General features: G+C 40.6%; 9 protein-coding genes and 1 long non-coding RNA gene across 22 annotated transcripts; 5 read left to right on the forward strand and 5 right to left on the reverse strand.

Moving 5' to 3' along the window:
* Positions 1-10895: 10895 nt before the first annotated feature.
* On the reverse strand, positions 10896-35426 carry rapgefl1 (Rap guanine nucleotide exchange factor (GEF)-like 1). 2 transcript variants are annotated; one of them, XM_023835776.2, is made up of 15 exons: positions 34360-35426; positions 24431-24509; positions 19646-19796; positions 19081-19178; positions 18225-18337; positions 17740-17907; positions 17221-17318; positions 16296-16418; positions 15915-16093; positions 14980-15070; positions 14551-14601; positions 14374-14461; positions 12959-13023; positions 12737-12791; positions 10896-11950 (listed from the first exon to the last, which is right to left on the reverse strand). In XM_023835776.2, exons 1-15 carry the CDS (start codon positions 34742-34744, stop codon positions 11826-11828), a joined length of 1869 nt encoding a protein of 622 aa, XP_023691544.1. In that variant the 5' UTR covers positions 34745-35426; the 3' UTR covers positions 10896-11825. The 2 variants fall into 2 exon arrangements, with proteins under 2 accessions (XP_023691544.1, XP_023691543.1); XM_023835775.2 differs by having other exon boundaries at positions 24431-24512.
* A 4968-nt stretch (positions 35427-40394) lies between these two features.
* Positions 40395-52546, reverse strand: casc3 (casc3 exon junction complex subunit). The gene is made up of 13 exons (XM_023835798.2): positions 52273-52546; positions 51580-51604; positions 51436-51491; positions 50834-51049; positions 49292-49443; positions 48891-49067; positions 46693-47534; positions 45978-46039; positions 45689-45797; positions 45367-45483; positions 44711-44916; positions 43652-43774; positions 40395-42340 (listed from the first exon to the last, which is right to left on the reverse strand). Exons 1-13 carry the CDS (start codon positions 52453-52455, stop codon positions 42302-42304), a joined length of 2307 nt encoding a protein of 768 aa, XP_023691566.1. The 5' UTR covers positions 52456-52546; the 3' UTR covers positions 40395-42301.
* Positions 52547-55195: 2649 nt separating this feature from the next.
* Positions 55196-65045, forward strand: msl1a (MSL complex subunit 1a). Of its 4 annotated transcripts, XM_023835791.2 has the most exons (10): positions 55213-55254; positions 55465-55901; positions 56104-56978; positions 57545-57756; positions 58044-58339; positions 58526-58590; positions 61027-61094; positions 61196-61320; positions 62374-62446; positions 62935-65045. In XM_023835791.2, exons 3-10 carry the CDS (start codon positions 56313-56315, stop codon positions 63023-63025), a joined length of 1596 nt encoding a protein of 531 aa, XP_023691559.1. In that variant the 5' UTR covers positions 55213-55254; positions 55465-55901; positions 56104-56312; the 3' UTR covers positions 63026-65045. The 4 variants fall into 4 exon arrangements, with proteins under 4 accessions (XP_023691560.1, XP_023691559.1, XP_072568558.1 ...); XM_023835792.2 differs by lacking the exon at positions 55465-55901 and having other exon boundaries at positions 55196-55254; XM_072712457.1 differs by lacking the exon at positions 55213-55254 and having other exon boundaries at positions 55261-55901.
* A 13614-nt stretch (positions 65046-78659) lies between these two features.
* igf2bp1 (insulin-like growth factor 2 mRNA binding protein 1) lies at positions 78660-143839 on the reverse strand. 2 transcript variants are annotated; one of them, XM_023835761.2, is made up of 15 exons: positions 143258-143839; positions 141978-142038; positions 92150-92198; positions 90906-90957; positions 90338-90401; positions 89253-89543; positions 88349-88483; positions 87762-87884; positions 87386-87521; positions 86050-86172; positions 85428-85544; positions 81264-81338; positions 81032-81163; positions 79456-79569; positions 78660-79273 (listed from the first exon to the last, which is right to left on the reverse strand). In XM_023835761.2, the coding sequence occupies exons 1-15, from the start codon at positions 143430-143432 to the stop codon at positions 79115-79117; spliced, it is 1806 nt and encodes a 601-aa protein (XP_023691529.2). In that variant the 5' UTR covers positions 143433-143839; the 3' UTR covers positions 78660-79114. The 2 variants fall into 2 exon arrangements, with proteins under 2 accessions (XP_023691529.2, XP_072568559.1); XM_072712458.1 differs by lacking the exon at positions 143258-143839 and adding an exon at positions 142143-142158.
* On the forward strand, positions 143793-145517 carry LOC111856095 (uncharacterized). Of its 2 annotated transcripts, none has more exons than XR_011991790.1 (2): positions 143793-144112; positions 144532-145517. It is a non-coding gene; the product is annotated as an uncharacterized lncRNA (long non-coding RNA). The 2 variants fall into 2 exon arrangements; XR_002841046.2 differs by having other exon boundaries at positions 143793-144065.
* A 7079-nt stretch (positions 145518-152596) lies between these two features.
* snf8 (SNF8 subunit of ESCRT-II) lies at positions 152597-160197 on the forward strand. Of its 6 annotated transcripts, none has more exons than XM_023835823.2 (8): positions 152597-152768; positions 153595-153645; positions 154841-154889; positions 156474-156578; positions 158784-158856; positions 158966-159107; positions 159349-159423; positions 159711-160197. In XM_023835823.2, exons 1-8 carry the CDS (start codon positions 152724-152726, stop codon positions 159846-159848), a joined length of 678 nt encoding a protein of 225 aa, XP_023691591.1. In that variant the 5' UTR covers positions 152597-152723; the 3' UTR covers positions 159849-160197. The 6 variants fall into 6 exon arrangements, with proteins under 6 accessions (XP_023691591.1, XP_023691589.1, XP_023691590.1 ...); XM_023835821.2 differs by having other exon boundaries at positions 152601-152768; positions 154841-154979; XM_023835822.2 differs by having other exon boundaries at positions 152622-153015.
* A 3131-nt stretch (positions 160198-163328) lies between these two features.
* Positions 163329-170787, reverse strand: ube2z (ubiquitin-conjugating enzyme E2Z). The gene is made up of 7 exons (XM_023835811.2): positions 169976-170787; positions 169271-169343; positions 168924-169111; positions 168026-168137; positions 167065-167177; positions 166205-166295; positions 163329-165483 (listed from the first exon to the last, which is right to left on the reverse strand). The coding sequence occupies exons 1-7, from the start codon at positions 170419-170421 to the stop codon at positions 165307-165309; spliced, it is 1200 nt and encodes a 399-aa protein (XP_023691579.1). The 5' UTR covers positions 170422-170787; the 3' UTR covers positions 163329-165306.
* Positions 170788-182176: 11389 nt separating this feature from the next.
* Positions 182177-197120, reverse strand: calcoco2 (calcium binding and coiled-coil domain 2). The gene is made up of 14 exons (XM_023835810.2): positions 196849-197120; positions 196247-196435; positions 191073-191175; positions 190727-190887; positions 190523-190639; positions 190065-190241; positions 189445-189572; positions 189032-189122; positions 188793-188942; positions 186694-186855; positions 186465-186560; positions 185608-185782; positions 185247-185269; positions 182177-182982 (listed from the first exon to the last, which is right to left on the reverse strand). The coding sequence occupies exons 2-14, from the start codon at positions 196424-196426 to the stop codon at positions 182824-182826; spliced, it is 1722 nt and encodes a 573-aa protein (XP_023691578.2). The 5' UTR covers positions 196427-196435; positions 196849-197120; the 3' UTR covers positions 182177-182823.
* Positions 197121-223293: 26173 nt separating this feature from the next.
* On the forward strand, positions 223294-225811 carry LOC111856123 (G-protein coupled receptor family C group 5 member B-like). Of its 2 annotated transcripts, XM_023835814.2 has the most exons (4): positions 223294-223375; positions 223645-224484; positions 225080-225171; positions 225692-225811. In XM_023835814.2, the coding sequence occupies exons 2-4, from the start codon at positions 223647-223649 to the stop codon at positions 225707-225709; spliced, it is 948 nt and encodes a 315-aa protein (XP_023691582.2). In that variant the 5' UTR covers positions 223294-223375; positions 223645-223646; the 3' UTR covers positions 225710-225811. The 2 variants fall into 2 exon arrangements, with proteins under 2 accessions (XP_023691582.2, XP_023691581.2); XM_023835813.2 differs by lacking the exon at positions 223294-223375 and having other exon boundaries at positions 223441-224484.
* A 21689-nt stretch (positions 225812-247500) lies between these two features.
* LOC140590961 (G-protein coupled receptor family C group 5 member B-like) lies at positions 247501-260852 on the forward strand. The gene is made up of 2 exons (XM_072712791.1): positions 247501-248338; positions 260662-260852. Exons 1-2 carry the CDS (start codon positions 247501-247503, stop codon positions 260850-260852), a joined length of 1029 nt encoding a protein of 342 aa, XP_072568892.1.
* The last annotated feature ends 27506 nt before the right edge of the window (positions 260853-288358 follow it).

Consider the following 288358-nt stretch of genomic DNA (forward strand, 5'->3'; position numbering starts at 1 on the left):
TTTGTTCATTTTTTCCCCCAAACCTCTACACGACAAGATAACATAAACTGCATAGTTAAGTGTTACCAGATTAAGAATGTTTTATTGGCCATGTGCAAAAAATGCATTGGAATGCCGAGTTGTTTTAGCTACACAAGTATAAAAAACAACATGGTATATAAATACATTAACTGCAAATAGACAATGGATGTGCATTGCGTGCAGTTAAAATAAATAACATTATAATTTGTATCAAATGCAGGTGCAAGAAATATTGTTGTAGTCTAAGTAATCCATATTTCTATAAATAATGTGGATAGTTTGAAGGAAAAAAGTTTTTGAATCTGGTAGTCAGTATTCTGATGCTGCAAAACCTAATACTAAAGTCGCCAGGGTTGAGAATTGCTAATACTCAGTTAGAGTTTGGATCCCGAAATATACTTTATACTTATTTTGCAGCAGCAGTTGACATAGCCTATACCTAGTCAATGGATGGAAGATTGCCCCCTAGGCTCCTTTGGGCCAACCTCACTGCCCTATGTAAGGCCTTCCATGTCTGAGCAGTGGCTGCACGATGCCAGGGTGTAATACGGTCTGTGAGTCTACATTCAGTGGTAAGTGTGGTCTTCCTTAGCTGTCTCAGGAAGTGAAGGCACTGACAGGCTTTTGTGAGGATTGATCCATCTTAACCTTTTAGAGATCTGGAGGCCACTGAACCTGAAGCTGCTTGACAGTATCCATTGGAGAGCCATCAATGGTGATTAGTGTGTGGCTTCTGCTGGACCTCCTGTAGTCCACAACAATCTCCTTTTGTTTTAGCAATGTATGTATGACAAAGTATATCTTGCTTTCATTTTGAGTGGTATTCCAGATGGGGAAGAGAACTATAGAGCGCTATTTTAAAATTCAAATCATCTGTAGTTCTGTAAAAGAGTATTAGCAACACGAACAGCTTTCACATCATAAAGCGACACAGAGGAAGCTGTCACAGGTTATCAACTCTCACGCACCTGGCGGGACACTCACGCTTTCAGACTCCCACGCTCACGCAAGAAATATTACGGCAAATCTATATTATTCCATTATGAACCTAAAATTACCCATATCAAAAGTGATGGGGTAGTTTGCAAACCATACAGACTATTTACAAGGTTATAAAATTGTTGCATACATGTGCGAACTTGTGTCGAAAATCTTACACCAGCCAGCTGACCAAAGTTGGCAATCCTGCTATGACAAAGGTCAGCTAGTAAAATCAGTTTCATTTGCATACATGAATAGATTAAATAAAGACCAAAAAGCCAGTTTACTAAGGGACTAATCTTGGCAACCTTCAAATATAAATGCAGTATTTAAAGTTTCTTAAGCATTATTATTAAACTTTCATTATACTTGAACATTTAACATTTATTAAAATATATTTCATGCACTTTCACATCAAAAAGAAATTGTTATAACCTAAACGATAGCTAATATTTATGTTTCTGTGTTTTTAGTTGTATTATCTGTTTATCATGTTGCTTCAATAGTTGTAGTCTATGTTGCTTCAATAGTAAATGCTTCACGTTACTTTATTAACAAGCATTAAATGTCGTTATTGTAGTGAGCCTTCCCGTCTGGTAAGGTCTAGCATATGTTTCCTGGTTTATTATGGAAATTTTCTTCATGTATTGCTTTACATCTAGATACAGTGCATAGAGGTAAGCAGCAGAATGTCCTGTGTATAATTGACTTCTTAATTGAATAATGAATAATCTGTAAATGCAGAACATTAACTGGGAGGACGGAGGGCAGATTTTCCCTACCTGCAGTAATTCTTAGTGTTGACTGTTGACGATTCTAGGGCAGTAAGTCTACTAAATTTGGGAGGTACAGTTTTAGGATATTGTGGATGAATTCATACTTGTTATGAAATATAGAGGGAGCTCTAGGCTTTGAAAACTTATGATGTGAACTCAGGAAGGTAGTGGTTCTCAACCTTTTTGTTGATTTAAGCTGTGAATTCTGGGGTTCTGTGTAAAATCATGACCAAAGCTTTTGTGCTGTTTACTGTCAGGAAGGTATTCTATTGGATTCTATTAAAAATCTCTAGTAAAGTCTTTATCTTAACACACAAAGTATATTGACATAAACAGTATTGTGTTATCCTCTATCTCGTTTTGAAAAGGTGTCAATAGCAAACCCGTAATTTTTTTCTACGCTTTTCAAATTGCACAACCCACCCTCTGTTCTCGCTGTGGGCCCCTATTGGGCCGCAGATCCTTGTTGAGAACCACTGAACTAAGGGATCATTGAAGAAAAGATTCACAGTGACTTCAGAACAAAAACACTGTCAAAGTCATACAGAGCTGATATTTTATTGATTGTTCATTAATCAGCCATATTATTAAAACCACCTGCCTTATATTGTGCAGATCTCCCTTGTGCCGCCAAAACAGCTCTGACCCGTGGAGACCTCTGAAGGTGTCCCGCCATTACTGGCACCAAGACATGAGCTGTAGACCTTTAAGTCCTGTAAATTGCAAGGATGGGCTGGGTTGTTCCCTGTGAAGCACCTGCAGCCTCTGGGATGGTCTCCGGGTCCCCGCAAACCTGAATAAGATAAGCAGTTACAGAATGGATGGATGGATGGATGGACAGATGGAGGAGTGGATGGAACTTTTCCACGAAACTTGTTTAGCTAGTGTCCACAATTTCATTCCATTCTTTATATCTGGAACCTGCACTGCAAAATTTTGGGAAATGCATGTTATCCCTTTAAAACAGTTCCACACACATCCGTCATAAAGATGTCCCAAAATTATTAAATATATAATGCTTTTAAGGCCCAATTTTCCACTTTGGGATCAAACAAATGTATTAACCTAATGTAATCTAATTAAAATATAATTCTCATTTAAATTATACTTCGTGTAATTTGTGTAATTTCTGTACTATGCCCATCATGGTTTCGGTACTAATTGGCGTTTGTGTGGAGAATGCAGGCTGAACAAGGTGCTAAGGGCAAAAGGAAGCCTAGCTGATGGGATTTTATTCTTGTGCATGTGCAGTATGGATGGTGACTTATAAAGCTGCAGAGCAGAAAAACAGATTACAGTCAGCAGTTTCAAAACCTAGGGCCTGTAGCGTTTTCCAAAAGGAAAGGTTTTGGAGTGAAAAGATATATGGAAGACCGACACATTATACACTTAGGCAGGTATTAAGTGTTTTAGTGTATTTTTGCTTGCTGTGGGTTTTTTAAAGTCTCATACTACCCAGCAACATTATTGTATTTTATGTACTTGTAGATCTACAATGACAAATTCTTTGAATGTGCAAACCTTCTCAGCTAATTGTTATCTCCGCTATTCTATTTAAAGTGTACATATTCTGTACAAGATCACAAGGATTTCCCCACTCTAGGTTCAATCTAAAAACATATGGTTTAGACAGACTGGCTTCAATTGCTGTTGGTGCTCAGTTTTGTGGCTGAATGTTCCACGGCAGACTGACGTCATGCCCAGTCCTAGTTAGACTCTAGCAATATACTCCGAATCAGATCAGCCATACACTTAAAAAATAATAATAATACTGTTTTAATCTAGTCACCATCTTGATGCTGGCAGTAGAACTTCATAAACAAAATAGAAAACACAAAAATGAAAATCCAATGTAAAAATTCCAAGTACAATTCTTATAACCAGAACGGCATATGAAAAATATATATTTTAGGGAAACACAAGAAAATATACCAACTGCTGTACTTCAGGTGTGCAATAAGTTTCATTCAGATTGATAACATTACCTAGGCATACCTTTGTTGTATGTAGTTAGAATATTTTTCTGTACAGAAAGCATTTTGATGTGTTGTCTCTAGGGTTTGAGGTTGGAATCCTATATCCACTCAGTGCATATGAGAAATCTGCATGCAGGTTACATACTATTGCAGTTCAAAGACTAATAAGCATTCAAGCTAATAAGCATCTGTAAATTGCCCGGAGTGCATGTGTCCTGCACTGGACTGACATAGATAAGTGAGTAGGGTAACAGTGAAGATCACAGCGCCTAACTTAATCCCAAAAGACATTTCAATACATTTTTCTACATTCTTTGAGTTTTCAAAATTACAGAACTACATACAACATGTGACTGCAAATTTGTGCAATGAAATACAATGTGCAATGATGCAATGAAAATCAATAATATAAACAATCCTTGTATATTCTAGAAATAAAATTTAGTTATAAAAGTTTTTTTTTTAATTGTCCTCCATATCCTCCTGAGACCCAAGGAAAAAAAGTGTCCTTCAGTTTTAGGTTATTTGTCTTTGGAGGAAGTAAGACATCTTACAATTTGGATTTTTTCAAATTTATTTTTATTTTTAATTTCACAGCATGTCCTCTTTAGTGTACAACAGGAATAAATACGTTTCCTTACATCAGTGGAAAGATAGATGCAAAAACAAAATGTCCACTGCAATGGACATAAATGAATGGGTGGGGTCTCAGGAGGTTACAGGTCACTCTTCCATGAGGTAAAATACTGTGTATGTCTAATGAGTTAAATTTGAACTAATGAGTGAAACTGAGGGGCTTGGGTGACTCCAGATTAACCCTAATACATTGCCAAGAAATCTCCAGGGGTTCTTGTTGGGGGGGATATTGTTGGTCTATGCCCCAAGGATAAAAAAATAAGACGATCGTATGGTAAGGTAAAACTGGACAATCAATGGATTTGTGAGAATATTCTCTTCCAAAACGTCTTAATAGGTGGACAAGCCGATATACAATGTGATAATGTATCCAAAGAGACTTTACATTTAGTGCATAGATTTGACCTGAAAAGTCTGTGAACAATTTTAAAGTGCCTCTCTGCGAAATGATGATGAATGAGTTAAGGTTTGAGTCATACAGCCTAGGATATCATCCCATTTATCATCTGCAATAGCCATGTTAAGGTCCATTCTATTAGAATTGATACTGTGTTTGCTTCATTCAATACATTGTAAGATCTTACAGTGTTTAAATTTAGGATCAGAACTCAGTGGTAGGCAGGGCAGTGTTAATAAAAACTCACACTTTGCAGATAATGGTAATTGTGACTCTGGGTTTTAAAAAATCTTTCTTTATCTTCCTCAAAAGATTTGTGATTATCTTGATCCCATGGGACAATTATTGAAGAGACACCCAGGCTACCCTGAGAGAAGCCTTAGGGGGAGATTCTGGGCTCCCCGTGAATGAAACAAAGAACCTAACCAAGGTTTGGTTTTAGAGTATCATTTTATCTTAGTCCAAATTAATATTGTTAAAAATATGTTGATAACCAACAATTTTTTTTCCAGTGCTTTCCATGGATAACAAGCAGCTGAGTGGGGATGGGGATTTGGTGATGTCTATTCACCAAAAGGCGATCTCTCTAATAAAACATTCTTTAATACATTTGAGGTGACTTGTCAATTATAAAACTTTGTATTACAAAGGCAGAGTCCCCTAAATCCAGCTGACAGCTGTAAGTTTCTATATTTACATCTTGGCTTTTTCCTTCTCCAGAAAAAGGCACAAATATATGAGCTGAAAAATGTAATGTCCTTATCTGAAGGAGGTACACTGATCATTTCTCAAATGTACAAGTATTTTAAGCAGACTATTAATTTTTAGGATACTTATTCTCCACATCAGCAACAAAGGAAGACAGGTTCAGCGATGGAGATCATTTTTAATCCTATGTATAACAGAAGGAACATTATGCAAATTGTATCCAAACACTGGCCAGTAATCTCCCCAAAGACCCACAGGGTACAACATATAAGCATATAACATTACCCTTTAAAAAGCTTTTATAGCATCAAAATCTAACGTTTTTTTTTTTTTTCGCGCTTTCTGGGTAAATTGTATAACATTTCACACACATCTGACAGAAGAATGTTGCTCTTTACCAAACCCAGTTTGGCAAAATCTTACAATGATTCTTCAAATCGGCTGGCATTTGGCTCTGAACTCATCAGGACCAGGGCTTTTATTATAAGGAAAACTTACAAATCTGTTGGTTTCCTCCCCTTCAGTGTGTTATTCAATGGAGTTCTATCTTCTAGGACTGAATTCATACCAGAAACAAGATTGCTGCATTGCAATTTATAAGCTCCCCAGGAACTTCGTAACGATTTTGTTAATATCTTTACTTAGTCTTTTGTTTCTTGCCTTACCGCTATATGTAGGTATATATATGCTAGGTATAAACGAACTCCCTCTTTTACCTGAGATTTGCCTTCCAGGTTTGCCATATTTATCTAGCAAAGAGATGTGTGGCACCATCTATCTATGTTAATAACATGGAAAGACGTTCCTGTACTGCCATGAGCTTTCTAGCTATAGTTTTGCTTGGGTTTTCAATTATGAAATTCCCTAGATCAGCAATATTTCTCTCTCACTCAGTTTCCTTCTTTTCGTAAGAGAGACATAATATTACCATTAATCTAATATAGGCTTTCAGCATTTCCCAAGTCAAAGGGGCCCCAGAGGACTCAGTAATAATTAGGGACAATATATCTTATCAACCGTGTATATAATGAAATGGGGATCCCAATCTAGATATGCATGAAATCTCCAAAGTGGCAGTTTTGTCTCATTATCAGTCCATATGATTATAGAAATTACAATCTCTCCAACTGAGCAACGGACAACGTTATCTACCATTGTATTTCTATCCAGAAAATCATAAATTCTTGAAGAAATCTGGTGTACTACTGAAAGATGTGCACATTGTTTTACCTTGGGATTATATAGTCGCCATATGTTAAACATGTTACTAGTGCTGTAGTTCTCAAGACCGGTTTTGGTCTCGAGACCAATTTTTTGTGGTCTCGGTCTTGTCTTGGTCTCGGACATAGCAGTCTCGATGGCATGGGGAAAAAAAGAGAAAACAGCACATCCTCACAGAACAGTATCATTATTTATTACGCGCCTCAATTCAAATGCAACCAGTCAGATGCATCTATTTTAAAAACGTTACATTGTATACATTTTCTCAATGGACACTGCCAGTGCTTCACAGTCCACACACATCATACACATCGCATCATAGTGAAGTTGGCAAAGAAATGTCCGAAAATGTCCGCGAAGTCTATAGCATAGTTATGATTCAAATAAATTAGGTATTTTACATTGATTAGAAAGCACAGTCTTGGAGGTACAAGTCAATCTGGAGGCTTATTCTCTTCAATTCAAAGCAAAGGATCATTACATAGCTGTATTCATAGCTTACCTGAGGCCTCTGTCCCTGGTATAAGAGACTTAATATGAACATCTTTCTGGTACATCCCATCTCTTTCCCTTGATGAGGTCTGATAAAATGGTTATAGGAGAGGATTGCTGAGAATATTATTTTCCATCAGGCCTCGTAACTATGACAAATCTGGGAGATTTTAAATGAGAGACATATGGACATATGGACAATATAATTGAAAAGATCACATGAATTTGATTTAACGAGTAATGACACTTTACAGCAATGCCTTTTTTCTCTACAGTTGATCTGAGTAATATGATGTCGATTCTAGCCCTAGTCTGTTTTCGGTCTTGGTCTTGGATTTGGTCTTGGTACCCTCAAGTCTCGGCAGTGTCTTGGTCTTGATACCCTCCGGTCTCGGCAATGTCTTGGTCTCGGTTTAGGCGGTCTTGACTACAACACTACATGTTACCTAAGTCAGGCATATGCATGCACATGAGAGGGCTGGATTTATCTAATGTGGTATCATACATTTCCATCCAAAACAACATGATCACATGGCCACTTTCTTGTCTTAGTGTACACGTAAAGAAGTTAAAATCAAAAACAGCGAGAGGCATAAACATTAACCAGAAACAATGACTTCCCTATCACTATGGACCGTGTACATAGTCCTCAATGATAAGTAGCATGCTGTTATGTTTAAATATCACCACCCCTGGTATTATTTAAAGAGTAAAATACTTGCCCTAGTCAGTTTTATTTCAGTTCTTCATGTTCCTCATTACTGTGATGAGTTTCTTGGAGAGCAATATGCGCGTTTAGATTTCAAAAGGTTCAGTACTTTCCTCCTTTTTATTGAATGATGAATGCTTTTGATATTCCAGGGAAGAAATCCTAATGTCAGCTCCGTCCATAAAGAGTTCACACTGAGACTCATAAGTTCAGAGCATATGTTCGGGTAACAGGGACTTCTCAAACAAGTACGTGACACCTCTGGCTAATGATGGGAGTATTTTCATAATAGAGAAACATGGACATCCTAACAGAAAATGCAAAAAAAAAAAAACAGGACAACAGCAAGTATGTCTGGAACTGAAAGACTCAAGATAAACAAAACAAGCATTGATATTGACTGTGTGCTTTTTCATTGACATAGTTTTAATTATATTTGTCATATACACAAACATACACTGTACATGTGTGTAGTGAAATGTTTTACACTAAAACATATAAAAAAAATCTCCATCAGAAGTGACTATTTTCATTCTATGTTGCAAAACAATCTCCCAGAGACTATATAAGGGCATCTCAAACCAAAATCAGCAAGGTTACCAGACAAGCAGCAAAGCTCTAATCTGTATTTAACCTGCTTCCGAACCGGATTGTACAAACAGAGAAGCCATGATAAAACTAGCTATTTTTCGCTTGTAAGTCTCAGGGATGGGAACAAGTCACTCCTTGGTGAGTCTCAAGTGAGAACATTGCAAGTCTGAGTCAAGTCTCAAGTCATGTGCCCTCAAGTCCAAGTTGAGTCCCTGTCTTTCCATCATTTTTCCTGTCAAGTCATAAGTCATCAAATTTGTGTCTCATGTTCAAGTCAAATTGTGAGTCATGTAACTTGAGTCCCTACCTATGTCAGATGTTTTTTTACCTTTAGTGATTAAAACTTGCTGCAGCAAGAACCCGCCAGAGTACATTGTCCTTCAAAGGCAGAAACAGGTTGAAAAGAGAGGAAGTGATACATGTTTCCAACTGTCTCAGGAGACCTTGCATTCGGCCAAATGAAAATGCAGACAACAGAGAATTAATATACACTGAAATTATAAAATTAACTTTATGGTATCCAGAGGGGGGACTATAGCCTCAAGTCTTCTCATGTCATGAGGTCCAAGTCTTGAGTCATTTGCCCTCAAGTCGAGTCCAAGTCATTCCATGTGTTTTGCTGAGCCGCGTCACAAGTCATCAAATTTGACATGAGTCCAAGTCCAGTTACATGTCAGTCACTTGGGTCTCCACCTCTGGTAATTCTATGGACTGAACATCCCATGCAGTGCGTACAACAAGTTTAGCAGGAATGAAATGTGACCAATTTGGGGCATGACGATCAGGCTGTGAATGCAAAGTGAGATGGGTGCATTCAGTCTTCAGAATATCTCTTTCCATTACCAACCCAAAAACTTTGTACATCCATGTCTGAAGGCCGTCAGTGGGAGACCAGTCCTCTGTTTTCTCAGTAATCAAGTAATTTTCAGATTTTTCCCTGTTCTCCCTATTTTTGAGATTACCCACTTTCTCTTGCAGTGCCAGAATAGATCATTTTTCATTTTGAGTGATACCTCATCACCAGATTCCGTGTCCTTGGCAGCGCTAATTCCAGATTCAGCTCTGTGGACTCTTTGCAGCATCAGCTTGGATCAACAAAAGGAGTCAATTGTCCAAGTTTTTCATTGAGAATGTTCGATACTTCTTGAACAAAGCAGGTATAGAAAATGGACAGATGGATAATGAATGAGGACGTCCCATAATGGTATTATGCTCGCCATCTCGCATTGGGCCTAGTTGTGTGGACACAGCATGAGCCTCTAGATGTCCCCTTTAACTCGTCCAGAGACATCATGTTTTACAACTATCTGTCAGTACAAGAGCTAAAATAAAAACCTAAGTATACGCACATAATACGCTTCAAGTGCGTAAACCTGTTCAAGAGGCACGCAATATTTACTACAATATTTTGCCCCCCAATGTATAAATTGGCCCTGATGGTACCCTATGTCGCCCTGCTGGTACTGCGTCGTCCTCCTGGTACCCTATGTCGCCCTGCTGGTACCCTGTGTCGCCCTGCTTGTACTGTGTCATCCTGCTGATACTGTGTTGTCCTGCTTGTACCCTGCGTTGCCCTGCTGGTACTGTGTCGCTCTGCTGGTACCCTGCGTCACCCTGCTGGTACTGTGTCGCTCTGCTGGTACCCTGTGTTGTCCTGCTTGTACCCTGCGTCACCCTGCTGGTACTGTGTCGCTCTGCTGGTACCCTGTGTTGTCCTGCTTGTACCCTGCGTTGCCCTGCTGGTACTGTGTCGCTCTGCTTGTACCCTGCGTCGCCCTGCTGGTACTGTGTCGCTCTGCTGGTACCCTGCGTCGCCCTGCTGGTACTGTGTTGTCCTCCTGGTACCCTGCGTCGCCCTGCTTGTACTGTGTCGTCCTTCTGGTACCCTGCGTCGCCCTGCTTGTACTGTGTCGTCCTTCTGGTACCCTGCGTCGCCCTGCTTGTACTGTGTCGTCCTTCTGGTACCCTGCGTCGCCCTGCTTGTACTGTGTCGCCCTGCTTGTACTCTGCGTCGCCCTGCTGGTACCCTGTGTCACCCTAGTGGTACCCCGTGTCGCTCTGCTGGTACCCTGTGTCACCCTAGTGGTACCCCGTGTCGCTCTGCTGGTACCCTGTGTCACCCTAGTGGTACCCCGTGTCGCTCTGCTGGTACCCTGTGTCACCCTAGTGGTACCCCGTGTCGCTCTGCTGGTACCCTGTGTCACCCTAGTGGTACCCCGTGTCGCTCTGCTGGTACCCTGTGTCACCCTAGTGGTACCCCGTGTCGCCCTGCTGGTACCCTGTCGTCCTTTATAAATTATTATTAAGACCTTTAAGGACACGTTCATATTGGCCTGTTGCTTAAAGCACACAGTGTCAGCACAGGTGTTGTCAGTAAGCAGACATACTCATCAGAACAGGCTTTATTTAGGGCATAATGTCCACAGCCAGAATTCGAAGCTCTTTCATGCAGACAGCCTGCTAGCTGCATTTCTATTAGAGGCCAGGCTTAATACAACAATTTATCAAGAATGAAGACTGACTTCTTTACAAAAACAAGAACAAATTCTTCAAAAACAACAAAAAAATTAAAGAATCTATACAATTCCTCAACCTCAGCAGCCTTCATTTTGTACACAGCTTTAACTGTACACGGTTATCAAATTTACAAAACAAATTCTCTTTTATAGGACCATCTCTTGGCTCATACATAAAATAGAGTTTCCTGTCTATTAACTATTTACAATTATATACAGATTTATGATACAGGCAGCACGTGCAACCCTCCACAAGGTCCCAGTGCAGGAAGTGTTAAGTGCATTTCACCACTGACAAAAATACTTCCACTTTTCTGGAGCCCACTCACGGTAGTGTGTAACTGGTAATGGTAAGTGCCCATATGAAAATGATTGTCTTTCTTCCGAGGCAGTGCCTCTACCAGTACTGAGCAATTCAGACGACAGAGTGCCTAGAAGATTTTAGTTACCAAATCCAAGTAGTCAAACAAAGTGGAGTCAATTGTCAGACATTATATAATATTAGCGGTATTTTCCCTTTGCTAATTCATTTCAGTTGTGTAGCATTAAAAATAAAGCAGGTCTCCTAACATTAATATGGAGAAAATTATTAATATAACTGTACACTTCCCAATCAAATACACATACATTCCTCCTTCTCTTCCAAAAAAACCTTCTGCAATTCATGATAATAAGATTTTTATACATCTAAACACATATAGCTTCAGGAAAAAGCAAACAAAATGGGTCCCATACAATAGACAACTATATAGCATTGTGTTAAAATATATGCGAAACCCCAGTGTGCATCGGGTAGTGCATTTAACACTCTTTAGGTTCCAGCTTACAGGACATGTCAAACAGCAGGTTTTGATTGTCAATTACTTGCAACTGACGCACGTAAGCCTTGGTCTGAAGATGGGAGGGGGATGGTTCCATATCAACAACTGCAGAGAGAGAATTCATTAAAATAAGCCATACTGACAAAATATAACCACCAGGGGGAGCTTTCAGAACAATTTTTAACTCTTTCTTAACTAATTTTTAACTACAAGATCTTGCTGTCATTAAATGGGGGGAGATTTTAAAAGGTAACTTTAAATAGCTACAAACTGTAACATTTACAGTGTCATGAAAGTAATTTTGGGTGAGAGATCTAAAATAGGTCAGTCTTCAAGCGCATTTTGCATTTTTTTGATAAAAGGCAGAGTGGGTAAATTGTAGTAACATCAGAGCAATTTGACTCTACATAATATTAACAAAGAATTGTATCAGTTACTATTCTCCTTAACTTGAATAACACTTTTTGATTTCCAGATTTCCGTAATATCAAAAGGTATTGAATGTGCCACTGAAGTGCTGTTCATTTTGAAGTTCACCATCTGACTAAATCGCCTCAGGACTGTACTGTACTGATGGGTGAGGTAGGTTGAAAGTGTCTGCTTTTAAAAATATAAATCCTCTGTAAGGAGGGGTGAGAGGAGTGGTTTCTTTCACTGTTCTCTGTTCTCTTCACTTTGACAATGCTCTTCACAATGCTTGCATGTCTCGTATTTTGATACATTTGATTTTGATCTATTTGTATGTTTTGTTTTCTGCCATTTCTGTATCTGATGACTGGCTCCTCGACAGCTGTATTTTTGTAATGTGCTATTTGCCTCGTTTGTATGTTGCTTTGGGAAAAAAAAAATGAAAATAATGTAATGAAAGAAGAAGATAGAAGTGAAACTTACGCAGTTGGCCGTTCCGATACCTCCTGATACCCCGAACCATCTCAGCCACTTTGTGCTTCAGAAAATAAAATGTGCAGTGTTTTGAAAAGAGCTAGGAACTAAAAAAGTATATGACTAATACAGTAGATTATACTAAATGCAAATTCAAGTTGCATTTCTGAGATGTAGAACAGCTAGTGATCTAATACAGCAGTGTAGATTCTGGGTTAAATAACAACTTACCATCTTCTCAAAATTGACCAGTTCGCCATGGAAGGTCTTGCAGCTCTCATGAAGGAAGGTCAGATCTGAGAAACAAGAGATTAAAGGAAAATTTAAACATAAAAGAGAGTTATGCTGTTATTTACACACAGTTTGCTTATTGGTGCACATGAACGTGGCTGAATTATGTAACATCTAACTAAAGCCAGGGTACTTTTCACATTAAATATACATACCTTAGTTCAGCTTTCATGCCATCTGGTCAATACCCATTACATTTGTGTTCTAATTAACTCACCAGGCCCAAAATATGTGTTTTAGAATTTGTGTTGGATACATTAGAGCTTGCCAAAATAATAAAAATTAACTTTGGGGTGTATAGAAACTGGGAACTGAAAGCAATGCTTTATTTTCGGTTACATCTGGAGGAATATTTACTAGAAAACATTTACAACATTTTACACTGCATAAGGGTTGGAGAAGTAGTTCAAGCATCGTAAAAGCACAATGTTTGCCTGTCTGTCCGTCTAGCCTAAAAACACCTGCCAGTTCTGTTCCAGGTCATAGTTCAGCTTGTCTCCTGCTAATGAACCCTAATGTGTTTGAGTCAATTTGTCATTTGAAAGTGTTTAATAGAAAGGTAGAAGGGAGCAGAGACCCCAGAGTTTGAGCATTTCAGTGCTGTATCGTAGGCATGCATTCTTTACTTACAACAGTAAGCAAAATGATTCTCAACCATTATTTCTGAAATGAAGGTTTGCGTAACAGGTAAACAACTAAGTCTCAATTCAGGACCAAACACTGTTTCAAAATATATGTACACCTAGGTATTGTGCAAATACACCATTATCAACCCCATGTCTGCAGAAATATTTACATGTATAGGGAGTTAAACACTGTTCCCCCAAACACCTAATCCGTGTCTTTGTCAGCCCCATCATACAAGGAACTGGAGCTACTAAGTGTTCAGTAAAATGAAGGTGATAAGGGAAGGATATTAAACACAAGGGCTGAACCTTTAGGTATGGTTCTCCTAGAAAGCTACTAGATTTTTTCAGCATTGGTGGTTGGCTGGGGATATTTAAGTGAGCACATCTGGAGAGCAGCTGTGTGAGAATGACAGAGCAGGCCTGACCTGAAGCTTTCTTGTGCTACTGTTGGGATGTACGTCTTTTTACATACAGATTCTGATACCACGCTTACACATGTACGCAACTTACTCGTTTAGCCTTCTGATATCAGAGCTGCTGCTGCTCATTAACCCTATCCTCTCTGGGAAAACCCTGATCCTTTGAGCAAAGAGATTTTCAACTTTCACAGTAAATTGTACCTAGAAAGCAATTGCTGCTAATGGTATTTACCAAATTCATTTTCTTGTAACTTTTAAAATCACAGTGGTATAGATAACAATTATATTCATATATAAAAATACTCACCTTTCAGCAGCAATGGTGTGAATGGGATTAGCGGTGGACGAAGACTTGTCACTAACTCCCGGTAGGATTTGTGATTTCTAGATGGATCCTGACAGGAAAAATGCACCAGTCAACTACACAATCATGTCCACAGAACCAAAATCCTGTCTTCACCGCTTCTATTTATCGATACTCAACTGCAATGCTCTCGAACTGCTGGAACTGCTTCTTGAACTTTCCAGGCAGCCCCTAAAAAGACAATTTGATCAGCAAGACCTCAAGTAATGTATTTATCACAGCAGAGAACATAATCACTATATTGACATCTGAATCACATATTTCTTGTATTTACAGTTAAGTGCTATGGGCGTTAGTTTATCAGATTACGTCATTTCTACTATTTTAGGAGTCCCGCAGTGCTTCTATGGCAATTAACATCCAAAATGTTCTGGTCTTGAGCACCAAACATTAAATTTCTGTCAGCAGCATTTATGTTTTTCAGAATGATAACGCCCGAAACATTTCGTTAATGTACCGATTCACTGAGGAACTGAAGCACCACTCTGCTGCGTTTCAATGTCATCACAACGTATTCAAGAAGCATCACGTAACAGCATCAACATTTACCTCCCAAGTCAGTCGAAGCCGACTCACAGCTGGATTGTCCAGCCCAAGAACAATGGCAAGGAAGGACAATAGATTCTGCTGCTGCTTACACCTGAAAACACATGAATGCTTATTTATGCAAACCAAAAGGGTACCATCAGTTATACTAACTGTAAAAAGTCCTTTTTGGTGTTAAATATCTACTGATTGATTAAGACATGGAATGCTGGACCAACAGCTACGTTGAGTTGACTGATAGTGGATCTTTGCTCTAAATAGCTCATTCCATCTTATTCCACAAATGTTCAATTGGAATGAGACTTGGTCACTGTATCAAGCAGCATTCACTGTCAAGTTCATGAACCATTCCTGGATATTAATTGTGTGGCACAGGGCATTATCCAGTTATATTACAGTTTCTGCACGTGGTTGTATTTTGAGTTTTTGTCTCTTCATTTTATCTAATGGCATTCACATGACATGCTGTGAGATTTGTGATTCTACAGCAACTAAACTAGGCCTACACTTAATCACCATGTGACTTTAATTTTATATTTAATAACCTGTAATATTTTCGGTTGACATTGTTTAAATATAAATTAATACAAAAATATCAAAAGCAAAAATAAAAAAAAAATAAAATGACGTCTTTAATTTACATTGCTCCAGGTTCTTTAGATATACTTCATGTATGTAATAAATTTTATGAACAATTACAAGTCTGTAGTGGATAAACAGAATACATACTAGGCCACTAGCCATGTTTCAGCCTTGTTGCTGCTCAGCGAAAAAGAGTTATTTATTTTTAACTACACTTGGTTGGGGGTATAATTCATAACATTTTCAAAATTCTTGTAAATAAATCAGCACAAACAAGCATCACCGCCTGGTGCCTTTATTTTCTTCCTACCTACAGGGTCACACACAGAAATACAGCGATACAAACATTTACTTACAATGCTGCCATCTTGATAAACTTCCGCAACAGCTGCACCCTCTTAGGAAGAGACTGACACTGAAGGATTTCAGTGGCGATCCAGTGCTGCACTTCACTGCAGCGCTGCAGTACTAGCTCCAAGTTAAGGGGGCGCCAGCGAGCTTGCTCACCGTGGAATACATAGCACACAAACTCCACCTGTCCAAATGAGAATAAAAATAAACCCTCTTTTAAATTAACAGTTAATATAACCCACCAGTGAAAACTCAAACTGAAAACCTATACATCTTCTCAGCTGTGGCACCAAATTACCCCCCCCCCCCCCCCAGAATAAAGAATAGTAACCTACAAACATGTGCCAGTGTGTCCCTCCCTATCAGTTTCTGTTTTGCCTTCTGACCTCATGCACACAGCTGAAGAGCTCCCAGTCAAATGCAACCAGCTGATTGGCCACTTCCTCTGCACTCATGTCATGCAGCTTACTGTCCCCGGGAGTCCAGTGTATTTCCTCTGGCAATGGAAGCTATGACACAAACAGATCAAGAATTGAAAACCGAGAAGAAACAAAACAAAAACACGACTAGAACCACAAGTTTCTGCATTAATGTGCTTTGTATTCCTCCATATTTTTTTTCTGGCTCAGTATCACTATACGTTTTATTATTATGTTATAATACATGATTGCAACAATTTAAAAAAAACAACACTGTCAGAACAGCTGCTCCTTGACTTACGATGCGGTTATGTTCCAATGAACCCATCATAAGTTGAAGAAATCAGAAGTGGAATATGAATATGATATGATAGGACACACATTTAGTAGACATACTGTAATAGGCTTGGGGAAATTTGGCTTAAAAAAAAGTATGATGGTGAAACACTGTTTTAGATGTTTACAATTGCGATTGCTATAGAGACTGAACACGTGGTTGGGTGGATGCTGCCATCGCTTGCTCTCACAAGACGGTATCGTGCGCCATTGCGCCACCCCATGAACAGATCAACATTCTGAATCTGATGACTACTGAATGTGCATCCCTGCTGCACCATTGTAAAGTCAAGATATACCAGAAGTTGAACAAAGCATCTGTACTTCATTGCCAGTTATGACAGGTATATCACTCAATTTTTACTTCAAATAATTAAAATAATTGTGTGCCAGCAGGACAGAGACAAACCAACAGGGAACAAAACCGTTTTCAACATTTCCCGACCACACAGATGATATGAAATGGCCCCTGCAATTTCCCATTATCTACACCTGCCCCAATTGTTCTTTGCTCCTCTAAAATTCATACCCCAGCAAACACCATTATATGTCTCACCAGGGTTTCCAGTTCATGTGGCTCACAGGCAAACAGGTGGGTATTGACACCTAAAGTGGTGAAGACAGCCTCATCGCTAGGACGGAACACAGCTTTTTCTATAAAGGCACACAAACATATTAGGTTAATCCTATATAGAACTGATGAGTTTTATATTTTTGTATATTTTAACTAGTGTTAGGTACTTAAGTTTGTGTGTGTGTGTGTGTGTGTGTGTGTATGTGTGTATATATATATATATATATATATATATATATATATATATATATATATATATATATACACACACACACACACACACACACACACACACATACATACACACACGCGCACACATACACATGTATATGTCATTTTATAAATATAAATCATTTGTTACAATCAATTAAAATTATTTACAATTATTTGTGATATGAAAGGGGGCTTCTGTACTCTGATGGCACCCTCATTTACACAGATATTTAAAACTATGGTACTAATTCTAGTTTTTGCAGGACACAATAAACCTGCATGTATTACCTCCAGAGGATGTTACTGCCACAAGTATCAAGGTTCCTGGGCGACTGGGTTGGTCCTCACTGTACTGCAGCTTCTCCTGCACAAGAGCGAGGATCTCGCCCACACGGCACGACAGCCGGCTACGGATGGTCACGTAAGAGTGGTCTGGCATGTACACCCTACAGAAAACTATACAGAAAAAAAAGACTCATTTAAGCCTGCAGTACATGCTTTCCACATCCATCTCCAGAACTATTGTCTTCTGACAAAAAAAATCATAGATTGCCATAGATTAGCAGCACACAGCAGTTGCTACAACAGCTCCTTAAAAACATTCTCATTTAACACTGGAGTGTTCATATTATAATCTCCTTCATCATTTAGTCCGCCAACATCGTTTAATGTACAAGAAAATAAATATAATTGTCTAGATCTATTGTAAGCTAACAACCTTTGTTCCACCTTGATTTTTGTTGCTACTAATAAAGAACACATGGATTACTCACTTTCGTCAGAACCCCGAAAGGCCTCTCGTGGCTGCAGGCAAGCGTCAATGCGGCGGAAGTGTCGAAACAATGGTCGTACCTGCTTCTTTTTGCTGTCCTTGTCTTCCTCCGTTCTAGAAACAGTGCCAACAAAGATTTTTCTAGCCATCGAGCTGTCTGAGCGGAACGCGGCATGATTTGTATACATTTTTAATTTTTGCAAGTCCATATTACACCATTGTGGTCTGTGTACTGCAGTGCTGAATTGTGTGGCTTCCTTGGGTTTGGCAGCCTTTTAAGATGAAGAATTTTTAACACTGGAGTGTGAATCTGAACTGGCACTCATGTTGGTTAAATTCCAAGTAAAAGATCGGTGTTGTTTTAACCATGTAATCCACAGCCGAAACAATTTTGAACTATTAAGCTTAGTAGCATTTCTGCAGTCTGAGCTGACACATACTGATCTTTTCACAAATACTGCGTGTGGGTGTGGGGCTTCCAAACAGCACCTTACTCAGTAGAAAGCCTGTTATTCCCTGTTTTTTTCCTGTTGACGCTGTGCAGTAGGGAATTCCTTTATTGCCGTGGCCTCCACTCTCTTGTAGTGCCTGCAGCATTAATTTTTTTTTCTACAGAGTGGGCTGGCTTGGGTGTCTCTTTTGAAGCTCAAAGCTCAAGCTGAAGTTGGCTGGGGGTGAGGGAAATGGTAAAACTAAACATGCTTGGCAATCAGCTAAAAGGGCTTTATAGGCTTCTGCTTTTGCAGCAGCAATTGTGTTGATAGTGTGTATTGATGCATTTAGTGGCAAGCAACGAATAGCAGAGCGTAGTGATGTCTGAAGTGGTAGTCTTAGTTGTGCTGAGCATGTTCACTCACTGACTCTGTAGAATTTCAGTCCAGCGCTGCAGTTTAAGCACATCCTCTACCAGCTCTGGATATCTGCTCAACTCCTGGGCAGCACATAAATAAAGCTCCTGAAAGCAATAAAGAGAAAGAGGAACATAAAACAGTGCTGGAACTCTTTGCGTACATTTACCACAATAAAATATAAAAGGCTAAATTAAAGCATTGCAAAAATGATATCTTTAGCTGCACGTAGTGTTAGGTAACTCCCTGGACTTTGACAACCCTAACAGCCCTCATCCCCCCCCCGTAACAAAGCAAACATGCTGATAAAAAAAGCATTTAAAAAATGTACAAATTTGAGTAACTAATAGCACAAACACTATAACACGTGATTTCAAAGGTACTTGCTCTAAACTTAAACAAATTCTTTGAAATATAGGCTTTGAAATGGCATCATACAGTTCAGGATCCAATATCTCATGCTTGTATGTTGGTTAGTATATAAGTTGGTGTGATTGTTAATAGAAGAACAGGATTTGCGTTTTAGTAGTTATGTAATGAAAAAAAAAAATGTATGTGACATAGTAAACTGTACCTTGGGGAAGTTGTTTGATTTCTCCCCCTCTTCCTGCAATAGGTCTCGATAGGTGTCCAGGTAGCGGAAGGCCACACTCAAGACAGCCTGTTTCCTCTCTGCCCCATCCCAGCCAGGCCAGGTCTCCCCCTGCTTCCCCTCCGCCCCAAATCTGACCCGAATGTCAAGGAAAAGCTGAATTTCTGTAGCACTTGGCAAATGCATACATTTTTACAAAAACACCAACCCACATTGGACTGTAGTAGGCGATGCCACCTTAACGAAAAGTGTTGCATTATGAACATCAAAAGCTTTTTTCTATAGGGTTATTATATATTTCACAGAAAGCAAACAATGATCAGTAGCCTGAAAAGGCTTAATGAAATGCATTAAATTATTAAAACGACACAACAAATTTGAGCTTTGCACATGTTCATGCACACTGTACATTGTTACATAGCAGTTCAGTCCAGGACAAAACTACATTCAGGAACACTCCTCAGGTGAAGACAAACACACACACACATCCTGTAAGCTGCCACACAAAGAAGGAAAAACACACAGTATGTCCAGATGTAAGGTGTAATTATAGCCATGCCCAAACTGTTCAGGCGCAGAGACACACCCGTAACACCCACGTTTTCTTGCCTCACCCTTTTCTCTCATAAACAAGAAAATGGACGGAACACAGCACAAAAACTCATTTTGTGGAAAAGCTTGACAGAGTAGTCCAGTGAATCAAAATAACCACAGAGCAATTAGGTGTCTTATTTCACAATTTATCACTGAAGAATTGCCTGTGTGAAATCAAAACTGCAAGGGAAACGTCATGCATTTTATATATAATTAAAATGTGCAGAACTCCAATAATGTTATATAACACACCCATTGTGGTTTTATTAGAGTTCATTATTTAAGATTCATTGCATGTCCTTTTCATAATAGATAATTATTCAGAAAAAATCCCTACATGGCTGCCCTCAGAAGTTTTATTTGCTTAATGTAAATGAATAAAAATGCACTGATTAAGATATGATGGTGTTTTCTTTTTGTAAAAAGTCTGAGGATGCGTGCCTATGCAAATAAAGGCAATACAGTCCACGGACTCCCACATGGTGACAGTGATTTGAACTGCAAGAGGGTGGTTACATCTAGTCAGGGATCTCGCATTAGTGTTATGTCAATTTAAACATGCAGGCTTTTTTCCAGCATCATCAGAATGAGGAAAATGGGAGATCCCAGGTTGCTTTTAAGCATCTTTAATATTGGACAGAATAGGGTCTGCCTCTCCACCTTCTATAAGGAGGAATATCAAAACGGAGACCAAGGAAGTGTGTTTATACCATTGTTTTTGCATGACATTCTCCTGCAACCTAACATTCTGTAATTCTGATGTGTTGGTATCTGAACTGACAGGGAAACAGCAGGCAGTCAGAGACTTCAATGCGAGTTACATTCCATCAAGACTTATAAAGGTATTATCATGGACTTGAACTGTTTCAACAGATATCTGGAATACAAGAGTATCTGGGCCCCAGAACTGATATCTAAGGGGCATGTTTATAAGATGTCTGGTCCAGTTGGATTTTTAAATTTCTTTATAATGCACGACTGTTAAGCAACAACTTGTTTAGATTTATGAAAACTTGCAATAATTGTCTGTGAGCCCCCTACATTTGGTTTAATTGAAATTGTAGTTCTTTTACTCAGATGCGTGCTCAAAAAAATATATACAATGGCAAATCTTTGTTGCACAATGCTTCTGCATCATTTGCACATCTCTGTAGGCATCAGCTAAGTGTTTCCAATTAAATATGTATTGCATAAATGACACTTATCAAGATCATATAATAATTTAGAATTGTACACTCATGTACAGAGCAATATCACAAAGGAAAATGTATCACCAGTCATACAATTATTCTCTTTGGACTGTTGGATGCTACTGACCGTTTTAACTTGGTTTGAAGGATGCTCAGTTGAATAAGATCATGTTTCTGATGCAGTGGTTCCAAGACCAGTAGGACCAAAATCTAAGGGTTCCCAAAGATGTCCGTTATTAATACATCCTTCTCAAGTTATGGCTTGTTTCACATAAGAAGGCATTTGACACGACAGCACACTTGTTGGGAGAAGATATTGAAGGAGCTTTAATTACACTAGACCATGACACACTTAAGAGATTACTGAAAGAGTAAGTGTTAATAATACCTTCATGCTACCATTCTCCGTTACGGTCAGTGAAATCGTTTAGTTTCCCTAATATGTTCCGCTGTCCAGAACCATTTCTCCAAGTGATCTTGTACAATTTCTGGCTACTTTTTGGCTGGATTCCACATGGTAAATTGCATAACAAAAGTGCGTAAGAGTCATAAGCAGTAGTCATCCATTGTTACAGTAACAAAAGTAATGGATCTGTTATTAACCAGGGTAAGCATGTGAAACTCACATTCTGGAAGAAAGGGGATTTTAACGACTGTATGGGGCAAACCGTATCATCTACAGCTGTGACCACATAGAAGTCCATAAATCATTATGCCTGGATCATCCACATTAAGACCTTCACCAATTTCTGGATGGAAACGGCATGGACATTTCCCACAGGCATTTTTACAATATACTATAGCATGGCAAGTCAAGCAAACAGGCGTTGCAGGTCATCCCATGCATGAGTATCTGAATGAAGCTACAGACCCAGAAGAGCCGAACATCACAACCCAGGGGATGCTGTCTGTCCATCTGTTTTTCTATAAATATATTAACAAAGTTAACTTTAGTAACGTGAATTATACTAATAATTACATAAGGCATAGATTATTAATTTTCTTTAAAAAAAAAAAAAGCAATGTTTTAATATTTAATCAATCGATTGACCAGTGTTCACTTTTGGTTTTGTGCTACCAAGCAGTTTTCCTAGTATAAATCGCGGTTCAGCTAAACTGTCATCTGTGATCTGGTGTTTAAGTGCGAGTGAATGTGTGCATGCCATTTACCTCCATCCCTCCCAAAGTGTACTTTGCCTTTTGTTGTGTGGCTACTGAAATAGGCTGCAGCAAATCACATATTATCAAGGTGATAGGCCAACCAAATATGTTTTGTTCTTATTTTAGATGATTGTACTTTCTGCAATGCAAATTCTAAGTAAAAACAGAACATTCTAAAACTGTAGGAATACAAAATGAAAAAGATTATTTAATTCCAAACTTATCTTTTTTTTTTTTCAAAAAATTAAGTTTCTAACTTTACTACTATGTGACTTAAAAGAAGGCACAACAAGCTAACATGCCCAAAATGTATAATTTAATGAAGACCTAGATCTGTGCAGGTTCAGTTTATGGTTAAGATAATGCTATGCTTTAAGGCACTTCAAAAATGCTCAGAAATGTTTCACAGGGTTAAACATTTATATTGACAACCAACTCTGGTGTCAATTTAAGGAATAATTTTTCTATGGTACAAAATGGGTTTCCAGAAAAGAAACCCAATGGGAAATAAGGGTTTATATTATAATAGATCAACTGGTAACAATCAAGGAAAAATAGGTCATATATGCCTGTACATTGAAAAATTTAATTGAAATTGGTTTTTGGAGCTTGTTTGCTTCACTTATCTTCAGTACTATTCAATATTTGTGTGGAAAAACATGCATCCATGTTAGTGAAATTGAACTATGGCAGATAATATTTTCACTACAAATGAGACACTCCATTTGAACAAGATTTCCTTGGTCAGTGGAAGGGTGCAACTCACTCTGGTTAATATGGGCAGACATTTAAAAATATCTACAACAAAAATAACTGTTCTCATGTACACCAGCTCCTGAGAGCAATTGCAATTTCATCTGTGGTGCTATTAAGGTAAATTCTGCTGCAGTACTTTCCTTTTTTCCTATTTATTAAATATTTTTTTTATGAAACTAAATTAACTAATACACTGTGAGTTACTTTGCTGGATACCATTTTTTACGCATTATTTAAAAGGTGAAATACCATCACTAAATCCTAAAACATCTTGCCTGAATCATGAGTGCTACTCTACATTATGTCACATCCTTAGCAGCTCTGTATGCAGTGGGGTATTTAGCGATGCTGAATCAACAGCCCCCCCACAGTGGTTTGGCCCAAATCCATGCTTATCCATTGCATATTACAGCCTTGATTCTTGGCTAAAATTAATAGATTATTCAAGGTCTTAAAAGCTGGAGAGAAACAAAAAGTAAGCCGGTACAAATCACTCAGGTAGAACAAGATAAAGTGTAACTGGAAAAAACATATTCACTTGCATTTAAATAAATATTAGAGCCACACTGTGTTTTTAAATCCTAAAAAAATGTACATGCATCCTTCAGAGAGGATATAGTAAATTATATTAGATGTTGGATAAAGAACAGCACTCAGAGGAACAGGAAAATTCTGCTTCTCTCATTTATCCTGACACCTTTCCCGTCAGACGTACAGGCTGGCCTACTTAAGCAAGCTGTTGTGTGACGAATTTCTAAAATTTTCACACGGATGCATGTTTTACTTCCTCACTGGGAGGAATGTAGGCAAAAACTATTTTTAAAAAAAGAGAACGAAAAAACATTTTACTTTTTACATTCATACAATTTATAAAATCAATTCTGGACAGTTTCTGGAAATCATTAATACTGCAGTGTAAACAATATCTGAGGTACAGGGTATTTCCTAAACCAAATTTCCCTCAAAGTTTAATAGATATAAAACAGAGAGCTACAGCGAAGAGGCAAACATTCAGGCAGACAGACACGCACACACGGTGACAAACATTGCATACTGAGTAGGATACTGCTGAAGGAGGACCTGCTGGAACCTGTCAGGGGCCAGGAAGATGGGGTGTGTCAGCATGAAGTCATCCAGGAGTATCTCTGCTATACCGTGAAGAGAGGAGAGGGGGAGGGAATGAGTAGAGTATGAGTTAGCAATACTCTTTTAGAACTTTAAAAGAGACAACAAATCCTTTTCAAGGTGATAATCCTTGACGTCAGAGTTTATCAGGTTAGTAACTTTTAGTAATTAAAGATTGCTCATTTGTACAGTATTGTTTTTAGTATCATTATTAACATTTCTATACAGCACAATTTTCCAACAGACAAAATCTTATGTAATATGTATACAACACATCACACTACTAATATTACAATGTAATTGATCTAAAGAGGTTAAAGCTTTTTTGTTTCAGCAATCAACAAGAATCATATTCAGACAATTCATCAGAAACCTTTATGTCATGTTTGCTGACGCACCCTTTGCATTTTATCTAGCACAAGAATAATGTGGAAATTATGTTTATACTCTATGCTCTGATTATTTACTGAATCTGTGATTGAATCGATCACAGAAATATACTATCATAGGAAAATACAAATTTCTATGAACTGGAAAAAGTAGACAATGTGAATAAAAGCTGGATCAAAAATATAAATCTGTTTAAACTGCATACTGAACTCTGTAGGTGCAATATATAACAGTAATGTTAACTTGAGACCCAAGGCTGGGAGTGCTTAATCCTTGGTCCTTAAAAGTCGTAGGATATACCCCCATTTTCCCCTAAGCCAAAACTTTTATTCAAAATAATGAACTTGACTAATTGATTGTCCATTTTTATGTGGAATTCAAATATGTTAAATCCATAGGTTACTGATAAAGCTGGATTTTAAATGGGGATGCCTAAGTTCTATTGGGATTATATATGCACATCTCAGTCAACTTCAGAGCTAAATCAAGGTTAATTAGTGAATCAATAACTTCTTACACAACACGGGCATCTACAATAATATCAGTACATTTCTGATTGATGTATAAAGACACTACTGATATAAGTATTTACTCACACAAGTATTTCTTTCAATAAAAGTATATCAGATCTTGTGGCATCCAGATTTTGAATATAATTTCCAAATATCTTAGAAATGCATTTACAAATATTTGACGAGTTTCTGGTTCTGAGTAATGTACACATTCAACAAGGAATCAAGCTTTAATTCTAGCCAACTACAAGTCTTCCTTGAACCAAAACTCGCACCTACATTTTTATATTATGTATGAAAACCCCCACCCTCCTCCACTACAATGCAGCAGCTGCAGGACCATAGGGGGTGACTGTTTACCCCCTGTAACATGCCATAAACATTGTGTCCAAATGATTTACACTTGCCTGCAATTTATAAAACAAAAAGTGGTCAGTCAATCAATAAAAGTATGAACAAACCCCAAGTACATGCTAAATATGCTGTATTAAATGCTGTAAATCACTACTTAGAGCGCTACTGTGGTTTATGCATTAATTTTTCTCTTTGCTAGGAGACAGTTGCAAGTTCAGGCGTGTCTACCTTTTTCCTGTACACTCACTTAGCTTATGATTAAAAGCTGATATTCCTTGCTTGGAAACGGAAGGATTTACTGTAAATGTTGGAGGGAAGAGTATTCAAACAAATGCAATCACTAATCAGACAGGATTTTTCTCAGCAAATTGTTATACACAGGCCTATATTCTCCAATTTTTCAATCACTTATCCTGGTCAGGATCACAGGGGAAGCTGGAGCTAAATTCCAGACACCAATGAGCACATAGCAAGGATTCAGCCAGGCTGAGGTGAGAGTCTATCAAAGGATAAATACACATACACACAATTAAGGGATGCCTTATAGGCCAAGTGTGTGTGTTAGGACTGCAGAAACAAACACACGTGACACACAGACAGCATGGAAACTCCATACACACAGCACAGGCAGAAATCAGACCTCCGGCCCGGGAGGAAAGTGACAGAGCCAACCACAGAGCCACTGTGCCACCCTAACCATGACATGCCTTTTATAAACACAATAAGACATTTTTGCATAACATAATTAAATACTTCACTTTAAGGCAAGTTATGTCTAGATATACATGTAAAACGAAAGAATTACTAACTTGCTTCCTGGTGACCTAGACAAATATAGGTTCCTCCCAAGTTACACACAGTAGAAAGAAATAATATACAAACATAATTAAAAACAAATACTTTCATCTCTACTCTTTTTTATTCTGACACATATACCTTCAAGTAGCCAAATGTCCATTCTGCAATTAGTTATTTTTTAACATCGCCTATTTAAACAACCACCTTAATACTGCATTAATTAGTGTCATACTAAAAATTAAATAGATCACACCGCAGTGCCCTGGAATTATTGTATCATTTCTAGTTGGACATCTTCTGCAGTCACGTGGAAAGACTGCAGTGTGTCTGTTGTGTATTCCTGCGAGGATATTGTGTGCATATTTTCAACCTCTTTTTCCCTAGCGTTGCCTGGGAGACGCACTGTTGAGTGGCTGTGGTGACAGAACCCCCCGGAGGGGGAGGGATACAGAGAGGAGAGAGGAGAGTGAAGAGGCAGCTGCTGCAAATGAGATTCTTACTGAAAGAAGCTAAATGCAAAATGCTAAAATCAAAGCAACGGGCAGGAAATTCAGAAATGGAGGTTACAATTATGGCCACAATCAGAGCTTCTCCTTGCCATAACATTCCAGTGGCTGTAAGGAAACCATGGTGCTTGCTGGATGTGTCTTAACCTGTAAAAGATTTACATTTGTTTATGTGTTTGATAAATGCAAAAGAGAACTTTTGGAGGCTGTTCACAGGCTGCGTGGGCTGCAGCGACTCTGGATGAACAGAGCAGGCACTCACAGTGTCTATTCCTCTCCTTCGCCCATCTGTCTATTCTCCCATTCGTTTCTCTTGGAAATGAGCGAATAAGAAACGTAAATGCTAAATGCATTGCTTGTTATTTAAAATATATAATGAACATTGTTCAAATAGTTTAATGACTTTTGTTATTATAGCTGCATTTGACATATTTTCATTTTTTAATAATTCCCTCTGCTTTGATGCCATATAAAATTGATATTATTCAAAATATTATTTGAATATTATTTATGAGTAAACATCTCATATACAAAATTTATTGAAAAAGGAATTTTCTTATCAATTGATGGATGGGTTTATAGGTGAACATGAAAGTGTCCATTTGAACTACAAAACATATGATTTAGGGTTATGAAATTGCGGAATTTACAGGCAACACTCTGCTTGAGGAAGGAAGATGAATAAGCTTTAGTATTTTCACAGGTCATTGCATAAGCATCCCCTATACATCTGTGATTCAGCGCTAACTCTCCTGTACAGTGCAATGTGATGAAGACTGATTAACAACTGCCTGAACTGGTTTTCTATGAAGCAGTTTTTTGGGCTTCATTTTGAAAATCATTAAAATGAGATTAAAAATCAGACCAAAAAGCTGGGAAAAAATATTAAATATTTTATAGAGAACATCAAGAAGAGAAACAATAACACATTAAGATACTTATGTAAATCAAGGTCCCAGTAGGATTTTATTAAGCTTTGTGTGAAAAACAGATTATAGTGGTAATTAACAGTACATTGCTTATTAAATATCTTGTGTCCTATACTGCCTGAGATAGGCTCCAGGCCCTCCCCCATGACCCTGTACTCAATGAGGAGATGGATGGATGGATGCATGGATGGATGGATGGATGGACATATCGTTTTCAGATAAATTTAAATATTATGCTCATAATCACTCAGCAAGTGAGCAGTCTAAAGGAATGTCTGCCTGAATGCTACACTATGCTTCCATGGTGAGGCTGCATCACTGCACAACATATACTATTATATTCAATGTGCTTAATTATCTTACTCTCAATCAAACACCTGCATAACTTATAGATGAACACCAGTGAAGTTTTTATGATAAAGTATTTATGTCCGTTTCATGTTGTTTCATGATCCTTGATACTATGCTCTGTCCACAGTATTGCTACTTTTACTCGCCCATACATGACCACCACATATCCAGTGTTATCTAGGTCAGCTTGCAGCTCTACAGTCAGAGGTCAACAAAATAGAGCTTGCGCTCTTCCAGAGGATACTAGTGCTTTATAAATAACAGCACATTATGCTATTCTCAGATTTCCTGAGAGCATGTATGTTAAACAGTCTGGATGGTATGAAACCACTTCACCCTTGTCTTCTTTCCATAAGTCAATGACTGCTTGCTCTATCTGGGTCTACATATTCCACACACACGCACACGCACACACACCATCTATACTAGAAAATATTCATCTGAAGGGGGCCATTTGGACATAGGCCCTAATAACATGAAGTCTGTGTATCATCAACCAACAGAGTTTTTAATTAACTGACGAGTACAGACCAAAATTTACAGGTGCGCCTTGACTCTAGAGGAAGGGTGAGCAATCTTATCCAGAAAGGGCCACTGTATGCGGGTTCTTGCTGCAACTCCCTTATTAGATTACTAATTAGAGGACTGATTGGCTGAAGAGCCCTCACACCTGGGTTAGAACAGCTGACCTACAGGTTATCCCAAAAACCTGCATATACACCGGCCCTTTGCGGATAAGATTGCCCACCCCTGCTCTAGAGGGATGTCTCGAGCTATAGCATGGCAGCATACATTAACTGCTGTCCACAATGTTCTGCCCACATTAAATACCTGCACCAACGCCCGCTAACTAACGGGCACCAGTTGTGTCATGCGGCACTTACATAACAGGCTTCTATAGTAGATCATTTTAAAACAACAGGATTCTAGTTGCTCACTGCTCTGCAATCATATTTCTGATTCCCCTTGCAAAAAAAAAAATCTGGTTTTCAGCACCCTGGAAATTAGGATCTGGTAAGAATAGGTTAGTTTTAGTGAATTAGCTCTGTCTTGTTATGGGTCTTGAACTTTTCTGTGCATTGGGAACTAGCTCTGGAAAGTTCCCGATGACGTGTCTCAGAAACAACATATGGGTAAGAGGTTTCCTCAAGACACTGCGTTATGGCGGCACCAAATGATGTCTCTCTATGTAGCTACGCTCCATCTTTATGTATATTGCAATGCTGATTATTCATTTATGCTGCCTCCCGTCCCATTTTACTGACTATCAGCTCTGCTATATCCAAGCATTTCAATGCTCTCTCACACCCCCTCCTCTATAATTCTCCCTTCCATTCCTCCTACTCCTTCTCGATGTACTGGTTGCCATGTGAACTGGGCCTGTGGGTTGCCATGTAAACACACAGCCCCACGCACCCACACACACACACACACACACACACACACAGCAGGACAGTGGTAGCAAGACAGTCAACCAGCCTCCAGACCCCTTCATGCTCTACTCATTCTGAAGTGTGACTGAAGTGTGTGTGCTTGGAGCAGGGTGGCATGCATCTATAAGCCAAGCGGCCAGGCAAAGGAGGGCTGGCTTTGTTACATAAACCTTTTTTTTTTTTTTTTTTTTTTTTAAAGTAACACGACTCCCACACAAAACCCAAAACGTTCCTCTTTGATCATGTTGCAGTATACATAGCATTTGTTGCTTCTATACAAGTGCTCATGTGGTCCTCAAAGCTTTAATAACTGAGGTAAAGTAGTTAGAAAGATACAGGTAAAAGCAATACCTGAGAAATCCCTATCAACCTTCTATACTCGCTTGTCCAATGCGGGGACCTAGGGGTCATGTTCCGGAAGCTACAGGCACAAGGCAAGGAATAAGCCAATGCAGGCACACACACACACACACACACACACACGCGCGCGCGCGCGCGCGTTTGTATTCATTTCTTTGCGGGGACCTTTCATTCATTTCTATGGGCAAAACCGTAATCCCAACTATGACAACCTTATCCCATACCCAGCTCTAACCATAACCATAAGTAACCAAGCAATATACAACACCTTTGGCTATCTTAGTTTTTCGGTTGCAGATTTTTATAAAACCAAAATAATGGTCCCCACATCATCAGAATAACAGGTTATCATTACATTGCGGGGATATTTGATCCCCACAATGCAATATATACATGTCCCCCCCACACACAGACAATATGGCAAATCAAATTCAACTTAGCAAGATTCTGCACTGTGGAAACCCCAAGCCGACAAGGGGAGAACATGCAAACTCCACATGCAAAGACTGGGCAAAGACTCACACACCAGTCCCAGAGGTATGAGGCAACAGTGCTAACCACTGCTCCACCTCACTGCGCTGCAGAAGCTGATGAGAATTTTTGATGAAAAGCATCAAAAGTTGCATGACCAGTTTTTTTTCTTTATATTGGGAAAATGTTGCCAGAACATGGACTGAACTTTTCCCAAGAAAAATAAGTCAGACAATGCTGAGAAAAAGAAAAAAAAAAAAAAGAAGTCATGTAACTGAGATGCTTCTCCTGAAAAACTGGTCTAGAGACTTGCCTGGACCCAGCATTGATGGAGCAGTACGGGGGAAAAATCTAACACAGGTATTAAAATATCAAACAATTCAGTCTACATCAGTAATCAGATCATTTAAACTAGAAAGCATTCCACAGTCCATTCTTCCCAAACCCTTAACTGTAGTTGCCTATCAACCCATTTTCTATAATCTCTTGACTAGTCCACATCAGGGCATACACTTCACTATCGGGAATGTAACACCACCAATTCACACCAATGCATTCATGCAAGCTTGACACAGGCAGGATTTGCACCCCTAGCCCAAGAGTCATGAGGCCAATGTGTCATACCAGCTGAATACAGTTTAGTTGAAAAAAAATCTTAACACCCTACCCTAATCATACAAGTAATATTCTGGACATACAAATATAGTTCATTTTATATTGTTTTCAAATAAAATTTATTGTTGCAGCTCAATCTGCTCTCAAACAGTCAAAAATAATGTTAATACAAATATAGTAGTAAATAAATCACTTTTAAAAATAAATAGCTTTTAATGAATTTATATCCCAGTATAATTTGGGATGAAGGCTCAGTAGGTTGCATTACACTTCCAGTGCTGGGGGTCAAATCCCTCAGTTACCCTCTGTGTGTGTGGGGGGGATTAGGTTTATATTACATTGTGGGGACCAAATGTTTCCTGCAATGTAATAACCTGTTATTTTCATGTTGTGGGGACCATTTTTCAGGTCCCCACAAAGATCTGTGAATGCAATCAAAAAACTAAAGATGCCAAGAGTCTCGTGTTTTGTTTGGTTACTTATGGTTAAGGTCAGGGCTGGGTAGGGGTTAAGGTCCTCATGTTGGGATTAGAATTTTCCCCACAGAAACGAATGGAGGGTCCCCACAAAGATATAATTACAAACCTGTGTGTGTGTGTGTGTGTCATCCAATGGACTGGAATCCCATACAGGGTGGTCCTCTACCTTGTGCTCTATCATGCCTGAGATTGTACTGAATAAGTCATAGGAAGATGGACGGTATTACCAGTACAGCATAAAGTTTAACTGTAGTCTCAGTAGTTTTACATTAAGCTGTGCAAACTTACACCATGAATATGAATACTGGCTTCTAACCATTTTTCCAGTTCAAATGGATGCCCATATTTAAAGTCACTATCCTACTTATACCGTTCATGGACTTAAAATGTCATCTAACAAAAAAAGTGAAACCGGACGTTTCTATTTAATTGCCTGATGAATTTCTCAGGTGAAACTAAAACAAAACACCATAGCAAAATAAAAACAATACGCAATTTTTTCTATCCTAAATTTATATAATGCTGTTCCTTACATTCATATTTTATTCACTTATTTTTTCCTTATTGTACATAACACTATACTACTTACATTTCTACGACCCTCTTTCAACTAGAAGCAAAAATTTGAAACATTTATTTCCCACTACAGATAAAATAACAATATGCTACTTGATGGCAACTAAAGGGGATTTCAGATTCAGTAGTGTATGTACTTCATTCATTTTTAATTCCGCAACTGTGCTTAACCATGTCTGCCTGCACGGTACACACACACACAAAAAAATGCTAGACGTGTATTTTGGTGAATCATACACTTGTAATTTAATAGGAATGCTAGGCTTACAATTGACCTTTGGAGTCTATCTAAGGCGGAGTAGTGTGTGGATAGCTTTCCTGTTAGATCTCAAAGTACAACATGCAAAGTTCCACAAAGAGAAGAACGGCAACAGCCCCATTCTCTGTATAAGTTGTACCTACAAAAAAATGCAGTCAACATTTTAAATATTCAAACACAACACAAAGTTTTTAACAATCTAAGTTCATGTTACAATTTCTCAAAATTTGCATACATCTCATAGTTATAATTTCCATTTACTGATAAAATTTGATTAGTAAGGCTGAAATAAAATTGATTATAGATTTTTTTCCTTTTTTAGGTTCTAAAACCACACGGAAAGACACTGAAATCTTACCCTCTATTGACAAATAATTTTGTCATTTTTTTGTCCCAAGTTATCTATTATCAACTTAATTTTTAAATTCAATTCAACTTCAAATAAGTTGAACATGTGTATATAGGACATAAACAGACTTTGACGTTCCGAAAGTAACTTGAACCCCATGGAGATCTCATCAGAGAATTTCAACATCTGCATCTTGGCAGCTTTGTCTGTTACCCCAGATTTTAGTGGCCAAGTAGGCCTATACTATATTCCCATAGTTATGATTTATCTATAGCTTGTGACACACAAAATAGGTCCCATAATGTAACATTGGTGCAAAAGAAGAAATCTTCCAAGACCATAAGACAAAATATATATATATATATATATATATATATATATATATATATATATATATATATATATATATATATATATATATATATATATATATATATAGCATGCAGGTAAATCTAATACTGATTATGATGACCTATGGTACCCAAGAATTCTAATTAATTGCTCCACCCTAAATGGTAAATACCTGTCATATGCAGTCTACAAGGAGACTTTTCATCCAACACTTGACTTGGCTGAGTTTGATCAGATTTGCTTCCTAAAATAATACTGGACAATATAAAGGATGTGTAATGAGAGCACTGTCGCCATTTCTGCAAAGTAGGCTTTTAACAAAATCTCATACGCTAAGACTGATAAAGGCATCAAATTGGTACCACAAGCACAGCATTATGCTGAAATCTAGCACATTTAGTTGGGGCAAAAAAATACCGGTTTTAATCATATAAATGAAGGCCTTCTACAGGATTATGTTAACCTTGTCTAAAGGTCATATGTATACACAATTAAATGTTATACCAACCGCGGTCAGAATATCAAGCACACTTAATAATGAGGATAAATTTAATTTTAGATTGAGTTTACAGATGATAAAATTAGTCTATAATAAACCTCACTATGAAGCGTAGTAATACTAAGCTTCCAGTTCGCTTTCATGGTGGACACCCATCTGATGCCTCACAATATTACAGTTATAAGCAGTCAAAAGTCAGCCGTTGCATATTACATAACTGCTTCAAAACCCTGCCGCTGTGCTGTCAGCGCACACATGTCGCGACCACCTATATCCAGGCTACGCACAGGAGCAATAATTCATGCCCTTAACCTACAAATGTCTTAAATATTGTGCTCATATACACCTTGTGCATTATCCTATTAAAGCTATGCATAACCCCTTAATCCATCTGAAGCACCGTTTAATCGCAGTTATTTTGAAGAGACGAGCACATCCCTCATTTCAACAGCAGGATGTTTTACATAAATAACTCGTTCTCCTTTTCCCATTCCAGGTCGTCAACCACACGGATGTAGCGTTAGATTAAAATGAGCCTCTGTCAAAAACTTCAGCGTAACAGTAACAGTGTACCACGTTATTTAAAAAAGTAAACAGGCTGTCAATGCGCATCTGGCAGAACAGGGCTGCCCGCTTACCTGAGCAGCTGCCTTGCCGCCTGCATCCGGCCACACCGTCCAGGACCGCCAAGGCGATGTTTTCTGGGGTGTCCGCGGGTAGCGGGGTCCATGCCGTCTCCAGGCTAGCCTCGGAGCTCTGCTCATCGCTGGACAGCGACGGACTCCTGATGTCGACCGCGGCTGGGAGCCAGCACGGCGGCTCCTCGGTTTCTGGGCTAAACACCTCCCGAGCCGGCCCGCCGTCCGGGGAGGTCTCCCTGAAAAACGGCACGACCCGCGAAAGGCTCGGCCGCCGCCTGGTAGCCCCCGTGCCGCTCGCCTTCTCCCCGAAGCCGCCGGCACGAGTAAGCGCGTTTGTCTGCTTCTTCAAAAACTTTTCCAGTGGCTTCATTCCTGCCGGCATTTTTGATACACGATGGCAAATGAATTTTCGGTACGGTTGTTCTTAATAATAATGCAACGAATACAGAATAAATGTGTTTCTGTTTTTCTTCTTCCTGGACAATATTTTAAACGCTCATGGATCCTTTACATCAGTAGTCGAAAGCAGTAATAAATAAATGCAGCGAAATTTTGCAGCTACGACGTTTTCACATAAATGGGAGCACTGGCGGAAAAAAAAACCTGCTCCACACAGCGCTTCTTGAGGACGGCTTTGCACTTGTTTACCCCCTCAGCCTCTGCCTCTGGAAATGCCGTCAAAAATGAATGTTAAAAAAAGGCTACGGCATGTGTAAAACCAAAAACGGTCGTTCAAATTGCAGTGATCACTTCTGCCTCAAAGCAGTCGTTTTCTTGCAGTGAGACTGTTAAATATTCGCTCAATGCCACGACATAAAGGACACGAAAAACAAAGCGATTGAACTGGCACGGCGCTCAAGGAGAACCTCTCCCCCTTGGTTTCATGCGATCTCTCACGAATTTTCTGCGTGGTCTTGTAGGTGAATGCTATTGCAATAGTCAGTAGCTACATTGGTGGTAATGCCAACGTGAGCTCGCTCTGGTCGCTTTATTAGAGATCCTCATGTATTGAAAGCGTGTTCAGTGTGGCCCCTCCCTGCTAACTCCGTCTGCCGGTCTATGTAGGCTTTGTAACGTTCAACCTGCCCCTCCTTTTCTTTTGTAGGTGTGTGTGTGTGCATGCTGCATAGGAGAAACCCTGTATTACGTTTTCCATTTAACACGTACCTTTGTAGGCGCTGTTTTCATTTTTTTTGCTTAGATATGACTCACTCTTAGTGTAAGAGTAAGGATATGTACCCAATGACTGGGAAACATCCATTTCCCCATAATTACATCGGTCGATTGCGGGATTCACTCTAATATAGTTGATTCTTAATAATGCGTGTTTATTAACCCCTTTCTTGCCACAGTAAGTCACAGTACTGGTGATTTTACAACGAAGAATGCAAAAGTACTCCGATATTCAAATGAAAAACAGTATATTGAGCATATACACCATACCATATTTTACTGACCTCACTAATACTTTTCATCTGCAAATCGATATAATACCCATAAGCTAAGCAATGCAGGGGAACAGTCGTGCATGACTTCTGCAGTACCTGTCATGGCTATGACAAAAGAAATAGCTGGGCAAAAACTACTGGTCTGCAGCGAGACTGCATATTAAGATGCCGGACAAGTATTTTAAATTGGGTTAATTCAAGTTTTAAAATGTATGGAAATCTCACCATTTATTTATCTCACCATAGTTTTTTCCTCACTTTTTCTTAAATGTAAACCTCACAATTTGGGAAAATTCCCAGAGGAATCATTCACTGGAACCAACATAAATCCAGTTCATCATAGTTTGATGGACTGATAGAGAGCCTTTCAGTGTCAGTGGGCACGTGTAGCGATGGGCAGAGGGGTGCAGCATGAGTGAAGGCATCTGAGACACTGACTAGTTGGTGGGTAGCTCTGTGGTCTCACACCTCTGTGGATTTGACTTCTGCCCCAGGCATCGTATTTATGGAGATTGTATGATCTTCATGTTCCTGTGTGGGTTTACTCTGGGTATTTGACAGGAAAATGACGGTTCAGAGTCATTTTAGGTGGAGTAATCTCTCTAAATTGCCTGTGTCTTTGTGTGTCCTGTGACTGAAATCCCATCCAGGATGCATTTTGCCTTAAATCCCGTGCTTCTTGGGATAGACTTGCCCAGCGGATGTTATTCTCCGAGGACCACATAGGAAGCCAGTGGAGGACTTTGTCTTATAGGGCAGGGAGAACTACCTGCAGCTCAGCATCAGCTAGACAAAAGAGTTGGCGGCAGATTTCTGGCATGCCAGAGATCCCCTAAGACCAGTCACTATACAGGGAGAGGAAATGAAGGTGGTGCAGTGCGGTTACAAATACCTGGGGGTCCACTTGAGTTGTAAACTGCACTGGGGCGGACGACACTGTAGCATTATGCAAGAAAGGCACTCTACTTTCTAAGGAGGTTCCGGTCTTTTGATGCGCGCAGCAAATTATTAGAGATATTTTACTAGTTCGTGGTGGCCAGCATACTTCCGTACACTGTGTACTGCTGTGGAAGCAAGATAAGTTCAAGCAATGCCAAATGCTTGAACAAACTCATCAGAAAAGCCAGCTCCATCAAATTATTTGCAGGGTGCTCTCTTTGAGCATGGCTAGCCACCGGCTCATTGCACCACAGCGTGCTAAGGACCACTACTGGGGACCTTTCCTGCCTGCTGCCATCAGGCACTGCAATGCCTCCCGCTGATGTGCCCACACTCTGCATAACACACGTTGAGACATTTAAAGACAGATATCAACAGCCTACATAATTATGTCCATCCATGTCCTTGTCGATTTATAGTTATCTGTTCATGTATGCACATCCTTGATTGCACTGTGCATTTACAGCTTGTCCTTTTGCGTTATTGTTTTTGTGTTCGTGCACCTTCTTTGCTGCTGTGTGCAAATATATCTTCCCTCCATCATCCATACATCTGTCTATTTATCTACCAAACCTGCATTTTTCTTATGCTTCGCAAAGACATTTTCTACAGTCATTTTCTATGCAATAAAAATGTAGCAAGTGACTCGGCACAAAATTATCATTGCAGATTTTTATTTTTTTTTTAAAACTACATTTCTGGGTATATTTATGACCATGCAAATAGCAAGCATCTGTTCACATTGCTGCATTTTCTTTTCAAGCATTACATAATGCAGCCTGAAGTCCTCAATTTAACTGAAGATATAGGCGTATGAGAGAGAGCGAGAGAGAGAGGAGTGTGAGAGAAATGTTTTTAATGCACTTCTTAATACATCTTGGAATAAGCAGTGGCCTGCTGGCTCAGTGATTAGCTCTATAATCTGCATGATGGCTTCATACCTCCAGGGTTCTAGGTTTAACGTCCAGCCCCTCCTTGTCTGGAGTTTTCTTGTTTTTCCAGTGTTTCCATGGGTTTCCCCTGGCACCCCAGCTCACTATCGCAGTTCAAAGAAGTGTTTGTGAGAGTGCAACCCGTGACAGACTGGAATCCCACTCAAGGTGTTCTCTACCTCACACCCTGTGCTTCCTGTGATAAGCTCAACACAGCCCTGTGCTGGATAAGGTGGAAGATGACTGCAGAAAAATACAGGACAGATTACGGGGAGAGTTGGTGGGGAAAATGTTTCTGGTGGAGAAGGATTGTTATAAGATTAGGGAGTCACCCGCTAATGCTTTTTTAACTGGGAATGGGAGAAACGGCATTTATATTCACAGACTGAAAAGCTGAAGGGGGAGAAAAGGGTGGAGAGACGAAGGGGTCGTTAAGGGAGTAATGATGAGACGTCAAACATGACAGACCAGCAACGGACAGAGCAGATGAACGAAACAGGGAAATGTAATATACAGGGAATGGTGGAGCGTGACTGTGAGGAAGAGAGTGGGAGAGCGTGGGAGTGTGAGAAAATGTGGGAGGACTGAAAAAAAAGAGTGACGGTAAGTAAAGCAGGCACTAACACCATGAAGGTAACAGGACGGTGTGAGCACAGGACAGAATTTGATTTTTTCTATAATGGTGGAAAAAAAATCATTACATAAGAAACATGCCAGGGCCTGCAATGCGTGCAGTGAGCACGGTACCACCTGGGGCATACTAAAGCGGACCTGCCAGTTAGCTGCTCAACCAGCAGTGCAGGCTTTCTAGCACAACTCCTATAAACCAAAACCAAAATTATTCAGTGCACAGATCACAACACAAAACCCACTTGTGACCAAGCCACCTTCCCCCAACCCCCCATTTTAATTATATTTTTGTATGTTTATTATTTAGGTTATAATATTGTATCAATGCAGGCTTAAATATGTAGGTATAAACCCCAATCAGGAGAATGACCAAACTGCATAACTTCATTCTGACTGCCATTTAACATTTCTCATCCTTCTCGATAAGCTGTGAGATCATCTAATAGACTGTGCCATGCTAAAAGAGATGTAGATGTTTACAGCTGTATAGGAGATCTTTTTGTTTCGATTTGGAGTATGCAACCATTGACTTCAATCCACAAATACAGGACTTGCATCCACTGGCAAGTCTTGAAAAGCAATTCATTGAAATGTGGCGGGGAAGGTGACATTAGAGAAGTCTGTATTGCACGCCCTGAAACGGACCTCAAACTGACTGGTGCAACCAGACAGAACACTAGAATGGAACAGCAGGCTAGCCAAAAAAAAAAGAAAAAGTCTTCTTTCAGTTTGTGACTGGTACCACTTGCCCCTTTTGTTCACAAAAAAAAAAAAACTATATTTGCAAATCTGTATTCCCTGTCGATTCCAGTCAGAGTATTCACTTTGTCACATACATAATTACCATTTAAATATCTAAATGTTCATGTGTTCAGTCAAGTTACTAGAAGTAATACCCATATTTCTGATCAGCCTGGAAGCTTAAGAAAACAAAAAACTGACAAAAGGACAGCACTCTCAAAACCCGTTCTGACTTCATTCCAAACACTTCTTTATACTGCCCGATTGTGCAAACTTTACAGGCTCACATTCATGTCCTGCTGATTATGGTAAATAGCTTGCCTCACTGCCTGCCTGACTTAACTCAAAAACGGGAGATATAAGGGAACTGTATGGAGATTGGGGTAGCTTGGAAGTTTTAATTTGGACAATTAGTATCAGAGTATTTCATTACAAATGACGTGGAGGTTGGTGGGGTTCATGGCAAACCAATGTAGTTGTGAAATGAGGTACCTTGAACTGTGATATTTTGGGCGGGTTTAAGAAATTACAAATGAGCTTGTGAGGTTTCACAAGCCAGCAATGTCATCTCACAAGGTCCACATCTGTAATGACTCAGACAGCAGTCAATTTCAGTCCCTGGCATGTGACAGACCAGCATAACTCACTAATCTGCTAGGTCCCACCTTCCTCTATAGGGGTGCTAATTTTCTCCCCCTACACAAGAGGTCTCCCAGTCCGCCAGTGAACAATGGCTCAGATTCATAAGTAACAGTTACTCCACACCAACTCTAGTTCACATTTTGATCTCAATCTAGGATGGCCAATTACTCTGATTTTAGGTCTTTCCTCAAAGTAAAGTGTGACGCTCATGCAAACTCTCACCATTTCATTCACTTCTAAATGACCAAAGTGGCACAGCAGAAACTCAAACCCAGACTCTCACAGGACACACTTTGCTTTGACCCCTCTACCCCTGAGCATTCACTGAGGGGTCAACTACAAAACGAGAACCATGTCACTGCACATATCCCACTGAACACTGAGGAAGGCAGACATGCAACTAAAAGTCTCACATCTTAGTATTAATCTTTCCCGTCTGTGTCACTTATGCCAGTGTTTACCTGTAATGCCGCAAGACAAACTGTGGGGTGGTTATCTACTACAAGTTTCACAATGCTGCCATCTGTTGCCAGTTAAGCACATTCAAATCAAACCAAATTGTCAGTCTTCTGATTGAGCTTCACATATGCACGCATACCTCCTGCACCAGAACATCAAAAATATCTACTATTTAAATTACACCATACTAAGTTGGATGTCAGGTGGTTGTAGCCAGAGTTAGAAAACAGACACACGCGCAGACATTTTCACTCAAATTTAATTTTCCACCAGCGCCACAGACAAAAACCTAAATTTACAAATCCACACAGCAATAATCAACAAGCCCTCACAGTGTTAACTGGTCTACAGAAAGTTAAATTACATGTAAAACCAAGAAGACAATTAAGGCAGAGAAGGTACACTGCTTTATTATAACGTTCACCTCTTTAACAAAAACAGTAATAAAATTACAGATCACACTTCTGCCCACCAAAATAAAAGGAAATGACTGGTTTAATTGTTGAGTTGAAGTCTATGTATTTATTCAAGCATGCAAGTGTTGTACATTATTGAATGATTAAATAGACTTTGCCTTAACCGATCATAATATCGTTCACTGCATCAAGGCCTTTCAACACTGACACTCTGGAATTAAGTTTAATTGTATTTAATTAAAAAGAAAGCATTCCGCAGAGGAAACAAAAATAAAAGCACAATTTCATCATACTAGCCGACACAGTGAATCAATATCATTGTGCGCCATAGAATATAAGCCAACTTAATTCCTTGGTGCTGCACCACAGGTCTGTATACAGATATATTTATGCACAAAACTTATTTCCCTGCAGAATAAATATCAGCCAGTTTTAGGCAAAATTAACATGTTATTCACAAATGCGTTAATGAGCTGATGGTACACTTATATGGCTATGCAGAAACAAACAATATGTGTCCAATTAGCAAGCACCATCAACATTGCTACAGTACTTTATTCCAATAACTGTTCTATCCATTACTGTCAGATATATATATATAAAAAATGTTCTGCAGATTTAAAAGTGGTTTCTAGTGAAGAGTGGAGAGGGAGGCATGGCATGTAAGAGGGTACAAACATTTAGAGAATGCAAAACTCATTTCCTCACAGTACATGGCAAGACAGAAACAACAACCTAACGTTTAATCTGAGAACAAAGTGTAACTGAAAGGCAACGTTTCCCAAACCACAAGTACAAATTTGTGATGGAATGTAATTGTAAAAACATCCAAATTCCATGCTTTCAACTTGAAAGAAACTGTAGTACAATTAATCAAACCTTTCAGTCAAGGGAGTCTGGCCCCATGCGTCAAGTGACGTCCAATGATCTTCCTAGAGAAATCAAATTCAATGAAACGATTCCTTCACATTTTAAAGTGGCCCAAGCTTGTTTCAGAGATGGTAACAAACGGTCTTAAATTAATATGTATTAAATTGTAATTTGTCCCTTGCAAATCCTTTAGCTAACAACTGAGGTGCAGCCTTAAATCTCATTAATATGCAATCTGACGCAACACTACAGCTGGACTTTGCTGACAACAACCCCAGCATAGAGCATTCTGCATTATGCCACTCAAACTGGTAAACTAAGGTCTCACTTTGTTACCCCAACTGAAAGGATCAATAGAAAAAAAAATACTGGCTATACATTCCATTGCTCTGCATGAAGGTCACATTCTTCAATTCCACCATAATAACCTAGAAATCTACAAGACCTGTGGTCACTATGCTCAAGCAAAACCTTAACACAGAACTCTCCTCCTCCTACCAAATACAAGAGTCTGATTTAAAATTCAATTACAGCATTTCCATTTAAAAAGAAGCTGTAGGTCAGACACTATAAATTCTAATATTCCCGAGGCAAGAGAATAAGTCAAAAAAGGGCCTTGAGTGCAATTATTTTACTACTTTTCAGCTTCATAACTGGACAGCACCACTACAATACACATCCATATCATTCAGATGGATTAAAGACATGGCAGGGGCAGAACAGAACAAAAAAAAGTACTGCACCATTGGGTGTTTTTCAGTAAATTCCTGTTTATTACACACTTCCTTAGTTCAAATGTGTATCATGCACTCCCTAAATTCTTCCACACATTTTGCTGGTCCTTATATAGTGATTCATTCAACTAACTACTTTTGTCCTTTTCCTTTCCATTCTTCTCTCCCTGGAAAGAAAAAAAAAAAAGTAAGGATTAGAAGATTTTGGGATCCGGGAGACACTAAGGACGAATGGTGCAAAATGGTGTATACCGCATCACTCTCATAAAAAAGGTTCAAAGTGAATAGTTACAAAGGGTGAAAACACCGCAGGAACTTTTCAGGAACCTGAGCCTTTTTCCAGAACCAGGAACTTTTGTGTTCACGTTGCAGAAATTCTGCCTGATTGTAATTCCTCGGAGGCACAACAAGAACCCCTTTTCAGTCCCTGCTCCAGACCAGGTACTTTTAGTTCAAACACAAACTACTGGGGAGGTGCGTACAGCGATAGGTTGCTGATTGGTTGAGCACAAGCACAGCGTTCACTTAGAAGTTACACAGAAGTGCGGGGAAGAGAGAAAAGTAGCGGAGATAAAATTGAGCAGATGGAATTATTTTTGTACCTGAAATTACATTTAATGCATCAATGAATAGCTTTTTGCTTGTGTCTCCATATTTGTCAGAAGATTCGGATAACCAATATACTTTTGTCTAATATCTCCAGTGCTGGTGGAGAAACTTGCCAGTGCTCATTAGCAGAGTAACATTTTTTTCTGTAGAAAACAAAAGATCTAACTGCTGGCCCGATTTAATTAGAATTTAGAATTTTAGAATTAGAATTTAGAGATCAGTGGTCATTGTCAACACACCGAAGCACACAGTGCGCAACAACAAAATGTGTCCTCTGCACTTGACCCATATGTGACTTTCGTGACATAGCAGGGGGCAGCTAATTCAGCGCCCAGGGAGCAGTACTTGGGGGCGGTACCTTGCTCAGGGTACCTCAGTGGTGCTTTGCTGGTCGGGGATTCGAACCTGCAATCTTTCTATTACAAGTGCGCTTCCTTAACCATCAAGCCACCACTGGCCACGTGGGCAGTTAATAATGAATTATAAACATGTCACGGATTGGATAAATAACATACAAATAAAATTGGATAAATTTCATCTTAATCATTTGCAATAACTGTGTGAAATGGAATCAAATTCTGCCTCTACAGTCTACTAGTTCATATAAAAGCATTGCATGTACAATGTCAGACCAACTTTGGTATTAGTCTGCAGAAAAAAAAAGGTCTGATCAAATTGTGTGTTCTCAATAATAAAAAAAAAACCCCACCAAACTCAATTGAGCTGAGGCCTTCAAAAGACTGAATACAAAGGGAAATGTTTAGGTACCTCTACTGTCATACAAGTAAGACAGACTTCTCCCACAATCACTAATTTTACAACATGAAAGCCCAAACAAGCAGGTAACGGTATATCCATATCCTTTATACCTCAGGGGGTGGGGGTTTGATAGTGACTGGCTGGGAGGAGCGGCGTGGAGGGGAAGGCTTGGGCTGAGCTTGTTGTTGCATAGTATCATAATATGTAACTCCACCATAAACCTGGGCCTGTGCCTGCAAGAGAAACAAAATGACAGTGAGGATTAAAGCCATGCAGTACACTGAACTGGGGAAACCGAATCTCACAACTGATGTGCTTCTAGCCTTAGATTTTTATACCACTCATGTTCACTTAGGCATTAGTTAGCCGAAACTAGATTCATCCAATGCTGCGTAACAGATGAATAAAGATATCTGCCACTGCATGCTCTGGCATTCTTGGGCCAGACATCACCATAATTCTCAAAAAAAAAGTTGTACGCAAAGAGGCACAAAATAAAATACCAGCAAGTTACCTTCTGTATGTTTGGGCTACATTCCCATAATTTATAGTCATCAAGCAAGAGTTTAGTCTGAAAAATGTACAACACATTCTATAGAGATATTACTGAAACACAAAATTTGGCAATAAAAAGATTTAATCTTCAATATTCCAATTCCTCATCTTTCAGGGCTTTAGAGGCAAAGAGGTGAAACAATTCTAAGGGGCAATGGTATAAAAACCAACCCAATGTCAGATTTACATCTGAGCAAAATAATTTGAGGCAACTAACATGTTGAAAGCAGGTTAAAGCAGAAGAGGAAGAGGACAACCAACAACAAGGTGGGTGGACTCAATCATGTTCAATGAACAATGTCCTCGGAAAGTCTGAAAGCCCAGAGAAAAATATTCTGGAGAGGTGCCTTCTGTATGGTTGCCAGAAGCAGACGTTGAATTGACAGAACATATATTAGTGCTCATATTAGTGGCAGAAGTAAAATTCATAATCACTGTCCTTAACCTAATCAGGTGTGCAACTGAAGACATTTCTTTGGAGATCACTGCTGCACAACACCCGGATCTGGAGAAATGTAATGCAGCAACACTGGCAATATCCCCCTTTCAAATGCCAGATTTTACAGACAGCATATTGCTTGACTGATCAATTGGCAGCAGTCAGACAGACGTACTTGAGGGTTTGGGTACATTGGTGGAAGGGTAGCACCAGCAGGGTAGGGAAAGTTTGTGTTTCCAAAAGTCATGACTCCAGGTGGTGGGTAGAACGGAGGAGCCATCAGCTGCTGAGGGGGCGGCTGCCCGGGGGGCATGGAGACGGGGGGCCCCGCATACATGGCAGGGTTAGGGATGGCGGCACCAGACTGATGAGGGTGCAGTCCTGAAGAAAATCGGAAGGGTGAAATACATTTTTTTAAAAAAAAGGCACAAATGACAATAAGTGCAGACAGAACACCTTGCTTGCAACACAGCACCCTTCAATGAACTTAATGAAGACACGAGTACTTTATTTCAGTTAAAAATATTAAAATACAATGACCGTCAAAAACTTCTAAATACATGAATTACCATTCATAACACTCAAGACACCGAGACTTACTTACTGCAAATAACATTACTACACAAGGAAAAGTGAAAGATTACTTAGGAATGTTGGTTAAGTTTACAGTTAGCTTTGCTAATGCCACTGCGAAAATGAGTCTCAATACTCAGTTATTCAAATAGTTAAACTTAATGCCATCATGCACATTCAGGGTATTGACAAATGGGAAGCTCTCATATACTACTGGCAGACACTCAAAGCAACAATTCCAGCAACAGATATACTGACCTGGATGGCCAGGATGAGCTGGGTGTGGGAGGTGCATCTCGGGTTGAACCAGCATGCCCTGCGGAGGCAACGGTGTGGGGCTCTCGCTGTGTGTGTATATTGGTCCTTGAAAAGACACTGCAGCAAAGGAAGAAACTTTATTTTTCCTGCTTACAGGACACGATGTTTCGAACATAAAGCATGAGTATCTCCTTCAGGTCCCATTCTATAAGTGACAAGCATTTAGTGCAAATACTACACCAGTATACAAGGATATGAAAAGTGACTTGGTCAACGCAGGAGGAACCTGTATAACGCGGGCTTCTAGCAGCACTGCACTCACTGGGGTCGTAGTAGTGACCTTCCATTATGCCGATGTGCATCGGGGCTGGTTCAGGGACAGGTCTTTGCCGCTGAGAGGAATACCGCTTCGCACGGCCACCACCAACACCCTGAAGACAAGAGAACAAGGGAAGCTCTCTGCTGTAAACATGGACATTAAGCATTTTACCCCTATTCCCATAACCACAACTAAAATATATAACTATGGGTTTATAACGGCTATCATCGCCATCTTATGATGGACTGACAACCAGCAGAAATATGGGTAAGGGTGTCCGGGTCACACTCACAATTTCCTCTAAGCGGCCAAACTGGGGAGGCCCACCGGGCATGTGCATGGAATTATGAATACCTGCCGAGAAAGAGGAACTTACATTCCTGCATTTAAACAAATGAAAATGACCCTGTTTTTTCGAGCTTTGATTCTAAAGGTTACCTCCATAAAGTGTTACTTAAACTGATCCAGCACAGCAAGCATTAAAATCGAAGGGGGGTCGGAATGTTTCAAGTGCATAAATGAACCAGTGGTTAGTCTTCTGATATATCTGTAATGCTAAATACAATTGTGCAATGGCTTCAGGTCTATTAGATCTTTTCATATCTTTAATACCACCTCCAAGACCAGACCATGTTATGCATTTCCATGTCTGTAACCAAGTGTGTATGCATGTGTTATTTACATTTTACATGACACTCGTCCAAAGCACCTTACAATTGAGGGAAGGGTTACAATTTATATCTGTAGGACTGCTTCATTTGAGTAAAGTTAGTTGGCAAAGTGATCCAAGTAAAAGCTTGGTATTTTGAAAAAAATACATAACCGAGCACGAGGTAAACATAAGCTTAAAACCAATTTAGGGCTTAGTGTAAATAATGGTCAATGCTAAAAAGCTAGACATCTCTCATCAAATACCTGCAAAGCCCCATAAAACATTTTACAATGGGGTAGGTCAGTACAAAGGCAGGACAGGGGAGGAGGAAAACATAAAAGAAAAATAATCTTACCCCTCATCTCTGCACGCAAGTATGAAGGAGGGCTCTGGGCCCAGTTTTGTCCAGCCAGGCTGAGCCTGGCCAGGTCCTGATCGAGGCCTGACAGCCCACTCTGAACACCAGAACGATCTGCAGGAGGTTCCCAGTTTTCACTCTTGACGGAAGGCAGGGCTTGCTGGGGGGCAGATGGAGCCTGGGGAGCAGCGTCATCTAAAGAAGCCTGTTTGCTTAAATCCGTAAGCTTGTTGCGAGTCCTGCGGGCCAGGGAGTACGATTTCCTTTCCACTGTTCTTTCTGGGGCGGCAGGAGAGGCATCTCTGGGAAGAGCGGCCTCCGACAGCGGCTCCTCCTGCCGACGGGGCTGAGGGCTATCACGAGAAGCGCTCTCAGATTGCTTGTTATAGTAGCCAGGCTGCGGCTTTGGCTGCTCCTCATCCTCATGGTACAGTTCTTCCTCCACCAACACTGACGGACTGCACTCCGCCTCAATATTCCTAGCTGGCTGTCCAGAGCCCCGTTCACTCTCATGATGCACATAGCCCCCCCGGCCAAACGCTCCTTGATTGTGTTGCTGGGAGTGATTCTCCTCACATGCTTTATAATTTACGCGATTATCACGGTACGAGGCTGCGAGGGGTCGACTGCCATGAAAGCTGCGGGACTGGCTGTGTGAAACAGTTCTTCCACCGCCACTGTGAAACCGTGATGGATGGGGTGCAGATGGAGTCGGTTGGGCAGATGAGTGCGATGTGTTGGCTGCGGAGTTCGTGCTGCTTCCACCGTTGGGCCAAGATGTGCGATTTGGCTTCTCGCCATTCCGCCACCGCTTCACTCTGCTCGGAGAGGTGCTGTACCTGCAAGGAGTGTAGCAGGAAAGTTACACCGTGCCAGACACCAAGTAGGGTGTTAGGAGTATATAATTCTTGGCCAGGGCCAATGCATTAGCGGCATCAATGATCTGGAAATACCAAGAATCGTTTCATTCACAGAAATCCTTCAAAAATATTTTTCATTAGGATTCTTTTTGAAGAATGACACAGTGACTAGACTGAAAAGAATCAAGAGTTGTTTACTATTCACCATGAAAATGATTTTTGACTTTCTTTTTGCCAAGCCGTCTACCTGTGCCGAACCACTTACTAAACTACTTGTGTGACTAATGTGCCTTGTTAGATATTGAAAAATCCATGCTTCTTATAAACTATTTGGACTGGGATTACTGAAGATGAATAAATTAAACAGAGCAAAGCAAACAAATGGTTGGTCATATGACTTAAGTCAAAATATAAAAACGACAAACTGAAGTTGAAAATAAGCATGGACATACTATGGCTGCAGTATAAGATGATCTGTGCGATTAAGTTCCAGCCTAGTGAAGGACAAGGAAGACCTCAAGGGCAAGAAACACAAAAATATTTAACAAGGTCAGACAAATAGAAGAACCAGCAAAAGGAAGAAGATTTCAGATTAGCCCCGAGATCAACAGGGAAATGGAAATCCGCAGGGATAGAGGGCATCACAAAGAAAATAATAGCGTTTACCAAATGAATGTAAACAATTTTGGAAAATGGGGACCTACAGAGTGGAAGAGCTTGATTATATTCCAAAAATGAAGAAAGAATGAGAACCTTAAAACGAAATACCTGATGCATGAGGAGGATTCATGCATGGCCAAGGAACACTATATACCATAATGAAAAACCAGGATGAGTAAATCAGAAAATTTTACTGTCCTCTTAAAGATTACAACATGAATGCCCAGACAGAAACACTCTTATCCTGGGCATATTATAAGACGACCCATTGCTCTGGAAACGACCAAAATGCTTGGAAAAGCAGAAGGTAAGAGAAAAAGATGACAATCAGCAACAAGATGGATGGGCTAAATCAACAGGGAAAAAATCAACTGAGAATTCTAAGGACCCAAAACAGAAGACAGCAGCTTCTAAAGGAAATACCACGTTTATGCTCATTGACCTGATTGTGTCTAGTAAAATGTGTCTATGCATATGAATGAGCCAGTAAGTGTGCATTAACTCCTGTTTTCTAACACCGCTTCTTATGTTTCTAACAGAAGTCAGAAAATCAATGCATTAAACATAGCTCTGAAAAAGACACTTGATGTGATGTTTTAGAAGACTGAATACATTCTTAAAATCATCATATTTTCACCCCAACATCCCCTGACGGGGACGGTATTAGACGAGTACCTTGGCTTGCGGGCACGGTAAAGTCGACCATCACTGGGGCCATTAGCATTGCGAATGTCATAGCCATACATGGCAATCAGCTCCTCCCGAGACTTAGGGGCTTGTTCATCCTCTCGAAACTTATCATGCTCCCAGCGACCTTCATCCTTCCAAAGCTTCCTGTGCCGAGTTTTTGGCCTATGGAAAGAAACAGAAGGGGCGGGGTTTAAATGCTTAAGAAAATGCCACAGAAAAATCAAAATCTTCGTCATACCGTGATATTGAAGGATTCACCTATGACAGTCTGCCTTGCCAGCCAGTACCATTTCCTTGGTACTACAAAGCAATTCTATTCTCTGCTTCCACGTGATGCAAGTCATGTTTTCATCTTCTGTTCTCTAAACATCAGCTATCAAACTTACCGTATGTCATCGGCATGGGCTTGCCCTCTTACATCATGTTCAAAGAAAAGCCCCTTCCGAGGAATGTAGGCTGGGTTCTTGCGATCCTCATCATCATCCAGCTTCTTGCTTGCCTTTCCCCTCGTCTTATTCTCTGGGTCATCAGTGCTTTCCTGAAATTTGAGGTAAACCAAAAGACGTCTCATTAATCAGTTAATACTTATTTACTTTATAATGTTAACATATTATAGGGCCAGTGAATGGCATTCTGCTTTTCTCATTAAAACTATAAAGTAGGCCTGGGTGATAAAGAGAAAGCAATATGTATTGCAATACACACTTCAACAATATCAATAACAAAATTCTTTGATAAAATTTCACACAGCATCACTTAAATGCATTAAATACAAACTGCCAGGAAAACACTTAACGAATATGCTCATTTTGGTTGCATGAACAAACCCCAACAGTGTTCCCTCCCTGGGTCATAAACAGCTTTTTTTAAGTCTAACCGATATCAGAACATCGCTGTCTGTAAACTGTGCAAGACGTCCATTCAGACCTAGAGTGAGAATAAACTTATTTTAATCACCACAGCAGCTTTCATTCTATCGTTATATAAAACAATGATAAAACAAGAAATTCCCACATACTGTGGATAAGGAACATTGCTTGATAACACACATCAGTCGACCACATCACAGAAACGAATGTAATTCCAATCAATCAGTGTTTTGATAATGGACAACCAATGCGCAACAAACGCACAGCAAAGTTTACGGAGCTAGCGGAGTACCCCACATACTATTGTATAGATATTGTGGATAGAAAAAGGTAGAGACAGTGGTGTGGCAGCACTTTGGCAATTTAAAGAAACCTACAACACGCAACAGGCTGGTGCTGGGTGTTGTAATTTCTGCCAAAAACTTGTGCCAACTAAAACTGAAAATACTATTAATTTATTCACCACTCCCGGGCATTGCCATCCAGCAGAACAAACAGAATGCAAGCACTTACAGTCACAGACAAAAACAATTAGTGCTGCAACATTCAGTCACATCAAAAACATTTTATTTTTCAATACGAGGTGAGTAGAAACTCTACCAGCAATGTCAAACCACCTAGCAAAGCAGTCAAAGAAGATAAAGGAGGACTGTCGGCATATTACTAATGATACTAGTAATAAAATAAAAATCAAATTTCAGTTTGCAGTGCATTCAATTTGTCATCTTTTTCATGTTCTATTTAAGGGGACTCTGTATAAGGGGAATCCTAAGGGAATTCTTAAGCATAAATGCAGTCCTGAAGTAAAGAAATAATGACTTATTACTAGAAATAATGATCAATGATTTGGGATAATTATCAATGTCAACTGATATGAAAGAAATTGTTGATCAAGTATTTTGCCATAATCACCAAGCCCTACCAAGAAACGTACCTTGGCACTTAATGTCTTGTGTATAAATTATCAATGAAAACACATACGCAAAACTAATTTGTGAAAACTCCAGACTAGTGCTTCAAAAAAGACAGTTTTAGGACAAGAAAGAACAGCCAACATGCCTGTCCATCTCCACTCTGTCTCTCGCCAGCTAGGTTCCCTCTGTCTTCTGTCTTCGCGTCTTTATCCCGGTCTTCCTCGTCATCTTCCCCCTGGTCCACAACTACGACCTGCTCCAACAGCTCTGCACAGGGTTTATCATCTGAAGATTTTTCCTCAGCATGGGGCTTGGAACCTTCATCACTGAACTGCTTTCCAGCAATATCTTCCTCTTCACCCTGAGAAAGAGGACAAATTTTTCCAGCATATACACCGCCTCATACTACTATAACACAGTGCATGTATCACATTACTCCCAAACAGGAGTGGTGTATCATATTTATTAGACTGTTTTTGAAAGCTTAATTTATACATGGTTTAGGCAATAAGATTAACTTCAATGCAGGTTTTCCACAAAAACCCAACAGCATCCTTTAAACAATCGCTGAACTGAATGATCCAGGCTAGCTGGTCATGAGGCCAGGAGTTCCCTTGATGAACACAACACAAAAATAGTCTTGTATTTCAGAAGTGATACATTTTAGCAGACTCCCAGGTTCATATCTGGCTTAACATATTACACTTTAGTATATACTGGTCTTACGCCAACATTTAGCCTAGTTACCTCAGATTGAGAACAGTTTTCTTCTGGATCTGCACTGTCGTAGTCTGACAACACAGCTGGAATGAACATCCACAGATGAATCAGTAATTTGTGCCCTTCTCAATTGTGGTTTTTGCAAACACAAATCAGTATCATCATACTTACCCTCTCCAATGCCATCCTCACTCTCCTGGATCAAAAATACAAACAAATACTAGATTAAGGCTACAGCCAACACAGTAACATTAGGTTGGCCATTAGACTACGATGCCTGTTGTACTGTGCAAAACAGTTTCTTTAATCAAGGTCGCAGGGTAACACAAAAGCGGCATATTGGGAAATAAAATATTTTCATTTCTTTAGCTATTGACATGACCCATTTAACGTGGTAATTCCGGTCTCCTAACTTCTCGTGAAAGCCATCCACAATATAGCTTATTAATATGAGTACAATTTGCATATCAGACTAGTGTACACCAGAGGCAACACAGACCGCAGTCGGTCCTCATAGCACAGGCGAAAAATGACAGAAGGCGGAATTATACTACCAAACCATCAAGTTTTCTGCTCATTAACGACGATTATTCATGACAAACTTATCTGGCTTAAAATATTTTAAGCAAAAAACATGTTTCAGTTGACCCCCTCAATCTTTTATAGACTCGGCTAATAACTCGGCAAGCTGGAGAACCAGACTCACGATTTTCTCTACATACGAAGTTAGTTTGGCTTCTTTCTACAAGTCGTTTCCCCCGTTAAATATGTCGTGTATGAAATGATGATACCACGAGGCCTGTGGAAGAGGAGGTAGCGAGGCAAGTGTCCTGCCCCAAAAAACGAAGGAATATGGTCACTCACACACTCGGACTCCTCTTCGCTTTTAGACCGAATGCGGGGACTGGGTAACGCAGCAGATTCGAGATCATTCACGGTAGCTTTTCCCGGAGCAGAACCCAAGCCCCCGCTTTCGGTACTCGAACCAGACTCGTCCTCTTCTTCGCTATCCTGAGACGCGCGCTTCCGTCGCCTCCTGTCCGCCATCTTGGAAATCAGATGATTGAAAAAAATCCCAGGCACCGCACAGCACCATGGGAGTTCTAGTTGAATCCGAAAGTGAAGGATCTGTGCTGCTCTCCGGGAGACGCAGGCCGAGAAGTAGCCAATTAAAACGAGGTGCTGCGAGACCAATGGAGATAAACGTCTGAAAAAGCCACATGCTCGTCAACAAATTGCCCGTCTAATGTTCATTACAAGAAATACATTTAAGGAAAAAAACAGCTTTAAATGATTTTCCCTTCTTTTTTTCTGTGATTTTAAATATTTAACTGCTAGCTTATGTATGTGGGGAATATTAAGTTTTGATTACTGTATTTTATTTTTTGCACTAGTAGTAGAAAATGAATTAGTCACGAATAACATTGATTTTAACTTCAAGGACAGGATAGATAGTCGCCAAACAGCAGCGACTTAAGTTACCACAGTAAGAATCATAACATAAACTGTATGTGGTGTGCTTCACGAAGATCCAATTTATAATAGGACTGCCTGTGAGAGATCTTTGTATCAAAAACCAATGATCAAATACAAAAAATTAATATGATCTTAGATACCTTTTCTGAGTTTATATTTGGAGAGAATTTAAGGATGCCTTTAAACAATGTCTCTCATCTAATGTTAAACACTGTTGTTCCATGTTGTCCTCATATTCCACATGTCCTCATACACTGCCAAACATATTCAAGGGTGGGTTCATACACCTCATGCTAAAGTAGAATTTCTTCCATGACCTTCCCAAACACGAGACCTAAACATTCATAAAGAGTGCAAAATGTAAAGCTAATTTGTCCACCAAAGAAGTCGAGGATTTTCTTCTTGAAAAATCATCTAATATACAACTGCACACACTTGAGAACATATATTAATGCATTGGGTGGTGTTTTCATTATGTCCACTCCGTGTGTCTTCAGTGTTGTGTAATGATTGACGTAAAACCAAGTTGTTGTTTTTTTAATAATTATAAAACTGATAGTGCTGCACAGTGACTCTGGGGGTAGTGCTAAGACTTCACACATACTCGCACCTCAGTTTAGACATAATTTGCATATCTCACTGTCCCCCCGACCCCCACCCCCCTTGTGCACTGTGAAGACTGGCATCCTATCCATCTTTGTCACAGAGGCCACATTATTAGGAACACCTGAACAACGGCTTGTTCATTTCATGCATATATATCATTCAGTTATTTGGATTTTATTTTCTTTATATTCAACTCTTTTCATAATAAAAATATCCCTTATAACTATTTCACAGTCTTGTGTGTATGTGTTCCCTGCAATGAACTGGCATCTCAAACAGGATGTCCTCTGCTTCGTGCCCTGATCATCCTGGGACAGGCTCCAGGCTCACCGGGACACTGAACTGCATAAGCAGTTATGATGGATGGAATTACACAATCCACCCACACCAGATAATCGCTTTATATAACACCATACACACATTGCACTTTAATTCAACATCTCACCCTTGATTTAGCAATACTAATATTTTATTGGGATACAATATAAGCTAAGTCTACATAAAGTTATGCATAGATTGTAATATGGCGTGTCCTTTCCAATAATTCAGATTTTCCATAGTCTGCCTTAGAATTTGATGATACCGCTTTGTAGGCCTATATTTAGCCCTGGACGATACGACAAGTGTAACTGCACTCTAGCCCTGGCACACTACATTCAATGAATTTCGCTGTCGACTAATCTAGCGCGTTAAGGAGTGATTTTAGATTAAAGTATGTAAATTAGACTACAACTGAAATGAAAACCTTCTTAAAGTGCGGCGTTGTTACTAACAACCACGAAATAAAATAATGTTTAAAAATAATACAATTTCAGTCATACACAATTTCGTTTGCAGCATTGACATGACTGCAATTTTGTAAAGAGTACAAATTACGGCCCCGGCACTGCGCATACGTTGTTTGCACATTCTCTAGGCTATGTATCTCTCCGGGTAGCCTTGGTTTCCTTCCGCAGTCCAAAACCAAGCGTTTAGATTACTGATATAGTACCGCACTTGATTTTCAAGTAGCGTTGACCAACGAGCCTCTTACCATCCCATGGTCTAAGGTTCTAGGCATTGCTTTTTTCTCTATATGATATATTACTACCCACAGTGCAACTGTTTTAAAATGCGGTAAACTGTTGTACTGTTTTAAACGTTTAGAGCATCATCAAATCGCTTATCCTGACGGATAAAATACATAAGGAAATAAATAAGGAAATACAAATTCAAAACCCATAATGGTCTATAGGGGTTTATCAAGTACAGTCTGAGAGACTAGGATGTATGACTGCTCTGCTGACGACTATTTATCTGCTTGTTAAAATCATGATGAAAATCTACGCAGCGACCGTATCTTCATCTTAACTATTTGGTAATGAAATGAGAAGCGTTTTGATTAGGTTAATATGGCATTTATTACAATTTTTGTTGACTTTATTTTGGCTGTGTTATATTATCGGCAACTATAAAAATCAAGTAGCCTATGTACTTTAAAGAATAATCTTATCCTTTTTAATACTGTCTATTAAGGACCGACTTTTTCCTTTCTAGCATGGCAAACACCACCTGCCCCTCCCAAACAAAACTCCTAACATTTTACAACTGCAAATGCAGCAAAAACCCTGAAAACCGCGTCTGAACCTCCATTTCGCGTCGGCTGGCTGTTATTCCGTCTTTTCCCCTTTAAGACTCGGAAGCTGCGGTCTCCGGGCTGCGCATGCGCAAATTGACAGACGTTTTTAAACACGTACCGAAGAGCGTGGAACATGAGGGTGATAGGTGAGTTGGAGTGGGCCAGTGAAATGGGGGGACAATGGTAAAAAGAGTCTTTGGCGAGGAAGTAATAATAATAATAAAACAATCCGAGATGTGGCGCGAAGTGTGTAATTTACTGGTGTGCTATCTGCATTAGAAAACTGGTATTTGAGGTTTACGAGTCGCCCTTAACTGCAAAGAGCTATAGTGTTATTGTTTTTTTTTTCTTCGCAGCAATCTAAAATGGAGGAGCTCTGCTGTGGCAATGGGCAGTTCTTACGCTTATTCGTTTGAGAGATATACATACGTTTATTTTTACTTAATGGACCGAAAGGACATTAAAAGATGAAAATATCAATAACTGACCAGGCAAATGCTTTAGTTAATAGAGTTTAACGTGCCGGTTTGATGTGGTGTTTTTGTAACTAGTCGCGGTTTAAAACGAAGCGCGGTGGATGGTTCGCTCACTTGCGTCGTCGGCGCTTTTTAAGACATTAGATCGCCGACGTAATCGGGGGTGAGCGACGTTTGTTCGCCGTAGTCTGATCGAGGTATGATTCTAGAAAATGGAGGCGATTTTCTGCGGAGAAACGAGAAGGGGGAAGCGACTTTAACCGAGGGGAAAAAAAAACACACGGCATATCGGGTTGGCCCAGTGACTAAACAACAAGGTAGGTAGTGGCCCGCTTTTACAGTCATTTAAAATCCGGGATGTGGGGAGAAATTTGGTGCTGAGGGGCCGAGTGCGACTGCAGTGCGGCGCCGCATTTGTACACTTCGCACGCAGCAGTGACACCCCGGCTGGCTTCGTAGGAGGCAGTTAACCGAGCGAACTGTTCCTGCCAAATTAATTTGCCTCGTTGTTTGTCGCAGGATGAAGAGTGACAGTTGACCTCCCATCGCACCCGCCCATCCCAAATAAACAAATGTTTTTGTGGGAGATCTCAAAGCATTCGGACTCTACTGGGCGTCTACCTTACAGCTAGCTGATAAGCATTTTTCATTTAACAAGCGATCGCAGCCAGGTGTGGGAGGCGGCTAGGCCGCTCGCTTGGGAGTCAGGGGGGTGGTGTTTGCTCGCCATGAATATGAGATCCACTGTGTTTGCCACTGCGGGATACAAGCTGGACACGGAGATAAACGACAAACCCCAGACGGGACCCGGCAACTCGGTCAGCATAAAGAGAGAGTGCAGCTTCGGGGACGACCTCCACGACGTGCTGGGGGACATCAGGAACAGCGGCGACCAAAAACCGCACGGCAAGTCCAGGAAACTCAGCCTCGGTCACGCCGGCAGAGCTGGCCGGAGCCTTGCGGTGGGGGGACAGAACAAGCCCGGCGCCGCAGAGGGACAAGAGGAGAACTGGGTAAACGCGGGGACCCTGACAGTCCCGGCTAAACAGATGGGGGGCGAGGGCACCCCGGTGAAGAGTAAAACGTTGTTCGGATATAACAACAGTATGGACAAAATAGAAGTGACTGCGGCAAACGCTAACAATAGCTCCAGGGATGTTAGCACGGAGGGTGGCGACAGAGTGGCTGCCGCAGGACCTTTTAACATCTCTCCGCTGGAGCTCGGATCGGAGGGAAAGTGGAAAAGCGTGAGGAAAAGCAGCAGCCACTCCCCCGCGCAGGCCACCTGCCTCCGACAGATTCTCCTGCTGCAGCTGGATCTGATCGAGCAGCAGCAACAGCAGCTGCAGTCCAAGGACAAGGAGATAGATGAGCTGAAAGCGGACAAGGAGACGGTATGCAAAGAGTTAACTTAGCGATCTAACGTGAAGCGTGTTTGCGGCATATGGCCGGATGAAATGTTTAATATTAAACATGACCCCCCCCCCCCCCACACACACACATTATTTATATACACACACACACATACATAATTTTCGTATAAAGTATGTTCTCACATTTGGTATATTTTGACCTAAACTGACATTTTATATATTAAAATTAGATGGTTGTGTTTTAGATGTAAACTTTTAAGTCTCAGCCTAATTGTATGAGCACATAATTTATATATATTTTTGGAGATGCCCAACTTAATGGAATCGTTTAACCCTTAATTATGTTTACTGAAAATAACATTTCTTTGCATAGTCTGTCAAATTATCATTTCAGTCTAAATGAAGTAAGTTGTATGTATGATGTTTTTTATGGTTATCTTCTAGTGTGTGGTTCTGAGTATTGCCTCATGTTGAAATGTGTATTGTTTGTTTGTTTGTTTATTAGCTTTCTAATGGTTTACTCTAATGCATGAGCAGACTATATACAAAAAGTATATAGAAGATATAGTTTACTTGTCTGTATGCAGCTGCTGGCACGGATTGAGCGCATGGAGCGCCGCTTACAGCTGGTGAAAAAGGATTCACGTGACAAGCGCCTCTTCCAGCCTCTCGAACCCTGGACACCAGACAAGGATGATGACTTAGAGGGTATAGCTGGTGACAGTACACCAGTATATACCCCGAAGACCCCGTCATTTGGCCGAGGTGGCAAAGGCCATAAAAGGTATCGACAGAAATGGTATGCCTCGCTTAAATGTGCATATTGTTACTATGTGCAGAATTAAAAAAATTTGTCTACTACAAAAGAGCTATCTACATAACTAACATGTTGACATTAATTGTTTATTGATTAGCTACTGACTGGCAGGAAATTGTTCTTAATTTCAGAATTTGTTGTGAATTATAGTGGTTATATTTTGCCGTAATAAGTGTAAATCATAATTTTTTAACAATGTTTTCTGTTTTATCTCTTATGCACCTGATAACTAGATGAATTCACTGAATAGTTTGGCTTTTTATTTATAGGAAGTTCTGTTTTCTGGAATCCAAGACACAGAAGTCTCGGGGAAAATCAAAATTTTCGCCCCAAAAGTTAGAGACTGAAGGCTTCCAAAGGGAGTTGCGCAGCAAAGAGACTCCAGAGAAGGTGGGGGTTGGACAACCTCCAAGTCCACCTCAGTCCAAAGAGTTACCACAAAGCTCTGCTCAGATGGAGGAACTTCCCTACATGTCTACTACAGAGATGTACCTGTGTCGCTGGCATCAGCCACCCCCCTCTCCTTTGCGTGAGCCCTCCCCCAAGAAGGAGGAAGTTGTGGCTAGTAAGTCCTTTTCACAGTCATTGCAGTAGATGGTAATCAGTTGGCGTCTTCTTCATGAGCTTCTGTTTGGGACAGTGTTGCTGGATATTATATACATAGATTCTGCTGGGTGTAGTTTGTGTAAAAGGTAAAAAAAAATGCATTATATTGTAACACGCAGTAACACTCCTTGTGTCCTGTGCTTAGTCCCGTCTTGGAGAGAAAATACCATGGTCCCCCTGGAAAAAGAAGCAGTCTCTGACATCCCAGAGGTAATGGAAAGTGTTTCAGTAGCATAGGCTAAGCCTTTGTTCTGTGTGAAAGAGATTCCAAGAATGAAAATTGGAAACTTCTCTAGATGTACTCTCATGCACTTTATGCATGCATGCATGCATCCATCCATGTTCTGTAACTTCTTGTCTCCTATAGAGATGTAGTGAGTCTGGAGCCTAATTTGAGGTTTCTGTTGTACGTAATTTTATTAACTACTGGTTTCTGATGTCGAAAATTAAATATCTGGACTGATTTTGGTCTTCTCGGCTATGCATGTTTCAAAAATTAATGTCTGCGCCAATAGATGGTGGTCAGTTGCAGAAAAGTAAATCATGAAACACTTTGTTAGGTCAGTCATCCAATTCATGCTCCTCATACAAGATGCTAACGTAGGTTAATGGCAGAAGGCAAATTTAATTACAGAGGAAGGGTGGTCCAGCAAAATTATCCAACCAGTTCTCACACTTGCATACTGCACATAATAAAAACAATATTGACTGTTGTCATGAACACAGTGGCAGTGTTTCAGTGCCTGAGCGTAGTATTGTGTGTTAAAACTAATAAATGTAAAATAATATAATGTAAAAGCATACTACCACATCTGAATGTTAAGAAGAAACATTTAAACATTAGAAATAATTAAAAATCATAACATGGCAGTTTGAGGAATTTTAACCCAACAAGCTGGTTTAATTGCTCATTAAATTTGTGTAGTGAGGGATTCCAGTATTTGCCCTAGTCCCCTGCTCTCTAGCAAGGCAGAGCAGATGGTCATTGATTTCCTACATGGATGCACCTGAATATGGTACGTGTGCTGTCAAGGTCATCTAGTATACAAACTATTTTTATAATGATACTGGTTATGTTTGTTTTGAAGTCTGCTGATATACCCACCAAAATCACTGCTGTGAGAGACAATGGATGCTGCTATATCCCAGGCCTGCACCAACAGAAAAAAATGTATATTTGGTTTTTGTATCTGTTTGAGTTATAGAATATATAGTTACTTCTGTAAGGGCAAAATGTTTAACGAAAAGCACTAATGGTTCACCATCACAATTACATACGTTTCAGTTTAACAAGCTAATGTCATGTCACATTATTTCATGCCTTAGCTTTCATGCATGTATTCGTTTGTTTTTGCATACTTCACTGCACATAACCATCCCCCACCTATATGAAAACACGCCACACCACTTATTGGTTGGCTTTCTCCTGCCATTTCCCCCTTTTTAATCACCATGCCTCTAAGTGTTGCTATTGCCACTTGACATTAAGTATGCAGACTGAACATGGAATTTTCTTTGCGTCCCATCCGATGCATACTTATGTGAAACATTTTTGAAGTGATTGAATATTTTTTGCAAGTCTGTCGTTCCGGATAATGGAAGTGTGTGACCAATTTTAATATATTTGTTTCTGGCAGCCTGTAAGGCTGCTTGTTTTGTGTGGTATCTTAAGAGATGGCAGGGCGGCTCAGTGGGTAGATTTGTAGCCTCACACCTCCAAGTTGTGGGGTCACATCCCCAGCTCTCCGTGTAGAGAGTTTGCCCAAGTGCAAGGTGAACATACAGGTTTTCTCCAAGTGCTCATAATTGTTCTTTATATTTCTACATCCTGCAGTACTCTGGCATCCCTCCCAACCAGACTGTTGCTTGCTTTGTGCCCTGTGTTTAATGGGATAGGCTCTAGGCTTCCTGTGAATAAGCAGTTAATGAATGGGTTATTATATTTCGGTATGCATATTTGTGATGATTAACCTAATAAACTTTACAAGGAATTCAGCTGGGTTAACTTTTAAGGGGAATGACTTGTTTGTTTGCATGGTGCTTTGGAGACATTGAAATTGGTGCTTTCTTAACACGCAAAACTGTATAAGCTGGCTATGGCAAGACAGCTAAACAAAAACAGTTAAATTTTGTGCTTTGTGAGGCTGGGTGACATGTTGAGGCTTGGTGCTGAATAAAGCATGTACTCTGTGCGCTGCACCCACAGCATTGAAAGTCGGTAGATTTGTATCAATTAAGTTACATACCATTTATCAACTTGCAGAAACAGAACTGCATTATGCAGCTCACACCAATGCAATAGAATTTTGATTTAAGTTAACATTCTTTTGTTTAGTGGTGCTATTTAATCTTGTGCATGGTGGATTATTTCACATCTTGAACATTACTGGCCATATCATCAATTACTGTAAAGGACTGCAAGTATATTCAAAGGCAAATGTAGTGAGTCTCGAGTTCACAATGCACAAATCAACAATTTAACACTCAGAACCTATTCGTATTTGCCACCCAAGGTCTGTGCCTCTGACAAATCCTTCTGTAAATGTAGAGTAGTGATAATAAGTCTTTACTGCAAATTGTTGTACCTGTTAGTACATGAAATAGTCTTTTTTTTTTCTTTTTTCTCCTCCCTCTCCCGCAAAATAGAATTTGGATGATGGTGTTTTTTTGAAACGACACGCGAAGCTGGAACTGGATGAAAAAAGAAGGAAAAGGTAATGACTGACTGTTTTGAGACCAGTCCTCCTTTTAATGAACCAGAGTCCTCGTCCTTTATTAGATATAATGCCTTTGACCGTCTTGCGGCCACATTCAGATGGGACATCCAGCGGATTCGTGAGCAGCGCATGTTCCAGCGGCTGCAGCAGCGCATGAACAAGAAGAAGGGCATTCAGGAAAGTGAGCCGGAGGTGTCCTCATTCTACCCCGATGCCGAAGATGGTATGCTTTATGTTTTGATTTTTTTGACACTGCATTTTCCCATTCATTAAACAAAATATATGCTTCTGTTTTGTCAGTGAAAGTATCACAAATTGCAAATTTAGGTTCAATTAAAGTTAGGTATTAACTTTAGAAGGTTTGTGACTTTGTCAGTTTTGTTCCTTTGTAGTCACCCTTAGTAAAATAATAATAGATGCTATTAGCTTTATACTAGAGCGTTTCAGTTGACTGAAAAGAAAAACTTGTAGTCATTTGACTTTAGAAATGAGCCATTGGTCATTATACAGTGTTCCAGAAGACTTGTAGATTAGCTTGCATTAGTCTGTTAGCAGTGTATTGCACAGTTAAAATTAGAGTATATAAATTGCCCCATTTTGTTTTGAGTTTAAAATACCTTAATGAAAGTCTTTCATATTGAGGATAAACAGAATATGGTGATTTTGACTGATCACTTTTACAACCTTTGCTGGAATGCTGATGATTTGGTTTTTGCAGTGCCAAGAAGTACTGACAATTTGAATTTGTCTTTGAATGATTACAGTTAATCTTTAACACTTTAGATGTATGTTAGAAATTGCCTGGACAAATAAGAAAATGGACAGTTGTGTTTAAGTTATGGAGTATATACAGCACTTATACAGCTTTTCAAACTCACACTGATGCCATGCTGGATGCGAGTTTCGTGCCTTTGGGTGTAATGCGGGATGGTCCCTGTTATTTCCATTAATGTTTCTGTAGCGGTGGTTTCCATTTGGCAACATTTAAAAAGAGCACAATAAAGCAAGTGCAGATTTTCAAACAGTCGAACAACACTGATCACTTTCAGCATTGATATTGGTTAATGGTGTCATCACAAAGCATAGTACTACAGACCTAACACTGTATTTGACTAGACATTGATTATAAGATCAGAATGGTTTTCAATAACACAATGAGAAAACAGTGAAGTTATTAAAGAGAACTGCAAGGCAACAACCAAGGCTAGAAACCAAAGCATCGTTCTCTTACATTGTGTTTTCTGTTGACGTAATTTATTTCTCCTCCTTTTTCAAGTGGAGTCACTACTGATCACACCCTTCCTGCCTGTGGTGGCATTTGGACGACCGCTGCCCAAACTGACTCAACAGTAAGTCTAGTGCGCAGCATTTTGCCTCTTTCAGCTTAATGTCACCTTTCCCGAACAATGCAGAGTAACTATTTAGGCTGAATGTTTAATGGAAAGGAAAAGTTTAGCTGACCAGCAGGAGTCCTGAGTAATGGACTTTTTTGTTTTTGTCAGTTTAGTAGATTTGTAGGTGAAATGAGGTTTAGGATGGGCAGATATTTGTCAAGATTTGTTTGTGTGTGTTTGAGGGGGGACACTTTCATATTCTCTCCTCAGTGGGGAAAACTAAACCCATGTTGAAGCAAACATTAATCCAAGAATTCAGCTTTTGTGCGTTTGACAAATTGGTACCATAGTCCCCTTCCGTAGCTTTGCTTGTCTTTGGAAATAATGATTGACTGTTCATTCACTGTGTAGGCTTCATGACCTGAGGTTTGCTTGTTTGTTTAATGTCAGCCGTCTCACTCATAAACGCCGCTTGCAGTGAGATCTCTCCCTCTCTCCTAAAGGAACTTTGAACTTCCCTGGCTTGATGAACGCAGCCGCTGTCGCATAGAAATGCAGAAGAAACAGACTCCACACAGAACTTGTCGGAAGTGAGGGATCCTCAAGCCAAGCAAGATTAAAATCTCGCAGAACGAGATTCTTCTAAGAATGAACTGGAGTGTGCACAAAAATACCCACTGTTGTAGCATGTAACATGCCCTCTTTGGCATGTCCGTCCTTCAGAACAGATTTCCTCAAATGTCATGAGAACAGAGACTCTCCTAGGGAGGCGTACCTGGCCTTGTGGTAGTTCTGGTTGAAAACAGCTACATTATATATGCCACACATGTAACAATGGATTTGTGTTTGTTAAAAAATAAACTTACAATATTTGGTTTGTAACCAGATATCCCAGCATTTGGTTATCTTTTTGTAATATGGTCTCTAAAAAGCTTCAGCCTCTTAACACCGAATTAAGCCTCCCAAAGTCAATCACCCTGCCTGATTATACAGTTAAACTTTAAACGGTGAGGGCTGTGTGAACTTAAGATGCCGAAAATTCCCCATTCCGTTTTGATTCGTTGATGTACATTTACATCAATGTAGGACTAGTCATGAGTCCATACAATGGAAATGCTTTGCAAAAAAGGATACCACAAGTTCCACTAGCGTAGCAGTTGTGAAAGTTTTGCCTTACAACTGAAATGGGCTGCGATGTATGGCATAAGCATATTGTACTTAACATCAGTGATATTTGGTATTTTGGAAATATAACGCGTAGTGTTTTTGTTTTACATTTATTATGAGTGTAGTAAATTTAAAGGCAAGATTATAACCCTGGGTTATAATGACCTTGCATCAATAAGCTATCAGCCTTGGTTGCTGTAATGTTCTTACTAACATTGCAAACGTTTGATACTGATTGTGCTCCACAGGGGTCTTTAACATGGCGGTGAATGTCTTTGGCAGTGTGGAGCACCATCCAGCAATGTACATGAGCGCAATATTTCCATTTCTAAAATGTAAATGTGTACAACAGTAGCTGATGTTGGTGAAAACCCATAAAGAATGATGCTTTATTATGCAGATATTTGCCACACAAGGGCCGCATTTCCCGCCTATATTTGGACCTTTTTGTTATTCTGTAGATATTTAGCATATTTGATCTGAATTGGCTGCTGAGCTGGGCTGGCAAATTTATTTTCGTTGTGGAAAACCAGCAGAGGAAAACATACATGAAACTGTCTGATTTTCTTTGATAATGACCTGGAATGTGTCAAGTTAAATAACACAGGGTTAAGATGACGGTTACTCTAAAAGGGATGGTCCATGTATGTGGTGAACAATGTAATAGCTGAGGTACCCTTCTCTGTGAAGATGCTTAGAAAAATATACCCCCCCCCCCCCCCCGAGATGGTCTGCAGCAATGCTGACAGCAATCACAAGTGTGTTCATTTCATCTGTTCATATTGTCCTTTGGTAGTCCTGAGAAACTGATTCATATTAAGAAGGTTTATCCTATTTCTCAACTTTTAGAAACAATTTTTGTGGCTCATTACTGACTTTCATTTCATAAGGCTGTATATTTTTTGTGTGTAACTTCTTTCTGATGTGTCCCAAAACTTCACGGCTTTTCATCTTAAACACTCTTCTAAATTCAAAAATGTCGTAAGCTGAACACCTCTGCTATCTTAAATTTCCAGCATACAGTCTTGTAAATGGACGGTATTTTGTGACAAGCAGTACCAGTGATGTTTGGGCCATTTAATAAGCACTGCTGAACTCTTCTTTTGTTCTCACTTAGCAATGCTTTCTGATATGTGCCTGGGTCATGTTGAAACTGTTTGTTAAATGCGTTGTGTTGTCATATTGCTTGACCATTTGAAACTGGTGGATTGACCCCTGCAATTCTACAGAAATCAAGTTAAATTTTTGAAGCGCAAAGTCAGTTCCTATGTACATAACCTGAAACAAAATGCTGTATATATGGAAGACATGCCTGTTATTTTTATATTATTTAAAGTTTGAGTGTTAAGTATGTTCAGTATTGATATTCTTTAAAAAGAGCTTGTATGTTGATAAATTGACAAGTTTGTTTTGCAATAAAATACAAAAATTGAGAATGTATATCTTAGTTTAAATGGTTTCGCCTCAGTGCTGTTCTACGTTATAACGGTTCTATTCTTGTACATATGCAATTTTTATATATTAGGGCCTACCTTCTATGCTTATTCGTATCTCTACTGACAACCGGTGATTAGTCGACCACTGGTATCGGTTCTATATTAAGACTACTTCTATAACCTGTAGAAACTTTTTTCAATAGTATTCGGCAGCCTAAAAATAAGAAAAATACATGAAAGTGTCCATTAAAACTGCAAAGACCGTGTCACTTTAAAATGTAGCAAAATACGGATTTCTTTTAAAATACAGGTAAAGTTGAAAGGTAAGATCAGTACCAACAAACAGAAACCTATATTGACAAAATAGTATCCATTCAGTACCAATGGCTGAGTGCTTTTCTTAACCGTGAAACCATTTGACTTAAGACGAAAAGCATTACTTAGAACTTATATGCAGGAGTTAGTTGTCAGGAAAGCTAAAGGTTGGATATTTACCAAATAGTGAGGACTATGCCTGAAATAACATAATATGTTTAGAGATAAAGCTCATTGGGAAGTACTGTTGCCTCACATCTCCAGACCTGGGGGTTGAAATAAAATACGAAACATAAAATATTCATGAGATTTGCAGATTACATCAGTGATTCTCAAAGTGTGGGGCACGGAGTCATGACAGGTGGGCCGCAAGAGACCTGGGGGAAAGTCGTACAGAACTGATGTTTAACATCGGAGTCATTTTTCACGGCGGAACAGAGAATTCACATTGGTACTGTTAGCAACCTGCTCATTCAGGGCTATCAGAGCCTTAAAGGGTCAAAATGGACAGATATTTAACAGGTACGAAAAGAAAAACAGGTGATGCTGCTGAGAGACACGAAGCAAGTGCCGAAAACCGGCAAAAAAAAACAAGCCAAAAAGGAAATATGAAGAAGCATATCTTGCTCTGGGTTTCACTGTTAATGTGGTAGGAGATGAGGAGAGACCTGTCTGTATTTTATGTTTGAAAACGTTGCCAGCTGACAGTATGAAACCTAACAAATTAAGAAGACACTTAGAAACATTACACCCCAGTCACATCGATAAGCCACTCGAGTTCTTTCAGAGAAAAGAACAGCAGGCAACTTGATGAAGGAAACGCTGATTGCTTTGAGAATCTGTGTGCATTTGCTGAAGCCAGTCAGTTGGGACCTAGCACAGTAATCCCACGTCTTAAAGAACACATCTCTTCCCTGAGAGCATTTTTTCAGAAGTACTTCCCAAACAACAGTGATAAGTATGACTGGGTGAGAGATCCATTTAGTGCAGCTGCACCTACTAATTTTACTTCTGCTGAAGACGACCAGTTCATTGAGATGACATCTGATTCCACCCTCAGGCTGAGATTTGCAGCACAGACACAGTGAATTTTGGCTTGGTGTGGAGAAGGAGCATCCACTCATAGGACAAAGAGCTGTGGGCATTCTACTTCCCTTTGCCACGTCCTATCTCTGTGAGATGGGTTTTTCTGCTGTTGCCTCACTGAAAACAAAGTACAGATCTAGGCTGAACATTGAACATGAGTTGAGAGTGGCCGTATCAAGCCTGCAACCCTGTTTTGAAAAGCTGTGCAGTGAAAAACAGGCTCACTGCAGCCACTAAGAGTGACAAGTATTAAACTCTCACTAAATGCCTTGTTCAAGTTTCTGCATTTGTTTCTGTTTATACATACTAAATTTTATTGCTTTATTTCCAGAAAAGGGCAAATTCTGCTTAATTTGCCTTTTTTTTAAAGAAAAAAAGTGCAGACTAATGAAGCAGTGTAGTGACAAATGTCACAGAAAGTTTTTTTGAAGTGAAAGTTTTTTTTCTTAACAAAAGTTACTGAAGAAATTAATGTTAATGAGTTCGATGTTATCTAAATAAAGTTACCTTGGATTTTCCGTCATTGTTTTGTTGAGGTGGGACGTGAAAATATTTCTTCCTGCCGAGTGGGGAATGATAGAAAAAGCTTGAGAGCCACTGGATTACATCCACATTGTCTAAATCCAAGATGGCTAGGCATATTCAAGAGATTTATGTGATGTTGTGGTAGGTGATGTCAGGAACACAGATACCCCCTACAGACACACCAACCCAGCAGGTTAGAAAACAATTACAACTGAGGTTATAACAATAATATGTGATTGTTTACAAGTCTGTGCCCTCTGTTGAATTAGAATCCCATCCAGGGTGTGATCTGCCTTGCCCCCAGTGCTGTATGTGAAAAGGGTGGGAGAAGGATGGACTGATAAGGTTTTAAATGGATGTCATGGTGGCTTAATGGTAGTTGGGATGTAAATCATTGGCCCCAAGTAAAGTCTATTATGATTACTAAGGGAATTTATATCGCGATTAATCTATAATTTTTATGATCTAAATTGAAACCCTTTTTGTCACTAAAAAAACACATATATTACCATAACAAATGAATGACACACTAATGAAATGCAAGGAAAGTCCCAGAACATTTATTTTATCGTCATTGTTAAACAAGGAGAACACGCCAGTGTAAAACTGCCAAAAAGGTAACTAATGAACTGTACAGGAAAAAAAAACATTAAAGGAAGCGTTACCTGATTTTGTGTGTGTGTGTGTGTGTGTGTGGGGGGGGGGGGATTAGAAGAATGACGTTACATCGTTATATTAAATGCTGTGAAAAACGAAAAAACAATCTACGAGCCATGCCGCAGGCAGGTACTTTAAGACCTCCTCTAGTGGTGAATGAGCCCACTAAATTCCGCATCCTCCACTACGGAAAATGGCTGATCGTCCAAAGCAACTCATCCATCCATCCGTTTTCTGTCCTATCCAAGGCTGCGCAGGGTCCGGATCCAGTCTATCCAATTCAATCATTATTTTACTACTCGCCTATTTAGCTCTAGTGTTGCTAATTCTGAACACGTATATACTTTAAATGTCAGCCCGCAATATCAGCCAATTTTAACACAATAGACCGAGGCCGATATTTTGTTTTTTTAACGGGTATCGGCCAATGCCGATATGATAACCATTATATCATACATTTTTAAGACTGACGCGTCTACGTCACGTTTACTCTGCTACGGACCTACCTCGGGATCTTGCAAAAATGACGACTTCTTTGTGCTACAATACAAAGACGTTTCCCAAAAACGTCGTAGCTCAGAGATCCTCAAGCAACGCTTCCTTGGTGAACATCAGCCATCCGACGTTTCGGAGAATCGCCAGCCAGTGCTGCTAGTTTGCGCTTCTGCGTGAGCAGCATGTGAACGCAGGAGCTTACAAACCGGAAGCAGAAGAATCATTATTCCACCCTCATATCGCCACATTAAAAAATGACTCATTATGATATTCACACCTCCACCGGTAAGCACCTTTCACTGAAAACGCGTAATGCTTTCCAACGTTAAGGAGACGGTGCGCTGTAAGAGAGGGACTTTCTGAAAGTAAAACGAGGCTTCGGTTTCCAAGGTGTCTAATGTGTTTACGCAACATTTTGTTGAAGAGGATGGAGCTTGCTCTTCTGCCACCTCCACCTTGTCTCGCACTTCCATCATCTCCACCTTGTCTCGCACTTCCTGACGAACTCCTTGTTCCTTGGACTCGCCGGCTGGAATCGTTTCAAACATACGTGGAGTCCGATGTCATGGAAGCTCGGAAGAAATCAATACATTGCTGCTTAAACACAGAAGGACAGTCGATCTTCCAGACGCTCGGAGTCATTAAGATACATAGAGACGCTCTTTCGCTTCTAGGTTCAAATTTCGGGTGAGGTAATTCGCGCGATTTATCCAGCCTTTGCAAGTTTAGCAGCATGCAAGAAGTCATTCCCGATCAGCTAACTGAACACTAACAATTCTAAAGTTGGAAAGAGACATCTGCCGACGATCTCTCTCTTTTCCTAGCGCGATTCAAACCGCATTTCAAACTGAAACCACAGCGGAATTCACATTTTAATCCCCGCTAGCCTGCCCACTTGCACAAGTATCTGCATCATAACCACCTGATAGCGCCAATTCATCTGCTGTTGGTTCGGACGTGCAATACATTCAGGCACCGCGCAGGCAACAACGGCGACACTGTGGGAATCGCGGCTCACTTCGTGATGTTAGCAGAGCCCAGAACTGCCCTGCTTATGGGCGACGGGGCCAGCGCTGCGGCAAATTGAATCATTTCGCTAAAGTATGCTGTTCAAGCCCTGCAAATTCTACAGCACAGTTATCCTCCATGGCACTCACACCTGCTTATAATAATAATAATAATCGATACTTTATTGATCCCCGTGGGGAAATTGTCTACAACTGTTAATACTGTCAGCTCCAAACGTCAATCTTTTAAAACCTCCTCTGTCGAGGGGGACAATATATGCCTCCCCTCCTTTTGAATAATCGGCTTGCAGTGTCCCTGTTGAATCAAGCTACTGTATAGTAGTTTTTCTCCTGTGTGACATTTCTAAGGACACTACTGTTTTATGTGGCTATGGCAGTTCCAAAACTGTATTTATAATTGACGAATGGTAGGGTCCATCCAGCTGTCAGTCCATGATGTACCTAAACTAGTCCCAGACTTCCCCTTTCACTTCTCGCACCATAGAGCTAACTTATTGGACCCCGATCTTTTTACTACTTGGATCCTCCCTCTGTCATTTTAACCATCAGCTCACTGTGGCAGCAGTAAGCAGCCCTATTCGAGGGCCTATGCTGTCTCTCTGCATTTAATCATCAGCCCCTACTTAATTCATCTGTCACATCACTTATTCAGCCTTGCATCGGTTATCTTCCTGACCGTGTTACTGCTGAGCTGTGCCACCTGCTGGAGGCAAGTAACATTGAGCCAGTTAATACTTCTCCATCAATCTCAAATATTGTCATAGGTACAAAGAAATGTGGAAGCCTGCGTTTCTGCGTTGACCTCCAGGCTATAAAAACAAGGCTGTCGTTCCCGATACATACAGTGGTACCTCATAACTCGAACTTAATGCGTTCAGAATTCCGGATCGAATCCTGAAAAGTTCGAGTTGTGATCAAATTTTCCCAATAAGAAATAATGGAAAACCAATTAATTGGTTCCCTGCCCCAAAAAATTACACCGAAATATGTTTTCTTTTAGCATTTAAACACAAAATTAACCAGGTAAAATAAGAAGAGCATATACTGTATTAAACACATCTAAGCACATTTATCAAAACAGTAATTTTTAAAGTAAGAAAATAAATGTGTCCAAACAATGTGTAAAGTAAAAAAAAAAAACAATGTGTCCTGCCCCTATCGTCCGCTCCTTCCGTGTACCACGCCCCCTCGTTAATCCCATGTGGAATCCCCTTGTGATCAGCTGTTTCTGGTTGTTGTCATTAGTTCTCTGTATTTAGTCCGCGTTTCAGTTTGTTTCCCCAGTCCGGTTATTGTATTGTCCGTCTGCGTTTTGCCTGCCTTACCTGTAATTAAACCCCATACTCCCTGATACACTGACGTCTGCGCCTTTGTCTCTGTTCTGTCCCCGCTGGGCACAACAATATTATTATAATTAAATGTATTAATAGTTTATTATTAATATTAAAATAATTAATAAGGAATCTTTATGTTAAAATGTATTTTATTATATAATAATAATAATTACTGTTACTGTCTATCATTGTCTAAATGTATTTTTACTGTCTAAATATATGTATTCAGCTAGTGTAAAAATGCAAGATGCTATCACAGCTAATGCGAGGCTGATACTGAAGCGTTACCCTTTGTTTCTGCTTAGAGACGTGCCGCGTGACTCATTTCCCCACATGTACAAGTTATCTTAGGTCGCCGTTCACGGTTTGATTTAGATCGAGTTCTAGGTAAATTTTTTTCGAACTGGTTGGTTCGAGAAATTTGAGTTATAATGAGTTCGAGAACTGAGGTACCACTGTACTTCTGTAGAAGAACCCACCTCCTACTTTCATGGCTTGATGATACTTACAAAACTGGACCTTCATTAGGGCTATCTGCAGATTCCTCTCCACCATGATAGGCGGAACCTCAAGGTCCTGTTTGGGCTTAGCTCTGCTGCCAGCTGTTTCAGAAGGTTACGGCTACTTTCTTCACTGGTATCCCTGGGGTGGACATCTATCTGGATAACATTGCTGTCCATGGACCCGTAGCTGTCAACCATAGAGTGTTTGAGGTGTTAACTAAACACCACCTCACACTTACCAAAATTGTGTTTTCTGTGCCTGCCATTGAGTTTGTGGGATTCCGGCTCATGGCTGAGGGCTTCACACCACTTCGGTCTAATATTGAGGCAATTCAGCGTATCCCTGAATGCACAAACGCAGCCCATATTGCCACTTTCCTTGATATGACAGCCTACTACTTATGTTTTTTTTGCTCACTACTCCATTACCACAGCTCTGTTGCATCATCTACTGCAGAAGGATACTTGTTGGACTTGGAAGTCTGCCTGCTCTGAGGCCCTCCACCTCACAATGTCTCCTATCATGGCACACTTTTCCCTCTCATGCCCAAACTCTGTCACTTGTGATGCCTCAGCTGTGGCAGTTGGAGTTGTACTGTCACAGCTGCAGGATGGAGTTGAATGACCCGTTGACTTTGTCTCCTGTGCTCTAATCCCTACTGAACGAAAACATTCTGCATTCAGAACATGAAGCTCTGACTTGCATCTGGGCCTGTAAGCGATGGCATTGTGCATGTCAAACTGCATTGTAGGGACCTAGTCTGATGGCCTTGGATTGACAGGGACATAGAAAATCTAGTTAGGGATTGTGCAGCATGCCTTGCGAGTAGGAAAATGGGTCTACCTGCACCACCCTCTCTACAGCCTCTGCTTTGGCCTGCCCATCCTGGGAACATCTCCAACTAGACGTGTGGGGAACTACATAGAGTCCCACAATGCCAGCGCTTCCTCCTTGTTGTGTATGATCTCTGATCTAAGTGGTCTGAGGTGGTCTTTACCGGTTTGGTCACTGACTTTTTAGACACTCTCTTTGCGCAAAAGGGGAATTCCTCCACCTATCACAACAGATAATTGGCCTCAATTTGTGCAGAGTTTGATGCCTTTCTGACAGAGCGAGGTATCTGTCACATTCACGCAGCTGAGTATCACCAGCAGGTCAATTGTGGAGTGAAGCGTCTTAATCAGACCCTTAAATATGGCTGAATTAGTTGAAGGTCACCCTTTTTCAGCAGCACTGTTCTGTTACAGAGCCACCAAGCACACGGATTGCTTGCTTGCTACTTATGTTGGGCTGTAAATTGTAACTTTATTTCGATAAATTTGTACTTTGTTTTATTTTAGCAGTTTCATTGCTTCAACACATAACCTTTACTCATCTTTTATAAAAGTTTTGTTTTTTAATCAAAAATTATTTATAAATTTTATACCTATAAAAAATGTGAAATATTTTGATACATAAATAAATAAATGAATAAATGTGATACATTTTTTGTGCATTTCAACAAGTAACATTTTAAACAGTTTTTGAAAGCTTACTTTTGCCCATTGTTGAGAAAGATCTCAACTTTGAGACAAAGGAAGCTTAAACGAGCAGCACTAGGTAACAGTTTGAACCTGTATTGAGACCACATGGGATATATAGCACTTATTACAACTGAACACAGGTGCAAGCTAAATATCTCTATGTGTAACCTAGAAGGCAAAAGTCATACGTACCTCAGCCAATTATCGATGCCTATTATAGTGCATGCACACACTTACCTGTACATTTTCTGAATGTATTGGCTTTTGGTATTAACTAAATGTGTTACCATGTGTAAATAGCAAGTAATCTGATATGTTTTAATGTAAATATAAGTTACTTAAGGGGTTGCTGTATGCGCAATATATCCGGTTAATTAAAATTATATGTAACTGTTAACAACATATACCCTTTTCAACATTACTTTTTTCATCCAAGTTTGCATATAAGTCTCTCATAATTAGGGGTTTTAATTACACAATTACAAAAGAATGATAATATGAATTCAAAATCTTATCATAGCATCACAGAATGAATACCATGCTGATGATTTAAACGAATAAAAAGGTGGCACTATCGTTTCTCTTAACCCTTTCCCTTACTGGCCATCTCAATACATACTCAATACAATACAGGAGAAATTTTTGCAGGATGACCAATCCTGTGAAGGTTTCCCAGTTTAGACAATATGGCTATGACTATGGTTTAGCGGCAATCCAGGATTTTCTTCTCATAACATATTGGACATCTGTCCGTTGACAAAACCCTTGTTATGGTAAAGGCCAAAACTGCTGACAATTGCATTAGGTACACTTGAATTTTTAGTATTTGCTATACAGTATTTAAAATGCTGGCCCTTATTATCCATTAATTAGCGTTAACTGTAGGGAATAATAGATTGAATATGATTGCTTTGAAAAGCAAACAAATGAAGGACTCACAAAAGTGTGACGTATTTTTACTCTATTCCTCTACACATGGCTGTGACTCATAGGTTCTACTTCAAGTCCTTGATGAGAAGGATATAGATTGCAATTCATCTGCAATACGTCAATTGTAAAGAAATATAAACACCAGCAGTATTAACAAAAAAGACAAAGCAATTAGGACAAGAATCCTCATTTCTCGTTTTAATAACACATTGTTTCTATGCTCTGTTTACAAGGAGTAAAAACAAGTGTTGAGGGCAAAAAGAGGCATAAACAAAACGAATAACAGAAGAAGGTCCAGAGAAGCCATGACTGAAATGAAAAGGCTGGGTAAACATTACCCTTCCTTGTTACTACAGACTTCTTTTGTCATAGAAAGGTACATGTCATGGTGTTCCGGAACTTCTTGCCATATTAGTATGTTGCATTTCACAGAGAAAGAGATCTAATGAAAACAAGAAATACAATCCAATGTCATTTTAAAATGCAAATCAGAAACACAAGAAGGAGGATTTGGAGTTAAAACACAAGTCTAATCAAAGAAACAAAAATGTAATGGAAAAATTAAAGTTTTTAAAAGATTGCTCTTTATCACCCTCATTTCATTTTTCTTTTTGTCATGTTCTAAAAACAATTACTAATAACGAAGAGAAAAATCTTTGGAAGAAGTAGAAGTACTTAAAAAAAAAACTACAGTATATGGAGATGCCACTACCCAGCTTTGTATTTATTATTTATTCATTTAATTATTGTGTTTTTCAGTTTTTTTTAATTATTTAGCATTTTACTATGTTTTCTAAGAGGTAGATCAACAAAACAATTACATGACCACAGGGATGGAGGGATTGTGGGAAGGGGGCGTCAATGGTTGAGGTGATCTGTCTCAAGGGAGCAGAGTAAAACAGAGTATGGTTTCAGAGGTATAGTGAATTTCTATGCTCACATCAGGAGTTACACATTATTATCTTTCACTGAGTGATTTTTATGTTCATCCAGTGCAAAACTTAAAAACTATGGTGGTAAATGGACACTTTGACCACTAGGTGATAGACTGAACCCGTTTCAAGACGTGGAACATAATTTATTAGAAAGTGTTGTTTCTCTATCGTAAATGCTCCACTTGCCCCTCTTATCTGCCAAAGCGTGAGACACCAAGACCATGCCCTCCAGCCATGCCTTTCACCTGGACCCCTCCTCATCCCTCCCTCACCATTTCAACCTTCTTTGCCTTTTTTTCAGTCTCAACTTTGAGCCAGAGAGATAATAAAAGCAGGAAAAAAAGGAAAATGAGAGAGAAATTAAAATATACTTGCACCAATGCTTTTTTCTGGATGAATAACAATCATATGGCTAAGTCTTGAGGTAGCATTCCTAGTTATATGTGAGGTTAATATTTTGTAGCACCTACGACTCCATGTGAAATTTTAAAATCACAGTGAATACATTTTATATGAAATATACTATACCCTGCTTTTCCATGCTAGTTTGACCTAGCATATTGTACAGTACATGAGATGAAATCTGTCAAACGTGGAAGAGGGAGATTAAATGCAATAAACTGCAGCTGATTATTACTTGATTGCCACTAAAAAACAAGAAGTATGACACAGTTTTTTGATGGCACTTCCATGTACTGAATAAGGGCATATTTTTGAAGAATTGTATATTGTAGTAGAAGAGAATTTTCCCCATGGAGGTGTCCATGTGTTTTTAATACAATAGCAGTATTTTTTGAACTTCTCAGTGATGAAGTAACTGTACTAACTGCTGAGAAATTAATCAATGCTTCTTACATGCTTTTGTTCATAGATGGGCAAACAACCTTCTCCTATCATTTAAAATTACAATTTGGCACAGTCATCACAATCATTATGAGTGTATTTTATTTTGATAAGCTCAAGAGACATACTATTAAAACATGTATGACAACTACTTTCTCCAGGCAAACTATGGGAAAAATATATATAATTGCCATTAAAATAATGAATGGAAATGAGTAAAAATTACAAATAAGGCCAGATGAAGAGGGTGTAGAACTTAGTAGTCATCTAGTCTTTCATTCTAAAACAACTCAGGCTCAAAGGTTAAATGATTTTAAAATCCACTTTTTTGTAGTACAAAAACATCATTTCTTTTAAAGGTGAAGGTGAGAACAAGGAGGGCTGAGTTAGAGGTCTATAGACGAACAGGGATAGAAAGAATGTTTCATTTCATCTAGTGGACAGCAGTAGGAGAGAGAAATATAGTTCTAAATTCTGGATATAAAGCAAATGAGACATTTTATCCATTTAACCTACTTCTTAATGGGCAGGACCACAATTTCTGTGATTGGCCAATCTCAATATAAAGATTACTTCAAAGAGGCCACAATGTGACAATTCTTTATATCGATTTGTATAAAGCAATAATGCCAGCAGTGTAGTTAAGACGGCACCACTGCTAAGATATTTGCATCTCTATCACTACATCTCCCCCAGACATTGGTTACCACAAATAAATCTAACAACATACTTTATATCCCCAAATCACTGCAATGACAATTGACTATTCCTCCTTCGTCTTTTCACTCCTTTTATACCAGAAAAAAATATTGTCCTTGTATTTGCATCACTAAAATTTCCCCAGTACATATATATATATTTTGTGAAATACTAAATAACCAGATGTCATGTCCAAAAAAGCTTGCTGTTCAACATGGAACAATAAAAAATTAAATTAAAAAAGACTGCAGTCCAAACCGTGTGTGCGTGTGTCTATTTTTTTTTTTTTTTTTTTTTGAACAGAGCACTATGGTTTTCAAGAGAACCCCTAATTTTTATTTGACTGAGGAATTCTGTGACATCTTAAAAGATCTGGTGGCATTTTGGATCGTTGTTGAAAACAAAGCCCTTGCAATCCTGATGGCAGTAAGTATATCCTAGTGTACAAACTTCAGAACAAATCTATTGTACAACATTAGATATTGAAAAGGCTGTAGGCATGTGGCCAAAATAACAAGGGCTTTGTGTGTGACAGGTATGACAGTTTAAATGATGCCAAAACACTGCAATATCACACTCAGAATTCCTTTCTTTCAAATAATAAAAACCCCAAAAGCATGTTGCTGCCTCTTAACAGAATGGAAGCACAAACGGCAGAATAGATCTTTACTTACTGAGAATAAGCGAGCATTGCCTATGATGGAATACTGTAATAGACTGGAAAAGGTACAATCGTTCAGGTTGGTAAAATATTCTTTCACATCTTGCCTTTTTATGTCTTTTCTTTTTATATTTTTAATTTTCTTTTTCTAAATCTTTAAAAAATACAAAACCTTTTCTTTTAGCTGCTCTTTTACATATGTACATATTTAACCTAGTTATCTCATTTGAACTCATTCATTTTTCTCTCATGTTTGTTTAGGTGCTTCCGTTTTAAAACTTTTAAACATTCTCTGTTCATAATAAAAATTGCTTAAAAAGATTAAAAGAATAAACTGAGGCTAAAGGTTCTCTTTCTAATTCTCTGCCCCCATCCCAATAATCCCACTTAAAACCATTTTATTTATTAATTACAAAAAATGAAAACATGCACACAGACCCACACTTGCACACAAACAGCACAATCAATGAGGAGGACAAAGTTTTATCAGCATTCTATAAATATTCACATTCAAAAAGACTTTAAACATATTATCTGATACAAAAGAGAACACTTGTCTTTAAGGTCTATATCAATGTTTGTTTATGATGGACAAATTTGTAATGCCCAGTGGACATGTGACATAAGAATACCTCAAAAGCTGGATGCTGAAAATATTATTCCATAACCTCACAGCAATAGTGGAAACATTAGCCATTGGTTCAATTCATGATTCTACAAGTTGGCAGAATTAAATTATCAAGATTATCTCAGATCAGCTGATATATTGAACTGCTTTATTAATGCAATATAATGTGAGACCCCAAGAAAGTCAATCACATTCCAATGTTCCAGTCATGAGCCAATTGTTTTTCTGGGGGAAAAACTATGTAATACCATTTAGCTAAAGGTTTTTTCATATCTCTTGTTTTGATCTTAACTGTAACCATACTGTAATTTTAGGGTAATTAGAGAAACGATAGCTTGATGATAAAAATTGTTACTATATTACTGTTATGGGAGTAAAAATATATTGCAAACATGACTATTATGCTGCTGCTTAGCTCAAAGAATAACTGATCGCCATAAGCAACTCTGCTCCCCATTGATAACTGTACTCAAAACATACTTCAGCTAGAACCAGAGATAACCCCAAATTTGTTTTATGTGAATGTCTGTTGTCACTCACTCCACCTCAATATCTTTTGTTACTGGTATTTGGATTAGTACAATCCCAGGATTATTCTCATTAAATGAAAAAAAAAAACATAAAAAATCTAAAAAAAAAAAAAAAAAAAACCTTAAAAAAATAAAAATATTCAAGACTATCAGCTTTATATAAAACACCAGCAAGCAAAAAATGGTACAGACAAACACTGAGGTAACAATACCCTGAGGTAGGTTTTTTCATATTTAATCTTTTATATTTTAAGTGATAACTCCAATTTTTCCCCTTATAGGAGTTCACTAGTAGAGCCTCGGTGAATTGGGAGAGTGAGGGCACAACCACTTCCACAGATATCTTGTAATACTCTAATCAGAAGCAAAAAGGGGAAATTACAAGTGCTTCAGAGTAGATATTTTCCATTCTCAGTGTGGCACTGGTCACATGACTGAGGCAGATTTTAGGTCACAGACAGCTGAGAAAATTTGTACACTATACAATCAAACAATATTTTATGCATTCCCTCAAAATTAATAAGAAAAACAATGGAGGCACAGGAATCTCTTACTTCAAAAAGTCATACTAGTGGCCTTCATCTGTAAATAACTTTAATCCATTTTTTCCTTTTTCTATAAGAGATGAACGTGACCCAGTAACCCACTCAGTAGTGCTCTCTTAATGACATATCATATTGTTTGAACATACTGCTGGAAACAGTTTTCCCATTTCTCTCCCAGTTCCACCTCACTACACACTGCATTTTCTCGACAAAGTTTATCTTCATATATATATATATATATATATATATATATATATATATATATATATATATATATATATATATATATAGTCTTATATATATATGTGTGTGTATATATACATATATGTATATATACATAAATATATACATATACAATATATATATAATATTCTTTTAAAAACCACCTTTAAAATCAAGACTGACTGGAAACGAATGTCTGCTGATATAGTAGAAGCAGCCACATTGTGTATTTACGATGGAGATAGCAAACCTCTCAAAAGAAGCATCCTACCCACGACACAAACTGTGTCAACTCATTCAGCACCCGCTGCCTTTAAGCGACCCCATGTAAGCTGTCATACTGAGGGTGCTTGTCTTTACACTTATTTCACGACATTCCGAAGTCTCCCTTTGTGTGCATACTATCTCCCTGTGCTCCAACATGGCTTCCTGCTACTTCTCTTCATTTCCAGTCACTCTCTGGCCTAGCATCAGCTCTTTTATTTTCTCCATTTAATTTCCGTATGATTCTCCTCTCTTACTCCTTCTCTGGCATGCATCCTCCCTGTCTCCACCTGGGTTGTTGTTGCGCTCTGTATTTCTGTGCCTACAGATGCAGGGCAGGGAAATGGCACAATCTCTTACTTTCTCCGGGCAGGCTGGGGCCCCTGTGCCAGTCCCTGGGGAGTGCCAAGCTCAGACGAAGGTGCTGGCTGGGGCCCCTGGCCACCCCCCATGCCCCCTTTCTGCTGCTGCTGCTTTACTTGCATTAGAATATCCCTGATCTTCCTCTGTGCCAGCTGTAAATCACAGATCGAAACAGTCAATTCAATGGAAATAATCAATTCAAGAATCATGAATTGAATTTAAATCCCTATTATTAAATTAAATTGTAGAACTGGAGTAGCGTGAAATGGTTAGCAACTTATCTATGAGAAAGGATCCTGCTGAGGAATTAGCATCTTAGGATGGTGGATCTCACCTGGCTTGCATAGAAGTGTCCAATGATCTTGACAATGACCTGATCATTCTCGTCAGGGGTCTGTTCGCGTGGGACCACCACCTCTGCTGCTGTCAGATTCTGCAACTCATTCACCTACAGTGGGAAATCAATGGAAAATGACAGCACATCAAGGTTCAGCTGTCAAAAACATTACTTTCATCTCAGGAACACATTTCATGCTGGACAATAATAGTCGCTGGGCTTGATGTTAAAGGTTAAGTTGCAGATTATTAGCCAGGGGGTTAAAAATAAAGGATGGCACAGGGGCTCAGTGGGTAGCAGCTGTCTCACACCTCCCAGGCTGAGGGTTTGAATCTCATCCTCTGCTCAGCAGTGATGTGACCTTTTGACACTATGGGGACCATTTTTCAGGCGTTTGCAGTCAAAAAACTAAAAATGCCAACAATCTTGCATTTTGTTTGGTTACTTATGGTGAAGGTTAGGGCTGGGTAGGGGTTAAGGTTGTCATGTTGGGATTAGAGTTTTCAACAAAGAAACGAATGAAGAGTCCCCACAAACACATAATTACAAACCTGTGTGTGTGTGGGTGTGTGTGTGTGTGTGTGTGTGTGTGTGATCGCATGATGTGGTTTTGTGGTGAGTTGAAGAAGAAGAAATTTTTTATACTTAACTACTGTAACACTAATTTGGTGATTTAGGGTTACACAGCAAGACCATGAAAAGTATTAAAAAGTTATTCAAAATGGAATCATAATTTGGAAATTATTACACAGTATGTATGGTGATTCTATGTAAATTGCTACATTAAGAACAAGGACAATATATTACTGACAGGTTATAATTTATTGGTAGGGATGCACAGAAATCTATACTAGTGTGATACCGTGCTCATGTCCTCACAAGTAGCCCTTGTGACAATGTATCTATGTCTATAACCAACACCATCTAATGACATATAAGTGATTTTATAAACCAGCAAAGATATGGGACAATATATCTGCGATGCAAAGTTAACGACGAGATCCAAAGCATAGCAAATTCAAATTGTAATTTACTAAACCATCTCTAAGAGGAGGTGTAAAATCAGGTTGATGCAACTCTTGTCATGCCCCGCTCGTCCTCCAGTGTGCCACGCCCCCTCATCTACCCCTCATCTATCTCCTCAAGGTTGTATTGCAGTCATGAGTCCCATGCTGCCGGAGATAAGCTCCAGGCATCTTTGACCCGGATAAGATGGACGGATGAATAATCAAATTTAGATGAGAAATCACTTGATAATGAGGTGCACAGGGATGCATGCCTTGTTCACACTCAATGGGAATAAGTGCAGGTCTGTCTGTTTACAGCATGCCCCTACTGTAAATCGTTGATGTTAAATGTACAGTGGCCTGAAATCATGTATAGAGAAACTTTGTGAGATAAAAATTTTGCTAAACTGTGCCATAATAGTGTACTGATGTACTAAATTTTAGTCTGCTTTAAAATAATTCAATACTTAAAATTAGGGGATGAATCAAGCGTTTGGGGTACAGGTCAGGCCTCCTTGCAGCTACAGAGTTCACTTCCAGCCACCAACCGGAGATGAAGCTCTTACCGTTTTGCCGCCCTTCCCGATGACACGCCCAGCGGCTGTGGCAGCCACTTTGATGTGGGTCTCCAGCTTCACCTCCTCCTTGGGGCCAAAGAAATTTTCCTCTTTCAACTTCCCATAGATCCTGCCCTGGGCCTGTGCAGAAATACAAGATGCATAAAATACATACAAAATATGAAAATATGAACAAATTGTAAATATGGGAACAGTTGTAAAGATAAAATATTTATTGTACCTTAAACTGAGCCTCCGGTGGTCCAGTCACTATGACCATGCGCATTTTAGAGTCTGGAGCCTCTGCTGGAGCAATCTAGGGATGATTTATTAATGCATGTTTAGGAAAAGCCAAAATGCCAAACTCTCAGCCTTATTATCTCTTAATGACATTTTCCACGTTGCATGTGTTTTAATGGATTCTGCTTTTCTGTGTCCCTGAATACTTTGGGAAAAATCAGTTTCACTTTCATTAACTAATCATGTTGATATGACTACGTAGTATAAATAAATACCAAGCACTAAAGGTATCATTGCTGTACATAGCATCCCGTTTCCTTAACACTAAATACAGGGCTCCACTTGTGCAGCGAAGGACAAAAAATGAACAAGTGGGATAATTACTTTTACATTTTTAAATGGTAGGAGATTATATAAATCGTGCAGGCACAGCACAATGCTATCATGCTGATGCTTGTAGTGTACTTCATTCCCATACTTCAATCCCATACTTCATTCCCATACTTCAATCCCATACTTCAATCCCATACTTCAATCCCATACTTCATTCCCATACTTCATTTTTCCCACTTGTAGTTCTCTTACTTCCAGTATCATGCCAATGTCAGGCTGCAAAAATACTTCCATTTCTGATCTCCTTTTGCAGTTTTTATACGGACTATATATATATATAATTCCACAGCAATATAAAAAGAGCTAACAGGTGACGACTATGTAGCTCCACATTTTCACTGAGACGCGCATCAGCCTTCTCCAGAGGCGGCTGAATGTAACTGAGAAAAGTCCACCCACTGTGACATGGAAGTATGCAACATCCATCCATCTGTGTTCAACCACTGATCTAGTAGAGACCTGCAGGGAAGCTGAAGCCCATCCCAGGCAGTGAGCACACTGGCGAAAGTGCATGCTATGGACAATTTATAGACATTTGCCTGAGTGCACGTTTTTAGATTCTGTATTGGACAAGCCGTAAGCAGAAATGGACATCCTGCAGAACTTGACAACAGCAATTGAGGATATCATCCTTAGATTTTAAAGCAGAGAAATAAATGCAAAATTGTGTAATTTAAATTTCTTTAAAAATTGTTTATTATTTAAAAGTGTTAGCCAGGCTAACTTTACATATTATTACTACAGCATATCGATATTAAATGTTACAAGACAGGTGATTAATTCGGAGAAGCTGCTCTCCTTTCCCACGTGGGAGATCAACCAGCAGTTGCAAGGGCTGCCCCCTACTGGTGAAACAGCAAGCTACAAATGGGGTTATCCCGCTTTTTGAATGTTGAAAGCACATTAACTTGATGTTTATTTTAATGTTGAGTAAATGCAGCCAAGTAAGACCTTGGACATGAAACAGCTATGCAATTTGTTTTATAACTGGTATGTGTATTTTTTCATCAACATTTTAATTTCTTAATATTTATGGACAGTTTATGAATTTGTGGATAACTGTAAAATACAGAAACGCTGAATAATACTGCCGACATGCATGAGATTTGATAGTGATAAGGGAAATCTTGTAAAATATTGCTATTGCTATTTTTTTTTAAAATCAGGATTAAAATCAGGTTTTTTATTCATCCATTCCAAAATGCATAATTTCTTCTGCTCCAACTATTCTATTGTAGATATGGTAGAATGTTCTAGATTACTACCATACTGCATGACCCATTTTCTGTAATGCTTCAGTTCATAAACATAGACCCTGGCACTTTCCTGTTGAGTTTCCTGATACAACCCATAACTTACAGTCCATTCAACAAGTCAAAGTGGTCTGTTTGCTTAGCATAGACTCGCCATCCTTCATCGTTGAGATCTGGTTCTCTTGTTGTTGATTATTTAAATTTCCCACTTATGAGAAAAAAATCCACCATTGTCTCATCTGTCCAAAACTAAGTCAAAATTAGTAACAATTTTTTGGATATTCGTGTAGAGCGGCATGGTAGCTCTGTTCACTGCACTGTGGCCTCACATCTCCAGGGTGTTTGATTCTTGCCCCCAGCTTTGCAGGTATTGTTTGCATTTCATAGGTTTCTCTCCCACAGTCCCAAATCATGTGGATGGGTGCCTGAATATCAGAGCGTGCCCTGTGACGGACTGGCAATCCCTCCAGGGTGTTCCCTGCCCTGTGGCTGAACACGCGGTTATGTAAGACTGATATTTTTCCTCCTTGGAATCCTCTCACAACCATTCTTGTTCCTTGTTTTTCCATGCGGTAGACTGATTGACTGACATTAGCCAAGAGAGTCCACAGAATTACAGCCTGCAACTGTGAGATTCTTTGAGATTTTGCGTCTGCAATGGCTTTCTCTGGACACTCCTGGGAAAAGCAACAACCATGATTACATTCTCAGTTTGTTTACTACTTGAGCGTTTGTGGACTGGTGAAGGTCAAAGCCTTTCCAGCCTCAGGAACACTGGCGACGTTTTCAAAAGTCCTCACAAATATCTTTATAATTGCGCACAATTCACTTCCACAATGGAATGTTGCCCCGCAACCTTTTCCAGGATAAAAGTTTGGATGATGGATGGATGAATGGAAGCAACACTGTGTTGTGAAAAGCAGACCAATGATTTCCCCCCTTAGGAAATAGGTTTATCGCTCTGGTTTATCTCATTAATTGGTCATTTAAATGACCCCCTGAATACAAGGTGTTACAGGATCACATGTATTCCCACAAGACAAATAAGCTTTGTATCTGTGATTGTCATGAAAAAATAAAATAATTTGTTTAATCTGTTAAAAAGTGTCCATGATAAGGTTCCACTGATTCAAACCCCACAATTTAATTTAGAAGGAAATAGGCCAAAAACCTATACAGATGTTGCAAATTGATACATTGTATTTTAGCTCTCATTTTAGTTCTAGTTCCTTTTCATTTCACATGTGTGTTTACACTGATGAACTTTGGACTCTGGACTTTTTCCCTGCAGAGAATGTTTCACAGAACAGTTCCAGGTTATAGTCACAACACACCAGTTTCATTGACTCCACTTATTGGCACCAAACTTCACAGAAGTTGAGTGCATTGATAGTTGTACTAAGAGTTTAAATATAGACAAAGCCCCACGGAGCCACTTTTTGTCCAAATCTCACCTTGCCGGAGCGAAGCACCTTCTGCTTTAACATTAACCTTTTTTCTTAATGTCCTAAATTTTGTAAAAGATTCTAATAAAATATCAGTTTTGCACTAAAAATCATATTTTTTTCCATCAGCTTTAATGTTGATTTTCATTAGTAACTCTGTCCAGACATTCATTTCTCTAGTGGATGAGATATTCCTACATAACACCTTTTTTGTTGCATGTTTTTGTATTTAGACTTATTCTCCTTGCCATACTGCTGCCAAAACTTCACTTACTAGTTTGACTTTGCTAGACATATGATGGGTGTAAGAAGGAATCTGTGAATAACTAGATATTTTAATGCATTTTCATAAGGACATCGCAAATGAATAAGGAAGAATATTACTTGTAGCGATAAGCCATGTTTATGTTATGCTATGTTTCAAAAAAAAAAAAAACAACAAGTAGTATTTATCCACGCCATATGAACAATACCACAATCAAATAAAAATGACTTTTTGGTCATTTCCTTGTGTGTGGAGTTTGCATGGCCTCCCCGTGTCGTTATGGGGTTTTCTCTGGTTTCCCCCCCACAGTCCTGAATGGAGTTACCAAATTGCCCATAGGTGTGCATGTGTGAGTGAGCGAATGGTGTGTGTGTGTGTGTGTGTGTGTGTGTGAGTGACTGTGCCCTGTGATGGGTTGGCGCCCCATCCTGGGTTGTTCCCTGCCTTGTGCCCTTAGCCTCCAGGACAGGCTCCGGACCCCCTGCGACTCTGAAAAGGTCAAGCGGTTTCAGAAAATGGATGGATGGGTCATTTTCTTAGTTCTAATCTGTGCTTATTTATAGTGGTAATAACACGAAGACAAATGAACATACTGTGTCTTTAAGACTGTGATCATAAATACATACGATAATCGATAAACATGATGCGCAGAGCGGCTTATTCAGGACTTCTTGCTCAAGTATGCCCATTACAACCCTTGACTCAATGCAGTTTTGTTACAAAGGTGTAAACGGTCGATAAAACATGGAAGGCTCAGCGTATGCCCAGTGGCGCACACAGATTAGCCTTCTCCGGAAGCCGATTCTCACCTTGATGGAGGCCCCAGCGAAGCGGCTGAGCTGCTTGATGTGCTGGCCCTTCTTACCGATGATGGCTCCCACCGCCTGGGCTGGGATGTACACATGGACCGTCTCCTGCTCGGGGGTCTGAGGGGAGAGTAAGAATGCATGTCAGTCCCTAAAATGGCACTGGTACTCTCCACAACTTTGTATAAACCTATTTATTTTACTCTGCCTGCTATTCTCTTCTAGTAAATACTGCATAACTACTACTACGAAACTGCTATTGGAAAGCATGAACAGAACATAGAAGGTTCTGGAGAACTGCCATCCACATAGCTGCCAGGAGTCAACACTGACTTCGCAACACCTAATGACCACAACTATCGCTAATAATAACAATAAACATTTTCCTTTGAAATCCCTTAATAATAATGTCTGTCTACATCACTCAGTCATTAACAAATCTATCAACAAATCTATTACTGTCTGTAATATCTGCACTGCTTTGGCAAATCCATTCGGCATCTCACATTGCGTTTAACACAGTTTGAGTATACCACTCAAAGACTGCTAAGTAACCATTTGCGATGATTTGAAGAATTTACAGGACGGACCACGGTGTCTCAGATTAGCTGTGAAATGCACTTACTCCAAAAGAGCCATACAGAGCACCAGAAGCGGAGTTTCCAGGGGGTGGGGGTGGCATCGAGGAAGAGGGGGGGAACAGCCCCAGAGCGCTAAGGTTGAGCCCTGGAATGAGATGGGTCTGTTGCTGGAAAAAAAAGAGTGAGGAGGAGAGAGGGTGTGGGTGAGGATGAGGGGATGATCTGTACTATATCACACACTGCCAGGGGAATAGACAAATACAAATGATTTGTATTTTTGTACCTCAAAATAATCTGTGATGGTTACTCCAGTCAAATGCAACATTTTATGATTTTGGCCTTAATACTGTGTGTTTGATGTTGGTTAATCTATGCTTTCAGATGACATATTTAACTGAGGGTGATGTTTATGAAATGAGGCCTGTAAGATACCAGCGGGAATTGGACACAAACCGCTGTTTGACAGTTTAGTCCATTGTTCTCCAAGCTTTTGTTCCCAAAAATGAAAGTTACTCTTATAAAGAAAATAATGTGGATCCTGACGCTATATTTTGTTTTACTTTTGGTTACTTTTGACGATGGGGGCGTGGGGTTTATAAAGGTGACGGTCTGATTTTTGCAATCAACAGTGGTAGGCGACCACTGCAAAATACACGATGTCTCATTCAGAGTAAATTAACATGCAAAACTTGATGAAGTAAAGGAATATTAATCTCCAATTAAGTCTTTATGTCTTTAACTGGAAACTTTCTACTAAATGTTTGATTAAGCTTAATGGCATGGTTCCCCAGTCTTCATTTAAAACAGTAATACAAGCTTTATTTTAATTTTTACTGTGGATGTCAGGTTCAGGTTGCAGCTCTGTGTATACAATGTTCACACACACGCGCGCGCACGCACACGCACACGCACACGCACACACCTGACCTGTGAGACAATGATTTTTAAGCTAGTGAACACAGTAATGAACATTAAATGTCTACTGAACTGAAGTGATAATTTTTTTTTATGTAATTGCTTGTTACATGACATGGAAATAGAAATCCTGGTACTATAAGAAATGCAATTAAAATTATACTTAACGGCTGTCTAATTTCACAACCTGCACTTATTCACAATCTCTCATTATTCGCCTTGTACTATCATGTTATTATGGTGTTTTTACCAAAGCACCAACAGTATCACCATGTTTACTAGCTAATCACTCATCTTGCATGCATTAAGCCCAGTATGTATTGGTAAAAAAAAATCATTTGTTCCTTATAAAGTCACATTATTAAAACTTTTTATTTCTGTTTTGTATCTCACAAACATAGACCTCCACACGTTCTGACTGACATTTCCCGTGAACACACCAGGAGGTGAACAGGCCAAACTCACGTTCATAGCGGCGATGTCATTATCATAGGCCTCTCGCACTTTCTTCATGATTTCCTGCTCAGCCAGACAGCATGCCTCAATAGCTCCCTTTACCGTGATAGTCCTTTCTGGGTTGTATAGAGTCAAGTCCTGCAGCCTACAGATGAGAAAAGAGCAGAATAAAGAGGCCTGAGTAATGAGGTAGAGACCCACAACCATCAGTTTGTCAGTGAGTTAGCAGCCAAATGCTAGCAGGATTTGCCTTTGCTTTGTCAACACTACTTCTACATATTCACGTTTTGGAGTATTTTCCAGAATGAGGGCTGTGAGACTTGCATATTAACAGCAGATTAAGTTGATCTGGGTACCACTTTATACATGCAAGTGAGTCACTTACGGCGAAATAGTGATCTTAGTGTCAGTATCTTGTTCCACCTTCTTTAAGTTGCGCCCCTCCTTGCCGATCAATCGGCCAACAAAATTGTTGTGGGCGAGAATCTTCAGAGGCACCTCTTCGGCTCTAAGGACACATGAAATACTACGATGATGGCAATACTACCATCATATGCAGGAATGTGACACATCTCTATTAGCCTCACTATGGCAACTACCAAAATATCCAGTATATCAGAATATGACATCAGGACACAATAACTCATTAGAAACTCATTAGAAACAGTAAGCCTTCTTTAAAAAACACAACAAACAGATCACATAGTCAAAGTAAAAACCATAGTACACCGACTTTCCACTGTACTAAACTACACTGTGTTCCCAATTGTGATGGGGTCACCAATTATATATTTAGATTAAAACTGCATCGACGACAGCAAGGTGAACAGTGTTGAAGTGAGAGAAAAAAAATCATGCATTTGCGAATAATTTAAAGTCTGGCTACGCAATTCCTCAAGCCGTGAAGCATAAGCAGAAAACCTCCCAACCCTGTTGCATAGATTGCAGCTTCCTTAGGGCCCCTCCACTCACGTCTTGGTGTCCTTGGCCTCCTGGTGCATGATATCGAGGATCATGCGGCATGCAGCTGAGCAGCCCTCGGGGGTGGAGTGGATGCTGATGGGCTTTTCTGCAGCTCCAGCATTCTCCTTACGGTGGACATCAATTCTTCAGAGGGTGGGCAGCACAAAGCACAGTCAGGGTGGTAATATCCTACCAAAGGCTAGCAGTAACCAAGCTGTGGAGACCATCCTACCAATGGTGTCATTACAGGTTACAGGGATGGCAGAATCTTTTCAAGACAAAATTATGGACAGCATACTGTATAACATCATCACAGTCACACTACACTATACAGTACCCCAAAAAACTGCTAAATTAATATTTACCATCAAATACAGACTATTAAAAATACAATTTTTTAAAACTGAAACTATTCTACTAGTTCCTCATACTGGACATGGACACATTATGCAGCCTCACTGTAGAAATATCTGTTTTTAGAAGTATCACGTATAGACTTGGCAGGTGTCTGCTGTTTCCCGATTCCCTTGCACACAGCCAGAAAACACACAGTGCACAACAACATCTACAGTAGAAGCAGGAAAAATAGAGCAGGAACTAAAGAGCAGAAAGCAGAAAAAAACACTGATATGCTGAATACACAAGAAATAAATAAATAGATAAATAAAAACTGTCGATACTCCATTTGAAAACTAATAAAAAAATCATAAATCATTAAAAGTGGTCATCCACATTCAAGACATTTTGCTTACTGCTGAAAACACTCACCAGGCACTATGGCTATTAAACAGTAGATGAGCAAGTTGTCCTAATATGGAAGGGGGAACAAATTATAATAATCCATTCTTTAACTTTGTAACTTCATGAGATCACAGAACTACTGGATCTACATTTGGAACATGTAGTAACTCACTTGCTTTGGGTCTGCTTGGTGATATTGCGAATGGTTGAGCCTTCCTTCCCGATGATGGCTCCAACATACTGAGTGGGAACCAGCAAACGCAAAGGGATATCAGTGTGCTGGTGCTTAGGTGGGGCACCAGAGCTGGGGGAGCCTTGTCTGGGCCCTCCACGGGGCCCATACTGTGGGCGCCGGCCATTGTCAGGCCCCTGGTGGCCCTCAGCAGCAGACGTCTCATCTGGGATGTAGGAAACGCGAAGGGCATTGTTCTCTAACTGGTGACCGTTGAGCTTCTGGATGGCTCTAAATGGGATCAAAATATAAACAACGGATGAATAACCATATGGACAGTAAACATGTCCTATCACATAACATCTAGAAAATAAATTAGGACAATCTCAACAAAACAATACAACAGAACAGAATCTTTATTGTTTGCCAAGGAATCCCTCTTGGTGCAGATGTCAACATAAGATAAAAGAAACACAGAAGATAAATAAAAGCATAAACAGACTATAAAAAGCAAGCTGCAAGTAGAAAGGATGTGCAATGACAGTGTAACATTAAAGTGCAACTTGCATATGTGTACTGGCTGCAGTGGAGGAACTGGAAAGGTTCTTGCACGGAAGGATTATGGTATGTCATGGGATAGACATCACAATGCATCTAATAAAGAGCTGGTGCAGCAGTGATCATAAGCAAACTTTCATGGTTCATAAGAGAGAGGATCATGATACTGTTTTGGTCTTCACACAAAATAGTTACTGCTATTTTACAAATCAGAATGACTATTATTAAATTATCCACTAGAGGTCAGCAATACACCACAGCAATCCAGAAACACACACACAAGTACTGTATGCAGGTAGACAGTAAATAAAACAATAGGAAATACAACTTTCTCATGAGCTGAAACATATTTCAGTTCCCTGCATGAAAACAATGAAGCTCATTACTCAAAATCAGAAAAAGTATGGGTTTTGCCTGTGCAAATGTTTAGTTTTAGTCTATGTAACTAGAACTGACAATTATACATAAGACAAAGTCTTCTATAATTCTATAGTTGATTTGGAATAGAAGAGATAAGTGTCACTCACTGCCTGGCCTGTTCCCGGGTCCCATACGTAACATTGACCACAGCTGTTTCACTCTCAGTGTTCACTGTTTAATAAAGAGGAGAGAAAGAGTAACTGCATTTAACTTAAGCTTTTGCTGAATAAATACATCACACTTACAGAAGCAAAGTTTTCAGATTATTTCTCAAAACATTACTATGAAAAAATGGTCATGTAATTTCATGACCTCATTATTTTTAATGTAGGAAACTGGAAAAAGGAGAAAAACTGAATGAAATAGAAACAGACAATTTTATTTAATACTTTGCCATAGGGTCATTATGCTGGAGATTTCAGGTATGTTCAGGTTATTAATTGTGATATAGTTCTTGTATTGTGATATTTCAGTTAGCTGCAGACATGATGTAGCTAAATTGAAATCTGCAAGTAGAAAATGAAGGCAAACAACACATAGATCGAGATCATTTAGAGATAATCATGTCATATGCAGAGCAGAGATGAGAGATAGATGATTAACAGAACATTAGGTAGAAAAAAAGTGAAAAATTAGGAAGGACAAAACACTGGATGAATGTGGCAGTAACAGTACCTTGTTCACAGTTTTCCACAGTACCAAACTGGGCCAGCAGGCCATCAAGTACCTGGGAAATAAATATATTGATAAAAGTCAAGGACTAAACTTGAATACATGCACTGGAAGTCAGTGGAAGAACACACTGTATGAGATTAATTTTTCCATACTGATGCCAGACATCATCAGTTGTATGGTAGTGTGATGCCACATCCCGTTACATGGTAAGATTAAGTTAAGTTTTCTGTAGGTACAGTTCTCAGAAGCTACTTAGAAGCTACTCCCCACTAAGTCTATCAGTGTGTAATGAAATGGCACTGGGGGTGAAAGAGGGTGCACTTTCCACCACTGCAAGTTTCGGTGAATGCATGAGAGAGTAATATTCAAACAGCACAGAACTGTCTTCCTGCATATCCCCAGTGGAGACCTCATTTTAATTAGAATAATTCCTGGAGACCTAATATTGCTCATCGAAAATTACACAACAATACAGACTTAAAATACAAATAATCTCAAATTCTACTTTCTAAAGTTATGTGTGAAAGTTTTCATGCTGATTGAAGCCTAAGAAAATTCTGCTGAAGATGGCTAAGCATCAGCTTGACCCGCTTTGTTCTTATTAAAATTAAACACAGAGAAATTGTCAATATTCAAGAATGATTTGTATAGCTTAATATATAATATAATTTTTCAGTAAACCAAGTGTGAAAGCGCACGCAAGAATACAATCTGTTTGACTCCTGCAGTCTCCTGGTCACATATTGCTTTGTTATACTATAAGATTCCTCAGCAGCTGCCTCAATTTTCAGGTGGTAATATCTGGGCGACCTGCCTTTACAGTGCTGTATATTGTGTGCACACTGATGTGATTTTGTAGGCTGGGAAGATTCCAAAAGACACTTAAAGCAATGCTGTGCAGTATGATGAAAGACAATTCCCAAACATTAAGGTGTCATAGTTGAAATCAAAAATTCTCACTTTAAAGTTTTATACATTGTAGCCTCCTATAGCGTGTAGCAAATAGTTTGACTGTTTTATCATCTGGAAATAATTATTTGTTTACAATTATTCCTTTTACCTATGAAAGATATGAACGCATGGTGTGACTGAGATAACAGTAACTCACACGCAACACATCATTTTTTCAGGCAGTAACTTATGTAATATATACATAATTTATTAATAAAGCCAGCAACTTATGGATCATCATCACCTTTGACTGTATATTTACAAAGTAAAGCCATCCAAGGATGCGAACTCACCTCCCACTGCATATGTGGTGGAATGTTCCGGATCTGGAGTTTCCTGGTCCTGCAATAAAAAAAAGCCCTTGATGAGTACAGAAGAAATCAACAGACCATTTTATGTGTACTAAGATTGGACACATTAGAAGCTGCTATGAAATAAATAACTTTGTCATTTAAAGCTACGTGGACAGGCAGAACCTTCCTTTCAGCTCTACTGTAATCCTGCTATAGTGTTAACCTGAAAAAATAAATAACAAATTTCCTGACAAAGGCAAAATTCTGAACTACACAAAAAGAAAACACCACACACCATAAGGAATTTCAGAAAAAAGTAACTGCCTTTCATGTATAATAGGCGACAGTCAACGTTATGATGAACATTTCATAAAAAAACATAAAAAACAAACAAACCATCAACCAATAGACTTTGGGATGAAGATGCCCATTGATGTCCATGAACAGGACTGTTGATGAAAATAAACTCCTTTACATGTCGATTTCCAGTGATGGTTTGTGGCTTTAACAGAACAAGGCGATCACTTGTCACTTTTCATATAGCATGAGTTGTGAAGTGGGTTGTGGATTCATCCATTTGCACTTGCCCCACCTCCAAAACATACAGGAGAACCAACTTCCTGTTCAGCTCCCGGCTCTGTCTGTTCTATAACGTGACGTTTAATGTCGCAAAATGAGACACCCCATCATGAGAACAGCAAGCTTTTCTCTCATGTAAAACAGAGCTAGATTCTGAGTCTAGATTGTAACAAGAGCATAAGTATAAATCATGTAACCTCCAGCAGTTTGCAGTACAACTACAACCTCTGAGCCAATCCATACGAATTAAAGGCAAACAAGAGCAACAATCATTTCATCAATATTTTGCATTAGACTCTTCTGCATTTGCATAAGTAGGAGGAAGTGAGGGGGCATCTCCTCCTCAACTCAAAATGCGAGTATTGTACAGATGCTTACATGTTTGCAAACTCCCAAAAGACAGACCACAAGAGGGTGACTTGCAATACCGGAAGTTTCCTCAAAAGTTGTTAAATTACACCACATAAGCACTGTCACTAATTTTAACACCATAAATACACACAAATTAATCAATTAGCAAACAGATTGACTTGCTAATACTGTGCTGCTATTAAAGTTTAATTGACCAATTACATAATGTATCAAAAGAGTCCCTTGACAAAAATACATTTTACTGGATAATAAATCCTTTAATGTGTGAAACTTCAATTAAATATTATCCTTACCATGAATTATTTTAGGTTACCAGAAGGTTAACATCACAAAGTGTTGAAAATAAATAAACTGAAATATGCTGTTTGCAAAAGTTAGTCATTCTTTCATTGCGGTTACGAGTTAGGTGCACAAGATTACCTTAACAAGTCACCCAATTAAATGCCTTATTCCAGTGTGCAACAACAACAAATTTCAAGATAAAAACACCAATATCTACGAGGTCCCTCGGATAATGACTTCTGAAGCAAATACATCATGAACACCAAGTAGCTTTCAAAGAAAGTCATAACAAACCACAGATTAGAAGAATGGTACAAAAAAATCACAGTCCTTTACCACCCCTGATAGTACAATATAATCATCAGGAAATGGAAGAAGCATCATACAATACAGACAGAGATCAGGTCATCTTTCCAGAGTGAGCATCTGGGCAAGGTAGAAATGTGTAGAAAATGGCCAACAATAACTAAGAAGTAGTTGCAAATATCAGTGGCCATAATGGGAGAGGATGTGCATCAGGCAACCATTCCGAGATCAATGCATGGAAGTGGCAAGAAGGACGCCACTGCTTAAAATGATCCATATCAGGATTTGCCTAGAGCAGCTGGGAAAACATAGTACTGTGGTCAGATGAAATTAAAATTGGGCATCATGTAGCAGGTAGGGGTGGGAGATGTAGTCAAAACGTCGCATCACAATGCTTTTCATTAAAATCACAATCCATGATACAGATCATAATTTTTGTTTGTGTTTACCTACCAAACCAAACTGGAATGTAATACCATTAACTAATTTTTGACCATTTAACCAGCAACTCTGTCCTTATAAGAAATACTTAATAAAGTATGCATACTGTACATATAAAAGAGACTGACTCATTACAGCAGAAGTGTTTTTATTATGCTGAAGTTTCAAAAGCTTTTGAGCACAAATGAATCAGAACCTTTTTTGAAACCAATTATTCCACATAAGCCATGCTGCGCGCTCCTGTCATTCCACAGCACAGCCTATCTGTCTACTGACCGCATGTTGCTCACCATGCGACACAAGTCCAATGCCGTCTAATGGTTTGAATACAAAAGTTTTTCATTCTTTTTTTTTTTATCAAGTCGTAAAAAATGATTAGAAAACATGAATTTACTTTTTAGTTCAAGATCAAGCCATTAACGGATCTTGACGGAGATTATTGACAAATAAGTGAAATATACAGACAGTGCTGAGATGTTCTGCAGGCTGAAATTGCTTTGTTTCATTTTAGTCCAGACATCACTTGACAGGTTCTTGTGGGTTTGTTCTGTTATTATAATAGTGTTAAGTAGTGCTGTATCACGATTCTTGCAATAACTCTGAAACACTTATTGTGGATACAATTGCAACCGGTCACAATTATTGTCATATTGCCCATCACTAACAAAGCTTTATGTTTGGCACAGACCCAACACAGCACATCAACCAGGGAATGCTATCCCTATAGTAAAACACAATGTTATGGGGTTGCTTGTCATGAACAGGGACTGGAAGGCTTGCAACAAATGAAGGAAGAATAGACAGTGCAAAATACAGGCAAATACTAGAGGAAAACCTAAATCAGTCTGCTTAACTTAAAACTAGACTTAAATTTTCAGCAGGACAAGATAAGGCCAAAGCCACACTAGAATGACCTAAAGTGATGGAGTCAAAATCCAGTTGAGACTCAGTGGTGAGACTTGATAACAAACAATATCCAAGAAACTGGAGAAAGTTTGAACAATTATGCCAAATAGAGCAGGCAAAAATTGCACCAAGTGGAAAAACCAGTGACCAATTCACGTTATAATTGTTGCCAAAGGTGCTTGTGTCACAAATTGAGTTCAAGCGTCATTATATATGTATATCCCCCAATATATATATATATATATATATATATATATATATATATATATATATATATATATATATATATATATATATATATATATATATATGAAAATCATATTTCTGGTTCTTTTTAATGTATTTTCATTTTTTATTTTTATGACAAAATAAATTGTAATATTTTGAATGAAACTGTTACATACAAATAATTACTTAAAGCATACTTATGAGGAATTTGCTTGGACTTTATATCTGTAAATACACACACACACACACACACACACACACACACAATTGTATTCAAATCTTTGCGGGGACCATCTATTCATTCCTTTGGGATATTTCTTTAAATGAGTTCCATCATAATTCTTTGAATCCCACTGCCAAAGACCATTAACAAATACAAACATGATAATAATGTAACTTAAGATTAGAAAATGTTATGCAATAATTATACACACACACACACACACACACGCACACACACACACACACACACACACACACACACATATACATATATATATATATATATATATATCACTGCAACAGATGCTGTGCCTGTCCATAAAATTCTTGGTTCTGCCTGCCTTTTGCAAAGTAAACTGGAGCACGACTGTCCCCCCTCCCCACTCCCCCGCTGCTCTGGCCTCACATCACACTTAACGTTCCGGGTCTGAGCACACTTTCATCATCACCATCATGACTTTTTGTGTCGAGGAAAACATAGGAAAGAAAGCACTATCGCACAGTACAATGGAGTTCATGATTAATGTCTTTTGGAGTCGTATTTTGGAGTCGTTACGAGTGCGATGACACACAGCCTTCATATACATTTATTTTGCATGCAACACAGCGATTTTCATTTAATCGTGCTGCATGTATAAAAAGATGCTCCCGTATAAAATGTCCCGTATTTTGCTAAATGTCTCAGAGTTTTTGTGTGTTGCATCCAGCAGTTCCTGGATACGCTCGTCAACCTTAAATTCCCAGCATACACTGCACCTCTGCCGTGGACCAAAGTGATCCCTCTGCCGCAATGATTGCTAAATATTAGTCTCCACCTGATCTGTTCCTTCCTTGTCCGGTTCATGTCTAGTGTACATCTGCGCATGCGTGTGCCAGCTGCATCATTGACATCATATCTGTGTTCTGGGCTCAGGCACGGTTAGCGACCGCGCAGGAGCTGTGTCCGAATTCGGAGGCCACATCCTTTGAAGGATGCGGTCTATATAGTCTTTGTAGGCGGTGTCCTTCAAAGAACGACACTATGAATCTTGGGATATGTTGGGCTGCGAAGGATCCATCCCGTGGATCCTTAACGACTTGGCCAAAGAAGACACATTGTTAGACCAATTTGAAGGAACCTTCGAAATGGGACAATTTTTTTGCACCACTGTGACGCATTTGATCTTCGAATGCAGTCTTAGAAGAATTTGGCCCATGAATTTGGAGACAGCCTAGACGCGTACCATGCCCAAGTCCAACTGAACTGTGCCCAGGCCCACCTCTCCAGTGATCACAACAGTCAAACGAACTGTTCTTTGGGGGTCAAACATGCTCGGGCACGGTATGGATCAAAATATGTGAGTACACCCCAAGTGACTTTAAAGAGAGATTGATTGGTGTATATGTAATGCAGATTCCACATGGACGTGAGTCTTTGGGTGGGGGTTGAGTAAATTAATTTACCGCAACTGAACAACGCATAGTTGCTGTAGCATACTACCAGCTGTCCTCACAGCATCCCCAAACACGGGCACTTCTTATAATGAGGGCAAAGCAGGGGGAGTTACAGCCAGCAGACATTATAAACTACCAAGGCCCAAGTGTCAGTGCAATAACACTAATTAAAATGCTCCTAGATACTGCGTTTCTGGCAATACTGAAACAAGTGAATATGGGAAAGTGGGATACGTTAGAAAGCAAAAACTCTTTCTAAATTAAATAAACAAACAACTTGTCATCCAAAAAAACAGACGTTCAGCTCAAGTCAGCGTCTCAGCATGAAAACATTTTTAATAGCAAAATAAATGTAAGATAAATGTAAGATTATGACATCAATTTAAATAATATTCATCCATCATCTGGCTGCATATGATCATCAGTGTTGTGAGAAGGCTGGGAACCAAATCCAGGTATCGCAAGGCATGGGATGGCCTGAATGGGATGCCAGTCCACTGAAAGGGTGTGTGTAATTATATCTTTGTGGGGACTCTCGACTCATTTTTATGGGGAAAACAGTAATTACAACATGGCAACCTTAACCTCTGCCCAGCCCTAGCCATAACCATAAGTAACCAAACAAAATACGAGACTTTTTACTTTTTTGACTGTATATCTAATCAACACGTACACACACACAAATGTATTCATATATATATTTTTTTTATTATTATTAGTTCTACCCTAATGCCTTGAATCCCACTGCCCAAGACCATTAACACATACAAACATGATAATAATGCAATTTAAGATTAAGTTAGATTAAGATTAAGTATTATGCAATAATTATCTCCCCTTTACTCCCATCCATCTATTCAACTTCCAGGCACCGTAGGGCACAAAGCAGAAGAATACCCTGGACAAGACGCCAGTCCGTTGCCGGGCACCCACGCAATTACACTCTATGCGCACCTTACGGATGCAGCAGTGCCACCCACTAAGTCCCCTTTGATCTCAACCTAAAATGAAAAAAAAAATATATATAACATGTTTGGGAGGGACTAAAGTAAATTATCACACTATTTTCAGATAACATGGGAAAATTGTTCTATGCAGATACTTCTAATTACACTAACTAGTGGAGTAGTGGATAAAAAAATTAGAATAGAAACTACAGAAATCTAAATCCATGTAATCTAAAACCACATCCTGAGCAGGTAAGATATTAGCATGCCTTACTGAAGCATACCTCTCATAGATATCTTCATTATATTGGCATGTTTAGCAACATATCACACTTTTGGACAAGACTCTGGAAATGGCTGACTGATGCACTTTGTCTCTCACTGCAGCGACTGACGGAAAACTTTGGGTGAGTCCTGTAAGACACCTTTACAGCAGCTAAATGGGACAAGCGCGTGGGAGGATGGGCAAAGAGGAAGAGCTTCATGAATGCTGCAGACAGGAAAGCTGATCTACTTCCGACCTCCAATCAGCTATAGTTCTGAAGTCACATGATGAAAAGAGGAAGAACAAGGGCAGTAAAGGCCACACTTCAGATTCAAACGCTGCACGTTCACTTTGCTGGGTGACCGTGAAGGAACAAGTGGGTGAAGGGGGCAAAGAGGGGTGTATATTGCTTTATGGTCCACCCTGGCTGCAGTTGCTGGGACATGCTTTTTGGACCATCCGTAGCTGAAGACAAATATGAATATAAACATGATAAGTATGTGATTGTTGTGCCCTGTATATGCATGAAAATACATATGCTAAGATATACCTGAAACATGAAATCTACTGCTCTAATACAGTGGTAGGTGAAGCGTTGAAAACGCCTCTTCCCAGCCTGGACTCCTGACCTCATGGGGGAGTGGAAAATGCTATCACAGGCACAAAAAGAAAGATGACATGGTTGTTTCTTGAGTATGATGGCATGAATTAATTAAACTACAGCGTGTGGCACTTGAAGATGCCTGAATTCCAGTCTGTTTCGTAATGTGTTGTGTAGCTCTTTCTCCCATGCAAAACTTGTGCTTGTTACTGGTCATTTATTGGAAGCTCAGCCTTGTCACCTATCTGGCTCCTTGACAGCTGTGCGTTTATAATGTACTATCTGCCTCACGTGTATGTTGCTTTATTCAAAAGCATCTGCCAAGTAAATACATGTAAACGGTAAATAACTGAACATGTATATCTGAAGACCCCAGACTGCACCTCCTTAATGTGGAAGATTAGACAACACTAGTCCTTTACTTGCTGGCAAGCCTGTTTGAGGGATTCAGCTAAAGTACAACATGCAAATACACCACGTCCAGTCCTATGCAAAGCTTCATAGCACATTATGTTCTATACTATGAATACAGCAATGCAATATATATATATAGGATATATAAAACCATGTTTCAGTAGGTGGTTTCCCAAATGCTCTGCACTTGCACCACTTATTTGCAGTCACGTGAAATCTGAATCAGTCCAAATCAGTTCACTGAGAGAACATTTCTTTACATTTGGGGTTAGAGACAAAAGCTGTATCACAGCAATGTGTGACAGATCTAGAGGATCACAAAATATCGCAGCACCATTAAGATAAAACTACTACATTTTTCTAAAATCATCTGAAAGTCTGTACCACATCAGTGGAATTACATTCTGTCCACTGTATCCCATCCATCCATCCATCCATCTTCTAACTGCATATCCAGTAAAGGACCACAGAGAGCTGGGACACCACCCCAGGAAGCACAGGGCACCGTACACTACATATGAATGGTTTTGACAGTACTACACATATAAGTGCAGTGTAATCTCATGTTGACTGTACCCCATATACTGATACAATTGCTTCTAGAGAATGAAGGCACCATTTGTTTCCCTTTGTTCTTTCCTTCCTTCATCCATTCTGTACCCCTCAGCCTCCTGACAAAGCACCACATCTGGATGATGCTAGTCCTCAGTGCAAAGACACCCCTGCAGCCACAGCTGTTTCTTCTCGCAGACACAGAGCACTTCTACCCCACAGAAAGAGACAGGGACAGTCTGCTGCTCTCCTCACACCTAAATCACCTTTATGCTTTATGCTACCGACACCCACAAACAACTCTGCAAATGAACACTTGCAGCAGTAAAACAAATAAATACATAAATACTTTTACAGAAGCAAAAACTGAACCATTTGGTAAGTATAAATATATACAACATGGGAAGTACGGTATGGTGCAAAAGACTTACGCAGGCAAAGAAAAATGTTTAAGGCTATTTATCTACGTAGTGACTGTATATTTGCTCAGAAAGAAATAACACCTTTTAACACTGCAACATATGCAAATTAACAGTAACACATAAAAAAGAATTTCTTCTGTTCTCCAAAAAGTCACTGGTATCTAGTTGGATGGATAGATGAACAGCGCTCTCCTCGGTGGCACCTCAGCTATTCCATGTATTCATTAAATTTCTCCACCAGCTCAATTATTTAATTAACTTAATTCGTTACGTAACTCAATGAGGTATTGATTAACCAAAGAAGGTGGGGTAGTGGTCAAGTCAAAAACTACACAGATTAATTGGACGGCTGCTACAAATACTGTGGTGACTTTAAGAAAGGTTTTGAAATGGCTAGGCTGAGAATCTTTGACACTCATAATATAGTTTTACACAAACATGAAGACCTAAGACTAAGACTTTTGCACAGTACTGTATATTCATACGACACGTTAATAACCTATGATGGTAAAAGAAAGCAACCTTCAGTTTACTTATGTGACTCTTTGTTCAGTTAATCTATAAGCAGTCAAACTATGAAGACAGAACTATAATAGTCTGCATGTGAGCCATTTAAAACTGATTGTTTTAAGGTTTATTAAGAAGAATCAACTATTTTCAGGCCTTTGAACGTGATTCTCATTCACATCTAATTAAAGGTAAGGTAATTAATATGAAACATATATAACACTTTATTAGTGAAATAGTCAGGTAAAATCAAGTAAGGTAAAACAATATGATCTCTCTGTATGTTGAGATCGCCAAAATCAGCTAAGATTGTTACAATTAACTAAGATTTACTGGGGGAAAAAAATGAAGAGAGATCTGCCAAACGACAGAAAAACTTCAGAGATTTGGACAAAAACCGGTACCCTAATTATATTGTAATCCACTGTTCAACTGAAGAGCATCTACAAGAACAAGCGATGAAAATGCAGACCTAGTAAGATGTGTAATGGCACAACGGTAGAAAATGGTGGCTGTACTTCCTATATCCTCCTGTCATTCAGGTAGTTACCAGTTATAGCTCAGAAAGTTACAATCCTGAACGAGGAGGCTGATGAGAACACGGAGGAGGAGCTCTGTCTCGGTCTTTAATGCCAGAGATAAAGCTGAACAGCGCCGCTGCACTGCCTGGGGGGGGGGGGGGGGGCTGCTTCCCATAGACACAACAGCAAGAAATTAGTTAGCAGTAATTTATATGACTTTTTAATTTGGGAAGCTGGGCGATAGGTTAACGGAAACATTAAACAACCGTAATATGCAGGGTGTGCATTTCAATTTCATGAAAAGAACTAAATTTGTACATTCCTATAAGACACTTAACCTAAAATTTCAAAATATCATAAATATCTAAATGTTATACCCCACATCTACACTCTGCTTTTATAAGGGATGTGTGCTATAGTTTTACGGTCATGTTGAAAGCCACAAAGGGCAGCCACGCCATGCACCATGCATGCATGTGCACTACCTGTGGCTCCCGTGGAGACTCTGCTATGCATACAGGTCCCGTCTTCTACAGCTCTAATTCTGTTCCTTATCCCTGTTGCCATCCCTCATTCTGCACTTTAAGTACACCAGTCATATCTTGACTATTTTCATCAGCTACTTCTTTCACTGCTTACTGAGTGCTATTGATCTATATTTTGTCACCTTTCTCACCATCAATCTATGGATGTGAATCTTAATTTTATTGAACATACACCGACATGCAAAGTACTTTTGAGAAGATGGCATTCAGGAATAGTTGAAGAAGATAAGATGTGTTTTTTAGTTTTCCTTTTGCGCCTTTTTTTTTTGTTTTTAGAGCAAAGGGCACCAATGCTAATTTTTCCAGGAAACACAGGGAGACGTCTGCTTTGCATCAGAAAAGGCCCCCGTGTGCCACCTATTAAAAAGTTTTGAATGCATGATGGACCACCACGGGATATCCAGAGTGGGAATGGTGTAGGACGTAGCAAAACGGTGCAGAGTATAAACAATACTCCAAAAATTCAGGTATGCAACCAAGTCTACTTCTATATTCTGCCTGTTGATGCCGTCATACCATTTAACCAATAACAAGAGTCTTTAATAGCATGTCTAGTTTGTAAACAAGATTTTTATCACACATAAGGGCAACTGCAGTAAAATTTGACAGCTTGCTTGAGGAAGTCAGTCAAAAGAATGAAGTGTGAAATAGTGCAAAAAAACTAAAACCACTCAATCACTGCAAGGGGCAATGGGTAAGACTGGAGGGGGGGAATCCATTTTATCATGACACATATCTTGAAATATTGTGTGAATAGTCTGGGGAAGAGTAAAGTAAAATCCTACAGCACAACACAGAACTGATGTCATTAGATTAACTGAGGCACTCGCAGGTGATATCAATGGTTGTGTAAGAAACACTGCATGCACAAAATCACAGCACTCATCATTATCTTTTCTCTGGTGCAACTTCCTGTTTCAGTCTTTTTGCTGCAACTGCCACCAGACAGTGGAAAGAAAGACACAAAGTAACCCAAGCAGACAAAAACTAAAGAAATGACTAAATGACCAAAGATTATTCTTAATCTAAAGCAGTCTAAAGCATGTCCCACATAATCAATTCATGATATTTTAAGCATAAAATGAAAAAGACAAATAAGAAAAGATTAGACAAACATGTGTCATTAAAAAGAAAAACACAAGTCATCTAAGATTTACACAACTAATCTTACATAAGAAATATGTCAGAACTTCAGGGTGAAAGTATTTAAACAGTGGAAAAACCAGAAGACATTAAGGAAACCATAGCTCATTCTTTCCCATAGACCAACACCAACCAGTTTTCTCAATTAAAGCACAGTAGGCAAATACCCATGTCTCACTCATCCAGTTTGTACAAATCTCTTTCCATGTGATTTGGTTTGTTGCACTTTGAATTAGCAATGTGTGGAGTCAAATCCAATAGCAATAGAAGAGTATGTGCCAGCAGACTGGTTTGCAATAATACCTTAACTTTGCCATCACTATCTTTTACCACGCTTGAGATTTTACCTCTCTTTGATGTCTTTTATGAACCAAATTGGTAAGGCATTGCGAAGGCTTTCATTAAAAAAAACTTTTACAGCTCTTCACAGAGGAACATTTTTATGAGAAATTTAGGCGAAATACCTTGTCTAAGAATATAACAAAAGATTACCTCTTGAACCACAAAGCCTCAGTTTAAATCATAATTTCTTTTACCACAATTAGGCCACTATCTCACAAGACATCTGTTTTTAGTTTTGAGCATTTACTCATCAGTTGATGAGTCGGCTTTATTCTTCTCTTAATGATCTTATTTTAAAATTGATATGCTCAATGCTCAGGTACTAATGAACTTAATTTGCTAAATATTTGGGTGATACATGTGCATGTCCTAAGGAAGCCTATGTGATCTTTGTGAAGCCTTTCTATATGGCAAGACTAGCATAAAACAACTACTTACTGTTTTTATGGGTGTAACAGTACATATCTGAACTATTATCTAACGAAGGAATGCAACAATGCACACCAAAACTAATATATGCTTTCTGAATGTATGCTACTTGTTTACCCACAGCAAAGAATTCATTAAAAACTTGGATAGGTTTGTCTTTCCCGCCTGAGCACATGAAGCCTACCCGATGCTCAGCTCAAGTTAAGCTGATTATTCTTAAAGAGACAGATTATAAGGAAGAAGTCAATGAAAAGTCTCATTAGTGAAACAAAGTACTCATATTACTCTACATTTTTTGTGCACCACAACAAATTCAAACACATACATTTTCAGAATATATAAATACAGATTTATCTTCAATTAACTTCTGCTTCTTCTACACAACAAATAGTGATCTTAAACCAGAAGAAGATCAAAAGAATAAACTGTTGTGAAAGACCCCTCCCCCAAACCCATCCCCGCTACTCTGCTGATCATCCCTCTCTTCTTCCCCCCTTTTGCATTCCTTATCAACCAATCCCCTTAGGCGCTATCCCCACTGGAGGTGAAAGGTCACTCCACAAGACAGGAAAACAGGAGATGCTGATGTGACATTAACCCTTTGTCAGTCAGATCTGAGCTTTGTCTGCACAACAAAAGCAACTTCTGTCACCACCCCCATTGCACTGGTTCACTGCAACAGTTGCAATTGTCTTGAATTCCACAACTATTCTCATTTTTTATAAATTGTTGGTGGCACAAATTCACAGAAAATACTACCGACATACAGCTTAGAAGGAGGATCCATTGCATTTGACACACAAAGGCAATTGGGCAAAAATGGCACATGCAATTTCAGATTTCATTACAAATAGATTATTACATCAACACTGATTGGATGAAGGGGCAGCATGAATAAATAAATACATCCATGAAAAGTACACACTGAAAGGTGCTGTATGTTAAAAAAAAAACACACAGACAAATCAAAAACACTGAAGCTACTGACTGAACCAAGCAGTACAAGTACATGAAGTGAACGTTTAATGTTGAGTGACCTGAGCTAAAAGAAAGCATAATTCTTAATCTTATCTACATTCTTCTTTCTTAAAGCCATTGATACATTCCATATTAAAACCCTTAAGGTTGTTAATCTGGTAATTTTGATGATATTGATTTTATGTTCTTTTCTGGGCAAATCTTTATTCATAAGACAAATACATACAACACATTAAACCAAGTAGTACCAATCACAATGTGTATTCAGCCAGTGAAACCTTTGTAACCATATATCATACAGTATCGCCATATAACCAAATATCGTGGAGTATCACGATAACATCAGTCTTCTGAATTAGATTTTATGGTAATACTTTATTTGGATAGTCCGCCTACAGAGTATAGCATTTGAGCAACTTAGTTGAGATTCAATAATTCAGCTGTTTCACTGTAGATGTTTAAAAGAATGTAGAGTATATGGAGTATATGTAACGATTCATGAACATACCTACATATTCTTAGAATAATTTAGTTGAATTTGACTGCTCACTCAACCGATGCTAATAAGAATCTCAACTAATAAGTTGTAGAAATGTTAAAAATACAAATACTCAGTACACCATCCATAGGCAGACTATCCAAATAAAGTATTACTGATTTTATCACTGAACGATGATTCACTTCAAATACACTAGTTGGGGATGTACTTATTATCAGAAGATTTGGTTGATGGCTCACAAGTAGCCACATAGTATAGTACTAGAAATACAAATTTATACTCATGAAATTATATAAAACATGGGTGACTATGGAGCTGATTAGTCTGCATTTCTCTTCTGTTTACACTTATTTTCTCAACTGAGAATTCACAATAACTGAAGCTCGATAATCTAACTATCCAAATACTATTGGAAAACTAAGACCAGGTAATTACTTGCATGTAGTTATTACAAACGTGTGTATATGTCAGTTCTAATGGATGTTGTAGTATAATGCATTTTTTAAATATACTTTTTTACATAAATGTGTTTTACATTTTTTCAATAAAATATCAGATGGTGAATTTTGAGCAAGCAACAAAGGAGCAATGTAAAGTTGAACTTTAGGTTTAAACTTTCAGTATTTTTAACAACAATGAATGATCAATCATAATCTATCTACCTTCAGCCTCTTATCCTGGAGAGGGTTGCAGAGGGCACCAGGCAGAATAAGATATAAGGCAGGAAAACACGTTGTATGTAATGATAGCCAATTGAACACACACACACGCACATAGTAGGTGTGATTCTGAGATAACAATCAGTCAAACTGTTATCTCTGGACAGCAATAAGGTTTGTATCCAAATCTTTGTGGGGACTGTCCATTTCTATATTTCTATAAGAAAAACCCTAATCATAGCAATAACAACCATAACCCCTAACCAGCCCTAACTTTAACCACAAGTAACCAAACAAAATACAACAAGATTTTTATAAAATTCAGTTTCCCCTTGTAGGGACTGAAAAATTAGGTCAAAATAACAGGTTTTTAATCACATTGTGGATGGATGTGAGGGGGTCATTCATTGAGTCACTGTGCTACGCAGCAACCATAATTGTTTGCTAAATTGTTAACGACCATCCATCCATCCATTCACCTATCACTTTTCCTAGTGAGGGGCTGAGGTAATTGCTAATATTATAATATAAAAGATTTGGGACTATCACTGTCTTCTGGGAAGTGGGAATACAAGATGGTACTTAAAGAGAACATCAAAAATCTACACTTCCCTTATCCCACAATACACTTCTGCAGATAATGACAGAAGACAGTTTCCAAAAGAATTCCAGTATCAACCAGAGATCAGCCTACACCTGTCATCATGTTTACGAAAGTAATTTATTTTAAAGTACTTTTGAGTTTTTAAACTCAATATGCAGAACCTTAAATGAAGAAATATTCTAACAGTAATCTTACTCAGGGTGGAAATGGATTAAGAGATATAACAATTCTTTGATTAGTGCCCATGTCCATGATACCATATATTGTAGCTCAATATTGTTGCAAACAAAACGGTATAACGCTCCAAACCTGATACAGCACAAAAAGGTGACTAAGTGAACCTCAGACTTGTGTAAAATAAATGAAGGGGCATTTAATGGATTTTTGTAAGCAGATTTTGATTTGTTGACCACCCATATTACTAAAGCAAAAAAACATGGAGAAGTTAAGAAAAAGCACAGCACGGTAAAATGTAATTGCACACTATCTGAACATTGCTGGGGGAAATAAGTATTTATGTGTGTTTCACAGTATTCTTAAACAGTGTTTTGTCATATATGTTCACTTATACATAGAGAAAAATTGTAAGTCTGAAACTCAACAAAGTGACCTAATATGGTTAAACAGCATTTCTTTGTATAAATTGGACTATTGATATATATATATATATGTGTGTGTGTGTGTGTGTATATTTCATAATAAAAAGTTAATTTTGTACATCACCTGACAAATGTCACATTAGCTATGAAAGTTACATAATATAATGCAATAATTCATATTATGATTAAAAATATACAAATGGAAAAGAACCAGAATTCTAAATTATGCTGTGAGGGAACACAACAAAAATAGCACTACCTGGTCATACTGGGATCATTCTATTGAGTTTAATTCACAATTTTCCATAAAGCCATTGTGTTTTCAGGAGTACTCTAAAAGATGACTAAATGCTCCCTGGGAATTGTATGACACTGCCAGAGTAAAGCAACCACAAAGTAAACACAAAGGAAACACACCTGAAACTTATGTTATATATGGAGTATGCAAGTATACAAGCCTATTGATGATTACTTTGAGTGAGATAGTTCCTCAATGCCTCATTCATATTAGATTGTAAGTTCTCACATGTGAGAAAAGAAATGATCATATAAAGACTGACCTCACCTTAACACATCTAAACATATTTATCAGCAATATAATAAAATAAATTATGTCATCATTACATGATACTTCATTTTAATAGACTTAAAAGTAAAGTAATCCTCAAACATATATGAATGCAAAGTACACAGTTGGAATGTATTGAATAAATGCAAAGTGCAATTATCAGCTAGGTGAGTGTGGTTTACATTTATATTATATAACATTACATAACTAAAATTATTGCCAGAATATCCTGCCAGCAATAATAGTATCAAATGCCAAGGAAAAAAAATACTAAAGAACACAATGGGCTGTTACAGAAATGTTAAGCATGGTTCATAGCGTAAAGATGTTTAGAATCAAAATTGTTCAACATTGTCTGACAAGCACCCTTCAAAGCACAAGAAACACAGACACAATCAAACTGCAGAGTAGTACAACTAAATGTAGTATTGCTATTGTTATCATTAGTTATCTATCCGTCTCTCACCTGCTTATCCTGGTCTCAGTCATATGGAATTATTAAGGGTCCAAAGGACGAAGTCCTTATGGACCATTATTGTTTTTCTTAGGATTATTAAGGGTCCAAAGGACGAAGTCCTTATGGACCATTATTGTTTTTCTTAGGATTATTAAGGGTCCAAAGCACGTAGTGCTATGGAACCTTATTGTTTTTGTTAGGATTATTATTATTTTTATTTTTTTTTTTATTATTTTTCTTCCCTAAAACTGAATGCCCAGCCTAAACCGTAAGTCCTAGGCCGACCAAATTTGGTAGGATGATTGGTATTCCTACCCACTACTCAGGTTGTCCGACCCGTCCGACTCAGCCAGAGGGGGGCGCCGTAGCGCCCCCCAACACGTTTCAGTCAATATCTCCTGTCCTGTTTGTCCTACATCCGAAATTCTTTTTTCTGCTGATACAGACAGCCATGCCCTACCAAAAAGTCAATGGGACCATGAAGCTCCGCCTACTTAGATTTTTTGCTAATTTGCATATTTTGCAAATACTACTTATCTCTTAAAGTCCTAGCTTGTCCTACCAAATCAGACAAATGAGGTGTCAAACGAATCAGAACTGTGAGCTCATCAAGAATTTCTAAAAAAATTGAGACATTTTCTGTATTGTACGGCCATTAGCCACGCCCAAAGAATTCCCAAATTTGGCCCATTTTGGTCTAACAGCTATGACTTGCCCTTGCCTTGACCTACGTCGACCAAATTTGAAATTCTACCTCCGGACATCATTCTGGGGACACGGTCCAAGGGGGGCCGCATTTCGTCCATAGGGGGCGCTATGACTAAAAACTGCCAATATCTCCTGACTGCCTTGGCCAATCCAACTGAAATTTGGCAGATATGTACTAGGACCCAGCCTGAGGTCAGTCACCTACAATGACAGTCATGAGTCCTGAAACAGTGGCCGCCATTGGCCAATCAAAATCAAGCTGCAATTTGACTTGCTTAATGATGACCAATCCAAATCAAATTTAGCTGGTACATTTGTCCTCTGACCCTCAGCCTACCGTGTAAACAGTGGCTACGGCCACTGTTTATATATTACTAAGACCAACCTAGGCCAATTCAGCTCAAATGAGTTACCAGATCAGGTAGGAAGGTGTCTACCGATCTCACTTGCTTTAACCACAGCAACGGGTGGCTCAGTGGGCTAAACTTGTATGCTTGTAATCAGAGGGTCGCAGGTTCGAACCCAGCTTCGGCGGGTACTCGAGCTAGGCAGCCCGATGTGCACAGCATACCCTCCATGAAGTGAGCTGGGGAGACGTGAAGGTGTTTTCCCCACGATGATGAATGAAGCTTATATTATTGTTAATTTAGACGTGCTCAGGCACTACTTCAGACGGTTAAACAATAATTATTTTTCTTCCCTAAAACTGAATGCCCAGCCTAAACCGTAAGTCCTAGACTGACCAAATTTGGCAACAATATTGCTATTCCTACCCACTACTCAGTCCCACTGACCCATCCCAGTCAGTCAGATGGGGGCGCTACAGCACCCCGATTTGCATTTCTGCCTATATCTCCAGACCTGTCAAGCCTACAGTTGAAATTTATTGCCAGGCCAATTCACTATGTCCTGATGAATCAACCTGCATATAGATCTTGGTTTTACATCTTTGCCTTCTTGCATGATTTATAGATGTTTTGAAAACAGGTTTTTTGTTAACCTCCTAGGATATTCACCTAACATCCATAAATCGGGTGTCATTCAAATCAGGAGACAGTCCTTTTAAAGATTTACAGAAAAAACTTAAACTTTCGGTAAGATACAGCCTCCAGCCACACCCTGACTGTACTGATGTCTTGCCCATTTCAATCAGACAGCTATATCTCAGGGCTGCTTCAGCGCATCATTACCAAATTTGGCTCACTAATGCAGGACTGTACCCCAGAGATACACTACAAATTCCATGTCGATCGGTCAATCGGGAGCCCTACGCCACTGTCTATATACATCTAAGACCCACCTAGGCTCATTCAGCTAAAACGAGTTACCAGATCAGGTAGGAAGGTGTCTACTGATCTCACCCATTTTAAGCACAGCAACGGGTGGCTCAGTGGGCTGAACTTGTATGCTTGTAATCAGAGGGTCGCAGGTTCGAACCCAGCTTCGGTGGGTACTTGAGCTAGGCAGCCCGATGTGCACAGCATACCCTCCGTGAAGTGAGCTGTGGAGACGTAAAGGCGTTTTCCCCACGAGGATCAATGAAGCTTCTATTATTGTTAATTTAGACGTGCTCAGGCACTACTGCAGAGGGTTGAACAATAATTTTTTTTCTTCCCTAAAACTGAATGCCCAGCCTAAACCGTAAGTCCTAGACTGACCAAATTTGGCAACAAGATTCTTATTCCTACCCACTACTCAGTCCCACTGACCCGTCCCAGTCAGTCAGATGGGGGCGCTACAGCACCCCGATTTGCATTTCTGCCTATATCTCCAGAACTGTCAAGCCTACAGTTGAAATGTATTGCCTGTCCAATTCACTATGTCATGATGAATCCAACTGCATACAGAACTTAGTTCTCCATCTTTGCCTTTTTGCATGATTTATAGTTGTTTGAAAACAGGTTATTTTGTTAACCTCCTATGATTTTCGCCCAACATACATAAATCTGTTGTCATTCAAATCAGGAGACAGTCCTTTTAATGATTTACAGAAAAAACTTAAACTTTCGGTAATTTACAGCCACCAGCCACACCATGACTGTACTGGTGCCTCGCCCATTTCAATCAGACAGATATATCTCAGGGCTGCTTCAGCGCATCATTACCAAATTTGGCTCACTGATGCAGGACTGTACCGCAGAGATACACTACAAATTCCATGTTGATTGGTCAATTGGGAGCCCTACGCCACTGTCTATATAAATCTAAAACCCACCTAGGCTCATTCAGCTAAAATGAGTTACCACATCAGGTAGGAAGGTGCCTACCAATCTCAGCCATTTTTTCCACAGCAACGGGTGGCCCAATGGGCTAAACTTGTATGCTTGTAAACAGAGGGTCGCAGGTTCGAACCCAGCTTCGGTGGGTACTTGAGATAGGCAGCCCGATGTGCACAGCATACTCTCCGTAAAGCAAGCTGTGGAGATGTAAAGGTGTTTTCCACATGAAGGTCAATGAAGCGTCTATTTTTGTAGGCTTATGCACTACTCCGGAGGGTTCGATTATAATTATATTTCTTCCCTAAAACTGAATGCCCAGCCTAAACCGTACGTCCTAGGCCGACCAAATTTGGCAGTAAGATTCCTATTGCTACCCACTACTGAGCCTCTCCGACCCATCCCAGTCAGTCAGAGGGGGGCGCCATTGCTCCCCACAACACGTTTTGGTCGATATCACCTGTCCTACTTGTCCTACACTTAAATTTTATTGCCAGTCAAATTCACTATGTCATGCCAAATCCAGTAACATATATAGTCATATCTTATTAGACCTATGCTCAATCTCCATCCTGTTATGGCTGACTAATTCTGTCTGACTTTCTACTACCTTGGCCGCCGGATCTCTGCCCTTATTCCTCTACTGTCCTACCAGTCCGATTGTCCTACGCTTTGGACCCTTTCGTAACTGCTTGCAGTTTCTAGTTATTATTATTTTTCTGCCCTAAAACTGAATGCCCAGCCTAAACCGTAAGTCCTAGGCTGACCAAACTTGGTAAGGTGCTTGCAATTCCTACCCACTACTCAGGTTGTCCGACCCGTCCGACTCAGCCAGAGGGGGGTGCCGTAGCGCCCCCCAACACGTTTTGGACGATATCTCCTGTCCTGTTTGTCCTACCATCGAAATTCTTTTTTCTCCTGATGCAGACAGCCTTGCCCTACCAAAAAGTCAATGGGACCATGAAGCTCCGCCTACTTAGATTTTTTGCTAATTTGCATAATTTGCAAATCATACTTTTTCCTTAAAGTCCTGGCTTGTCCTACCAAATCAGACAAATGAGGTGTCAGATGAATCAGAATTCTCAGCTGATCAAGAAACATTAACAAAATTGAGACATTTTTATATCCTACGGCCATTAGCCACGCCCAAACAATGTCCAAATTTGGCCCGTTTTGGTCTGATGGCTATAACTTGGCCGTGCCTTGGCCTACCTAGACCAAATTTGAAATCCTACCTTCCGACACCATTCTGGGGACACGGTCCAAGGCGGGCTGCATTTCGTCCATAGGGGGCGCTACAACTAAAAACTGCCAATATCTCCTGACTGCCTTGGCCAATCCAACTGAAATTTTGCTGACATATACTACGACCTAGCCTGAGGACAGTCACATACAATGCCAGTCATCAATCATAAAAGCTTGGCTGCCATTAGCCAATCAACATCAAGCAGCCATTTGACAGGCTTAACAATGACCAATCAAACCAAAATTTGGCTGCTACATTCACCTTCTGACCCTCTGCACATCCTGTAAAGGACAACTCACTAGGCCAGATGGGGGCGCTACAGTGGCCCCATTTGCATTTCTGCCTATTTCTACAAAACTGTCAAGCCTACAGTTAAAATTGATTGCCAGTCTAATTCAATATGTCATGGCAAATCTAAACACATATGTAACTTGGTTATATATCATTGCATTTTTGCATAATTTATAATTGTCTGTAAACAGGCTTTTTCGTTGCCCTCCTAGAATTTTTGCCGCACCTACTTAAATCTGCTGTCATTAAAATCAGGAGACAGTCCATTTAATGATTTACAGAAAAAATCTTATGCTTTCAGTAAGGTACGGCCAAAAGCCAAACCATGACCATACTGGTGCCATGTACATTTCAATCAGACAGCTATATCTCAGGCATGCTTCAGCCAATCATTACCAAATTTCTCTCACTAATGTAGTGCTATACCACCGAGCGACCCTCCAAATTTTGTGTCGATCAGTCAAACGGGAGCGCTACGGCCACTGTTTATATGTTACTAAGACCAACCTAGGCCAATTCAGGTATAATGAGTTACCAGATCAGTTATGAAAGTGTCTACTGATCTCACCCATCTTACCATCAGAAGCGGGTGGCTCAGTGGGCTAAACCTGTGTGCTTGTAATCAGAGGGTCACTGGTTCAAACCCAGCTTCGGTTGGTACTTGAGCTAGGCAGCCCGATGTGCACAGCATGCTCTCTGTAAAGCAAGCTGGGGAGACATATAGGCATTTTCCCCATGATGGTCAATGAAGCTTCTATTTTTGTTATTAACCCAGCCATTCAGACGGGCTTAGGCACTCCTCCAGAGGGTTCGATTATAATTATTTTTCTTCCCTAAAACTGAATGCCCAGCCAAAACCATAAGTCCTAGGCCGACCAAATTTGGCAGTAAGATTCCTATTGCTATCCACTACTGAGCCTCTCTGACCCATCCCAGTCAGTCAGAGGGGGGCACCGTTGCGCCCCACAACATGTTTTGGTCGATATCTCCTGTCCTACTTGTCCTACACTTAAATTTTATTGGCAGTCAAATTTACTATGTCGTACCAAATTCAGGAACATATATAGTCATATCGCATTAGACCTATGCCAAAATTTCCATCATGTTATGGCTGACTAATTCTGTCTGACTTTCTACTACCCTGGCCGCCAGATCTCTGCCCTTATTCCTCTACTGTCCTACCAGTCCGATTGTCCTACGCTTTGGACCCTTTAGTAACTGCTTGCAGTTTCTAGTTATTAAGGGTCCAAAGGACGAAGTCCTTATGGACCATTATTGTTTTTCTTAGGATTTTTCTCTTTTATTATTATTATTATTATTTTTCGCGCCCTAAAACTGAATGCACAGCCTAAACCGTAAGTGCTAGACCAACCAAACTTGGTAATATGATGTCAATTCCTACCCGCTACTCAGATTCTCTGACCCAGGCCTGTCAGCCAGATGGGGGCGCTCTAGCGCCCCCCAACGCGTTTCAGTCCATAGCTCCTGTCCTATTAGTCCTATAATTGAAATTATTTTTTCTGCTGATACAGACAGCTTTGCTCTACCAACTGGCTATTTGGACTATGAAGCTCCGCCTACTTAGATTTTTTGCTAATTTGCATAATTTGTGAAACTGACTTCTGCCTTCAAGTCCTACAATATTGGACCAAATCAGACAAATGAGGTGTCAAACCGATCAGTCCACTTAGCTGATCAAAATAGATTCAAGAAAGTCTGACATTTGTCTATTTTATGGCCACTAGCCATGCCCAAATCCCACCTAAATTTGGCCTATTTCAGTCTGAATGCTATAACTTCTCCATACCTTAGCCTACCTGAACCAAACTTACAATCCAACCTCCCTGCTCTATTATGAGGTCAACATACAATGCGGCCCACATTTCGTCAATAGGGGGCGCTACAACTAATAACTGCCAATATCTCCTGACTGCCTTAACCAATCTAATTGAAATTTGGCAGATATGTACTATGTACAAGCCTGAGGTCAGAGAAGTAAAATGGCAGTCATTAGTTGTAAAATCCTGGCCACCATTAGCCAATCAAAATCAAGCAGCCATTTGACCAGCTAAACAATGAGCAATCCAAACCAAATTTGGCTTATACATTTGTATTCTGACCCTGAGCCCACCCTGTAAAGGACATGTCAGTCTGCCATATGGGGGCGCTACAGCACATTTCTGCCTATTTCTCCTGGACTGTTAATTATAAAATTGACAATTGTTGCTTAAGCTATCCACTAGCTCATGACAAATTTAATGTTATGAAGAACTTCATCATATCTCTTGCCATTTTTGCCTATTTTGTAAAAGTCTTAAAACAGTACTTTTTCTTATCCTCCTAGGATTTTCACCAAACCTACACAAATCTGGTATCATTTAAATCAGGAGACAGTCCCTATATGAAATTATTAAAAAAATCATAAACTTTCCATGAGGTATGGCCACCAGCCACACCCAAACCATAGTGGTGCCACACCCATTTCAATCAGACAGCTATATCTCAGGCCTGCCTCAACCAATCATCATCAAACTTAAATATATAATGTAGGATATTACTGGAGAAGGGCCCTCCAAATTTGGTGCCGATCAGTCAAACGGGGGCGCTACAGCAATATAACATCACTGTATAAACTGCAAAATCAGCTCAACTTACATTTATCTCATTTTTGATCCAGTGACATATTACTGGTTAAAATCTTTTGCCCTGCAAGTTCTGTGAGTCATGTCAAATCAAGAAATATGCAATGTCCCATGATAGTCATTTGCATTCCCTTGTCATATTTAAAAACTTAATTAATAACATATTACTGTAACTACTGCAATGTCCAGCCTAAGTAGGTCAATCTGGTAGTAGAAAAATCAGGACACTGCCCATATGTATAATTTATAAAGATAACTTCACTTGCCTGTACAGTATAGCCACCAGCCACACTGAACCTACAGCATTTCCATGATCATTTCAATGAAACAGCTAAATCAGAGGCATACTTCATCTGATCATCACCAAATTTGACCCACTAATGTAGCACTGCACCTCAGACAGACCCTGCAAATTTGGTGCCGATCGGTCAAATGGGGGCGTGACAGCCACTGTCCATATATGTGTAAGACCCACCTTAGCAGATTCAGCTGAAATGTCCTTATTCCTCATGAAATCTTCAAATAGTTGTTACCTTTCCCTTCAGCTGAGTCCATATTTTTAATTTCCTTTAATTTTTCACCAATTTGCCTTATACAACATTATCAGACTTCATTTACAAATGAGAAGGTCAGAAAGCATTTAATATCTTTTCTAAAATGGAGCGCTGACTCCACCTGCTGGCCACAACATTTCCATTCCCATTTCATTCAAACAGCTAAATCTCAGGCATGCTTCATCCGATCCTTCCAAAATTTGATTCACTTCTGTAAGTCTGGACTACAGACAGATCTTCCAAGTTTGGTGGCGATCAGTCAATCTGGAGCAGTACAGCCACTGTCCTAGTATGTCTAATACCTACCTTGGGTAATTCAGCTGAAATATCCTTCATAATAGTTTCAAGTAATTAACTTTCCCTTCACCTCAGTCCATATTTTTAAGCTCCTTTCATTTTTCTGCTATTTGACTTATAGAAAATTATCAGATTTTATTTATAAGCCAGGCATTATATATTGCAGACTTTTCGCTTTTTTGTATTAAATTGGCCAGTAGGTGGAGATGGTGCTCTATTTATATTGCACATTTTTAGATTTTTTTTTATAGATTCGCCAGCAGGTGGAGTTCGTCCTCTATTTCATTAATGCCATTAAATTATTTCAGGGCTTCTCATGTCTAGAAGAATACTTTACAAATGTAGTAAGCCACTGTTGTTTTTTAAATATACAAGACAGCATTTGTTCACTGAGGTACTATAAAGTAAGCTTAACTTGTATGATCTAGACTTAAAATATTAGGTATGCAGGTGCCTATTTTTACTGTCTACTTAGATCATCTGACACAAACCACACATTCTTTTGGGCTGAGGCACTTCACCAAAAGGTTCTTTATTATATCATATATTGTTGTACTAAGGCTGCTTCTGCTAATGGCAGTAGTCAAGCTGCCACACCAGGGACTGCATGCTACCATTTATCAAATGTGCTAACTGCACCTGCTAGCAACACTATTTCCATTCCGAATTTGTTTAGTCTGCTAAATCTCATTCATACTTCATCTAATTCTCATAAAATTTGACTGACTTCTATAGCACTGGACTACGAATAGACCATCAAACTTTGCTGACATTCGGTTAAACGGGGGCGCTACTGCCACTGTCGAAATATGTCTAAAACTGTGTTAATGCAGCTGACATCTCCTTATTGTTTATTTAAACATTAAAATATTAATCAACTTTCCCTTCATCTAAGTCTATGTTTTTAATTTGCTTATATATTCCTGGCATTTACCTTTTAGAAATCTATCAAACTTCAGTGATGTACACTGCAGCAATTGCCATTTCTTTGAACAGCTAGTCACCACATTTCCCTTCTGTTTCTCATCTACCATTTTCCCTTTATCGTACCTTGATGAACATTTCTACGGTAATGTTAAAATGTTACGTATCATCATCTCATAGTATCATTTCCTATTCTCTGACTATTTAAATTAATTGGCCATCAGTTACAGTCTGTACTTCATTTACAATTTAGCTACTGTCATAATATGTCTAAGATCAACCTTAGTTAATGCAGCTGAAAATTATTTATCTGTCATCAAATATTTAAATATTAATCAACTTTCCCTTCATCTCAGTCAATATTATAAAATTACTTTCATTTTCCTGCCATTTGACTTTTAGAAATCTATCAAACTTCAGTGATGTACACTACAGCAATTTCAATTTTTCCCAAAAGCTGGTCACCACATGTCCGTTCTTTCTCATCTACCATGTTCCTTATTTCTGACGATTTCTATGCATTGGCCATCAGTTACAGTCTATACTTCATTTACAATTTAGCCACTGTCGTAATATGTCTAACAACCTTGGTTAATGCAGCTGACATCTCCTTATTGTTTATTTAAACATTTAAATATGAATCACCTTTCCCTTCATCTAAGTCCATATTATTTATCTGCTTATATATTACTGCCATTTCACTTTTAGAAATCTATCAAACTTCAATATTACTTCATCCTGTGTACACTGCAGCAATTGCAATATTTCTCAAACAGCTAGTCACCACATTTCCCTTCGGTTTCTCATCTACCATTTTCCCTTCATCGTACCTTGATAAACATTTCCATGGTAATGTTTAAATGTTAGGTATCATCTCATAGAAGCATTTCCTATTTTCTGCCAATTTAAATGCATTGCTAATCAATTACAGTCTGTACTTCATTTACAATAATTAGTGAACTTCTAATTTTATGCCATTCACTTCATTACTATTCATTGCTTCTGCCCATTTGCTTTGGACCCGATTGTCACTGCTTGCAGTTATCTTTATTATTATTATTAAGGGTCCAAAGGACGAAGTCCTTATGGACCATTATTGTTTTTCTTAGGATTATTATTATTATTATTATTATTATTATTTTTCTGCCCTAAAACTGAATGTACAGCCTAAACTGTAAGAGCTAGACCAACCAAACTTGGTCAGATGATGTCAATTCCTACCCACTACTCAGGTTGTCCTACCCAGTCCTGCCAGCCAGATGGGGGCGCCTTAGCGCCCCCCAACACGTTTCGGTCGATATCTCCTGTCCTGTTAGACCTACAATCGAAATTCTTTGTTCTACATATACAGACAGCAAAGCCCTACCAACTTGCCATTTGGACTATGAAGCTCCGCCTACTTAGATTTTTTGCTAATTTGCATAATTTGCCAATCCTACTTTTTCCTTAAAGTCCTGGCTTGTCCTACCAAATCAGACAAATGAGGTGTCAGACGAATCAGAATTCTCTGCTGATCAAGAATTATCCACAAAATTCAGACATTTTTATATCCTACGGCCATTAGCCACGCCCAAACAATGTCCAAATTTGGCCCGTTTTGGTCTGACGGCTATAACTTGGCCGTGCCTTGGCCTACCTTGACCAAATTTGAAATGCTACCTCCCTACACCATTCTGGGGACACGGTCCGAGGCGGGCCGCATTTCGTCAATAGGGGGCGCTACAACTAAAAACTGGCAATATCTCCTGACTGCCTTTGCCAATCTAACTGAAATTTGGTAGATATGTACTAGGAAGCAGCCTGTGGTCAGTCACCTACAATGGCAGTAATTATTCCTTAAAGAGTGGCCGCCATCAGCCAATCAAAATCAAGCAGGCATTTCACAGGCTTCTCAATGACCAATCTAAATCAAATTTGGGTGATACATTTGTGCTCTGACCCTCTGCCTAAACTGTAAAGGACACCTCACTCGGCCAGATGGGGGCGCAACAGTGACAACTTTTGCATTTCTGCCTATTTCTCGAGAACGGTGAAGCCTACAATCGACATTTCTTGCCAGGTCAATTCAGTACGACATGCCAAATCAAACAACATGTAGAACTTGCTTCTGCATCTTTGCGTTTTTGCATAATTCATATTGGTCTGAAAACAAGACATTTCGTTAACCTCCTAGGATTTTCACCAAACCTACACAAATCTGGTATCATTTAAATCAGGAGACAGTCATAATAAATAATTCATAAAAAAAATCATAAACTTTCCATGAGGTATAGTCACCAGCCACACACAAACCATACAGGTGCCATGCCCAATTCAATCAGACAGCTATATCTCAGGCCTGCCTCAGCCAATCATCACCAAACTTTAATATATCCTGTAGAATAGTAGTCCGGAAGGGCCCTCCAAATTTGGTGCCGATCGGTCAAACGGGGGCGCTACAACAACATAACATGTCTGTATAAACCTTGAAAATCAGTTCAACTTACATTTATCTCATTTCTGTTCTAGTGACATGTTACTGGTTAAAATATTTTGTACTGCCAGTTCTGTGAGTCATGCCAAATCAAGACATATGCAATGCCCAATGATAGTCATTTTCATTCCCTTGTGATGTTTAAAAACTTAATAAATAACATATTACTGTAACTTCTACAATGTTCAGCCCAAGTAGGTCATTCTGGTAGTACATCAATCAGGACATTGCCATTATGGATAATTCATAAAAATATCTTAACCTGTACGCTATGGCCACCAGCTACAACAAACCTGCACCATATCCATGCTCATTTCAATCAACCATCTAAAGCTCAGCTGTGCTTCAGCCAATCCTCATCAAATTTGACGGCCTAATGTAGTAAGGGACCTCAGACAGACCCTCCAATTTTGGTTCCAATCGGTCAAATGGGGGCGCTACAGCCACTGTCCATATATTTCTAAGACCCACCTTAGCAAATTCAGCTGAAATGTCCTTATTTCTCATAAAACCTTGAAAGAATTGTTACCTTTCCCTTCACCTGAGTCCATATTTCTTATTCACTTTCATTTTTCACCGATTTGCCTCATAGAACATTATCAGACTTAATTTACACATAAGAAGGCCTGAAAGTATTGAATACAATTTCTAAAATGGAGCGCTGACTCCACCTGCTGGCCACACTGTTTCCATGCCCATTTCATTAAAATAGCTATATCTCTGGCATGCTTCATCCAATCCTCACAAAATTTGACGCACATCTGTGTTACTAGACTTCAGAAAGACCTTCCAAGTTTGGTGGCAATCGGTCAAACGGGGGCACTACAGCCACTGTCCTAATATGTCTAAGACCAACCTTGGTTAATGCAGCTGAAATCTGCTTATCGTTTATTTAAAAATTAAAAAATTAATCACCTTTCCCTTCATCTAAGTCCATATTTTTAATCTGCTTATATTTTCCTGCCATTTGACTTTTACAAATCTTTCAAACTTCAATCTTTCTTCAGGCTGTGTACACTGCAGCAATTACAATTTTATAATAAATTGGCCAGCAGGTGGAGTCAGCGCTCCATTTCAATAATGCCTTCAATACTTTTAGCCTTTCTCCTGTCTAAATGTATAACCTAGAATATGATACAGCATGATATTACTGCTGTTACATGTCACAATACGCAACTCAGCACTTTGTTAAGAATATGCAACACAGCCTATGTTTACACAGGCAGTATAAAAAAGAAAACTCTGTAATATCTAGACTTACCAGACCAGGTATGAAGGTCCCTAAATCTACCAACTAGTCAGGCCATCTGACCCAAACCATGCATTCAGTCAGGCTAAGGCACTCCACCACAGGGTTCTACATTCTGTCCTACATTTGCTGACCTGTTAGACCGATACTAACTAATCTATATCCTGATTTCTACCTACTACTGAGACCATCTGACCAAAACAATGCATTCAGTCAGGTTCAGGCACTACACCACAGGGTTCTACATTCTGTCCTACATTTCCTGACCTGTTAGACCGACACTCAACAATCTACATCATGATTTCTACCTTCTACTCAAACCATCTGACCTAAACAAGTTCTGTTCTGTCTGACATCTGCTGACCTGTAGTTCTGTCTGACTTTTTAGTATCCTCCTCTACGGTTTGCCCTACATCTCCTGTCACATTAGAGCTACGCTAAATCTCCATCCTGTTATGGCAGTCTAATTGTTGCCCGGTCAATTAAGTACGACATGCCAAATCAAACAACATGTAGAACTTGCTTCTGCATCTTTGCGTTTTTGCATAATTCATATTGGTCTGAAAACAAGACATTTCGTTAACCTCCTAGGATTTTCACCAAACCTACACAAATCTGGTATCATTTAAATCAGGAGACAGTCATAATAAATAATTCATAAAAAAATCATAAACTTTCCATGAGGTATAGTCACCAGCCACACACAAACCATACAGGTGCCATGCCCAATTCAATCAGACAGCTATATCTCAGGCCTGCCTCAGCCAATCATCACCAAACTTTAATATATCCTGTAGAATAGTAGTCCGGAAGGGCCCTCCAAATTTGGTGCCGATCGGTCAAACGGGGGCGCTACAACAATATAACATGTCTGTATAAACCTTGAAAATCAGTTCAACTTACATTTATCTCATTTCTGTTCTAGTGACATATTACTGGTTAAAATATTTTGTACTGCCAGTTCTGTGAGTCATGCCAAATCAAGACATATGCAATGCCCAATGATAGTCATTTTCATTCCCTTGTGATGTTTAATAACTTAATAAATAACATATTACTGTAACTTCTACAATATCCAGCCCAAGTAGGTCATTCTGGTAGTACATCAATCAGGACATTGCCCTTATGGATAATTCATAAAAATATCTTGACCTGTATGCTATGGCCACCAGCTACAACAAACCTGCACCATATCCATGCTCATTTCAATCAACCATCTGAATCTCAGCCGTGCTTCAGCCAATCCTCATCAAATTTGACGGCCTAATGTAGTAAGGGACCTCAGACAGACCCTCCAATATTGGTGCCAATCGGTCAAACAGGGGCGCTACAGCCACTGTCCATATATGTCTAAGACCCACCTTAGCAAATTCAGCTGAAATGTCCTTATTTCTCATAAAACCTTGAAAGAATTGTTACCTTTCCCTTCACCTGAGTCCATATTTTTTATTCACTTTCATTTTTCACCAATTTGCCTCATAGAACATTATCAGACTTAATTTACACATAAGAAGGCCTGAAAGTATTGAATACAATTTCTAAAATGGAGCGCTGACTCCACCTGCTGGCCACACTGTTTCCATGCCTATTTCATTCAAATAGCTATATCTCTGGCATGCTTCATCCAATCCTCACAAAATTTGATGCACGGCTGTGTTACTAGACTGCCTCAGCCAAGCTGCAAAAGACCTTCCAAGTTTGGTGGCAATCAGTCAAACGGGGGCACTACAGCCACTGTCATAATATGTCTAAGACCAACCTTGGTTAATGCAGCTGAAATCTGCTTATTGTTTATTTAAAAATTAAAATATTAATCACCTTAACCTTCATCTAAGTCCATATTTTTAATCTGCTTATATTCTCCTGCCATTTGACTTTTACAAATCTTTCAAACTTTAATCTTTCTTCAGGCTGTGTACACTACAGCAATTACAATTTTATAATAAATTGGCCAGCAGGTGGAGTCAGCGCTCCATTTCAATAATGCCTTCAATACTTTTAGCCTTTCTCCTGTCTAAATATACATCCTAGAATAGCATACAGCATGATATTACTGCTGTTACATGTCACACTCCCGCAACTCAGCACTTTGTTAAGAATATGCAACACAGCCTATGTTTACACAGGCAGTATAAAAAAGCAACTATGTAATATCTACACTTACCAGACCAGGTATGAAGGTCCCTAAATCTACCAACTAGTCAGGCCATCTGACCCAAAACATGTATTAAGTCAGGCTAAGGCACTCCACCACAGGGTTCTACATTCTGTCCTGCATTTGCTGACCTGTTAGACCGATACTAACTAGTCTATATCCTGATTTCTACCTACTACTCAGACTATCTCACCAAAACATTACATTCAGTCAGGTTCAGGCACTACACCACAGGGTCCTACATTCTGTCCTACATTTCCTGACCTGTTAGACGGACACTCAACAATCTCCATCCTGATTTCTACCTTCTACTCAAACCATCTGTTGTCCTACCTGTCCTACCTGTCCTACTTGTCATACCCTTTGGACCCTTCAGTAACTGCCTGCAGTTTCTAGTTATTATTATTTTTCTGCCCTAAAACTGAATGTACAGCCTAAACTGTAAGAGCTAGACCAACCAAACTTGGTCAGATGATGTCAATTCCTACCCACTACTCAGGTTGTCCTACCCAGTCCTGCCAGCCAGATGGGGGCGCCTTAGCGCCCCCCAACACGTTTCGGTCGATATCTCCTGTCCTGTTAGACCTACAATCGAAATTCTTTGTTCTACATATACAGACAGCAAAGCCCTACCAACTTGCCATTTGGACTATGAAGCTCCGCCTACTTAGATTTTTTGCTAATTTGCATAATTTGCCAATCCTACTTTTTCCTTAAAGTCCTGGCTTGTCCTACCAAATCAGACAAATGAGGTGTCAGACGAATCAGAATTCTCTGCTGATCAAGAATTATCCACAAAATTCAGACATTTTTATATCCTACGGCCATTAGCCACGCCCAAACAATGTCCAAATTTGGCCCGTTTTGGTCTGACGGCTATAACTTGGCCGTGCCTTGGCCTACCTTGACCAAATTTGAAATGCTACCTCCCTACACCATTCTGGGGACACGGTCCGAGGCGGGCCGCATTTCGTCAATAGGGGGCGCTACAACTAAAAACTGGCAATATCTCCTGACTGCCTTTGCCAATCTAACTGAAATTTGGTAGATATGTACTAGGAAGCAGCCTGTGGTCAGTCACCTACAATGGCAGTAATTATTCCTTAAAGAGTGGCCGCCATCAGCCAATCAAAATCAAGCAGGCATTTCACAGGCTTCTCAATGACCAATCTAAATCAAATTTGGGTGATACATTTGTGCTCTGACCCTCTGCCTAAACTGTAAAGGACACCTCACTCGGCCAGATGGGGGCGCAACAGTGACAACTTTTGCATTTCTGCCTATTTCTCGAGAACGGTGAAGCCTACAATCGACATTTCTTGCCAGGTCAATTCAGTACGACATGCCAAATCAAACAACATGTAGAACTTGCTTCTGCATCTTTGCGTTTTTGCATAATTCATATTGGTCTGAAAACAAGACATTTCGTTAACCTCCTAGGATTTTCACCAAACCTACACAAATCTGGTATCATTTAAATCAGGAGACAGTCATAATAAATAATTCATAAAAAAATCATAAACTTTCCATGAGGTATAGTCACCAGCCACACACAAACCATACAGGTGCCATGCCCAATTCAATCAGACAGCTATATCTCAGGCCTGCCTCAGCCAATCATCACCAAACTTTAATATATCCTGTAGAATAGTAGTCCGGAAGGGCCCTCCAAATTTGGTGCCGATCGGTCAAACGGGGGCGCTACAACAACATAACATGTCTGTATAAACCTTGAAAATCAGTTCAACTTACATTTATCTCATTTCTGTTCTAGTGACATGTTACTGGTTAAAATACTTTGTACTGCCAGTTCTGTGAGTCATGCCAAATCAAGACATATGCAATGCCCAATGATAGTCATTTTCATTCCCTTGTGATGTTTAAAAACTTAATAAATAACATATTACTGTAACTTCTACAATGTTCAGCCCAAGTAGGTCATTCTGGTAGTACATCAATCAGGACATTGCCATTATGGATAATTCATAAAAATATCTTAACCTGTACGCTATGGCCACCAGCTACAACAAACCTGCACCATATCCATGCTCATTTCAATCAACCATCTAAAGCTCAGCTGTGCTTCAGCCAATCCTCATCAAATTTGACGGCCTAATGTAGTAAGGGACCTCAGACAGACCCTCCAATTTTGGTTCCAATCGGTCAAATGGGGGCGCTACAGCCACTGTCCATATATTTCTAAGACCCACCTTAGCAAATTCAGCTGAAATGTCCTTATTTCTCATAAAACCTTGAAAGAATTGTTACCTTTCCCTTCACCTGAGTCCATATTTCTTATTCACTTTCATTTTTCACCGATTTGCCTCATAGAACATTATCAGACTTAATTTACACATAAGAAGGCCTGAAAGTATTGAATACAATTTCTAAAATGGAGCGCTGACTCCACCTGCTGGCCACACTGTTTCCATGCCCATTTCATTAAAATAGCTATATCTCTGGCATGCTTCATCCAATCCTCACAAAATTTGACGCACATCTGTGTTACTAGACTTCAGAAAGACCTTCCAAGTTTGGTGGCAATCGGTCAAACGGGGGCACTACAGCCACTGTCCTAATATGTCTAAGACCAACCTTGGTTAATGCAGCTGAAATCTGCTTATCGTTTATTTAAAAATTAAAAAATTAATCACCTTTCCCTTCATCTAAGTCCATATTTTTAATCTGCTTATATTTTCCTGCCATTTGACTTTTACAAATCTTTCAAACTTCAATCTTTCTTCAGGCTGTGTACACTGCAGCAATTACAATTTTATAATAAATTGGCCAGCAGGTGGAGTCAGCGCTCCATTTCAATAATGCCTTCAATACTTTTAGCCTTTCTCCTGTCTAAATGTATAACCTAGAATATGATACAGCATGATATTACTGCTGTTACATGTCACAATACGCAACTCAGCACTTTGTTAAGAATATGCAACACAGCCTATGTTTACACAGGCAGTATAAAAAAGAAAACTCTGTAATATCTAGACTTACCAGACCAGGTATGAAGGTCCCTAAATCTACCAACTAGTCAGGCCATCTGACCCAAACCATGCATTCAGTCAGGCTAAGGCACTCCACCACAGGGTTCTACATTCTGTCCTACATTTGCTGACCTGTTAGACCGATACTAACTAATCTATATCCTGATTTCTACCTACTACTGAGACCATCTGACCAAAACAATGCATTCAGTCAGGTTCAGGCACTACACCACAGGGTTCTACATTCTGTCCTACATTTCCTGACCTGTTAGACCGACACTCAACAATCTACATCATGATTTCTACCTTCTACTCAAACCATCTGACCTAAACAAGTTCTGTTCTGTCTGACATCTGCTGACCTGTAGTTCTGTCTGACTTTTTAGTATCCTCCTCTACGGTTTGCCCTACATCTCCTGTCACATTAGAGCTACGCTAAATCTCCATCCTGTTATGGCAGTCTAATTGTTGCCCGGTCAATTAAGTACGACATGCCAAATCAAACAACATGTAGAACTTGCTTCTGCATCTTTGCGTTTTTGCATAATTCATATTGGTCTGAAAACAAGACATTTCGTTAACCTCCTAGGATTTTCACCAAACCTACACAAATCTGGTATCATTTAAATCAGGAGACAGTCATAATAAATAATTCATAAAAAAATCATAAACTTTCCATGAGGTATAGTCACCAGCCACACACAAACCATACAGGTGCCATGCCCAATTCAATCAGACAGCTATATCTCAGGCCTGCCTCAGCCAATCATCACCAAACTTTAATATATCCTGTAGAATAGTAGTCCGGAAGGGCCCTCCAAATTTGGTGCCGATCGGTCAAACGGGGGCGCTACAACAATATAACATGTCTGTATAAACCTTGAAAATCAGTTCAACTTACATTTATCTCATTTCTGTTCTAGTGACATATTACTGGTTAAAATATTTTGTACTGCCAGTTCTGTGAGTCATGCCAAATCAAGACATATGCAATGCCCAATGATAGTCATTTTCATTCCCTTGTGATGTTTAATAACTTAATAAATAACATATTACTGTAACTTCTACAATATCCAGCCCAAGTAGGTCATTCTGGTAGTACATCAATCAGGACATTGCCCTTATGGATAATTCATAAAAATATCTTGACCTGTATGCTATGGCCACCAGCTACAACAAACCTGCACCATATCCATGCTCATTTCAATCAACCATCTAAATCTCAGCCGTGCTTCAGCCAATCCTCATCAAATTTGACGGCCTAATGTAGTAAGGGACCTCAGACAGACCCTCCAATATTGGTGCCAATCGGTCAAACAGGGGCGCTACAGCCACTGTCCATATATGTCTAAGACCCACCTTAGCAAATTCAGCTGAAATGTCCTTATTTCTCATAAAACCTTGAAAGAATTGTTACCTTTCCCTTCACCTGAGTCCATATTTTTTATTCACTTTCATTTTTCACCAATTTGCCTCATAGAACATTATCAGACTTAATTTACACATAAGAAGGCCTGAAAGTATTGAATACAATTTCTAAAATGGAGCGCTGACTCCACCTGCTGGCCACACTGTTTCCATGCCTATTTCATTCAAATAGCTATATCTCTGGCATGCTTCATCCAATCCTCACAAAATTTGATGCACGGCTGTGTTACTAGACTGCCTCAGCCAAGCTGCAAAAGACCTTCCAAGTTTGGTGGCAATCAGTCAAACGGGGGCACTACAGCCACTGTCATAATATGTCTAAGACCAACCTTGGTTAATGCAGCTGAAATCTGCTTATTGTTTATTTAAAAATTAAAATATTAATCACCTTTCCCTTCATCTAAGTCCATATTTTTAATCTGCTTATATTCTCCTGCCATTTGACTTTTACAAATCTTTCAAACTTTAATCTTTCTTCAGGCTGTGTACACTACAGCAATTACAATTTTATAATAAATTGGCCAGTAGGTGGAGTCAGCGCTCCATTTCAATAATGCCTTCAATACTTTTAGCCTTTCTCCTGTCTAAATATACATCCTAGAATAGCATACAGCATGATATTACTGCTGTTACATGTCACACTCCCGCAACTCAGCACTTTGTTAAGAATATGCAACACAGCCTATGTTTACACAGGCAGTATAAAAAAGCAACTATGTAATATCTACACTTACCAGACCAGGTATGAAGGTCCCTAAATCTACCAACTAGTCAGGCCATCTGACCCAAAACATGTATTAAGTCAGGCTAAGGCACTCCACCACAGGGTTCTACATTCTGTCCTGCATTTGCTGACCTGTTAGACCGATACTAACTAGTCTATATCCTGATTTCTACCTACTACTCAGACTATCTCACCAAAACATTGCATTCAGTCAGGTTCAGGCACTACACCACAGGGTCCTACATTCTGTCCTACATTTCCTGACCTGTTAGACGGACACTCAACAATCTCCATCCTGATTTCTACCTTCTACTCAAACCATCTGTTGTCCTACCTGTCCTACCTGTCCTACTTGTCATACCCTTTGGACCCTTCAGTAACTGCCTGCAGTTTCTAGTTATTATTATTATTAAAGTTATGCTATTAAGAAATAAAAACAAACACATTCAAGGAAGTTTGCGAGGGTGTTCTAGAGTGAACAACAGTAAATGACAAAATACAGAATGACATGATATTACTGTATTATTAAAATTAATATGGTGATTTTAATAACTTGTGTTTTTGGGGCAAACAGACATGTGGCACTCAGATGAACAGAACAGGGCTCCTGCATCACCCAGTGCTATATTGAGAGCAAAACACAGGCTCTCTTCATGCAGTGTCACGATAGTAACCCCCAGTCCCTTCCTCACTCACTCCCTTTTGCTCTTTTTCATACAGGGAAAATTCCAAAGAGCAAAGAAAGTGAAGGCTGGTGCCTACAAATAGTGTTTCCCCCCCATTTTCCCATCAAGCGGGCTGATAATTCCCAACGTCTCATCTCGACCTCTGACCCTAAGCTAGATTTGGAATCCTCTGCTTACTGAGTTTAAAAGGCATGGAGGGCGATCTGGGGCAGGGGGAAGGGCAGCAAACAATTGCACTTTCAAAGGGAGCCATAGCTTTAAGAGAGGTGTATGGCGAGTAATGAATGGGCTCTGATTTTCTACCAAGTATCAATAAATAAAACCTATATATAGTGCTTTACTATATATTACTTTACACATCTAACAAAATATTTATAATTATTAACTTCACCAAAGAACGTGTGCTCGCGTAAATATAACATTGAGGTAAATATGGAAGTTGTTTTTCACGTTTTCAACCGCAAAACCCATGCCGTTTTTTTAAAAAAAAAAATCCTACAGAAGCGTTTCTAACAAGCTGATAAAAACACACCCAAAAATACAATACAGTTTGCTTTGCTATAGCATTTTATAAACCACAGAGCATAGCTGTTATAATAATTCTCGGTATTGGATTCTGATAAGAATCGTGCGTGTGCACATTTTCTAGGGTACGTTAAGTCTAGTGAAAGTGCTGCTCACTACACGTTACCGTGCAGTTTTAATGGCTTAGGGGTAATGTGCTCAGAGCAGTGTTGTTCGCGTATGAAGTATGTTGGCTGGTGATGTGGAAAGACACATGGCAAAAAAAATCTCTGGAATCCATTTGGTAGTGGAGGGGACATGCCTTCACTGAAACTTGGTTCATACTCCTACAAATGACCTGCCCCGTAATCAGAAGATGGCAGTCAGCTTACCCTCCATTTTGTGCATTACGTCAAATATACAAGTGTCCTCTAGCGCAGGATTGAAAATGGGTGAAAGGGGGCGGGAATCCTCGCTGCTAGCTACTACCAAGCAGTTTTTTTTTATTGTAGTGAACTAAGATTAGCTACACGCAATTTAGAAGGGGCGTTGGTCATGTGCACACAAATACAACACAAGATAAATTTTAAATTGCTTAAAAGAACTTTTTTTCTGCAATTGGCGTGCAATGTACAAGACAGGCCAAATGGCGCTGGGGCAGATTTAACCATCTTGAAGGCATTCAAAACTCCTTTTTCTGGATCTGAGAATAATACATTTAAGAAAACACCTTTGGCGTGATTTTCGCGAACTACAAGCCATTTATTTAGCAAACGAACTAGGATACGCGTATCTTAAACCTACGAATCTAATTTTGTAATACAAGCAGTTATACAAAATGGATGGACGGATAATAGATTCTTTTTAAAATTTTTAAATCCACTACGCCCAAAAATATATACATATTCAATTATGTCTTTAGAAAATGGACCTGTAAGTCGTGCGAAGAGGTGTTAAATGGGAAATATACCGCCTTTCGTTACAGCTCATTCGGTCTAAAATGACCCACACTACACGCTTAAAAATCTTAAGGTTGCCCCTTATGAAATTTCTGCTTCATTTTCATCTGACCAGCCAGTTTATCAAATGAATACTGAAATACATCTACATCACATTTTAGAAGCTATGAAGAATAGACCTCGGCCATTCTGATTAACTGACTGGGAAGACACAGGCAGACGGCAGCATAATTCGACAAATTCATTCATATGTGATGTTAGCCTGCATAAATAATTAGTACATTTGACTAATGTTTCTCCAGTAACATGAATATTACAAAATTGCATATATTTGCAAAATTTTGTTAGGAACAGCGGGACTCGGTAACATGAAACAGGCTCGCCGATGTGCTGCACGGCATGAATGAAGCGGCCCTAACATGCCACACCCTGAAATTGCAGAGAGCGCAGCGCCATTTTTCTTTTGACTACGCCCAATTAAGAAAATGAATCAGTACCAGGTGGCTGTGCATAAAAGTGGAACAATAAATACATTTTCGTGTTCGAGAGAAAAGCACGTTTCGGTAAATTCAGCTTATTTTTAAGAAATTGACAACCACTTTCGAGTACATTAGTTGGTACAATAGATGTTTGAATAATACATTTTTGTATATGGACAATTTTACTCCAAGCATGTAACATAAAATGTGTTTTTGTAATACCATCATTAAATAAATTGATAACTTCTCTGTCTACCCAACACATTCACAGGATTATTTGCAACAGAACAAACTAAAAGTGTGTTCTTCATGATACTAGTTTTTGCCCACTGCAGTATACTTAATATGTTTAAATTATATATTTTTTAATTTTATTACAACATGTAATCTTCCTTTAATCTTAGGTACAGATATTTAACGTGGGATCTCTTTTGAATTATAGAAACAAAAACGCTGTGGCATGGTGTGCTTGCAAATATCAAGCATTCTCATTCTCGTTTCCTTCTGTGTTGCAGGGCTAAGGCAGTTCCAGCAAGCCTGCTCCACTTCGCTAAACCCCCCAGCCGGAGGGGATCGCTTCAGCTTCACATTCACGGAGAAGGAAAACGTGCCTTCATTCATAAAGTCTGTAAACTACTGCAGACTACTACACTGCCGCGAAAAAGGCGGCGCCCGGAGACACTGCACCGCCCACTCAAGAGAGACGGAGAGAATCAGAATAAGAGAGAGAGGGAGGGAGGGAGTATGAGAGCGGAGCTCAGCCAAGCACTCTCGCAGTGTTAAAGCGCTGTAAAAGCAGCTAATAAAAAGTTAAGGTAAATGGAAAGAGCTGGGTTTCTCCTGCGATGTCGTGTTTTAAAATAATGCCACCTGGTTACAAAAAAACTAAATGTCCCATTTTGAAGCTCTAAGCCGATACTTAAATAGGTACCTGTAATAACAGGACTGAAACACGTGACACGTTTAAAAATGCAATGTGTCCTACAAAATTTCATGGTAATAATATACACAAATGTATCATTAATTAAGAACCGTAAGAATCTTTCTGTAAGGACAATAATAAGCCTCACACGTTTTGCTGTCCCTCAACCTCTATCGAAGATTTTTAGCCACATAAAATTACTTACTTTCCTGAAACTGCAAATCATTATCACCGTTGTAAAGGTCATTTTCAGCAGTCAATCTTCAGGCAAAGTGCAACATAGGGTATGATGGCCTAATCGAAGTTTGATCGTTTACCTCGTTTTTTGTTCATGGAATAAAAACCTTTTTGTTTGTACATGAAACCAGCCAATTATCCAATTCATCTAGAATCCTGTGCCAGAGTCCTCACTAACACCAAGACGACGGAGCATACCACACCTCAAATCACTGCACTGGCTTCCTGTGCATCACAGGATTGATTTAAAAACATTAATACTTGGGTACAATGCACTAAATGGTCTCAGGCCCAAATACATTTCTGATTTACTTGAACTTTATGATACATCCGGAACCCTGAGGTCATCTGGGAAAGGTTTACTATGTGTTCCCAGAATCAAGATCAAGCAAGGGGAAGCAGTGTTTAGGTTCTGTGCTCCCTGTCTGTGGAACAAGCTGCTTGAAGACCTGATGTCTGCAGAAACTGTCAGCTCATGTAAATCAGGACTTAAAACATTACTGTTTGCTACAGCTTTTCAATAAATTAAATCAGTTTAATCATACACTGTCACTACAATGTAACTTCTTTTCAGTTAACTATTTAGGCTTCTGGGCTGTCTTGTCCATTCAATATGATTTTAACGTCTTTTATTTAAATGTATCCTTCTGCCTTTGTAAAGCACTTTGAATTGCCTTGTGTCTGAATTGTGGTATATAAATAAACTTGCTGTGCCTAAAGCGTCGACAAATTATACTAGAGATTATAAGAAGTCCAGTTTACTACTATAGAAAAAGTAAAATAAGGAAAGTGTGAAAATTATTTTCTTTAAACTAAAGAGAGAAATATAGAAACACGCAAATAAAGCAAATGAATTTGAACACAACTAAACAGCTACATAAAACGATTTACTAATAAGAACATCAAAAAATCAGAAAATCAAAACTAATGGATGAAGTCATTTTTCTACCTAATAACTCTACATTGTAATGAGGAGGGTCTGAATACTCCAAAAATGATATAGATTCAGAAAACACAGAAAGTACATAGAATCAGTTATGAATAAAGTCTTTCCAAAATTTGCTTCCACAACTTTTCATTAAAAATAAATTATGATTTTTCAAGTAATTCTTGTTTTGGCTAATATATAATGAATACATATATGCAATGGCTAAAACAGAAATACTCATTAGCTACCTAATCAGACTATAATTAAACAATATTTATGGGTTTTGCTGTAACAATCACTCCAGAACTTAAAATAAATGTTTTCTTCTCCCTGGGTCATATGGTATGACATCAAAAAGAACATTTAAAAATTCTATTTTGGAAGGAAGTTAGCAAAACAAAACAGTTGTCCTACACTTCAGAGACACAACTAATATTTCATGTCTAAAACAGTTATCATCCAAGCCTATTTTGTTTATAAATCCAGGAGTTAAAAGTTTATCGACTTTATAGACAGCTGTAAGTTTCATCACTGAAAACTATGTATTTATAGCACAACTTCCTGCTGTTACTTTTCATAAGTAACAAAAACATAGATCCTATCCTGTCTCTAAGATACCACACATTATTCTATTTGAGACCATGGAAATGATACAAAAAATAAATACAACAAATACACTTAAAATTATTATTTAAAATCTTATCTTCTATTGTACATTTGAAATCTGATGAACTTTGATATTATTGACAAATGCTTCAATACATTTAAATACAATTTTAAATGTACATATAAGTGTAAAACTCTATAAAATATAGCTAATGTTTGATTTCATTTGTGGGATTACTCTGGCTTGACCAGAGCAGTAGTGGCTGTTGTGAATGAAGTATCACCAAAATCCCAAAGACTCAAAATGACACAAAATGCTTCTAAAAAGTTCTACAGTGGGATCCCTGACTGCTAATCATACCCTTGCCAAGACAGAGCCTTATAAATTCATTTGAATTTTAAACATGTCTATGGCAGATGGGTCATGGACTAAGTCTACAAAATCTTAACTGTAATACACATTCTGCATTCATTAAATTTCATTTTCGGGTAAATCTGAAAATTTGCTCTCAGCTGTTTCTCTGTTACTTGGCAGGATATGAATGAATGGGATTGATGTAATAAATTATTTGTGTATATGAATGAGAATTGCTATTCAAATATCCCCAGATCTTAGTCAACATACTATTTTTAATGAGGCAAATAAATATCCTTTCATTCAGTGATTGAAATGTTAATTTAAAAGTATTAACAAATTTTCATTTTTTGCCAGATTTATGTTATGAAATGTCAGTATCATTTTAAAAGAAATAGTAAATTCAAAAACACAATGCGATTCTTAAGATAAGAAGGTATACATTAAAACCAAAATTCTCTATCAAAATATCCATTAATTAGTTTGCTGAACAAATTTTGGACCATGAAAAAATGCACACATACCCATATTGTAAGAAAATTTGTATTTGTTCACTAATAAATGCTGTAACTGAAATTAAATCTGAATCTTTCTAAATCTAAAATACAAAACTGCAAAAATGTAAAACAAAAAAATCTCATACAAATCAGATTTCATTATTTCTCACTGTAATTTAGGAAGCTACAACTATTCAAGTGCAGTGTTTAATTTTCACACATTTTTGATTAATTTAGAACGCAGTCTCCCAAAAATCCTCTTCAAAAAGGTACAGCATAAAACAAATTTAATTTTTTTTAAAAAAGAAACCCACAAGCTATAAGCTGGAACAAAATAAAACACATATTCCATGGAGAAAAGGACACTTTTTTTGACTGACTACTGTTTATGAACAGGTCACATGACTAGCATTTACTGCTGTGGCAGTAGTCCCGCATGGACTGGTAGTAGGGGTGTACCCACTCTCTTTCTAGATACACTCCGTGTTTGTTGTATATATGATAAGCACTGTGACCACAGTAGCACAGGTCTGTTTTACAGACATGTGACCCAAACATTCAAAAGACCAGTTATATGTGAAGGAAAAAGAGCCATTTTTGGAGGCAATTTTGCCATGAACATATATAGACCTTTCATACTTGCAAGCACACACAGTGTTACAGAAATTGATTTATATATAACAAAGCCCCCTGTTTATCAAATGATACATTTAACTATAAAGTCATTTAAAAACAACGGGTAAAAATACACTCACCTGATTTGTTATAAATAACCAGGTACTTGAAACTATAAAGGACCTTTGAGACCTAGAAAGAATGGGGGAATCTGGCCTAGATTTTATTACAACTCACAGATATGATTTCAAATAATTAGTACAAACTTTTTAAATAAAAAGAAGCCTAGTAGCGTTTGTTTGTAGAATACACCATGCTGTGCAGTAATATCGAGTTTGTAGGCAAAACTTCTAAATGCATGTTTTCCCAATCTATATCTTGTGCAATGTTATCAAGCAATCCCACACTGTAGTCAGAATATTTACCTTTTTATATTCAAAGAGAACTATGAATTATGTTATAAACCTTAGCATTCATATTAACTTGTTGGATTACACAACAATTTCAGCTGTATTATTCTTTGGAGAGAACAAGACATTGGACAATGAGGGTAAGAACAAGATCTAACTGAGAGTCATAGTCTGGTTTAATTGTGATGTTTGGGGTGAGCTGGTGCAGGGTAAAAGCGTGGCTCCTGTGTGCGGGGGAGGGGAACTGGCAGGTGGGGGAGGGGAGATCAGGCACTCCCTATTCAAAAGAACCCACTTCACTGACTGAACATGCATCATTTCCAGCAAACAGTGGCCTGTTTGATTAAAAACATTGTTGAGTCTATGTTAATTATTAAATTTTTATGCAAACAATAATACATAAGAAATAATCAATATAAATTGATTGTAAAATTAAGTTTGAGGCGGTGATTTAAAAATAATCTGTTTAAAAATCATATATCTGAAATCAAACAAGTTTTGCACTGAAGTTCAATATTATTAATCCAAACAGTAGTCTAAACACAGTTACAACGATTGGCATATTGCAAGTAATTTTACCGTGGTTTGAACAAATTGCATGTTTGTTTGTTATTGCATTATTGTTAGTTGACAGTCATAAGAACAATAAAAGATCCAGTTAAAAGTAATTTGGGAGCAGTTTTCTTTCTTGTTTTTTCAATTTTAAAACATAGGACACCAAATAGTTTATTTCACAGTAGTTTTGTCAAGATCATGAAATTCTTAAGCTCTCTAAACAAATATTGCCCATCATCTACATTTTAGGGTCATCATGAAGTGTTTCACAAATTCACTATGACTCTCACCATGTATGTCTAAATCTACAAGAGTTTGTAATATTTTACAGTTTATAATACGCTTTTCTAGTCAGTGAGGGATGGGGCAATACACCAATTCCATACATGGTTTGCATGTATCCATAATGAATCCAAAAATGTACCCATTTCTAACTGTTTCTAAGAATATATTTGCACGCAACATTAAATAATGTATCCAACATTCAAAGCTTATTTTATTGACCCATTTTATAAACCCATGCTTTTTTAGAAACAATAGTTGTTACTTGAAGACGAAAGTTACAAGGACTAAAAAGAATCTTTGGCTAAGCAGTAACTGCTGTTGACCCCTAAATGATGATTATTGATGTACTTTTTCACATTTCACTTGTAAATACTTTTTTCTTCAAAGAAGAAGTATACTGTATCAGAAAACATACTCCAGTCAATTCACCCCACAATCATAGCACATAAGTAACTAGTATACGACAGTCAACTCTGCACAACTGATAAAAAACAGCGTAAAACCCTAAAACTAATATTGTTGAGTTGCACAGTGGAGCATAAATTCAGGTCAGGTAAACAAAGTAATGAGAATTACCAATTATAGGAAGTCCTTCTTTTGGGATTAATTAGATCTTAAAGCAAATGTTTTAAAAATACTTTACAATAAGTTTTGGGGGGAACTTAAGTAATGTTCACTACCAGATTTCACTTACACTGATGTGTGGAACAAAGGTGTAATCTCCGGTGTGCAATTTCAATATAAAAGACACTGATTGTAAAAAGGAAAATGGGTAGTTCTTTAAAAAATGTGGGACATAGTTCTGTAAATAATAAATTAAAATTAGAAAAAGTAAATGAAAATCAACCCATTAAGATTTTCTTGAACATACATTTTGAGCTGAAAATACACAAAAAAGGGTAACTTAGTGTTGCAATAATCTTTGTAAGTTTTTTGAATGCATCATTGGTAGAAATGTGTTGTACTGTTTAAGGCAGGAGAGACATGAAGTTCCCGAGCTTTATTCAAAGTAAAATAATTAAATAATTAACTTTTTCATGACATTTCTAGTCACCTATGTTATTACTGGATTATTTGAGAACCAGTACAAAATGATTATATAGAGTATGACTAACTTGTGTGTTTACTATAGGCGTAGCTAGGTTCGATCATTCAGGGCTATAGTCCTAAGTATTTTAAGCCCAGTCCCAAATATTTTAGACCTGATGCCAATCTTCCTTCAAAAACCAAAAAAGTCAAGCCCAAAGTAAACTTGACTTAGCCCCTGATCTTTCCAATATTGAGAAACTTCCTTGGTGTTGACTGTGTACTTGTGTATCTCTGCCTTGTGCCTTATGCTGACTAGGACAAGCTCTATGACCCTGCCCACGACAGGCAGTTAGAAGATGGATGGAATGGAGAAGGGTGGATGAAATGTTTCTCATTATTGCCCAAATTTTACTCCTATTTTCAAATGGAATAAATTGATAGCAGCAAAATAAAAGGAACACATCCCTATATCTTTCCGTTTATGTCAAGGAAAAACGTCACAATTATTTGATGCTTCAAACGTAAAGATCACTCCCTATAGAAACACATTCTGATGATCTAACCATCACAGAAAGCCTCCCTAAAAACATTCGGAAGGTGCTAATCTATTCTTCTAAGTAAAGGCAGTACACACCCCTGGGAACTGTAGTTCAAATACATGCTTGGTGCCATAAGGCATAGCCTCACACTTTCTGGGAGTGGAACTTGACTTGACTTCATGGCTTCAATGTGCCCAGATTCTTCAATGAAGTCTAAGAAATTCAATAAATCTTTGATGCAACATCCTTTCTTGATTATTGGTCCATAAGCGTATTGTCTTTGAAGTCAATATACATTCTACTATTTAATTTAATAGGTTTTTGCAACTTCTAACCTCCAAATGTCACTAAAACCAATGTCATCTAAAAGGGTATCATTAGATTTTTTACAGAAGTCTTTAATTGATAATGAAGATTGTTTGTAGCGCATTGTGTCAAACAGAATTTGTCTGCCATCATAGCTGTCTTGATGTAAGACATATTCATAATTCAAAGACCACAGGGTTACACACCGACATGCATACACATATACAGCACACTAATACAGCCACAGCACAAAATATCATGTGTTCAAGAGCCACCATTTTAACCCTTGGTTTCTTATATGTTAAGTAACTTACACCTAATCCCATGTGACATTGCTAACACTTCCAAAAGACATTTGTATTAAGGGAGTCAAAATGCATGTGACAGTGTTCAGAAGCTATTGAGCCACCCATGCTAGCAGAGATACCAGGATATTGGGAATGAGCCCCTTTAAAAACAGGACAGATGGTTCGAACCAGAGTGGAGAAGGAAGACACATGAGCGTTGGGGGTTTCTTAAAGAGACAGTGTACTTCTCATTCTTGTGATATTTATACTCATACATATATATTCTTTCTCACAAGGTATTTATGTGTGTAATACAACTTTTCTTAAGACACACTCCTCTGTATTATAACTATGAGAAACATTTAAATAATACGAATTAAACACCAGATCACATGACTACATAAGTATTAATCCATATGTATGTGTGTTTGTTGTGGATTTTTTAACATGATCTACCTCTGGCAGGACACATCTAACCATAAATACATGATGTGTGAATAATAAGACTAAATTTCATTTAAGTTAATTACTTATAACTGTATCTTGTGGCTCCATTACTTTCTCATTTTTCTCAAACAATATTATCATTGTAGGTTGAACAACAATTATTCAGATAATTCCAATATGATGCTTATGGTTTGAATAATTCCAGCCAAAGACTGCAATTTTAATTGTTACTGAAAATGGAAGATAGCATTAAAAATACTAAGTAGCCTTTTTACCACATTGAACAATGTAAACTAACACACATTCATTGGGTTACTCAGGGGTTTTCATGTAGTTTACCATTTACAAATAAAGACACTGAAGAAGAGACAAGACTGTCACTTCTGAAACAGAACACAAGTGGGTAAAAAGTGGCATTAAAAAATGCATTTCCCACCAACTGAAAATAGCAATTTACCCCTTTCTTTGCCATATCTCTGATGTCTTTGTTTGAGAAAACTGCTTCAACACAACTCTGTTAGCAGGCTGCTCATGCAAACGAAATATCCATTAATAAAGTTGAAACGGGCAATTGTGGAGGGGGAGGAGGAGGTAGGCAAAGGTCTGCTTGAGAAATGCCCTAACTGTCCGTCATGTGACTTTTCTTATTTTAAATGCAGCATGATCAAGACCAATATTATCTAAACTTTACTTCATATTGCCACTGTGTCAGTGCATGGCTACATGATCAGTTTTGAGATCTGAATCATGTTTGCACAATGGCTGCACTGTAAAACTTTGAAAATACCACACAGGCACCAATAATTAATCTGGCTGTCCTACCATCTCTGCTGTCAAAGTCCACTACAAACTAAGATTAATAAACCTTTTTCACAATGCTATATCATATCAGAAGGTAATGTTACCTGTCCACAAATCAGCATATTAAGAAAACTAGCATTATCTGTTCACTCACTCATTGGTACTTCCCAAAAGACTAAGTTGATAAATCAAAATTTTGCATTCCCTTTCAGAGAATACATTTTAAAATCTGACTGTTCAGACTTATCAGGACATTAAGTGAATTGTGATTTTTTTAAAAAGAAGCATACCTTTTCCATCACAAACCAAGCTGTTGCAGAATGGCAAGCTGTTTAATAAAAAACAAACAAAAATAACAACAATAATACAATGCCCTGTCTCAGTTCATGTTCCTTCTTTCTGTATACTACATGATCAATATGATCATCATCAGCCTGTAAGTACTGTCAGATCAGTCTGAAGATTCACTTTTAGAGTACTCTTTATTCCGAATGTCAGGCAAAAATACTATTTACCAACAAAGAAACAAGTCATTATATAACCATGCAGTAAGTGTGCAATGTAGGTCTAATTACGTATAAATGTTTTAGCTCCATCATTAGGTCGAAACTTCATTTTCTCACTGACATTCTAGTATTTGGATAGTCTGCTACGAGAGGAGGAAAGTTCACAAGGGCCTCAAAGGCCAGGGAGAGTTTCATAAAGTTTAAAACACTTCATTATATAATGTATCTTAATTACTTAGTCTACTAGCAAAATACAGCTGTCATTCCTCATAGATTTTTACCACCAATAGCACCAACCGCTGAATGTTCTTTTCCTCATTTTTGATTAAAAAAATTAACCTTACCACAACACCACTACTATAATATTATCACACCCACAAAACATACTATTCTTCGGGTAGTAAATGACAAAAAAAGAGACACTTTCTTACAAATAATAGATATGAATTCATGATACAGCAGAAAACTTGTGGTGCCACCTGAATAGTGAAATAATACATTTAATTTGAGAATGCATTTCTTTCCCCAGAATGCGGTAAGCTGCAAAACAGAAAGCACGAAACTCGCTAACAAAGCAAACCTCAAAGAAACTTACAACGTAACATATTATATCTGGAAAAATAAAACAATTCCATGAACACGGCAGTTTCAAGTAGCGTCGTTATCGCAACGTTCTGGCTACCGTCATAATTACTACCACGGCCGAAAAACCTAAATTTGCTGAAGCACATTTCATTAGGAAACATTACATAATTTAAAAATGACTAGTATAAGAGTAAAAATGCGTTCCGACTCATAGTCCAGGAATAACTGTCTACGTTTATAAAGTGAAAACGAATACTATGAACACAGGAATTACCAATACGATTGATTGTGACTAATTAGGACATAAAAATATATATATGTACACATAACAGCAAACACTGGTATAGCAATTTACCTAACACAAGACTTGCGGACCAGTCACTTATTTGCGTTACCCTGACTGTTAGGTTATTGTCAAGATTATATGCATGTAGCCTATGTATGAAAGCACACACACATACATAGGCTACATACATATATACATATATACATATACATATATATATATATATATATATATATATATATATATATAAAACTTTGGAAAGAACTACAGGGAGGGAGGGATAGAGAAGAGAGAGGGGAGGGGACAACTAGGAAGTATAGTGTGGGGGAGGGGTGAAAAACTATGGTAAATTCTTTTAATGAACACGCAGCCATTTTACTTTTTTTCCATTCGATCTGTTGTTGATCCAAAATATTTGCCAAAATCGATTTTGTACAGTAATACAAAACGTTGGTGGTGATTCTAAAAAATGTATGTTATTTATTTATAAATCCCGTGTGGTACAGCGAAAAGCCTTGGATGAGGCCTAGGTGGTCATTTGAATCTAAAACGAAAAAAATGTTTCATGAGAAAATGTGAGCTCCAATAAAGACATCAAAGACGCTCCCCACGTTTTTTTTGCGCGTATTTATATATGCATATCTAACATCTAGACCCAGAACATCGCAAAGGCCTCTGCAGAGCCACGTGAATTTTCGTAATCTAACACTTACGAAATGATACTAACATGTAAACACGTCCACGACTAAATATGATAGGACACGTCACATTGTTCAAATACTAACAAACTTTCGACCGGCAGGAGAAGAGAAATGAGTGATAGAATTGTAAATACCATCGCCTCAAAAGCCTTCTCGACAAGGCCTAAACTAAAACTACGGACTTGAGCAAAATATCACCCTTATAACCGTTTCACTAATAAATTGCATTTTTGCTACTATATACGAAAAAGGAGGATTCTGTGTGAAATGTATTTATCTAAGGCAAAACAAATCAATATTTTCACTGTGAACAGACACTCCTTCAAATAAATAAGTAAACAAATAAATAAATAAAGAAATGAATGGATAAATAAATAAATAATGTCTGTGCATGGTTGGGGTAGGCCCAGGCTTCACAAGGGATTCGTCATTTCGACACCAAGCATGCATTCTGAAATAATTTAAATGTTGAATAAAAAGAAACACACACACACACACACACATACATACATACATACATACATACATGAATACCAAGGGACAACATTTCGCGTTAGTTCTGAAACTAAAAAATTGGCCTTTACCTTTGTTTCTTGGGGACAGAATGCTCGACCTCAATACATTTGCCATGCAGTTCCACTTTACCTGAAAAATAAATGTTTGAGATAAAAGTTCAACCGTATTCTACCCCCATAATCGAAAATATTTAATCTGTAACTGAACACTTAATGATCAATATCAATTATTACTTTGCCGAAACACTACGCTAAGTGTAAAGTTCCTGCGTCCGTCAACTTTGTGATGGATTATGTATCACACAAAAATTTCATACGGCATGCGTAACACAACAAAATTATGAGCCTTATTATATACAAATAGAACATTCGTGTAGCTTTGCATTTATTTCAGAGTTATTTTTTGCTGTTTATTTTAGTGTGCAAAAGCCTATAACAGCATTACATTGGAAATACATTTCCAATGTAATGCTGATAATAGTAGTAATTCTGGATTCCAGGCATTTATTGTAACATTTATGATATAATTAAATATGCTACTTGCTTGCCCTAGGTTTGGTGGAGATCTGTATTGTAGTACAGGAACAGCATGGCGACCTTCGCGCTATATGGAACACACATCACACGCTACATATTCACAAATCATGGACATTTTACTAATTCATACACCTCTCAGGATTACAGCAACAAATCTGAAGGTAGAATCTTGGACTAAAACATAAACGAAACGTGTAATCTCACTGATATATTTGTAAAACATGCATAGGTAGATAGATAACCAACGGATTTCCTATCTGTCGCTAATGGCCTTTTATCCAAAAGGGGGAGGGGTACAATTTAATTCTATAGCTTGAACGATGATACCGATTCTATCTTAGTGTGTAAAACTTCAGTGAAGGCATTGTAAAATAATAAGTAGGCTATACTACTATGACTGCAAAACTATGTCCTACAATCATGTTATGTTCCATATATGTTCCGTCTAAACAGATACAACCGACCAAGGAATATACTCTATTAGTACAGTCTTTTAGAGAATAAGTCAATCTTGTTACGCCCCCCACCCCCTTTAAAAGTTGAGTGTCATGTCGGTCACCTCACGCCGAGATTTTAGACACATTCCTTGGAATAATCAAACAATTAAAAAATAATAATATTTATTCTCTAGACCAGTCATTTCCATACTCTCGCGTCTTCAAAATACTCAAACCATTGGTGACGAGAACCAGCTAAAGTTAGTCAAAGGGACACGCTTTACGAATTAGTCCCTTATACATTCTGTCCACTTTATAACATTACGTGAAATGAACACTTCCATTATCATATTTTAGGCATATCCAGTTACTTACCCGAAAATGTTTCAATTGCTTTCATAGCCCATTGGTCATCTGGACAGTCAACAAACGCATAGCCAGTTTTAAGTAGAAACTGTCCAGAGAAAGGAATCTTGCAGTCTTCAAAGACTTTTACCAAGTCTTCTGAAGTCACATTTTCACTCAGATTTCCAATGTACAACTTGTTCATGTTGAAGAATGAAACCACGGTAGAAGTCCACCAGTAAAATAAAAAATAAATATCAGTAAAATTGTTTAAAAGACGCCAAAATAGTAGAGTCGATGAGATAAATAGCCAATCCAATTTGTAATTTAAACGAATAAGGGAACAGAAATATATTTTAAAAATCCAAATAATGATCAAAAGTTGTAAACGGTAATATGGTATGACTTAGTCTCTGTAAGATCTTAGAATAGTGGCGGAAAAGCGACAATGTAACACCCTTAATTAGTAATCGCACACTGTATCTGTATTTTAGCTTGGATTAATCCGACTGGTATGATGGTGGTAAAAAAAAAAGTAGCACGGCTATGGCGGGATCAGAAGAAAAAAAAATTTCCTCTCTCGCTGCCCCGAAACCTCGAGTTCTACCCAACACCGATCCTTATGCTTAATGACGGCACCGCCTCTAAAACGATCTGGAAAAAAAATACTCATTTTTTTGTTTGCGAAGAGGAAACCACGTGGTCTCGGAGTACCGACAGAGGGGTTGGCCCTCAGCAGCTAAGGAGAGGATGGGTGTGCAAGTCCTGTAGTATGCCGGCTGACGACGTAAAAGCTGGGTTATGCCCTGTAAACCACCCACATGTAGTGCACATATACGTGAGTTCACATATTTATTAAATGTGTCATCAGAGCAAATAAAAATGGTAAGCGTATGTTTTTTATTAGAAAACGGCGAGCTGTGTGATCGCCAGTGAAGGGTCTCGGCAGGGATTATGCGCTGGTTAATGTTCATACATCTTACTAGATAAGATATTTTACCTGAAAAGTACGAAGGAGTGTTTTCTGCCTACTGATAATACTGTTAAAATCTAAGTCATGAACTGAAATACCAATTTGTCTAAAAAGTAATGCGACTCTAAGCATCGATTAACATTTAACTGTTTAAAGGGTTTAAATGTTAAGTTGCAAAACGTGCAAGAAATGTATAGGCCAACGTTTCCAGTCATATCCTAGTGAATCTCACGCACATTTGACGAAGGCTATATAAGTCTAGTGAATGTAACACACATCTGACGTAGGTCGTATTAGATATTTAAAATATTTGTTCTTTCTTCATTTGAAGGTCTACATGGGTGTTTTCGCCAGTGAATGATTGGAGTTGAATATAAGAAAATGCCCGAAACTTCCGCTGACACGAATACCCCCTTCCACTTCTCTACTATTGAAGACAGTCAGTTACATGAAGGCCCTCGGCAAGATTTACAACATGCAGTAGAAGCTCGTTTGTTCATGCCTCCAACCAGCTCGAAATCTCGGAAACTACGCAGCAATACAACTAATAATCGTCTTCTACCTCACCCGTGGTTTGCTACTGGATTACATTTACCAAGCTGATAGCGTCTTTGACGGCAGAGAACATTAAATGCAGAGGAATAACGTTAAATATATATGTCGTGTTTTGTTCTACACGGTCTTTGTATTTCAAAATGGTGGTACGTAAGGCACCAGGCCTGCGAGGGAGCTGTGCAGCTTGCTGGCGTGTACGACGGCGTCCTTGCTAGGCTTGCAGGCATAGGGTGTTTTTTGTGTCGTTCTTTTCTGTACTGCTGTCCTGAAATTAAATTTGAGGTACAAAAATGCACAAGCGATTAAATAGTCTCTCGTCATTAATATATACTAATTGCTGATAATCGTTTCCCCCAAATGTTCTTTTTGTTCAAAATAATTATCAACGTGTTTCAACAGGTTGATTCTTGGAGTATAGTTGTACACTTTATCTGTTTTTTTTACGTGAAACAGGTAAAATAGCCTATATTTGGTGGTAATACGTATTTTAATGTGCTGTTAACCAAGAAGATAATTATACGTGAACATAATGAGTGCAAAATTAACATGTTAAATGATGATAAGGAACCACGTTTTCCTTGTTCTTTTATAAACGCTCACGTTTAGCTAAGTCTATATAGGAAAATAATGTGTTTTCGTAATTTAAGTTATAACCTCGAGGGAAAGGAGATACTTCATGTTTTATCAAATGAAAACTCTTTACCTAATGTATGTGTAAAGCTATTTTTCCTTGGTCCATGTAAAAAAGATGAGAATTGCAAATGGGAATTCCTGTGTTTATTTCAAAGGCATACTGATATTACAGGGGGTGATACTGCACTCAGGGGACATCAAAACTAATATTAATGGCTGGGAAAACTTCAAACATTAGTGTGGCCTGGAAATTAATTGTCATTGATGCCTGAATTTTGCAGGGTGATGCAGCAGCAGTGGATCTCTGTTTCGTATTTTTTTTCTTTTTGTGTACTAGATTGGTAATAGGCTGGAGAGTATTGCATAATACAGAAATCCACTTCCATCGACACCCCACTGTCTTGTCAGGCCCTGTTGATTGTATCCCAAAGATAATTTTGAACAAGTTTGAGCAAAGCATGTTATCTTGTATGTAACTCGCGTAAAAGATAAAATAGTCTTACACATAGAAGCCACATTGTTTAAATGTAAATTTATTAATGAAAAGTTGATATTCTTGTTCAGGTAAATGCTAATTTATGTAAGATATATTTGTTTAGTATAATTGTTTTGTTCAAAAGTAATGGTATAAACCCCATGACCCTACCCAGGTAAATGTAAATGGTTAGAAGATGGGTGAATGGGTGGACAGTGAGAGTGTAAATTGCTATATCTGTAGTGGTCAGATGAATCCCTAAGAAGTACAGTAGTAAGGATATCTTTTCAGATCAAAGTATCTTAAGGACTATGGAATAATCAAGTACTTCAGTCTTTACACCAGATTTACCCTTTAATTTGCATATGTTCTATAAGATGTTTTGGACAAAAGTGCCTATGAAATAAATGTACATTTAAAAAATGTAATATATACTGTCATATAAAATGTGAATACAGTTGCTCTGCACTTAAATACTGTCAAACTGTAACATTTAGAACTTTTGATATTTTACCTACATATAATGCATGGCAGATAGACTTATGTGAGAGATTATCTGTGCAAAAGACAGTTACTGGATGCGCTCACCCCCGTAACACAGTAGTGACTTTGAATACATTCCAAGGGCTGAATCAAGATAGATCTATCTATCTATCTATCTATCTATCTATCTATCTATCATCTATCTATCTATCTATCCAAATTTGTATCCACAATGCACACTAAGCTTGTGATATTTTCTGACATATGTATTTACACAATAAGTTTCCCTGAAATACTGCATTGCTTATGCCACACACAAACCTAATAATGTACAGGTGTGATTAAGTCACGTTAACATAAAATTCTGCATAAATTTCATTCTGTAGTGTTTGGATGGAATTGTGCAATTTGTACATAGAAATTAAACTTAGAGTGCTTGGATGCTAATTGGTTATTTTTTGAATGGAGAATCTCAAGGGATGTGAAGTACAATAATGACGTTCACGTGAAAAAAAATCAGATTCAGTGGCTGTAGAGTCACATCCTCAGTTTAAATGGAGGTGGGGGAGGATCGGTAACACTGCAGAAAGGAGCAAAGAAGGCAAGAGTTCTGCTACACATGAAGGGCAAATGGTATTTTTCTTTTCCTTCCTTAGTAGTAATTATGGCGTAAGTACAAGATGTAGAAGATGCAGGCTTTAAAATACGTCCAAAAATGTATTTCTGTCTCAAAAATCCGGAATTCAAATATATACGTGTCATGAAGTTCAACGCACTAGCCAGAAAGACTCAAACCTCTCATTTTGTTCCCTTTGGTTGGGTTTAAAGAACTCCAGAGTAATACTGTTCCCGTTTACGATTTTGTTTAATCAACAAATAACAGAACCGGCTACAATAATAGATATGGCATGCAAAGTGCAATAAAGCAACAGCTGGAGCACTTCCGTTTTATATCCTTCACAGAACTTTACCAATCTGTTAGTTTCAAATGAAAAGCACAGATATTGCACCGATAAAAAAAACGCGCGCACAGCCACGCATACTCTTTTCGAAACTTTTGAAATTACGGAATATATCCTATATCTCCAAGTTATTTATAGTTGATCGAAAAAGGTCTTAAGCTAGAGGTGTAGTTCAATTTACAATAAATATTTAACATACAATCACTCCACCCTTGAATATATATGACTAGTTACATATCAAGATAAAAGCATTATGGATATATTTAATAACTTTAATATTTTACATATTGTATTATGCATTAATTAAATATCCAAAAGTGGTATATGAACATTTGTATTCGTTTTTATTCGTCATTAGGTTTAACACTTGTTTTACAACAGGCTGGCAGACCGAATCGTTTAATTGGGTGTGTTTTTTTTATATCTAATATAAAATATTGCAACGTGACCTGATTTAACATTATTCTTCAACAAACGATATCGATTATAAATAGGGTTATTTCGCTCTTAAGCCTTTTGTTGATCTCATTATTTGCAAGACTGACAAGTAGCAGTAGGCATGGTAAACTTGCAAGACAACTACAAAAATACCTACTGAGTAGGCATGGAATAAGAAAACAATAAGACGTAAACTAATTTTGAAAGATGAGTTGATAGAAATTCCTGTGAGTAAATGCATGAAACCTCACCCCTTACGTCACAATACGTTTACAAGAGGCTACTTTTTATTTAGGTTGACTCGAATGATTCGAGAACTTTTCCTACTCTTATGCAGGCACCTGCTACCACCATGCGGACGAATGAAGATAATGCATTATGTACACAATTCAGCTTGGATGCTCTGCAAGAAAAAATCCAGGACCACAAATTTGTTTTGCTGTCGTATTATATATAAATGACTCTACAAAAGCAAAAAAAGTACGCAGTTTGGCAATTCAAAAAAGTTGCTGCTCATAAATATATAACTCGGTAAAGACATTAATTACCATACATTTATTGTCTTCAAATCATCGCCTAAGTTAGTTCTTGGACCTGTATGTCTTTGGAAGCATTTTGCAACGTTACATCTTCCAACGTTATAAATGTGAATTACATTGTATATTAACTGTTGCGTTTATTAATTCAAGTGGACAGCAAGGCGTAGCCTTGCTTTATATTGACTTAATATAATTTGTTTGACTTCTGCGTCAGTTTTTTTAAAGGTATAATTATAATTTTAAAAAATCAACTATTCGCTGAGTTGTGTGAATGAAAGTTAAACGCAACAACACCTAAATTGCTTCAGTTATAAATTTGCTTCGTTCAAGGAAAACGTCAAATTCATCGTTCGGGAACGAAATTTCAAAAGCTCCGTTTACAGATGAGCTGTATCATTGTTTTACAGAAATGCCTACTATTTGTACATACTCAAAATGATTAAATAAGTTGTAAACAAATAATTGATTATTTGTCAAAGTACCCAAGTTTCTGTTTTTGCGTGCCAAAGCAGAAAACAAAATTGAACACGTTGAAAGTGAAGTTATTAATTGCTCCGGTATAAAGGATGTAATATACACGAATTTCTATTGTTTGTAGGTATTATTCGTAGGCAAGTTCATTAATGACGGCAGTTCAATTAACATACACTTTTGGGAAATCTAATTCACATCGAAATAAAATGTTTTAGTATAAAATCTTGTCAAAAAGTAAATATAAATACTTATACTAAATAAAACGAACAAAAAAACTTCATTAGGCCAACAAAACGTGATTTGTGGCAACCAAGAAAGTACAAAGTACAGTGATTTACTTTGTTTCTTGTTTAGGTAACATGTTATAAGCAACAACCAATAACTTTTTATGAAAAAGTTATTAAACATCCGTGTGGTAGCTCGCATTATTCTGTAGCAAATAAATATTGCATTGTAATAAAGACGTTTCGGTACGATAAGGAAAAACAACGCTGATATCAAAGATATTGTCACTGCACAATCTGCACGTGCACGATTTGATCTAGATATCAGTGAACCAACAACAATTAAGTACTCGAACAAAAACCGATTATGAATAACATATTGAACAACTTATTTCTAACGATAAATAAATGTTATATAAATTAAAAAAGGATTTAAAAATATGAAATGAATACATCAGTTTACCCACAATCAGTTTCCTATTTATGTCTAGGTCAAAATTGCTCAGCGACATTTTAAATCGCCATATTTAATTTGACTTGACTTTACATGTTTTGTATGTACTTCAAAAGTGGGCTATTTTAAGCATCTAGAAGAAGTGATCCGCATACTTCAAAACGTATTTTAGGCACAAGTGATAAGTGTGTGCATGCTTGTGTTAGCAATTATTTGTTGCAATGTTCTACAAATAAAATATTTCCCGATTACGAAATTGGACTGAAAACTGAAGCACACATCCTCAATGTTAAAAGAGATACTATACCGTATTGTTACACATTTCCCCCCTGATAATAAAGTTTTTATTCCATATTCCAGAGACCGGGATGATATGCATTGGCTACTGTCACATCGTGTATGCGTGTGGTAATGCATTATCATAGGGTGACATAGTATCTCTATATCATCTTGAACACTGAAAATAAGTCAATGAATGGATTTGATGTCAATGGATGGAATTTTAAAAACTGATCTGAACACCACAGTCACCATTATCATAGTGATAATATATTTACATTTTAAACATAGGAAACGATCCCTAATAGTTTGTAGGGGTCAAGAAAATAAATCAACACTGGCATTGATTGATTATTTTTGAAAGGTGAATTTAAATTTAAATAAGTGAAGGAAGAAAATCACTGTGTAGGATGCTATGGTGGTTAGTTGGATTTGGAAGTATAGAGATAGATCTATCTAAGTGGATTGAGAGGATGAGCAGTAACTGGTAGTTCAAGAGAGATTGATTTAAAGGATTACGACCTGTTGTAATGGAGAATGGTGAAATGGAACTGAATAAGGTTAGAGGACAGAGAATTAGGGATGGAAATTAAGAGGGTAAAGCCAGTGAAACTGAATGGAGTTGGTTTGTTTGTCCTACTTGGTAATACTTGTAACTTTTTAGGCTGATTATTAATATATTTAAGTTCTCTTATAGATAGATGGTTTATTAATCTAGAAGGAAATTGCAGGTTTACAATAGCTGAATACACACAAGTAAACAGTTAAAAGACATTTAGACAATAATAGACAGTAACAAAAAATAATAGACAACTATAAGCAATAACAGTGGAAGGAATGTTAGATAACATATTGCTCGAAATTCTGTGGTAACAGCTCAGAAATAAAATATATTATTTTCTTGTAATCAGTTCTCCAAAAAGATGAATCAGCTGGGTCATAAACAAAATGTGATAAGAAATAAAATAAGACAAGTCAAATAAATTATGTATAATTTAAGTTCGAAAAGGCTGAAGTTTTGAATTTTTTATGTTAAATATTTCAATAGAGTTTTTGGAATTAACTTAACTCATATTGTTTGATGATTGATTTTAGGTAGTTTGTTTAAGTATTCAGGTGGCACAGTGATGCTGTGGTTAGCATGGGTGTTTCTCACCACTGGAAACCAGTGCTTGAGGCTCTGTCCTGGCTCTGTTTGTGTGTGGAGTTTGCATGCTCTCCCTGAATCATTGTGAGGTTTTATCCAGTTGCTAAGGTGAACTGGAGTTGCCAAATTGCCTATAGGTGTGATGGGTTGGGGTCCCTTCCTGGGTAAATCCCTGCCTTCTACCCCTTGCTTCCAGAATAATCACTGCAACCATGCATAGGAAAAGCAGGTATGTAAAATGAATGAACGATTTAGACTGCTCTAATGAACAGCCATCTCATAATTATGGATTATATATTCTCTTTACTGCAGTGGACTTGCAGATGTGGTACAAGACACGAGTGATGAGTCACAGTACAAGTCAATAATATAGCCTAGCAATTAATATAGACTACTTCAGGGGTTGAAAAGCACAAACATGATAAACTGCCTTCAAGCCTTTTATCCTTGTCAGGGAAAATGAGCTTATCCCAAGCAGTACAAAGCACAGTCAGAACCTCAACAAGATAAAAGTCCTTGTCAGGGTACATGCACATATTATCATAAATTATGGACAATTTACAGACACCAGGTGCCTAACTGCATATCTTTGGACTTCAAGAGGAAACCCATTTGAGAACATGCAAGCTTAACACACCCAGACCAGAGGCAAAATTCAAACCCCCAAAGCAGGAAGTGGGAAGCAACAGTTTTACTGAATGAGCAACCATGCCACCCTTAAGCACAGCAAACATGCAAAAGATCTGTTCTTAAGCTGATTTTATCATTTTTCAAGTAGACATCTTGAAAACAGAATCTTAAATAAATCTCAAGAAATATGAAAAACTTTTTTGCAGTGAATTACGTGAAAATCATAATCAATTCAGTATTTAATTAAATGAAAACCATTAATCTTCTAGCCACTTAAACAGAGTTTGGAACCTATCCTAGGTAGCATAGGGCATATATATATATATATATATATATATATATATATATATATATATATATATATATATATATATATATATATAAAAATATTTTTTTGCTTTAACACTTATTCCATTAAATGACCAATGATTTTTTATATGATCACACATTTTGGACAGTTTTTGGATTGTTGAAGGAATCCTGCAAAACAAGCAGAGAACATGCAAGCTACCACCTGAGTCACCATGCTGACTGAAATGAATATCATCATGCTAAATATCATCACAGATACATGTACACATGTCTCATGAATACTGGTGGTTCAAATCCTGTCTGTGTGCAGAGTGCGTGCGTTCTTTTTGTGTTGCAGTGCTTCATTTTGGTACTCCAGTGAAGTGCATAGACATGCAGTGAAATTAATTTATGTGTGGTCTATCCTGGGCAGGACAAGGCACAAGGCTGGGGTGCACACTGTACTGGATAAACAGCAGGGTTGGGCATTTCAGGTCCTGAAGCTAAAAATCCAGACCAAGATTTTGTTTCCACTAACCACATGAGACCGTGAGTCTTTGTGCTCAACTGGTTGGTAGAAACAAAATCTTGGTGTGGATTTTTAGTTTCTAAACCTGAAATGCCCAAAATTGATAAGCAATTAGATGATGGATGGATGCAATCCTTATAGTTAACATGGCACTCTTTGTATTGACTTCGAGTCATTAAATAACGTGACACTCTCTGTAAATTGAATTCTTTGCATTCATTCCGTGCTGTTCAATTTATTAACAGGGTCGACGGTTAGAAACCAGCAGTTCAAACGTGGAGCTTCGGATTTAAAGATTCCGAATAACATGGAGGAAGCACAGGAACCACAAAGGGGCGCCATAAAAACAGCTCTTCGGTGATGTTGTGCTAGTCACCTCTTACAACAGGAAGAAATCATCCATATGTACCATGAGCACCAGGAAGACGAACATACCGATTTCCTGTTTTCAAGAGGCGAGCTTTTCTGATAAAATCATGTGGTATTTGTTGTTACTCGGTTAACAATTTGCAGCGTCAAGGTGGTGTATATACGGCAACTGTGCAGAGCGGCCCGGATCCGTCGTCTTTTAAATGATCTGGTATCAACTGGACTGTCCTTTGTAAGAGGAGGCTGAATTGGTATTGACAGAGCAAAATATTGGTCAGGATGCACCGCAGAGGTGTGGGAGCCGGCGCTATTGCCAAGAAAAAGCTGGCAGAGGTAATCAACCTGACAACCTGCAGCCCCTATCTACACCGACGGCAAGTTTTATTCGAGGTTTAAGGACAGCCAGTTCAGCATCGTCTCGGTGGCAAAATAACCAGCTATTCGACGGTTTTCAGGACAATATGAGTCATGCAATGAGATTAAATTGCTTTCCTAATTAATCATAGTGTGAATAACTAATAAATACAATCGAATATAAATAGGTAAGACATACACGCACAATACATAAAATATGAGACTGGTAAAATCTAAACAAAAACATAGGCTACAGTTAAACGACTGATTTGGTGGGACGAGTATGCAAACAGGCAATGGAATTGCATGATTAGATGAGGAGAATGTGAAATGAACAGATGAAATGGATTTTTTTTAGCGGCGATACTGTTATAATGTGATTTATTTGCCAGTACGATTATGCCAGTGAAGGTGCTTTTTTCGTTAAGCGTTGACAATCGACTGTACATGATTTATACAGTTATGCGTTTCCGTAGGTGTACATAGGCTACGTGATTATCAAGTTCGATCTTAGAATAAAAGTAACAGCACTGTTTTCCAATTCATTTATGTTTTCAGGCCAAGTATAAAGAAAGAGGAACGGTCCTTGCAGAAGATCAGATTGCACAGGTTGGTCAGCATACTTTTGTGCAGTTTCTCAGTAATTTGATATACTAGCAACTCATTTGTGCTAATCTGGGCCATAAGATGTATTCCTGGTTTAACACTTGCAGTGGACAACAACAACAGAGTAGGGAAATTTGTCACGTGCCCAACTGGTTTTGCAGACGAAGGATGAAATTTGGAGGAGGTGGAATAATACACTTGGGGTTGTAGTTTTAAGGCGACAGCTCACTAAAGTAAATAACAGGGGATGTAATTGCCTGGTAAACTTACCCTGTGAACGACAGTATTGGTATATTCTCACCAAGCCCTACTATGAAGCAATTCACATTCAGTCCGACGGACACCTAGGTCAAGTGACTGAAACTATTATGCTTGGAATAGAAAAGAAGGCCATTTCACAACATAATGGAGAAGTTGTGGCTGTAGCCTGTGAAGGCTGTTCCATATTATAAGTGAAAGAGTTGCAAAGAAGGAATTTGTAGACAGGCTATCAAGGCTTTTGGCAATGTCCTTATTTCGAAAGGGAGTTAACAGTGGTAAGTGCTTGTCTTGTTTGACCATCCAAGTCAGAAACTCAAAATTCCCACCAGGAAGTTGTACTTGAATGGCTGACATTCTGGGGCTGCTGACTGGGAGATTGAAGTTTGTGATGTGGCAACGTGGAACTTCTCAACTTAAAAGAATGACACTCTACTACTGCAACGGGCACTGCTAAAGCAACACTATTCTGGCATTTTGAAATCTTCATGATAAAATTCGCTTAGCCGGGGGTGGGTCCCTGACAATCTTGTTGTAGTGATTTCAAAATATTGTGGTATGCCATATTAATGTAATACTATCCAAGCCAAACTATAACAAATTGAACCCTATTCATAAAAGTTCACCTGTTTCACTGCATTGCTTGTATTTGTGTTTGTTGCAATACATCTGCCCTCTCCTGGTCTGGTGGAATATCACTGCTGTATGCATGCACCGGCTGCAATCATCCGCATCCGCAGCCAAATGTAGTATGAACACAAGCTTCTGCACACATGACTGTCCTTAGCCTGAAAGTGCATGTGAAAAAGTGAAGTATGAATTGGTCTTTACACTGTATTATGTTTTGAGTTGTGTGTGAGCAAGACTAAAGTAATAGGTCTTCAACTGAGATGTATGTTGGTATAGCCAAAATATTATTAAGCATTGTGTTTCTTTCTAGATGTCCAAACAGCTGGAAACCTTCAAAACCCACTTAGAAGAGTTTGCCAGTAAGCATAAGCAGGAGATCCGGAAAAACTCCCAGTTTCGTGTGCAGTTCCAGGAAATGTGTGCTACCATTGGAGTGGACCCTTTAGCCTGTAAGATCCATATTCCTGATTTCGTCAGAATGCATGTGCAAGCTCATATAAGTACAAAGATTTTTTTGTACACTGTTTATGATGTGTATATTATTTTGTAATAAAACAAAATGCTCAGGCTTGCAAAATTTAGCTCAGCCTTTAAAATATTTGGTCCCCTACCAATAAACACTGAAGCAATCCATCCATTCATCTTCCAAATGGTAATCTTAGTCAGGGTTCTGCACAACTTTCTGCAATGGGCTTTACATGGTCTTAAACCTTAAAGTTTAAATAGATAATTGCATTTACCTTTTCAAGGTCTATAAAATGGTTTTTCCATTTTTTTTTATTCATTGGCCACTGTATTCTCACAAACCCAAGTGCTTTGCCAAATAATTTCAAATACAGTACTACTCAGTTTCAGTGTGCTTGTTTGACCTTTTAACTTGTAACTTGTAAACTCTTGTCTGTTGACAGGAGAATACATCCATCATATGGACTAATGAGTCAAAATATTTGGCCATATTTGGTTTCAACTGACTGTAGGGCTCAGAAATAGTGAGCACATTTTCATGTATGGTACCCACTGGAGTACCTACTGCATGGAGGAGACAGTGTCATGATCTGGGGTCGCTTTGTTGTTGATGGTCTTTACTATATCCCTGCCAAATAATGTCAACCAGCATGTCTATCATATGAACATGTAATGCCATCAGGTTTATGTTTGATTTGGCAGTTCTCAATTCTTCATCAAGAGGATAACCCAAAATGCACTGCGAAATGATTCAAGAGCTATCTGTTGACAACTCAAACTACTGATTTGGCCTGCCTAGTCTCCAGAACAATGCTGTAGAATAGGGGTTCCCAGTTCCTTGCGATGATTCTATGGCCATGGAATGCTGGGGGTTTTGGAAGGGGATGGTGAACTTCCATAAATAAATGATATGCTTCCAAAGCACACCTTTTTATTTTGTAGAATAGAACCTCTTAAATTGCGAAATCTGTCCAATCCACTCTCCCCCCAATCAGGTAGCACTTCTTTAATGTTTTTTTTTTTCTGTATAGTTCGGTAGTTAGCCTTTTCACAATTTTATGCTATCATGTTCTCTTTATTTTATAACAATAAAAATATGGTTTTGAGATTCTTTGTATTCCATTAATCATATATAATTAATATTTATAAATTTCTCGGTAAAGAATTGAATAATCAGATTGTGAGAGAAATTTAAGATTTCCAAAGCATCTAGTTGTACCCTCAATAACTGCGATCAAATTGCCTTGGGGCCAATGATTTACACCCTACAGATTTGCCATACTTTGCTCAGGCCCTTAAAATATAGCTGCCTGTATACAGCAGCTTGTATGGAATGTGAAGACAGGTGTAGCCTGTTAGTGCAGTTTAGTGCATGTTATTAACTCATAATGGCACTAATTTTCCACGTACAATGCTGTTTTCACATATATATCTGACTTGCTCTTCTAACTGCTGACATATTTCTGTTTGTTGAACAGCGGGTAAAGGATTCTGGTCAGAAATGCTTGGCGTTGGGGATTTCTATTATGAGCTTGGAGTGCAGATCATTGAAGTGTGCTTAGCCTTGAAACACAGAAACGGAGGTGAGCTCTCATTTTTCTTTTTCTTCTTTGTTATGCCCATGCTGGAATTGGACAAAATGTGGTGCCGTTAGTTTTTTCTGTTGAATGTGCATTATTCAGAATAACTTCAAAGACTGATGTTTGGGGTTTTGGTTTCCCAAATACAAGGCAAAATGTGACTGTTTGCACAGTCCAGTTGTCTGTATCCCAGAAATTATCCCCAGATAGTTTAAAAGAGCTTAAACAAACCTTTTTGATGTGTAAAGCTGATAGAATTTTTACTTAACGCTTGAAGCTGTTACGCCTGTCAGGATAATTATGCTATCGACTTATCGCACCATACATGGACATAACTTTGATCATTTTTGTCTGACCTCAATATTGGCAAATTGTGTTTACATAACAATGAATGCCCCCCACATTTTAGCCTGTGACACTGCTGCTGCCCTCTCGTGTGCCCTCTGCGGCGTAAATGTGGCTCAGAGCTGATTCATAGTTCACGTGAATATGTGCCTGCCATGGCACACGCGTGCGTCGCAGTGCTGGACCTTCCACAATCCTCAATGTTCATAATTCCAGTGCCAGTGTACCAGGGAAAGGTACTCTGAAGTCAGATTTATGAAGAATAAATAAGAATTTTACTAAAACGTCGGTACTTACAGTACACAAGGCAGGATTATAATCATTAATGAAAACATAAAATAAAACTAGAAAACTAAACAACATCTATAAATATTGGTCCTGAAACTGAGGTAAAATAAAAACTAATGTACCGTACTTATTGTTACTATTTTTAAATGCTAGTTTGGTAAAACGAAATTTTGTATCTTTGGCCCTCTTGTGCAAAGACCTTGAACCGTAGAAATAGCAAACGGCACCAAATCGCAACGTTTTGTAGTAGCCAGAAAAGTCTCATAACTTTGTCTACCCCAAGAAATAATATTAATAAAGCGTAAGGTAAAACGTATAACAATTTACATTTAAAAATAAAAATGAATGAAACATACCTAAAAATAAACTAGAAATGAAAATTAAAAAATATAAAAACTACGGTATACTGTACTAAGACATACAGAGGTATATGGTGTTGCAGTATAAACGTATTTTGTTTAAGTTTGTAGCCATCTGGGAGTCTTTATAATCCTGTAGCGATGAATCATAGATGCTGGTATTTCCGGACTATGTCATTCAACCGTTCTTCAAATCTGCTATCCATTCTGGTTATCATTCAGAGCATAGAGGGTAGAAAAAGGTTTTTATATACAATCTTTGGTCCGATTGCTTTCTGACTTCCTGTTACTTTTCCCCTGGTCAATAAACGATCGAGGTCACTCAGTAAATCTGGGCTGGCCGTATATTGTCCGTAAAGGAATGAATGACTATATAGATTCCTGTGCCAAATGTTTAATGAATAATGCAGTTTTTGTTAACAGAACGTCAGTCCATTTTATCTATTTTTTTAATGTTTAATTTATATAGGATATTTACATTTTTTTGACATTACATCCATCCATTTTCTGCAACTTCTTATCCTATTCAGGGTAGAAGGGGGTCCATAGCCTATACAAGAGGCCACGGCCGCAAGGCAGGGAACAACCCAGGATGGGGCATCAGCCCATTGCAGGGCGCAGTCACACACCAATCCTTTTGAAATTACAATGTCTGAATATTCTTAAGAATTAAAAGTTCATTGCTCTTTGAAAGGCTATACTTGCATTATTATACTATCATCATTATCAGTGGCTTAAAATGATTAAAAAATGACTAATATAGTTTATCGCTATTTTTTCTTGGGTAATACATCATCCAATGGAATGATGACAGACCTAGCTTTTGCTGCTATGACCACAAAATTACGGAGAGCCCATTGTAACATCATCTCAGACAATGTGACATCAATGGGAGGCTTTAACTTCTATTGAAATGCCTTGTACGCATTTTTAATTTAAGTCTTATTGATGAATGCATTTTCTTGAATTACCTATAATGTAGCATAGCATGATAGATCACCAGCATGGTGAGTGAGCACATGACCACTTGTGAACACCCTGCAATGGATTGCCTTCCTATACAGGATAGGCTTTCCCTTATGGTATAATAAACTAATCTGATTTGATTAGCCATTACTATAACTGAATGTGCAGTCTCAGGCGTCTTTAAGAATAACTTTGTCTTGAACTGTTTAACTTAATGTTGTGTTATTTAATTTTTCTGTTCCTGTTTCAGGACTCATTACTTTGGATGAACTCCATCAACGAGTACTTAAGGGAAGAGGGAAGTTTGCTCAGGATGTCAGCCAGTGAGTAGTGTTTACTAGCTACCTTGTTACACTTTTTACGCAAAAGTGTGGCACAGTGTCATGAAAATGAGTATTGATAAGGCAGACAGAGTAAGTGATTGTCTCACAGGGATGACCTGGTACGAGCCATCAAGAAGCTAAAGGCCATGGGCAATGGGTTTGGGATGATCCCCGTGGGAGGATCTTACCTCGTACAGTCAGTTCCAGCGGAACTGAACATGGATCATACTGTGGTCTTGCAGCTGGCTGAGGTAAGCCGGATCGCAGAATAAGAGTAGAGTTCTCCAGTGTTTAGCATTTTATAAATACTCCTAGCTAAAAGTGAATTTGGTAGTTAAAGAAAGACCTACTTCCTTAAAGCTCTTTAAACCCTGCAAACAAGAATTAACTGTTGGAGTGCCAAGTGAACCCCATTTCATTTTCTAAAGCAAGGGAAGTCGAAACTCTGAAGAACAAGTGCAGTAGATTCATTTCATTCTTTTTCTTCAACAGAAGAAGGGCTATGTAACAGTGAGTGAGATCAAGGAAAGCCTGAAGTGGGAAACGGAGCGGGCTGGCCATGTTCTGGTAAGTGGGGACTTAGACTGATGAATGGAATAGGCTAGAGCCAAAGTCATTTTTATAAACATGGCTTACAGGCTGTACAATGAATTTGCCTGTCTACTGTTACAGTATTTATGGAGTGTTAGCGCTGTAATCTTCTTGGATGCAATATAGAAGATGGAAGAGAAACATAGTAGCCTGGTGATGGTTTATTTTCAGGTTATTTTTTGTAAGGATGTACAAATTTTAAAACATCTTTCAGTATCTGGTCGACGCTTAAGCCCGGTTTGCCGCGTTGACCTCCTTTTTAGGACCACCTGCTGAAAGAAGGTCTGGCCTGGCTGGACACCCAAGCTTCAGGGGAATCTCAGTATTGGCTTCCTGCCCTCTTCTCTGAGCTGTCCTCGCAAGATGTCACACCTGAGGAGGCCAATCAGATGGTCCCTTGAAATGTTCTGTTTTAGCAAATTGGAAGGAAGTTCAAATGGGAAAAAAGGTTATTTTCTGCATGTGAAAAGATTTTCAATGTAACCTGAATGAGATATATATATAATATACATACACACACACGTGTTTTTTTCATATTGTATATATATATTTCTAATTAATAGAACAAAACATGGTGAATGTTATATCATTTTAAAAATTAATTTAGTTTTTATTTTAGCTGCAGATTAAAGTTGATAGCAAACATTTTGTACTCAATTTCAATTTTCATGTTTTTGTACAAACAGGCAAAGCATTAACATTTTAACCTTCTCTCTCTCCCTTTGTTCAATAAACATGTTAATGGAGGAAGCATTCTGAGCTGCAGTGTGAGGTATACAAATAGCAAACTCGATTTATTATAATAGGAAAAAGCTTTAAAACAATTACATAATTTATAAATGTAAAGTATTTCCTCAAGAATTCAGAAGATGCAAGGATTAGATTATAAAGACAAGAGGAACAAAGAGAAATAGAAACGGAGAGAAACCTAAAAGGAATAGGAAGGAGAACGAGCCCCCAAGTCTAATGCTTGTAGTTTACATATCCTCCTATTGATTGATTAAGACAACAGTCTCAGTTATGGGACGAAGCTGCTTAGTTCCCTGATCACTGCATGAAATATCACAGCTGTTTTTTCTGCATAGCTGATGTCCACCTGCCCCATGAACTCATCTTTTTCACACCTGAATTCTTTGAAGGTACCTTCATCTTCTCAGTGGCCAGGGTGAAAATATCCTTAATCTGTGTCAGGTGAGAAAGGAGGGCATCAGCTAATGCATTAAAACATAAACCCCCATCTGCTGTACGGGACACGTGACTTTACACCCTATTAATATGTTGGAGAATATCGATCTGCATTAAAGCAAACAGCACTACATGTTTTGAAAAAAGCTAATATTCACAGATAACCAGTGGTATCTGAAAGCCTGTACAGACATAGTTATGTATGTATGGTTACTGTGGTGGGCTCACACCTCCTGGCTTGTGGGCTGTTGACTTACCCTGCTTCCATGTTCGTCCTGTTTTTGCAACCAAAATCATGCATGAGGTTGAGATGGATCTGTGTCTCTAAGTTGCCAATAGTGCCCTGTGCTTCCTGGGATAAGCTTCAGCTTCACTCTGACCATGTGTTGTGCTTATGCAAGATGGATGCAAAATATTACTGGTAATTTTGCTTTCATCCCTCCACCTGTTTTCCATAACTGCTCATCCTGTGCAGTTCTGCACGGGGTCTATCCCCAGGGGCACAGGACTGGGAGCACCCTGGATGGCATGCTATTTGGGTAGGGGACACATACTCGCTATGACTACTTCAAAGTCACAAAAAGTGTAGGGAAAAGGGGTTTGCACATTTCCATGTTTGTACAGATTTCTTCCAGCAGACGTCACTAAACTGGGTATTATAAACGTTTGTCACTGAAGAGCTGGCCTCCCATCCAGGGAATCCCAATAATAATAATAATAATAATTAATAATATGAATAATAAAGGTACAAATAACAATGGGCAAAGTATCCCAATACAGTAAAATCCTTCAAGGAGTGAAAGCACACACATCAGTGAATAGAGAAAAGCAGTTGATTTGGCTAGTTGCTAGTACATTGCGGTTGACGATGTTAAGAGTCGATTTCGTTAGACCTTTTCATTGAAAATCTGCGTTTTACAGGGTTTACAAAAACACGGCTCCTTCAGAGTTTCAAGTATCTACCAAAGTAAAACTAGCGCCCCCACAACGTCAGATCCCACGTCCTCTTCGGTAATTCTCTCAAAACAATTTTCTTTCAATGATGGGGAGGGGATATACCGCTTAGAATGATGACGTCAATTGTGCGACGGAATTTTAAAAAGCTGCCGAAAACGTCATGTGATCGCGCGTCCGAAATTGTTCGTTTTGCTTTTTGCTGCGAAGGTGTAGTGCATGGTGGGAAATGATTTTCCTAATGAAAAGTTATGTTTGAACAATCCCCCTTTCCCGCTGAAGAGATTAACTTCATGGATGCCTGCCAGCCACCCAGGTCACGCCCTCTTCACACTCCTGCCCTCTGGAAAGCACTGCCGGTGCATCAACCGCACGACCCGTTTCAGAGACTTCCTTTTCCCAAGCTGTCAGGTGACCTACATATATCCAGCCACCGCATTGCATTACATACTGTTGTATAATATACCACTTATGCATTTGGTCGGTATTTACCATGCTGTTTGAAATTTGTTACGTGACAAGGGGCAGGCTACCAGATTCCTGTCCAGGCCTAGGCATAGAGCAGCAGCAGATTAGAAGTAGTGGACAATCACATGGAGTTTGGCACTGATCTACTGAGGACTCCACAGGAACGTTAGCAACAGCTGCCACAGGAATTTGGTGATTGTGTCTTCCTGATTTGGGGGGGGGGAGAGACCACATGTTGGGTCTGTGTGTACCCATGGTGTCACAATGTATTATGTGTACAATAAATAATAATAATTATTTACTACTGCCACAAGTTATACATATTCAATTGCACTACAGAACCATTATATGCCCCAAGACAAGAACATGTCATATATTTATCTAAGCCAGTTCTCCCATTTTTAAACATTACCTTAAAATTTTTTATTTATAAAAATATTGCATAAAAGTTTAAATGGTTTAACTATATACCACTGCCACACAAAAAGATTAAAAGTGGAATCTTGCTGTGCATAATATAACCATAAACAGTTATCAATCTGACCTACTTGTGTATCATTGTGTCACAATGGTACTGCTACAGAGACGTTCAGAGTGCAGAATCAAAAAACAAATGCACTCTATAATAACCCATCCATTTTCCATAACTACTTCTCTACAGGGTTGGTGTGAATTTGGAGCTGACCACAGCAACCATAAGGCACAAGGCATCACATGGCAGTCTATAACAGACCATGCGCAAATCCCTAAACCTGGAGATGAGAGACTACAGTGCCACCCACTGAGCCCCTATGCCACACACGTATATATTATATAACTTATTAATATGCTATGAATTTAAACTGAGGCAAGGTGGAAGCAGAAAGCACAGCAAGTAAAAGCCAGACAGTCGCGGATTTACTCACTTTTCAATGCATATTTGGCTCCTTTAATATTTTCTCTTCACCACCAATAACCTGGTTTTGAGTAATTCACATTTATAAACTTGGACAAGTCCAGTGAATTTTTAGATTCCTCACAGCACTTGGATGATGTGACAGCACTGCCCAGTTTTTCCAGAGTTCTGACATAACTGCCAAATCCCATTTTGGCATAACTGCATTCTGCGCTATGTTAACCATCTACTGTTTGACATGAATAATCGCAATTTGCTAGTTCATTACCTTATAGTACCACCCTCTGCTGTCATATGAATAAAGGGCAAGAAAACATATAAGATGAGGATCAAGACACAAAAACAAACAACCTTCTTTAAAGGCTTCCATTTGCATCAGTAAATTCCAAAATAGGCACTTTAATGAGAGGTGTCAGTTAAAGTTTGTTATAACAGTCCAGTTCATTGCTGCAGTCATATACGTTGGTCTAAAGTTTCATAATCCATTAATTAAAGTACACCAGCCCCTTTATTTTATGAAAATACTCTGAAGCAGAACTAAACTTGTGTCATCATTGGTGCAAAGCATGCTGGCATCTGGGCATCTGTTATTGGAAAGGTGAAGAATCAAATACAAACTGACCATTCTGGTTAATTTCTGCTTTATCTAACCAAATAATTATTAACACATGCCGAAACAGCATTATTTGAAGACCAAATATATCGACCTGAAGTCATACAGACGAAATATTTTTTTTCCGTCAATTCATATTCTTTGTGAATTTCAACACGAATAAATCCCAATTATTGTTTAATATCGTATTTTTAGTTTTAAATTTGTATTAGCCCAAAAGTCTAAATCTGGTGCTTATTTAAAAGACAAAAATAGCAGGACAGCCTATTTTTATTTGACATTATTGGACTGAATTTATGTTGTGATAGCTTGAAGATTAAAATACCAGCATTGCGGAGCTTAAAATGCAATATCTACCACCCGCAATACTGAAGGGAGTAATAGCCTTGTTTGGGAGCAGATGACATTTAAAGTTTCAGAGGATGCAAAACTCCAAAAGACAATTTGTACATTGAAAATGATAAAGAAAATCAAACTAAATATCTCCATGCACAAAAAGACCATTCACAGTGTCCCCTGAGACATGAAGAACTGAATGATCACATTTTGACAGGTTGCAGATACAACCATTCTAAAGAAGTAGTCTATATACAACTGTGCTGCCTAGAATAATTTTCAGAAACCAGTCATACGGCTTCATCCTATGCATAGCTGCAATTCAGCTTGCTAAACCAAGGGCAGTCATTGTTTTCAATCAAAATATTTCCCCATTACAAGGTTTCTTCTTATACATATAATGGGTGGTTAGGATTCATGTTTAGTAACTTTTTTTTTTTTTTTTTTTTTTTTACAAAACTCCTCCAAGTATTTACATTAGAGAAGCTGGTACAACCAACACTGCAAACTATCAAAACACAGGGTGGTATCTGAGCCACATCCACAATCTGATAATCTGCATATCAGTGAAGCCTTTTCTTTCCAGTAAATTTTATCCAGGTATCTAATTATTACAAATGTGATTTCTAACCTTTTACGCCATCTTTAATCTTTCAGAATTTTAAATATAGGTATTTATGAGCATGGTTTTGCCATTCGAATTATAATCCTTCTCATGATCCAAAAATTGATTCCAAACTATTAACTCTTAAAGAAAAATCCACTCTCTCACACACGCGCTAGAATTGCAATACACAGGACTGGGTGTGTGCTTGTCTCACTTTAAAACTCTTCCATGTAAGACTTATCATACTCTATGGAACATGACTGCTCCTTCAAAAATGCTATCAATTCCCAGTTCCTAATAGTGGTAGTACATCTTAGACAATCTAGCAGATGCAGAAAGGTCTACCATATTAAGTTACTGTATTAATCCTCTGGTCTGAAATCCATCACAAGTAATCATGATGAGCAGGATGCATATCCAGCCCCCCTTCACGTTCTTGCCATCACTGTGTCCTTAGAAACCTCCTTCTGGAAGCATCAGATATCATTGGTGTGAGAACGACAGAGCAGGTGCTGAATGACGACAACCAAATAGTACAAAGATATAGATGAGCCTCCTGTCTATTGCCAGTCAGAATCCATTGCCTGTTGGTGTACAGGAACTGTCCTTTTATTATTACCTAAACTTGTCCAGCTCATAAAATGAATCTTCGTCCACAACCCTGCCAGGACCCACAGAACCCTTGCTTTGTTTATGTTAAAGTTTCCATGAACGAAGAAAAATACATCTCCAAGATCCACAGCAAAGTTGAGTATCAAGTGCTCCGCAGGAGTTGGGGTTGGTTCATATGTGAGCCCAATGTTACAGCTTGGAGCTGCCCTGGCTATCCGGATCTGTGCCAGAGGAACTGGTGTCAGAGTCCGTATCGGCATCATTGTCCTCCATCTGGCATTTCTCACGCACCCGGTGCTGGATGGCTTGGAGTCTCACCAGCAGGCTTTGGTAGTCGAAATGGCCCCGCTTTTCTCCAAATGGGTCCTACAATAAATAAATAAGCAAAACCATATTTTATTTTAAACATGAATACACATTGAATTTATTTATATTAGGGCGGTGAAATTTAACGCATCAGTGTGTAAGGTTAATAAGTTAATGCGTTTTTATTGCATTGTCGCATGGAGTATTTTGTTGCCAAAATGTGAGAATAGTATGAGCAAAGTTTTAAATAGGGACCTAAAGATATTGCGATAGCAGGCTGAAGTAAAAACAAATAATAATACAAACCACAAATAACAGTACCAAGATAAAGTGCTTCTACTAACTACTGAGATTAGGAGTACCCAGAAAAACAAATTTCAACATTTTGAGTTCAGAGTAAAAGACTTTACCTTCATAACTTCCGTTTAATGATTCACATGTTTGATTAAATATAAATGTCTCATTTTGCAATTCCCAAATACTCTCTCACACATAAACACGAATTCAGGCTGGTTAGTAATTTACTATTTTTATATTATTATTATTATTATTAGTAGTAGTCTTACAATTTTTCAGTCTTTAGCTGCATTTCCTGGAACCAATGAATAACAGTAAACAGTAAATTGTTTGCACAGTATTTTTCTAATCTTTTAATGTCAGTAGGATGAAGTCTTTATTTACTCTGTAACCTAACTTGCCAGTTGCTATCCTTATTATTAACGCATTTTAGCCCTCAACGTTATACTGACTTACTGTAAACCTAAAACTGTAGCTGTATTACCTGCATGGTCTGTCCCTGCAGATGTAGGCGCTCTTTGCACACACTTTCGTAAAAGTCATAGTACTCCAGGAAGGACTTTTCCATTACACTCCTATAACAAAAGTAACACATATATTTCAAAAGGCAAGCACAAGTACCACCACAAACCTCTAAACTGGTTTGGAGGTTTATGGTCAAGAAAAATGGGTGACAGCAAACAGCCGGCAATAACGTCCTCATAAATGACTGCAAAGTTATTATACACGTGCATGAACGTCTTTGTATGTAGAAAATGGAGGGAAATATATGTTTGTATTCACTGAATCTGCAAACAGGTGAAGGTAGAAAACGCTACATTACATTATTTCATTTAGCAGAGACTTATCCAAAGTGAAGTGCTATTCTGAAGGCAAGGCCTGGAACATCAGGGGTTTACATCCTGTGGTCAGCAGAGTAATATCACCCTGATGTTACTCAGCATCCAGAGACACTGCACATTGGTTGACACCAGTGCTCTGAACCCAAAAATTGCCTGACCTGTACATTAATGTGTCTGTTTCTCTCATGATGAATAAGAGGTAATATACAAAAACTACCAATTTTCCCTAAGGGGATTAAGTACTGTTATTTAACTTTATAAATCTAACCATTTTTACACAGTTAACATTAGCAAGGGCCTAATTATATTAACAGATGTAAGAGAACTTTCATAGACAAGCATTCAGGCAAAGAGAATTATTAGTACAAGACTACTTAGAGATGTGATGGAAGGTGTGTTAGAGGCAATAAACCCTTCAACGGCATAATTTTCAGAAAGCCTGCCATTCTTCTGCATTCTTTTGCTGCTTTGTTTTTTAAAATATGGGTAAGAGAAAACTTACCAGAGGGCCTCGGGACAGGGACACTTCCCGTCGAGCATGTCACACACGGCCACTCGCATCGTCTCATGGCGGATGCATTCATTGTAGTTTTTACTGTCACCGGGGTGTCTTTCCTGTCACACAGACACGTGAGCTCAGAACTTGCGAATAGGGCTGCATGATTTCACATTGCGATGTAACTGAGATTATATGGCGAATGCGCAATAATCACCAGGGCTTTATACAACGGGTGAAACATTAGTCCGGATGCTGGTGTTTTTGTACTATACGGACTTATTCCCACAATTTGGTGACCAGATTAGAAGTACGCCTATATTAAAATATTAATGGCGTGTTTTGTGATGCTCAAAAGTTAGCAATCTTTAATAACCGTGTCAGACTTTAAACTGCGGGACACCACTGATGTCTTTTTACCTTATCCATGATACCTCCTCTTCTAAAAGATGCTGTGGCTGTTGAGCTGCCCCTTTCTTCATAGGCATATAAGTGCTTTATACCAAACAGATTAATATTACTAAATATTGTTACCAAAACAGTAATTTGTGGCAGGCTCTGCTAACCCAATTTAACAAACATAAGGACGTGCTGAATTTATACAGATTACTAAATTTTGGGCGTCATAATACACATCTCATTAGACGTACTTCTAATCTGCTTACCAAACTGTGGCTGTAGGTAAGTGTCTGTATAGTACAAAAACACCAGCGTCCGGACTGTTTCACCCACCTGATTACTGGGTTTGTGCCATATAATTGTGGTGGGATATCGTGCAGCTCTACTTGCAAGTTTTCTTTGGCTTTTAAAACCTTATTACAAGCTGAGCCTTCGCCCTTTTTAGCTCAGGGACTTGCAAAGCCCCAAAATGTGCAGTAGCATTACCTGTCGGCATTTGGCACAATGTGAAGTTTTGTGTATGATAGACATGTTTATAGTTATTAAGAAGTTTAGCCTGGTTGCACACCTGTTCAAAGCCAGGCTCGTTATGATAGGGGTTCTCTGTCATAAGGGACTGGATGGAGATCAGAACAGAGGAAATGCTCTGGGCTGGACTCCATGCCGGACCAGTCCATGTCCTGCAAATAAACATAACAGAGAAGGGGACATTTTAATAATATAAATTAAATCATAGTATAAAAAGAAACTGGGTTAAACAGGACATATAACCTGATGCATTTCACAGATCTTCTTGTGTTCGGGTGAGTGTTTGCTACATGAGAGGTCTACAGCAACTCCAAATGGGATGCAGTGGTGAGGCAGGTGTGACAAGAGTTCATGATGAAAGTCTGCTTTTCAGTTAAGATGCTATAAGCTTTTGTAAAGGGAAGAAAATGATACATGTTGGCATATTATGTAATTGACTTTTGAGTGGAATAATGTAAAACGGTTCCACCTTGACATTTGATGTTCTTGAGTAAAGGACAAGTGGTGACACCCCGAAGAACTTTTCACTCAACCACGCTTGATTTCAGTTATGAAAAACTGTCATTCATTAGCATTGCCAAGAGGAAATATTTTTAATAAAGAGATCCTGTGTCATCATTGACAAGTTCCACAAACTGTGACAGAGGTGTCTATCACAAAGGTGTTCACTGGAAAAATCTTCAGCAACTGACAGTCTTATTAGGGATTCGAGCAGCAGAGCTGCAGGTATGTATTTTTTTTTTGTCCTGATTATTATTCCAAGAATATTTTTGTACTTTTTTTTTAACAAACATTAATGACCTTGAACTCAAACTACTTTTATTTCCCAACTGTTTATTTAATTCTCACTAAATAAGGTATATTCCTTCTATATCAAAACACAGTGACATTTTACACTATGTGAAAATACACTCAAGGAAGCAGGTACGGTTATTTACCCGAGGATACTGAGGCACACTTTCCCATTGCGGTAGAAATTTGGGTTGAAGCGCACAGTGTTGTTGCCTGTGGTGATGAGTTTCACCCGAGGTGGATGTATTGGATAATCTGGGGGACAGCGAAACAGGAAGAGGAAGAAGCCCCCTTCATAGGGAGTGTCGAAAGGTCCAGTGATCAGGGCATGGATCTGGTGAAAAAGGACATACAACTTAACACAGACCTAAAAGCATGAAACTATAACAGCAGCAACAAACCAAGAGTTTTGCCAGTGTAGTCCGACCCAGCAGTTCGGCAGCTAGACAGTCTTCAAATCAGTATACAGTCTCAGAGTACTGCTGATCTTTACCTTTGTCATGTCATGAGGATCTGGAACCACGAACATGCCTGGAGGAGGTTCCTTGTAAATGGACATAATATCCCTATAAAATAAATAAATATTTAAAAAATAAATAAATTTATCATCCGGGTAGGACAGACATGTATATATGTTAAGGGAAAAACAAATGACCAAAAACTCATTATCAGGGGCGTCCTTTGGCCTATTTTATGGGGGCTACCCAAATAACGTGTATTTATTGGCTTAAGTCATGAATAGTTTGCCATCAGCAAACTCAGTCCCCCTGCCTATTCATCTCTAACTACGCCCCTGTTCATTACCTTTGTCATTTCGGGTAGTTTGACTTCCAAAGTCAAATAACTGTCAATGGCTGAAGGCCTTTTAACAGCCCAACTAAAAAAAACATCAGTTTGTAAGAAAAACGTTAAAGGTTGCATTTTAAATTAATCTAACACATTACACGTATAGTCCGATTAGATTTCCGGTATTTTAGAAAATAAAATGGCATAACACACAGTTAACTAATAGATGTGCTTTTTGTTTTAACTGGCACCAAAATTTCTTAACATAGCCGTAAATTGTCACAGCATGAATAGGAATGATTTTATAGCTTTTATAACTATTATGAAAAGACGTAGGAAAATGGTGTCTTACGGAATCATGAGCGACAAACATAAAGAGCCAGCACGGTATTTACGTGGATGTTTACGATACCTCTTTATCCGGAGAATGCATTGCTGAGACGGCTTCTCGTTATCCCAATCGGTACTTAGGGTCGGATCCCAAAAAGTAGAGTGTATCTGAGACAGCAGACCTGCCCCGGCCAGGTTCGGGCTTCCAGTCACCCCCAGCCCTATATTATGAACTGCGGGGGCCGCATTTGATGGCGCGAGGATGGCAGTGCCCACTGCGGTACCAAGAACCCCTATGGTGGTACCAAAGCCGCTCCCCATGGTCGGTAGAGGGATGTCTCCAATGCCCGGAGCCATCACGGCTAGGCCGGTCTCAGCAGCCGTAGCAGGGGACGGCGAAGCCGGGCTGTTTCCACTCGAGTCCGCTGACAGAGAATTCCCCAACGCCGGTAGCTGTGTACCGCTGCCCTGGCTGGCTCCGGCAGTCAAGCCCATTCCACCTGTCACCTCCGCCGCGCTGTCCGCCATGGCCTTCAGATCCCGTTTATTCGCCGTGTATCACCACACCGCGCCGATACTGCTAAGTACCCCGCAATAACAGTGTTTTACCTCTCGATACAGGCCTATCCCCGACTGCTCCCACCGCCACCGAGGATGACTACAGTATCGAGGAAGAAAGAGGAAGGGCTCCTACAACTGGCTTGCCTTCCCAGCAAGCCGAACAGGATTTTTTTTTTTTTGGCAAAATCACGCGACACTGAAGACAGTTAACCGTTTTTCTGAAATATTTCTCACAACGAAATTGTAACTACCAGCAACAAGCTTTACTTTCTCTTTCCATTCTGTTTTCAACCAGCGATCACTTCCTCCTTTTTTGAAAAATGCTGCTCTCTAGCGCTTACTTTCTGAAGTACCATTTCTACGTTTTAATTTCCAGCTATTTCTTGCTGACTATATTTTACAATGATAAAGGACACAGAGAAGCTGTATTTATAAAGTAAACAGCTATAATCTATTCATCAACATTCATCTGCATGTTACGTGTCATACATTTAGTATAATATTATGTACAATTCGTAAAGAAGCATAGGCTTACAGTACAGGAAAAAAGTCTTTCATTTATTTTGGTAACTTATTCTAAAAAAAAGCACCCATTAACTTTTTCAGCTTTCAAATTTCAGAGCTGCTACAGGAATATAATTTATTCTATTATTCTTGGATGAATAAATTAATCACTTCATTGATTAATGTCTTTAAATTACATCAAATTTTGCTGCTAAAGTGAATGAAGAAGCACCTAAAATTGAATGCATTTAAGTGATAAGTTTAAGTAATAGAAGATTGAGTAAGAGGGATCACAGCTGATTTCTCTGACAGAAATGGGGGCCCACAGAGGGTCGATGGGCCCATTTGCCGGGAGGATCAGGAGGTTATTGATTTATATGAGTGCAGTGACAAAAAAGTAAAGCACCCAGAAGTAATGGTCCGATTTGGATGTAATTTGGCGCACGTGCAGACCAGTGATGGTTATGTAAATGATTCGATTTGCAAGGAGCTGGCATGTATAGTCAGCGGACACAGAAGATGCCTCCTGGGTGCATTAGACAGCATTACCAGCACTTGACGGAGTTTGATAGGGGTCACATTGTGGGTTTTCATGAGGTTGGGTGGTTGTATTGTGCAATTGCCCGACATGTGGGGCATGCAGATGTTACAGTCGCCCGATGTTGGAACCAATGGGCATGTGAGAGCACCCACACACGTTGTGAAGGTTCCGGTCACCCAAGACAGACCACACCAAGGGAGGATCGTTGTATTGTGTTTCAAGCATTACAGAACCCCATGACATCTGCGCCTGCCATCTGGACACAGGTATTGGACTCTCTACATCACCCCCTGTCATCCCGCACCGACTTGTCGACTGGCATCAGCCGGACTATGGGTTCACAGTCCCATGCTTAGGCTGCTGTTAACACCAGTGCAGAGACGACTGCGTTTGGAGTGGAGTGGTAACTGGGAGGCATGGACTGATAACGAGTGCCGACATACCATATTCAGCGATGAATCTCAGTTCTGCATTACCATGGATGACCGTCGTGTGTGTGTGTGGCAGCGCCGAGGGTGGAGGGCCAATCCTGTCAGTGTTCTGGAGAGACACACCGGTGTTACTCCTGGCATCATGGTGCGGGGAGCCATAGGGTATGACATCATGCTGCGGGGAGCCATAGGGTATGACATCATGGTGTGGGGAGCCATAGGGTATGACATCATGGTGTGGGGAGCCATAGGGTATGACATCATGGTGTGGGGAGCCATAGGGTATGACTTCAGATCATCTCTGGTAGTGATTCTGGGGACCTTGACGGCACAGTGCTATGTCAGTGACATCCTGCGTCTGCATGTCTTACCCCTCCTGAGACGGCACCCTGGTACAGTTTTTCACCAAGACAACGTGTGTGTATGTGTGTGTGTGGGGGGTTCCACACCCTACTGACCCGGGACCAGCAGTGTGCCCTTTCACCACGTGCAGATTCATTTCCACCACTCTGTCTGGGTCCTTCACTTTTTTTGTCACTGAGTGTATATACCTTTTACCTGCTGGTAAATCTGTTTTGTTCAGAGTGTTAAATTTTAAATTTGTATGACAAATTTATAAAAGTTCATGTTGTATACCTAAAGCATATTTCACAAAGATACATGGTACATCTGTAATGTTTAACCGTTAAAATCCAGAGGCTTTGTTTGCATGCAAGGACATGTGTGCAGAAATGAGGAGGGGAAGTGGGCTGATTTACCTTAAAAGAAATTGTTTTTGAATGAGATAAGAATATTTTTGATCATAATGTGAACTCTGTGGGGAAAAAAAAAATGTCACAAAAAAGCAGAAGGCTATTGTGACCACTTCCTGAATGTAAAACATCTCACTCATACACCATATTTTCACTGTGTATTTGTCATAGTGAAATTGGATTTGGTATAAAATCAGACAAGGCACAGATGAAAAACAACCATGATTCCTGAATTGCAAGGTTTTCTGAGGAGCAATTCCCACATTTGTCGAACAGCTTATTTCATGAAACATCTGACTGCTGAGAATAGGTTGACTGACATATCACATCAATCCTAAAGTAAAATGAAATTTATCTTTTAAAATATGCCACTGCAATTCAATTCTCTCTTCCTAAATGAACCATCTGAGCTACTTACCAAATTCTGGGCCCTATGCACAAACAGCCTAATCACACAAGACTTCACTGGAATTTGGCCTATGATGTTAGGTAGCCTAACATCATAGGCCTGCATGAAAATTGAACACTTTTGCATTTGGCTGAAGAGAACAGCTTTTTATCAAGTAGCCTATTTATTGAGCCTAGGGGTAGGAAACACACATTCATTGACTGGGGCATGATCAGGGGCGGATTAACGCACAGGATAGATATGGCTTAAGCCTAGGGGCCCCACGTGTGCCAGCCTGCAAGGGGGCCCCCATTGGTGCGGAGGGGGGCGGGGTTGGGGGGCCCACAGACTACTGTAGTCTAGGGGCCTCTGTACACCTTAATCCGCCCCTGGGCATGATCACACTTTTCTTCAAATATCATAAACTTAATTCATGGCAAATAAATTATTTCCTATATATTTGTTTTGTCTTTACATTCATCTTTATTTTAATGTATATTGTAAATATGTAAGATTTATGTTAAGTTTGTAATTTGACATCAAAGTATAGACACTGCAAAATGCAGTTTGGAACACTTACAGAAACATTATAAAAGTACATAGTAAGCAATGGCGGCAGTTTTGATCCCAGATATCTGATCACCAAAGTCTTGGCTACATGAAAATGAATAAATGGTGTAGTTGCAACATTCAGTTGGATAAATAAATAAGAAAAAGCAAACTCGGGTCTGTCACGTCCCGCTCCGTCCGCTCCTAATGTGTGCCACGCCCACCTCATTACCTCGTGTTCAATCCTGATTCCGATCGCCTGTGTCCTATTGAGTCTGGTCTGTCTTTCCTATTTAGTCCTCGTCTGAGTCCGTCTCCGGTAGATCCGTCATTGATGTTGCTTTCCGTTACCCCTCGTCCTTTGTTTCCCCCGAATAAACCCCGATTACCCTACCTCCTGGCTCCTGCTCTCCTACTTGCCTGCTCGCCCGACCAGCGAACGTGACAGAATGACGGATCTCTCCAACAACGCTGCGCAGCAGGACGTGGATGGATGGATCATCCTGCTGCACGAAGTAGCGCACTGGAGAGAGCAGCCAGAGGTCCGGGAGGACCCCGTCATGAACGACCTGGTGAGCCGAAGCTGGGACCTCCTCCAAGGCGTACAACCGCGCACGGAGGAACGCGACTTCGCAGAAGTGCGTGTCCTGCTGCGGCAGCTGGCCCTTCGATTGGAAGAGAAGAGGCTCCAGCCGCTCACCTGGGCGGAGGCAACCCCGCCTCCGCCTACAGGAACCGGGCGGCGAAAAAAGAAGAGACGCCGGGGAAAAGGCGAGGAAACCGCCCCGACGCTCTTCGTAGGGGCGTGCTACCTCGCCGCAGCGCCTCTTCAGGCAGAGGCTCAGGAGAAGCCCCTCCTGGCTCAGCAGACCCCGGAGGTCTTCACCACCGCTTTGCCCCAGAGACCATCTGCCTCGCCTCTTCAGGACGGCCGCCTGGAGTGTGCGAGGATCGCAGCGGTGTGGGACGCGATTCCGCGGGTGCCGAGAACCCTTAAAGGGGCTTCGCCGACTCACTCGGCGCCTCTCCTGCCGCCGATACCGGACCTGCAAGCTCCGGAGCAGCCCGCGGCTGCACTACCTGCTGCTGATGCCGCCGATCTGCCCGCGGCTGCGCTGCCTGCTGCCGCCGCCGATCTGCCCGCTGCTGCCGCTGATCTGCCCGCAGCACCGCCTGCTGCAACTGCCGCCGCTCTGTCAGCGGACCTGCTTGTCCTGCCTGACCCGCCGATCCTGCCTGACCCGCCTGTCCTACCTGACCCGCCTGACCCGCCAGTCCGGCCTGCTCTGCCTGCAGTCCCTGCAGCTGCCACCACTCTGGCTGCGGCACCCACCGTGGTGCCCCCTGCTGGCCGCGTGATGGCGGCACCCGCCGCGGTGCCCTCTGCTGGCCGTGTGATGGCGGCACCCGCCGCGGTGCCCCCTGCAGGCCGCGTGATGGCGGCACCCGCCGCGGGGCCCCCTGCTGGCCGTGTGATGGTGGCGCCCGCTGCGATGCCCCCTTCTGGCCGCGTGATGGCGGCGCCCGCTGCGGCGCCCCCTGCTGGCCAAGTAACTGCAGCGCCTGACGAGGCGCCCCCTGCTGGCCGCACACCCAAGGTGCCCTCCGAGGTGCCTCTTGCTGGCCACGTGACGGCGGCGCCCGTCCTGCCGGCACCTGAACTGCCTGTCTCGCCTGTCCTGCCGGCTCCTGATCTGCCTGTCTCGCCTGTCCTGCCGGCTCCTGAACTGCCTGTCTCGCCTGTCCTGCCGGCTCCTGAACGGCCTGAGGTGGCCGTGGTTGCGCCCCCTGCTGGTCGCGTGCTGGCGGCGCCTGCCGAGGCGCCCCCTGCTGACCAGACACCCGAGCCGCCTGCCCAGGCGGCCCCTGCTGGTCGCACACCTGTAGCTGCCTCCTCTCTGCCTGAGGTGCCCGCTGAGGCGCCTCCTGCTGGCCACACGCCCGTGGCCCTGCCTGAGGCCGCCTCTCCCGTCCTGCCCGCGGCCCTGCCTGAGGCCGCCTCTCCCGTCCTGCCCGCGGCCCTGCCTGAGGCCGCCTCTCCCGTCCTGCCCGCAGCTCTGGCTGCCCCGCCTGCGACCACGCCCACGGCTCTGGCTGCCCCGCCTGCGGCCACGCCCGCGGCTCTGGCTGCCCCGCCTGAGGCCCTGACTCCCTCGCCCTTACCCCGGCAAGGCCAACGCCCCCCAGGACCCCGCCTCTCCGTATCCAGCAAGGGACGGGGACATAGGCGTAGGGCCCGGGTCCCGCCCGCCCTGCCCCCTGGCTCGCCCGTTCGGCCCCTGGCGGTGGCTAGGTGGCTGCCTGCGGGTCCTCCGGCTCTGGGTCGGCGGTCCCCTCCGGGTCCCCCCCTGGATCCTCGGTGCCGGTCCTCGGTCCCGCCTCCGGGTCCGTGTCGGCCGCCTCCGGGCCCCCCTGCTCCGGCTGAGCGTCGGACGGCGCCTTCCCCGGCTCCGGCTGCGCCTCCGCCTGCCGCGGCTTCCCCCTCCTGCCTGCCTGCACTGGTGTTCCCTCCTGCTCCCTCCGTGTCTCCTCCGTCACTCCCTCGTCCCGTTCCCTTGGCCCCTGGGTGGTCCCCTCCGGTTCCCTCCTTCCTCTCGCCTGCGGCCCCTCCGGCCGCTGCCCGTCGCCCGCCTGGGCTTCCTCGTGCTCCCCTTGTTCCTCCTCCATTTCCGTTCGTCCCGCCTGTCTCTCCTTCTGGTCCCTTTGTTCCTCCTTTTGGCACTCCTGGCCCTTTCGTGTCGCCTGTGGGTGTTCCCCCTGTGTCTCCCTTCTTGATCTGTCTGTCCGCCTTCCCTGTCCTCTGTCAGGTCCTGTCCTTCTTTTCGTCCCTGTTCTTGTTTTGCGTCTCCATCCTGTTCCCTGGTTTTGGTTGACGTTCTGTTTTGTCTTTCAGGTCCTGTTCCCCGGTTTCGTCCCGTCCGTCGCCTCCTCTCTGGCGCGCCCGGTGTGCGCGCCTTTGGGGGGGGGTTCTGTCACGTCCCGCTCCGTCCGCTCCTAATGTGTGCCACGCCCACCTCATTACCTCGTGTTCAATCCTGATTCCGATCGCCTGTGTCCTATTGAGTCTGGTCTGTCTTTCCTATTTAGTCCTCGTCTGAGTCCGTCTCCGGTAGATCCGTCATTGATGTTGCTTTCCGTTACCCCTCGTCCTTTGTTTCCCCCGAATAAACCCCGATTACCCTACCTCCTGGCTCCTGCTCTCCTACTTGCCTGCTCGCCCGACCAGCGAACGTGACAGAGTCACTATTTCTGGTCTCCTTCCATTGAATATTTAGGAGCTCTCATGTGCAAGCATGAGCCATTCACACCTGGCCGCATAACAGCTAAATTAAATGCGCCTAGTTAAAACCCCGGTGAAGATTAAACCATTGCAAGGGGTGAGGGTGCTGGTCCTCAGGCACTGTAAGCTAGGACACAATTCAATCCGTCAACCGATTTATTTTCCCACAAAAATTACATTTACATTAGTTAGCAACATTTATTGTGATCTTTGAATAATATTAATGTTTAAAGGAAAATAAAATTCCAGATTCCTTAGGGGCCCTCCCCCCACATGGGGCCCTGATAACTCGATCAGTCCCTTTTTCTGCCCACTACGACGCCCCTGCTTACTACTATGTGGTGTCTTCAGTATCCATGTTGAACAACCTGTCTCGTGACTTATAATGATCTCTCCCATTATAGAGACAACCTCGGCACTGCTTGAACTGATATTACTCCACGCCTTTCAATGGCACCGACACAAAGCCTTGAATTCTTTTTTTTCTAATGTTAAAAAAACTACTAAAACCTCCAGATAATACCTACCTTCCCCCGGTCAATCTATACAATTACTTTCTTAGCTCTTTTCAGGCTAGAATTTCCCCCGTTCACATCTTTTTGGTTACCATCCTTTCCTGTCATCCCTCCACCTATGATCTCACTGCCTGTCTGCTATACCCCCCCCCCCCCCACAGTTGGGTCTCTGCCTTCACGTCTCTTAACTCCTCTGATATATATTCAGTGCGTCCAAGATCACCACATGCCTTGGATCGCCTCCCATCTAACTCATCTAAGGTCTCCCTATCTGTTCTTAGCTTTTCAATCTTTTCAGTCTCTATCTCTTGAATTGATACCCTCTATTTACAAGACTTCTGCTGCAACACCAATTCTAAAAAAAACCCGGTCTCAATCCAGCTAGCTTCAACAATTACCAGCCTATTTCTAACTTTTCTTTTCTCTCCAAAATTCTGACATTTGCCATTATGTGCTAGTCAGCTCCTAGCCTATTGGCAACTTAAAATTTGTTTGCTCCACTTCACCCTCTCCACAGAACTGTACCACCTTAAAAAGTCCTCAGTGATCTTCTAACATCTGCTGACTACGGGGCCCTCAGCATCCTGATCCTCCCGACATCAATGCAGCCTTTAACACAATGGCCCACAGTATCCTCCCCTCGAGACTCTGACTTGGGCATTGAAGGTACCACAACAGACTGATTCTCATCATACCTGATGGACAGGAAAGAGTTTTTTTCTCTGGTTATTCCCCTTCCTCCTCTGCAGTCACTCAGTCACTCTACAGTCCCCTAAGGTTTGGTTTTCAGGCCATTGCTCTTCATGCTACACATCCTCCCCATTTCCTGCATTTTTGGACAATGTAACCTCAATTTCATTGTTATGCTGATGACACCCAGATCTACCTCAGCACTAAATCAATCCACTCACCACCCTTGTTCCAATTTAAAACATGCTTATCTGCAGGCAACACAGTCGGAGGTTCTGAGCCCCCTGCTCTATAGGCTCTACACCTTCGACTGTGTTGCCTCCAACAGCTCCAACACAATTGTGAAGTTCACGGATGACACAGTGGTAATTGGACTCATCACCAGCAATGATGAGTCAGCCTACTTGAGGGAGGTGGAGAACCTGTCGGTATGGTGTAGGTCCAACTGCCTCAGTCTGAATGTCAGCAAAACTAAAGAGCTGATAGTGGACTACAGCAAGAAGAAGCAGCGCTCCTTCTCACCCCTCCAGATCAACAGTGTTCCAGTGGAGAGGGTTGACAACATCAAATATCTTGGGGTTCTTCTCAGAGGACCTCACTTGGCACTCGCATGTCAGCACTCTGGTCACCTGAGCGAGGAAGTGGTTATACCACCTGAGGCAGCTGAGGAGATTTAGGGTCACTCCAGCGATCCTAAAAACCTTCTACTCAGCTGTTGTGGAGAGCATCCTGACCATGAACATCACAGTATGGTTTGGGAACTGTTCTCTAAAGGACCGCAAAGACCTGCAGAGGGTGATCAGGGCAGCCAAGCGTTGTGTCAGATCTCCTCTGCCCTCCCTGCTGGACACCTACAATAAATGCTGCAGGTCCAGAGGTACCAAGATAATTAAGGACTCCTTACACCCCGCAAACTGCCTGTTCTGCAGGCTGAACTCAGGCAGACGGTTCCGTTGCCTGATGTCCAGGACCTTGAGACTCAGGAAGAGTTTTTTCCCCCAGGCCAAAAGGCTTCTCAATTCAGACTAACTCTGGTCCTTCTGTACACTATGTATGTTTGCACTGGAATGCACAAATACTGCACATTTGCACTATATTTCAGAGTTTGCACTAGATTTTAGATTGTATATTTGCATTGTATATTTTAGATTATATACTTGGTTCCATAGATGGTATTTATATATTGTAATTTCTCTTTTTTACTCCTACTTTACTTCTTACCTTTTTTTTTCTTCTATTTTTACACAGCCAAATAAGGGCGACACGGAGATACATTTCACTGCATGTTGTACTGTATGTGACAAATAAATCTCTTGAATCTTGAATAGTTGGGTGACTTACAATTTCTTACGAATGAAGAGCAACAAAGCTGAGTTTATAATAATTGGCCCTAAATTCATTCTCAAAAAAACTGACTTGTTTCCACTCCTCATCGATGGCACATCAGTTCATTCCTCTTTGACAATTCGGGTCATTCTGGACCCTTCTTTCTCATTAGACAGTCATGTTTCATCCATGAGCAATACATTTCCCCACTTAAGTAACAGCGCCCACATCAGACCTTGCCTCTCCAAACCTACTACTGAATTCCTCATCCCCGCCTTAATTTCCAACCGCCTTGACTACAGTAACTGCCTCCTGATTGAGATCAGCTCTGAATTTCTGTACAAGTTTCAAATAGTTCAAAACACTGCAACTTACCTCCTGACCACCACATGGACCCTCCTACACATTTCTCCTGTTCTCTCCAACCAGCATTGGCTCCCCATGGAATTTTACATCAAAATTCTTCTCATCACCTATAAGGCCCTCAATAATCTTCCTCCTTCTGTCTGATCTTCCTTTGCCCTACTATTCTCATTATGCGCCAAGATCTTCTGGGTTCCTCACTGTTTCTCCATCCAAACTCCATAGCTTTGAAGATCAAGCCTTCCCTAGGGTGTCGTCGTCGTAATGGTGTAGATTTGGATATGTAGGTTGGGCTTGCTGCCTGCTGTCTGTGGTCCATCATCATTTAATCATTTTACTCACCTTGGGAGAGAGGTGTCATCATAGCACTATTGTGGCAAGGTTCAGTCACCTCACTATCGGCTACATCATTGTTGTTGGTGATCAGGCCCACAGTCATCAGGTCATCAGCTAATTTGGGAAGGGTGTTGGTGTTTCACTGGCCACATGGCATGGGTTTAAAGGGAGAATAGAAGTGGATTGAACTCACATCCCTGAGCTGAGGTTTAGCAAAGCAGAAGTATTGATACGCATTCTCCCTACCTGGCGTAGGTCCTGTCAAAAAATCAGAGACCAGTGGCATAAGCAGGAGTCTGGGACTGGAGCCCTGAGCTTAGTGATGTGCTGGGAGGGCATTATGGGTTTAAATGCTGGGCTGCAATCAACAAACAACATTCTAACATAGGTGTTTTTCTTGAAAGGTGAGAGAGGGCTATGTGAAGTGTTTTTTTGCACGTAGTGTTCTCTGAAGTGTTCCCCCAGTATGTCGTGTAATTTTTGTCTTGTATTTCATGTTTGGCACTGGACCAAAAACAATTCTGGTATGTTTGCACATGCTGGCAATAAAGTGAGTTCTGATTCTGATTCTTATTATCTGTGGATCTTGTTTTCAGTGGTAGTTCCTTAATATACCTCTTAAAGCACTTATTGATGATAGAAGTAAGGGCAATCAGGCAATGGTAGCCAGTCATTTAAGCAGGTTACTTTGTTCTGTTTTTGTTACAGGCACAGCAGTGGACATTTTAAAACAGGGAGGGACTGTAGACAAGAAAAGGCAGCAGCTAGTTGGAGGCGTATACTCAGAGAATGCAGCCAGGAATGCCTGCTGCACTGGCTGCTTTGCAGGTGTAAACATGCTTGAATGATCTATGAATATTCTCTATGGAAAATCGAAAAGTTGCTGATCTCATCCCTCAGAGGGGGAGTTGCTGATCTCATCCCTCAGAGGGGGAGTTGCTGATCTCATCCCTCAGAGGGGGCTCTCTCTGGGTGGCTGGCTTTGGTTACCCTGGAACAGGTGAACAGATTTCTTTATTTACTGTCTGCTAAATAAATGGATTTAAATGTAATGCAGGATTTGAATCCCTGCAACCCTGGTGCTGTTAGTCACCATGCCTGTAAAAAACAGGACAGAAAATATTAGCTGTATTACTATCTGGTTTGGGAATTGAAAAGTCTCAGACCACAAGTCTCTGCAGTGGATAATGCATACACTGGAAAATATTTTGGGAGTTCTCTCTCCTGCACTTTCCTCAAATGATGTCCCTGCAAAGCATCCAGCATTGTGCAGGACCCCTTCCACCCTTTTCATGGACTCTTTACCCTCTTCCTGTCCAGCAGCAGATACAGGAGCATCTGAGGCAGTTCTGCCTGAATTGACAACAGCTTCCTCCCCAAGGCTGTGAAGACACCCTGCTGCTCCCCCTTACCTCTACCTGAGCCTAAAAATACCCACACCCTCCCTCACTGGCACCCGCTACTATACTTTACTTTCTTATGTATTCGTATTCTGCTTCTACTATATTTATTCTGCTGCTCCATTACATTATTTATTGCACTATTTCTATACACGTGGACAAATTTGTTGGTACATTCTGGGAGAATGTCCTTTGGACTGATGAGACATGGTGGGCAGTGACATAAGTAGGGATGTTAAAGGATTTTTTATATCACACTTTGGCAGTTAGACATATACCACATGATAATAATCACATTTACTCAATAGATGGATCAAAACTAATTCTGACCGCGTGACCCATCAAACATCTTAAACCTATTTGGCAAATTGTTCTAAAACTAGAAGCTTGACAACCACTGAAAGTCCACTTTATAACATGAAAAATCTTAAGATTTTAAGGTACAAGTTTTCGATAAAATAAAGCAAATATTGCAAACAACAATATTTTTATCCTATGGATGCCTGCATCTGGCAATATTTTAAAACCAAAATCAACAGAGTAACATAATTTTCCCTGTGAGATGCTAACTGAATATTTTACCTCTGACTTCTGGAATTCTGCACAAAGACATAACAGAAACTCCAATGTTGTTAACAGCCAAGGAGGAATATTGTAGGCCTTTATTAAAATCTGTGCTCAGACTTTTCTCCCATTTGGGTGACAGAATACTGCATGTGATCAAAGAAATAATAATGGGAGAAATTTCATAGCCCTGATGATTTCATAATATTTAATTGTTTCCTCACACCAGTGCACCAAATACAGTACTACACAGAATACTTTAAAACATTAAAAAAAAACTTAAAACATTTTCAAAATGCATGCATATATGTGTAAGTTCCAGTTCCCACTAATACCACATTGATTATACATATTTATACATATTTTAACTGTATATTATTACTGTATATTATCTAACATATTACCTGTACAATCATGAGAAAATCAATGTCAAAATAGCATGTTTCTTTACATTCATCTTTCCTTTCCCTTCCTGTAGAAGATTTTGAAACATAAATCATTTAAAAAATATTTCAATATTTATATTTTTCTCAAAAATCAGTCTTCATTTAAACATGCAAAGTTTATGTCCTATCACCAAACTGCAAGCATAAATATATATCTTTCAGGTTATTTAAGCAAAGTCAACAAGAAAGTTCTAAATCAAACTGATAAGTATTATTTTGCTTAGTTTATTTTTTAACTTGGTTCTAACTTGATTTCAGTAGTCAGCATCATCTCAGCTTTACTCCTATTCTTCATGGGTATAGACGTGATTTTCAAACTCAGCTTGCTCCATGGAATCACAGATGAGGTTGCAAAATGGACACATCCTGTGACTCTGCTCGTGTAGTTCCAGCTCTATCAGGTTAATACCAGGGAATTTTTCCTTGCAGTAGCGACACACCCTCTGAAAAGCACACAGCATACAGAATCATCTTTAGAAGAATACTGATCATCATTATCATCATCATAGTAGTAGTAGAAGAAATTATCATGTATATACTGTAGCTGAAAACAGATGTAGGGATCACAATCAAATGTACAAAAGAATTGGGGCCAAAAAGCGTTTTTTTATGACAATGTTATAGCACAAAAAAGTATGCAGGTTACATGTCGAATGTGACACAGTCACAAGGAACATTCATACACAGTATGGTGTATTATAATTCTCTTGAACCGCATGTCTTAGACCAACGGGAGGAAACTGGAATACAAATAAATGCGGAAACAGTTAATGTACAAACTCTGCACACACTGAACTAGTCAGATTTTAACTAATGAGATTGGAGCTCTGAAGAGACAATTTTACATTCTGTGCCAGGAAACAACTGGCATGAGATTCACTTAATGAAACAAAATGCAATCCAGTCTAGCAAATCGTCCTCAAATAAGCTATTTTTTTGGGTGTTTAGAAAACATGATGGATTCAGATGTGCTTGTAAAGGGTAAATTGTAAATATGTTTTTGCTCACGAGAATTTTTAGTGTGACACGTGTTTTGAGAAAAAGAATGCTAAGAATTTCTCTGTGAAATAATTTACCTCCAGGACAGATTAGACTTCTATCATAATCTGAATGTATAAACAAGCTATTAAACAAAATATTTTTTTTCTTTTGGCACACAAAAGAAATCTCAGTGATCTCCTGCTATATCGCAGTTCAGCTATTGTGCCCCCACTATATTGTGGATTTTTCCACGATGCATCACAGTTCTCTGCATATCGCTTTATTGCTTGTGTTCCAATTGCTGTAAGCAAACTTTTTGTCAACTTTTCGTTTTGTTTTAAGCTCTACGATTCAACGCTTAAACTATAAAAAAATGTTTATTTATATGCTATTTCTATATCGCGGATGGGTCACCTATTGGTGATGGGTCTGGAACGTAATTTCCGTGAAAGGCGGGGGATCACCATATTTACAAAAATTCCAAAAATGGCCACATTAGTCAGTGTTTTATGATATTATAATATGTTCAACCATTATATTCAGCTGTTATGTTAAACCACAATAAAATATTATAAATACCATAATATGGTTTTAGAATGATAGCATGGAACTACTGGCTTCAAGCTATTAACTAACTAAGATTATAAAATAAGGTAGACAAAAACTGCCAAAAATGAAAACATTTGCAGAAAAGTAGATGCTGGAGACATGGTTTGAATAAATGTCTGCCATACTCTCACCTTCCTTTTCTATGCCTTTCCAATCTAATGAAACTCTGGGAATAAACAATTCATAGGGCTAATCCCACCCTCGGGGACATTTTAGACAGATATGCTCTATAATATGTCATCTTCTATTAACAAATATAATCATCGCACAATAATAATGTGTATGTTACTATTTCTCTATTCAAATGGAACACACCAAGATTCTATTCATGGCTCATGGAAAATCACATGACATGCTGCTGTAATGTTTAAGGTGGCCCTATACGTCAGATGAAATAGACGGAAACTGTGAGTTGTTGGCTTCCATGTCTGTGCTGCTGCTAGTATTAAACCAACAGAGGGCATTAGTATAGAGAGCAACTTCCATTTTAATAGAGCTGTCATCTCCCTTATTAAAATGACTCACACACTCGCCACAACACATTTATTTGCACTATATACTGTATGTGGGTCTGCCGTGTCGAAAACATTCTGTGCCCTCTTTGGTTGTGGCGTGACATAGAACGACCATGGCGGTGATGTTAGTTTAAGTTTGCAACAGATTGTCCTCATCAATGTGTTTGATTTCATTTTGCCTGGAATTTGTGTTAAGTATACAGCTGCTGTTAGACTTTTATAACACGAGTGATTGATTAGATGAGTTTTTAACATCAATTGCTGTACATCTAACAGTGATTATAACCACAAGGTGATGTGTGTTACTTTACTTAATTCTCCTTTCATCTATAAACTGGTATCTGTTGATATCTGTTCACTTGATTAGCATTTTTTTCCCAGACTCTAAAATTGCAGAGAGATAAGACCTGAATTTGATTCTCCGCTGTACGTATATATGAACTTTACCATTCATAAAGTTTGGTGTAACGTTTCTCTAGCAAAGTATTCATAAATGCACTTAGAATACAGTACGATAATCTCACCTTTCATAATTACACATTTATGCTAATTCAGTTGTATTTCGATTCATTTTCTAAATAAAATAAATAGACTATTCTTACCTCTTCATCTGTAGTTATACCATCTGGAACAATAATATAATATGTGTTAGTTTTGCAAAGCAAACATACCTATAAACAAGACTAACAAATAAAGACAGACAAGTAATATTGTGGACTGATATGGGAGATATCTAAAGAAGGCTGTTAAAGATAACATGATAGGAAACGGAGATTGGAACTGTGTATTATAAGCATGACTGAAAGCATATGCACATTTGAGTAATACCTGATGGCAAAGTACAGGCAGTAACTCTGACAAATTCTTGTTTGTTTATCAAAACAATGTATTGTGGAAGGTTTGACTTAGAGCAACATGGTACCATATCGCACCATATCTGAGAGAGGAAAAGCTTCATTGTACCTGACTGAAAGGGATTCCCATACACGAGAGAGCTGGCCATAGATCCCACAGGACTGGGGCATAATCGGGACGGGGAGTATGGATTGGAGTTCTGAAGGGAGATGGCACCAGGGGATTGTCTAGTTTCAATATCAGAAAGCTGCCTCTGCAGTGTCTGGACGTCTCCTCTTAGTTTCTGAGGGAATACACATGTACGGCAGAAAAAATAAGCCTCACATTATACAATTTTATTGCCTAAAATGTCGATTTTGCCTCTGAGGCAGTTAATCAATTAACGTGTAAATTAATGTGTAGTACAACAACTGACAATACAAAACAACTGACGAAAGTACATCTTAGTATACCAATTCACCATCTATTGTGGGTTACAAATACCATAATTTTAACATAAGTTAAGGGAATTTCAATTGCTCTGTACAAAATTTGAGCACTATATTCCAGTGTAACATTTAATATTTTTTGAAGGTTTCTCATGTTCCTGAAAATGCACAAATATAGACGTAATAGGATATCACCAGGCTTTCATTTTCAGACTCAAAGGGTTTCTGTGGATTTCAATTAGGTTCACAATGCAAATTAAAGAGTCCATGTACACTGAGGGCATAACCCCCTTTTGCTGCTAGTGGAGTTAATTGTACTTCTTGCATAGTACTTCTTTGACTTCAGCACCTGATAGCAGAATACCCCCCCCCCCCCCCCCCCGGAGTGCCATGCATCGTGGAGGGAGACCCGGTACTGAGATAACCAACACGGGAAAACACACATATTAGTGCATGTCACTCTGCTGTAGGACAGCTGGAATTAATGGCTAAATGCCAGGTTTGCATATCTAGATAATGAAAACCAGAATTTCTTACCTGGTTTTCATGGGAAAGTTCCTCTTTCTCTGATTGGGCAATCTCCACCATGCAAACTTGCTCCTCTACCCCTCTGCGTGTCTCCATCAGCTGACTCTGATGGGGAATAGAATACTGTAACTTCAGCCTCTTCCCATTTGATCTACTTATTTTCCTGAAGCTTTGTATCCATTACACCAAGTATAAAAACAACTGGTTGTCTGAAAATGTCTAATTGTAAGGTTGATACCTCCAGTTTTTTGATAAATTGGTCCTTTTCTGTCAGAGATACAGCTTGTCTCCCCATCTGCTTCTTGACTTCCTCCAGCTCCTGCTGGAACCTTTGTGCCCGACTGCATGCTTCCTCAAATCTTTGAATCTCTTGCAGCTGCTGTGTGCTTGTCTCCTGAAGCTGCCCGGCAAAAACAGTGTGTCTGTAATCATTCATAGTCATTGCTAAAATAATAGGAGGAAATGGAGGCAGCCCATGACCAGCAGTGATCAGATAAGGAACAAATATGACTAAGCAATGGAAATCACCTATCAAGGAGGACTGGCAGAAAACAGCAATAGGCAAGATTTAAAAGTTACAAATATTTGGAAAATGGAAGGGATGACTACAAATAATACTACAAAAGCATTAAAAAAATAAATAAATAAACCACAGGACAAATTCTGTAAACTATCTAATGAATTGGACAACAGGGAAAAACATACATTGACAGCAAACTTCATAAAAAAGATTCTAATAACCTTATTTGAATGCTATTTAAATGAAAATAATTTGAATATATCCAGTCCCACCCCTAGACCTGCATGTGTGGCGATCTCCCCACGTTTATGTGGACTTCCTCCTACAGTAAAAAGCAAGGCTAATTGGCATTTTGTCTAGTTTATAATGTGTGTAATAGTGTGTTTGTGTATGTGCCCTGAGATGAATTTCTTTGGTTTCCATTTCTTTTGATTTCTGATAAATATAACACTGGTTGCATACATAAATCAAATAAATATTTTTTCTCATCCGTAACATCAATATTAATAATACTGTCAGAATATTACTAGTATTTACAACCTACGACATATATATATATATATTATTGTATGATTTATTTCTTAAAATTGAGAAATTGAGCATCAAATCAGACATAATGAATAATTATTGGAAATAACAATTCATGAATTACATAGTGATAATCATTAATATCTATTGAAATGGAAAAAATTATCGTGATAAAATATTTAGCCATATCATCCAGCCCTAAACAGAAGAAAAATTCTGTCTGAATGTGGTACATAATTCTTCTTTGTTTTTAGCCACAATTAATGAAATCCATTCTTGCTATCAACCTAAAAAACAGTACCTGCGTTAGGTTCATAAACCTGCAGAAGTTTAATATATAAACTGTTGGTAACTTCGTTGTTGTTCTGCTTTTGCCGTTTTCCCACTTCCTTTATAATATTTTTTGCAAGTTTAAGACCTTCGTAAAACAATAATTTTTGAGTTATTTAACTTATTATGTTTCTCAAAATACATGTCATAAAATAGCTGACAGTAGTATGCAGTGCATTTGCTGAAAATATGATATTTGATGTAAATATTAAGTTTTCCCCAAAAATACAATATATATAATTCATATCAATGATGCAACTTACGTCTGTTTATTCAAGACTGGTCTCTGTTTATGTTTTTTACCATTTATCCAACTGGTTAAATTCTGTTGCACATATTACCTGGACAATCAAATCAAATTCAGTCAGACTGGGCGGAGTACAGCCCCCCTCTAGCAACACTGAACCCACTGAACATATCATTGGTTTACCGTGCGTTGCCCTGCCCTTTCTTTTACAAAGATGGCAGAAGTCGCAACACAAAGTTAAAAAATAAGAGCAGCACAGTAAAGCAATAATATATGAATATATTTTGCGAATTATTATATTTTCTGAAAAAGGAATGTGTTTACATTCAACAAGAAGGGTGGGGGCGATTGCCCTCCTGCCCCTGTGCTGTGCATGCCTGTGGTCCCGATCATGACCGGGGGGGGGGGGGGGGGGGATCAATCTTGTGGTCCGATTTCAACTGTGTTTTGGTCCAGATGCGAACAAACCGAAAAACCTGCACTGGTGACCGCTGCTGTAGGCTATGTATGAATATGCATACTACTGCTGCAGATAGGCAGATAGGCATAATAAAAGTACAGACTTTTTTCAAAATGCTGGTATTGTATTGTTTTCAAAATTGTAGCACCGCAATTTTTTTTCAGTGCTGGTTTACTGTGCAATCCTGCTTGTAAGAGTCAAATATCAGTCTTTTTTTACTGGAAGTAACTTCTAGTGTGGAGTGTGACCTACCCTAGTTTTCTCCTGTTCCCTCTCCAACAGGCTACTGTGTAACAATTGGTTCTCAGACTGCAGCTCTGTGATCTTCTTCCCTTGGGCACGCAGCTCCCGAAGCTCTCCGGACAACTTCACAATGTCCTTTTGACTGCTTTGCAGATCCACCTGAAAGTACAAGGAAATGGCTAATTCAACAGAAAAGCAGAACATCGTAGATGAAAGGTACACACATCACAGGACAACAATCCTCAAACCTGCAGCAGCTGAATTTGGTCCTGCAGCCTGACTTGCTTCTCGTTGCACAGCTGTCTCTCCCTTTCAAGCTCTCTAACCTTGGAATTTAGCCTAGAGAGTTACAGGAATGGCAATACCTTGGTCAACAAATGTTCCACTCAACAACAGTCTTGCCGATAAAGCAAGATCTGAGGAAACATCACAACAAGCAAGTTACCCTAATCTCATACATTGGTAATATAACCTAAATAATCAAACAAGCCAGTGGCAACTATGAATTTCAATCCTGCTTTTTAAAAAAAATCTGTTATGGCAGAAATGTTCTGTCTGACTATTTGTTGATTTATATACTGGATAAAGGACAATTATGTAATGGCAATGTATGATCAAAGATATGGTGTTATACAATGTGGGTTATCCTTTATGAACTTACTGGGCAATTTCAGTTTCCTGAGCCTTGACCTTTTTTTTCAGCTCTTCTCGTTCATTATTAAGTTGGTTGATCTTAGTTTTTGCTTTTTCATGTTTCTCTTTCATGGTAGACAAAGTCTGTTGAAGCTCCTAGGTAGAAAGAACACAATATTATGCAACAAAAATACCATATCCTTTAACCTTGATGGCCATAAGCAAAAGACGACTGACTGAAGTAAAATATTTTGTAGAATAATATGTGTTATGCCTCTTCAGAAATCATTGTAGCTTTCCATTGATCTATTTATTAGCAGGTAAACTAAAAAAGTAACATATGAAGTATTTAAATTCTGAACAACGTATCATTTTATCGTATCGTTTAATTGTATCAATGTATCATATTATCTTGTTGTATTATTGTACCATACTGTTTTACCATGATCATTTTGCCTTGTTGTTTTGTTGAGTTATTTTATTGTTTTGTTGTTGTGTTGTAATTTAGTTTTAAAATTGTAAAGTACTTTGTGACTATGTCTGAGAAAGGTGCTCTACAAATCAACTTTGGTTGCTTGCACCTAAAACACCAAACATGAAGAATGACTGGGCACAGTTTAGACATGCACTGGAGGTTACAATAGTCACCTTGTTTTCTTTCTGCATATCTTCCATTCTCAGATGATCCTCCTTGGTGACCAGTGTCTCAGTTTCCTTCTTTACTTCCAGCTGTTCCAGAGTTTGTTCAACTTTCTGCTCCTTCTCTCTATCAGTCTGCTGTTGCTGAAGCCTACTTACTTCCTCACTAAGCTCTGCATTGGATTTCTGAAGGAGAAAAGGCACCACAAATCTTGCATTACCATTCATCTGATCATTTTCTGTGATTTAAAGCAGTGTTTCCCAACCCAGTCCTCGGGGATCCCCAGACAGTCCATGTTTTTGCTCCCTTCCAGTTCCCTGAGCAAAAATACAGACTGTCTGGTAGGAACTTGGGAGGGAGCAAAAACATGAACTGTCTGGGGATCCCCAAGGACTGGGTTGGGAAATACTTATTTAAAGCATGATGTCTATAGGATAGACAAAGAGGGACAGATGTGTTGAGATACCCTGAGAAGACTGATCTCCAGCAGCTTCTCATCCAGGTTGGCTTTCAACTCTTCAATGGCCAGCTTCTGTGCTTCCACATCCTCATAAAAATCATCCTTTTCATTTTCAACTTGACCCTGCAATCACAGATAGATGGTCTCTTGTTGTGCAAGGTCTGCATGCCAAACATGTTCTTGTTAACTCAGTACTGTCATAGAATGTACCTGTGTTGAGATGACAAGGAGGTCATTTTCTAAACTGTATTGCAAGTTCAAGTCCTCTGGGTTTTTAAAGCAGAAGGGGGTGCTCGCACCCCTCACTTGGCCAGCGCCATCAACATAGCAGAACTGATAAAACTCTCCATCTTCCTTGGGCAGATAATATGCTGCAATAGCACATGAAGTTCATTAGATTCCTGAGGGCTATCTGAATGTGTGTATATATCGCTCTATCACACACACCCACCCACACACTCTAATAAAACCTTGACTAGACTAACTTACAGTAAGAAAGAGTAGCTACTTTATGTTATCTAGTATAAAAATACTAAATGTAACGTAGAGGTCCTACCATCAAAAAGCACATGTGGTTTCTCTTGATTCTCCTTTTGAGGGTCAGATGAAGAATTTGCCCACACAAAGGTATAATAATCCCGTGTGGTATTCCAGCCAACCTAGACAACATCAAGAGAAATATAAATGATATAGAAACACTGTGCATACATATATTTGCAACAAGAGATACAAACTATTCAGACAGTAACACTAACCAAAGCAATAACACCACCAAAAGATTAACACAAAAAAACCTCCCGAAGAACGGCATGTAAGAAAAAAATCCCAGTTATGTTCAATTGTGAGCAACACAATAAGAGTCCACATACTTGTGCATACTTGCTGTGAAGATATACTGTAGCGTTCAGCAAACTTGCCATATATTTGCACTTTACTCACAGATGCAGTAGGCCGACCAGTTTTATGAGTTTGTTGACAGTTATAAAATCATTTCTGGTAGGCTGAATTAAACCAAATTAAAAAAATTTAAAACTACATAAAAGGTCATCGTAATAATTCTTTGTCATCACAACATATTTATAATGTCAGTGGGAATTAATATTCTGTTCAGTAAAACAAATATTGTAACATTTATTCCAATATAATACCTTAATGCATAAATCTAGATGATTATCTGTATCTAATTAATGTTGACTTGCCCATCTTCCCAAAAATGATTTTATCTCCAGTTCTTACACTGGGTAGCAATTTCTGTGTTACTTGACTGTTTAATAGCTTGTCAACCATGTAACCCTTTATGAACTTTTTAAGGCCTTTGTTTTACTATCTGATTGTTGTTATGGTCCTTGATTTATTTACTCTACAGCAAGGGCAGGCACCCCTGATCTTGCGCTGTCTGTACCCACCAGGCTTTCCATCCTACCTGACTAGATACTATTTGTGTGAGATAATGTGTGATTCATCAGAGACCAGGTAGGATAGAAAACCTGCTGGATACCAGCACTACAGGATCAGGGTTGCCTACTCCAGCTTTGCATCAACAAACCTATTACACAGTTTTATTCAGTTTTGTTTTTTAAATACATATAGAAATCTAAATATGAACCATTTCCATACTTTTAAGATTAAAGTTTTATCCATCTATTAGTGAATGCAAAACAATGTAAAATCTAGTTATATGTTTATGTAAAACAATATAAGTTAAAATAATTATCATCTGACAGTAAGAAATAAAGACCATGTAGACTCTCTGGCATGTTCTCTATTTCTCTTGGCAGGCAACCATACTGCCTACACTGTCAGGAAAAAGAATATCAGTTTGTACCTCTGCTTGCCACTGGGGCTGTAGCCTCAAGGGTTTGCCGATTGTACCCTTAGCTGTAGGTAAATGTACCTTTGTACAGAAACAGACTCTGAGTAACATTTCTGTACCATTGATAGTACATTAATGCTATTTTTCACTTTGGGGTGTTCCTCGGAGTCCATTTCTGTACCATTAAATTAGACTAAAATGTACATTTACCTACAGCTAAGATACAGTTGGCAGACCCTTGAGGGTACAGTCCCAGGATCGTGAGAGTTTTACTTACACAACAAGGTTCTCAGGGTAGAATGAAAAATCATTGGTTCAGTGAGGTAACCAATCAGATTGTAGAGGAGATGGGTGCCAGCAAGTTGAGGAGGTGGGACCAAGACATCTGATTGGTTGGTTCAGCCTCCTCTAATCATTTTTTGTTCTGGCCTCAGAACATTTTGTGTAAGTAAAAACTCCCATGAGTCAGCCTCATTGACAAGCAAAAGTAAAAAAACTGGTATTCTTCTTTTTGACAATGCAGCAAAATGAAACTGCAGCATGACTCAGAGACATGTATGCAAATCTCCCAAGAGTCTAGTAAACAGTCAACAGTCAGATGATGGCAACAGAGAAGGCAAACACAAGAACTATTGTGAACATTAAAAATACAGCAATACAAATTAATAAAAAATAATAAAAACATCAATATTACAAGTATTACAAGAGCCAGTTGATTTATGTTAATAAGTAGGCTTACATCAGCTGCTTGCTCGTTTGACAAAGTCTATTAGGCATTAATTTATAATTCAGGATTGATTATACATACAGTATGTATAAATATTTCTGATTTTCATTCTGCAGAAATTGAATGGCTAAGGGCCTAAACCTTTTTTTGCTGGTACACAGAAATAATTTATTAGGAAAACAATCATTTGTATTACAGCTCACAGCTCGCGCGATCCACTCCAACTATTATATGCACTGTTTATCGACCACCTAAGCCAAATAAGGATTTTTTAAAATGACATTACTGCTCTTATTATTCATTTTTCGGTACTCTCTCCCAATATTATAATCCTTGGTGACTTCAACATTCATATGGACAATGACAATAACCTCCTCTCCAGAGATTTTACATCTTGTCTGGATAGCTTTGGACTTCAGCAACATATTAACTTCCCTACTCACCGCAAAGGCCATATCCTAGACCTGGTTTGCTGTTCTGGTGTCACCCCCTCTGATTGCAAAGCCAATCTGTTCCCGCTCTCCGATCATCTGCTTATTACCTTTAATATAAATCTAACACTTTCCAAGATTTCCATTCCACGTAATATTGCATTTAGGAAAATTAGTAATATTAATCCTGACATCTTCTCATCTGCTGTAAATGACCTCCCTTGTACCCATAGCATATCTACTCCTGATGAACTGGTCTCATACTACAATTCTAATCTCCATAACCTACTTAATACATTTGCTCCAGTCAAACTTTGATCTGTCTCATTCACCTGCTCAGCACCATGGTTCACTCCCACCTTGCGCCATCTTAAAGCTAAAGGACGCCAATTCTTCAAGAAAACTGGACTCATCATACACAAAGAACTGTACAATAATCATTTTTTGCTTTATAAGAACTGCATTGCCTCGGCCAAATCCACATACTACTCTGGTTTAATCTGCTCTAGTGAATGTAAACCTAAGTTTCTCTTTTCTCTGTTTAATAATATTATTAGGCCTCCGGACTTTTTTTCCCTCCCATATGAATTTGACTGATTTTTGTAATTCCCTCATGTCTTTTTTTACATTGAAAATTTCTGATATCCACCAGCAACTTAATTCTAATGGAGCTGTAGCTCCTGAAGCAGACTCCCTGCTCCCTTTTCAGTTTCCCTGTCAGTCATTTGCAAGCTAATTCTCTCTCCCTTCCATAAATGACATGTCTGCAATTATTCAAAAATCTAAATTGTCCACCTGGCAGCTCGACCCTCTACCCACTACTCTAGTTAAAACCTGTCTCCCCTCCCAGGCCCCCCTCATTACCACCGTTATCCACTCTTCCCTTAACACTGGAATTGTCCCTCCATCACTCAAAACTGCTTCCATTACTCCAATTCTTAAAAAACCAGGTGCAGATCCCAATAACTTCGATAACCTTCATCCTATATCAAACCTCCCTTTTATTTCAAAAATTCTTGAGAAAGTTGTTGTCTCCCAGCTTCACTCACACCTCAGTAACCATAACCTCTATGAACAATTCCAGTCCAGTTTTCGCCCCCTCCATAGTACAGAAACAGCATTACTAAAAGTCACCAATGACCTCCTGATGGTGGCAGATTCTGGCCTTCTCACCATTCTCATCCTCCTAGATCTGAGCGCAGCCTTTGACACTATTTCTCACAATACTCTTCTGAATAGATTATCATCCATTGGCATCAGTCATACTCCACTTGCTTGGTTCACCTCATATCTCTCTGGCCGCAATCAGTTTATCCAACTCAAATCACACTCCTCACGTTCATTCACCATTTCAGCCGGTGTTCCCCAGGGTTCAGTATTGGGGCCCCTTTTATTCATTATTTACATACTACCACTTGGCCACATATTTAGGAAATTTAATATAAATTTTCATTGTTAAGTTGATGACACCCAACTCTATATCTCCTCTAAACCTAGCTGCTCCTTTCCACCATCTTCCCTCTCAGACTGTCTAATGGAGATTAAATCATGGTTCTCCTCTAACTTCCTCAAACTCAATAGCAATAAAACTGAAGTTCTACTCATTGGTACAACTTCCACTCTATCTAAATCCCACAGTTTCTCCATCAATATTGATAATTCCGCTATACACCCCTCCACCCAGGTTAAGAGTCTGGGCGTCATCCTAGATAGTATCCTTTCATTTCAGTCATACATTAATCATATCACCCAGTACGCATTCTTCCATCTGCGCAACACAAACCGACTCCATCCCTTCCTCACTCCCCATGCCGCTGCCATCCTTGTTCATAGCCTAGGATTGATTATTGTAACTCTCTTCTCTTTGGTCTCCCTAACAAGTCCCTCCGTAAACTCCAACTCCTTCAGAACGCTGCAGCTCGGGTAGTAACTCGTACCCCCTCCAGGGAACATATCACCCCAGTCCTTCAACAGCTTCACTGGTTGCCCATAGAAACTAGAATAGTATTCAAAATTCTAGTTCTCACTTTCAAATGCATTTACAAGCTCGCCCCTCCCTATCTGTCTGGCCTGCTTCACATTGCCACCACATCCCGATCTCTCAGATCTTCATCTTCTACCCATCTTATTGTTCCCTCTGCCCTCCTCATCACCATGGGACACCGAGCTTTTAGTCGCTCTGCTCCCCATCTTTGGAACTCAGTTCCGCCGGATATCAGAAATATCGATTCTCTTCACTTGTTTAAGTTAAATCTCAAAACCCATCTGTTTAAGTTGGCTTACTCACTTTAGACCTATTGTTGTCTGATTATGTAAATAACTCTTTTTAATTATTTGTTTTTATTGTTTGTCTTTTATGGACTATGTAAGGTAATTACCTTGGGTTTTAGAAAGGTGCCCACAAATAAAATGCATTATTATTATTATATTACATCACAAGGCAAAATCGACTCTTTTTATATTAACAAGCGAAAATGAAAACACAAAGGGTAACATTACGCGTCTGAAGCATAAAATTCACAATATTTTTTATTTTAAAAAGGCGTTAACGTGACATCCTCGAAGGACATCCTGTGATCAACAGTTTCACTTTTGGGCCTTCATCGTTTCCGCTATTTAATACCACACCATGAATTAGTTAGGGTGCAAACCTCTTGCTGCTGATACCATCCACTTTACATCTAAATTTATTTTTACATCTAAATTTATTATAAACGCTTATCCGGGTCAGAGTCGCACGGTAACTCCTACTTTCTCACCTTGAAAATGCCGACCCAGTCTCGGCGATCAGGTTGGATAGCAGCAGTCACCGTGTAGATGCATTTTAATGGGACATTTGGAGGATAGGACTTCGGGACTTCGTTGAAGATGATCTGTGAATATGCTGTCGATCGATCCATGACAAGAGAAGTCGGAGGAGCCTCATTGCATTCAGTCATTTTCTGCGACTGTTTGAAAATAAAGACGTATTGTATTTCAATGTAATGTATATGTGTCTATCACAAAATCTATGTAACAACCTAGCATAAACCATGTGTTGTCAATGTATGTTCAAAACAAATACAAATAAACAGATAGGCAAGTTAACGTTTCACTTTCGATTTACTGCCACGTCGATTTACTGCCACTTTATACATCTATACTCTACTTTTACTATTTTAAAAATGTAATCTAAAAGTTAATGTTTCTTGTCAATGTGCTTAAAATCATTTAACTGTATACATTAAATCATTAATCGTTAAAGCCTTTTGGCCTAAAGGAGGTGTACTAAGTTTTAAAAGATATTTTATTTCAAACGTAACCTCGAAACCACTGAACAAATAGTTTACATAAATTTATTATAGCCACTAAGAATAATTACCTGAAGACCTCCGGTTTTGTTGATAATTCTATGTGAAAATCCAAAAGCAGACCAAACTACCGAGTACGCTTTGACGTCTGGTACTTCGCTCTAAGACAAAGAAGCATGCGGAAATACTTGCGCATCTACATAATATTCCCCTAGCAATACATGATCTCACGGACAGACAAATCGAAAGGTTTTTAGGCTCGAGAACGTCGAGAAGCATTTTTAAAATTTCTAATTGGAACACAAATTTAAATAAACAAACAAGCAAACAATATTAGTGGCACGGCAATTTTAGTCATGTGACTTTGGATATTTAATTTCAGAGAACAGTTTTAGCTGTAGATCTGTCTCAAAGGTCTAAAGTACAGTGTTAGATAAGCATTTGGAACGCTATGTTGACATGTAACACCCGTAGAATTTACTCATCTTCTAATGACTTACGCTGGTCTGGGTTATGGGAGGTGGGGGAACTGCAGTTGGATACCTACTTATCAAAGGGATATTGAAATATTGTATTGAAACCCATTGCAGGGCACACTCACACACCATCCACCCACACATGCACATGTACAGGCAATTTGGCAACTCCAATTAGCCTCAGCATGTTTTTGGACTGTAGGAGGAGACCTCACGACAACATGGGGAGAACATGCAAACTCTACACATATGGAACACGCGCGGAGACCCCCCCCCCAGAGCTGTGAGGTGACAGTGCTAACCACTGCACCACTGTGCCCCCCCCCCCCAAATGGATATTATTAGTAAATTATTTAATACTTTCATCCTCTGGGATATTGCATTATGCAAATAACCATGGCATGACTTTTAACAAATGACATGTAGGTCATTCCATGTAAAATCAACAGAAGCCTCTAAATTGACCATCTTGAATTTGGTTCATACTTTATGTAAATAATGTCACTGTACCCAATAATTAAGGATCAGAATGTCTTCTTTGGTTTCTGAGATTTGGAGGGTTTAAAAAGGGGATGTAGCCCTTACTAAACAAGTGGTGCCATAAATCATTACTTTTGAACCATGGATGCTATGAAGCTGGTGCCGTGAACCAAATTATATTTATCAAGCCATGTTTTACTGCAAACAGTCATTCTGGAAAACCCAGTTGTACGATAAAACCAACTGCAATATCAGGAAATGAAAAGCTTTGAAGAAATAGAGTCTAATATAAGAGTTTTAACAATGTACTGATGTCCCTTTCCAAATGCGATGGAAGTGTAAGCTGCCTGCCAGCTGGTGTAAGCGCGGAATCAATGATCTGAAGCATATGTGCAAGAGAGACCCAACGTACATACAACAGACACTGGACCCAGGAAGCAGAACGTGGACACTCTGCAAGGTAGGGTGATACAATATGGCAGGAGCAGCTTGTGTCTTATCGGCAAAGGGCCAGTGAATATACAAGCTTTTGGGACGACCTTTAGCTCAGCTGTTCAAACCCAGATGTGAGAACTCTTCAGCCAATTAATCCTCTTGTGGAAGAAATTATCTTATTTCTTCCCAGGTTGAACTACTCAAAATAAACTCCGGACCTTGCAGATGGTGAGGAAAGTTTTCTCCTTTATTCAGCAATGCAGCACAGTGTTCCAGCCACACTCTGGTGAAAGCACACCACACACAAAAATCAGCAGGTTGATATACTCTAAAACCAATTCCCCTATAAGGAGTTCTAAGCCCTGATTGGTTAAAAATACCCACAAACCAAGCTCAAGCAAACATACAACAAACATAATTCTCCACCTCTATTGGTCTACTCTAGTATCAGAATGTTCACCTCTCACTCATCTCACAGTTTGCTCGATTCTCACATGATATACCAGTTTCCCATCCCCCTTTGGGCCTCATATGACTCCCACACACAATTCTGTCCATCCAGCCTAGGAAGGAAGACAAAAACTCTAAGCATTAGGGAAACTCCACTCCCAACTGGCCAAAAGGTGTGGCCCAACTTCAAGGTCCATGCCTGGCATGGTTCACAAACTACAAATCAATAAGGAGAACTATAAAACTACAGTACCAAAATGAAGACTAACTCTTATGGGTACACTACCATATAACATACTGTGTATAGCATATTGCAACTACATTCTAGGCCTACACTCCCTTAAACCTAACTACGGCTTGCTGGACTAACTAGGCATCAATGAAAATTCTGGAAGCCCCAGAATTGAGGAGGGCTACAGTTTCCATTTGCTTCCCCTCCTAGAACAATATTAATGGAACCACTACCTGTTTTTGAGCAATACTGAGCAGACACGACTTTGGGTATGAGGGAGACCAGGGTTTTAAAGGGAATTGGCCATGTTTTCCCACTCAGGGGTTAATCATGCTGCATTTGCTCATGGATCATGACACTTGCACTTCCCAGCAGCACCAATTCTATTCACTTTCAAAGGTAAATTTTAGCCAAACTGTTTCTTTCCTTTCCCCGCTTCTTGTAAGGTGTTCATCTGAACCAATTAAGCATTACAGTGGTTCTTTGTTTTAATTCCCATTTATACGCTACCAGTCAAAGGTTTTTGCACACACTATGATTTTCTACATCTGCATGTTACTCATTCAACATTTACTAAAAATACACTCAATATCCTTTGCTAATAACAAAAATTTACAGCATGTTCACCATTTGAGTACATTTATTTGCAGTTATAACAGCAGAGAAATTTTCATTCAATGCTGCTCTATTTCATGGGATGAAACAGTTAATTAGTGCATTTAAAGTTAAAGGACAGCCTAGGATTTCACTATGCCATCAACACATAACCAGTTAATAGGATGTCAGGCATGCACTGCTACATACTCTTTCCATGTTAAAAAGGAAACTTGTTTTATTTGTCTTATATATCTTTTCATACTTGATCACTCCAGTACTTAACAAGAATAAAAAATCTGCAGTTTATGGTACTTTTCCAGATACTCCTGGGCACACCACTTTTCATGCAGGGAAGGCTTCAAGAAATGGAATTCTGCTGGCATTTGAAGAGGCATTTCACCCCTAAACTGAAAAAAATGTTTTGGAGGGGCTTTAGTGCTATCTGTTATGATTGGGGAGAGGAATGATCAGAAGGCAGGAGTTTGGACCAATAAGGGGTTTATTCAAGCAAAACTGAACAAGGGCAGAAGCAAATACAATTTTGGGGATCAAACATAGACATGAGGGAGGCAAATGGGCAACATGAGGGAGCAACGTCAATGACAGGACTATGAAGTACCTTTATACCAGGATTAGCAATTGAGAGAACAAGAGGCAGCTGGAGTGAACCGCAAGAGTTCTGAAACGAGAGGTAAGACAAATGAACAGGCGTGGCTCATTGAGACCACGCTAGGAAGGAAACAGGAGGGGCAGAGGCAGGGCATGAGAGTACACCCCCCCCTTCTGGGCATGCAGGATAGATAGAGGAGGGGACCTACAGGGACCAAACAACAAGGCAGGAGACATATGGGACACTGGACCGGATAGGGAACAACAGGACACCTGGGCCAGAGGGACACATTAGCCTGGACTGTGCAGGACAAAACACTGGAAGGGTACCAATGCAGGATGTGTGACCAGATACAGAACAGCACTAGGGACATGGGACAAACCAGGACGAGAACAGAGCCAGCAGGAGAGACAAGCATGACACACACCCAAACAGGATGGACAAGCAAAGGGGCACCAGAAACTGGAACAGACACAGGTGAGAACCACAGGGGATGCACGGCAGAGAAAAACAAAGGTGGGACTGTGCAATGGGACAAAAACTGAGACAGAGACAAGGGAAATGGGGTTCCTCTAGGCCCCAAGAAGCTGGGGGCTGACTTTGGGATGTGGATATTTCTGGGTTTCAGGGGGTCCACGGGACTGGGTGGGGCTGAGAAACTTGCAGGGCTGGGACCGAAGGGGGCCCAAGGGCCCACAGGGCCGGAACTACAGGGCTTCAAGGGAACTGCTGGGCTGGGACTGGAACCGGAACCAGAGCAGGGAGGCACCATAGGAATGGCATCGAGGGGCCTACAGGAGATGAAGAATCAGCATGTCTCTTCGGAGTCCTCGCATGCCCCGAGGTGGGACATCAGGTGACCAGGTGAGTGCTAGCAAGACCTTAGGGAACAGTGAGGTGAATAGCTGCTGGACATCAAAGGACAGAGCCGGATCTGACAGGACACCTAGTGGCAGATGGGGCTGAGGTGAGACACCTGGAGGTGGGCTGGGCAGAGCGGGACATCCAGAGATGGGTAGGCTAGAACCGGAACACCTGGGGATGGCCACGGTGAAACAACCCTCTACGGACTAAGAACTGGGGCGAGGGCTGAGCAGCATCCTCTGGGTAGGGCACAGCAAGGGCCTCTTTGGGGCCAGAGAGCAGAATCCCAGACAGTGTGGCAGAGACCTCATCTGGGCTGGGTGTAGAAGTATCCTTTCCTGAGCTGAGCATGGCAGTGGCCTCTCCTGGGCAAGGTGTGGTGAGGATAGGCTCTGGCACGGGTTTAGCCTGTTTCTTCCATCTCTGCTTCCTGTGGCAGGAACAGGAGGCTGGCTGTGGGGAGCTTGCGGGCAGATCAATGGCTAGCCTGACCCTTTTGGAGCCTCAGGGTTCCAGGAGAAGCAGTACAGGCAGGTCTCCAATTTGGGCTCCTCCAGGTCACTATAGCTCGGTGGGTCGATAAGGGGGCTATTGATGAACCACCAAGGAGAGTGGACCGGAGGATCGGGCAGAAGTTGGAGGCTGGCGACCGGAGAGAGCGTACATGAGACGCAGAGGGTAATCAAACTTTCTGGGGTTGGTGCGGAACAACTTGGGGAGTCCTGTCATGACAGAAAGACTAAGACAGGCATTTGGGATAACGGAAGCGGTTTATTAAAGCAAAATTGAACAGGGGCAGAAACAAACACAGAGGACCAAACCAGGAAAAAGGAGCAAGGAGGGATCCAGGCAACATGTGGGGGCAACCTGTTGTTCTGCTGTTCATGTTTAGATTCAGCTTCGCCCACAGCCATTTTCCACTCCATTCATCATTTGCTCCGCCTCCCCATCTAAACCCCTCCCTTGTCCATCACACTCCATTCTTCCCTTACTCCACTTCCCCTTTCCCTTTCACTCTGTTACGCCCCAACCCTAGACTGGGGCTCGTAACACAACCTCAACGACAGGACTGGGAGTGAATGGCATTCTGTCTGTGGTGATTGAAACTAGAATAATACTTTTGAAAAATTCAACAGCAGTGTCACTTATCAGAAATCATCACCCGGTTTTTGAAGATAATCCTCAGATTTAGTAGTGAGTAGTTTAATGTAGGAACTATTTTCTTCTACCAAACTCCACACACTAATCATATCACTGTGCAGAAGATACCACTGGGGTGCTTGTTCTCGTATGTTCTTCGTGGTGATGTGACAGTGATACTGTCTGATTATGCACTGATTCCTCATAGAAGATCTCACCACTGAGGATGGACCCAGCAGAACAGATCAGCATACAATAGTTGGTAGACGCCTTTGCACGGCAGGGCACCATACTGGGACATCAGCAGTCAGATCTCAATGTTGTGAGAGATTCTCTCCAAACAGGGTTGACAGAGCTAGCCACGCAGGTATGTCTTCATCTATCTCATGCTGCTGCTCTGCCAGCCCTGCCGGTAGGCCACGCGTCTTGCCTCCCAAGCAGTACAATGGAGACTCGGGTTCCCCTGCCTTCGAGCTACAGCCATCTGCCTTCCCCACTGAGCGCTCCTGGGTGGCTTATATCATTACAATTTTGACCAGCTCAACAAGGGAATGGGCAACAGCTGCCTGGGACTCAGGTGCTGTTACGCCGAGCGTGCGGGGCGAGTGCGGAAGCAGGCAAGCCAAGTCGTGAATATGGAGAAAACGGAGATTTATTCCGAGGAATACAAACCAACACGACGTAACAACATCAATGACCGGACTGGGGAAACAAACGGAAATGCGGACTAAATACAATGGACTAATGACAACAATCAGGAACAGCTGGTGAACACGGGGAATCCACATGCGGTTAACGAGGGGGCGTGGCACACAAGAGGAGTGGACGATCGGGGCATGACAGGTGCTTCCTTTTGTAATAATTATGCACAGTTTTCTAAATAAATGAAGCATGTATTCGATCACTTGAAGTACGGCAGGGAAGTAGCATGTGAACTGTTGCAGCTACATTAGACTAACCCAGTGTTTTTCAACTTTGGGGTCGTGACCCCATGTGGGGCCGCCTAAAATTCAAATGGGGTCCCCTGAAATGTCTAGTAATTGATAAAAACAAATTTACTGATAAAAAATATTTTTCCAACTAATCATTATTATTCTTTTATGGAGCCAGGCCTGGGGGTGGGGCTCGATGGCGAGCGCCTGGTGGCCAGGCCTACACCCATGGGGCCTGGTCGGGCACAGCCCGAACAAGGCACGTGGGTCCCCCCTCCAATGGGCTCACCACCTGTAGGAGGGGCCATAGGGGTCGGGTGCAGTGTGAGTTGGGCAGTGGCCGAAGGCGGGGGACCTTGGCGGTCCTATCCTCGGCTGCAGAAGCTAGCTCTAGGGACATGGAATGTCACCTCTCTGCTGGGGAAGGAGCCTGAGCTGGTGTGCGAGGCTGTGAGGTTCCGACTAGATATAGTCGGGCTCGCCTCGACGCACGGCTTGGGCTCTGGAACCAGTCTCCTAAAAGGGGGTTGGACCCTCTTCCACTCTGGAGTTGCTCACGGGGAGAGGCGCCGAGCTGGGGTGGGCATACTTATTGCTCCCTGGCTGGGCGCCTGTACATTGGGGTTTACCGCAGTAGACGAGAGGGTAGCCTCCCTTCGCCTTCGAGTGGGGGGACGGGTCCAGACTGTTGTTTGCGCTTATGCGCCAAACGGAAGTTCAGAATACCCACCCTTTTTGGAGTCCTTGGAAAGGGTGTTGGAGAGCGCTCCCCCTGGGGACTCTCTTGTTCTGCTGGGGGACTTCAATGCCCACGTGGGCAATGACAGTGAGACCTGAAGTGGCGTGATTGGGAGGAACGGCCCCCCCGATCTGAACCCGAGTGGTGTTCTGTTGTTGGACTTCTGTGCTCGTCACGGATTGTCCATAATGAACACCATGTTCAGGCATAAGGGTGTTCATATGTGCACTTGGCACCAGGACACCCTAGGCCGCAGTTCGATGATCGACTTTGTAGTCGTGTCATCGGACTTGCGGCCGCATGGCTTGGACACTCTGGTGAAGAGAGGGGCGGAGTTGTCAACTGATCACTACCTGGTGGTGGGTTGGCTCCGCTGGTGGGGGAGGAAGCCGGCCAGGCCTCGCAGGCCCAAGCGTATAGTGAGGGTCTGTTGGGAACGTCTGGCGGAATCCCCTGTCAGAGGGAGTTTCAACTCCTACCTCCGGCAGAACTTCTCCCATGTTCCGGGGGAGGCAGGGGACATGGAGTCCGAATGGGCCATGTTCCGCACCTCCATTGTGGAGGCGGCTGAACGGAGCTGTGGCCGTAAGGTGGTCGGTGCTTGTCGCGGCGGCAATCCCCGAACCCGCTGGTGGACACCGGTGGTGAGGGATGCCGTCAAGCTGAAGAAGGAATCCTATGGGACCTTTTTGGTCTGTGGGACTCCAGAAGCAGCTGATGAGTACCGGCAGGCTAAGCAGAACGCGGCTTCGGCGGTCACTGAGGCAAAAACTCGGGTATGGGAGGAGTTTGGCGAGGCCATGGAGAATGACTTCCGGACGGCTTCGAGGAGATTCTGGTCCACCATCTAGCGTCTCAGGGCGGGAAAGCGGTGCAGCATCAACACTGTTTATGGTGGGGATGGTGCGCTGCTGACCTCAGCTCGGGACGTTGTGGGTCGGTGGAAGGAATACTTCGAAGACCTCCTCAATCCCACCGACATGCCTTCCAATGAGGAAGCAGAGTCTGGGGACTTGGGGGTGGACTTACCTATCTCTGGGGCTGAGGTTGCTAAGGTGGTTAAAAAGCTCCTTGGTGGTCGGGCCCCGGGGGTGGATGAGATCCGCCCGGAGTTCCTCAAGGCTCTGGATGTTGCGGGGCTGTCTTGGTTGACACGCATCTGTGGCATCGCGTGGACATCTGGGGCGGAGCCTCTGGATTGGCAGACCGGGGTGGTGGTCCACATCTTTAAGAAGGGAGACCGGAGGGTGTGTTCCAACTATAGGGGATCACACTCCTCAGCCTCCCTGGTAAGGTCTATTCGGGGGTGCTGGAGAGGAGGGTCCGTCGGATAGTCGAACCTCGGATTCAGGAGGAGCAGTGTGGTTTTCGCCCTGGCCGTGGAACAGTAGACCAGCTCTATACTCTCGGCAGGGTCCTGGAGGGTGCGTGGGAGTTTGCCCAACCAGTCTACATGTGCTTTTTGGACTTGGAGAAGGCATTCGACCGCGTCCCTCGGGGAGTCCTGTGGGGAGTGCTCCGGGAGTACGGGGTGCCGGACTGCCTTATAAGGGCTGTTCGGTCCCTGTACAACCAGTGTCAGAGCTTGGTCCCCATTGCCGGCAGTAAGTCGGACTCGTTCCCGGTGAGGGTTGGACTCCACCAGGGCTGCCCTTTATCACCGATTCTGTTCATAACCTTTATGGACAGAATTTCTAGGTGCAGCCAGGGCGTTGAGGGTGTCTGGTTTGGTGACCTCAGGATTAGGTCTCTGCTTTTTGCAGATGATGTGGTTCTGTTGGCCTCATCAGACCGTGACCTTCGGCTCTCACTGGAACAGTTCACAGCTGAGTGTGAAGCGGCTGGAATGAAAATCAGCACCTCCAAATCCGAGACCATGGTCCACAGCCAGAAAAGGGTGGAGTGCTCTCTCCAGGTCGGGGAGGAGGTCCTTCCCCAAGTGGAGGAGTTTAAGTATCTCGGGGTCTTGTTCACGAGTGAGGGAAGGATTGAGCGGGAGATCGACAGGCGGATCGGTGCGGCGTCAGCAGTAATGCGGGCGCTGCATCGGTCTGTCGTGGTGAAGAAGGAGCTGAGTCAAAAGACAAAACTCTCGATTTACCAGTCGATCTATGCTCCTACCATCACCTATGGTCATGAGCTGTGGGTAGTGACCGAAAGAACGAGATGCAAGTGGCCGAAATGAGTTTTCTCCGCAGGGAGGCTGGGCTCTCCCTTAGAGATAGGATGAGGAGCTCGGTGATTTGGGAGAGACTCAGAGTAGAGCCGCTGCTCCTCCGCATTGAGAGGAGCCAGATGAGGTGGCTCGGGCATCTGCTTAGGATGCCTCCTGGACGCCTCCCTGGTGAGGTGTTCCGGGTATGTCCCACTGGGAGGAGGCCCCGGGGAAGACCCAGGACACACTGGAGGGACTATGTCTCTCAGCTGGCCTGGGAACGCCTCGGGATCCCCCCAGAGGAGCTGGAAGAAGTGGCCGGGGAGAGGGAAGTCTGGGTTTCCCTGGTGAGACTGCTGCCCCCGCTACCCGACCTCGGATAAGCGGAAGTAAATGGATGGATGGATTTATTATTCTTTTAAAAATTATGATTAAAACACCATATGCAATCTTAAACAACTGTATTCTTTCACGTTCATAAATATCAATAAATATTAGAGATGCACCGATCTGATATTGTCTCGGCGCCAATCCAGACCCATTTGCATTAACTGCCCATAAGCTCCCTGGATCACTGTGAGATCTGACTGATTGGATCTGATTGAGTAGGGGGAGACATGATTATTGAGGGGGTGGGGTTATAACCCCCCATAATTTACACCTATGACATTGTTTACGTAATTTTATATGTTTTGCTTACCTTTTTGTAATATTAATGTCAAATTCAAGAACTTAAGGCACATTTATTTATACATTACTTAATTTTGCACCACTAATAGCACTATTCGTGTAAAGTATAAATGAAATCATGAAGAAATATAGGCGCTGCTTGAGATAAAAGATACACAATTCATTAATGATGAACATGAGATCAGTATTTCACTTTCATTACTTGCTCTTTTATTAGTTCCTTAGTAGTTTCTTCAGTTGTTCCTTCAGTAGTTCATAACGGTTTATAGAATTAACAGTTTTAGTAACAAATATAATAACAGCTTGGGATAAAAGACGCATCACAATTCATTAATGATGAATTAACATGAGATCAGTCTGTAACTAAGACTTAGTTTGTGGTTACTTAATACATAAGTTATAGCATAATAGTGTATTGTTTATGCCCCGTCAAGTAGTTACCATTTAATGTTGCTCACAGCGGACTTTAATGTGAAAAGTTATGAAGAATACTGAATGACTCTTCCTACTTTGTATCATACAGCCAACGAGGTATTTTGTTTTATTTTCTGTAGTTTGCTTCTGTGAGAGTTTAACTTGGCTATGTTGTGTTAAAGTGGGACGGCGAATGTGTAATGCCGAGCCTAGAGTGTGTATTCTAAATTAAGAAAGCGAGTAAATACAGATGCTCCTCTACTTACGAATGAGTTACGTACTGAACGGCTATTTGTAACTTGAAATGTTTGCAAGTCGTTATTCAACATCATTTTAAGGGTATACAGTACGCAAGTATAAAGAACTGGGAGTATGCACACTAAGCTGCTACGCGGCGGGAGTAGCGGCCAGAAGTCATACTAGGTGGAACTGGCGCGCAGTAAGAAAAAATTGGTGTTGTGGACAGGAAGAGGGAGCCCAAAGGAACACAATTTGAACTTTCGTTTGTATGTCTGAAAGTTAATAAATTAAAAGTTTGTAATTAGGGGAGGAATCTGTATATTCAAGTGAGACTTTCTCGACTCCACTTATATTCACAACACCGAAGCTGCATCGAACTCGCCTAAGGGTAGCAAAGGGACGAGACTGGGGATACGGGACCTGGAAAACAAAAGCAAAACATCAATGGGGCACAGGGAACAGGACAGACATGCAGAACAGACACAAAGGCAATAACCAAGACAACACCTGACAAATGACAGGGAAAGCAAACAGACACAGGGGCACCAAAAAAGGAGACACAGGGAGAACACCAACGGGAGGAACAATGAGGCCAGGAGTGAACAAAGGTGCAACAGAAGGATGAGGAGCAGACACAGGGGGCACAAAACCAGGAGAAAGGAATGCAGAGGACAGGGGGACACGGGTAGCCCGAGGGAACCCCAGCGGGCAAGAGGTGGCAGCTGTGAGGCCACAGCCAGAGGGACCATTGGCGAATGCGAGGCAGGAGGGGACCTCGCAGGGGGCGAGGAGGCAAACGGAAGGATAGGAAGAGGAGGCGAGGAGAAAGGTGAAGGGGACACCAGCAAAGGCGAGGAGGGAGGTGAAGCCACGGCAAGCTACGGCGCAGCCACAGCCGACTGACGAGTCAGAGTGGGGGGACCCACAGACGACTGACGAGTCGAGGTGGGGGAACCTGCAGACGACCGACGAGGTATCAGAGGCGGGGCCGAAGGCGGCCGATAAGTCACTGGAGGGGGATGCACAGGTGACCACTGAGCAGAAGCTCGGGGAACAGCAGGTGACTGCTGAGCAGGAGTCGGAGGGCTCACAGGCGCCCCTCGAGCAGCAGCTCAAAAGACTGAGGGTGAGCCATGGGGCAGGGCGGGACACAACCCCAGCGCAGGTGTCCTCTCCCTTTCCGGGAGACCGAAAGGGGGGGACCGGGCCGGGATCTACCACACTGGGGTGGTGGCTGGGGTACTCCACTGGAGGGGTCCATTGGGGCCATCAGGAAAATCCCTGAGGGGTCCCATTCAAGCTCCTCCTCCCCCAAGGGGAAAAGAGCAGTGGTCTGATAGTCTGGGACCTCCTCAGGGACAGGGGTCATCGGAGCTGGGGGCACGGGAGCAGGGTCCAGGGGATGGGGGACTGGAGCCTCAGGGGGCAGAGCAGGAGTCATAAAAACAGGGGTAGGAGTCACAGAAACAGGCAGGCCCCACAGGGGGCGGAGCTGGTGGTTCAGGAACCGTGGGGGGCAGATTATGCACCAGCGGCGCAGGAACCAAGGGTGGCTGAACTGGGGTTTGCGCCTTGGCTGCAGGCACTGCCCGTTTAAGGAACTTGGGGACCCACAGAATAGCATCTCCAACAGACCTGGCCCCTTTAAGAGCCAGGCGTGTCCCTAAAAATGGGTGCACTCACATGGGTGAGTGGCAGGCAGACAAACTTTGGGCGTCTGTTCGGGTGGGACGATGGCGGCGTGCCTGAGTACCGCCGGATCCTGAATCGGGAGGGGTTCCTCCCGACACATAGCAGGGCAGACAGCGGGGAGACAGTCCCCAAGAAGATCACCAATTTGTCATCTGGTCTCCGATCTTTCCACTTTTTTTTCTTTCTCTGGTTGGCTGTTGTTGATGGTGGCTGGGGGGGGGGGGGTCCTCCCGGACTTCGGGCTCTGCGAGCCAGTATAGCACCTCATCAACCAGACCGAGGTAGTAGTCCTTGGTCAGGAGGGGTAACTTTTCTTGGAGTTGTGTCATTCTGTCATGACAGGAAACGCGGAAGCAGGACCAGGGAGATGAGAGATGCAGGGTTTATTCGAAATCTATCCAAATGCAGGACACAGAAACCCGTAACCTTAAAGACACGACTGGGGAAACAGACTTGAACGCGGACTGAAATACACAAGACTTATGGCAGGAAACGCAGAACAGCTGGAAAACGTAGGAAATCCACACGAGGTTAACGAGGGGGGCGTGGCACACAGGAGGATTATACGAGCCAGGCGTGACAGTATCTGTGTTCTTTCAATACTTCGTATTTAGTTTTCACAGTGGATTTGGAGAGAAGCCTTTGAATAAACCAGTAGCAAGAAAACCACTTGTGTCTGCCTGTGCTACCAGGGAATTAAGGTGAAAGGACCGACAGGTAAGTATTAAGCATGCACTATACACACGTAAAGAAGTAATACTTTTAAATATTAAAAAAACATTTTTAATATAAAGCCATAGAGAACTGAGGCACTAATAAGTCAAGAGTGATCCAAGAAGAAAGTTTTTGTAAAAGTTAGTGCTTTACAATGTGGTGTGTGCGAAATGTTTATGTTAAATATGTTCTCATTGAACTTTATGCAAGCATCTCATCTCACATCACCCTTTCTCAGTCTCTGTCTTGTTCTTGCAGTCCATCACTAGAGTTTATATACATATTTTGTCTTTGAATTTGTATTTAAGTAATATATATTAGAGTTAATTTCCTCTATTCTGTTTATTACAGTATATAGTACAATACTGTATAAACACTTAGAAATATACTAAAAATTTTATAAATGGCCCTCCAATGGGCTCACCACCTGTAGGAGGGGCCATAGGGGTCGGGTGCAGTGTGAGTTGGGCAGTGGCCGAAGGCAGGGACCTTGTTGATCCAATCCTCGGCTGCAGAAGCTAGCTCTAGGGATATGGAATGTCACCTCTCTGGTGGGGAAGGAGCCTGAGCTGGTGCGCGAGGCTGTGAGGTTCCGACCAGATGTAGTCGTGTTTGCCTCAACACACGGCTTGGGCATACTTATTGCCCCCTGGCTGGGCGCCTGTACATTGAGGTTTACCGCGGTGGACGAGAGGGTAGCCTCCCTTCGCCTTCGAGTGGGGGGACAAGTCCTGACTGTTGTTTACTCTTATGCGCCAAGCGGCAGTTCAGAATACCCACCCTTTTTGGAGTCCTTGGAAGGGGTGTTGGAGAGTGCTCCTCCCGGGGACTCTTGTTCAGCATCTTCAATGCTCACGTGGGCAATGACAGTGAGACCTGGAGAGGCGTGATTGGGAGGAACGGCCCCCCCAATTTGAACCCGAGTGGTGTTTTGTTGGGACTTCTGTGCTCGTCACAGATTGTCCATAATGAACACCATGTTCAAGCATAAGGTTGTCCATATGTGCACTTGGCATCAGGACACCCTAGGCCGCAGTTCGATGATCGACTTTGTGGTCGTGTCATCGGACTTGCGGCCGCATGTATTGGACACTTGGGTGCGGAGAGGTCTCCTTAGATGAGTGGTCTCCTTAGCGGAGGGCAATTTGGGCGTAAAAATGAAGTAGGCAGCCTTTGAGAACCGGTCCACAAAAAACAGGAGCCCTGTGAATCCCTGGGGAGGGGGAAGACCAGTCACAAAATCCAAAGCCATATGGGACCAAGGGTAACTCGGAATGGAATGAGGTTCTAAAATCCCTGCCGAAGTCTCCAATAATCAAAACCAGTCAATACACCCCTCCCCAATAATCATGTCTCCCCCAAAATGGGTGGATAACCTAACCCACCCCCCCAAAGTCTGTGCTGTGTGACTAGGGATGAGAATCGAGAACTGGTTCCGATTTGGAACTGGTTCTTATTGTTGCGAAGAACCGGAACCGTACACCTCCAATTCCTCTAGCGATTCATCCGGGGCATGGCTGCAGGACGACCATTGTGCAGTGTGCAACCAATGCAAAGCCGTTGTCACCTCTAAGGGTGGTACAACTAGTAATATGCTTAACCATTTAAGTTAAGCACAGCATTACATTTAAAGATTGCCATGTGTTCGCCACTCCGCCGAGTGCAAGCTCCGTGGTAACTAACTACGGTGCCTTAACCTACAGGCACGTTTTCTGAAACATAAACGAATTATGTTTCATCCATTTTAGATGACATGCAGTGTGGCAGCGACAGCTATCGCGTCATGCCCGGAAAAACGAAACCCGTTCATGCTAGCTTTCCAGGCAGCGAAATGTAATGAGGAGAGGGTGAACGAGTGCCTCCAGGCCGTGACAAAGTTCGTAGTGAATGGTTTGCATCCTTTCACCACAGTAGAGCAAAAAGCTTTTTGGTAGGCACTGGTAGTGAAATGCTTTCATTAGTTTTGTATGTCAGTACATTGTAAAGCAGATGTGTAACATTAAACCAGGGTGTTGTCCACTTTAGGAGCATTAGTAAGTTTAATATGTTCAAGTGTTAAGAAGATGGCCTGGTTTTGTGGCAATGTGCCCGTGTGCTTGTTACTACAGTGTTATAACAAATATTTTTAATTTATTGTTTATTTATTGTTCATATCATGCTATAGCTAATAAAACAGCTGCTTTTGGTGCTGAAAACTGCATAGGACTACTGTTTAAAAAAAAAAAAAAATATGTAGCTAAACAGGTGAAATTACCTGTCCACAAAATTATAATCAGTGATAAATTAATATTTGATTATTTTACAGTGATTAGGAATTGATAAGGCAATTGATAAAGAATCGGATCGATAAGAAGAATCGATGATGGCACCGACATCAATAATTTCTTAACGATTCCCATCCCTATGTGTGGCAAAGAAAAACAAAAAAGTTATTCTGTCACTTCTAACGTTATTTCTAGGTGATCATTTTCCATAAATATAGCTGAATTCACAGCATGTCCATTGTCTTTAAATGACATGTGTTGTAGCACCGGTAGGACTGAGGCATCGCGAGCATAATGAAGAATGAGAAGACTTGCTTTCTGGAACAGAAAACGCTCTTTATTCTAGTCCTGAACAGGACTGTAACAGGCACCCAAGGAGCACTGAACCCTTCTAACACCATAACAAAAACACAGGAAGTCAGACACCGAACTGTAAGGTACATATATGGGGGATATTTATACACAGCTAAGGACACGCGTGCATTGTACAGGATGCACATAAGATATGGGCAAACATATGCATGACAATAGGAAATGCAACTATCGCCATAACAATACAACAGGGCTATTTACAATTACAGAGAGGGGCTATTTACAACTGTCCACAAGGATGCCGGGATATGTTAATTTACATATTCATGTAAACATTTCATAACTGGAGTGTACCAATCAGCTTCAACAGGGAGATCACACTTTCTGATAGGCATCATCAAATTTTGTGAGCCCATAGAATTCCAGGAAAACGCAATGAAACAGTAGTGAAATAGATTTCAGGTCACTTACCATAAATAGAAATTATAATCATGTAAAGATTTCATAACTGCGGTGTACCAATCCAATTCAACAGGCAGGTCACACTTTCTAACAGCTGCCATCAGATGTTGTGACTCCATAAAAATCCAGGAAAACTCAGTGATAGAGCAATCAAATAGAGTTCACATGACTTATGAATAGATATCATGAATCAATAATGATTTCATAACTGGAGTGCACCAATCTGTCAGGGTCAGCACCCATCTGCCCCAACCTTTCGTGTCTCCTCCCCTTTTGGCCAGCAGGCATTGCTGGCCATTCTGTTCTCCCTGTGCCCAAGTCCTTTGTGTGTTTCCCCAGCTCCCTGGGTTGCTGCATGGTGCTAAGGGCTGAGTGTGAGGCTACTAACCGGTCAGTCATGTGTACAAGTCCAGCTGCTTCTGTTATTGTATTTAGTAAATTTGTTCCCTAGTGTTTCATTTGTATTAGTTTTCTAGTTCCCGGGTTTTGTGGTTTGAAATCTGTGTAATTGTTTTTTTTTTTGCTTTTTGCCCTTGGTTTTGTTTCACCTGCCTTTGTTATTTCCTAGTGTTTGGATTCTATTTCCTAGTTTCTGAGTTCCTTCATTATTAGTTTCACCTGTTGCCCATTTTCGTGTTGCAGTCCTTGATATTTGTCCTCACCTGTCCTGCATTAACTTGTTAACCCTCTGTATTTAAGTACCTGATCCTGCTCTGCTCTGTTTTCATGATTCTGTAATGTTGGTTATTCTGATCTGCCATGTGTGTGCGCCTCGCTGCCTGTTCTCTGTATTCCCCTTCCCAGTTTCCCCTTGTAGGTCATTTTGGTTCTGTTAGCTTACTTTGTCTCCCTGTTTAGTTTTGACTCCTCGTGGTCTTTTTTGTTTGTAGTCTTCCTAGTGTTTTTCTTTTCTGTACAGCCAGTTTGAACTGTCTCCCAATTGTCATCGTGTATATAAAAGTAAAACAATCTTTCCAATCTAAATGTGCACAGGTGAATTCTATGTTTTAAGAGCTTTTGAAGGTGGACATCAGCAAGGTAAAAGGTAATGTCTACTTAATTTAGATGCACTTTATTATAGTGTGTGTGTGTGTGTGTGCGTGTTAAAACAATGGTGCTGGCTATCCTGTGGTCCAGATTAGGTCGTGTTGCTTTTGTGACTTGTGATGTGTCTTGCAATTTTTAATGGACCCATGCCTATTACAGCCATAAAAATACTGTTCTTTTTCAGTGATGGCATTCTCATTATCAGTGTTCATCATCCACATCATGTTCTCCTTGGTGGAGCTATTCCTCGTGCCTATATGGAAGTAGTGTGGAGTGGGGTGGCCCTGGCCTCGCTGGCCCTGGCTGTGGTGCTGCTCTGGTAGCAGATCATATGCTGAGGTGCGCAGTGGGGTGGCGTCACTGCTCGCCACCATCGTTGGGCTTTGCACGGCCACCACCGTGTATCTCATTGACCACCATAAGTATGCGTGCATCGCCTGGCGTGCTCTCTGGGGGCCACTCTACGCCCTGTGCTTTACCTGCCTTGTCATTCATGATGTGCTGGTTGCCACGAGGCTCCCATTGCCCCAGTAGGCCTAGCAGTGGCCTTGGCCATACTGGATGCGGAATGGATCCTGTTGATCAATGTGATGCATCAGGGCAGGCCAGCCTGTCAGTATGAAGCACTGGACTACCTGCTGGGTCTTCTGCTGCAGTCTATGCATGAAGCAGCTGCAGGTTAAGTGGAGGGCTGCATGGTTGCTCACCACATGCATGAGTTCCACCCTGCTGTGGGCAGGCTGGATGATCTTCCACCTCCATGGCAAGGTGGTGCTCGGCTACTCCAACTGGGACGACCCTGTACAGGCGGTGGTGCTGGTGGCGCAGGCATGGCTGCTGCTGCTACTTCACGCAGCCTGAGACGCATGTCTACCTGCGCCCGTCTGCACCCTGTCCAAGGGAGGCCAGCAACACAGGTATGGTACTTTCTTTTTACTGCTTTGACCTACTGTGTGTGTGTGGTGTATTTGAGAGAGTGTAGCCCTCACAATTTCCTCCCACCCTCAGGTGCAGCCTGTCCAGGAAGTCAGCAGAATGGCAACAGCGTCGAGCAGCCCACCGAGCTGGTTATTGTAAACGAGGAAACAGTGAGCGCAGCTTCACATTCAGCAGCTAACGCGCACAAACACACTGAGGCAACCAAAACAATGAACCGAAAATATGGATTCGGTTTCTGGGCCTCACCTGACAAAAGCCTAAACACCGTGGGGGTCACATCAGAACTGAGATACACCCCCACCAGTCCAAATTACAGTACATAATATTGTTACAGGGGTGCATGTATACAAAAAGTACCCCCTTTGCAATACCAATCAAAATTAAATATATTTATTGGGGATATAAACTTACATAAATGTAACAACCAGCATATTAGGAATTCCCTTTGCCAACCAACAGTTTCCTCTGCAAAATTCTTTTGGGACTTCCCTGTTTGATGGCATAGATTGCACGAAAGCATGGAAATTGTTAAATCAATATTGCATCCAAAATAAGGTTAAAGAAATTTCTTTTAAAAATATTACATCGGGAGAGTCACGTGAGTACCTCAAGCGAGATGGCGGCTCACTAGATAAGCTCTTACCCATTCGCTAATTCTCATTTAATTAATGACGAAGTAGTTGACATTTCGTTGGAAAAATACTTTGGAAATGTCCACGATCCGGATTCTAGGGACTTAATCACGTTTTTCGACGGTATAACGATGGCGACAACATCCAAATATTTCAAGGAAGCAAACCGCATGGCAACTAGACAGACCCCACCACTCATGGAGGCTACAGCAACTTCGAGTCCGCCCAGAAAACAGACTGACGCTAAAGTGAGCTTGGAGACAGTTTTTACCAAGGTTACTAAAATGAGCAAGACCCTTCAGCTAGTGGCAGCGGACACAATCGCCATTAAAGAGACAGTGGCGGGGTTAAAAGATACTGTGAACGGGTTGCAAGGCCGAATGGAAGAGGCGGAGGGCCGTATCTCACACTTGGAGGATGTGACAGAGGGGATGGCGACAGATAAAGATGCTAAAGAAAAGAAGATATAAGCTTTGTGAGATCGTGTTCAAATGCTTGAGAACCATAGTAAGAGGAACAATGTAAGGCTCGTGGGTTTGAAAGAGAAGTATGGGACGAACGGCACCTTGGAGAGATGTGTGAAGCAAGTTTTAAGTGAGGGCCTGGGGATCGACATGGAGGGGGAATTCGAAATTGAGTGAGCTCATCGAACACCGGCCCCAATGCCGAGTGAGGATCAACTGCCGAGACCGGTGCTGATCAGATTTCTGAGGCAGTCAGCATGGGAGAAAGTACTGCGAGCCGCACGTGAGCACCATGGAATTGAGTGGGAGGATCTTAGACTATCTGTGTTTCCTGATATGACGAGGGAATTGGCTGAAAAAAGGAAGATGTTTTTGCCTGCCAAGAAAGCGCTTCAACAGTTAAATGTGAGATACACGCTTGCTTTCCCCGCTACGCTGAGATTTACCTGGAAAAGTAGAAATCGTAGTTTTACCAGTATTGAGGAAGCGGAACGCTTCATCGGCACATTGCGCAATGATGGGTCATAAACAGGTATGCATAAGATAGTAATGCTTATGGATGTTGAATATATAAAAGTCAACCATAGGTGGAAATTAAACATGGGTGTGTTTTGAGCGTTAGAGGATGTGCTGCTCGAGCAACGTGCAGCTGGATAGTGACGTAACCAGCTGCATGAGGGGTACTCCACGGACCAATAGTTATTTTTTGTTGTTGCGTGTTCTATTTGCAACTGTTTTTTTTTTTTTATATGTGGTGTTTTAAAGACCAGAGGCTGGTCAGAGCTCCCGGTTTGTTTTGGGGGAGCATTTTCTGTTAACAAACACAATCAGGTTTTATAATTTTTTTACAAAAAAAGATTCGGTCATGACAAAGTTTAATAGTGAGAATTTATTGTACCTCATAGGTTACAATGTCAATATAGGTCTATATACACAGTATAGGGCACTATGATGTGGAATAATATAACATGCATGTCTTGGAACATAAAAGGCTGTGGGAATCCTATAAAAAGAGGCAAAATTATGACCTATTTGAAACATAATAAAGTAGATATAGCGTTTATCCAGGAAACACACTTTAAAGGGGAAGAGGCTCTAAAGTTGAAGTACGGGTGGGTTGGACAGGTATTTCATAGTTCTTTTTCCAGCAAGCGGAATTGTGTCGCTATACTGGTAAACAAAAATCTAAATTTTATTTTCACTGGTGAGGTCAAAGATGGTAAGGGTAGAATGGTGTGTCTACAGACCACGATAAATGGAACTGCAGTGGTATTATGTAACATTTATGCACCAAATATAGGGGATCCTAATTTTTTCTATAAATTAAACAAGACTTTAGGGGAACTGGATGGCCAAATAATACTAGCTGGAGATTTTAACCAAGTGTGGGATGCTTTTATAGATAAAAGTAAATATAGTGATCAAACATATCCTAAAGACAGAGCAGCAATTCATATGATAAGTGAAGATCATGGATTAGTGGATATTTGGCGTCTAGTGAACCCACATGAAAGGGAATACACCTTCTATTCACATTGTCATAAATCCCACTCCAGACTGTATATGTTTTTGATCTCAAACTGTTACGTGCCGCTGTTTTACCCCGCCTCCACATCCGAACTCCGCCCACGACCAAGCCCACTCGGCCTGCCCTAGCTCCACCTCCACCTCCGGGCCCCGCCTTCGATTCCCGTACGTCGTCGTCACTTCCGTCCGGCGAAGAATAACAGCCGGACAGAGACACACTTCGGGAGCTTAGCTCATTTTCTTGGATTATTGTTGGATTGCTTTCTTTGGTTTGGATAACTCGTGTATGACATTTTGATTCCTTGGTTTACGATTCTTTGCCTTACCCCTTTTCTGTACTTTTGCCCGGTCTGCTTGACTTCCTGGTTATCGATCTTTTGCTTGTTTTTGGTTTACGTCTTCGCGCGCCCCTCAAACTTGGACGCTTTGCTGTATGTATGTTCTGTGTGATTGTTTGGTGCATAGGGAGTGATTGCCGGTTTTGGTTTGGAACTTTTTGTGAATGCTTTTTGGATAGGGAGTGAGGAGTAGCACTTGTTAGTTGGTTTTGGTTTTGCACTTAGTTAAGTTAGAATTGGGTTGTGTTTGGTAGTTGGGTTTTTGTTTATTTTGGCGATAATCACTCCTGAGTCTTTCTGCACTTAGACCATTTGTTCTGTGTCTGTCTTGCGTGAATAAAATATAAAAACTATAAAAATATCCCCTTTGTCCACGTGTGTTCCCTTGTGCACCACACCCTGTGTTTCCCTTGTTCCCCATTCCCCGTTCCCTTCCTCTGTTACGCCCTAACCCTAGACTAGGGTCGTAACAAAACACCTTGACAAAGCAGTTCACACACTGCAAAATAAATGCTGTCGCTTTATCAGATCATGCTGCCGTGAAGTTAGGAATTGATATTTGCTGTGACAAATAGAGAAAAGGCAGATGGAGATTAAACACCACACAACTGTTCCATGAGGCCTTTAGTTTATCGTTAAAAGAAGATTTCTTTGAAATTAATACTGGAAGTACAGATAAAAGATTAATGGAATGGGAGGCATCTAAGGCTTATGTTAGAAGGAAAATAATAGGGTACGCATCTAAAAGGAAAAGGGAGGATCATGACAGAATAGAGGAATTAGATAAAATAAAAAATTATGAACAAGAATTCTCAGTGCTTCTCAAACCAGTTATATCAAGATATTTGTAAACTTAAATTCGAACTACAGGAAATTTATAATAAAAAGGTGGAATACGACTTATTTAGAATGGGGACTACTTTTTATGGGGAAGGGGAGAAAACTGGTAAGCTGCTTGCTAGACAGTTGAAACAAAAGACTACATGTAATTTAAGTTAAGAAAGGAAACACAATAGTAACATCAACGAAGGAGATAAACGATGTATTACAGAAATTTTACGAAGATTTATATACTGTGAACATTTGTCCTAAACAGGAAGAATTGCTTAGTTTTTTCTCCAAGCTCAAAATGCCTACATTGTCCCCAGAGGAGATGAATGTTAGAAGGCCCAATAACAGAACTTGAAGTCAGAAAAGCTGTATCTATTATGCAGAATGGAAAATCAGCAGGGATAGATGGGTTTCCCGTTGAATATTATAAACAGTATATAGATTTACTTGCACCCATTTTAACAGAAGTATATAATGAGGCATATGCTAGTGGATCTCTACCCCTGTCTTTTAATGATGCTCTAATATCGGTGATTCCTAAGAAAGATAGGGACCCCACCGAACCCTCAAATTATCAGCCAATAAGTCTCATTAATGTAGACTGCAAGATCCTTAGTAAAATTCTTGCGTTACTGCTAGAGAAGGTGTTATCCAACATTATAAGCCCTGATCAAGTAGGATTTATGATGAATAGGTCAACAGATAACATGAGAAGGTTACTTCATTTAATCTGGCTAAACAGAGACAAACCTGACCCGATTGTCGCTCTCTCACTTGACGCAGAGAAGGCGTTTGATCGGGTGCACTGGGAATTTCTATTTACAACGTTATCAAATTTTGGGTTTGGGCCTTGTTTTATCAAGTGGGTTCAAACATTATACAAGGCCCCTAAGGCATGCGTGATTACTAATGGTAAAGTTTCTCTGTCTTTTGACCTCACCAGGGGCACACGACAGGGATGCCCGCTGTTGCCATTATTATTCAATATTACACTGGAACCTTTGGCCATGGCCATTAGGGCTAACACAAACATTCCAGGCATACAAGGGGGCGGCAAAGAACATAAGTTGTTCTTATATGCCGATGACATTTTGGCCTTGGTAAAAGATCCAGATAAATCCTTGCTTTACTTAATGGAGACAGTCCAATCCTATTCTAAAGTGTCTGGATATAAAAATCAACTGGACAAAGTCAGAGGCGGCGCCTATATCCGGAATATGTAATGAAAATATGGTAACTAAATTTGGCTTTAGATGGATTTAGATGATCCCAAGAGGGATAAAATATTTGGGTATCAAGATAAGCAGGGAGTTAGAAGAGATTCCCATTCTAAATCTGGCACCACTTTTACAAAATATAAGAAATAAATTTGACAAATGGGGAAAAATTCAGTTAACTTTATGGGGGAAGGTGAATGTAATTAAAATGGTGGTCTCACCTCAGTTTAACTATGTGCTTATGATGCTGCCACTTACAATACCACAGTCGATCTTTAATCAATGCGATATAATGGTTAAACGTTTTTTATGGAGCGGAAAAAGGCCCAGGATAAAGCTCAATAAATTATGTGCGCCTCGTGATAAGGGAGGGTTGGTTGATTACCAGATCCTCGGCTATATCAGTAATCCTTTGAAATGGCCAAATTAGCCATGCATTGGCACAATGATACTCAATTAGAATGGGTTACTATTGAAAAAACCTTGTCATGGCCATACAGCCCTATTGAGCACCTGTCTCAGTGTTTAGATACAACCACAAATCCTGTTATGAAGCACTCGAGAGGTATGGGCAAAGATTCACAAGATGCATAAATTATCACAATGTAAACAACCATACTCCTCCCTGTGGTACAATTCTGCTATTAGTATTGGGAAATCACCGATATATTGTGAGAACAGCATACGAGTGGCTTGTGTACTGTGACAGATCTGTTTGAACAAGGTGTATTTATGTCTTATAATAATCTCGTACAGAAGTATAATTTAAAGGGGAAAGAATTTTTGGAAATATCTTCAAATCAGAAATTGTGTTCTCACCAAAAATCAGCACACAGACGGAAATCATATCTTGGACTTCCTAACACTGCCCCATTTTCAGAAAAAAGCCTCTATTCTACAGGACAAACACCCATTTGCTTAGCAATGACTGCATTAATTTAAAGACAATATGGGAAAAGGACATTGGGACTGTAATCATGGACGAAGAGTGGAAAAGAATTTAGTCAAATACTGGCAAATATGTAAGAGAAGCTAAAGGACAATTTACACAGTATAAAATTATACACAGGTTTTATCTGACACCTCACACTAGAGACTATTGACACTAGACTTAATAGAATGGGTCTGACTAATAATAATGTTTGCTGGAAATGTCAAAAGGATATAGGTACTTTTATTCATTTTATCTGGGACTTATTCAGCCTTTATGGCACCAAACTTTAAATATTTTGAGCAAATGGCTTGGAACAACAATACCATTTTCACCAAGGTTGTATCTATTGGGTGACAGGGAGCAGATGCCAAATCTTACAAAGGGAGAGTTCTCTGTGATTATGCTGGGGGTCTCTGTGACAGCTAGAGTCATTTTGAGACACTGGAAAACCCCAAAACCCCAGAGTTAAAAGAATGGGTCATTATGATGACTAAGACAGCTTCGTACAAACTTTTGCTCTACATACTACATAATAAGAATAAAGCAGGGCTTCTTGTGGGTATTCCAGTTTGGGAAGACTTTTGGTATTTTGTGTCGCTGTCTTTACAAGTGTCACAATAACTTTTCATATTTTTATTTTTGGTAAGATTATTTACTTATCTTCTCTCTCCTTAAATAGTATTCCGTCTGCACCTGTTAACCACAGCCACTGTGTATATTCTGGCCCTGATGTGCAGTATTTGTAAAAATTTGTAACCTGTGTTTTGGATGATATTGTCATGTTCTTGATGAAAACAATAAAAACTTGAATTTTTATATATATATATATATATATATATATATATATATATATATATATATATATATATATATATATATATATATATATATATATATATATATATATATATATATATATATATATATATATATATATATATATATATATATAAAATAAATAAACATCAAATATACCCTGTCAAGGAAGTCTTACAGAGGTTCAAACTAGAGATTGTTTACATCCCACAAAAATCACAACTGGAGTCTACTATTCATTTCTTAAAAAAATAAAAAATAAAAAAAAAATGAACAAGAATGTTTTGGATAGATTTATATGATTATTAGCAGGATGATTGGAAAGTGACAAATGTTTATTTTAAAATGAATTAGGTGTTAAGAGCAGACATTGTGATTGTTAATTGCATACAAGAAAGCTGTCAAAACTTGTAAAATGGAAGAATTATATTCTTGGGTATTTTTCTCTTCTCATCCCTGGCTTTGTTGCTGTTTTATGTATTGCATGACCGTTCCTTTGTTGATATGTTGGAATATTGTGGTGGAACAAGCACGGAGGGGATGAGGATGTTTGACTATGCCACCCTAAGGAATCTCTGGTTGATAACCCACTTAAGACCAAGGCTCACAGGTTCATTCACACATATACAGGCAGGGACGTGATTCCATCATATACTTTTATTACTCCTATATATAAAAAAAAAAAAACTGGCAGCCTAAAACCCCAAAAACAAGACAAACCAGGGCAAGGAACAGTTTGGTTTAGCACAGGGACAGAAAATGGCAAAACGTAGGAAGGGGAGAAAGACTTCACCACCACTGCACAACACACTGCACACCACTCCACGTGTTCTCCACTAGCAGTTCCCACAGCGCCACCAGTCCAACTTGGCCCCCCAAACGGCTCCCGTCCTAAACAATTCTTCACAACACCACACACAAGAACACTAAAAAGAAATCACAATAACCAATTGGTGAAACAACTTAAAACCAAGACAAAAACAGCAGCACCAAAACAGAGGCAACAGCGGTGAACTTGAAGGGGAGGCTTGATGACTTGCACACCAGACGAAAACACCGCAAAGGCCTCGCCTCCGACAACCGCTACAGGAAACTAATATAAACATTAATAGTCTTAAAACAAATCAATTTAAATCTAACATACCCAAGCCCAGCCTACCTTGCCTCAGTGAAACTGATGATAGCCTTCATTCATCAGAAGAAAAACAATCATACGTCCGTCGTTTATACTTCTAGTAACCATTTGGCAGAACCAGATTTTCAGCGATGGAGGAGATGAGGGCTATGAAGCCCAAACTCAGGCACTAAAACCAGAGAACCCATTAGCCAGCACGTAACCGACCCTCGCTAAAAACCAGCCCGATAAAACATACTTCCTGCGCGACACAAGCAGGGCGCCCGACAACGAAGCAGCCGCTTAAAACGACAGAATACGTTACCGTTAGACTCCCAGTGCTGCGACAAGGAGAAACTAAGTAGAAGGCACACACTTGGGTGGAAACCTTCTGATATACATACGGTTCCACCCAGGCACCGCCCACCAATTAACACACATCATCACGGCGGCAAAAAAAAAACTATACTGATCGGCTGACACGACTACAACTGTTTAAAAGTAAAAGGATGTTCATTTTAAGTGGAAAGACTAACAGAATACTAATAAAACTGAAATATTCATTTTAAATACTGTAAATAATCCATTTACCTGATTTTATTAATTTTTACAATAAAATCTAAATAATGAAAAAAAGAGTAGTCTAGCGATTTTCATTTGAAAGTTGTTGGCAACACGGTATCACTGGGGTGACGTTTTTTTGAAACTGTACGAGACTAGATGACTGACGTCTTTGCGACTGCGCTATTTGTGACGTATTGAGAGATCTAGAACGTGGTAAGCACTCATGCGTATATTATTATGGATTCTTTCGGAATCTGTCCAGTCTAAACGTGCACAGGTGAGTGTTATGTTACATTTTAAGAGCTTTTGAAGGTCGACGGTCATCGGTGGGATAGAAGATAATCCATGCTAAAAAATGTCTGCTTAATTGAGATGCAGCTTATTAGACAATAGTGGTTTTTAACAATGATGCTGGCTGTCTTGTGGGGGTCTTGCGGTCCGGATTAGTTTGTGTTGCTTTTGTGACTTGTGATGTGTTCTGCAGTTTTTAATGGACCCATGCCTATTCCATCCATAAAATGATTGTTCTCTGTTTCTCTGTTTCAGTGATGGCATTCTCTCTATCTCTGTTCATCATCATGTTCTCCTTGGTGGATTCCAGCTTAGCACAGGGCAAAACTGTTCCTGGTGGCTATATGGAAGTAGTGTGGGGCGTGGTGGCGGCAGCAGGTGGGGCGGCCCTGGCCTCGCTGATCTTGGCTGTGGTGCTGCTCTGGCGCCTGCGGCGGATCACAGACGCTGAGGTGCGCAGCGGGGTGGCGCCGCTGCTCCTGCTGCTTGCCACCATCGTTGGGCTTTGCACGCTCACCGCCACGTACCTCCTTGACCACAATGAGTATGTGTGCATCGCCCGGCGTGCTCTCTGGGGGCCACTCTTCGCCCTATGCTTTGCCTGCCTGATTATTCAGGGTGTGCAGCTGTGCTGGTTGGCAAGAGGCACCCAAAGCCCCAGAAGATGCTGCCTAGTAGGCCTAGCAGTGGCCTTGGCAATAATGGATCCTGAATGGATCCTGTTAATTAATGTGGTGCATCAGGGCCGGCCAGCCTGTCAGTATGAAGCACTAGACTTCATACTGGGCTGCACCTACTTGCTGGGCCTTCTGCTGCTGGCTGCAGCCTGCAGTCTTTGCATGAAGAAGCTGCAGGCTAAATGGAGGGCTGCATGGTTGCTCGCTACCTGCATGAGTTCTACTCTGCTGTGGGCGGGCTGGATGACTTTCCACCTCCATGGCAAGGTAGCGCTTGGCCTCACTGACTGGGACGATCCTGTGCAGGCGGTGGTGCTGGTGGCGCAGGCATGGCTGCTGCTACTACTTCATGCAGCCCCTGAGACGCATGCCTACCTGCGCCCGTCCCCACCCTGTCCAAGGGAGGCCAGCAACTCAGGTATGGTACTTTCTTTTTACTGCTTTGACCTAGTGTGTGGAAGCCAAGTTAATATAGTTAATATATTTCAGTGTTTATATTTGCTGTTAAACTCATTTTGTGTAGTTAGTAATTTAATAAGTAAATTCATGGTTATAATTGAACAAAAATGATTTTATTGAATTTGTGTTGACCTGGTTAAGGGAAACTGTGAATACGTTTGCTTGCCTTAAAGGCTTAAAAAAGGGCTTAAAAACTCGGCATCGCAGATCTATGCAAATGAGTACATGCGGTGTGGAAAAAAAAGGGGTTAGTATAGCGGAGGCAAGACGCTGCAGCAGAGGAGGATAGAGTCGCACGGTTTTCCTACCGTAGTATGTTGTTGTTGTTGTTGTTGTTGTTGAGAATAACTTAGACCTGATTACTCTTGGAAGAAGATTCAACCTGTGGAATAAAAGTTTGCTTATATCTTTTCACATCGAAGTCCTGTGGAACTTTTCCTGTTCAAATGAACGTACACGAGTGAAGCACGGGAAACTGGTCTCATGGCTATACATACTGTGTGTGTTTGTGTATTTGAGAGAGTGTAGCCCTCACAATTTCCTCCCACCCTCAGGTGCAGCCTGTCCTGGAGGTCACCAGAATGGCAACAGGGACAACAGCGTCGAGCAGCCCATCGACCTGGTCGTTATTGTGAACGAGGAAGCAGTGAGTGTAGCTTCACATTCAGCAGCTAACGCGCACACACACTGAGGCAACCCAAACAATGAACTGAAAATATGGATTTGGTCTCTGGGCCTCACCTGACAAAAGCCTAAACACCGTGGGGGTCACATCAGAACTGAGATACACCCCCACCAGTCCAAATCACATAATATTGTTACGGGGATGCATGTATACAAAATTATCCCCTTTGCAATACCAATCAAAATTAAATATATTTATTGGGGATATAAACTTACATAAATGTAACAACCAGCATATTAGGAATTCCCCTTTTCCCTTTCAAGTGTTACCACTGACCTACTGAAGGATGTTTTCATTATATCTGAATACCTGTCTCTCACACCTACACAGGAAGGTGGCTCTGGTGAATGTTAGGGTGGGAGGGGAGAGAAGACTAGTCCTCAGACTAACTGATGGACATTTGAATCCCATTTTTTGCTGCTGTTGTCATTGTTTTCTGAGACTTCATTACTAACAGGAATTCCTGTACTTTTTTATACAGAGCCATCTGGGAAGCTGATGCTCCTTTGGTTCCTTTGGACTGTGCCAGCCCACTGCAGTAGATGTTAAAAATAAATAACATGTATGAAAATAAATAAATAATATATATACATATGTGGAACTCGTGGGTTTTTTTGGCTAAAGGGTGAAAACTTTCAATTAACTTTTAACTATAAGTAGCCCAACCACTCGTCAGTTCCTTCACTGTTAAAGATTTTGAGAAAACAGCCATTTTGAACATGTGGATTTTTCAACTATATCAGGATGATTGTTGTAGTTTACACTTTATGAAGAATGTAAAACAGAATCTGCTTATGAATAACATTTATATAGCACTTTGCAAGACACCCCAAGCAGTTTACAGAACCAATGGGGAGATAATTCAACTATCGCTACTGTAACACAGTAAAGCAGGGTATTAGCCTATACCTACAGTATATGACAAGAGGGACTTTGGTCTGCATTTTTTCACAGGAGCAATGGTGTTTTAGAAATGTGTAGAGTAGTTGAGGAATGTTTAAACTAGGGACTGGGGGGGCAGGGAGGTTAGTTACGAATTTATGTCGGGAGAGACGGAAAGCCCAAATAAATATTAAAAGTGGGCACTATAAAAGGCCTACCATTTGTGGTCTGCATTTAAATGCTAGGAGCATTAGAAACAAAATTAATGATTTAGAGGCTTTAATTTCATCAGACACTTACGACATTATAGGAATAACTGAAACATGGATGAGTGACAATGATGGGGAAGAAAATAATATGGATGGTTTTATGTTGTTCCGTAGAGACCGGATAAGCAAGAAGGGAGGTGGTGTTGCAGTATACGTAAAAGAAAACTTGCAGGCAAGGGAGCTCACTGATAAAAGTAAAAGTACAGAAGCTGTATGGATAAAACTGGATGCTAAAGACTCAAATGGCCTAATTGTAGGGGTTTGTTATAGAGCACCTAATGTAGCTGCAGAGGAAAGCAGAATGTTATATGATGATATCAGGATTATGAGTAATAAAAATGATGTCGTGGTTATGGGTGATTTTAATTTACCTGGGATACAGTGGAACACAGTCTCTGGCTCTTCTGTAAATGAACTTGAGATGGTGGAATTAGTACAGGATTGTTTTTTTACTCAGTTTGTTAATACCCCTACCAGGGGAGAAGCCCTTCTTGATCTTGTTTTCTCTAATAACCAGGATAGGATTGGAAAATTAGAGGTTTTAGAACCATTAGACGGTAGTGATCATAACATGGTTAAATTCGAGGTTAATTTTAGTGTCAGAAGAGCTAAGTCGAAATTAAAAGTATACAATGTTAGGAAGGCTAACTTTAATGGTATGAGATGGAAACTAGAAACTGTAAACTGGACTGAGTTATATAGCAAAACAGTTGAAGAGGCATGGGAATTTTTTAAAAGCACATTGTTGCAAGTGCAAGAGGACTTCATACCTGTTTCCAGCAAAACTAAATCTAGGAAACGACAACCAAGGTGGTTTACTAAAGAAATTAAGAATAAAGTCAGGAGGAAAAGGGCTCTGTTCCACAATTGGAAAATAACTAATGATTTCAAAATTAAGCAGGAGTATCTAAGTCTGCAGGTAGAGTTAAAAAATAACATTAGACTGTTCAAGAGGGATGTAGAAAGAAAAATTGCAGGTTTGGTCACCATACCTTAAGAAGGACATTGCTGCCTTAGAAAAGGTGCAATGGAGGGCTACGAGAATGATTCCTAGTCTTAGAGGAATGTATTATGAGGAGAGGTTAGCTGAGCTGAATCTGTTTAGCCTTGAGCAAAGGAGACTAAGGGGGGACATGATCCAGGTCTATAAGATTCTAACGGGTCAGGATGCTGTTCAGCCAAATGGCTATTTCAATATTAGTTTAAATACTAGAACTCATGGCCATAAGTGGAAATTAGCGGGAGAACATTTTAAATCAAATTTGAGGAAGCACTTCTTTACACAGCGTGTAGTTAGAGTATGGAATAGTCTTCCTGCTAGTGTAGCGGAAGCTAAAACCCTGGGTTCCTTTAAATCAGAGCTAGATAAGATTTTAAGAACTCTGAGCTATTAGTTAAGTTCTCCCCAAACGACCTTGATGGGCTGAATGGCCCCCTCTCGTTTGTAAATTTCTTATGTTCTTATGTTCAAAGTGGCCAAAATAAGGGTTACTTTGACAAAACACTGAGTTTCAGTGGAATGACTTGGTGCCTATCCATAATGTATGATGGTAACGGATAAAAATCTATCAAGTCATTAATGTTAAGAGACTGCATTCTTGTACTCTGTTTTGTTACTGAGTGCAGGTGGTATTCAGTAAAATAGACCGATTTATGCATGTCCATCACAAAATACACAGCTGGATTATTTTGAATTAAGATAATGACAAGCTCTCCAAACTCCATGAACTCATCATTTTTTGAAACAAGATAGGCTACCACAAACCACAAGGACAATATCTTTAAGCTGAAGAGTTAACCGCCACACGTCATCTTGTGGATTTTGTAGTTTGTCAGCAATTAATACAGGCGGCAACCTCAAGAAATTCCAGTTTTGGATGGCTTGACTCAAAAGTTTGGACACTTTAGAGCTGGCAGTGCATGGCTGTATGAGAGCATCAGATCCTTTGTATTTGAATTGCTTGATGTGCCGGTTCAAAAGTGAATTTGTAAGCCATTTCTTCTTCTTAATGAAATACTTCAAGTACAGTTCAACATCATAGGATAAGACGCCCTCAAATATGTTGTGACCAGTACTCGAGTTGAGGGGGGATGAGGAGGGATGTCATCCCCCCTGAAATAAAAAACAGTCAAAATCATCCCCCTTCTAAAACGAACATCCCCCCCTGTTTTTTTACCTCAGTAAACGGCATAGCAGGTGACGGTGTTGATGTGATTTTAACATCATGGACAAACGGCATGGACAGCTCGACCTGAGGGACTTCGGATTTAAAAAGGAAAAAAGCTGACGCTCCTCCTAGTTGAGGTCAAAAAGAAACTATAGGCGCGCGCGTCCTGCTTAAAGGCACCCAATTACCTCTGATTTAAATTCAAGCAGGGATTTTACAAGCAAGTATTCGTCGTTTAATCGGATTGGCATTTCCTACTTTGAAAACATACTCCGAGTATCTGACACGTAACATCCACACCATGCATGTTGTTTTAGGATAGTAAAATATATTATGTTTTTGCTTAAACAAAAATAAAAAGGGTACACAGTTGGTCTCCCACCATGTGCACTGTCATCAGCACAAAATATGTCTGATAAACGATAAAATCAGAGTCCCCTCTGATTTGTTTTTACAGCTCGACTACTGGTTGTGACCTAAACAAGGCAGGAGACCAGGCTGGCATACGTGAAAAGATTTCAAAGTATTGAAAAGAGTTTACCTTTATGCCTTTGATGTCTTGGTTGACTCCAGTTTGTAGATCACCAACAGCAGAATCGTAACTTTCAGGGTTGCGCTGTGGACCACAAACATTTGGATCATCACTCTGAAACTGTCTTCCATCTGATTGTTCATTCATCAGCTCTCCCCGAACTATCAGCAAAGGCGGAGGATTAGCAGTGGTGTTTAAATCCAGTTTTAAATGTCGAAAAATTGCATCAAACACCTATTAAAGCTCTGAATTTCAGCTATTAGAATTACATATAAAAATGTCCCTCTGTTCTGTGCCCAGAAACTGACAGGCTCAGCACGGCAGTCAACCAAAGGAACTGGCTGTCTGCAGATATTCTTAAACAATACATGAATGATTTTGGTCTTTGCGATGCCTGGCGTTCACATCACCCCACTTCCAGGGATTACACCTTCTTTTCACCAGTACACCACTCGCATTCTCGCTTAGATTATTTTTTAATTAGCAGCTCCATGATGAGGAACATCATAGAAACTCAGATACACTGTATCCTTATCAGTGATCACTCACCGGTGTCTATCTCTTTGGTTAAGGACAGAGACACACAACCAAGCAGGAACTGGAGATTCAATACATCTTTACTTAAAGAACAAGATTTGAAAAACTGAATGGGCAACGTATTCGGATAACAATTATCTATCAGAAATCTCACCATGTGTTATCTGGGAAGCAGAAAAGGCAGTAATGAGAGGAAAAATAATATCTTATTGTTCACATAAAAAAATTAAGAAAAAACACATGTAGCAGAATTAGAACAGAAAATTAAATCATTAGAAACAGCTTATGCTTCCTCACCGCAAAAGCATATAATTAGCAACTTGAGAAAACTAAAACTGGAATTTAATGAACTAAATGATGACGTAGGCCTGGACGATATGGCAAAAATTTATATCACGATATATTTCCTAATTTTGGTCGATACGATATAATTCCGATATCGATATGGACAATATTAAAAAGCCTCAGGAAAAAACTGCCGAGGACACGCACAATGGTTGTCTGCAAACTGAATTTGCAAAGTCTATAATACCTCCAGGCTCCTCCTATTAAAATTATATAATTTTTTTTTTAAATAAAAACAGTACAAAAAAAAAAAGGTTCACTTTTTATTTGTATTTAGCCTTTACAAACAAGAAATGTGAAATAAACTATCAAATAAATAAAACTCTCAGACTCAGCTTATTAACAATAATATATTTCCATTTAAACTAGAACAGGCTGATTATTCATATACAGTCGAACCCGGTTATGTCGCCGGCCTAGGGGGTTGCCAAAAAGCGTCGAGATAACCGATGATCGAGATAACCGAAAACCAATATGGCAGCAATATATTAGCATGTGCTTGAAATGTATTTATGTGCGTTAATAACTGAGAATGTACATGCACGGGTTTTTGGCATTGCCGCGATTTGTTTGACGCGATCGGCATGCTATAAATATGTACATACACCGGGGCCGGATCTAGACATGCATATATGAGGGGGCAGACAGAAATGTGAAGGGGGCATATGGTGGCGACAAAGGCGGGAAAGGGGTGGGGTGGTGCTCTGGATAACTGTTTTTGTCATGTAATTGGATTGCACTTTGTCAGGCCTCTGCCCTAAGACCTGTCCAACTTGGGTGTCCCACCTGAAGGCTAAGCTTCTGCTGGTGTAGCTCTTAGGGTCACTGAGGCACGCAAAGCCCCTGACCACAGTAAGGTGGCAATCCCTCAGGGGGAAAACTGAAAAGTAAAACAAAAAATAAAATAAAATATTCCTCATCAGATTAAAAACAAGACATTTACCTTAATTGGATGGCCTATATCAAACATATTTGAACCCAACAAAACACTTTTCACTATTGCCAATTGTCAGCGTCCGGGTAGCGAGCTGGCGGTCAAGCAGGCAAGAGGAGCCGTGTATCAGGACAAACGGGGGTTTATTCCATGAACAGGCAGGGAAGAGGAAGCTGGACATCGAACAGGACATTACATCACAATGACAAATCTAGGGTACACTGACTGAGACTAGGACTAAATACATGAGACTAGGCAAACGTAACAGGCAACAGGTGAGATACATCAGGTTTCGACAGGAGGTAATGAGGGGGCGTGGCACACACGAGGAGCGTTCGGAGCTGAATGTGACAGAACCCCCCCCCAAAGGCGCGCACACCGGGCGCGCCCGAGGGGAGGCGATGGATGAGACGAGGGGCAGGAACTGAAAAACAAAAAGCAAGACATTAACGAGGAAGAGGGAACAAGACAGAAGCACAAAACAGGCATAGGGGCAAAACCCACGACAAAACCCCACACAAGACCGGAAACGCGGACAGACAGACAGAGAAGGGAGACACGGAGGAAGCACCCACAGGCGACACGAAGGGGCCAGGAGTGCACGGAGGAGGAACACAGGGACGAGCAGGAGAAACAGGCGGGACGAAGAAAGGAGGAGCAGACAGGGGAGACCAGACAGGCACGGAAGGGGGACAAAGGGGAGCCCGAGGGAGCCCAGGCGGGCGACGGGTGGTGGCCGGAGGGGCCGCAGGCGACAGGAAGGAGGGAGCAGGAGGGGACCACGAAGGGAACAAGGAGACAGGGTGAGGGACAGACGGAGGAGACAAGGAGGGAGTCGGAGGGGCCAACAGCAAAGGGAAGGAGGAGGGGGAAGCAGCAGCCAGCGAAGGCGCCGCCACAGCGGGCGAAGGCGCCGTCCGCCGACGCGCCGGCGCAGGGGGACCCGCAGGCGACCGACGCGGAGTCGGAGGCGGGACCGAGGCCGGGGGACGAGGCCACAGAGGGGGACCCGCAGGCGACCGCCGGGCTGGAGCAGGAGGAACCACAGGCGGGCCCCGAGCCCCAGCCAAAGCGAGCGAGGGCGAGTCAGGGGGCAGGGCGGGCGGGACCTCGGCCCGACGTCTATGTCCCCTCCCCTTGCGGGACACAGATAGGTGGGGTCCTGGGGAATGTCGGCCTTGCCGGGGCAAGGGCGAGGGAGTCTCAAGGGAGGTCCATAGGGCAATCCCAGAGGGATCCCATTCAAGGCCTTCCTCCTCCCCGGAGGAAGGAGCGGCAGCCAAACAGTTTGGGACCTCCTCGGGGACAGTGAGCAGGGCTGGGGGAATTCGAGGCAGGGCCTCAGGTGAGGTTGCAGGCGTGGCTGCAGACGGTGCAGCTGGAGCCGCGGGCGTGGCCGCAGGCTGGACGGGCTGGACAGGAGAGCCGGGCTGGACGGGCTGGACGGAAGAGCCGGGCTGGATGAGCAGAGCGGCGACCTCAGACGGTGCCGCGGGCAGAGCGAATGTGCGGCCATTAGGGGGCGCTGCAGGAGGAGCGGCGGCAGCAGGCCGCAGACGGAGCAGCTGCCTCAGGGTTTCTTCCACCCGGGCTAGCTGTTGGAGTGGGGAATCAGGGGCTGCCCTGGCAAACTCCCTGCGGAGTTGCTCCAGGAGCGGAGCTGCCTCCAGGGAGTCTTTTATGGCGGGTTCGCCAACCACCCGCCAGTACTGTTCCTGCAGGAGGTGAAACCTGCTGCCATCCTCCAGACAGGGCTGTGGCTCAGGAACCCTGTGGGATGCTGCAGCAGGCACCTTGGCCGTGTGGCCAGCAGGGGGCGCCACGGCGGGCGCCGCCAACACGTGGCCAGCAGGGGGCGCCTCGGCGGGCGCCTCGGGAGTGCGGCCAGCAGGGGGCGCCGCCTTCACGCGGCCAGCCGGGGGCACCTCGGCGGGCACCTCAGACACATGGCCAGCAGGGGGCGCCACCGCGGCCACCACAGGCAGTTCAGGAGCCGGCAGGACAGGCGAGACAGGCAGGTCAAGAGCCGGCAGGACAGGCGAGACGGACAGGCGAGACAGGCAGGTCAAGAGCCGGCAGGACAGGCGAGACAGGCAGGTCAGGTGCCGGCAGGACGGGCGCCGCCGTCCCGTGGTCAGCAGGGGGCGTCTTGGAGGGCGTCGCAACCCCGCGGCCAGCAGGGGGCGCCTCGGCGGGCGCCACCAGCACGCGGCCAGCAGGGGGCGCCTCGGCGGGCGCCACCAGCACGCGGCCAGCCACCGGGACTGCAGGCAAGCCAGGCAGGACAGGCGGGTCAGATGGGACGGGCGGTGCCGCTGACAAAGCGGCGGAAGCTGCAGCAGGCGGTGCCGCAGGCAGAGCGGCGGCAGCGGCAGCAGGGAAGACAGGCAGGACGGGCAGGACGGGCGGTGCTGCTGGCATCGTGGCGGCTGCAGCAGGCGGTGCTGCAGGCAGATCGGCGGCGGCAGCAGGCAGCGCAGCCGCGGGCAGATCGGCGGCGGCAGCAGGCAGCGCAGCCGCGGGCAGATCGGCGGCGGCAGCAGGCAGCGCAGCCGCGGGCAGGTCGGCGGCAGCTGCAGGAGGTGGTGCCGCGGGCAGATCCGGATCAGCCAGGTCCGGAGCAGGCAGGAGGGGTGCCGAGCGCGTTGGCGCTGTCCCTTTAAGGGCTTTGGGCACCCGGGGAATTGCGTCTCTCACGGCGCTGATCCCTCTTCCGGGTAGGCGTTCTGGCCGGTAAGCACAAGCCTCCCAGGCGGGGAGCAGAGAGCAAGCTCCCAGGAAGAGCATTGGGGCTTCTTCCGCGGGTTCTCTGCTCCGCTTATCCCGGCTGCTTGTCAGGCGCTGGCTCAAGCGGCGAAGGCATTTGCGTGCCCTTCGGAGGGGATAGTCCTGTCCGGGCGGGCGCTCCTCCTCAAGGAGATCCGCGCCCCGGTTAGCCAGAGCCAGGGCTATGGAATCCTCCCGGACCTCGGGCTGGGACCGCCAGTGCACAAACTCTTGCAGCAGACCGAGCCGTTGGTGCTCGGTCTGCCGCTTTGTGCTTTCTTGGAGATTTGTCATTCTGTCAGCGTCCGGGTAGCGAGCTGGCGGTCAAGCAGGCAAGAGGAGCCGTGTATCAGGACAAACGGGGGTTTATTCCAAGAACAGGCAGGGAAGAGGAAGCTGGACATCGAACAGGACATTACATCACAATGACAAATCTAGGGTACACTGACTGAGACTAGGACTAAATACATGAGACTAGGCAAACGTAACAGGCAACAGGTGAGATACATCAGGTTTCGACAGGAGGTAATGAGGGGGCGTGGCACACACGAGGAGCGTTCGGAGCTGAATGTGACACCAATATTACCAAAACTAAAAAGGGTAGGCTAAGTTATGAAAAAGAAAAAATCAATTCACCGAGTCTTGAAATATAAAACTGAAAAATAGGATCGGTCAGGGTTCATTTCACTACATGTTGTACTTGTTATAACTATGTATGTGACGAATAAAGAATCTTGAAATCTTGAAATCACAATGAACAAGTCGCTCAATGAGAATGAATGACGTAACCGACTGGCTAAGCTGCTTCTAGCGCCAAGGTGGTTCAAATGGTACGATCCACACTAGGGGTGTCTAAAATTGTTTTACATAAAATTTTCCTACAAGGTGAGGTTCTTTCTTAAAAAAAAAAAAAACAACAAGGAAAATGTTATAACCCCCCCCCCCCCCCCCAAACTGCTATTTTTGTCTATTTGGGGGGGGTCTTGATCGGGGGGTACTGGGGGGTACAGTACCCCCCGATCAAGACCCCCCCAAATAGACAAAAATAATTCGAACCATGATCTCACTAGTCACTATGATTTTGACGAGAGAGATTGCTGTTTCCTCCAAACCTTCCGCAATCACGCAGCTCATTTCGCTTTGCCCTGCCTACTGAGAAACTGGCTCATTTGCATACTAACAGTGATTGGATGTTTAGCTGGGGGGAGGGTGAGTGGGGGATCTGCCGAGTGCTGCGTGAGCCCGCGCACAAACAGAACGCGGAGGGAAAGAGCGAACAAGAAGTGAAACTTATCATCTCGTTTGTGCCTTTTTCAGTGGATTTTTCAGCTACTGTAGTAAATCTTGTCCATATTCAGTTTGTGGGTAATTATTATTTTCTTCCTCAACTTCTAAAAGTTTGATTTAAGGGGGCAGGACGTTTGCTTAAGGGGGCGTTGCCCCAGCGTAGAGCCGGCCCCGACATACATGTTGGCTAACAAAAGGCATACCACCAACTAACAGCAGAGTTCACAAAAAACCTGCGGGGTGTACTGTAGTTCGTTTTCACAAAAAGCTAACCAGTGTCAAAATTAAATTCAAGAGTCATTTCCCTCTGACGCAGCTCTGAAAAGTATCATACACGTGGTTACTATGGTTTCTTTACAAAGTCTAAAATGCTTTGTTGCTTTTGCTTTTAACAGTCTGCTTGAAAACAAATGCTTCAATATTATTTATGCTGTCTAAAAAAGTTTTACCTGGATCACGTTTCACAGCTGCGTTGTTCAGCAAATTACCATGCGAATGCGATTTGAATACGCGCTGTTTAGCACTTGTGATACATTTTTAAAAGCCGGTGAATATATATAATATTCAAATGTATATCGAAATATCGGAAATGTGTTTAAAAATCGTATCACCGTTATCGAAAAAAATTATATCGCGATATATATTGATATCGAATTGTTGTCCAGCCCTATGATGACGACACAATTTCTGGTAGAAAGATTGTAATTGGAGAACTTTGAACAAGGCAATAAATCTGGAAAATTCCTGCCTAACCAGTTTAAACTAAATAAAGAAAAATCAACAATTTGTTCTATTAAAGACTCGATGGGAATATAACTCATGATCCCCAACAAATTAATAAATCTTTTACAAAATTTTATGAAGCTTTATACTCATCACAGAATAATGTATCTGATGCTGACATCAACAAATTTCTTAGCAATATAAATCTGCCGAAGCTAAATGTTGAACAGATTAGAGTTTTAGACTCTCCTCTGTCAATATCTGAATTCAATGAAGCCGTACAGTATCTTCCAAATAAGAAAGTCCCAGGTCCCGATGATTTTCCAGCAGAATTCTACAAAGCATTTTGGCCAACGCTAGCACCCGTTTTTATTAGAATGGTTACTCAAATTCAGAATGATCACTAGCTATCTGCAAACATGAACTGTGCCAATATTAGCCTGCTTCTGAAACCTGGTAAAGACTCAACACTGACATCCAGCTATCGCCCAATCTCACTCATAAATGTAGACCTTAAAATAATTAGAGATCGGGTATCGGCCATGCGTGACCGATCAATGTCCTACACTTCCTTATTTAGTTTTTGGCAATCTCTAAAAAGATTGCTCCTATTTCGTGTTAAATCTATTTCTACAATCAATCACACGATAGCTCTTTCCCATTTTACATGTGTTTTTTGCGGCATTCAAATCGAACGCTAACGCTGCCCCTCAGTCTTTTTTGCTACTCAGTGGGTGTGAGTACAGTGACTTCCGCCTGCTGTGACGTCATGCGCATACCCTTCGCAGTACGAGGAGCGTAAGATAAGACGTGACGATCTGGGAGTATTTTACGCTTTTAACAAACCAGTAGCACAGCGATTTTCAATCTTTGTAAAATAAAGTTTTGAGAGGTGGGAATAACGTTTAATGGACAATCCCACTTAACAACGTGAACGCAACTGCGAGACAAAAAAAAGCAATGGATGATTTGGGAGTCGCTAACCAGGACTTTCTTGCGAACTCGCTGCAGCTTGTGATACAAGAGGGGCTGCCATCGCAACAAAGTGTAACTGAGCTGACGCCAATGGGAGAAAAATTGTGTTAAAATTTTAAGCATTCGCCACTTGTGTATACTTATTTTGAAGATATTCATATTGAACTGCAAATGTCTCAAAAACGCTTAAAACAAGACGTACAAACAAGGTGGAACAGTACGTTAGGTATGTTTGTAGTAGCCTAATTAAATTTTTTTTGTCGTACATTTTTTCCATCTGTATTTACTAGGGATGCAACGGTACTCGGTAAAATACCGGACCGTTTGGTACGCGCTGCACGGTCCGGTACGCCCTTGTGTACCGCGGTATTTCGTTTTTGCACTTCCTTTTGAAAATGGCAATTAATGCTTATCAGGCTCCAGTTAAACAGTAAGCGCCAATGAGCGAAAGCCCTCCACCGTGAGTTAATGTCCAATCACTGTTGTGGCTCCACCCACTCGCCCTCTCACACTGATGTAACTGGAGCTGAGCTCGCAGCTCGGTACGCAGACGCAGAAAAAAAGATTATCTATACATGTTATTTTATACATGTATAGATATTTTATACATAAATAAGAGGCATTTTATTATTTGTTTTCTTGTGTTATTTGTAGTGTTGTATTTAAACCGAACCGAAACCGTGGCCCAAATACCGAGGTACATACCGTACCGTGGGATACCTGTACCGTTGAACCCCTAGTATTTACTATCTTAAAAAAAATTATATAAAGTATAACAAAATAAAAAGTGCTGTATCGGAATCGGATCGGAACTGAAAAATAAATATTTTTCATCCCTAACAAATATGAGTTCAAAAAATTATCGAGATCACCTTCAGCCTTGTAAAGACAAGCTGGCCTAACTGTACATGTGATCAGGGAAAATATAATGTGACTTTGTGCACTAATCTGGCTACTCTCTATTTGCAACACGGTATAACAAACATGATCAAAAACTAACTCTAGAAAAAAATGTCTATGGGATCACCAGAAATTTGTGATGTCAAAATGGGGTCACAGGCCAAAAAAGGTTGGGAACCATTGCTCTACACATTAAGACAAGGGACATGTGATCAGTTTTGGACCGCACATGAACAGGTAAATTTGCTGCAGAAAGATTGCAACTTTGTGTGTCTTCTTAGCAGAGCCAAGAGGATTAACAATTTCAAAAGCATCCTGGTATAGAATTAGCTTCAGGCATCCTGCATTTTCAATAAAGAACTGGTTGGACTTAAAGCTTTGTCCATCACTTATATCACTAAAAACATACGAGTCTGTTTCACAAGATGGTTTCCACAATTCTGATTTTAATAAGCTATTCAATGTTTGCTTCACGGGTATGTATTAAGCAAACCTTTGTGTCATATTTTCATCCTTTCCTAATGTAATTCTTTTAGGCTCTATGTACTTGAACATAGTTTTTAAATAGCTCTTGAATATTTTGTTCTCAGTGGTCCCCGGTGAGAGGTGGAGAACAGATATGAATCCTTCACACAATCACATATTTTAGCAATAGCATCATCTGTTAGGTTCATATCATTTTTTAAAAGTGAATGTAGTTTATTTAAATTGTGATTCTGCCCCAACTCATTCACATTTTGCACCTCTTTGATAATTGTCTGTATTGTTGAAGCTGGAAGGAGGAGCTGCCCTTGCAATTTTAGGTAGAAAAAACATACATTCCTAAGAAAGGTTTCATTGAAATTCGGTGGCAATTCAGTGCCTTCAGCACTATCTGAGTTGTGGGAAGCCTCTTCACATGGAGTGACAGAAAACTGTGAAATAATTTCTCTGTATATGTCACTTATGCTATTTACCTAATGTTCTCTATGTTTCCTGGACATGTGAGCAGTAAATGATGATTTCACGGTAAATATATTTTTACAACCAGTTACTGGACATGCCACAGGTCGTCCCTCCAGTACATGTTCCTTAAGATGGGATATAAGCTCTATCACAGCCTGAAATTGGCGTTCGGAGAGCTAAATGGCGCATTTAAAATTTCCTACAATGGTTGTAGGAGTGACAGAGGGTCCAGGCCAGTGTGCGAAATATCCGTTAATATCTCCCTATTATTGCGCAATACCGATCTTGAGACCCCCGTAAAATTTTGCTTTTGAGGCTTTCAGGTGGTCTCATGGGTTGATCGGGGGTGTCGGACAACACCATATTTCGCACACTGGTCCAGGAATAGTGTGAACCCGATACAAGTGAGCTTTAAAAGCTGTATAGGAGCGAAACGTCCGCTTGCAGTCAAAGCCATGGCATTTAAAAACACAATGTGGTGCGTTCCTGTGAATTCTACAGTGGAGCACGTAACTCCTTACCGTCTGTAGTGTTTTGCTGCAATAACAGCAGGTACTCAGTCTTAGCTAGCTATAGCTACAGCTATTAAAACTGGCAATTTAAATACCCTCCATGCACGTGAAAAAACGGCATGGAAAAAAACACCAACCAGGCTAAATATTATGGAAGGCCAACGGGGCCAAAACGTCTTAAAAACACGTCGATATTTTACATGCAAAAAATCAACACGTCGATATTTCACATGCAAAAAATCAACACGTCGATTTTTTACATGCAAAAAATCAACACGTCGATTTTTTACATGCAAAAAATCAACACGTCGATTTTTCACGGCTAAAGACGTCAAAAACAGGCGGCATTTTGCAACGTGTGCTGAAATGGACAAAGCGACCCTTTCAAAATAAAAGCACCACCAACTCCTGTCCACAAACGTCCCATAGTTGAGTTTTTCCCTCTTTTTTAATTATCTATTCATTATCAATTAATACATGCACACTGAACATAAAAAACATTGATATACTGCCTTTTTTTTGCATACAAACTATCTGCTGTCATACACCTGCCTCAAGTACTTTTGTCCATTAGACAAACAATTGCACATACTTGTAACTGCCATCCAGTGACTACATTCAACATATTTATTCAGATATCCCAGCACTGCTGGTATTTAATGGTGTCTATATTGAAGTCTTATTATCCATGTATAAATGGCTTTTTACATACAAGTTGTTGAGACCTGCGCGAACGAAGGAGCAGGGAGCGGAGAATCAGACTAAGGAAGCCGTGACGGGTAAACCGGGTTTATTAAAGCAGACAGGGAGTAGCACAGGACGAACGTTAATGACAGACCTGGGGAAAACGGACTCAGACACAGACTAAATACACAGGACAAGGCGAAAATAACAGGCAACAGGAATTAACACGAGGTAACGAGGGGGGCGTGGCACACACGAGGATCATACAAGCAGGTCATGACACAAGTCTCCAAACGCTAGGACAGATCATAACATATTAGTTATTATTATTATTGTAATTCTTGTAATTTACAGCTGTTACTTTTTCTCATCATTCGTTGTCCCACAGACATTATTTTAAAGTTAGTCAACATGAAAATGTTGGAGCAAAAATTACTGCATTTTAAAAATTTAACATGTTAAAATGATGGCAGCATATTGTGCCTCTGACTACCATTTCGGGCATCAGTGAAAATGGTCGATTGTGCAGAAAAAAATACATCATCCGTGCAATGTCTGATCAGCTCCCCCGATGGAGAAATCCGTCACATTAGTGCTTCATTCATCGAAATTGTTATCGGCATTTTGCGTTATTCTGGGCTCGTTTTCACTTTACGTTGTAGATTTGAAGTTGTAAAACCAACATAATAAACACAGAATCACCTTGTGCTCTAATTTGAATAATCGAAAAGAGGAACTACGACAACAATAGTTAACCTACATCACTGTCAAGTGATTTGCAGTCACACCTCATCGATCCATGCGTGTACTTACGTCATAGAAAAAATTAACATAATATAAATATTTATTATTACGAAAGTGGACGTTTCGTGTCGCAGCAATGAATATATAAATTATACTAATAAGCAGTGGGACGTATCGCCGTACGTGTTTAAACGTACCGTGACTAAGAGACAACGCAAGCCTTCGCCGCAGGTACGTATTTCTGCATCACTTTACGTTTTTGATTACGGATTCTTTGCGTGGTCGTGATGAGCCACAGACGTCTGCTTAACGGAGGTGTGCGTGCCATTAATTAAACTAGACAGAGAACTTCGTTCGGAGCGCAAAGGAAAATGGCTCTTAGAAGCTTTCTTTTGAACTGCAATCAAATATTTATGGAATGCACCCGGCTGGCATTGTCTGATAATGTACAAGCTAATGTAGACACGATACTGACGAGGTAATTCATTTTTTGCTACTTTAATATAACAGCTGTTATTATGATTTATTCCCTTAGCGTGTCCTTGAATATCTTTATTTTGCTATAATAGAATGACTACAATGGAAAGCAGTGTACGTTGGGCAAGTGGGCGATTAATTGAAAATGATTTTGCCGATGAGATGATGAGAACAATTTCGGAGTTTGTTGCCGAGATTCAAACACTCACCCAGCAACAAGGTTTGTCAAGTGTATTATATTAAACATATATTACAATTGTATATTATTATTACAGTTTCAATTGTCCCAAAGCAGAAAAAATCACTACAGCCATTAATTGACAAATCCAGAGTGGTGCAGCTAATCTACGCACGTAAACCCAAGTTTTTCTTAGGAGCCTGTTCCAACCTGGAAATTGTACATCAGAATTGCCAAAGTAATGTGACATTTTCAAGGAATTTGACCTAACAAACCTTGTTCCAATACAATCAAGATAATAAATACTAGAAATGTAAATACATGTGAGCACAAAAGAAAGTAGTAGTATAGAGTATTAATAAAAGCCCTACTACAATTATACAATATATATATATATATATATATATATATATATATATATATATATATATATATATATATATATATATATATATACACACGTATACATACTTTAGATCTATAAAGTCTATGAGTCTAGATGAAGTGGTGTGGCCTGTTGAATATTCAAGTACCTAGGAATCCATATCTCAGAGGGGCTGACATGGGCCGAGCCACAAGGATTGTAAAAAACTCATCTCATCCCAGGAATGGACTGTTTCAGCTTCTGCAATTAGGTAGAAGGTTCTGCACCATTATGGGCAAAACAGAGAGACTTGTGAGGAGTTTTTATCCTCAGGCCATTCAGCTTCTCAACTGAGACCTGTCCAACCCCTCCTTTTTGTAGTATTACATTCTTGATCACTGCAGAGCAGCCTATAATTTTTGTCTGTATTAATAATAATTGTCTGTCATTCCATACTGCCTCTATCATTTATTACTGTACATGCACTGTTCATGCTGCTACACTATTACAAGGGTTTCTAAGCTGTTCACACTGTTGTGCAGACATTGCAAAATGCACTTTAACTTTATAACTTGCACATATGTAAATCTGTCTCAGACTTGTTTAATCTATTTCAAAGTTTTACTATTTTCCTACATTGTTTTACAAATTTTTATCTTGTGTTCTTTGTTTGATTTTTTGTTTAATTATTTAATGGAGGCACAGTCAAAAAGAGCGGTTCACTATACATTTCACTGCATGTTGTACCTGTATGACTATGCATGTGAGAAATAAAGAATCTTGAATCTTGAATCACCTTCCTTCACTCTGACTGTTCTCTATATCTGTGTGTGCCAATAGAGGTGAAGTGCGCATACGTGTTATACAGTATAAAACTTGACAAGATTGTAAGCAGAATGCTATGACATAGCTATGAGGAAGGGGCTGACTTACTGATTTATGAATTAAAAGAAAACATGTTTTAGTTTTTTATTGATTAAATAGACAAATGATGACATTGTACAAACATTTTGAATATTTAAAAAAAAAAAAATTCAAATATTTTCCCCTCCTGTTGACAGGCTATCCCCCAGTAATAACTGGGTACTGTACCTTGCTCATGACTGCTACTGGCACAGTGCTTGTCAGCTGCCCACTGCTCCTTCACAGATGGGTCACATGCAGAGGTCACATTTAGTTGTGGTGCACTGTGCTGTGGTGACAAATAATTACTCACTTTAATAATAATAATAATAATAAGAAGAAGAAGAAGAGTAGTAAGAATTTGTTAAATACAACTACTAGTACCAACGAATTGTAATTAAGAATATTAATAATATAGGCATACATGCACATATTTTATCATATTTAAAAGTAATTAAGTGTATGTCCTCATTTAAAAAGAGAGAAATTCTGCCTGTTTTTGACGTCTGAAGGCGTAAAAAAATACGTCTTTAGCCGTGAAAAATCGACGTGTTAATTTTTTGCATGTGAAAAATCGACGTTTTGATTTTTTGCATGTGAAAAACCGACGTGTTGATTTTTTGCATGTAAAAAATCGACGTGTTTTTTAAGACGTTTTGGCCCCGTTGGCCTTCCATAAAATATCCTCCAGTCAGTCAGCGTTATTTTTAACTGCAAAATATATTCTTGGTTACAAACAGCCTAGTATTTTCTAACACCAAACAATCCAGTTTGAGGGAAATTAATTGTTAGCTTACCACTGCAAAAGGTCGTTCTGTCGTTATTCTTCAGGTCTTCACGTAGATGGGGGCGTGTTGTCACCCACGAGGAAAATTACTTCGCTAATTTCGTTGCTCCGGCGACAATTAAATAAACCAATGAAAGAAAGAAAACAAGTAGCAGGGAGCCTACTTCTGCTCAGTGAGTTTGAAATTCGCACACACAGCCGTTAATATTGGCGGGAATGTAAAAGGTACAGTCACACCCCGCCTTACGTCATTAATTAGTTCCGAGAGCCCCGTCGTTAAGGCTCTGCATACACTGCGCGATTTTTCCAATCGTTCTGTAAACACCCGGCTCAAATTGTACGACTGAATCGCATGCGATGAAAAGGCAAAGCTCACGATTTATGTCCGCACACTATACGGTCCGATACTCGGATGCTCGCACTACAAGAGCAATATGAACACGTACCCGGAACTGTAAACGTCGAAAAAGCAGTAGCAGAAGAAGAACCCGCATCAGTGGAGATGCTCACCAAAGCGAAACGCGCTGATCTGGCCATTTGTGCAATTTTGTGCGCAGAAAAGTTTATGGACACGAAGATGGCTGGGAAGACGTGTACAATAATTAAGACCTGTCCATTTTACAACGAGAACTGGAGGTAAGCAGCGACAGATAAATTACATTGCAGATAGCCTGATACCTACACAGAACTTGTAATGCAAACAATAACATGCCTGCTTGTTCAAACGTTCAGGCCAGTTATGTTGTGTTTATTCAAGTGCAATTTATCACAGTCTCAATGTTGTGTTCAGTATGTAGCACATAAGATCCCACACCAATCTGTTTCAGATTATAATAACATTCAGGCTATAATAACATTCAACACCTATACTGCCTTGCTGTATTAATATAAGTTTTGTGTAAACAGATGGATGATAACAGATATTAGCCACTGTTCCCGCCTCCAAAGTATCAAAATTCATCCTGTCGGGCGAGCGAGTATGGAGGGCTAAGAGTGCCAAAAATAAATACATAAATACACCAATAATTAATTAATTAAATGTGCCATGAATTGTTTAAAATGGGAAATATAAAGATAAATTATTATTTAAATTTGTCATGAATTAATTAAAATGGGAAATAAAAATATCCTTAATTAAATGTGCCATGAATTATTATCTACCATTAGAAATAAAATCATTATTAATTAATTACATGTGTCATTTACAATTATTTCACTATTTATTTAATTTTGGCACTTTCACCACATCATGAATTAATTTTATCTGTCACTGCGGGTCGTCAACCGAGAGTGACATCTGATTGGTTACCCTGTACAGCAAGTCAAAACAAATAGATCCCAGATAATGGATCGGTACGGGACCCGTCAACATACTCCGAGACAATAGATGACAGTATTTGTTTTTACATTGCTACCTATAATAATCAAGAAGAAGAAGAATTTCGCAACGGCCTTAATTGAGCGATATAGGTAGGGGTGTCACTACCGAAAATGTTACACCCTACCGAAAATGTAACTTCCGCTACTACGCATGCGCACGCTTGCGACTTCTTTATGGCATCGCGTCACATTTCATCGTTTGTTGATTTTTGGTGAAAATGTCGACAGAGAGGAAAGAGAATTAACAGGATAATGATGGAGTCCTTCGACTTTAAATTATTTTATTTCGCATTAGGCCTTTAATGCCAAATGTGCTTCAGAAGGAGCGACGTAAAATACAGGGTATGGCCATCAATTTTACAGTCAAAGGTGACATTACTTTAATGTTACCCAGTTCGATGTGCTGTGAAGTTACTTAAACTAAGCCTGCTTTTTTTTCTCCTTAGTCATTTCTTTTTTTAATTGTATCAGTGGAATTACTTCACCCTCGTGTCAGTTATGGCAGCTGTGTCTTGTGGTGCTAAATGAAGCAAATTATATTTGTTTCTGACAGACGACCGATTGTTTTATCTTGGGCCAAACCGCACAACATAAACATTGTTTATGTTGTGCAAATAAAAGTTCTTAACTGTTATTTTGGAGTGACTTTTTTTTTTTTTTTAGAAAATGCTGTACATATATCACAGCCCCTTGATAAGCAATATGGGTACACAAGATTGATATACACCCCAATTTTATTACAATTTCTAAAGAAAATTGGGAAAAACCTTATGTAAGATTACTGTCAGGCACTAATAGCAACGCGCACACAGATGCAAATATTACAATCGGCAAAGCAATATGGTTTAAATACCACAATAAAGTGACGGCTGAACTACAAATATAAACATCAATGACCCATCTCACAATACGTGACCAATGAGTGATGATACACGACATCCATGCCCTGAATCACGGTCTGCCGCAAAATGTGAATACATGCGCAGTATTGGGCCTGGTCCATGATTGGTAGCGCCATGTTGGAAATGACACAGCTTCAGACCAAAACAATCGGCTGCACAAGATCCAGATAGATCATTGTTTGTCCCGCCTACTGACTTTAATGGGTCACACTGACAGATAAAATTAATTCATGATGTGGTGAAAGTGCCAAAATTAAATAAATAGTGAAATAATTGTAAATGACACATGTAATTAATTAATAATGATTTTATTTCTAATGGTAGATAATAATTCATGGCACATTTAATTAACAATATTTTTATTTCCCATTTTAAATAATTCATGACACATTTAAGTAATAGTTTCTCTTTATATTTCCCATTTTAAACAATTCATGGCACATTTAATTAATTAATTATTGGTGTATTTATTTATTTAATTTTGGCACTCTTAGCCCTCCATAAGCGAGTGCCGTGCAGACGCCAGCGCGTAGGTAGGGTGCAGCGAACACGAGCGCATAGAGAGGATGGGTTTTCAGCTCACAAGCGCACACGCGCGCGTGGTTCGACTTCTGGCACTAATTTAACGCCGATCGAGCGAGTGCTGTGCAAACGCAAGCGCGTAGAGAGCATGGGTTTTCTGCTCGCGTGCGCATACGCGCGCGTGGTTTTTATACGCGCGAGTTTTAGCACTAATTTAACGCCATAGTAATAAACCCCAAGACGAGCGAGCAAAATTTCAAACAGGTTTGATTTTCTCACGATCATCTGATTGCCGGTCGGGACCTAGTCGGGAGGGATGAATCGGTGTTCCTTACATCCTGTATACTATACGATATACAACGCACGATCAAGCCCGAAATTCGGCCCAACTCCAGGAATTATCGCACGAGTGAAAAATCGGCTCAAAATGGGCCGAAAATCGCACAGTGTACGGAAGCTATGGGCAGGAGGCAGGGAGCAACCCAGGATGGGGGGCCAGCCTATCGCAGGGCATACTCACACACTATTCACACCTATGGGCAATGTCAGTAACCCCAATTAGCCTTAGCATGTCATGTTGTCATTTCAACTGCAATACATTGGTTTTTGTATTGCGATATTTCTGCATTTAAACTACAGTAATAGGTAATTTCTACAAAGAAATAGGTTTCTTTTGACATACATGTTTTTACTTTAAAATTAAGTTGTTTTGTTAATTTGACTAAATATTACTGTAAATTAAACATTTCTCTATTGTATTTCCATTTACAGTTTTTTAATGTCATGATTTAACGGCACTTTAATTCTATGAACATTTTTTACAGCGTGGAACTTAATGGGGTCACAAAAACTGACATCAGCTGTCAGAACATGTGACCTGCTTGCTGAAGCTGATTGGTATACCCCAGTTATGAAATCTTTGCATGATTATAATTTCTATTTATGGTAAGTTACCTGAAGTCTATTTCACTGTTGTTTCATTGCTTTTTCTTGGAATTTTATGGGGTCACAAAATCTGATGATACCTATCAGAAAGTGTGATCGCCCTGCTGAAACTGATCGGTTCACCCCAGTTAGAAATCTTAACATGATTTTAATTTCTGTTTAAGATAAATAGACTCCAGATGACTTAAGTGCCCTGTCACTGCTTTTCCCTGGAATTTTATGGGTTCAGAAAAATCTGATAGCAGCTGTCAGAAACTGATCTGCCTGTTGAAGCTGATCCGTACACTCCAGGTATGAAATCTTTACAGATTTCCATTTTGTTTCAGTGGTCAGCGTAGCACCGGTGGGATTAGCCTGAGTTTTATGTTACGCTTTAAGAGCTTTTGAAGGTGACGGTCATCGGTAATATACTGTAAAAGGTAATCCATGCTAAAAAATGTCTGCTTAATTTAGATGCAGCTTATTAGACAACAGTGGTTTTTAACAATGATGCTGGCTGTCTTGTGGGGGTCTTGCGGTCCGGATTAGTTTGTGTTGCTTTTGTGACTTGTGATGTATTCTGCAGTTTTTAATGGACCCATGCCTATTCCATCCATAAAATGATTGTTCTCTGTTTCTCTGTTTCAGTGATGGCATTCTCTCTATCTCTGTTCATCATCATGTTCTCCTTGGTGGATTCCAGCTTAGCACAGGGCAAAACTGTTCCTGGTGGCTATATGGAAGTAGTGTGGGGCGTGGTGGCGGCAGCAGGTGGGGCGGCCCTGGCCTCGCTGATCTTGGCTGTGGTGCTGCTCTGGCGCCTGCGGCGGATCACAGACGCTGAGGTGCGCAGCGGGGTGGCGCCGCTGCTCCTGCTGCTTGCCACCATCGTTGGGCTTTGCACGCTCACCGCCACGTACCTCCTTGACCACAATGAGTATGTGTGCATCGCCCGGCGTGCTCTCTGGGGGCCACTCTTCGCCCTATGCTTTGCCTGCCTGATTATTCAGGGTGTGCAGCTGTGCTGGTTGGCAAGAGGCACCCAAAGCCCCAGAAGATGCTGCCTAGTAGGCCTAGCAGTGGCCTTGGCAATAATGGATCCTGAATGGATCCTGTTAATTAATGTGGTGCATCAGGGCCGGCCAGCCTGTCAGTATGAAGCACTAGACTTCATACTGGGCTGCACCTACTTGCTGGGCCTTCTGCTGCTGGCTGCAGCCTGCAGCCTTTGCATGAAGAAGCTGCAGGCTAAATGGAGGGCTGCATGGTTGCTCGCTACCTGCATGAGTTCTACTCTGCTGTGGGCGGGCTGGATGACTTTCCACCTCCATGGCAAGGTAGCGCTTGGCCTCACTGACTGGGACGATCCTGTGCAGGCGGTGGTGCTGGTGGCGCAGGCATGGCTGCTGCTACTACTTCATGCAGCCCCTGAGACGCATGCCTACCTGCGCCTGTCCCCACCCTGTCCAAGGGAGGCCAGCAACTCAGGTATGGTACTTTCTTTTTACTGCTTTGACCTAGTGTGTGGAAGCCAAGTTAATATAGACTCACCTAAAGGATTATTAGGAACACCATACTAATACGGTGTTTGACCCCCTTTCGCCTTCAGAACTGCCTTAATTCTGTGTGGCATTGATTCAACAAGGTGCTGAAAGCATTCTTTAGAAATGTTGGCCCATATTGATAGGATAGCATCTTGCAGTTCATGGAGATTTGTGGGATGCACATCCAGGGCACGAAGCTCCCGTTCCACCACAACCCAAAGATGCTCTATTGGGTTGAGATCTGGTGACTGTGGGGGCCATTTTAGTACAGTGAACTCATTGTCATGTTCAAGAAACCAATTTGAAATGATTCGAGCTTTGTGACATGGTGCATTATCCTGCTGGAAGTAGCCATCAGAGGATGGGTACATGGTGGTCATAAAGGGATGGACATGGTCAGAAACAATGCTCAGGTAGGCCGTGGCATTTAAAAGATGCCCAATTGGCACTAAGGGGCCTAAAGTGTGCCAAGAAAACATCCCCCACACCATTACACCACCACCACCAACCTGCACAGTGGTAACAAGGCATGATGGATCCATATTCTCATTCTGTTTACGCCAAATTCTGACTCTACCATTTGAATGTCTCAACAGAAATCGAGACTCATCAGACCAGGCAACATTTTTCCAGTCTTCAACTGTCCAATTTTGGTGAGCTCGTGCAAATTGTAGCCTCTTTTTCCTATTTGTAGTGGAGATGAGTGGTACCCGGTGGGGTCTTCTGCTGTTGTAGCCCATCCGCCTCAAGGTTGTGCGTGTTATGGCTTCACAAATGCTTTGCTGCATACCTCGGTTGTAACGAGTGGTTATTTCAGTCAAAGTTGCTCTTCTATCAGCTTCAATCAGTCGGCCCATTCTCCTCTGACCTCTAGCATCAACAAGGCATTTTCGCCCACAGGACTGCCGCATACTGGATGTTTTTCCCTTTGCAGACCATTCTTTGTAAACCCTAGTAATTATTGTGCGTGAAAATCCCAGTAACTGAGCAGGGGTGCGTTTCTCGAACAACGACGGAAGTTAGCATTAACGATGCATCGTACTATGGTAGTTCAAACTAACCAACATCCGACCAACGACTGTTTCTCGAAACCGTCGTACCACAGTTGTTCGAACCACGTTAGTTAGTTAGTTAGGACTTATGTAGTTGGAACTACAGTGGTTCCAGCGCTGATTGGTCAGACTCACGGCTAACCTACCGTAGTTTAAACCACAATGGTTCCAGCGCTGATTGGTCAGACTCACGGCAAGTCGTGCGCAACAACTAACAACGCACTTTCACAGCCGGTCGCGTACAAACACTCGCAAACTGTGTAAAATATATAATAATCACACACACACACACACACACGTATATTTATTTGTGACATCAATTTCTGTCAGTCACATAACGCCAATAAAATGAAAATTAGCAATCGCGGAAAAATAATGCGACACTCCTTGGAGTGATAAACAGAATAACTTTTATTCCGACGTTGTCGCTTACAGAATATTGTTATACTGGCTGACTGGAATACACAGGTGTGTGTAATAACCAAACATTACAGACGTAATTTCCCGAGAACAAAGGCATGGATTCGTATCTGGCCGCTGTAGTGTCATTCTGCTAACATTACCCACCCCTGTGCTAATTAATACTTTGCAGTCTGAGATTTGCTCACTACAGACAGTTACCGTACTTATGACCAGAGACCCACACAACAATTACGTTTCAAACTACATTTTCAGACAACTTCACATTATATGTGATCGTAGAGCTAAATTATTTTTTATTAGGTATTAAAGATTATTAAATTTCTTACTTACACGGTGACTATACCCTTATTGCACTGTATTTTCCACCATCGCTGACGAATTTACATATAACTACGCTTCTAACTACAGCTCGTGAGCTGTAGTTCGAATTACACAACTTAACGACAGTGTTTGCGAACGTTCGTTCGAACTATGGTTTCGAGAAACACCTGCGTCGTTCAACGATACATCGCACCACGTAAGTCCGCAGTATCGTTACCTATGTAGTTCGAACTATGGTTTCGAGAAACACCTGCGTCGTACTTACATAGTTTGAACCACGCAAGTTGCTAACGTAGGTAGCAACGATGGTTTCGAGAAACGCACCCCAGATTGTGAAATACTCAGACCGGCCCGTCTGGCACCAACAACCATGCCACGCTCAAAATTGCTTAAATCACCTTTCTTTCCCATTCTGACATTCAGTTTGGAGTTCAGGAGATTGTCTTGACCAGGACCACACCCCTAAATGCATTGAAGCAACTGCCATGTGATTGGTTGATTAGATAATTGCATTAATGAGAAATTGAACAGGTGTTCCTAATAATCCTTTAGGTGAGTTTATTTCAGTGTTTATATTTGCTGTTAAACTTATTTTGTGTAGTTAGTAGTGTTGTAGTTCTCGAGACCGGTCTTGGTCTCGAGACCGGTCTCGAGACCAATTTTTTGTGGTCTCGGTCTTGTCTTGATCTCGACTGTATTTGGTCTCGGTCTTGTCTTGGTCTCGACTCTATTTGGTCTCGGTCTTGTCTTGGTCTCGGACATAGCGGTCTCGATGGGATGGGGAAAAAAAGAGAAAACTGCACATCCTCACAGAACAGTATCATTATTTATTACGCGCCTCAATTCAAATGCAACCAGTCAGATGCATCCATTTCAAAAACGTTACATTTTATACATTTTCTCCACGGACACTGCCAGTGCTTCACAGTCCACAAACATCATTCACATCGTATCATACATCGGCAAAAAAATGTCCGAAAATGTCCGCGAAGTCTATAGCATAGTTATAATTCAAATAAATTAGGTATTTTACATTGATTAGAAAGCACGGTCTTGGAGGTGCAAGTCAATCTGGAGGCTCATTCTCTTCAATTCAAAGCAAAGGATCATTACATAGCTGTATTCATAGCTTACCCGAGGCCTCTGTCCCTGGTATAAGAGACTTAATATGAACATCTTTCTGGTACATCCCATCTCTTTCCCTTGACGAGGTCTGATAAAATGGTTATAGGAGAGGATTGCTGAGAATATTATTTTTGATCAGGTCTCGTAACTATCACAGAAAGAAACATGATAACATGAAAAAAGATGAAAAGATAACATGAATTTGATTTAACGAGTAATGACACTTTACAGCAATGCCTTTTTTCTCTACAGTTGATCTGGGTAATATGATGTCGATTCTAGCCCTAGTCTGTTTTCGGTCTTGGTCTTGGTCTCGACCAGTCTTGGTCTTGGTCTCACCTTAGTGTGTCTTGGTCTTGGTCTTGGACTTGGTCTTGGTCTTGGTACCCTCAAGTCTCGGCAATGTCTTGGTCTCGGTTTAGGCGGTCTTGACTACAACACTAGTAGTTAGTAATTTAATAAGTAAATTCATGGTTATAATTGAACAAAAATGATTTTATTGTATTTGTGTTGACCTGGTTAAGGGAAACTGTGAATACGTTTGCCTTAAAGGCTTAAAAAAGGGCTTAAAAACTCGGCATCGCGGATCTATGCAAATGAGTACATGCGGTGTGGAAAAAAAAAGGGGTTAGTATAGCGGAGGCAAGACGCTGCAGCAGAGGAGGATAGAGTCGCACGGTCACCAGAATGGCAACAGGGACAACAGCGTCGAGCAGCCCATCGACCTGGTCGTTATTGTGAACGAGGAAGCAGTGAGTGTAGCTTCACATTCAGCAGCTAATGTGCACACACACTGAGGCAACCCAAACAATGAACTGAAAATATGGATTTGGTCTCTGGGCCTCACCTGACAAAAGCCTAAACACCGTGGGGGTCACATCAGAACTGAGATACACCCCCACCAGTCCAAATCACATAATATTGTTACGGGGATGCATGTATACAAAATTATCCCCTTTGCAATACCAATCAAAATTAAATATATTTATTGGGGATATAAACTTACATAAATGTAACAACCAGCATATTAGGAATTCCCCTTTTCCCTTTCAAGTGTTACCACTGACCTACTGAAGGATGTTTTCATTATATCTGAATACCTGTCTCTCACACCTACACAGGAAGGTGGCTCTGGTGAATGTTAGGGTGGGAGGGGAGAGAAGACTAGTCCTCAGACTAACTGATGGACATTTGAATCCCATTTTTTGCTGCTGTTGTCATTGTTTTCTGAGACTTCATTACTAACAGGAATTCCTGTACTTTTTTATACAGAGCCATCTGATTGATTGATTGATTGATGAAACCCTTTATTGCTGTTGCAATACACCTTGTCACTAGTCACAAGTACCAGCGAAATATTGGCTATCAACCCGACCATACATATACAACACACGTAGGGGGTAAACAGGTCAGGAAGACAGGGGACTATAGGAAAACTCAGAGAAACAAGATTACGCGAGGAGAGTGGAGGTGATTAAAAAAAACAGCCCCCAGACTGCACTCCAGTAGGGAGTACAATATAGGAACAGAGAAAAAAAACACCTCAGCAATAAGCACATAGTCACCACAGCTCACAACACCAAAGTCGAGACTTGCAACAGGGGTGGGGAATGGGGAGGTGGAGGTAGTCCAGCATAGACAAACAGCCATCCGTTCCTGCAGCCAGACGGCGCTGTACAAGGACCCGCCCGTTCATGCTGGGGGTATGAAGCGGCGAAGGCGTGGGATGGGGGTAGGGTGTCCTTGTGGTTGGGGGAGAGGAATGCAAGAGAGTCTCGCTGCCTTGTTCTCCAGGGGGGAGTTGTTGAGCTCAGCAGAGGCCTTGGCCAAGGCCCGTGCTGATTAGGGGCGAGCCAAAAGAAGATAGAATAGGGTTGTTTGGGTTTTCGTGCGAGAAGCTGCAATTTCGCAGCTCCTCTAATGTCCACGCTGGTCCCCGTCGTCTAGAATCCTGCGCAAAGCCTTGAGCTCCTCCTCCGTGATGTTATCCAGTCTGCGGTCCATAGTCACGGTGATGTAATCAGATCTACGATCAGTAGACACTGTGATGTTATCCAGTTTGCGATCTATAGCCATAGTCTGAGCGCCAACAGCTCTGCCAAGACCGTCAATCAATTTGGCCAGCCTGGTGGGGTCTTGAGCGGCTGTCACCGTTTTCTTCAATTTCCGATAAACCAGGGCGATGCCTAATCCAATCAGCATAAGACCCGTTATCAAGGTTCCGAATAGGTAGATATCTTCGATGTCCTCCACGGAAAGAGCTGCCAGACACACGACCCTCCACTTCTCCCATCCGTCCATCGTGTAGCCAGCTGCGTACGTTCCTGCAGGACAGTCAGGTTCCCCCGAACCTGCGCTCCTCTTCGAGAAGATGGTGTCAATTGCATTGAGAGACCAGTTGATCAAATCCATAATTTCCTTAGTTTTGAAGAGCAGGGCTGAGAGGGTCTCCCGAGTATAGACAGTAAGACAGTAGACTAGACGAGACGAGAGAAGCAAAGCAGGGAAGATAAGGGGAGGGAGAGGGAGAGAAGTGCGTCCGCCTCCGCTGAAAGTTAGCAAGAACTGGGAAGCTGATGCTCCTTTGGTTCCTTTGGACTGTGCCAGCCCACTGCAGTAGATGTTGAAAATAAATAAATAATATATATATACATATGTGGAACTCGTGGGTTTTTTTGGCTAAAGGGTGAAAACTTTCAATTAACTTTTAACTATAAGTAGCCCAACCACTCGTCAGTTCCTTCACTGTTACAGATTTTGAGAAAACAGCCATTTTTAACATGTGGATTTTTCAACTATATCAGGATGATTGTTGTAGTTTACACTTTATGAAGAATGTAAAACAGAATCTGCTTATGAATAACATTTATATAGCACTTTGCAAGACACCCCAAGCAGTTTACAGAACCAATGGGGAGATAATTCAACTACCGCTACTGTGTAGCACCCACTTGGATGATGCAATGGCAGCCAGATTTGAAAAGGCCACAGTAGACCGTTTTAGCCAGAGCAATGGGGTACCAGGGATCTTTTATGACTTCAAAGAGTCAGGTCCCCAGTTATACATCTCATCTGAGGGATAGCTGCATTTTACAGCACAATGTTCCTATCACTGAGACCTTGGGATCCACATAGACCACAGGATGGTTAAATTTGTTGCCACACCAACACATTTTTCCGTAGCAGCCCAGGTTTCCTGTTTGGTCTTCCATCCAAGTATGGGCCAGGCCCAAACCTGCTTTGCTTCAGAGGGATAACGTGGTCTAAATTACAGGTCATATGGCAGAAATAAGGGGCTGTTTCTGTCTGCAAACAGGCTAGGAGGAAGGGAAAGGAATCAGGAGTTACAGGAGACAGGCTATCGGGTCCAGTCCATCCTAGATAACAATACAGATTCATATAGTAACACAGTAAAGCAGGGTATTAGCCTATACCTACAGTATATGACAAGAGGGCCTTTGGTCTGCATTTTGTCACAGGAGCAATGGTGTTTTAGGAATGAGCTTCCTTGGCAGGGTGTCTGGCCTCAGCCTTAGAGATAGGGTGAGGAGCTCAGATATTTGTTAGGGGCCACTGTTCCTCCACATGGAAAGGAACCAGCTGAGGTGGATTGAGCATCTTTTTAGGATGCTTCCCTGGGGAAGGGTTTCGGGCACGTGGGTCCCCCTTCCAATGGGCTCACCACCCATAGGAGGGGCCATAAGGGTCGGGTGCGTTGTGAGCTGGGCAGTGGCCAAAGGCGGGGACCTTGGCGGCCCGATCCTCGGCTGCAGAAGCTAGCTCGTGGGACATGGAATGTCACCTCTCTGATGGGGAAGGAGCCTGAGCTGGTGCACGAGGATGTGAAATTCCGGCTAGACATAGTCGGGCTCACCTCGACGCACGGCTTGGGCTCTGGAACCAGTCTCCTTGAATGGGGTTGGACCCTCTTCCACTCTGGAGTTGCCTGCGGGGAGAGGCGCCGAGCGGGGGTGGACATACTTATTGCCCCCTGGATGGGCGCCTGTACATTGGGGTTTACCGCAGTGGACAAGAGGGTAGCCTCCCTTCGCCTTCGGGTGGGGGGACGGGTTCTGACTGTTGTTTGCGCTTATGCGCCGAGCGGCAGTTCAGAGTACCCACCCTTTTTAGAGTCTCTGGAAGGGGTGTTGGAGAGCACTCCTTCTGGGGACTCTCTTGTTCTGCTGGGGGACTTCAATGCTCACGTGGGCAATGACAGTGAGACCTGGAGTGGCGTGATTGGGATCTGAACCCAAGTGGTGTTCTGTTGTTGGACTTCTGTGCTCGCCACGGATTGTCCATAATGAACACCATGTTCAGGCATAAGGGTGTTCATATGTGCACCTGTCACCAGGACACCCTAGGCCGCAGTTCGATGATCGACTTTGTAGTCGTGTCATCAGACTTGCGGCTGCATGTCTTGGACACTCGGATGAAGAGAGGGGTGGAGCTGTCAACTGATCACTACCTGGTGGTGGGTTGGCTCCGCTGGTGGGGGAGGAAGCCGGCCAGGCCTGGCAGGCCCAAGCGTATAGTGAGGGTCTGCTGGGAACGTCTGGCGGAATCCCCTGTCAGGAGGAGTTTCAACTCCTCCCTCCGGCAGAACTTTTCCCATGTCCCAGGGGAGGCGGGGGACATTGAGTTCGAATGGGCAATGTTCCGCGCCTCCATTGTGGAGGCGGCTGACCGGAGCTGAGGCCGTAAGGTGGTCGGTGCCTGTCGCGGCGGCAATCCGCAAACCCGCTGGTGGACACCAGTGGTGAGGGATGGCGTCAAGCTGAAGAAGGAGTCCTATCGAGCCTATTTAGCCTGTGGGACTCCAGAGGCAGCTGATGGGTACCGGCAGGCCAAGCGGGATGCGGCTTCGGTGGTCGCTGAGGCAAAAACTCGGGTTTGGGAGGAGTTTGGCGAGGCCATGGAAAACGACTTCCGGACGGCTTCGAGGCGATTCTAGTCCACTATCCGGCGGCTTCGGGTGGGAAAGCGGTGCAACATCAACACTGTTTATGGTGGGGATGGGGTGCTGCTGACCTCAACCCGGGACGTTTTGGGTCGGTGGAAGGAGTACTTCGAAGACCTCCTCAATCCCACTGACATGCCTTCCGATGTGGAAGCAGTGTATGGGGACTTGGGTGTGGACTCCCGTATCTCGGGGGCGGAGGTCGCTGAGGTGGTTAAAAAGCTCCTCGGTGGCCGAGCCCCGGGGGTGGATGAGATCCGCCCAGAGTTCTTTAAGGCTCTGGATGCTGTGGGGCTGTCTTGGTTAACACGCATCTGCAGCATCGCGTGGACATCGGGGGCAGTGCCTCTGGACTGGCAGACCGGGGTGGTGGTCCCCCTCTTTAAGAAGGGGGACCAGAGGGTGTGCTCCAACTATAGGGGGATCACACTCCTCAGCCTCCCTGGTAAGGTCTATTCGGGGGTTCTGGAGAGGAGGGTCTGCCAGATTGTCGAACCTTGGATTCAGGAGGAGCAGTGTGGTTTTCGCCCCAGCCGTGGAACAGTGGACCAACTCTATACTTTCCGCAGGGTTCTGGAGGGTTCATGGGAGTTTGCCCAACCAGTCTACATGTGTTTTGTGGACTTGAAGAAGGCATTCGACCGTGTCCCTCGGGGAGTCCTGTGGGGGGTGATCCGGGAGTATGGGGTGCCGGGCTTCCTTTTAAGGGCTGTTCGGTCCCTGTATGACCGGTGCCAGAGTCTGGTCCGCATGGGCGGCAATAAGTCGGACTTGTTTCCGGTGAGGGTTGGACTCTGTCAGGGCTGCCCTTTGTCACCGATTCTGTTCATAACTTTTATGGACAGAATTTCTAGGCGCAGCCAGGGCGTTGAGGGTGTTCGGTTTGGTGACCTCAGGATTAGGTCTCTGCTTTTTGCAGATGATGTGGTCCTGTTGGCCTCATCGGACCGTGACCTTCAGCTCTCGCTGGGACAGTTCGCAGCCGAGTGTGAAGCAGCTGGGATGAGAATCAGCACCTCCAAATCTGAGACCATGGTCCTCAGCCGGAAAAGGGTAGAATGCTCTCTCCGGGTCGGGGAGGAGGTCCTTCCCCAAGTGGAGGAGTTTAAGTATCTCGGGGTCTTGTTCATGAGTGGGGGGACGATGGAGCGGGAGGTCGACAGGCGGATCGGTGCGGCATCCGCAGTGATGCGGGCGCTGCATCGGTCTGTCATGGTGAAGAAGGAGCTGAGCCAAAAGGCGAAGCTCTCGATTTATCAGTCGATCTACGTTCCTACCCTCACCTATGGTCACGAGCTGTGGGTAGTGACCGAAAGAACGAGATCGCGGGTGCAAGTGGCCGAAATGAGTTTCCTCTGCAGGGTGGCTGGGCTCTCCCTTAGAGATAGGGTGAGGAGCTCAGTCATTCGGGAGGGACTCAGAGTAGAGCCGCTGCTCCTCCGCATTGAGAGGAGTCAGATGAGGTGGCTTGGACATCTGATTAGGATGCCTCCTGGACGCCTCCCTGGTGAGGTGTTCCGGGCATGTCCCACTGGGAGGAGGCCCCGGGGAAGACCCAGGACACGCTGGAGGGACTATGTCTCTCGGCTGGCCTGGGAACGCCTCGGGATTCCCCCAGAGGAGCTGGATGAAGTGGCCGGGGAGAGGGAAGTCTGGGTTTCCCTGCTGAGACTGCTGCCCCCGCGACCCGACCTCGGATAAGCGGGAGAAAATGGATGGATGGATGAATGGATTTGATACTGTCGACCATGAGATTTTAATCTCGCGTTTGGAACATTGTGTTGGCATAACAGGTGTGGCTTTGAAATGGTTTAGGTCTTAAAAGATCAAAACTTTTCGGTTCATCTAGGTAATTGTGAGTCCTCCTGCGCTCCACTGTCTCATGGAGTCCTGCAGGGTTCCATCTTGGGCCCAATTTTGTTCTCTCTTTATCTGCTCCCCCTGGGCTCAATTCTCAGGAGACATGGTGTCTCCTTTCACTGTTAGGCAGATGACTGCCAGATCTACAGTATGTTCCCCTTAAAAGGAAGGATGGGCTGTCTGTGAACTCTCTGCAAACATGTTTGGAGGACATAAAATCTTGGATAACGTTAAATTTTCTTTGTTTTAATGATTCGAAGATGGAGGTGATGGTGTTTGGACCTGGTTCTGCTGGCAATCTCTCTGTCGATTTGAAAACTCTGAAATCATTCTGAAAATTTAGCACTTTCTTGCACGACAGCACTTTGAAACAGTAATCCATGCCTTTGTAACACTGTATTCTTATTCTGAAACAACTTGTAGCACTTTGGTCAACTTCGTTGTGTGAAAAGTGCGTTATAAATAAAGTTGCCATTGCCATTGTGTGTAATTATTATATATTTATATGATATTACACGACTGCGTATTTGTACAGCGCTGGAACCACTGTAGTTCAAACTACGGAAGTCCCAACTAACTAACGTGGTGCAAGCTACTGTGGTATAATGGTTTTGGGAAACAGTCATACTTCGGATGTTGGTTAGTTTGAACTACCATAGTACGATGCATCATTAATGCTAACTTCCGTCGTTGTTTGGGAAACGCACCCCCGGTCATTAACGTCCATCCTGTTTCTAATGTGTCGTGTTCCTTGTCTTATAATTAAAATCCTTTGTTCGCCCGACTTCCTGGCTGCTTCCTCGCTTCGTGCTCCAGCACAGTCATGACATTTTCTTATTATTATGATCAAATACCTTAAAAGGGCAGTTCTATAAGTTCAGAAGAGAAATACACAGAAGAGAAATACAGTTATTTTACAGTTTTTCTTAATATTATTATGATCAAATACCTTACCAAAATTACCTGAAAGGGCAGTTCTGTAGGTTCAGCAGATAAATATTGCTATTTTACAGATCTCTCCTAAATTATTGCAACAAATCACCTTCATAAAATGACCACACCAGAAGTTCAGCAAATAGATTTATTTTACAGGATTTTTTTTTTTACAAATATATATTATCAAACACCTTCAATAAAGCAAAAAAAATATTTGTAAACAAACGATTAGATGACTGGCAGCAACGTGTCATGACCTGCTCGTAATGGTTATTTTCTGTAAAATTACAATTTTTTTTTACAGTGTGTATTTTTACACAGCAGTCATTGAGTCAGTTTTCAGTTTGTCCATCACAGTCTGGTTTAGACCAGAAGGACAATTACAGGCTATAACGAAAAGTTAGGTCTGCTGCAAAGATCATTGTTGTTAACCTGCCCATCCTCCAGGACCTGTATTCTCCTTGAGTCAGGAAATAGGCAGCCAAAAGCATCACAGATACCTCATACCTGGACTACAGCCTCTTTGAACTTCTCCTCCCTGGAAGGCGCTACAGATCACTGTACACTAAAAAGATAACATCAGAATACTTTCTCATGACATCACGGAGAAGCTCACGGCTTTGCAAAGGATTTTGGATGGCGGAGACCAGCGTGGACATTAGAGGAGCTGCGAAATTACAGCTTCTCACCCGAAAACCCAAACAACCCTATTCTATCTGCTTTTGGCTCCCCCCTAATCAGCACTGGCCTTGGCCATGGCCGCTGCTGAATTCAACAACTTCCCTAGAAGAACAAGGCAGTGAGACTCTCTTGCATCCCAATCCCAAGGACACCCTCCCCCCATTCCAAGCCTTTGCCGCTTCATACCCCTAGTGTGAACAGGCGGGTCTGTGACCAGCGCCTCTATGGCTGCAGGACCGGATGGCTGTTTGTCTATGCTGGACTACCTCCACCTCCCCATTTCCCTCCCCTGTTGCAAGTCATGACTTTTGATGTTGTAAGGTGTAGAGCCATGTGCTAATGTTGCTGAGGTGTTTTTTTACGATCCTTCCGTGTGCCACGCCCCCCTCGTTACTTCATGTGAATTCCTGATTGTTCTCAGCTGTTCTGCATTTCCGTCCCTTAGTCATGTGTATTTAAGTCCACGTCAGAGTTTGTATCCCCAGATCCGTCATTAATATTTGTCCTGTGCTGCTCCCTGCTTTGTTAATAAATCCCGTTTTTGCAATCCTCGTCTCCGGAATCTGCTTCCCTGCTCGCTGCTTGGGCAGCAGACCTGACAGAATAACAGATCTTTCAGAAGACTCACCTCAGCGAGCCGAGAAACAATGCCTCGGTTTGCTCCAGGAGGTGATATTTTGGCTAAACCAGCCCGAGGTCAGAGAGGACCCTGTAGCGCTGGAATTAGCCAGCTGGAGCGGGACCCTCCTAGGCAAGATGCCTCTGCCCGCGAACGTGCACCTCATGGAAGAGGTGCAGGAAAACCTCCAGCAGCTGGTGGAGCGTGTGACTGAGGGAAGGACCCAACCAGTCGCGCTGCACATGACAGAGGTTCCGTCCTCCTGGAGAAGTCTCAACCTCCGCTTACAGCCGCCAACCGGAGGAAAAAGAAAAAGCGAAAGGAGAGGAGACCGGCGGAAGCCCCAACGATCTTCCTGGGGGCCTGCTCTCGCTCCACAGGGCTCACCCCAGACATCCCCCCCGCCTCACTTGTACAGGTGCCTGAAGCCCGCATTGCTGCCACAGAGCTGCTGCCGCTAGCAGCTTACAGCTTCAGGTAGGCACGCCTGGCTAATCAGGGAGCCAGGGCAATATGGGATGCTATCCCACATGTCCAAAGAGTTCTTAAAGGGGCAATGCCTGCTGTTACAGCGCCAACCCTGGTGGCAATGTCCCTGTTCTGCCTGTCATTCCTGACTTCTGTGTTCTACCCGTCCTGCCTGACCTGCCGGACCCGGAGGCCGACGTACCGGCCCCAGTGGTGTCAGTCCCGGAAGCGGACGCACCGCCCAGTGAGGCTAAGTTCCTGGCACCGCCTGCTGCTCCGCCTGAGGCCCCGCCTCCGCCTGCTGCTCCGCCTGAGGCCCCGCCTCCGCCTGCTGCTCCGCCCTGGCCTAGGATCCGCTCGCACCCAAGGTCCTGGCCCAGGCTCCGCCCATGCCCCAGTCCAGGCTCCGCCTGTGCCCTGGGTTCCGGCTCCGCCCATCCTGTTTCCTGTCCCAACCCCTGCACCACCAGTCCCTGTCCCTGAGGAGGTCCCGGACTGTCAGAACACTGCTCCTTCCCCCTTGGGGGAGGAGGAGCTCGATTGGGATCCCTCAGGGATTTCCCTGATGGCCCAAATGGAGCCCTACAGAGGACTGACTCCTCCACCATCGCCTCAGCATGGTGGATCCCGGCCTGGTCCCCACCTTTCGGTGTTCCTGAAAGGAAAGAGGACACATGCGCAGGGGCTGGTTCCTGCCCACCCTGCCCCCTGGCTCGCCTTGGCTGGGGCTCGGCGGTCGCCTGCGGGTCCCCCTCCGAGGACTCGTCAGCTGCTTTCACCGCCTTGTCGATCACCTGCCGGTTTCCCCGCCTTGGCTCTTCAGTCACTTGCGGCTCCCCGCACTGAGGCTCGTCTGTCGGCTACGTCTTTTCTGGCTGTGGCTGCACAGTCGCCTGGTGCAGCTGCTCCTCCCTCCTCACCTGTGCCGTGGTTCCCTCCGACTCCCTCCTCGCCTGCTCCACCTGTCCCTCCGCCTACCTCCTCACCCCGTGTGAAGTCTCCTTCGGCTTTGGCCTCACGGTCGCCTGCAGCCCCTCCGGCTGCCACTCCTCACCCGCTGCGGTTCCCTTGGGCTCCCCATTGTCTGCCAGCCTTTGTTGCGCCACCTCCTTCCTTCGTCCCTCCTATGTCTGCTCCTCATCCCTCGGTGTTTCCTCTGTTCACTCCTGGGCCTTCTGTTCCTCCGTTCTGTGCCCTCTGTGTCACCTTTCCTGTACTGCCTGTCTGCATTCCCTATTTTGTGTCAAGTCCTGTCTTACTTCCTGTCCTTGTGTCTGTTCTGTGTGTCCGTTCTGTTCCCGGTCTCCCGTTGATGGCCTTGCTTTTGTCTTCCAGGTCCTGTCTTCCCGGTTTCGTCTCATCCTTCGCCTCCCCTGAGCCACGCCTGGAGTGCGCCCCCTAATCAGCACGGGTCTTGGCCAAGGCCGCTGCTGAATTCAACAACTCCCCCGGAAGAACAAGGCAGTGAGACTCTCTTGCATCCCTCTCCCCCAATCCCAAGGACACCCTTCCCCCATCCCACGCCTTTGCCGCTTCATACCCCCAGCATGAACAGGCGGGTCTGTGACCAACGCCTCTGGCTGCAGGACCGGATGGCTGTTTGTTTATGCTGGGCTACCTCCACCTCCCCATTTCCCTCCCCTATTGCAAGTCACGACTTTTTATGTTGTAAGGTGTAGAGCCATGTGCTTATGTTGCTGAGGTGTTTTTTCTGTTCCTACATTGTACTCCCTACTGGAGTACAGTCTGGGGGCTGTTTTTTTTATTCTCCTCCTCTCTCCTCATGTAATCCTGTTTTCTCTGATTTTCCTATATCCCCTGTCTTCCTGACCTGTCTACCCCCTATAATGTGATGTTTGTGTATATGTATGGTCGGGTTGATGACCTGCTTTTCGCTGGTACTTGTGACTAGTGACATGGTGAATTGCAACAGCAATAAAGGGTTTTCATCATCACTGTTTAAGATTCTAACGGGTCTGGATGCCGTTCAGCCAAATGACTATTTCAATATTAGTCTAAATACTAGAACTCGTGGCCATAAGTGGAAATTAGCGGGAGAACATTTTAAAACAAATTTGAGGAAGCACTTCTTTACACAGCGTGTAGTCAGAGTATGGAATAGTCTTCCTGCTATTGTAGTGGAAGCTAAAACCATGGGTTCCTTTAAATCAGAGCTAGATAAGATTTTAACAACTCTGAGCTATTAGCTAAGTTCTCCCCAAACGAGCTTGATGGGCCGAATGGCCTCCTCTCGTTTGTAAATTTCTTATGTTCTTATGTTCTTATTTTCATGAACGGCTGACCCAATCGTCTCAGCTTCATTTGCACTTTTACCCCATCTCCCCCCATTACCACACAATATTTCATCATTGTAAAATACTAACACGCTGTACTTATTGTTTTGTTTTGTTCCGGACCCCCCATAACCCTGAATAAGACAGTTACAGAAAATGGATGGATGGATGGATATATGGAGTCATTTTGTTGTCTTGCCTGTATATCTACTGTATGTTGTGCTGAGTGAAATTCCCCCTGTACGTGAGCATACATGACCAATAAAACTGATTCTCATTCTTAATTCCCGGCTACTCATATAGTGGATTGTGTTTGATGAATGTGCAGTACAGGGTTTGTACCACAGGGTGACAGCAAAGTCTTCGCCAAGTCGACATGTAACACTTTGAGATCAAGGGGCTTTTTGTACATGCTATTTTGCAAACAATCACTGCAATTCTGTTTCTGCCACTTTTTGTGTTTAAAGGCATAATATTTCACCCACATTGTATTCATCAATCTGTTGTTTATTTAAATTCAAGTTGCATGTGGATCGGTTAAGATACATTATTCACTAATCTGTGCCTGAATTGTGAGCAAATTAGCAATGAATGGAATAATAGAATAATGCAATGAATGGAATAATGGAATGATATATATATATATATATATATATATATATATATATATATATATATACACTCACCTAAAGGATTATTAGGAACACCTGTTCAATTTCTCAGTAATGCAATTATCTAATCAACCAATCACATGGCAGTTGCTTCAATGCATTTAGGGGTGTGGTCCTGGTCAAGACAATCTCCTGAACTCCAAACTGAATGTCAGAATGGGAAAGAAAGGTGATTTAAGCAATTTTGAGCGTAGCATGGTTGTTGGTGCCAGACGGGCCGGTCTGAGTATTTCACAATCTGCTCAGTTACTGGGATTTTCACGCACAACCATTTCTAGGGTTTACAAAGAATGGTGTGCAAAGGGAAAAACATCCAGTATGCGGCAGTCCTGTGGGCGAAAATGCCTTGTTGATGCTAGAGGTCAGAGAAGAATGGGCCGACTGATTGAAGCTGATAGAAGAGCAACTTTGACTGAAATAACCACTCGTTACAACCGAGGTATGCAGCAAAGCATTTGTGAAGCCATAACACGCACAACCTTGAGGCGGATGGGCTACAACAGCAGAAGACCCCACCGGGTACCACTCATCTCCACTACAAATAGGAAAAAGAGGCTACAATTTGCACGAGCTCACCAAAATTGGACAGTTGAAGACTGGAAAAATGTTGCCTGGTCTGATGAGTCTCGATTTCTGTTGAGACATTCAAATGGTAGAGTCAGAATTTGGCGTAAACAGAATGAGAATATGGATCCATCATGCCTTGTTACCACTGTGCAGGTTGGTGGTGGTGGTGTAATGGTGTGGGGGATGTTTTCTTGGCACACTTTAGGCCCCTTAGTGCCAATTGGGCATCTTTTAAATGCCACGGCCTACCTGAGCATTGTTTCTGACCATGTCCATCCCTTTATGACCACCATGTACCCATCCTCTGATGGCTACTTCCAGCAGGATAATGCACCATGTCACAAAGCTCAAATCATTTCAAATTGGTTTCTTGAACATGACAATGAGTTCACTGTACTAAAATGGCCCCCACAGTCACCAGATCTCAACCCAATAGAGCATCTTTGGGATGTGGTGGAACGGGAGCTTCGTGCCCTGGATGTGCATCCCACAAATCTCCATCAACTGCAAGATGCTATCCTATCAATATGGGCCAACATTTCTAAAGAATGCTTTCAGCACCTTGTTGAATCAATGCCACATAGAATTAAGGCAGTTCTGAAGGCGAAAGGGGGTCAAACACCGTATTAGTATGGTGTTCCTAATAATCCTTTAGGTGACTGTATATATATATAAATTAAACAAGCACAAACATAGAAAATATATATATATATATATATAGTCTGTGTTTGTACATATGACATATATAATTCATTCAAGAATTCGCTTTGGTATGTACAGTTGACAGTAAATGCAGTGAGCCCATTTTGATTCTTTAGGTTGTGCATAACAGATTGGAAATAGACATTTCAGCAAGTAATTACACACAGTGGGTCCCCGGTATGTTTCTCATTAACTTTATTGTGGCAGAACATTTAAAGTTTAAAGGTTGAAACTATGCTTTTAATTTTCTGGGATTATCATAATTGATTTGGCTACAACAATGTTCTCAGTATAAAATTACCAAAATAGGTGTTTCTGACAAAGTGCACATTCTTAATGCCAGCTATTAATTTGAGGAGGGGGCTTGTGTCCTCTTCATGGCCCATGTTTGTCTGTGTGCCGGTTCTCTTCCAGATGACTGTTGAACGATGTCTGCAGCTGCAAATATGGTTTCCTGCTGAATCAACTAAATGAGGGGTATCAAGATACCTTTTCCTGTTGAGTGCAAATTGGTATTAATCGTACTTGAGAAAAATACGTTTTAGAATATTAAATAAAACAACAGTAGTGATGTAAGGTGGGGGACGGGAAGGTATTACAACTGTCTAGCGTAGCACTGCGCTGTTTTTTGTAAAACATTGCAGTGTATGCCATAAATTAAAATGTAGAGCCATAGAATAATTAATCTTGTAAAGAGTACAGCTAATGTGAATTTAGCCTGTAGCTATATAAGATGCCAGTCAATGAAGACAATGGACGTAACAGCAGACTGACAAAGCTGTGTTTCCTGCAATCAAAGTTGGTTGTTAAATTTGGGCCATTAAGCTCATAAATGGTTTTTCAGGCTTACAAATACAGGTACAAAGTTAAGGGAATACAGCATTATGTGAATGGTTATACAAAACCAGTTGGAGCTTACTTTGTTTGATCAGAATTTTCATTTATTTGCTTGCTTATTTTTTATTATAGCAATACAGACATTCAGCCAAAGAAATTCAGGCAAAGGAAAGGTATCATTTCAAAATACAAACTAAAAGAATAATCTGAAGACACTGAGTCTGCTCTTGATAGTGATGAGTACTTTATACGATTTTATTTCACTATCACAAATATAATTGGTCAGAAAACAGTAAACTCCCTCCCATCCTCCACAGTCAGCTATAAAATAATTTTGATAGCTCAGACTCTCACACCACGAAATATTAATAGGATATTAGCTATCGACCACTAATAGGATATTAAATTCTCTCGTCATAAGAAAATTGTGATTAGATAATTGTATTTGTAGTAATTTTGTCCAGGTATTTAGCAAAAATATTGGTAACATTTTACTTAAGGCCATGTTTTTAGTAATTTATAAACACATTCGTAACAAATAATAATAATGCATTCAAAAAGCATTATAAACATGGCTACAAATATTTATAAAAAAAGGCATATCACATTATTAGCCATGTGTTTGATGCATTATGAATGCTATATGAAGCTCTCATCTATAATGCACTATAGATACATTTATATTGCATTATAATGGTCAGTATAAACATTAACAATTCTTTGTACTGCATTATAAACGTGTCTATAGTACATCATAAGGCAGTCATAATGTGTTATGTGTTTTTATATTTATAGCCATGTTTATAATGCTTTGTGAATGCATCATGAATGTGTTTATAAATTACTAAAAACATGGCCTTAAGTAAAGTGTTACCAAGATATTCAGCTATATATAGTTAATTTGCACATGAACCTGTATTGGATAAGTAGTTATAGGAGATGGACATATGGATGTTTAATTTTAAATACTGTAATACTAATATATTCTGGCATGTCCCACTATGATGTAATCCATAATATGATGCCATATCAGTAGACTTTATGTAGGATTATGTCATTGAATTGCTCATTTACAAAGTGCTTCTCACTTGAATGTGGTTAAAGCATGTTGCATGCAGATACGGCTTATGGGAAGCAGTTGATAGAAAGGACTGTATACAGTATTGGACTGATTGTTCTGTTTGGTTGAATCGTTTGACTGAAATGAAGCTGACCATGGACCATGGCTCATGTTACTTATGTACTGCACAGGAGGTCGTTTCATTTAATGCTATCTCAGGACTTCTTGTTTATATATAAATTGCCTTACTTAGAAGTGAGACAGACTCCAAAAATGGATTGCTTCCAGTAATCTAGTAAATTATCCGGCACATATAAAATACTAGGCTACTGAATGATCCAGTTGTGTAATCCTGAGTTTGGTCTTTAATGAGTAAAAGCTGCCAACCTTGGATTAGCTTCTTTTCAGCATTTTTTTTACAATGTTCAAGTGTTTGCATCTCCCCTTGCAGAGTAAAATATGCAGGAAAGATCTTCTGGCTAAAAATATGTACTCAATGCTGAAGTTTTTCCCCAAGAAGGATTACATATTTCCTTGGATCCAGTGCTTCCCTGTAAAGATGTGTTGCCAATTTATATTAGAACTTCATTTTCATTTAATTACACTAAATTAACATAATGTGGAAATGTAAAAATGAATCCATGTGCTTAATACAAAAAGTTTGATAATATTGTGATAGCTTGTCATTGACAGTATAATCAAATTTTTAATTATTAGAATGAATATTTAATAAATTATTATGCAATCACATCAGTCCAAAGTATTTCTAAAGATCATTTTCTTTTAAATAATAATAATAACAAAAATAATATACAGTACTGTGCAAAAGTCTTAGGCAGCCAGTGAAAATGATGTTTGAATGATCTTTGTGTTGCTGTTATGCCGGGCAAAGAGTGTCAGCTTAGCCATTCCAAAACCGAAATGCGAAAATCACCTCATTATTTCCAGCAACCATACAATGTGTTTTTTTATTCGACCTCCAGCACACCTTGTATGGCTAATCAATATCTCATTGAAATTTTTAACTAATTAGGTTAATTAATTAAATGATCCGCTGGTGAAATGTAACAAACACATGGAACGGCTGAGGTGCCCCTGAGGAGAGGTTTGGGAACTGAAGCGCTGTTCATCTAGCCATCCACCTAGATATCAGTGACTTTTTGGAGAACAGAAGAAATTTTTCCTAGTTTTTATCGTGTTATTCATTGTTCTAATGTTAAATTGTGCTTTTTTGTTCTGAGCAAATGTGCACTTGCTACCCAGATAAATAGCTTTAAACATTTCTTTTGATTGCCTATATTTTTAAACACAGTAGTGTATACAGTTTGTTTCTACCTGCAGATACATCATATTGAGAAAAATATGAAGTATTGGCGTGTGGGGCAGAAAGTTATCATAATTGCCTAACATGACGCTGCATTATTGTTTGTAAGTTGTAAATTAAAACATATGAACCAGCAGCAATGTGATGTGGTAGTAAGGGGGCTTGGCAAGGGGTATGGGTATTTGTCAGTTACTTTGAAATATGCAGGCAAATGTTCATGTTGGGAGTTATGATTTGCTTCCCCTGTGACCTGGGTAAGTGGTTGGACATTAGATGGATTATTTACTCTACAACCACAAAATTTTGAGAAAGTGGAAAACTGTAGCAAAATCTGAAGCGAAATCATAAGAAATTATTAAAAATGCCTATGACTTGTGTATTGAGAAAACACATTTTATGAAGTTGGCACAAAGCATTTATTGACCTATTGAAAAATGCCTTTCTGTGTTTGAACATTCGTTTGACCAACCTTGCATTCTCAAAGCTCACTTGTTCATTGTGATGATTTTGCCTCCTAGTATGCATGATCTCAAACTGTTTCTATTTTCAGCTAAGAAGTTATCACTGAATGAAATTCCCAGATGACCTTGAACCAAGATCACAGATTTTACAGCAGTCATAAACATCTTCTTGGCAACATTGACAGATATAAATGCTGTGACTAGGCTGCCTTTCTGAAAACCCCCTGCCACTTTTTCATCAGGACAATATTTACATGCACCTGACTAACAATGCCATAAACAAACACAAAGTGCCCACAATCATGAAACTGGTAACAAAAGGTAAATCATTGGCACAACACTCACTCCTCATTGTCATCTACCAAAAATGTGTATAGAGGCCATCAGTTTATATTCTTTTTCAGGTTTCCTAATAAAAAAAACATAAATGATAGTGTTTGCATAGAACTACACAGTCATATCAAAAAGCCTGCTCTTGTCTTGTTTCCTGTCTGAAAAATGACAGACTTCATGTTACAATTGATGTCTTCAAATTAAAAGACTCAGTGTTCAGATAGAAAACTACAAAGGAAATAATTCTTTTCCTGAACTAAAATGGGTTATTATTGCTGAATCCTTGGTATTTTTCAATCAGCCTGGCACTTACAATAATGACAACTCATTTGTCAGTACAAGTATCTCCTGATCTAATCAGTGCCAAGAGCATCAATCAAAATGTCTCACCACAGGTTTCTGTGTGCGTACATTCTGCTAGGCCAGAATCAGTGGAATTTCAAGCGGTCGGCTAATCTAATGTGACATAAAATATGCAGCACTGACCATTTTCATTTGCCTGTAAACCTTCAAACTCAAATAATTTCTGCTCAATAAACACTGAAACTTTCACCCAGAAAACATTAAAAAAAAATCATTGGGGAAAAAAACTGGCATATCTCTGTGTTTCTGTGTTCCTAAATGTTTTTGTTTTGGACAAATAACTGACACAAACACATCTTTTCTTCTGTCACATCGGTGGAGCGGGCGAGCAGGAAAGCAGGCGAGATCAGCCGGATGGACGGGTAAACAGGGTTTATTTAGGAAACAGGACCGGGGAAGCACGACGACTAACATTTACCATGTCAGAACTGGGGAATACTGACTGAGACACAGACTAAATACTCAAGACAAGGCAAAAGGAATAGGCAACAGGTGAGTACAATCAGGAGTTAACACGAGGTAACGAGGTGGGCGTGGCACACACGAGGATCGGACGGAGCTGGGCGTGACATCTTCACTCATCAATGACAATTTTTTTCACACAATTTATGTATTGCCCATGTATGCATTTAATCAAAATAGTGAATAATTTGGAAATTGATAAGCAATTTTCTATGCAATGTTCTGTTCTTTTTCCCCAGAAAACTATCTACTTTTCATAGGTAGCTATAGAAGCCATGCGCTGCAATACAACGATTTGGGATGACAGTGCCCATCCCACTCTAAGGCACAATTACAACACCTACTATGCTCACCATATTACTAGCAGCCCCTGCTTTGAGTTCCTAGGCTTTGATATGCTTTTTAAACACATTTCATCATTTTGTATCTAACTATATTTTTTGTACAGCATTTATGTATCTTATATGTGCACATTGCATGTGTATAACAAACTCTGGTAGCACATTACTTGAGGGGGCACAAGAACATATTAACTCAGTTACTACTCAAGAACACAGCTTGAACAAATATAGTAACTGCATGAAATACATGAACTGTTATGATTGATTAATGATGAACAAACATTGGATTAGTAAGCAAGTAACACTTAGTTTCTGGTTAATAAATACATTAAGTAAAAGTGTACTACTACATTGTTACCTCAGATGAGTATTTATGCTAATTGGCATTCATTTTTATACATTTATTGGAATTGGGTATTACGGTATGTATACTGTAGTTTACCATACATCTTACCTTATTGCCAGGTAGGATTATGTGCACATGTACATCTGTAGTGTTTTTAGCTTTATTTTACAGGGTCACCCTTCGAGATGCGTGCATGTCTCGCTGTGGCAGGGGCTCAGGGAATCACCCTCCAACTTCAGCACAAACTTCAAGCTTAACAATGCAGTGAAAAACAGCCTTTTGTGACACAACCTGGGACCTTTTGGTTATCATGCCATCATGGAGGAGGACAACCACTGATTTAAACAGAGATCACAGCAGAATCATTCTTGGGAGGACAGCTACAGCTCAGACTCCGAAGCACATACAGGGTTTAAAAGTATAAAAAGCAACGACGTGGCAATAAAATATGTAAATGCTTGCCTGAGCACTGGAAACAGCTGCTGCAGTTACATGCCACATTCTGTTATTGTTGTAGAACTAAATATATAGCATAAACAAAATATATTGTAAAGAGAACAGTGGATCAATATATTTTTCGATTAAAAGACATTATTTTTATCTGTTGAGCAAGAACATCAAAGTCAAGTCAAAGTAAACTTTATTGTCATTCGTACCACACAGTTTGAGAGTACATGGTAGAATGAAATTGCGTTTCTCCTGGCTCCATGTGCAAAACAAACAGAAATACTACAGTATAATATAATACAGTATAATACAGTATAATAATACAGGCTACACAAAATACACACAATACAACACAGAACTACACAGAGAACAGAACTACACGGAGAACTACTATTCAGCACAGAGGTAAATCTCGTGCAGAGTAAATAGTGCTCAAAGTTAAAATTTGCAAGTCAAAATATTGCACAGTTTAATATTGCACAGTCAAATTATTGCACAGTCAAATATTGCACAGTGTCTCACAGTTGCCATATTATACCAGAGAGTGTAAGTGCAGATTACTAATAGGTAGTAGCAGCAGAGTATAGTAAATATGGAAACATGCAGGGTGCAATTTTAGGACCACTATTGTTCCTAATTTACATTAATGATATCGACACCAATACATACAGTAAACTGGTTAAATTTGCAGACGGCACCAAGGTGGGTGGTGTAGCAGATACTGAACTAGTAGCACAGAGGCTACAACGGGATCTTGATTTGATTAGCGACTGGGCTGATACCTAGCAGATGAAATTTAACATAGATAAATGTAAGGTAATCCATGCAGGGAGCAGAAATATAAAGTACAGATATTTTATGAGTTCCACTGAAATAAAGGTAGCTGATTATGAGAAGGACCTCGGTCTGTATGTTGATGCTTCCATGTCCCACTCTCGCCAGTGTGGGGAAGCAATTAAAAAGACCAATAGGATGTTGAGTTACATCTCTAGGTGTGTGGAATTTAAGTCAAGGGAGATGATGCTACGATTATATAACCCTTTGGTAAGGCCCCACCTAGAATATTGTATGCAGGTTTGGTCACCATACCTTAAAAAGGACATTGCTGCCTTGGAAAGGGTGCAGCGTAGGGCTACAAGAATGATTCTTGGTCTTAGAGGAATGTCTTATGAGGAGAGGTTAGCCGAGCTGAATCTGTTTAACCTTGAGCAAAGAACACTAAGGAGGGACATGGTCCAGGTATATAAGATTCTAACAGGTCTGGATGCTGTTCAGCCAAATACAGTGGTACCTCAGAACTCGAACTTAATCCATTCAAAACTCCGGATCGAATCCTAAAAAGTTTGGGTTCTGATCGAATTTTCCCCATAAGAAATAATGGAAAACCAATTAATTGGTTCCTGGCCCCAAAAAATTACACCTAAATATGTTTTTTTTTTAGCATTTAAACACAAAATGAACCGGATAAAACAAGAGTATATACTGTATTAAACACATTAAGGACATTTATCAAAACAGTAATTTGTAACGTAAGAAAATAAATGTATCCAATGTATAAAGTTAAAAGAAAAAAAAATGTGTCCTGCTCCTATCCTCCGCTCCTTCCGTGTGCCACGCCCCCTCGTTAACCATAATTCTGTTTCTGGTTGTTGTCATTAGTCCTCTGAATTTCGTCTGCGTTTCAATTTGTTTCCCCAGTCCAGTCATTGTATTGTCCGTCTGCTTTTTGCCTGCCTTACCTGTAATTAAACCCCGTATTCCCCGATACCCTGACGTCTGCGCCTTTGTCTCCGTTCCGTCCCACAGCGAATATCACATCGAATGCGAGGCTGAGACTGAAGTTTTACCCTTTGTTTCCGCTGAGAGACGTGCTGCGTGACTCATTTCCCCATACGTACAAGTTATCTTAGGTTGGCGTTCACGGTTTGACTTCTGAGATTCAGATCGAGTACTAGGTAATTTTTTTCCGAACTTGTTTGTTCGACTTTTAAGAAATTCGAGTTCTAATGAGTTTGAGAACTGTGGTACCACTGTAGTTACTTCAGTATTAGTTTAAATACTAGAACTTGTGGCCATAAGTGGAAATTAGCAGAAGAACATTTTAAAATGAATTTGAGAAAGCACTTCTTTACACAGCGTGTAGTTCGAGTATGGAATAGTCTTTCTGTTAGTGTAGCGGAAGCTAAAATCCTGGGGTCAGAGCTAGATAAGATTTTAACAATTCTGAACTATTAGTTAAGATCTCCCCAAATGAGCTTGATGGGCTGAATGGCCTTCTCTTGTTTTTAAATTTCTTATGTTCTTAATACTGATGCACCAATGACATCTGCATGTCCCGCCATGCCTTGCAAGTGGGTGTATACAGCCACCTATATGTCTTGTATATAGCCTGTGTTTGTATTTTTCAGTGTAGGTACTTGTGCTGTGTATCCAGTTGTTGTGTGTGCCTTTAACTGTGGTTGTACTCAGTTGTCTTAGCCATTGTGTAATTACCTGCCGTGTGTGAGCCTTAACGTCCTTAGTGTAACTTCCCTGTTTTCCAGGAAATCATTACTTTCTCGATCATTACTCGAGGGTAACAGCATTCCCTCGAGTAGCTACCAGAAGCAGATGGGTTACAGCAAGTCAAAGTAGGGGGATCAAAGTAAGCTTTAAAAAATGCAGTTCTTGTAATTTTTTCATACGCTGTCATGTATAAAAAGACCCAAAATTAACTCTGTAAGCAGACTACTTGATTACTATAAGCAAAATATTTAAACAATATTTGTAAAGGAAGTATTCTGTCCCAAGCTTTTTGATCCACATAAGCAGATGATCACTATAACCTTGATCATTATAAGTGGGTTCCACTATATCTGTAACCTGGCTGAATGCTGATGTAAACTTTATTTCTTTTCCCACATACCACACACACAACACATATATACAGTACATACATCTCATGTCCTGCACTGTCCACACACAATAATTCATCTGTCGTCAGAGCTATAATGAAAGCTCAATAAACATAAAATAAGAAGACCTCTAGCCTCTGATTCTCTAACCAGAATCTACTGTTTATGTTGTCCGCTTCAGCCAGTGTGCATGTGAAGTGTAGGAGTGCTAAGCTACAGATGATGAAATTCCCAGATACTTTGCAATGTTAGGTTGAGGAACATTATTCTTAAATTGTTGCATTATTTGCCCGCACTGTCGTGCTTGCGGGGCAAGCGAGCCGTGGAAGCAGGCGAGAGCAGGCAGATGGACGAGTATTCAGGGGTTTATTAAATAATAGACGAACAAGCAGAGACATCCACTGACACTACACTGACAATACAATGACGGATCTGGGGAAGACTGACTCAGATGAGGACTAAATACAAAAGACAAGCTAGACATAACAGGACTCAGGTGATCACAATCAGGGCTGAACATGAGGTAACGAGGTGGGCGTGGCACACATCAGGAGCGGACGGAGCGGATCATGACACGCACAGTCTTTCACAGAGTGGTGAAGCTCTCCCCATCTCTACTGCATAGAGTCTCTGCCTGTCTGGGAGGCTCTTTAAACCCAATCATCTTACTGACCTGTTGCCAGTTAACCTAATTAGTTGTGGGATATTCAACCAGTAGTTTTGTTTTCACATTACACAACTTTTCCAGTCTTTTATTGCCCCTGTGCCAGCTCTTTTGAAGCATGTTTCTGGCATTGAATTCAAATTAAGCATATGTTTGTCATACAACAATAAAATTTCTCAGTTTCAACATATGACATGTTGTCTTCATCATATTTTCAATTAAATATGGAATTATATTATTTGCAAATCATTGCATTCTGTTATTTACATTTTACACAGCATCCTAAGTTTTTTTTGCAAACTGGGTTATAGATCTAAGACATGGTTCCATTTACTCAGCCATTGCACACCTTTATTTTCTTAGTAGTACTTACTGTTTAAGCAGCGCTTATGTCTATGTGAGTTGGTGTATTAATCTTCATTGTATGGGTTTAGCTGCTGGCTATGCATTCACTGTCAGCCTTGATAAATGATCAATCCAATGCACTAGGGATGGGGAACCTGATCCATGGAGAGCCGGTGTGGGTGCAGGATTTTGGGATGACCTCTCAATCAGCCAATAATAAAGTAGTGGCTCTCAACTCCAATCCTGGGGACCCACTGTTATTGGCTGATTGTGAGATCATCCCAAACACCTGCACCCATACCTGCCCTCTTTTTATTAGGTTTCCTACCCCTGCACTACTCTATGGCAATCTAAGGATGAGGAGGAAATGAGGTGAGCTAGCCTATTGTAGGAGCTGAGCATGGTGGACCAAGTGTACCTACTGTTGAGGGACACTCCCCTTCCTCCAGATATAGGAGACTCAGCCAATGGTCTCGCTAATGAACAACTCCAAGGACACATCCATTGTGCTATGGTGAAAGAAAGGAGGGAGATTTATAATTCAAGTTTCTTTCTGGAAGTGCACATAGAACAGTTGTTTTCCACTGATTCTGGGGTATTTTTTACTGCTCTACCATCGACAGCCTCCTGACAGTGTGGCTGCACTGAGGAAGACAGGAAGAACCTGCAGCGGGTGGTAAGGGCAGCAGAGCGGGTAATCGGAATGGCACTACCCCCCCTCAAGGATATCTACACTGGCAGACTCCAGTGAAGAGCCAGTAACATCATCAAAGACTCCTCACACCCTGGACACTACCTTTTCTCCCCCCTCCCCTCTGGCAGACGCTACAGGTCAATCAGAGCAAGAACAAAACAACAACAAAAGCTTTTACCCACAGACAGTCAAATGCACCCATCCCCCACCCCTGAATGACTATTTCTGTGAAACAATCCACCCCCCTGAATGACTGTCTTCTATGCAATACTATGCGTAGGGCAGGTCATTAAGCACACACTACCTCAGACTGACATATTGTACCCATTGTACTCAGACACTAATACTGCAATAGGATGGATGTTTCTTTTTGTGTGTTGTTCTTATTTCTTATTTAGTACTTTAACTTATGCTGCTAAACAGAGAGCTGCTAAACTGGTTTTTCACTGTTTTTTGTAATTGTGACAATAAAGATGTATCTTTACTTAAGTGATTGAACCCCAAGTAATTTCAGTGCAGTTTCTCTGTAAATATCTGTAGATTGTTCATGTTTAGGCATGTAAAATGTGTTAATCATTCAAAATACATGGTAGTAATAGGCCCACATCTAAGATCTTGGGTACTAGGTTTAAGAAATTAAAATAATATGGTACCATACATTTTTTATACCAATATAATTTCATACAGCAGCAATGAAGTATCTGTATGACTGATGAATTCTACTTGTTTGAAGTGTTTTTACAAAAATAATCCAAGTCAGATCCAGGACACGCTGGGGAGATTATATCTCTGGGCTGGCCTGGGAACACCTCGGTATCCCCCGGAGGAGCTGGAGGAGGTGGCTGGGGAGAGGGAGGTCTGGGCATCGGTGCTTAGACTGCTGCCCCCATGACCCGACCCCGGAAGAGTGGCGGATGGATGGATGGATGGATCCACATCAATTTAAACTATAGCATTATTATAACACAACATATTATAACATATTATTTTGATAGACTAGGGTATACTACCTTTAGAGAAAGAAACAAATCTGGTGAAACTTATTTTGTTTTCTGTAATTATATAATATATTATATGTCCCCACATTCGTTTCCCACCCTGTGAGCCTCTAGTTTCTTGGCTCCCTAAAAAGATTACAAATCCATATAACCATTTCCAGGAAGTGACATCATTTGTTTTTGGGGGGAAATTCAACTGGAAGACTACGGTAAGCTTTAACTGTCACTGTCTTCTGTATTTTACTCAATTTTATATTACACACCGGTTTGAGGCAGCCTTAAAGTTCCACCCTGTTAGTATATATTATGGGAAATATTTATTGGAATTTTTTTTTTTTAAAACATGTTAAAAATAGCTATTTAAATGCTGATCAGCTATAGAGTGTGTGCTAGCTAAATGTTGCTCACTCAAAGAGCTAGAGCTAAATTAGCTAGAAATATTCCACCCTGTTAGGTTCCACCCTGTTAGGCTATGTATGGGATATGCAGCCTACTGAGTAGAAATTGTACACGAATATTTATTATTCTCATTAAAATGACTTATTTAATTTTCATTAAAATGATTTATTATTTGAGTGTATTTCTTGTGTATGATAATGAATAATAATGGTATAATCAAAAAGTATTATTATTATTATTATTATTATTATTATCATTGCTGTCAAGTCTCCCGTTTTGGCCAGGAAACTACCATATTTTACCCCTCTTTCCCGCCGTCCTCCCGTATTAGTATTTTCCCGTAAATCTCCCGTATTATAATATCATTTAAAAAAAAATCCTCTGCCTCTCCAAACTGAACTGTCAGTAGCCTCGCGAGACCTGCCACCTGCAGTAGTCTGCAGGTCATTTACAACATTAACCAGGTCATAAATGCGGAGGTTAAAATGGCAATGCTGTGTGCGGAAAAACGTAACTTTCACCTTCTGTGACGACTTCAACAAGGATACAAAGTCTGCAACAAATCTGTGTAATAAGTCATTAGTGAATGCCAGAGAGCCTCATGAGTGAACATGACAAATTAAAAGAAAATGTGTAATGAAAATAAAATGTAAATGACAAGTGGTTATTTTAGATTTCTTGTACACCTGTCTTAAAATGTAAGGGATACTGGAGCTTGGTTGGGGTGGTGGGATGGCTCGCGGTGGGTACCGGAAAATTTCCCTTATTTTCAAATCCAAAACTTGACAGGTATGATTATTATTATTATCATTATTATTATATGAGTGTATTTCTTAATTATTTATGTTACTACAGTGGTATTATTATTAGTTGTAGTAGTAGAATTGTTGTTGTGAATCTGAATCTACTTGTTAAGATGCTTACTCGGTTCCACCGTTATATTCTATTCCACCCTGTTAGGCAATGATTTAAAAAAATATTCTAATCACATGTTTGGTATATTTGTATATTGTTTTGTTAAATGAGGTACATATAATGCATCTACATACAGCCAAATATGTGGTCCAAAACAGGAATCACCCAGGTATACCTCGTACAATAGCTTGGTATGGTCCAGTTCTCTGTCAAAAATCTTTTAAATGGCTAATCATTTTTAGACATTTTTAGAGAGGGAAGTCTTACATAGGGATATTGAATAACTTCAAATCTAGTGTAATGTGGATTTATGTTGAAAATATATTCATCCTTAATGATATTAGCCCACAGAAAATACATTATCAAGCTCAAACTTCAAATTTTCAAATCAGTTAGTACAGAAAACCTCGAAATCCCTGGTGAACAGACTCAAGCAGCGCTGCCCCTCCCTACACGTAGAACACGCGCTGTGCGTAGGGCCCCACGATTCATGGGGGGCCCCATTTTCCGCAAGGGGACACATCCTCTGCAAATGCCAAAGGATGTGCATCGCTGCCGTGAGGAGCGTAGAGCACCTAGAAAAAAAAAGAGACAAGTAATCTGACACCGCACGCGTTGCCGCAATGATTGACAGCATTCAGCATCTGACCAATCAGCGGTCAAATACGCTGACAGGCAGTTGGATCCATGCAGGAGGTGAGATGGCTTCCATACAGCAATATGAATTGGGAGCAAGCAAAAGAAAGAAAAAGTCAAAACAAGAGGAGGCTCATGCTTCACTTGAAGGTGGGTATGTTGTTGAAATAAAAAAGAAAAACTTTGTGGCATAAGCACCCCAGCTGCTACCCTGCTAATCATGAGACAGAAGAGAGGATAATTCTCTCTAGGTGTGGACTGGAGATTAAATTTTCCAGCGGCCCTAATTATCATTTATTGAATGTCTTGTTAACTGCATATACATTCACCTCTGTTGAAAAAGGAGTGGTTAATTGACCAGTTGGTTGTCGTATGTTGTCTCAGGTTTATAGCCTATCAATCTAAACTGAAATAAGATAAATTAAGATAATCCTTTATTTGACCCACAATGGAGAAATTTAAAGGGTTTAAAAGGGGGGCCTCAAAATAAAATTCTGCTTAGGGCCCCAATTTGGCCAGGGGCGGCCTTGGACTCAAGGACTTTCAAACATGTTGTAACTGTCGCTAAGACGGTTATTTTATAAATACTTTGTTGTCTGTTTTATTTAATACAAAATGTATACTGGCTTAAATGTATAATAGTGCCCTCTGCTGACCATTTAATTGATTCATGTTAAATTTTGAATACATGGTCATGTGAGTAAATCTCTTTTGTCTATAACACAGCTGACAAAATAATGAACTTTCATTTAAATATTTCAAAGTTTAGAAGTTTTGGGCTATTTTTATAGAGGTAAAATGTCGCCATCTCTTGGTGAATTTAATTCCTAACAGTCATATAAGATTAGATATGATAAAATAAGATAAATTAAGATAATCCTTTATTTGACCCACAATGGAGAAATTTAAAGGGTTTAAAAGGGGGGCCTCAAAATAAAATTCTGCTTAGGGCCCCAATTTGGCCAGGGGCGGCCTTGGACTCAAGGACTTTCAAACATGTTGTAACTGTCGCTAAGACGGTTATTTTATAAATACTTTGTTGTCTGTTTTATTTAATACAAAATGTATACTGGCTTAAATGTATAATAGTGCCCTCTGCTGACCATTTAATTGATTCATGTTAAATTTTGAATACATGGTCATGTGAGTAAATTAGGCAGGGAGAGTTTGTTAAAGAGTTTGTTTGGAATTATGGCGATATATGAGCTGCTGTTTAGCGGCAACCTTGTGAATCTTTTGAGGATATTTGTAAAGATTAAGTGCAATGCAGGAATTTAATAAGATGTTTACTTTATAGTTTTTCCACGGTGTTTGGAAGAATAAAACGGAATAATCTTCAACATCAGTCGAGCGTATGTTTTCTGCACCAAATGAAGAACTTTGGGAGCTGTTATACATGTTTTATCAAATGTGTCTCATTCATGTCTTCTATGACACAACTTTTGTCTATAACACAGCTGACAAAATAATGAACTTTCATTTAAATATTTCAAAAATTATTAGAGCTTAAGCTTGGCAGCTAATGCATTTAGCACATTATGGGGGTATGTTGTGGAAACAACTTGACTATTTAGCAAAATCACCTGCCACATGGCTGCACTCAGGTTCTCATCCCTGTGGTGGTTTGTTGTGTGTATTGTACTCAGTGCATGCTTCTCAACTCTCTTCCAAATGGCCTCAGACCAGCCATCTGGTGCTCTAAGAAGCGGGTGGAAAAAACACTCAGAACTGAAAGGTACTAAACACAGGAAAGGACACGGTTGGCCACCTGCTGGTCAAATGGGGAAATAATGGACATAATGGAAGAAAGCATGGACTGAACCTGACAATGCAATTTTCTAAAATTACCATATTATTCTTTTATTTGCATAACTTTTTCTGGAATCTCTAAAAATATAATTTATAATATTGTATATATTATATAATATTCAAACTCTTACCAACTAGTTGAACATTGCATATGACTGGCAGAACAGTCTGTTTCTCCTTTAACTGTGAACAGAGAACATCTTTAATGCCACAACTAAAAGTGTCCCAGTAGCAAAGGAATGAGCTGTAAAACTGCCAGTTTGAGATTCAGTTCAGTTCTTGTTTGCATCATTTCTCTTTAGTGCTTAAAATTGCCGACCACAAAAAATTCTTAACTGGTATGTCTATCACTGTAAATGAAATTCTAGGGAATTAGGGAAGAAAATTTACTTTATTGCTGTATAAGGTTGCAGAGCTGTAATAATGATCCAGTCATTGGCTTTTAAGTACTTGCTGATTTAAATTTAAATGGTAACTTTTTTTGGCCGGGCAGTGAATATTACAGTATGTACAGTACTGTATTACAATAGCGTATTTTAATTATACACAGTTCAGTAATTTGAAAAGCGTTTGAAATAGCTGTACTGTATTTTGAATGAGTCAATAAAATTCAGTACAATAGCAACACTGTCTGTTTTATTACCTTATGTAATAAATATAAAAAAATGTCAATTAGATGGTAATCTGCATGAGACATAAAAAAAAAGAAAAGGGGAAAAGTGTTTTCACTATAAGTGTTTTCCACTGTGTATGATTGTGTTGTTTCATTTGTTGGAGATGTTATTGCATCCCTCACAGGCTCCATGACAATCATTATTTCCTCCCGACTGAGGCTGTATCCTTTAGGTAATTCAGCGTTCGTTTAATGTTTCCATGACATTGCGATGTGGATTGACAGCAGCCACTTTGCGACTGTTTGTGAATTGGTCTTAGTGATTTAGGAGTCCTCTCGACTACTTTTTAGTTCTCCCAGACTTAGGTGCAACTTTTAGCACTAAGGGGCTTTGTGAATTGGTCTTAGCCAAAAAAATTAGGAGTCCTACATTTAGGACTGACATGGTCATTATTTTTAGCAGTTTTTCCTAAATCAGCACGTTAGGAGCTACTTTTAGCCTTAAGATGCTTTGTGAATACCAGCCCTGGCCAACAAAATAATTAAAATGGCTAGGTATTCCATATGCTATATCTCACATATTCTTCCTTATCAGCCACTGTAATGAACAAAGTTACCTATTATGGTGCAGTTCTAGCTTATGAGTGCCCTGGAGGGTCATTTTCACTGCCCAGAAAATCATTGGCTGCCCAATTCCTTCCCTTGAGGACATTTCCAGTTCTCACTGTTTCAGCAGAGCCACCAGCATTAGCAGAGACTGATCTCACCCAGGACATCACCTATTTGAACTGTTGCCCTCTGAAAGATGCTACAGGCCAATCATATCAAGAACAAAAAGGCTCAAAAACAGATTTTATCCCATAACCATTATCTTACTCAATTCGGCGTAGCCTTGAACACCTTGAACATGCTTATGACCTCACCCAAGACGACGGTTTGTGAGCCGTTTGCTGTATTTTTAGACCCCACTAGATGGTGCTTTCTGTTCATGAGACCTTTTTGCCTCAAAGCAAACCAGTGGCCTCATATGGTGGGTCAGGGGTACAGCGGATGGTTCATGAAGCGTCCTTTTGCATCACTATATCTATTAGCATGTGCAATATTTTCTTAATTACGCTGCTTCGTATTTAGCATGAAACTGAATCACAAGAGGAGAATACCTATAACATTTTATTTAAACGCTTTTTGTCAGTGATGTTTTCTATTTTTTGTACATTGTTTACATTTCAATTCTTTACACCCCTTTTCTATTCGGTTTTATATTCTATATATCTATATGTAATATATATTATATTTATATTCACATTATGTTTTCTGTTTATTCTGTTTATATTTTGTTTAATTCATATTCTATTCATCTTACTTCAATCTGTATTTGTATTCTTCCTGATTCTGATCATTCTTGCGCCACCAAGGAAAGTCTTCCAACGACGTAGCTTGTGCCATGGCCGTAAAAGCATTCATTCATTCATTCATATTGCCCACAAAATAAAATTCAGATTTTATGAATGAATAAAGGGTGAAAAAAAAGCTTTTCAGCCTTTTGCATGCACCATGTCTGGACTACAGATCTTATTCTGCATCCACACCACCTACACCATGTAACTTAATAACCCGTTAATGACCCGAAGACCTAGAATGATGTGGTGTCCCAGTTCCGACCAGATCATGTCTATCAGCCGGTGTCAGCGAAGAGCACCATAGACGAATCGATTTAGTAGAGGAATCAGTTCAGGCAGCTTGAACGCAGCTTTAGCTGTTTTGTATGACCTGTGGAAAGCAGTTCTGTAGGACTCGGTCGTCTGGGAACAAACAGTATTTCCTGCTGTGCCAGCTGAGACGGACAAAAAACAATATTTTTAAAATATATATTGATTTATATGCAGCGTGTCGATTATCAACTTCTTCTTCGTCGATACACATAATAACAGGCTCTTCCACAGGGAAAATATGTCGTATCGATTACCCTTTTAAAGACCGAAGTGTTAGTTCCTCGGAGGCGCCGCGGTGACAGATATAGAGGTGTTAATTGTCTTGGTTCTCGGGCCTGTCTTTGTACTTTTGTTAAGGAGATTTTAAACCTACTTCCTTCTTTTTATTAGGAAAGAAGCAACCTACAATGTTAAACCAGCTGTGATTGTTCTGTTTTCCTTGAACTGTTTTCGAAGGACAATAACTTAGGCTACGTCCTAATGACTTCGGACGACTGGGGTAATATGACCCTTTCTCAAATTATTTTGAGTTACAATAAATTAATTTCACATTTAATATAATACAATATTTAAATATTACGGGGCTACTTCAACATAAATAACTATCTAGGCCTACGTAACAATATTAATATTCAATTAATATTCAATTTCTCATCAAGTAGCCTATAACATTTCTCTTGGAAATAACAAATATGAACCGTATTTAGATTATTAGCCATTATAAGCCTAGGTGAAAATAAAAATATAGTTTTGAATGTCGGTATTAGTAATAATAAAATTGTTATTCCTTACTGTTCAATCACCATTATTTATTACGGCTTAGTTACGGTCTGCCTTTTTTCGAGTGCCGCCGCTTGTAGTATTGTATTGTTGTAGTATTCATCCAAATTAGTTATGAGCATAAATATTACGATTTTTCTTCTAGTATACATGGACAGAACGGGTATGATCGTATAATCGTGTGTCCCCAGATGAAACAGGAAGGCTTATGATAGAACGAGTACCTTGGGAAACAGAATAAAATAAAGCAAAAACCGCACACCTGCTCCATCGTTAGCTGGCGCTCGTTTTATGGATCACAAATGTCTCCAGCTGTGCTGTACATCCAGCGGAAGAGAATCCAGGGGAAGCAGTGACGGAGAAAGATCACTGATTGGAGAGATTTGAAATCGGAAGGATTTGAACGTTAAATTCACTCAGTGGTACATAGTTCCACAATAGATTCTTCAAAATAATTTTAAATGAAGAGAAACTAAATAAAGGGCTAGTTTTTGAATTTCGAATTTTTGTCGAAATGCTGCTCACTTTATTCTGTTATTTTGATATTATTTATCATGCATGATTATTATCCATGCTAAATATGAGATTGTTTTTAAACACAGAAGATGTCCATCCACCTTCCATACACCTATCTTGGTCAGAAACCTATCCTACATACTCAAAAAACAAAGTACCGACGAGTACCCAAAAGTGTGCAAAGGTTTGTCTCTGGGGCTGTACCCTATTCAGTATTCAGTGGGAATCTTTTATGTAGGCCTATATACCTTAGAAATTTGTATTTATTAAATACAGCTATGTACCAAAAATGTACCTTTTACCACTGGTACACTAATGTACTTTTTCAATAGGTGCTAATATTTCCCTTGAATGGTACTACCCCAGTGACAACTCAAAGTAGCAAAAATGAAATAACCAGAAATACAGAGTAAATCTTTCTTTACTGTTTATTTCTGAGAAACATTTTCTTCTTCTTCTTCTTCTTCTTATTATTATTATTGTTATTATTAGGTCATTGATGTTGTTGTTATTATAAGATAAGATAAGATAAGAAGAACTTTATTTATTTATTAAGATGAAATTCTTTCATCTTAAACATCAGTGCAACAAGAGGAGTAAATATGAGACAGTAAAGAGCTTAAAAAGAACAGTAGCAATAGTGTAAAAACAGAATAACAAAATAAATATAACAAAATAACAAATAACTATAACAGACATAATAAAATAACAGATAATTAGTGCAAGTGGTTATGAAAAGTGACTTAGTGTTTGTGCCATGGATAAAATGAGATAGCAGCTTGTGATGAGGGGATGTAAGCAAACATTCAATAGCATACTTGTGAGTAAATAAAAAGCAGATGAGTAATATTGTACAATCCGAATGAGAACCTAATGACATAAATGCTTAAAAAAATGAAAAAGATCACCTACAGAAGGGGGAAGAGTTATATACTCTTATTACCACAGGTAGAAAGGATTTCCTGTGGCGTTGAGTTCTGCATTTGCAGGTAATGAGTCTTTTGCTGTGTGTGCTCTGATGACCCATCATGGAGGCGTGCATGGGGTGAGAAGGGTCGTCCATGATACTGAGAAGCTTTTTCATCATTCTCCTCTCAGACACCTCCACCGGGTTCTCCAGTCTGACACCCAGGACAGAACTAGCCTTTTTAATCAGCTTGTTCAACCTATTCAGCCTAATTTATATGTTATTATTTCTTTTTGACCATAATGGATTAACTATTTCCAATTCATCCTCATAAAATGCAGACGCAGGGCTTGTGGGTGGTCTTTGAAATACAAATGCTCTTTAAAATGAACTGCATCAGTGTAGTCTGTCGAAATCTGGCCATCTCTAATCTTGTGAATGTCTGTTCCCACACATACAAAGAGCAGTACCTGGGTGATTTGGACATAGGAATAGCTGCTAATTTCCTTTCCAGAAAAATCTCTCAATTTGTAGTGAACGGGTTCAGTCAAATCCATCACAGATTTATAATGCTCCTTTATCATGTGCAGAGAATGTATTACATCAAAAGCCTTATCAAAGAAATGAGACATCAATGACAATTGCTGAAGTTCTGGACAGTCAGAGATTTGGAATCCATTTTTTCCTGATGATATGAGATGAATGAATCATAGTTTTCTTTGAGAAAGCTAAACAAGAACTTAATATCACTGGCAATTTCTTGCTGGACTGACATGGAAAGGTTTGTATGCTGTGGAAAACCAACACCTTGAAGTACCATAGTTAGCAAAAGTACAGTAGCTGGTGCAGTCTATAAGAATGAAAGTTAGAAAACCTAGACTGGAAGTCATTTATACCACAAATTATGCTGAAATTATGTTCATGTGCAAGAATAAGTCCAACATGCCAAAGAAGCTTCACAAGGTGAAAAGTCTGTCGTGAGCATTTTGGACAAAGGTGTAGCTGAGGCGAAGTACTGAACGCACAAACAGAACGCGGAGGGAAAGAGCAAACAAGAAGTCAAACTTATCATCTCGTTTGTGCCTTTTTCAGTGGATTTTTCAGCTACTGTAGTAAATCTTGTCCATATTTAGTTTGTGGGTAATTTATTATTTTCTTCCTCAACTTCTAAAAGTTTGATTTAAGGGGGCAGGACGTTTGTTTAAGGGGGCGTTGCCCCCTCTTGCCCCAGCGTAGAGCTGGCCCCAGCAGGGACAGATGCACTGATGTTTTAAAAATTTATATTTAACTTAATGTTTTTTTTTCTCTTAAGCAGTATTTCACTGTGACTTTTCCCTTTAAAATAAAACATGACATAGCTATTTATGTAAATTGTATATTCATTACCAAAGCATTTATCAGAAATACAAAAAATATGTATGTGTTGCATTGCATGTTGATTTATGTGGCGCACCTAAATTTTATGCTGGTGCTCCTAAAATTTTCAATAATGAGCACCAATGCTACTAGTGGAAAATGTAATCTGGAGCCCTGGAAACAGTATGCTGTTCTGTCAAATGTGAACAGTATTTAAGAGGTGTAAAGGACAACTGCAGTGTGTATTTCTTCTTTCTTCCATTTGCTGCAATACTCAGTTTAACAGTTGTATTGTTCTAACAATGCGCTAACTCCTGAGGATCTTCAGAAAAGGGTATTTCATCAATATATCCTTAATGACCATGCCATTTGCTATTTCTTGCCTACTCCATGTAAAGATTTTCTTCATATAGTCTTTCACAATTGACATGTCAGGTTGAGTCTTTCTATGCTGTCATGCAAATGCCTTAAAGTGGGCATCAGCAGACACAGAATCCTCCCCAACCATGCATGAGTTCTTTATAAAAGCAGACAAAAGGAACAATAAATCCCATGCGCAACATACTCTGTAAATTACACAAATTTTCCTTTACTCTTTCTTAAAACTCATAACAGTACGTGGGAACTTGCCAGTGAAGGGGTTGGTCTCTTAGGACACAAGCTTTCACATGTGATCTTATTTTTCCTTCTTTGATGAAATTTCTCTGTAAAGCTTATGACTTTTGTGTCATTAACAAGTGGTGCATGTTCTGCCTTAAATTTACATTTAAGTGACAAATGCCAAGTATTCCAGTTGGGCCAGATAAATTGAATCTGGAAAGCCATTATCACAATTGTAACTGCAGTCTTGTGCATTGCTATCATGTAAAATTACTTTCAAGCAACTTGCACTAAAACACTAATAAACAACTAACTTTCAGTTTAGTAGTTAGGTAAATGCAGTAGTTCTTTGTTGCCCCTGGCCTATATGAGTCCTCTTCATGGAGCACTGCAAGTAAAGTAAGCCTTAAAATACTCAAAATGGCACTTACATTGTGTGCTGTGCTGTCATTTCATAGTGTTCTGATTATCTTATTCCTGTATCTTGAAATCTTTTGATATTGTTCTTCGGCATTTAAACATTTTTAGCCATCATTTGAAAAATGCTGAACAGGTAGATCACTTACCTTTCAACTGCTGTGCACTGAGGCAGCTTTCTCTGGTGTCAAGTAAGAGTGACCTCTCTGTACTGTTACGATCCAGTCTAGGGTTGGACCGCAACAAAGTGAAAGGGAAGGAGGGATTGGGGAGGACAGGACAACTAGGGCTAGGAGAAGGGAACACGGGACACAGAGGGAGTCTTTTTTTATAGTTTTTTTTTTATAGTTTTTCACAAACACAGTACAAACACTAGGTGTAACGAACGTCAGGAGTGACAAAGGCCAAAGAAACAAACAAAAGCACATCTACCGAGTATCCCAAGCTGAGCTACCTAAGTGAACACAAAGAAAATGGTGAAATGAAACAACAATGCCTAAATCTATCTCCCTGACCAAACAAACAATAATCCCCACGTTAACGAATAAACCAAAAAAGGCAGACACTCCCTACACACCTAGTGAAACACGAAACACCAAGCCGAGGCAAAGGTATCAAAAGGGAAAACCGAGAGGCGAAGTCGAAACACAGGCGAAAGTCCAAAACCAATCAAGCAATCAGAAACAAAGGCGAAAGTACAAATAAGGGCGAGGCGAGAATCGAAAGTCAAGGGCAAAACAGTCATACACGATCAATCAAACAAAGCAAAAGCGAACAGAGAGCGAGCTAGCAGGCGAGAAGCAAGTAGCGGGCAACGAAGGGACGAAGCGGCGAACTCTTCAGCCGGTGAACCGGAAACGGCTCCGAGGGCAAGGGAGGCGGGGTCAGGTCCTGAGGGCGGAGTCGAGGGGGCGGGCGACCAATCGGCGAGTGGGCAGGACGTCCGAAGGACCTGCAGGCATCCTCCTGAACTTATGGCACGTAACACTTACGGCACGTACCCGAAACTTACGGCACGTAACACCCCCCCACACAAGAGTGAACCCACACGGGTCA

Source organism: Paramormyrops kingsleyae, chromosome 5, assembly GCF_048594095.1.
Source record: "Paramormyrops kingsleyae isolate MSU_618 chromosome 5, PKINGS_0.4, whole genome shotgun sequence".
NCBI lineage: Eukaryota > Metazoa > Chordata > Actinopteri > Osteoglossiformes > Mormyridae > Paramormyrops > Paramormyrops kingsleyae.

Bases quoted from the DNA above. Each gene is read 5' to 3' on its own strand.
- ube2z (XM_023835811.2), bottom strand. From the start codon at position 170,421: ATGGCGGACAGCGCGGCGGAGGTGACAGGTGGAATGGGCTTGACTGCC. The intron at 169,344-169,975 runs GTATCGTAAACA...TTTATTTTATAG, and splicing joins TGCATTCTCCGGATAAAGAG to GGATATTATGTCCATTTACA. The intron at 166,296-167,064 runs GTAAGTTTTCTC...CTTTTGTTATAG, and splicing joins CCCTGTCCCGAGGCCCTCTG to GAGTGTAATGGAAAAGTCCT.
- igf2bp1 (XM_023835761.2), bottom strand. From the start codon at position 143,432: ATGAACAAGTTGTACATTGGAAATCTGAGTGAAAATGTGACTTCAGAA. The intron at 85,545-86,049 runs GTAAGTGCATTT...CTCTCCCCTCAG, and splicing joins CTCTGTATGGCTCTTTTGGA to ACCCCCGAGCAGGAGACGGT. The intron at 81,339-85,427 runs GTGAGAATCGGC...AATCATCCCTAG, and splicing joins TCGCTGGGGCCTCCATCAAG to ATTGCTCCAGCAGAGGCTCC.
- msl1a (XM_023835792.2), top strand. From the start codon at position 56,313: ATGAATATGAGATCCACTGTGTTTGCCACTGCGGGATACAAGCTGGAC. The intron at 58,591-61,026 runs GTAATGGAAAGT...CCCGCAAAATAG, and splicing joins CAGTCTCTGACATCCCAGAG to AATTTGGATGATGGTGTTTT. The intron at 61,321-62,373 runs GTATGCTTTATG...TCCTTTTTCAAG, and splicing joins CTACCCCGATGCCGAAGATG to TGGAGTCACTACTGATCACA.
- LOC140590961 (XM_072712791.1), top strand. From the start codon at position 247,501: ATGGCATTCTCTCTATCTCTGTTCATCATCATGTTCTCCTTGGTGGAT. The intron at 248,339-260,661 runs GTATGGTACTTT...CTCCGCTTACAG, and splicing joins AAGGGAGGCCAGCAACTCAG to CCGCCAACCGGAGGAAAAAG.
- snf8 (XM_023835820.2), top strand. From the start codon at position 152,962: ATGCACCGCAGAGGTGTGGGAGCCGGCGCTATTGCCAAGAAAAAGCTG. The intron at 153,016-153,594 runs GTAATCAACCTG...TTATGTTTTCAG, and splicing joins CCAAGAAAAAGCTGGCAGAG to GCCAAGTATAAAGAAAGAGG. The intron at 153,646-154,840 runs GTTGGTCAGCAT...GTTTCTTTCTAG, and splicing joins CAGAAGATCAGATTGCACAG to ATGTCCAAACAGCTGGAAAC.
- casc3 (XM_023835798.2), bottom strand. From the start codon at position 52,455: ATGGCGGACAGGAGGCGACGGAAGCGCGCGTCTCAGGATAGCGAAGAA. The intron at 46,040-46,692 runs GTAAGATTATTT...CTTTCTCGGCAG, and splicing joins CTTGCGTGCAGAGATGAGGG to GTATTCATAATTCCATGCAC. The intron at 43,775-44,710 runs GTACGTCTGTCT...TTTCTCTTGCAG, and splicing joins CAATGTACCCAAACCCTCAA to GCACAGGCCCAGGTTTATGG.
- rapgefl1 (XM_023835775.2), bottom strand. From the start codon at position 34,744: ATGCCGGCAGGAATGAAGCCACTGGAAAAGTTTTTGAAGAAGCAGACA. The intron at 14,602-14,979 runs GTAAATGTTGAT...TTGTCTTTTTAG, and splicing joins GGCTTCGACTGACTTGGGAG to GGGCTGCCTGGAAAGTTCAA. The intron at 14,462-14,550 runs GTTGAGTATCGA...TTTTCCTGTCAG, and splicing joins AGCAGTTCGAGAGCATTGCA to GATCCATCTAGAAATCACAA.
- calcoco2 (XM_023835810.2), bottom strand. From the start codon at position 196,426: ATGACTGAATGCAATGAGGCTCCTCCGACTTCTCTTGTCATGGATCGA. The intron at 190,640-190,726 runs GTACATTCTATG...CTGTGATTGCAG, and splicing joins TCCTTGTCATCTCAACACAG to GGTCAAGTTGAAAATGAAAA. The intron at 189,573-190,064 runs GTGACTATTGTA...CTTTCTACCTAG, and splicing joins ATATGCAGAAAGAAAACAAG to GAGCTTCAACAGACTTTGTC.
- LOC111856123 (XM_023835813.2), top strand. From the start codon at position 223,617: ATGATTGTTCTCTGTTTCTCTGTTTCAGTGATGGCATTCTCTCTATCT. The intron at 224,485-225,079 runs GTATGGTACTTT...TCCCACCCTCAG, and splicing joins AAGGGAGGCCAGCAACTCAG to GTGCAGCCTGTCCTGGAGGT.